The 288,358-nt window shown below is 40.4% G+C and overlaps 9 protein-coding genes, 4 long non-coding RNA genes and 1 pseudogene across 39 annotated transcripts in view; 9 read left to right on the top strand and 5 right to left on the bottom strand.

Moving 5' to 3' along the window:
- nhsb (Nance-Horan syndrome b (congenital cataracts and dental anomalies)) overlaps positions 1 to 15,706 on the top strand; it is a 63,830-nt gene extending 48,124 nt beyond the window's left edge. For 2 of the 4 annotated variants that reach the window (XM_036136111.1, XM_036136114.1), the window contains exons 2-13: positions 1,800 to 1,952; positions 2,039 to 2,175; positions 3,282 to 3,329; positions 3,981 to 4,025; positions 4,127 to 4,177; positions 4,385 to 4,447; positions 4,584 to 4,776; positions 7,098 to 7,232; positions 7,341 to 7,493; positions 7,725 to 10,916; positions 11,548 to 11,671; positions 11,824 to 15,706. In XM_036136111.1, coding sequence (XP_035992004.1) covers positions 1,800 to 1,952; positions 2,039 to 2,175; positions 3,282 to 3,329; positions 3,981 to 4,025; positions 4,127 to 4,177; positions 4,385 to 4,447; positions 4,584 to 4,776; positions 7,098 to 7,232; positions 7,341 to 7,493; positions 7,725 to 10,916; positions 11,548 to 11,671; positions 11,824 to 12,457 — 4,928 coding nt within the window. In that variant the 3' untranslated portion in view covers positions 12,458 to 15,706. The remainder of the gene's footprint in view (positions 1 to 1,799; positions 1,953 to 2,038; positions 2,176 to 3,281; positions 3,330 to 3,980; positions 4,026 to 4,126; positions 4,178 to 4,384; positions 4,448 to 4,583; positions 4,777 to 7,097; positions 7,233 to 7,340; positions 7,494 to 7,724; positions 10,917 to 11,547; positions 11,672 to 11,823) is intronic. The other 2 variants (XM_036136112.1, XM_036136113.1) reach the window with 2 other exon arrangements.
- A 15,301-nt stretch (positions 15,707 to 31,007) lies between these two features.
- scml2 (Scm polycomb group protein like 2) lies at positions 31,008 to 63,448 on the bottom strand. Of its 6 annotated transcripts, XM_036136116.1 has the most exons (15): positions 63,364 to 63,448; positions 61,576 to 61,700; positions 56,974 to 57,029; positions 56,692 to 56,760; positions 56,197 to 56,267; positions 53,319 to 53,553; positions 52,719 to 52,807; positions 50,850 to 51,093; positions 38,920 to 39,227; positions 38,599 to 38,728; positions 37,123 to 37,329; positions 36,409 to 36,582; positions 34,922 to 35,137; positions 33,780 to 33,934; positions 31,008 to 32,845 (listed from the first exon to the last, which is right to left on the bottom strand). In XM_036136116.1, exons 2-15 carry the CDS (start codon positions 61,620 to 61,622, stop codon positions 32,720 to 32,722), a joined length of 2,127 nt encoding a protein of 708 aa, XP_035992009.1. In that variant the 5' UTR covers positions 61,623 to 61,700; positions 63,364 to 63,448; the 3' UTR covers positions 31,008 to 32,719. The 6 variants fall into 6 exon arrangements, with proteins under 6 accessions (XP_035992009.1, XP_035992010.1, XP_035992011.1 ...); XM_036136117.1 differs by lacking the exon at positions 63,364 to 63,448 and having other exon boundaries at positions 38,599 to 38,725; positions 61,576 to 61,714; XM_036136118.1 differs by lacking the exon at positions 63,364 to 63,448 and having other exon boundaries at positions 33,780 to 33,931; positions 61,576 to 61,714.
- A 70-nt stretch (positions 63,449 to 63,518) lies between these two features.
- cdkl5 (cyclin-dependent kinase-like 5) lies at positions 63,519 to 116,745 on the top strand. Of its 5 annotated transcripts, none has more exons than XM_021322533.2 (21): positions 63,519 to 64,009; positions 71,647 to 72,013; positions 76,283 to 76,317; positions 91,130 to 91,175; positions 91,263 to 91,399; positions 92,778 to 92,898; positions 93,794 to 93,853; positions 94,679 to 94,769; positions 97,444 to 97,546; positions 98,430 to 98,516; positions 99,066 to 99,146; positions 99,291 to 99,466; positions 102,621 to 103,513; positions 103,692 to 104,029; positions 106,520 to 106,621; positions 106,903 to 107,008; positions 109,235 to 109,370; positions 109,883 to 109,988; positions 110,804 to 110,965; positions 113,146 to 113,394; positions 115,278 to 116,745. In XM_021322533.2, the coding sequence occupies exons 2-21, from the start codon at positions 71,977 to 71,979 to the stop codon at positions 115,683 to 115,685; spliced, it is 3,474 nt and encodes a 1,157-aa protein (XP_021178208.2). In that variant the 5' UTR covers positions 63,519 to 64,009; positions 71,647 to 71,976; the 3' UTR covers positions 115,686 to 116,745. The 5 variants fall into 5 exon arrangements, with proteins under 5 accessions (XP_021178208.2, XP_012729906.2, XP_035992008.1 ...); XM_012874452.3 differs by having other exon boundaries at positions 63,520 to 64,009; positions 103,689 to 104,029; XM_036136115.1 differs by having other exon boundaries at positions 63,520 to 64,009; positions 103,689 to 104,029; positions 110,804 to 110,926.
- A 4,796-nt stretch (positions 116,746 to 121,541) lies between these two features.
- rs1a (retinoschisin 1a) lies at positions 121,542 to 131,426 on the bottom strand. Its single transcript, XM_012874443.3, has 6 exons — positions 131,316 to 131,426; positions 130,975 to 131,000; positions 130,678 to 130,801; positions 127,849 to 127,990; positions 125,522 to 125,717; positions 121,542 to 124,222 (listed from the first exon to the last, which is right to left on the bottom strand). Exons 1-6 carry the CDS (start codon positions 131,368 to 131,370, stop codon positions 124,070 to 124,072), a joined length of 696 nt encoding a protein of 231 aa, XP_012729897.1. The 5' UTR covers positions 131,371 to 131,426; the 3' UTR covers positions 121,542 to 124,069.
- Positions 131,427 to 133,659: 2,233 nt separating this feature from the next.
- LOC110369271 lies at positions 133,660 to 134,246 on the top strand. The gene is made up of 2 exons (XR_002428872.2): positions 133,660 to 133,834; positions 133,973 to 134,246. It is a non-coding gene; the product is annotated as an uncharacterized LOC110369271 (long non-coding RNA).
- A 2,293-nt stretch (positions 134,247 to 136,539) lies between these two features.
- Positions 136,540 to 169,000, top strand: ppef1 (protein phosphatase, EF-hand calcium binding domain 1). The gene is given in 19 exon segments (XM_036136122.1): positions 136,540 to 136,784; positions 137,159 to 137,276; positions 139,029 to 139,061; positions 139,856 to 139,983; positions 140,090 to 140,150; positions 142,428 to 142,591; positions 142,671 to 142,785; positions 161,846 to 161,892; positions 162,006 to 162,172; positions 162,253 to 162,289; positions 162,420 to 162,569; positions 164,532 to 164,683; positions 164,788 to 165,019; positions 165,117 to 165,302; positions 165,385 to 165,527; positions 166,601 to 166,707; positions 166,794 to 166,957; positions 167,764 to 167,848; positions 167,946 to 169,000. Coding segments are annotated over 16 exon segments (2,121 nt in total). The 5' UTR covers positions 136,540 to 136,784; positions 137,159 to 137,276; positions 139,029 to 139,061; positions 139,856 to 139,899; the 3' UTR covers positions 168,173 to 169,000.
- A 458-nt stretch (positions 169,001 to 169,458) lies between these two features.
- Positions 169,459 to 177,076, top strand: LOC110369274 (latent-transforming growth factor beta-binding protein 3). 4 transcript variants are annotated; one of them, XM_036136123.1, is made up of 9 exons: positions 169,459 to 169,926; positions 170,011 to 170,184; positions 170,345 to 170,509; positions 170,608 to 170,937; positions 171,023 to 171,421; positions 173,569 to 173,697; positions 175,948 to 176,160; positions 176,236 to 176,352; positions 176,775 to 177,076. In XM_036136123.1, the coding sequence occupies exons 1-9, from the start codon at positions 169,866 to 169,868 to the stop codon at positions 176,927 to 176,929; spliced, it is 1,743 nt and encodes a 580-aa protein (XP_035992016.1). In that variant the 5' UTR covers positions 169,459 to 169,865; the 3' UTR covers positions 176,930 to 177,076. The 4 variants fall into 4 exon arrangements, with proteins under 4 accessions (XP_035992016.1, XP_035992018.1, XP_035992019.1 ...); XM_036136125.1 differs by having other exon boundaries at positions 171,041 to 171,421; XM_036136126.1 differs by having other exon boundaries at positions 171,095 to 171,421.
- A 3,124-nt stretch (positions 177,077 to 180,200) lies between these two features.
- phka2 (phosphorylase kinase, alpha 2 (liver)) lies at positions 180,201 to 200,840 on the bottom strand. Of its 7 annotated transcripts, none has more exons than XM_036136127.1 (32): positions 200,296 to 200,840; positions 196,816 to 196,974; positions 196,362 to 196,409; positions 194,680 to 194,848; positions 194,511 to 194,593; positions 194,247 to 194,327; positions 194,011 to 194,109; positions 193,779 to 193,925; positions 193,645 to 193,698; positions 193,330 to 193,452; positions 192,502 to 192,597; positions 192,154 to 192,261; positions 191,117 to 191,195; positions 190,877 to 191,011; positions 190,689 to 190,798; positions 189,858 to 190,002; positions 188,851 to 188,929; positions 188,594 to 188,742; positions 188,334 to 188,504; positions 187,531 to 187,649; positions 187,303 to 187,439; positions 187,055 to 187,217; positions 186,183 to 186,262; positions 186,012 to 186,090; positions 185,803 to 185,932; positions 185,593 to 185,694; positions 184,877 to 184,995; positions 184,773 to 184,796; positions 184,271 to 184,324; positions 182,298 to 182,675; positions 181,997 to 182,197; positions 180,201 to 180,886 (listed from the first exon to the last, which is right to left on the bottom strand). In XM_036136127.1, exons 1-32 carry the CDS (start codon positions 200,371 to 200,373, stop codon positions 180,713 to 180,715), a joined length of 3,873 nt encoding a protein of 1,290 aa, XP_035992020.1. In that variant the 5' UTR covers positions 200,374 to 200,840; the 3' UTR covers positions 180,201 to 180,712. The 7 variants fall into 7 exon arrangements, with proteins under 7 accessions (XP_035992020.1, XP_012729875.2, XP_035992021.1 ...); XM_012874421.3 differs by having other exon boundaries at positions 182,298 to 182,531; positions 200,296 to 200,836; XM_036136128.1 differs by lacking the exon at positions 184,773 to 184,796 and having other exon boundaries at positions 200,296 to 200,839.
- Positions 200,841 to 205,392: 4,552 nt separating this feature from the next.
- LOC118562908 lies at positions 205,393 to 206,369 on the top strand. Its single transcript, XR_004930882.1, has 3 exons — positions 205,393 to 205,435; positions 205,604 to 205,878; positions 206,186 to 206,369. It is a non-coding gene; the product is annotated as an uncharacterized LOC118562908 (long non-coding RNA).
- Positions 206,370 to 206,984: 615 nt separating this feature from the next.
- On the bottom strand, positions 206,985 to 209,304 carry LOC118562909. The gene is made up of 3 exons (XR_004930883.1): positions 208,981 to 209,304; positions 208,037 to 208,149; positions 206,985 to 207,256 (listed from the first exon to the last, which is right to left on the bottom strand). It is a non-coding gene; the product is annotated as an uncharacterized LOC118562909 (long non-coding RNA).
- A 676-nt stretch (positions 209,305 to 209,980) lies between these two features.
- On the top strand, positions 209,981 to 212,125 carry LOC118562910 (splicing regulatory glutamine/lysine-rich protein 1-like). Of its 2 annotated transcripts, none has more exons than XM_036136131.1 (2): positions 209,981 to 210,195; positions 210,775 to 212,125. In XM_036136131.1, the coding sequence occupies exons 1-2, from the start codon at positions 210,074 to 210,076 to the stop codon at positions 211,439 to 211,441; spliced, it is 789 nt and encodes a 262-aa protein (XP_035992024.1). In that variant the 5' UTR covers positions 209,981 to 210,073; the 3' UTR covers positions 211,442 to 212,125. The 2 variants fall into 2 exon arrangements, with proteins under 2 accessions (XP_035992024.1, XP_035992023.1); XM_036136130.1 differs by having other exon boundaries at positions 209,981 to 210,172; positions 210,752 to 212,125.
- Positions 212,126 to 231,312: 19,187 nt separating this feature from the next.
- On the top strand, positions 231,313 to 232,786 carry LOC118562911. The gene is made up of 4 exons (XR_004930884.1): positions 231,313 to 231,571; positions 232,065 to 232,158; positions 232,367 to 232,454; positions 232,656 to 232,786. It is a non-coding gene; the product is annotated as an uncharacterized LOC118562911 (long non-coding RNA).
- Positions 232,787 to 244,749: 11,963 nt separating this feature from the next.
- On the bottom strand, positions 244,750 to 259,988 carry LOC105920602 (tubulin alpha-1B chain-like). 5 transcript variants are annotated; one of them, XM_036136133.1, is made up of 5 exons: positions 259,594 to 259,988; positions 258,903 to 259,004; positions 246,110 to 246,230; positions 245,885 to 246,033; positions 244,750 to 245,755 (listed from the first exon to the last, which is right to left on the bottom strand). In XM_036136133.1, exons 1-5 carry the CDS (start codon positions 259,660 to 259,662, stop codon positions 244,787 to 244,789), a joined length of 1,410 nt encoding a protein of 469 aa, XP_035992026.1. In that variant the 5' UTR covers positions 259,663 to 259,988; the 3' UTR covers positions 244,750 to 244,786. The 5 variants fall into 5 exon arrangements, with proteins under 5 accessions (XP_035992026.1, XP_035992025.1, XP_035992029.1 ...); XM_036136132.1 differs by lacking the exons at positions 245,885 to 246,033; positions 246,110 to 246,230 and adding exons at positions 257,627 to 258,427; positions 258,557 to 258,705 and having other exon boundaries at positions 244,750 to 244,963; positions 258,782 to 259,004; XM_036136135.1 differs by lacking the exons at positions 244,750 to 245,755; positions 245,885 to 246,033; positions 246,110 to 246,230 and adding exons at positions 249,875 to 250,112; positions 257,747 to 258,427; positions 258,557 to 258,705 and having other exon boundaries at positions 258,782 to 259,004; positions 259,594 to 259,983.
- LOC118562913 lies at positions 254,873 to 256,335 on the top strand (annotated as a pseudogene).
- Positions 259,989 to 288,358: the final 28,370 nt, after the last annotated feature.

A 288,358-nucleotide genomic window follows, 5' to 3' on the forward strand; every position in this document is an offset into this window, starting at 1 on the left:
GAAACATGTATTGTTCTCTGATGGGTCCACCTTTACTGTTTTCCCCACATCCGAGAGAGTTACGGTGTGGAGAAGCCCCAAAGAAGCGTACCACCCAGACTGTTGCATGCCCAGAGTGAAGCATGGGGGTGGATCAGTGATGGTTTGTGCTGCCATGTCATGGCATTCCCTTGGCCCCATACTTGTGCTAGATGAGCGCGTCACTGCCAAGGACTACCGAACCATTCTGGAGGACCATGTGCATCCAACGGTTCAAATATTGTATCCCGAAGGAGGTGCCGTGTATCAGGATGACAATGCACCAATACACACAGCAAGACTGGTGAAAGATTGGTTTGATGAACATGAAAGTGAAGTTGAACATCTCCCATGGCCTGCACAGTCACCAGATCTAAATATTATTGAGCCACTTTGGGGTGTTTTGGAGGAGCGAGTCAGGAAACATTTTCCTCCACCAGCATCACGTTGTGACCTGGCCACTATCCTGAAAGAAGAATGGCTTAAAATCCCTCTGACCACTGTGCAGGACTTGTATATGTCATTCCCAAGACGAATTGACGCTGTATTGGCCGCAAAAGGAGGCCCTACACCATACTAATAAATGATTGTGGTCTAAAACCAGGTGTTTCAGTTTCATTGTCCAACCCCTGTATATATATATATATATATATATATATATATATATATATATATATATATATATATATATATTGTAGCTGGATGTAAAAGAAATGTGAACGTGACACTCTTTAGGGCAGGCAGCGTGTAACTGTTTATGTTGTGTAAATGAACCGCTCTAACCTTGTAGTTTCAATCAACCCAAAGCTGTTGATGTGAGCTCACTGATTTAATTGGCAGCAAATGAAAGCCTTGATGAGCAATGAAAGGTTGCTTGGCTACTGATGTACAACATGGCTTTCAAGGACACAACTGCATGTTGAATATCAGGTTAAAAGAGGGGCATACAGGACTCATAAATAAAGCCAGAGGAGTTTTGAGAGAAGATAAGAGGGATGGATAATCAGTCCTCCTCTTCCTCTTCTTCCTACCATGGAGACTATTATGTATCTGACATTCAAGATGGCAGAGGGGCTTTTGTCTTCCTACAATAATATATGTTCATAATAACCAAACATGAGGGGCAGATATTCACAGTGATCTGCATGTGTGGGTTTCATGGGTGGGTTTGCTGACACCTGCTGGCACCTAATGTTCTTGCAACATTTATTTGACCAGCAAAAAATACAGGAAAAGATGTATACATCGAGAAAAGATGTATACATACATGTGTTGTATGTATGCTGATTGATCTTCTTTCTGTATTTTTATATTTTTAATTAGCATTTTTCGAGGTTGTTTTTATTGTGAAACACTTTTGAAGTTTTTATCCTGTGAAAGGTGCTATGTAAATAAAGTTTACTTACATCTTTTCTGTGCAGACGACATCCGCAGGACCTGAGAAACTCACAAAAAAACTCAATGCATTGTGATGAGATTATTACATTTTAGCGCTTTATGTATTGAGGATTTAAACATTGCTTATTCCTTTATGTGTAAATATGTAATAGATATGTAAGGCAGAAAGGATAAGCCAATAGTTATTTATTCATTTATACAAGATGATGTAAAGGGGAGGGGACTGTCAAAACAACAAAAAATAATTTTATTTTGTCTGTGATTATTCCATTTCAGTCATCACATTAGGAAATGATGGTTTGCTGCTTCTAATCACCAAAAGAAACAGTGTTCCCCTTTAATGTGTCCCCTCTCTGTTTTGTCCCTGCCTCTTCTCCATTTAGCGGTGTCAAACCTGGACATAGAAAGCAAGCTGTCGGGGCACTATCAGGCGCCATGGCACCAGCAACACAATGTGTTTCACCCATGTACCAGACCACCGTGTCTGGAGGAGCTCCACAGAAGTGCTCAGCTGAGTCTCAGAGCTTTGCATCGAGGTGAGAGCAATATAAGAGACAAGCGGCGACATATTCTGTGCATTTTTACAGGTGATCAGTTTTCATGTTGGTGTTTTGACTCACAGACGAACAACAGCATCAGCTTTCCTCAACTCGGGAGAGAAACAGGGTGACCATCTCCATCTCGGTGGCACCACCCATGCCCAGCTTTCCCTCCCCGCATAGCATCCGGCGGCAACAGAGGAGTCGGCTTGCGCGAGCGGTAAGACTTTTACTGAAAAGGAATAGAACTTGCTTCTTAAGAGGTACCTCTGGGATTTATTAGACTCATAATCAGGAACAACCCCAACCTGGAGGTTTCTATTTCAGTCTAAGTCAGATGATTTCTGCTGTATGTAAAATACATACAGCAGAAATACAACAAAGGTCATTTCAGGGGAATTCAGAAGACAAAGAAGTCCTATTCATATATTAATCATAAGTAATGTAACTTGATCTAAGTTAAATTCCAATTAATGATTTCTTCATACTCAACTGTATACAGTCCAATTCAATCCAATTTATAATACAATACGTTAATAACTTAACTACTTAATAGTTGGTAAAAAGTTATCTGAGGTTCCCCTACCAATTGCATTGACTATTTTGAGCAATTTCTCATCAGAGGAAAATTCCCTTTTACAGCCAGAGAAATCCTTCAGAATCAGGTTTAGTAAGAGCAGCCATCTGCATCAATTAACTGGGATTTAAGATAAATGGAAGGAGACAAAGAGAAAACAGAGAAGTAGTGAGCCACCTGTATTCTTTATGATAAAAAGAGAGTTTACAGGATTTAAACAAAAGCAATAGGTGTATTATTTACTTTGTCAATAAACAGCTAAATACAGAATATGTGCCCAGGAGTACTTTCTGTGAGAAAGACAAAGAAAGCAAATAGACACATCTAAACACAAAGACACTTAGCCAAGGATATGTTCAATGTTCAAGAAAAACAGAGTTCAAAAAGTTGATGACAGCAATACTTCTTGCAATGCATTCGTCCAGGAAAGAGGCTTCATATCACAGAATCATTGGGCCAAGGAAAAAACTGACAGAAAAAGTAAATGTTGATGCAAATTTTAATTTCAAACCTTATATGACTAAGACCTTGGAGTTAAATTTAAATGCAGTCAACTTACATTTATATAAAATTAACTTGAAGCATTTTCAATAGTAAATAGTGGGTTTGTGCATATTTTGAATTGTACATATTTCTTAGAGAAAATTGTAATTGCCCTTATTGCCCTTATACAAAGTCATATTTTTGACTACAGATTAATATAAAATGCATTCTAATAAACTGACTTTTTTTCTAATTTTGTCATGCAGCAAGAGAGAGCAGAGAGAGAACGAGAGCTGGAGTATCAACCAAGAAAGGTCTGTGTTTTTACATATTAGAGTATCATGAAGAGTTTGATACTGCATGCGGCTACTTTCCTTTTTACAGCATATTTTCAGCCCGGTGAAGATTTTTTTAATAACAGCCATCCAGGATAAAATCTTGTATTTGTCAAAAAGTGAAAGGTACTTTTTTATGTTTATATCAAGTCTAAATGTTGATCTGTTGTAGAGATTGATTGGCATACAAAAAAAAGTACAACAAGCTAGACTCATAATTATTAACACATCCTTTTTATTAGAGGAGCTATACAGTGACATGCTTCACAATTTACACAGTAAATATATAAGTCCAGGAGTATTTGTTTGCACAATTCATGGGTTTAACATTGCTGCAATTAAATTAAGGAGCTTTTTTTCACAAACATAAATTAAACTCCATTCCTTATCCGAGCTGTAGAGGCTCTGTCAAGTACCTCTCTGTTAAAAGCAACTAAGTCACAGGGGCTGCCACTGTATAAGAGTGGTGGGATGGAAATATTTTAACGATTTATGCTCAACAGCTGATGTTATATATTTTGGGTAAGTTTAGTTGTGGTTGTATTACAATTGGGTGATGTAATACAACCACAAACCTGTGGTGATTAGTTTGTCTGTTTTGTAACACTGATTTCTACTCCAAATCTGAAGGAGAGGACCGTGAAAGAAACAGAGATCCAGACCACAGAAAGAAAGGTAAGAAATCCCAATAAAGGTACAGTTAGAATATATTGTGTTAATTTAGCTATGTCAGCAAAATAAAAAACATTGTTTTTTTGTTATTGTTTTTCGTTAAGCCACAAGAGAGGCCTGGTAGAGAGGAGGATATAAAACTAATCGAAAGGAAGGTGAGAAAGATGTTTATTAAGTTAGCAACTAGAAAGGACATCTACTCTTAAATATTTGAAAGATTAAGGTTTTTCCTCATTCATTTGTCACATTTTGATTTTATTTTACATCATTTTATTTACTGATATTTGTTTTTTTTTCTGTTTTTGATGACTCATGGTATAATGTTTTTATTTAATTTTGTTTGTTGTATTTTGTGTTCATAGTTTGAGTGCTTTTACTCACTTGACACTATTGAAGGTTGCATCTTCATTCCATGGATTAGAAAGGTATCAAGAATTTGTTTTGTTTAAACCATTGTGTTTGTGTGTCTTATTTTTTTGCCTTTTGCCTTTAAAAAAAGTTCACCAGTTTGCAGCTTTCTAGTTCTATAACACGTGTAATGTTTATTTGTGTCTCCTCCAGGCTACCTCGACAGAGAAAAGTGAAAGTGGTGAGGTCCTTGGAGGCCAAACAGCCAAGGCCTTAACCCACAGTGCCCCCTCAGCCCAAGATAAACAGACCAACTGGTCAAAGGAAAACATCCCGCCCTCAGACCAGAAGACAAATGCCGATTCTCAAGCTGTCTCCTCATGCATTATCCCCATTAATGTCACAGGTAAACTTAACAAGGAAAATAAGAATTTGATCGAATTTGATTTACACTACCCAAAATCACTTATCACTTGGAATCGGAAACTAACATGGAATAAGCACGGACACTGGTGTTACGTGAATGTGTCAGAATGATTAGCATGTGGGACAACGAATAGATATGGAACCAATAGATATGGCGGTACCCAGGAACTTTAGAGACAGAGGGGAATGAGAGCAGGAACAAAACTGACAAATCACTGCTCAAAGAGCAGTTTTTATAGGCCTGCAGCTCCCACAGAGATTGACTCTTTTAAGCCTCCTTTTTCTGAATACATAATAATGTATTGACTACATTCAGGACGGAAGGCCCATTTTACCAAGTATAACAAAAAGTTATTCTGAACAGGATTACCACCTATATCTTTAAAGTTTAAGATAAGATATGATTGGCTTTATTGATCTAACAGTAGAGAAATTCACTTGTCACGCATGAAGTAACAAAACATGTTGGCTATTTTACAATTTGTTTATTTAACACAAACTATAGGGAGAAGAGCTGTAACCTTGCCTGCAAGCCGAATTCCTGTGGTATTTATGTGTTCACAAACACCCAGTATTGAAGTTTAAGGTGGGACATACTGGTACGACAAAAGCAAGAGCTGCTGAGCCCACAGCTGAACCAACACAAAGATGGCAGCGCAGGAGGACGCAAGCGGAGCTGCTGCTATCACATCTGTTTTGTAAGAATCCACAATTTTGTCTTTGATAGAAGAACAGCAAGAAGCACCTTGACAAGCTTACCTTCTTGTGGTTTCTCATAACGTCCGCTGCTTACATTTTAATTTGAAACCGTGATAGGCTAAAACCAACCTTTGGTAGGTGGGCACTAGGGGTTGCTTCACCCGATCAGCTCAGAGAGTTCTGCTCCTTTTCCCATACAAATTCAACGAGATCGGTCCCAGATGGATAATGTGCAGCACATAGAGAGCCATCCCATCCCACAGCACACACTGCTGTGGGATGGAATCCCAATCCTTAGCTGGCATTTGGTAAACCTGGCCAGCCAGATTGATAATGTGTAGCACTCTAGTTCTGCACTTTATCAATCTGGGACTGCTCCATTTGAATCCATTTGGGGAAAGGAGGAAATTTCAGCAGAACTCTCTGAGCTGATTGGGTGAAGCGACACCTAGTGCCCGCCTACCAAAGGTTGGTTTTAGCCAATCACGATTTCAAATCAAAATGTAAGCAGCATGCATCATGAGAAACCACAAGAAGGTAAGTTAGTCAAGGCGCTTCTTGCTGTTCTTCTATCAAAGACGAAATCATGGATTCTTACAAAACAGAGGTGATAGCAGCAGCTACGCTTGCGTCTTTCTGTGCTACCATGTTTATTTTGGTTTAGCTGTGGGCTCAACCGCTCCTGCTTTCTTTGCACCGGTATGTCCCGCCTTAAATCTCCATACTGCAACCTGATTGGCCCGAACCGCTTTTGGTTTGGAAAGAAGCTGCTGAAGCCGGAGCGGTACAAGATGGACTCACGTCTGTTTGTGAATGCAATTCATCTTGGAGGCGAGGTTAGGCAATTGGCGTAAGTCAGATAATGTAGTTGCATTCGTCACTCGGGCACAAAAAGGCACCCTTAAATGTTCAGTGGTGTTTGGGTCACGACTGAAAACAGGCCATTCCAGCCACCCCTCCACCATGTTCTGGAGGTAATCTCTAATAAACGCAGCTTTGTCTATGTGAGCATTTTTCTCCCGAAGGATAGAGTTTAGTGCATAAGAGTGAAGATATGCGATAGCCAGTGGTTGCAGAATTTCATCTTGATATCTTTCTGCGTTAAGACAGTCTCCAACGATGACAAGCCTTGTATTTCCAGTAAATGAAGATACCACCCCACAGTATCATACCACCTCCAGCAAAAGCTATTTAGCAGCTTTTTCATGATAACAACCCATGTACTCTACTCTGCTGCTCAACCCACAAATGTATTTTACTTACACTATTTAAGGGGAGCACCAATTTAAGGGGAGATATGTACGGTTCGGTACTTATACCGATTTATTCCCTAGAAAGATTTGGTGATACCTAAATGTTTCCCATATTATAAATACATGAGGCCAAGAAGATTTATCCCTTGTCAAATTTTCTTGTTCCCACTAATAAAGGTGTATTTCAGCAATATATGTATTCTACAGCTAAGAATAATTTCACAATAGAAATCCTGGCAAATAATCTAATAAAAAATTGTATTTAGCTGGGTTCAAGTTTTCCTTTGCTGCAATCCATGCCACTCTGCTTCAGACTTTTAAATGTCAACTGGCTTCTCTGTTGTCAAAGCAGGAGTCGGGTTTGACAGAGAGGCCAGTGCCCGTTGCTCACTAGTTCACTCCCAGTCGGTTCTTCAGAGAAGAAGGAAGCTGAGGAGGAGAAAGACTATCACAGGAATACCCAAGCGGGTACAACAGGACATGGGTATGTTAATACGGATATATGTAGGTTGATGTTAGGATCAAATTAACTCATCTGTAGCTACAATATTCTGAAGAAAATGTCCATATACTTTATTTCATTTAATTTCAGACTCAGATGAATCACCTGTGGCAAGAGAGCGCACAGTGATCATCCACGCCAATTCGCATCAACTCTCTCTCTGTCAAGAGGACTTCTCAATTAGTGGGCGTCTCCATCACACTCGTGACTCCGGCTGCCAGACAGATGATTTCCTTATAGCATGTATGTTTCAAATCATGTAGCAGTATGGAGAATGTCACTGCAATTTAAAATTTGAATTGGGAAAATATATATTTTGTAGCTGAGAAGATTTGTAGGAAATTGTTTGATCTATTGATGCCTTTGCTTTGCTGCAATAGCAGAACTACCTATTTACAGTCATCTTGGTCCTATATGCATTGATACAGATAGTATTAAAAAATCTTCCCATGATTCTCTCTTCCCCCGTTTTAGGTACAGCTGCTCCCTCCAGAAGACGCATTAGAGCTCAGCGTAACCATCAAGGCATCCCTGCCTCTCTGTCCCATTCTACGGGTAACATATCTTCCCTGGGTGACCAGTCGGACTTCACGTACACCACGGCATCCACGCATGGTGGCCGGTTGCGCTCACGCAGCCTACCAAGAGAGGGTGGGCGTCTAATGGACAGTGACGAGGACGATGATGACAACTATGACGATGATGACGAAGATGAAGAATTGTCACCTTATGAGGCTGAGGACTTCATTCCATCAGGACCAAGTCCAAGAATGAAGATGATGATGATGAAAGATGAAGAAGAGAGCACAGATGATCAGGCAGCCCCTGAGCCCCTGCAACTTGGAAGCCTGAAACGACTGCAGAGGTCTAGTGAAAGAGACCGGGGGAGCGGAGGAGGTGGGAGTCCAGAACATGGCTGGATGGAGAGGGGTCGTTCTCGCTTGCCTCGCAAGGCTGACATGGGTAGCTGCGAAATTTCATCCAGTTCTGATACTTTCAGCAGCCCCATTCATTCAGTGTCTACTACAGGAGTTCTCGGCAGCCACGTTGATCACAAGGAAGACCACCAGTCATCGAGTGGCAACTGGAGTGGTTCCAGTTCCACTTGCCCCTCACAAACGTCTGAAACCATCCCTCCACCCTCTTCTCCACCCCTGACAGGCTCTTCCCACTGTGATTCAGAGTTATCACTTAACACAGCGCCCAATGCTATTGATGAGGGATTTTCCCTCGATCCTTCCTACCACTCTGACCTCAGGCCCCAGAGTCAAGGCCCCAGATCAAGCTCTTTTACATCATCAGCCACAGACCAGCTTGATGATGCAGGGGTCAGTACAGCCAGCGAAGGGGAGTGGGCATACCCCCCAGACCAAGATCAGACTGACCCAGACCAAGACCTGGATCACAACCAAAAGCTGAGTGAAAGTCACCAGTTTCTTCAAGAATACAGCTCAAAAGAAGGTCTTAAAGACCAAACATGTTTCAGTAAACAGAACACCAATGCTGAAAAAGAGCCCAGCTCTCATTACCCACCTGGTACAGAGGGTTTTTACTCATCGTCTGCAAATTATGAGGAGTATAATCAGACTTACAGAGAATACACATGTAACTATGCAGACCTGGGTCCTGGCTGTCATCAGTCCAACACTTTGGCAACGCAATTATCCCATGGAGGTTATCATCGGCCCTCGCTTGAGTTCAAAACAGGTACTATGACTTTAGGGAGGACTTGCCGTCCGCTAAGAAAATCAAAAATCAAACCTCCACCACCCAAGCGAACATCCTCACTAAAGGAGACCAATAGTAGTGTTGATGTTGGAACAGACACACAAGCAGATAAGGATCAACCAAAGATGGTTAGTGAGCAAGAAATTACCTCGTCTTCCACAGATTTGAAGCTTGAACTGGACTTGGAACATGGAGGAGCTCCAGAACCATTACAGTCATCTTGTCTAGTTGCAGAGTCTTTGGGAACATGGGGAATGGGACTGGGGGGAGCCATGGACATAGTGGAGCCTATGTCCTTTAGCTCGGCAGATACACATTCATTTAAAGATGAAGGTGCTGTGCAATCTGACTATGCAGACCTGTGGCTTCACAACAGTGAACTAAAGTCTAGCAACGGTGAGTACGCATCAATGTCTAACTCGAGCACAGCCACAGGCACCACTGTTATGGATTGTATGAAGTCACCCGACAGCTCTTCCTCTTCCACAGAAACACAAATCCAGGGTGTAGCCCAGGCTACACAGTCCAAGGAAAGTAGTCCATCTCTCCCATCTGGAGACTTTAAACTTGGGTCACCTGAGAAACTGGCTGGCCTAGCTTCACCATCAAGTGGTTATTCCAGCCAATCTGAAACACCTACATCCACCTTACCCTCATCTTCGGCAGCGTTCTTCCCAGGTCCGCTGTCCCCTTCAACTGGCAAGAGAAAGCCGAAAGTGCCAGAAAGGAAGTCGTCTCTCTCTTCCTTGCAACAATTTCCACGAGATGGAACTTCCATTTCCTTTTGCAATAAGAGAGATCCAGACTTTCCACCTCCACCCTCTCAACTCGATCTCAATGTTCTACACGGCGGCTATGTGAGACACACATTATCCCACCGACCGTATCACATACATACACTTCACCATAGCAAACACAGAGTTGCAAATGTTTTATCTGCGGGACCAAAAGCATTGGTCCCTGAAATAACCAATACCAACCCACCACCAAGTTCAAGCTCTGCTTTAACAAATCCAAGCTCACATGTCCTGCCAGTAACTCTATCTACAATTCGGTCAGTCCAGCTTCATTCAGTTAGCCAATCTTCAGAGCCACCGAATACTTCCACAACATACCAGGACACAGCAAATGGAGCTGAGACTGTAACAAGACCAAAATGTGTTCCCAGTGCTTCTACTCTGGCTCCTCCCCCTCTTAATACCAGGCCTCTTCCTCCCCGAAGGCCACCTCCAAGACCCCCATGTCATGAACACGTCTACTCTCCTGAACGTTCACAGCCACCTCCACCTGGTCGACATCCTGATGGACCTCCATCCTATGAAAGTCTGCTTCTTAGGCAGGACAGGTATGGACCAGGAACCTTTTGGGCAATGACTGCCTTCAGAACAAGGATGGACCCTTCATCAGACCTCTCTGAAGACAGTTCACCCCTGCATAGACCAGTGCCACGTGCTCCGCACCCTTCACCTGTGGATCTCCACACACATATCCACTCACACACAGAGTTCAGAGGGCTTACCCACTCCTCACATTCACGTTCTGAGTTTAGAGTTTTGGGGGAGCGCTCCTTCTCCCAGGATGATGATGAAGATGAGGAAGAGGAGGAAGAGGAGGAGGAAGAGCAGGTGAAAGAGCCGCAGAGGGCTGCATGTTCCCGAGGAGGAATGCGATCGGACCACCCTCCTCCTCCAGCGTATGAATTTGCTGGGGTATCCCACTTAAACTCAGGGCAATGGGCTAGTCCTGTTAAAGTGCCTGGTAACACAACAGAGACATCGCATCCTTACCTAATCAGCGATGCCAGGAAAGGAGGACAAGAAATGCAGAAAGAAGAGAAGGAAGTGATATCAGGTGCTACCAGAAGTGCCCATCAGCACCAACTCCAGGAGAACAAGGATGACTCCACCACTCCTGACACTGAGGATTACTTTAGCAAAGGTAAGCTTTGAAACTAAATTAAACAAATATAAATTTGTGTTCTGTTTCTTACTGAAGCAGTGCTGGCATTAATGGATCACAGATCACGCATTTAGCTTGTGATGGTTTCGAAGCAAAACACATTATTACAGTGAAAACAGCTCTATTTCCTCATAAGACAGATTAAAAACAGTATCCTGTTGTCCTTGCAAAAGGCAAACAGAATGGGTTCCCTCATTAACTTTCATTAGATATATACTCATGCATTCCTTTATATTTTTCATACTTCTCATCTTTTCTAAATTGCTTTTAACCTATCTCAACTTACATTGCACTGGATCAAGTTTTACCAAAACATATGCGCCCCAATGCTGTCTACCCAGAAAATAAACCAGGCCACCGAGGTTCTCTGTGGAGAACCAAGGTTTTTTTGAATAATTTTTAGCATCCACTCAAAACTCAATTGAGCCATAATATGACCGTTTTTTTTTTTTTTTTGTATTATCTTTATTGAGCACTGAGGCTACCCCTTTGAAGATGCTATCCTGGTCAGTAGGCCACATCCCCCATATTAAGAACTGCCATTGTTTTATGACTTGCTTGTTTACTACTTGATCAGACAACCATATCATAACAACGCTGTGTTCCACAGACTCCACACCGAGTGACAATTCACTTTCCCCTCTGACGGATGACTCCAAAGTGGATGACGACATTATCATTACATCGCCTAACAAAAGTCGTACAACAGAAGACCTCTTTGCCATGATACATAGGTATTGTAAAGTTTGCAGTGACAGCCTATAGTTGCTTCTTAGCTGTATCTGTTGCTGTGTAATGTTTACATTTTCTAAGTTCATTCTAAGTTGTTGATGTTTATACGCTGTGTAATTTTTACTTCTCACTGTTTTGTGATTTCTTAATTTAGATCCAAGAGAAAGGTCCTAGGCCGCAAAGATTCAGGAGACCTAAATGTTAAGTCTCGTCTTTGCCCTGCAGCAGCTGTAACCCCTAGCAATGTTTCCACCGGTGTGGTCCCTCCAGCCCCTCCTCTCAACTTTCCGGCTACTTTAGCCAATGCTGTTGGGTCACAGAGAGCTCCTGTTCCAATCTATCGCAGTGCAAAGAAATCCAGCACATCCAACGAGGAGTTTAAACTTCTTTTGCTAAAGAAAGGTAGCAGGTCTGATTCCAGCTACCGGATGTCAGCGACAGAGATTCTGAAGAGCCCCATCACGCCAAAAACACCAGGGGAGTCCCTTCAGGAAGGTCCTATTAGACAGGCAGATGAGCAATCTTCTATGCCCCAGGACCCCCCAATCTCTGGTCTGGACACAATCCAGATACCAGGCCTTTTTCCTCGGGCCAACTCAGAAAGTTTCACCCCCAAAACCCTTCCTATGTCGGCTGCATCTCGACAGGGACGGTCGCGGATCCCCCCAGTTGCCAACAGCAGTCGCTACAGTACACGTAGCCGCCTCTACACAGCGCCCATGCAAGCCATTTCTGAAGGGGAGACGGAAAACTCCGATGGGAGCCCTCATGATGATAGATCATCATAAAATGACCTGATGAGAACTTTTACCAGTTTTCTGGATTTGAAATACCCCCCACTTCTCCTTTGTCACAAGTGGAGGGAGTCCTGCAACATTTCAAATCTGACTGTTGCTGAAATGCACTCAGCTACAACAAAATTGCTTAAAAGTGGCAGACTGTTGTGAGATAGAGAATCATTTAGGGATTATAATAAATGCTGAGAAAATATCTAAATACTTTATTTAGTAAAGAATTATCCCCTTCTTTAAAAGTGTAAGAAATATTTTGATTGAACAGGCTTTTTTATTTAAAAAAAAAAAAGATTAAAAAAAGTGTCTCCTAAATGTTCGGAAAATGAGAGGAAATAATATTGGGACTAAGTGTGTGTGTGCGTGTGTGTGTGCGTGTGTGTGTGTGTGTGTGTGTGTATACAGGCACATACTATCCTTACTAATATTTCTACTTTTTGTGTTTTGAATGGTGCAGGTGCACGGGTGTCACTTGGGGACTGATTTATTACGTCATTTAAAAATACTTTCCATATTTTGTATTCATTTAACCTATGGTGCCCACTGAATCAGCCAGACTTCCTAGAGTCTTTACTCAGTATTCCTGCCAACAAGCAAAGTCGGTTTGATGTGGACGATACTAGCAAGAGTCTCAACTCAGCACCAAGTTTTCTATTATATCTACATCTGCAGACCTGCCATAAAGTATATTACAAAGAGCCAATCTTATATTTGTCAACAAAAATGATATCCAAATACTAACATGATGCATGTATTTTTGTAAAAAAAAAAAAAATGCGCCTCAGAACATAAGGGTAAGACTTCAACTTGTTGCATGACCTGTATGGAAAGAACCCCTTGATCCTGGTTTCTGTCAACATATTTTGTACTTCTTTTGTATTACAGGAGTAATGATTATTTCACTGCTAAAGATTTGAGTTGCATTTGCGCCACTATGATCAAAACAGATTTTTCTTTGATTTGAGTGTCAAAAACAGAAGATCATGCAGGCTAATTTTGGACAATCGCACAGTGGCCTTTCTCCTACAGAGGTGGTTGTGGCAGGGCGTTTAGAAGTCCCTGGACGTATAAATTTACATGAAGCTTTGTCAAGTTTGACTTGAACTACATCGCACGCTTATAAAAAGCCGACCTTAAATTTTCTTGCTCTCCCCAGCTGCTAACAATAAAGCAAGAAAGGTGTGTTTTATTGCAGATTTAACCAAACCAGTGAGTGCAGCTGGTAAAATAAAAAGGCTTTAGAAGAAGGACTTCAATCTGTTGGACTAGAGGTTAACTTGGTATGGTTTCACAGATCCAACCTCGTTTTGCACTTCGTGATTCACAAGAATAAAAGAAAGAAAGATATATCTTATAATTAAATCCATGTATATTTGTACTGAATAGAAAAGCTCTTATCTATATTGAAATGAAGAGAACTTTTATGGGGAACCAATCCATGTGTAGCAAAGAACAGGTCTCACTGACAACATTACACATAACTTTTCTTTTGTTTCTTAGCAGTGTACTGTTCGCCTCTCCTTGTTGCCTCTCCTTCATTTGCACTGACCCAGTAGCGTTAGACAGGTGAAAGCTCAACCCAAATGGCCGGTGGAAACCCTTCTGAATTACACTTCAAACCTCACATATCACACAGTCTCAGAGGGAGACAGAGAGAAGACAATAAAAGGACAGAAGTACAACATAACGTCAATGGTCCGCACTGCAAGGGTAAAACAGATGTATCCGTCGAAGAGATATCTTTCATCACTGGAAAGCTTGACCTCTCACCTGCCTACCAGAACAAACACAACACAGATACTTCTTATGTTTAGAGACCTTGCTTCAATTGAAACCATTCACTGTATTCTGTGAATACCTCAGAAAGCAGATAGATAGATAGATAGATAGATAGATAGATAGATAGATAGATAGATAGATAGATAGATAGATAGATAGATAGATAGATAGATAGATAGATAGATAGATAGAAAGAAAGAACACAACGGTTTGAAACTCAGCGAATCTCTAATGCAGAACTGACACTGTGTAAGATGGAGAGCATAAAAAGCTGTGAACTTACTAGAATTTTACATTCGTCAAATTTCTGAAGCGCACTTGTTTCTGTCCACTGTTCTATTCGTTGTGTTTTTTTTTCAATCGCATGCAATAAATAAAGGGGGTGGGGGGAGGGGTGGGGGGGAAGAAAAGAAAAAGGACAGCACCTATTCATTATTTTTATCTGCAGGATTTCTCCACGAGAAAAAAAAAAATTAGTATTTTCTGTTTAAATGTCAAGTTGAATAGTGTGTTCTATAGATGTACAAACTGTCTGGCTAATTCTGTTCTGTATAGTTGTGCTCACACACACAGGGGTTTATCATGTACTGTATATCTCTTCACTGGACAATCATGCATTTAAGAGACTGTAAAGAAATGGATGCAGCATCTGTCTGGAGGGTGAATCTGAACAGCTTCTGTGCTGGGGCCCAGTCTCCCGGAGCTGTGGAAGTGAGAGAAATATTTTCCCGGGGAAACCAGTAAAAGTGTACATCTGGACTGACTTTGGATGACATGTAGACATAAACAAAAGACACAGAAATGGGAAATGAAATATCAATGCATAAACGCTATAAAAGCTTGGTTGACCTGAACAGAAAGTCATTGTCTATGTTTAACTCATAGTTGATTTTTTTTTTTCTACTCCAACAAACATTATTATGGATGAACATAATTGATGAACATGATGATTTGAAAATACTGTAACATATTTGACCATCTGTTTAGTGGGATTTTTCCATACTGTACCTTATACCGGTACTGGGGAAATATTTGATGACTGTTTCCTTTATCTGAACAGAAGTCAGTGGAAGATTGATTAAAACCTTTTGATTAGAAACACAGATTGAGACATCCTTGCGAGCTCCTAATTATGTAATATCATTACAGAATAAGTCACGAGCAGTTGGGAATAATAACAGAAGAGTCTAAAACTTTGTAAAGTTTATTCCCAGCTTTTGTCTGCTTGCAGATGTGCTCTGCCCTGAATTATAACAATAACCACACAATATTTTTTCTTCAAATATGTACAGTATGGATTATCACTAAACAGACTAAAAATATCTGAGCAGAAAAAAAATGTAGGCAATGATAAAAAGAAAACTGTTACAACATAGTTCCATGTTCAAAACTAGCTAGGACTTAACAGATTTCAGTCTCTTTTGTATTTTTGTATAAACCTGTAAATATGTTTTTGAAGGAAAAAAATCATTGGAAATTCTTTCTTTTGTAAAATAAATCAATAAAAGTTTTTAAAAAAGGGATTTTTTTCTCTCCTTAATTTTATATCATTCTTTTGAAGCTTTTATTTTGGCCTTTCAAATATTTTTTTTAAAACTGTGACAACCCTTTAGTTTTAAATAAAGTTCAGTTTCATTTATTTTGGATTTTTTTTTTTTTTTTTTAATGCTTAGTGTTTATTTGTCATACAATACAAAGCCTCGTGTTCCAGTATTTGCTACCATTAGAGCAAAGATAGAACATGTACACTAGGTGGCAGTGTTTTGCCCTTCTTAGTTCAAGCTACTGTAAACAGTTCAGAATCAGCTTTATTGGCCAAGATTGTGTGGACAAATAATTGTTTTTTGCTTTCATACACTCACACCATAAAGGGATGAAGTATAAACATAAAAACTTTTGAGGAAGTGAAATAAAGGATATAAGGAACCATATGTATGTGTATGTACCGCCCGATCTTAAAAGAAAAGGAAGGCAGGTTGTGGTAGTGCAAATTGTTGTTCTACAGTCTCAGAAGTGCTGGGCCTTCTTTGGACAGTTATGTGTGATAACCATCCCAGTATTGCATCAAGGGTCAATACTGTATTGATGATCAATTTATAGGTCAGTAGATTGTTCGGAGGGCTAAAAAAGTAAAGTGTCACATTATCTGTTGCTAAACAAGGTCATAGACTCCCTGTTTACCAATTTCACAAATCCGCCGCAATTTATATTTTTTGCCATAATGTTGTAGTCCAAGTTCAAGGATGCCGAAGGTACAAGTGGATAACTGAAAATATACAGTTTAGGGTTCATTAACCCACACAATTCCTTACACCATCCCCCCAGCATGTACAAAAATGGGATGGAGTGGAACGCTCTGTGACCTGAAGGAAGGTGGGGTGTGAAGTGCCTCCATTGCATTTATAGAGACAGCACCAAAACGAGTTGCTCAGACACATTTCAGAACAGGGGCAAAAGAAGGGCTGTGGAGCTACAATAACGAGAAATTCAGTCCAAAGTATTGCAGTTCCACCACAACTGAATGATTTCTATGTGAAAAAGAAAGCATTAAAAAGTATGATACGCTACCTTTAAAACTTCTAAGCCAGACTGTCGAGATTAATATTGATATACCCGCAGCGATACCCTTTATTTCTCTCTTTTTCTTCTTTTCAAAAAGATATGCAAGGATACAAAGGTTGATTATTCCATCAACCTTTACCTAGTCAATAATAGAAGTAAAACTAAATATTTTAAAAACCATAAACATTAATACAGTTAATATGTGAAAAGAAGGGACACATGTGTTGACAAAAACCTTCTAAAGACCAGAGTTCATGACCATGTCTCGCAGAAATATTAGTTTATTATTGTTCCTTTTCATTCAGGAACTTCTCCCTCCATCTTCATTAGTACCAAGTATCAACTCAGTTTGCTAGGCAGAGGCGGGATCTGCTGCATTGCATTTAACTCAGAAACTGAAACTAATAGGTTGGAATGGCGCAAAGTTGAGTTAACAGCGGACCAGATAACACAGAGTTTGGGATTCTAAAATAAAAAAAATAAAATACATAAAGTTAAAAAAAAAGGTCAGGATTCCAGTATGGCGACGGCCAGTACAGCTGTTGTTTTATTTGTAGTATGTCTTACGAAACATCGTTTAAAGCTGTACTTCCCACATGGAAACACCACTTTTAATTTGTCCAATTCACAAGTGCAGCTGATAACTTATATGTAACATTAACCCCAACAACTATATCTTGTAAATAAAGAAATATTGCATTCAGATTCAGATTTATACATCAAACACAGATAAAAAAAAATAGAAATATAGCTTGTGTGGTATCAAAGTTTCACATTAAAAAATAGAGAAACTAATCACAAATGGATTATCTGTATGTATAGGAGAAATGTTACCAGTTTTATCAGCAGCATAGTGGGTGGAAGAAATAAAACCATTAAGTTAATAAAACAGTGAGATTCAAGGTCTGTATTATTGAGTTTAAGACATAAATCATTCAGGTGGTAGGCCAGACATTACATTCTTTATTCAGAATACAAAAGATGGGTTTAAAATTAAATATGTTATGGGTACCAGCACACATTGGGATAAAAGTAAATTTTATATATATATATATATATATATATATATATATATATATATATATATATATATATATATATATAATTTGTTTTACAGTTAATACTGAGATAAATCTGAGACAAAAAGAATCATTAAACAAAAAGTGTAAGAAAGACTGGCAGAACAGGTGGGATGGAGAAAGGAAAGAATTATTGGTTTTATAGAATCAAAATGGTAGTAGGAGAAACAAGAGATGGAAGATGGGGCAGAGAGGTGGACAGATTAATTACAAAATTAAGATTTGGACACACAGGAGTTAATTCTACACTGGTTAAAATAAAAAAGCATAGCGCAGGGAGATGTCATTACTGTAGGGAGGAGGAATCAATAGAACATGTCATTTTGAAATGTGAGCAATACGAACAAGAAAGAAGAATCATGAGGAGAGAATTCAAAACATTTAAAGAAAAGTTTATTTATAATAGATAGCAAACAAATACAAATTATTCGGTTCTTTAAGAAAACAAAATTGATTAACACTCTTATTTAGGAACTTTAGTCACGATGAACCACACTCCATACCAGTTGGTGGCAGTAATGTGCACCTTAAAGTTTTTTTTTGCTAACCACCAATAAACTCCATAAGCAAAAGAAGAAGTCAAAGAATAAGAAAACAGCGCACTACTGGCCATAGACATATATAATATAATCTTTATATATGTCTATGCTACTGGCCCTCAAGGATTGGAGTTTGGGACCAGACCGCTGTTTTTAGTCCCTGTCTCTGTTGTGCGGGGCTGGAAATGCAAACGCTTGGAACGACTCTTTCTACAGACTCGTTACTTACTGGATCTGGATCACCCACACTTGGCTATGAGTCGGCTCGCCTTGTCGGCTACTCTGGTACCGGCCTCGATGCGGTTCCAAGCGCAGCCAGTCAGCCCGACCAAACTGCGCCGCGACGCTGGACTCCATGATGGATGAGGGTGAGCGCTTCTGTATCTTTTATGCAACTGGTATGATCGACTTTAAGCTGACTTTGTAGGAGCAGGAGACGACCTGAAGCCTTCTTCTTCTTTTGCCTGAGGACGATGCTACCTCTGCTGCCATGTCTCCATATGACGCTGAAGATGACTTCCGGTTCAGGAAACGGTCCGCCTCTTGTTTTCACTACCCTGAACCCTGAGCGTCTTTGATTCGCTTTAGTTTAAAAACACCCAGAGTCTTCAGACCTGCGCAGGGTTGTTCTGCGCTAGTTAGGAGACTCGTTCGACCCACGTTCTGAGATTTGTGAAAACCTTTTATTTGACATGTGAAAGTTCATTAAACAAAAGGGTCAAATTAGTAGGACCATATTAGGACTGGTCAAGCTGAAAAACTACAACACCCAGACTCTTTAAACACAGACTACATTGTTCTTGTGATATATGAAAGTCAGTATGATAAAGCTGGATTAACTCCATTCTGTTTTTGTTTTTTTTGGCATCTTTTTCAACATTGAGACTAGTCATAATCCTCAAACTCAAAAATTACTTATGTGCTCTAAATTGTTTAACAGTACATGATATGAGACAATAGATCAGTAATTAAAGATAACTTAATATAGGCTAAAAACGTGTTTGTCAATGCAGATGTCTGTGATTGTTATAAACTATTGTGCGTGTTTTTTTGTTAATCAGTAATATAGGTTGATATTTATAAACAGTCCATATAGGTCAACGGTTCTGATCAATTACTATCAAGTATCAATTAACTTAACATTTTTTTAAAGATTTTGTTCTGCTGAAGTTTAACTTTTCTTTTCACAGTATAACTTAAAGTCAGATTTATTTATTAACAGGTACATTATCATCCAGGTTTGATATTTTGCTCCTCCAATCATTTTGCTCATACTCTCACCAGTCAGACACCATTTCCAGCTACCCTTCCTTAACTGGTGCAGACTGGACTCTGATAGCTGCCGGTCCTTTTCAGAAGACCGGCGCCTGGTGGAATTTCAGCTAGCCGCAGTAAGTAGTTTTGGTTACATGTACCTTTTGAGCTTTACGTTTACAGGCTAACAAGGCTACTTTCACACTGGAGGGAAATGCGGCCCAATCCAATGTTTTTGCCCCTCGAAAAAATCCAATCTTTGCCACTTCCATATGTGGCACTAATTCGGATACGTATCGGCTATTTTCCAAGGTGTCCACAGTCTGAACGGCCATGTCGCATTTTATCTGTCTTTCACGTCACTCTCCTGTCTGTCACTGCACATCCACACACAGCAGCAGTCAGCGCTCCATAAAAGACCGTTATTAATAGCTGTGCTGTTTTCTTCTTACCTCGCTTGTGGTCTTAATATTGTCGGCTCCCATTGCTCAACAGCTTTGTAATAATGACAATGAGAGTTGCAAGATGGTATGTTTTTTTTTTTTTTTTTTGAACAAAACTTTATTGAACACTTCAAGAAACAATTACATTCATAATTTCTTCCGTAAACGGCGAGCTGCTGAGTGACGTCTCCTTCTGTTATCAGTGCACGCTGATAGCGTTCAGACAGCAGGATGATGGCGGTCGCATTTAATCGTAGCATGAATGGCCACCTCAAAAAAAATCTGGAATGAGAATCAAGACCTGCAGTGTGAAAGTAGCCTAACTTTGAACAAAAACATAATATACTTGGAGCTAATTGAACTTAAATCAGGCTCCCCAGCTGCCTCTTGATTTATAAGAATAGGTTTTTCAACTTCTTACGGGGTCCCAGTCATGTGAATTGTATTTTTTATTTTATTGAAGCCTGTGAAATGGCTAGTGGGTTTATGGAAATCTTAACGCACCCAGTCTCAACCTGTGGCCATTTTCACAAAACAATTCAAGACCTGAATGGGATGACAAGTGACCAATATAGCACATTTTGCTGTGACTATGCCGCCATTTAACTCTCATGTTTTCTTGAATGCTTACAGTTGTCTACAGGCCTGCACTGAGACATACAGAAAACCAGAGCACGCTTCTGTCCGTGGACGTCCCCAACGTGGTCTGCTGGTCTCGGTAGTTCTCAAAGAACATGTAGAGTCTCCATCCAACAGCCTGGGCCCCCGGTTTTGTCAATTCTTGGTGGAAAGTAAGACTTGCATTAAATAGAAATGTGTGACCGCAGTATTTGTTTCATTTCATATTGATTTCTATTGAAGTCGTATTTGGCTAGACAGAAGCACAGATCGTGGCACTGTTGACATTTTTCTTAAAATTGTAAAGTTTATGTCACTTTAGATGGGCTTAGGTTGGGTAAAAAAAAAAAAAAAAAGAGAGAGAGAGAGCCATTTGTCTTATTTCTATTCTACAGGACGTTGTCTCTGGTGAGGTGGTGCCACGTTTTACTTTTAATGAAATGTGGGTTCCAATCATAACTGATGATAGACAACTCAACACAATAAGGAAATCCCCGTCAGACCAGCAAGACGGCTGCCAAACCATCTCAGCTCAAGCCTTGAAGCATAGTGCCTTCAGACGGGATCAAGTGCTTTCTAAATGCAACACTTTCTGAGATATGTTAGCAACACTGCTTTGTGCATTACTTTCACATTTAAATTTAATTAATTTATCATTACTGTTTTGGAAGAAATACTGTTGTTTGTTTTTTTGTTTTGTTTTTTGTTATCAGAATTTACAAAAATCTCCACATGCAAAAAATATGTGAACTGTGTAAAGTACTTCAATAAATCTGACTGTAATCCATAAGTTTGATGGTTATCATTGATAAATGAACAAAGGGGAGGGGGGGGGGAGCAAACACCAACAATCTGAGAATTATTCCTGGTTGATAATACAGAGCAAAGTAATGAACATTCAGTAAAGGGATGAGGAGTGGCTCGGTGGTAGCGCAGGTGGACCACAGGACGAGGTTCTTGTCCTTGAAGCTGTTCTAGGTTTAGTTACCGAGCCATTTGCTGCACATCTTCTCCTTCTCTTTGGGCCTTTTCTTTCCTCCTGCCCAGCTACTAATGACTGAAAGTCATTGGTGCCATCAAAAATCTTTAAAAAGAAACGTTTTTTTTAAGTCTGGGTGTCGTATCAACACAGAAGTGGTAGCTCATAGCAGGAGTAGGTAAGAAGAAGCAGGGTCTGAAGTTATGAAACATGTTAGTGGAAAGTAAAACGAACTTTGTTCTTAAGAATTTTTCATAAAATGCAGATGGAGGAGAGGTAGGAACATGAGTGACTGAAAGAAAGAGGAGCGTCAGAAATGATCATCTAAAAGATTAAAAATTATTTATTAACTTAAAGGTATATAGCCACGCTATGCTTATAAAAAAAGACCAAAAACCATTTGATCACGATAAAATAAGGTTATAAACACCAAGCCTCCATCCTGATAATGTTTTGATGGTCCTTTTTGTGGATAAAAATAACCCCAACACCGGGTGCCATGACCAAATATAAGCATATGTGGCGCCATCTACCTGCAGTATCGCAAAACAATCATAATTCCGGTTTGCTCAAATAATAAAACAGTATTTAATAATGCCAGACCGAGCCTGACCCTCTGCGATGGCATCGAAGACCAAAAGTTGTTAACTAAAACAACCATCTACAGCAACTTTAAGAGCCTCATATCAGAACATTTACGTCAATCAACTCTGTGGTTACACCTGAGCCTCGGCAGCTTTAGCTTGTGCTTCAGTGAACACCAACATCCATACTCTATTCCCAGCGACATTCCTGTCTTTTCCCTCTTGGAATCAAAATGTTTTTACATTTCTTTTTTTCACTGGATCTTGGACCATTCTTCCTTGTTTCACTGCAAGATGCTAATAGCCTTGTTTTACCCCCACCTGCGCAAGTGCAGTGTCGTACTTCCTCTGTTTATTAAAAATAAACACGAAAAGGCTTTATTTACTAACAAACTGAGCAAAAACAAGGTGTAAAATGCCAAATTAACTAATACGCCAGCAGGATGTGATGAACTTTCATAAAAACTTTGTATGCAACCAGAGGGAGCTACTGACATATAAATAAATAAAAAGTAAAATTCTGTTGCTATGCACCTTTTTAATGCATTTTTTTGCAGTGAGAGAGGAGCTTCTGATGCAGTTGATAACAGAAACTGAGAGACTTGCACATCGTGGAAATACAGGAAAATGTGTTTAAGAAAGAACTGCTGTATTAATAAAGTCTTTAAAAGTTTGAAGTTGTTCATTTTATTCTTTTTTTAACTAGACTATTTTATTGCAGAGACCTCTAGCCCACACACAGACACACACCGTTTAGCCTGTTTTGAGTTTTCTTTTCTTCTGTGTGTGCCATAAGTGCAAAAACTATCTACCGTAGTCCCGGTTCCAGTCCGTGTGTTGTAGTTTTTGACCTGGACCAGTTCTAATGTATTTCAGGTGCTAAAATGCTAATTTGGCCCTTTTAATTAACTTTCACTGTTTAAATAAAGGTTTTACAAACTTTTTGACTGATTCTCATATTGGTGTCAAACCATCTAGTCCTTGTTTGAAGAGTTGTGTATTGTAGTAGGGAGGTAGGACTCGAGAGCCGGGCCTCAAGCACAGCCAAGGGAGGTCAGAGTATGTGCAAAGCTTACCTGTCATCACCCACCTTTAAACGGGGCCATGGGCGTTGCAACAATTATGTGTGAAGGGGACGTGTCGCCCACATTCTTGAAAGCTATCCGATTGGATCCCCTCACATGTACAAAAATATGTGCCTGTGTACTGTTTCTTTTGCTTTCTGAAAGAATCCATCCCACTTAATTGATATAATACTTATATGTCTAAAGCTCCACTCCGTCGTTTGCCGGTTGCCCTCAACATCTCACCGCACCGCTGCTTTCTCCTAGCATAAAAACTGAGTGGCAGCTGAAAACTGGACACGGTAGCATCTGTCCCACTGACATCTCATTGTGTCTAGCTTTTGCTTTTACATTGCCTTGGACTGAGCTCTGAGCCATGTTAAATGACTAAAAAAAGAAACATTTAGGAGCAATCTACTTCCCTTTTCTTTACTAGTGTGGATGACCTGTTTGCAACCTCTGATCCCTCCCCAGACACAATATACATCAGAAGATTCCCAACAAAGAAGCCGAAAGTAAGTCAACATTTCCCAACAGGACAGTTGTTTTCCCCCGATGTCGTGTTTATGCAGTTAGCTGTAGGTTGTCACCCGTCCCGTAAAATATGGCATTGTCCTTTTGGTTAATGTTACGTCCGTTTTGAAGCAATTCCATATGTTGATAAATGTCAGATAATTGTGTCTGCCACACACTTCGACATTAAGTCTAATAGGCTCTGTGCAGAGACAATATTAGACAGAGACTAACGAAATTAAACGCAGGAAATAAGCCCAGCAATATAGTCGTCGCAGGATTTAAGCAAGGCAAGGGCAAGGCAAGGCAAATTTATTTATATAGCACAATTCAGTACAGGGACAATGCAAAGTGCTTTACATGATTAAAATATAGCAAATTAAAACAGAATAAAAGCAAGTAGGAATAAAATGTAGATAGAAATTAGAACAAAAAAGTGGTGATTCAGTTAACTAGAACAGTTGAAGGCAATCCTAAACAAATGTGTTTTTAATCTTGATTTAAAGGAACTCAGGCTTTCCGCACTTTTACAATTTTCTGGAAGTTTTTCCAGATAAGTGGAACATAGGAACTAAATGCTGCTTCTCCTTGTTTAGTTCTGGTTCTAGGTATGCAGAGTAGGCTGGAGCCAGAAGACCTTAGTGGTCTGGAGGGTTGATACACTGATAACAAGTCTGTGATGTATTTAGGAGCTAAGCCATTTAGGGATTTATAGACTAACAGAAGTATTTTAAAGTCTATTCTCTGAGATACAGGAAGCCAGTGTAAGGACTTTAGAACTGGTGTGATGTGCTCTACTTTCTTAGTCTTAGTGAGGACGCGGGCAGCAGTGTTCTGGATCAGCTGCAGCTGTCTGATCCACTTTTTAGGCAAACCTGTGAAAACACCGTTGCAGTAATCTATTTGACTAAAAATAAACGCATGGATTAGTTTTTCCAGATCCTGCTGAGACATTAGTCCTTTAATCCTGGAAATATTCTTCAGGTGATAGAAAGCCGACCTTGTAACTGTCTTTAGATGCTTTTGAAGGTTCAGGTCTGAGTCCATTACTACTCCCAGTGGTTCCAAACTGAAGCGACTGAAGCTGTGTGCTAACTTTTGATCTCTCCTCTATTGGTCCAAGGATTATTACTTCTGTTTTGTTTTTATTCAACTGAAGAAAATTTTGGCACATCCACGTATTGATTTCTTCTAGGCATTTACTCAGTGCTTGAACCTGGTGACATGGTGATGTAAAGCTGTGTGTCGTCTGCATAGTTATGGTAGCTGATGTTGTTGTTTTTTATTATCTGAGCAAGAGGGAGCATGTAGATATTGAAAAGGAGGGGACCCAGGATGGACCCTTGGGGAACCCCGCATGTGATTTTTGTCATCTTTGATGTAAAGTTATCTACTGATACAAAAAATTCCCTGTCCTTTAAGTAGGATTTAAACCAGTTGAGCGCTTTACCTCATTGGGTTCGACTGAGGCGCTATGTGGGGTCATAATAGGTCTGGATGATAATTTTGTGGTTCAATAGAAGAAAAGTTTTCCTTTTGCAATAAAGCCTATAATGTAGGTTTATACTACAGTTATTACACCTTCCCAACCAATCACAAACGCAGACCCAGGACAGCTCTTTCACCAAGCGTCAATAAGTTCAGAGAGCACATGTTCTCTTTTTAAGACTTATAGTTTTGGTAAAATGTTGGTAAATATGACTTCCATTTTATTGATATGCTTTTATTTAATATATCGTCCAGCCCTAGGTTATAACAGCTGTAGGGTAATCGGCTGTGACCTAGTTGGAGTCATGGCATTTCTGGATTTTGTTTGCTTTTTTTTATTCAATATTTTCTTATAGTTTTAACAGTGTTTGTAGTGGTTTGTATCACCATTTAGCCAAGATTCAGACATTTCTGTGGATACGTCTGTGTTTTACTATGGGGACTTAGGCGAGTTGAAAGTTAACGTGGGATCAAGATGATGCGGTCGCTATCCGTAGTGCTGAACTGCTTTTAATTTGCGTTATTTCATTAGTGACCATGTAGCCTAATGTCTTTGTTGTGCTTTTGATTTTTACTTCATATCCATTTGATGGACTTCAAATCACATAATCGCTGTCTGTGGTGCCAAAGCTTGTTAGCCCCGCTGTTGCGGACATGTGTATGTTGTAAAATGAGGTTTTAAAGGGCCCAGTCATTTGCCCCGCCCCCGGCTCGGATTTTTCTTTCCGCTAGTGGTGTGAATGAATGTATGAATGGCTTTGGAGTCCTTGGGATTTGATAAATCGCTGTACAATTCCAGGCCAATTGTTTGTGTTCTAAAATAGTGTGTTGTATCTTTCCAGAGTTTCTTTCCGTGTTTGATGGTTCTCCTTCCACATCGCTGCTTGACCCTCCAAGCTCCCCGCCTTCGGCCGCTCCCTCTGCCGTTCCTTCTGCCCCCCCACCCACAACTCCAAGACCGGCACCAGAGCAGCCCAGCGCAACGCCACAACACGCTGTCCCTCGTAAGAAACAACAAGCACCTTTCACATCCATGTTTTTAGCCTTGAAGGAAGTCCTGAATTACCTATCTATGGCTGAAGTACAGACAAAGTGTCAAAAATGGTATATAAACACTGGCTTCTGGCAGATAATTTCACTGCTGGTGTTTTCCACATGAGGCTGCTGTGAGCTGATGTTTGAGCAGCTTTACATGGTTTAACTGGCTGAGTGGTTGTTGGCAGTGTGTTCCTCTACAAGAGGGCGTTTGCATAAAAGTACAGCATTGCTTTTTCATAACACATAGCACTTTCTCACGTTTTAGCAGTAGTTTCTACAAAGTGTCTTCTGAATTGTCTTTTTGTCAACCAAGTCCCATTTTTGCCTTCTGTCTAGTTAAGAGGAAGAGGCCCTCAAACGCGAGTCTGTCCTCGTTTTTCACGGAGATGCAGAATGAAGACGCACTGAACCGGGTGCAGCGGGAAGAACACATGCAGCTTCTTTTACGTGAGGCACGAGAGGCAAGAGAACACGAGGCTTCCTTGGCACGGGAGGCGGCGGAGCAGGCAGCCACCTTGGCACGAGAGGCGGCGGAGCGGTCGGACTCCTTGCTCAGAGAGGAGATGGAGCAGAACGTTGCATTCAACAAAGCTTTCCTTGCAGTGCTGGGGGACCTTGTGCGGGCAGTTCGTGACAGGCCGACGCACCCCTCCTGACTGTATTTTACAAAGAAGACATGTACATATACAGACTTACTTGCTCTCTTGTGGGAGATGGTCCCGTTTTGCTGCTTGAAAGTGGTTTTTTTTTATATTTTTGCCATAAAAAATTTACTTATATGCTTGCATCTGGATTTATTTTTATCTTATGTGACCATACACTGGCGATGGCTAATATCTGATAAAGTACAACTTAAATAACTTCATTTTCTTACTGGATGAAGTAATACATCTATAATATTTATAATACATTTTATTTCAAGCGCCTTTTTAAAACACTCAAGGACACTGTACAGGTAAAAACAATAAGTGGTAAAAGCCACATCGTCCTGATTAAAAGAAACAACACAAACTGCACACAGGAAAGTAACAGAAAATCATAATGAAAAGGAAATCTTGAACATGTGGGTTTTGAGTTTTGATTTGAACGAGGATAAAGACTCGGTATTCCAGATCCCGAGGGGGAGTGAATTCCAGAGTGTGGGTGCAGACCGAGAAAAAGCTCTGCTCCCCATGGTGCTAACACGGGCGGATGGAACAACGAGGTGAGTGTTAGAAGAGGATCTAAGTATGCAAGAGGGAGTTGAAATTTTAAGTAAATCAGAAAGATATGGAGGGGAGAGATTGTGAATAACTTTAAAAGTAAATAGGAGGAGGGGGGGGGGGGTTCTAGAAATGATGCGAGCTGCTGAGTTTTGCACTGCCTGAAGCTTGTGCATGGATTTGTGAGGAAGACCGAAAATTAGGTGGGAGTTTGGCTTACAAGAAAGATCGAGCTGGGTGTTATCCGCATAACAGTGAAAATTTTTGTTGAATTTCATGAAGATAGTGCCAAGAGGGAGAATGTAGATGATAAAGAGTAGGGGTCCCAGGACAGAGCCTTGGGGAACACCGGTGGTAACTGGAGAGGAGTTGGAACGATAGGACTTAATCTGAACAAACTGAGTGCTGCCAGGAAGGTAGGAATAAAACCAGGCTAGGGGAGTATGAGTGATGCCAATAGTGTAGTCGATGGAGTAGAGTAGAGTGGGAAACTGTGTCGAAGGCTGTGCTTAGATAAAGAAGAATGAGGATGGAAATTAGACCAGAGTCAGCTGCTATTAAAAGATCATTGGTTACTTTTAAGAAGGCAGATTCAGTGCTATGATGGGAACGGAAGACAGACTGGAACTGTTCATAAAGGTTGTTGTAAGTTAAGTGAGAGTGAAGTTGAGAAGCGGCTGTTTTTTTCCAGTATTTTTGAGATATAAGGTAATCTACTCTAGGAAGGGCCTGTGCAGAGGAAAGCAAAACTTATGGTGTAATAGAATATGGCTTGACGATACGCAAATAAAAGTATATTGAGAAAATAGAAATCATGTAGATCGATAATGATAATTATCAAAATATTTTAAGTGCAGCCCTGGGCATTTTATGATTTTGCTTAATGACCTTTTTTTTTTTAAATAAAGAACACTAACTTCAACGCAACCCTTTATTCAATCAACTTCTTTCCAAAAATTCTTAAAAAAAGAAAAGAGAACATGTGCTCTCTGAACTCTTTGAAGCTTGGCGAGAGAGCTTTCCTGGGTCTGCGTTTGTGATTGGTTGGGAGGATGTAAAGACTGCAGTATTAACCTACCCGATAGGCTAGAATGCAAAAGGAAAGAAACCTGATCTTGTTCTGAACTTTTTATTGACCCTTTTTTCTATTGAACCACACGTCTATCGATCAATATATATTGTTATTGAACCATCGTCTGGCCCTATAATAGAATTTACTTTCTTTTCAGTTGCTTCATGGTTCCCAATTGTGTTTACCATATCATACTAAACCAAAAATGATATATCCAACTGTGTTATTTAGGTTTAGCTTTCTGTCTGTAATAATCTGTAATGTGCACATATCAAATGTGGAGACATTTTTAAAATTGTCAACATTCGTATGTTGATAGCTTATATTTAGGGCTGGGAATCGCTGAGCAAGTACTGCACCAGAGCATCCCGCACATATCTGCCCCGCACAGTCTTCAGCTGGTTCATCCCAGGAGCTCCCATAACTCTCTCCATGACTCTCACACAGAATCTAAGCTGCTTTATCAATCAGGCTGGCCAGGAAGAGTCACATATATCTTTATTGCAAAAGAAAACATTTCAGTAGAGATTTTTTAAAGTTAAAAAGATACAATTTAAATAAATACATCCTGTTCTGTTAGAATAAATACAAATAAGTGGAGTATTTCACTTACCGTCTTTGTGTGTAGCGATTTCTTTGTGTTGTTTTTTATGTTGTTGTTCTTACCCTGTAAATTATGTTTATAATTGCTGCATCTATTATTGGCAGGGCTGAATCTCAACCCCCACCTGCCTCCGATCGCAGCAACGCCCGGCTGATGGCACAGAGTGGGTTGATTAAAACAAAGGTATACAGATGTCTACTTCAACTTTTAAAGACCCTCATAAAGCCTTAAGAAGCATACCATGCAATTTTTCTTTCATATTTCGCCACATTACATCTGTGACATTTATTTATTGGGATTTTATGTGAAAGACTCGCAGAAATCAGTGCACGGCTGTGAGGTGGAAGGAAAAAGGGATGCATGTTTCCTGATGCTTTTTGTTGTTGTTTTTTCACAAATACAAACCTAAAGAGTGAGGCATGCACTTATCAGCTCCTCCACGTCAATTCTTTGGGGTTAGCATAGGCCTGCCAGCTTTGCATACAGTATCTAGAAGCTAAAATGTTTTTAAGTCAGATTTAAATGGAGACCATCTGTGAACAGTATTTGTTTTCAACCTTTGCACATATTTTAAACTGGATTTCGGTCTGGACTTTGACAAGACCACTCAGACATAAAAATGCTTTGATATTTACCACTTTTTTTCTCCTTTCACTAGTTTTCAATTTGTCAAATATAGCAAAGCAATCCATGCTGCCTCCTTTCTAAGTTAGATACTGAATATGTCAGTAAAAAAGCTCTAAATAATGTTGTGTTGGAAAGACTAACATTGGAAAAGTTTTAAAGAATATTTGCAATGACAACATGATCATATATCTCAATAAAGAATAAAGAGAAAGCTATATTTTCCGCATAAACTGAGATTCCGGATTAGATTCTGGGTGCAAATGGGAGGATCAACGTCTCATCAACAACTTGTACAATACAGGTGTCTACTTCAGCTGATGTCCTGTTACTTCAAGAGATTCTCTTGTTTTGACTTAAACCCTATCCTCAGTGATACACACCGTTGTAATTCCTACACCGTTCATCTGATTTGGATGTAAATACCCTCAAATTAAAGCTGAAAGTCTGCAGATAAAGCACATCTTGTTTGTTTCATTTCAAATCCATTGTGGTGGTGTATGGAGCCAAAAAGATTAGAATTGTGTTGATATCCCAATATTTATGGACCAGACTGTAAATAATCCATGATTGGTTATTTTTAAAGTGATCAACCATTCAGATTGTGGTGTTTTCATTCAGTAGGATGAGTATGTCAGAGACACTGAATGGACAACAGCATCAGCCAATGGGAGATAGTTTTATCATTTCACTGAAATGATCTGCCTGCAGTAACAAAACGAACTGCTATATGGCGTGATTTTGTTTGTATATTTTATGCTAATGCTAGTTGGGATTTTTTAATTTTCCTTTTCAGTGTGTGTGTGCCTGGTCATTTCTAGACAGTTTGTCTAGTATGCTGGTCAGCCAAAAGTAATTTTCCTCCCTGGTGCAGATCTGTTCCGTCTGCATTGGTTGCTGTTTTCGTCCCTGGCTTCTCTCTTGAGGTTAAATGAAATGTGTGATGGTATTATTCCCTAAATTGGGTCAAAAATTCATCTCTTTATGTATATTGGCTAGTTTAACATTGCATAGCTCACCACAAGGGAGAGTTGAGAGCTGATGTTGGAAAACACTGAACTAAGCACTGCTAGCAGCCGCCATCCTGGCCTCACAGGAAACTAGGCAATGCAAACAAATGTTTAATTGTGTGAATGCATAGCAGACATGTTAAACAAACTCGTGATACAGTAGAAAAATTGTGTCGATACAGAGAAAATGCTACAGAGCAATACATAGGCATTAAAAGAAACGTTATGAACACAACGTCATGATGTAAAACATTTTCTAAGAGAAAACCCCCACTAAAACCTGAGTTTCACATTAAAGCAACACGGCTTCAAGTATCAACTTGTTACCACTACAGGAGAGTGAACAGCGTGAAATGCAGACACGATTTGGTTCGAGAATGGTTCTGAAATGTTCAGAAAATAAGTTTTTCTGCCGTCAAAAACAGATCAACACTTTGAAACAGGAGAATATTTACTCAAACACCATTATTACTCTGCAGGTAGATATTTGATGGTCACAAAAAACACTATTCAGGCTAAAAAATAATAATAGTTACACTCGGTATAGGCAGGTACACTTTGTTACAGTAAAAAAAAACGATAAAAACAAGACCTACCGGTTAATTAAACCTTTATACAAAACTATTTCTCCATTATGTAGTACCTGTACAGCAACCAGACTTCACTATAAATGATGTCGTTTTATGTTAATATTAAAACACTGAAGGAGTTTTCCAGTTATTTAAAGTGTTGGTTTTGAGTGTGTGCGTGTGTGTGTGTGTGTGTGTGTGTGTGTGTGTGTGTGTGTGTGTGTGTGTGTGTGTGTGTGTGTGTGTGTGTGTGTGTGTTTGACTCCATGACTGTCAGCAGTCAGGACGAGGCTGAGCAGCATGAATGTCATCCAGCATGCAGACCATTGCACTTCTGTAACTCAGGAAGGCATTTTTATACAAGACTGCCACTTTCTGACTCAAATCAGCTTCCACTCTGCTCATCTTAATACATAATCTTTGTCAATAAAACTATTCTGTAACGATTGACTTCAGCAAACAAGACTTCTCCAACATTTTTGGGACTGAACCCTTTTAATTCCTATAACTGAGGTGCTCTCGTTGTTCACTCCCTCTTGACCATACATTGCGTAGCATGCATAATATTTAACTATCTGCTAACCTCATTGCCAGGATAAAAATGGCAAATTTACCTTTGGGCAGCATTTCCAGCCTTCTTACCAGGTTTTACCAGCTAAAAGTAGGACTTATTGGGACTCAGAAATAATGGCCTTCTTTTATTCATAATAAGGCATAAAAGTACACAAACAAAACAAAACTGATGCCTGTAATCAGATGTCTGATACTGATACTGTGCTTTTGTTAACTTCCTACACTTACTGTGCTCATGAAAAGTGATAGTATTTAAAAAAAATAATGATCTTAAAAATGGAGATTAAAGTTTTCGATTTGAAATGTATTTAGTTTTCTATAATTGTGTTTTATATAAATTTTCCTACACTGAAAATCAAAATTCTGCTTGAAAATCTACTTAATATTGTCATTAAAGAACATCAATAAAAGTCAGAAGAATTTCGCTTTTTCATTTGATTTCCACCCATTTATACGATCTTCAAATGGCAACTATTGTTCCTGTTTCTAAAACCCATTATTTCTTTATAAGTACCAGAATATGACCACAGTGTCTTTACTGGATTTACACTGGACTACATTCCTGCAGAGTTATAAGTGTGCCAGTGAGAAAACAGTCCCATCATCATCATCATCATCATCATCATCATCATCATCATCATCATCATCATCATCATCATCATCATCTAATGTTTGGTCTGTCTCAGCTTCTCGATGTGATGACACAGTTTCAGAGCCGGGCCCAGCTTCAGACCCATGTACTTCATTATGACGTCACTGCGCAGCAACATCAGGGCCTTGCCGTCGATCTCCTGCAGGGAGGTTGGCACATCGTCAGCAGGCTCGGGATTACACGTGATCTCGTGACAGAAATACACTCACTTTTAAAGTTCAAAGTGTTTGTGTTACTGGACACTTCAGAACATACAAAAAAAATCCAATTTGCAGTACTACCGATGATCGAGGTAAATAAAGTTGAGCTCTGCTCAATCCTCTTTTGAGGGGCATCCTGCAATTTATGCCCCTCAAAATGATTGCTTGTTGCAATTTTAATAATTTTTAGCAGTAAGGATTGCAAAAACGGTGAGGGTCCCATCATTTTTTGTGTCGCAGTTATGACACAGAGGCACAAGTCCATGATATAACCCGTACTGTCCCACTCCTCCTGCTTTGGACGCTTGTAACCTGCGTACTCAAACTCTTAAGTGCACTTCCACCAGGTGCACACTTCACAGACGTGCGCAGGGTTTAGTGTGAGTAGCTGGGTCATCCTGCTTTCTGATAGCTCTGCGATACTGCCAGCAGATGGCGCAACAATGCTCATGTCTGCTGCTCCTGCCCAGTGCCAAGGTCTTTTCAGACAAAATAAAGGACTAAGTAAACACTATCAGGATGAATGCTTGGAGTATATTCTTTTATTTGAAGATTTTTTGTGGATTTTTTGGTCACACTATGAGACTTGGCCCCTTTAAGAGACTGAAAAGAGCAGTAGTCATAGATCACTCTATAGATCTAGATCAGCATCCTTGACCTTGTAAAATTTTACGGAAAAATATTAAGCTCTGTGCCACTGGCAAAAAGAGGTTTGTACAAAACATAGAGAGCAGGGGTATAAATTAATGTGCAACCAGTTACTTTATAGCTGAAAGAAAGAATATGCTCAAAGTAAAGTTTGGGTTTCTGGGGGTACATGTCAGCACCTAAAGCAAGTATCCGGGTATCTGTTGATTTATCAGAAATACTCACGTGCTTCCTGAACAGGTCGACATGTGGACCAAGAGTTTGTGGATCCGCCTCTTGGACAAACCTTATGACATCATCGACTGACCAGGAGGCGGCGTTGCTCCCTGACGTCTCTCTGCCCTGTTTCACGTGATCTGGACCTGTTGTTGAGCTAGCTGCTGTGGAATAAGAGACCAAGACAGAGAAAAGCCAAGTCAAACTGATACCCCCGCTTACTTTTACTAAAGAGTATGAAGTCTGACACAGTGGTGTTTTGAAATTTGTTTGGATATTTTGCAGATTTAATCCGAATGAAAACAGGTGTAAAGGGTGAAAGAGGACAAGGGGGATAGCACACTGTTTACATCAAGATTTTGCTGCCTTATTCTTGCTTAAACTGCAGCAATCTGTCTGACTTGCTGTACCCACTGAGCTATATAATACACAGGAGTGCTGATTTTGCCGAAAAACTGAAGTCACTGGCCGCCATCTTGCTACTCCCTACTCTCACAGAATCCCATTGGATTTGGTTGCAACAACAAGCAGTTTTCTGGCTGAGTGAAAACGTTTCACAGGTAATTCTACAGACAGTGGATGTACTAACACTATCAACTACTAGGAAATTAGGTGCTGAAATATTTTACATGTTATTCATATTAAATATATATGTATATATAAGTATGTATATATGTATATATACGTATACATATGTAAATATATGTTTTTGTATATTGTTATTTATATATTTATAAATGTTAAATATATATATTTAAATGAATAAAATGGAAAATATTTCAGCACATGACTTTCTCAGTACTTGATAGTTTTAGAACATAACATAAAGGTATATGGCATTTGACATTTTAAAAGTCTTAAGCCCCCCCTGAACATGAGAAAATACTCGTTATTCGATTCTGTAGCGCACATATTCCCTAGTTACTGGGGGGAAATAGGGAGTACCAATATGGCGGCTGGTGGCTTCAAAGCGACTCGTTCAAACAGACGGTGATTAGCACTCCAGTGTATTATATAGCTCAGTGGGTGTACCCTTGGATTGAAGAAAACTCCTAACCGAGCAGAGAAAAAACAGCTACAAAGTGACCCCCAACAATTCGAAACAGTTGCATCTTTTTAAAGGAGCTGATATTTGCATTTTAAAAACCAACCTTCCACTCGTCTGTGTGTATTTACGGAGCCGAGCTCGGTGGGGTTGGAACTGACTCGTCGAAGGGGCGGTGGTGTTTGTGTGTGTCCAGGATAACAGGGTCGCTCCCTCTTTGCCGCTCTGTAGTCCAGTGTGTTGTGGGGGGGTCGAGGGGTCGGTGTGGGGTCCTTGGTGGGGTTGTCATTGGAAACGCCGTTCTCAGTGACAGACTGTGGTTCTGTTTCAAGAGAAGACCAGGCAAATATTTCATGAACCTCAGAAAATAAATAAAAAAATAAATTGTGTGCATTAGTGATGTGATTGGCAGTGGGAGGTGGTGGGGGTGATGGTGGGGGGGTTGCTCTTCTGTCTTCTAGCATTTTATGCCAGCCAGAGCCACAATAGCTCCCCCTCCATGGCGTGCGCTGCTGTGTGTTTGTGTCTGAGTGCCCATTATGCATAGACAGCTTGTCTTTGTGAAGACCCGGTATTGATACTGTATGCCTCTCCTCTCACGTTAAACCCGACGGTGGTGGCTTTTCTTCACTTTAACATTAACTTTTTTTATTAACATGGTTAACATTTTCATCAGCTGATACGCTTAAACACAATCTGGATTTTATTAAAGAGGAACACCAGCCTCATAATGTTTTAAAAATGGACGCAATTTTATTTTCTCTGAATTTTGCTTTCTGTTGACGAAAACTTTCTATCGGACAAAATATAATGAATGATTACTATTTTGCGTTGTAGCTCTGGAATTAGTTCAGAAGGCTTTTATGGTTAACCGTGTACACGAGTTAAATTCTTGGGTCAACTGAGCTTCTGACTGGTTCTTGTTAAGGGTGAACTGGAACATCGCTGGTGATCCTCTAAAACCACACATCATTGTGCAGAATTTATGTTTTTACTGCATCTGTTCTTAAATAAAGTTGCTCTACACTCAATAGGCCTCTGCTTCCAGCAAGTTTCAGTACTTTTAAAGAAGTTTGAGATACAACTTTCCAAAAATGGCCAAAACCTTTCTGCAATCTTTCAAAGTAATCCTGGGTAATTTCTTTAAAGCTTCTTCAGGCCTTTCCAAGCTTTTCTTTAGACATTGGCTGTTTTCTTTTCTCCTCCCATTTAAGTCTCCAATATCTGATCCTTTTCTCAGTCATTTGAGCACAAAACGCTGCAGAACTTAGATGACTCTGCGTTTAACTTTGTTGCCCGCAGACACATTTTGTTACCATTCTTTACTTAACACAATAAAACAAGCCCAGTATTGTTGCATGAGAAATAATGATTCCTAAAGCCCTATTAGCTGAAAGCTTTGCAAACAATTAACTGAGGAATGATCTCAAGTCCTGGGTCTGTCATTTCATGATGTTTAATGGTAGGTGGAAACCTGTTAAAATGTGGACAAGGCAATTTTATGGTAAGATTTGAGCCAAAAAAATAAAAAAAATAAAATAAAAACATCACCATTCCAATTTTTTATTCAAGACTGAAGCATATCCCCCCCACCTGATTTGGTCCTGTTGTAGAAGCGTGTGTTGTTGCTGTAGGGGTTAAAGGGCTGCGAGCTGAAAAGACTGTCACTCTCCAGGTGTTGGCACATGTTTTCCAAGAACCGCAGCACAGAAGACGCACTGGAGGCGGAGGGCAGCTTCACATAGCGGATACCGTGCTCCGAGCAAACTGAGGGCAGAAGAGAACACCTACTACTGCGTGTACATGCCGCATACACACACACACACATATATGCACAATATGCATTCACAGCTAAACAAAACAGCAGATGGTACAGGGTTAGCACCCTCCCTTTATAAGACATTAGTTTTCAGCCCGTTCCACACTGCATGACGCCCCCTCCCAACCAAGCCAAGCCAGCGCAAATTAAAGCCCACCCCCTCTTAATACCACCCGGAGCATTCCCTGGAGGAAGACTGAATCCCAGGATCCCAAACCAGGTTAGACACACATGTCAGTTCGGATTACAGAAACAGTTCTCACATCAGCTGCTGCCACAGACACGGTCTTTTATTACTCGTGTTTTGCCTTTCCTGAGCAACGTGAATTTATGGTTAAAAACAGACAGGACTGCTTTTTGAAGGCATTTTAATAACATCCCTTTTTTTCTTACAAACTAATTTACTAATTTACATTTGGCTAAGGAAGTAACAGTACAGGCAGACGGTATCTAGCTTACTATGATGAAGTAAAGTGTGTGCGTTTTACCTCTAATGACCTCTCCTCCTGAGTGGGACTGGCTTTGTAGAAAGGACAACAGCACTGAGGGCTGGTAGGTGCAGTCCACGCAGGCCTGGACGGCCTGCTGAAGCACCGCGTTGACTGGGGCCGGACCGAAGTGGTCCGGCAACTGCTGGACCAGTTTTCGATCAAGATGTGGGCCATAGTTGCCGTGCTTGTTGACATAGACACACACTGCAGTGACACAGACCAAGAGAAGCATCGAAGAAGGGGGAAATGTAGGATTTTGTTGTTGTTGTTGTTTGAATTAAGGATGTTTTGGGTCTATGTTGATGTTTTTAGGTGTTTTTTTTATATTTTCTATTTCGGTATTACTATGGAGGGATATATTCTTTTTATCATTTAGCTTTAGTCACGCTGTCCTCATTTGCATAATCTTTGCCCCTCTGCAGCTGTCGCCACAGTATGAGCCAGCCACCACCATGCTTAACTAAGAGGATTATACCATATTTGCCAGGTGACTGGCAGTGCTTTATGTTGGGCAAACATGCGACTTTGGTTTATTTGTTAGATCAAATGAAGCACCTTTTCTTCTTTACCCAACACTGCAGTGTATCCTGGTTTTACACTATTTTACCATCATTCATTTTTGCCATTAAAACCAAACTGTCCAATTTACAACAGTCCAAATTAGGAACATTTATTTATTTGTTAATAAATGTTATAAAATAAATGTTGTTTTATTTTTTTTTCCTTATTACTCTCCACCTCTAGTCCTGACCAAAGCCCACATTGTTTTATTTGTTTACTGGTTGCCTTAATCTGGCTGATATTTTACTGTGGAAGTCACAAGAAAGATCCTTAGACTTTCACACCTATGATTAGTCCTAATGTGGAGTTGAACTGTATGATGGTTTTTGTTAAATATAAAGTGGTGGAACGTTTTAACAGACAAATCAATCTATCAGCCGTGCGTAGGCTACAATTAAGTTTTAGATCTATTGTAGTGTTAAATAATGAAACCAAGGTGGCGGCTGCTGCTTGAGACACCAGCATGCCTCTGAATTTGTGTTTGAGTTTGCAGCGACCTGAGGACAATCAGATTGTTTACTCACTGAGGGTCTCCACCTGGAGTTAGCGATACCACAGAAGGGCCAGAAACTTTTCATCTGTCGTACATTTTTTTATATAAAATCATTGACACTCTTCTTGAAGGGATTTTACTTTGTTTTTTTGAGACAAAATATAAAAAGGTGTCATTGATTTCCAGATCAGTCTGAGGTGTACCATTATTTCTATGCATGCACACCAACAGTTCAGTTTTTCTGTAAGTGTTTTGGCAATATTTTTAATATGAATTAAATCATGTTTGTTTTTCTTAGGGTTTTTTTAAGTAAAGGTTAAAAACCTCTGATAACTGTGCAACAAGCACAACTTTATCAATTTACAACTAAATCTATAAGAACATAGTGCTGATTGGGATCAGGATTATTTGTTATTCACCTGTGCAAATCACGTTTGAGCCGTTGTTGAGGTTGCTGTCCACAGAGACACAGCTGGGGTTCAGATTGGTCTCTGGAGGCGGAGTTGTGACTGGTGAGGAACCCGGCGATTGCCCCATCAGAGGCCTCTTCTAGAGCAAAAAGCACTTCTGAGATTATTATTGATATGCTTTCACTCCTGTACGCATGAACAGCACTGCAGATAACACAAGCACCTGTACATTTAAGATGCTGAGCCTTTGATCTCTGCAAGAGCGCATAAGAAACATGACGGGATTATTTTTCCACTGCATGATTGATTAGGTATCTTGTGACATCTCACCTTGCCTTTCGGCTTGGGCCCTCTCTTCTTGTGTGGTCTGGGGGCCAGTAAGGTCTCAGTCACTGGGCTCTGAGGCGCTCCATTCACTGCTGCTGCTGCGGCGGCCTCAGCCGCGGCTTTCAACAAAGCAATGGTCTGGGATTTGGGACGGCGACCTCGGACACCCTTGCGGACAGGGAGGGGTGGCAGGGGATTCGGCAGTCGGTATGAGGTCTGCATGGAGGTCGAGGAGGAGGAGGAGTTGAAAGAGGAGCGGCGTGTTGCAGATGTGGAAGAAACCGGGGCGAGAAGCGCACCAGGAAGGGTAACTGAGAGAAAAATGGTATCCAAGAAAGAGAGAGACAGCATACAGTAAGCTTTCCACCGACACGCCGACACAAATAAAACAGTGTTCTCAGCAGAATATCAAGTAAAGTGTGTTGACTGGTATTCTGATGAATGTTTGCTAATTTTTACAGATTTTCATTCGTTCGGTTGCTTTGCGTCATAAATAAACCAGAAAGTAAAATAAGAAAACACAAAATACTAAAAAAATAAATCTTTTTGGAATATTAGTGATATTTCTCTATGCATCTATTGTTTCCATAGCAAAATACAGCCATTTGAGATGGCTCATCAGATCTGTAAGATGCAGGATTTCATTATATCAGTAGTATTAAATCTACACCGTGCTGTTCAATAATTCAGATGTGGTATTTTTAGCTTTATTCTAGTACTATGAGCTTCTATCTGAAGATTGTAAATTATATTATCTTCGGAGATCATTTTTAAAGTAGACCAAAACACCTGAGGAGCTCTGATGTCCCTGATTTATCCAAACATCTGGCAACCAATAGCCTAAACGTTCTAATAGTTTTGAAAGAAATTATCTAGCGCTCATTCAGATAGAAAAAAAACTATCTATCTACACATTCCCTTTCCACTTGATCAGAAAATGGCTATATGATGATCTGGTTCTTACAGGGTGTATTTATTAGATAAAAACAAGGCAAATTGAAAAAAAAAAATAGTTCACCCTTTTTATTCCCTCTAGGAATCAGTGACTGATTTAGTCTTCTTCTGAAACAGTTTGTTCAGTAACACAGCCAGTACAAAGAGGAAGGAACAACTTCAGCACTAATCTGAAAGAAGAAGTTGTGGCTGCTGCTGCTAATCAATCTGATGAAGCTCAAAAAAGCAGATTCAGAACTATTTTAGGTCAATCTTTCATCAGTGAAAACAGGGTTTTCCCCCAAATGATAACAATCAGATCTTCCTTAACTGTAATTTTGTAAACAAGTTCCTCCTTAAATCCAGTACAGCAATGCTGGTAGATAATCTGCAGAAACTCCTCAGATATGATGTTATATGTTTAGGTTTATGACACGACGCGGCAAAGAGTGAACAATTTTGGCTTGTTTTGAATAGTAACCAAATAAAAATATTAATATTTCGTAAATAAAATTTGGCACCACAGCTTAGGTTTGCAACACTGCCAGTGGAAAAAAAAAAACAAAAAAACGTTCCCAGTACAATTTCCTTTGCTACAAGATGAAGTTCAGTTTCCTTTGGTACAAGATGTTTGTCCATAATGCACAGCACCAAGTTCTAGGAAAAGCTGAGCAGAGCATAAACACCTTATAAGAACTGTCAAACACAGAGATGTAAGCTTGACCCAAACTGGTACATGGCACATAATGAGAATCCCAAACCCAGCAGCCGATTTTCAACATTATGGCAGGAAGAGTGTTAAAATGGACCAGTTAGCCAAAATCCAGACCCTCTAATGAACGAAATGCTGTGATGTGAGTTCAGAAAGCTGAAACAATGTTGCAATGGGGAGAGAAGGGGTCATGCAAAAAAATACATAAAATACTGCTATTGTGATTTAAAGTGATTAAACAAGCAATTGAATCAGTGGATGAGGTTAGTTCTACATACAGTGCTGCGCATTTCAGTCGATTTTCTTTCTTAAATTATTTTTTTTTTTGTCCTAGGTTATATATAACTAATTTTAAGGCCTGGTAAAGACCAGCATTTTTTATAATGTCAAAATATATAAATTGTCAAAAAATAAAAAATTATCAACCATGTAGAACCAGAATTCATTGATCTTCGTTCACAATTTATAGGCTTTAATTTAAAATGAAATCAAATAAAGGCTATAAAATGAATGAAGATTGATGAATTCTGCTTTTGCGTGTGATCTTCAGAGCCGACAGATGACAACCGTTCAGTATTGATTTTCAGTACCTTTCTGCCTCCGGCTTCTCTGAAATGTAATCATGCCTTTCATAAATAACGACATCCTGTTTGATTCCACCAAAAGCTACGCAAGGATGAGGTGTTCACTACTTCGCGTTTTTAAAAAAGAACTATAGGATGCAATTCATAACTACATTTTATTCAACTTCACTGGAAGCAAGGTAACGCCTTAACGTCTGCACACACAGTAATCAGGAAGAAAAAGTAACATTTATTGCAAAATAGCATGAAAGGACAAAGAGGCGGTTGGAAAGGAGAAAACCTCAGAGGCGCCACCCCTTTTTGTCATCATTAGCTTCAGCTTGACACTGTGATACGATCACATAATTATCATAGTGAATGTGTGCAAGACAGAGCAAAATGAGAGTGGAAAAAGGAACGATAACCATCTCGAATTTCAATAACAATGTGGCGCTTGGTGAGGAGGGGGGTCTGAAAGTGCACACTGACTCTCTCAAGGGGCCAAAGCTTTCATCAGAGCCTCCTTGACTGAAGCAATATAGAGCAACTATGGAGGCTTTACAGCACTCTCAGAGGGGCCGGGAGGGGAGCCGTGGAAGCTGCTTAATTGGAAAATGAGTGAAGATGGGCATAGACTAGACCAATTGTCTAGTTGTGAGGAGCAAAGGCTCACTTGCTGGTAAAGGACGGGTCACACAAAACATGCTCAGAGAAACACAGCGATGACCCCTGAACGAAGAGAGTCAACCGCCATATTTACACACATCGAAACCAGAAGCTGCAAAACTCTCCCAGAGCGCATTAAAATGTTTGAAAAGTAGCAGCCAGGGCGAGTAAATCTGGGTGGGAGTGCCTTCTCTGATCATCCCCTGTAATATATTCATGCAGCAGCCATCATACCATTTCTATACAGGAGATTAATGTCATATTCCTCCATATATTAGTTTATAATAACATTTATGCAAAACACACCGAGCAGGTCGCCATAACTACACCTTTCAGAGGAAATCTGCTTAAAATATGACTTTCATCAAACACTCTGACATTATCAGATGCAGTTTATACACTGGTTCATCTCTATAGTGCAGCTATAAGGCTTTCATCAAGTAAATCTTCAAAGCTTTAGGAATATATGTCATTTGGTTTGCTTGAAGCAAAGACTGAAGGAAGTTCAACAGAAAACGTTTTCCAACAGTGTTTAAAAGATGTTCTTTGACAGCACCCTGTGTTGTGTTGTTAAAGCGGGTGCTGCTAACAGAAAAAAAGACTAAACTATTCCACAAATAATTTCACATCTCGGTAATCTGAATAACTTGAGTCTTTCATGCTTGGGTAGGGTGATGTTCTGATAGCAGGTCATGAAGTATTACAACTTGCTGACAATCTGCCCATTTTTCTTCAGCCAAACCTTATTTTATCGTCCTATGAGCGCATCTGACCTGAATGTTGTTGTTGTTTACCTCATTAATGAATGAATGGGAAGCTAAGCAGCCCTGCTTAGTGTGAAACCTGTAATGTTTAGTTTTAGCTTTTGTAATGCATGTTGGAGAAATTAGATATGAAAATCTGTTTAAAAATTCCCACGGCTCTCCTATAGGTTCTTTTTTAGGGGCCATGTTTGCACAGCTGTGGTGAAATCCTGACTGGGATTTAACGGTAAAACATTTGTGATCTAAAAACCTACTCCCGCTTCCCTCCCAATCTAAGATGACTTGCATGAAACGATCTCCAGTGATGTAACATAAGGACCAGAGTCAAATCATACAATCTTGGAAGATGGGTAAGTAAATACTCCCAAAGCATCACTGTTTTTTTTTATTGATACTATCTTAGATGCTCCTTTATCTTTGTGACCCCAGACATCTGGCTTTAACACAAAAAAGCTGACATTTTTAACTATTCTTTGAAATGTTTGGTTGTGGCTTAGTTTTGGTCCTAAATCTACGTTTTGTTTAGAGACTAAATTAGCATTTTCTGTCTTTTATTCCATCCAACAGTTTTTCTGAATGCATCGCAACATGATACTCTAACCCTAACAATCATTCAAGTACTTTAAAGAAAATACTTGTTTCGTGAACACAGCCTCCTTCTGTCTCCATGTGTCCTGACTAAACGTTGGAACAAATCAAATTGCAAAATTGCAGGTTTAGATTTTGATTTGAGGCCTTCAGAAAGAGTGCTGCTTGAGTCTGGCAATAGGTTTGAAGCAGAGCGGACAGGGTGACATCTGATGTCATGAAGGGTGGCAGATGATTGACAGGCTGCCAAAGCAGATTGATTGTGAGGATCATCTAAAAGCTACATTCTAGGCATTGCAGTTCTACGCTCTTGCTCAGGCACACGAGTTTTGTTTTCCTCTTTTTCTTTCAGCTTCAACAAAACCTTTTTTTTTTTTTACATAGAAACAGTTACTGGTTTTAATGATTGTCATGGTAGTAGTATGTAGTAGTGGTTCAGTTGGAAATAAAAATAAAAAAAATGTAAAAAATCTAGGCTTTTTTTTGTCTATCAAATGCAGCAGAGGCGAAAAACCAAACAGCACCAGGTGTTGAATGGTTCTGGGCTCTGAAGCTCTTCTCCAGCTGCTACAGGCTGCTACTAGCTGTCTAGCTGCTAATGATGAGTAAATAAACATTCAGCTGGATGTTTGCATTCTTCATAATCTTCAGATTCTTTTGGACCCCCTGCATTGTATTGAACACAATAAAATAAAATAGCTTTAGGCCTGTACTTAGAGCACAAACATGGCAAACCTTTGCAGCAGGAGTCTTATGAAGCACTCTGAACTTCGTATAGCATAAAGCTAATTAAAAACTCTTGCATTTATCCTCTCTCTTATAACAGCCCAATAAAATTAATGCTATGTGCATTGTGTGTTCAGGCTGCTGGCAAAGGTGTGAAGAAAATGAACAAAAGTATTATAAATACTACTGCTACAAATACTAATGGTTACACTGGTGCTGAAGTTTAAGTGAGAGCTGTGATGAGCCTTTGACCCATAATCATGATGCATGTTCATACTGTTATAAATAGTCAAATAGCAATAGTCAATATTACGTGACTATTATTGCAGTTTAGTTTTGAAATTAACATAAAACATATACATGCAACACATTCATTAAATGTCAATTGTGTAGGACACAGGTTTGTAAAATTGTGCAAACACATTAAAGCATGTTTTGAAATGCTCTTTTATTTATTTAAGAGCTACAGTTTATAATGGCAAACTGTAATAAAATCGCAATTTTGATACACAGTAAAAAAAAAATAGATAAAAATAAAACCATGATTTATTTTGTCATTTTGCCTAACGTTATTTAAAAATAAATTTAAATGAACTTCTGTACTCAACTGTTTGGAAAATAGTCTACTAATAAAGCAGATTCAAGAATGCTGCCAAATGGCCCAGGTCTGGCCTTCCAAGCAAGTTCAAAGAGCGGACCGTAAGATGCTAAAAGAAGTCTCCAAAATGCTTACAATGTCGTTACAGGACCTACTGCAGCCTCGGGCGACTGTTAATACGCAGGACTGCACAAGTCTGACTTTCATTAAAGTTACATTTCCATTCTTTTCATTCATGAAGGCACCCTGACTGCCGTCTGAGAAAAACACCAATGCCAGACTGAAGTAGAGCGAACGCTGACAAACAACAGGACGTGGGAGACAATGTTCTTCAGATTTGTCTAAAGTGAAATATTTGGACATCAGAACACAGGAAATGTTTGGCTTAAACCAAACTCAGCATTCCAGGAAGTGTCGGCTTTGGTGCTTTGCTGCAGCGGGACCTGATCAGCTCAATGTGAGAACATCTGTCAACATCTGTTGTTGTGGACTGAAAGCCTAAATGTCTTAATACTTTGATTCAGCAGAAATACTACAGACAAACAATAAAGATACTTGCCTCAAACAAAGTCAACCATGAGTCCTTAAACCGCTCACATTTGCAGTAGGGAACATGATATCAAGCAACAGATCGCAGGAGTTGGTTGTATTCTGCCCGTAGAACGTATAAAGGGTCATTCAATATCTTCTGTCCCTGCCTGAGGACAGACTGCTCAGAAACCTTCTCTTTCACTTTCATGCCTGCATGCACCCAGCAAGCCAGTTTAGGTGCACTTTAACTGTGAGGTTTGCATAACTTTCTGTCATCCCCATATCTAATTACACTAGCTATATTTTGCTTAATGCGCGAGACAGGACTCATTTTGTTGTTTCGGTGCAGTCAACTCACTTTAATTTCCATAGATGAATAAAATAATTAAAACCTGCATGTGTACATTTTGTTTGAAAAAAAACTATTAAACGTGTGTTGTAGTTTTTTTCACATGACTGTATATAATATGCTTTGATAGAAAAAACATAACCTCTTGCATCATTTTACATACTGCAAACCTGCAAAAAGTAACTAGTCAACAATGAAACCAATCAAAAGCAGAAAAAAAGCATGCCAGCAAATAATTACCGGCATGTCTGCACGGCAGCGAAACAGAGACATATGGGACTGATCATGGGTATATAATTCGAACTCGACCTGATGACCTGTATAAGCCCTAGCCTGAGGAAATATGGTCGCGTATGCATGTGTGTGTGTGTGTCTGCGTGTGTGTGTGTGTGTACAAGTAGTGCTGCTTAGAAGTGTGTCTGCAGTCTGGAGTACAGGGGAGGGGATTCATAGAGTTCGTTCTCATCTAATTAAGCTTACCACTCACTCACAAACACACACACACACACACACACACACACACACAAACATAAATACACAGCCTATTCTTTTGACTGATTCACACCCTTCCGGAACTTCAGGTGTGCAACTGCGTTTAAAAAAAGCAGAGAAGGGAAGTTGCACAAATGGCTTAAAGCCACAAAAGCATGAACACCAGAATGTCTTTATGCACACATTGTCCGGCTTCAATAAACCCATAAACACAGAATAAAGGACTTGTTTCTCATTTGACCAGAGCACAACTGCACATAGTAAACTAGTTATTTCTTTATAAAAATGAATCATTCATTCCAACATTCATTTACCTTTTCATAAGCCAGCTGCACACAAAGACTTGATCAAACACACATGAAGCGCCAAACCGAGCTGAAGCCACCAGTGGTCTCACTTCAGTTCTTTATCCCCACACGAGTTTCTTACAATTAACTTGAAGAATCAACAACGTTAGATATATTCAAGGAGGAAGATTCTTTACCTGAACAACAAATGAGCTTCTTCCTCCTTCTAATTTTTCTTCACACAAGTAACAAACAATGCATTAGGTTGTGATCACTGATCTGCCCACTTCTGGACTTTCCCCCCTAAAACTAAAGCTGCGATCTAAGTGAAAATCAGTACACTACTCCAGCCTCATCCATTCTACGAAGGCAATCTGCATGCTACCAAAGAAAGCCATGAAAGCTTATTAATGATAATTACGCAATCATGTTAAGTGACAAAACATTAGATCATTAACTTTTAAAAGTAAAACATAAAAGAAATTACCCCTATAAAAGGTTTTTCCTTCAGTTATGCAGCAGAACAAACTGACGCCACTCACCAGGAAATGCAAAAAAAAAAAAAAAAAAAGCAGAACTTGTAGAAGTAGCAGAGGGGGGTACTGGGTAGTGAAGTCGGCCCCTGATGTCCGTGGCAATAAAAGTCTCTGCTTCCTGCTTAGTCTTTGTAACTGCTCTGTTTCAGCGGCTGCTTCATCTGCGCCTCATTGTCCAGTGTCTGCGTCTCTATTAGCTGCGTCTCTCGCCTTCTCTTTTCTCCGACAGAAACCCCACAACAAAGCCCACGCTGCTCCTCGGGCTGCTGGTTGACGGGGCTGCAAAGCTTCCCTCACCAATGAATGAGCAGGAGGAGGGGAAGGGGGGGGGGGACAGCGGGTGCATTTGCATAGGGGTAGGGGAAGGGCAGAGCAAATAGGGGAAGGAAAAGTGGGTAAGGAAGGGGGAAGTCGAGCTGTTTATTAATGTTATCTGTTGGCCAAGTCGACTGTCTGCATCAGTCCCTTGCTTTTAAGTAATCCTCTTGGGGGGGGAGGGGGTGAAAATATATGTGTTTGTCAGAGTGGGGAGAGGTTACCGGTGGGACTCCAAGAGTCGATGGGGGATGGTCTAAGCGCTGAAGGAGGGGTAAAAGGTTAAACTGGACCAGAAGAGTTGTGATTAAAATGAATGAAAACTCCTGGAGTTTTTGCACACATATGTAGGTTTCTGCTAAAAAAGAAAGACCCACACATGCTCTAAAGACCCAGCAGGGGCCTATCTCAGAGTAACCCTAGACATTCAGCCTGTTTCTGATGAAAGATGGCTAGGTCCTCCCTTGGGAAGTGACCAAATCGGATATCACCCCAGACTCCAGGATACTGCAGGAAGGACCGTTGAATAGCGTCTTAATCTTCCTTTTAAATGACAAAAGAGGAAGTTCTAGATTTCTACTCACTTAACTAGGATATGTTCACCAGAATCTACAGAAAATGTTGAGCTCTTTAGTATTTAAATGTGAAATCATAAGCAAGAAATGTATACCACAAGAAGAACCCACTTTATTATGGGCACAATTAAAGAATGCCCTGATTTTATTCTTTGGGTCTGTGTGTATGTTTAAATCTTGTCTATAACCCATCTTTGTCTCTACACCTTTTGAAAAGTTGTAATTTTAGATTCAATATATTTATGTACAATTCAAATCTAAAGGTTTATTTTAGAAATCATTACTAAAACAGGAGGGGCAAAAAAGTGACATTCACAGTGGTTTTTACTACATCAACTAAGGGGGCTGGAGTATTATACCCACCTGGACATACATTCATGCATTATTCACAAAACACTATTATGCGCTTATTATGTATTACTAATAAAATGCAAGATTACAGCAAGCTATTGTTTGAGAGACTTATTACAGTCAGTCTAGACATGTTTTGGGTTTTTGACAAAGAAAAAACGTATCAGGGTCAAGAAGACAAACTGAATGGAAACCGGTTGAAAAAGGAGTAATTACTTTGTCTCTCACTTCTTTTCTCATATGCTGAGGTGTTAATCAGTCCATTAACACCTCAGCAAAGCCCCCACTTTTTCACCTACTAGTTAAAAAACAGAGGCCATCTCCTCGTTAGCATTTTTCTTTGTCTGCGCATGGCTAGACCATCATTAACGTTGACTCTGCAAAGGTTTGAAGTTCTGGGCTACACTGAAGAGAATGCACTTTCAACAAGTTTTGAGTACATTAGGACAGATGAAAAGGCTGGTGGTCCTTCTTTACGCCTACTTCTCAGGATCCCAAATTAATGCAGAATACTTTTTTCAGTTCTACGCTTCGTAACACATAAATAAGCCTGCTCATAAATCTAAGTGTGATTGAATGTGACAAACTTTTCATATGGTGGCTGGAAAGTGGAACATAAGCAATGATTATCCATCTAAATGGTGACCACATTGCAAATAAATAACACAAAAATTAATAATTAAAAAAAAAAACTTTATACAAAATGAGTCAAGAAAGGGTTAAACTGCGACTGTTTTACTTTCTGCTAGTGGCATTGCAGTCCAAACTCTGGCTTATATGAAAGCAGCTGTGATATTTATATTATATATGAAGTCATGCTACCAGATTTAGTCAAACCATAAATAAACCATACTGGAAAAACTCAGGTCTTTGGTTAAATCCCATTTGGTTTGGGTCAAATGAATCCGAAGACCATAAATTATAGTCTCCAATTTGAGTGGCCTAAATACATGCATTTTAATTATTCTCTGCATTTTGCATATTTGATGATGGATGCATTATTCATCTGACAGGATTCTATTGTTTTACAGGCTAAAAAGTTTAACCCAAAACTTGCTTGTGATTTGCTTTATTTGCTTTTAAAGGGTATTAAATGTGTTAGACTGTATTTCTGGCATTCCAAATTTAGATTTAATATATTTGATGTCATCTTAATAGGAAACAAAGACATAATAAGTATTGTTAAAGATTTCTTACGTGTTAACTGTGCACGTTTTCCATGCTCATGACTAAATGCATGTCTATTTAGTGTTCGGCACAAGCTTTGTTACATCCTAAATTATGTAAAAAAGAAACAACAATAAGGTGAAAACACAACCAGCAGGCATGACATTTTTCCGATATATAGAGTAAGAAAGTGGAAACTATAATCTGTTAAGGCATTGCTTGTTCCTTCTTTAAGTGATTCAATATAGACTATAATATACACTCAATGAAAAAAAACAGCAATAAACCAACCACCTAAATTGATACGTGCACACAACAAAGATAAATTAAACTAAAGCTTAAGATACTTCTTGTATTCACTTCAGTATTTATTTTTGTATTCGTTGAAAACCTGTTTGTTTCAAACATATTCAAATGTCTCGCATAACTAAGTGTAATTTAATTCTTTATCCTCCATTTCTGCTTCTTCATGCTTCTTCACACTAATGATCCGCACCACACCAGCATTTAAATCTAATAAGAGAGAATAACAATACAACTATTTTCAAGAGCTCAATGGAATCAAACCTTGTTTTCTTATTGTTATTTGATGCTCGCCGAAGGCTTCAGTACACTTCTTTGAAAGACAATTAAACTTTTTTTTTCCACAGGAGGTATCCTTTGTTTTCATTTTGGAGAAATTAAAGCATAATCAGTTTTTCTATTCGTTTTTTTTCTGCTTGGTTAATGTCCCAACAAGCTGATTGATCAGAAAAAAAACTTTAAAATGTGTTCAAAGTGTGGAAGATTAATCAGTGAAAATATACTCCTTTTTGTACCTGTGGAGGGATGAACTCACACAGCTCTGAACAAGGTTCCCCTGTGTCTTAAATGGCTGCAGGGTAAATTATGCTTCTTCCACCAGTTCAACTGTAATACAATACCTGGGCCTAGCTAATGAGAGCAAAGAAACCCTCTTCTAAATCCCCTTCTTACTCCTTCGCAAAATAAACCCACTTCAGAAAAGGTTTCAGAATCTAAACTCTGCTACCCTCTAGTGGTGATCATATATATTGTCACAAAATTAAAAGAAAAGAAAAAACAGTTCACAACGAACAATCACATGACAAAAAAATATAAATAAAAATATAAATAAAATTAATAAAAACTGATAATGTCTTCTATTAGGACACATTTGTAAAATCTTAAATAAAGCATCTGAAAAATCCCCTTCCATATCAGACAGGTTGTCCAATAAAGGGGGTTAAACATTTGCATTTCTCTGTAAATTTATTGTGAGGTTAAAAAAAAACTGAACTAAATTGAATGTGAAACCCTGTTGTTGAAGTGAAATCCCCATTCATTCAAATGCAATTTTCTGCTAAAAGCTGATTAAAGTTTATTCTCCATTGAGTTTGTATGTTGTACCTGTGCCTGTGTGGGTTTTCTCCAGACACTCCGGTTTGCTCCCGCAGTCCAAAAACATGACCGTTTAAGTGAATTGGTCACTCTAAATTACCTTTAGGTGTGAGTGCGTGAGCATACGGTTGTTTGTTCTGTGTGTCTCTGAGTTGCCCTGTGATAGACTGGCGACCTTTCCAGGGTGTACCCTGCTTTTTTCACTTAAGGACTGCTGGAGATAGGCACCAGCCCCTCCTCTATTCTGCACGGACAAGCGGCCACAGATAATAAATGGAGTGATGGAAGTTTATAAAAGATTTAGCAAAATCCTGAGGAGTTGAATTAAAAGCTCACCTTGTCAAAGGAACCAAATAAAAGATGGAGGAAAGGCAGCACTTACAGAAGTTTCCTGGCGGCTGTAAGCTGTGCTTCGTCAGAGTACACCAGCCCACAGGGAAGATGTCTCTGGAGTCGAAGGGGCACCAGTAGTCGAAGGCACCTCGCCAGCCGTCAAACATGACAAAAATCTCCTGACCTCGCACCTCTCCCACCGTGGCGGGACAGATGAGGTAGGGGTTTTTCCTGTCCACCGCCTCCAGCTTCATGCCGGGCTGGAAGTAGTTTTTAGCCGGGCTGGACGGCTCCTAAAACAACACGATATGAAAACATAAACAATCACAACTAGAACAACATAAAATTCTCAGCTGACTTGTTGATGGATATCTATGCATTATTTGCTCTTGTCCATATCTCTAAACTTAAAACACTTAATTCAGCACAGCTGCTTATGTTTTAACAGCCTTTGGGGTGTCTAACAAACGTACCTCTAGAAGTTCTGTCATGTTACAACCACAAACTTGAATACGTTTTATTGGGATGTCATGTGACAGGCCAACCCAATGTAGCGGATACAAGCAAAGTAAAATAATGGTATAGGATTCTTAAATGTTTTATGAACAGAAATCTGAAAAGTGTGACCTCAATATGTAACCATCACATGGGTAATGTCTCAAGCTCCGTCAGATTGGATGGTGGGCCTCTGTAAACATCAACTTTCAAGCCACATATTCTCAGTTGAGTTTAGATCTGGCCTTTGACTGGGCCGTTCTAACACGTGTATATGCTTTGATTGTTGGTCTGGTCGCATGTTTAGTGTTGCTGTGCAGCAGGATAGAGGAACCTCTGGACCAGTCTCAAGTCTTCTGCAGCCTTAAAAAGATTTTATTTCCAGGATTATATTTATTTTGCTCTTACCATCTTTCTACCAACTCTATCCAGCTTTGCTGTCCATGCTGAAGGAAAGCATCAGCACAGCATGATACTGCCACTATGGCCATGGTGTGTTCCAGATCATATTGGCCCGGTCCCAACACTCACACATACACCCTTGTGTCCCTAATTGCTCGTTTGAGTGCGTAGTGTGTCCCAATTCTCCAGAGTGGTCTTTTGCCTCGCCCCCTTTGTGCCCTAGATCCACGCTTGAGCTAAGCGCACATCAATGTGCACTTTGCCGAAGTATACTACTCACAACTGATTGCTGTATGTGATGTTTGGAGCAAAACGGTGAAAATAAGCCAAGTATAGAAGTCATTAAAACATCATATTTTAGTTTTGAGGGTAAAAAGACCTATACTCTACTTTCAAAGTCATACTGCCACCTTAAAAAAATGACTGATCACCTATTTTCACTTCTTAAAGCAAATACGGTTGTTATTTTTGCTTAGATTGCAGATCCTCCAACTTAAGTTTTGGATCTCTGTGGTTCCTCCAGAGTTATCAAAGCCCTGTTGTCTCCGTGTCCAGTCAGTCCGTTTAGGTGGACAGTTTTGTCTTGGTGGGTTTGCAGCTCTTTCCATTTTCAGATGGTAGATTGAGCAGTGCTTTGTGAGACGTGGGTGATTGTTTTATAGCCTAAACCGACTTTAAACTTCTCCGCCTTTTCATTCCTGACCTGTCAGGTGGACTTTACTGATTAGATGACTCCTAAAAGCCATTGGTCGCATCAGATTTTATTTAAGGGAGTCTAAGTAAGGGGGCTGAAGACAAATGCACATCACACTTTTCAGATCTTTTATTGGTAAAATGTTCACGATCCCTGTAGTCTGTAGTGCATGCCACAGCAACAGTAAAGATCAGGAAAAAAGGGGAATTTGTCCAACATAGATTTTTTCAGGTAAATTGGGGAATCTCCTTAAAACAGGTATGATCACTGATTGAACCAGAGATTGAATCATCTACAAGTTGGGTTTTCTTCAGGTTGCCTTCTTACCTTCTTAAAAGCAGAGGCGGGGGCTATCTCCGCACCACTTAGCGTCCGCAGGAGAAACATGGGCCACGAGGATGCATTCATCCTGAAACCTGGTCATGGAGTAGATACCACATGGTCAACACTACCGTATCTTGTTGTGAATTCGCCAACTGGCTGCTGGGCCGTTCAGTTTGCCTTTCTAACAGAGACAATTTGGATACGAGGGAGGGAGTAAAATCCCAAATGTAAAGGATAAAAATGTCAAAGCAAACTATGGCATAGTGAGTTGTGCCATATAGTTTACCTCACTCCTGCTGTGCTTCACTGTTATGACCGTAGTATTGTTTTTTTGTTTCTGTTTTTTGTTTGACAAGCTTGCTTGAGTTGAATTATGTAATTGTGCATACCCAACTTAAGTAACGTATATTTTTTTTTTGTAAAAAAAAAAAAAAGCATGAAGTTAAAAAAAAAAGTTAAAAAAGCTAAAATTTTACTGCCAAATCTCTCCAACATACTTTACAGCTAAGATAAATTAAAAAAAATGCTATTTTTATGCTTTAATCCCATTTCTCGACGAAGCCAGAGCACCAGCTCTGAGCTCAAGGTGGTAAAGAGACTCACCCAGTGGGGGCTGCAGCATGTCTCCGTTCCTTTCACAGGTTCCTATCGGCTGGATGTCCAAAGAGTCCACCAGCCGCCAGAAGTCGTTCGTGTTGTCGCTGCCATCCAACCGGAGTCGCAGGCGAGTTCCCATCATGCCCATCACCGTGGCGATGCATACTGAATTGGAGTTGCGGGGGTCTCGGGCCTCAAGCTTCATACCTGCTTTGAAGTCATTGGAAGGGGGGATTCTAGACTGCAGAGAGACAAACAAGCGGCTGGTCTCATTCTTCGTATGGCTGGCATGTAGAGACGAATCAATCAGGCTTTCACTGACCAAAACCGATTTACCGTGTTATTTTCTTTAAAGTGTGACCTTCCCATTTCAATATTAGTCCATTTGCATTTCTTTTCTAGGGACATTGCTTGATTTCAGCAAATAAATGTAACAAAGGCTGACTGTAAAAGAAAAAAAAACTGTGCTGCTACTGTTTTTTTCTACGTAAAAGAAGTAGCAGTTTTGAATCCAACATAAAACGAAGGGTTCAGGAACGCCTTAGATTTGACCTTTCCCCCTACTTTAATCGTGTTTCTCTAAGTCATTTCAACATGTTCCTTATGAACTTTAAGCCCACGTCAAAATGAACTCTTATATGTGGCTAACTGGAAAATTATGAATGTTTTCAAAACTTTGAAGGTGTCACAATGAAATGAATGTCAGGCTGTCTATACAGGTCTGCGGTTTCTCTTATATGACTGGTTTTATTTCGCTAATTAAGAAAGTAGGAAATATATCACAGTCTGATTAGCTCTAACTTTAAATGCGTACCGGTCATTTTATTCAGTAGAAACAAAGTTGATGCGTTTGCACTGTCTTTATTCTGTTTTAGGGAAATTAATATCTATTTTTAAAATGACCTACCTATCTAAATAAATGTATATTTTGCATCGCCCCAAGTTGGCTTCTGATAGGCTGATCAATGTGTCATGTTGACTTCTTCACCAAAAGCATACACTACTGAGAGAAGAGCTGAGTCCAGCAAGGTTCATAAAGAACATATTAAAGTTCATAAAGAGTCAGGACTGATCACCATATCAGCTTCAAATGCGAGACACGTCTTTGTTTGAATTGCTCTCTACTCTATATTTGTCTGTTTTGGTGTAAACACTTTGAATTTTCCTCCACAACTTGGACATGTGTTCCCCATCCCTTAGTAGCTACTTTTAAAGGCATTACCATATTCTGAACCAAATGTGGGGAACCATCATAGACCCAACAGCCCATTGACAGCAGGAACTACCTCCCACCTCCCTGCTTCAGAGTGAGCTGCAGCAGAAAGGACGGCTGTTTGAGAAGAAAAGCTGACGATCACTCCAGCTGAGAGCAACAAGGTGGGGAAACCGACCAATAAATGCAAGTTGCTTCAGTAAAAGTAAAGCAGGAAGCCACTGCTTTCTTATTCTATCATGGCACTTCTGGTGCTGAACATTGGCATGTCCAGATGCTTCAGAGACTTTAAATGGATCCTCCCTTTTCCTCTACCCTCTGAGATTAACACAGAGATAAAGATCAAAATTAGGGCTGCAAATACCTTTCTTTAAATTCCTGAAAGACAGATAAGCTATTGATACTAATACTAGATCTGTAAGCAGTTTAGCAATATTTTAAACATTCACTTCCCCTATTAGATTCTAGAGTAGTATTAGAATAGAATAGATATATCCCTTATTGTCCCTCAGTGAGGGAATTCAGGGGTAGCAAAGGTAAATTGACAGGCAAAACAAAATGTTTATTTTTACTTAATTAAATCCATAGCTAATAGGTCTTAGTTTTCTTTTAATTCTAAGTTCAATGTGTGATCATGTTGATTGTTTTCAGTTCCCATTGGTATTTCTTCTAACCTTTAGCTTAAGTATATTTGTCCACAATGAATCCTAAATAAATCATAAGCCTGGAAATTATAGAAAATCCTTCACATTTTCTATAACTCCATCATAATTATTTCTCCAAGTGAAGTAGAAAAAGTCATCCTTCAGACTCCTTTTTAGAGTATGTGATTGATTGGATTGTGACTACTGATATAATTTAGTGTGTTTTAACCAAGTTACAATGGCGTTATCCCCATTTTCTCACCACCACATTTGTCCCTAAGCTTTATTTAAGTGCATCAAACAATAGGTTGACTTGCAATGTGCTTAAGGATCAAATAAAGGTAACTAAATGTAAAATAAATATCAGACTGTTCTGTATTTCACCAGGCGATAACTCGTCAGAGCAAGGCAAAACATTTGTAGATTTGGCCGATTGACTGATGCATCACCACTGGTACGGTATTCAGTCGTCGCTTGCTGTGCTTTCTGCTAGCAGGCAGAATCCACTTGACACCTGACTGAGCATTTTTACAGTCTGTTAAATGGCACTCTAAAAGCACAATATAACAAGAAAAATCTATGCTCAAAAAGCTGGACACTAACCAAATTCTCTGCTAACACATCTAATCTGTATATGCTTTTCACTATGGGAGATGGTCACTTAATAATAAAATTGAATTTTAAAAAAATAGTTTTGTGCCTTCTTAGTAAAACTGGTCATGCTCATTAAAATTTCTTCATTTCGAGATCATTGAGCTGAAAAAAATTCCACATGCTCCACAGTAAATAGCTATTATAGCCTGTATCCTTTCTACGTCAAACTGAACATCATTCAAACTGTCCTTTAACCAGCAGCTGCAAAACATACAGCTGATTTATAAAACAGGAAGGCTATCATGGCAAGGGCAAGGTCCACTAAAGGTTCAATACAACATAAAGGGAAAAATGCAAGACAAAAAGTAATTAAGTAGTAGAGGGGGTAATGCAGTAACATCAGGCTAAAGTGCATCTTGTGAAGATCAGCTACCTGTTTGAAGCAGGAAGGTGATGCTGCAACAGATGACGTTTCTCTCAGATACTCTTCCCAACTAAACGGCTCTATCAACAAAGACAAGAGCGGCAAACCAATTAATAGACTCTTACCTGAAAACACAATATGAAGAGCTCAAAGCATCAGCCCAACTAAAACAATACAGATGAAGACGTTAAAAAAAAATCATCTGGCTAAGGATGTGCGGCTAAGATATTTGTTGACCTTTGTTATTATAAAGTGCTTTAGAAATAAAGGTGGTATGGTATTTAAAACCTGTTCAAAATATAATTAAATTGCCTAAATGTACAACAAATAGCGGCTTAAGATCCAAATAATTATTTCTGCACAGCTCCTAATTATGAACCATTTAAGGGTGGCTTATTTTTTCTGTTTTACCAGAAGTTAAGAAAATCACTAAACAAGGCCTTAACATGTTACTGAAAAGCTCAACGATTAAAAAGCAGCATGGCGGAGGTCTGAATAGCTGACCGTTTGATTTGTCAAGGGCAGAGCCTGCTATGATGCTGCTCCGCCTCTCCTTCTTCTCCTCTTTTGGGTCTGAAATCAAAACAATAAGCCAACAATCAGAACAAGAGGACTGAACAAGTGAACTTTGACCTGTTCGCCAAAATCACTGACGAAAAATGGATGAAATGCTAGACACAGTGGTTAATGTCTTTGTGGTGCGTCTGAGATGGGGACGGGGACGGGGGGGGGCAAAAGCCTGAAAAATCTCAGGCAGGACAACCCGAGCAACTGAACAACACGCACCTACCTCTTTGTGGTGTTCGGCCCATGATGACCAGACGAGTCGGCTAAACAGAAACCTAACGAGAAAGGGGGAACAAAAACAGAGGCCATTATATTAAACACAACGCTAAAGCTACCTGGATTAAAACATGTTTCACAGTAAACCATGAGTTCAAAAACGTTCTGCTGAGGTTTTGATGCTCTCTGAAACCTTTCATCACATTTCAGTCATTTATTGGTGTTTTACTATGGATTATTGAAATTAAAACATGTAAATGCTAAAACAGAACCTGAAAGGTTGACAATTCAGGAACTGAATGGCAATTTTCCTATTAAATAGAAGTCATATCCTTCATTATTACTTGTGAAGACGCAGCATTTCCTCATTCATGTCCTACAAAATAACTATTCTGGAGAAAAATATGTTTATGAGAATCAGGTCTACCTCTTTCATCTAAACGAAACGTTTTTTTGATGCACATTCAGCAGCCTTCGCATTTATCGACAGTACCCCACCTGGTAAAAAGGCGTGTAAAACCTTAAAAAATTAAAATCAATGATCTGAGATTCAGGCCAGAGAAAAATGCTACATTAAGAAGTATTGTTTTGTTTTTGTTTGGTTTTTTTTTGTACAAAATGACCAGCATCGTAACCCTAGTTTCAACCCCTAACTCTTCCCAAAACATTAATGTCACAAAAGCATTTTTAAATGTAGAAGTCCTTTTTTATTAGTTGATAACAGTTTCAAGGAAGTACTAATTCATGACAGAGAGGCCCATTTGTCTTAGCCACTCTTCAAAATGGGAAAGACAGGACAACATGCCATTCACGTAGACCAGTATGAATGTGAATAAGTCAGAAAATCGCTACAGGAGAACAGTTGCTCACTTGAATGTGTTTCCCCATCAGTCAGAGCAACAATTAAAATGTCAAGTGGAACCGTGATAAACAAGGTGGGATGAGGAGGACCCGAATTTAGTTTGTCACCCCGCAGAGCGAGGAGAATGGAAAAAAAGGTAAAACATCCACAAAAGCTGCGGTCAGCAAATATTTCTGTTTAGAAAATTCTGTTACTGTAACATTTTTAGTGTTTTTACAGACCTATGCCAAGGGTGTCAATAAATTGGAGTTGATGCTGTATTGTACATAAAAGGCTGTTTAGACACCACACATCTGGTTGAAAAGCCTGACACCTCATTAAATATCTTTTCTTTTACCCTTTTACCATTGCTTTTTTCGCCCTAAAAAACAGGTGAAAAAACAGAAATGGCCCCCAACTTTGTTTTAGTAAAAGGACATGTATTTTTTTGGTTGTGTTTTTTTTTTTTTTTTTACTAAACCTTTATCTATACAGTTTGTCTTATTGAGGTTTCCATTTAGCACATTTTTTTAAAAGTCTTACAGCACAAGACTTACTAAAATACAACATTGCAATGTTTAAAATAATACATAATTATGAAAAAAAAAAGCAAGAACTTTCTGACACTGTTGCAAGATTTTTTTTTTTAAATAAAAGCACCCAGAGAAATTTGATCTGACAGTTTCGGTCCCTGTTCTCCTCTCCGCCGCGGAACCTCCTGGTAGATTTACTTTTATTCTGTTAAACCCCTACATTGATCCACCAATGGTACTCGTGTTTCATTTGGCCTTCCATCAATTTGCTCACAGTAAGATTAAGAAAATGTGTGAACAAAATCAAAAACTATTCTTCAAACATTTCTAGATTGGTGTAGATTTGTTTGCTGCAGACCTCATTCTTTAATTCTGTATTAGTAGCTGTAATCTTTTTTTTATTATTATTGTGGCACTAGCTAATCTGTCATTCAGTGGACACAAACAGTTACTATCTAAAGTTTGCCAAATAGAGAATAAACATTTAAGTCGCTGCGTGGAAAATGTACGTGCTTAGAATAAGCTACATGTTGTGAGGTCTCACCGTTCAGGTTTATTGGCATCCTTCCATCCCAAATAGCTTTCCTACATTACTGATACAGAGAAATTAAAAAGACTGAATAAAGTGGTTAGCACAACGTTTAGGCTGAAAAGTTGCCTCAAAAAGTCGAAATTTGGTTAGTAAAAATGTCAAGCACAGACCCACTCTGGACAGTCCATAAAGAGCCCAACATGCGTAGCAAATATGATCCACAGCGGCAGAAAAAGTTTCACTTTAGGAGTCGGATTAATGAATCTAAAGGTTCAAATCCCTGCGGCAGCCTTCAGTCGTGTGAGCAAGTCCTAAGAACTGCAGCACAGCTTTCCTTGCACCCGAAGAGCCTCTCTGCAGTGAATCCCATTGAGTCTGAAGGAATCGTAAAGCAGCTCGGGCTGCCATAAAAAAGCCATTAGGATGTGTGTATGCGGGACATGAAAAGGATTCCTGCTCTCCTGCAGAAAGCCTGGGTGTGTTGGCGCTGCTCTGTCCACCTCGCCCAGGAGGGTCAGGCTGAACTGCCCTGCCGACCAGGAAGCACTTAATTTTTACTACCCCCCATTTCCACTGGGTCTAACGCCGATCTGGGATTGGTGTAAAAGTTTAATAAAACTCAAACTGTGGCAAGACTTGAAACACGGCCTAAGACCTGTTGGCAGGTAAAACTGTCCTTAAGCTGCAGGAGTTGGTTATGGTTATCTTTTTAAGGTTTTATTATTTTATCTAGTATATCATTAGGGAAAATATTGGAAACATTAATGCAACGACTTGCATTGACTATTAACTCAAAGATCTCTTGTTAGTTGTTAGCGGTATAAAGTCCACTTTAATCACAACGTAGATGAACAATGCAACATCTGAACCTGTGATTTATAAATGTTGTAAATATATTGGTATTTTCTGCTGAATTTTATAAGCTACCAGGTTTACTAACCAAAACAAAACTTTTAAAGGAAGATGCTTATCCCACCTTCCACCTATTCAAATGTTGGGGGAAAAGAATTGGACTAAAGAGCAACATCTATGTAAATGGGTGGTGACCACCGTTTTCATTCTTTGTAATCAAAGTTTTTACCCTAAAACGACAAAAAAAACTAATGTTGAAAATATGAAGATAGGCAAGATATCTTACCTTTTTCTCTAGGATAAGTTTGCAAAGAGAAGCTATTATTTGACTTGAAAACATGTACAAAAAGCTACACTTTCTTTGCCTCAATTATTTTCAACGTGATCGACAGGGCCTAACGCATCCAAAAAGATGCAAGAATCAAATGTCTTTCCAAAAGCCAAGAAAGACAGATTTATCGGAGCATGAAACAAAAATTATATTTTTGTTACATATCCATCTTAATCAGTTACTGACTAGGCATCGGTAATGTTGGAAAATACCCTGATGGTTTTCTCAACCTGCGAACGACACCATCGAACAGCAAGTTCTTCTCTTAAATAAATAAATGCATACATACAGCCACAAATGAAGGGGAGAAACGATCGAGCACACAACTCCACAACTTTTCATCACAAGATGCTCCCCCTTTTAAAACCTTTCGCCTTTATCACAAAGCACTTTCTGAGAATCCCATGATAAAAATAATACAGAAAATAGTATTTACAATTTAGTGAGCTAATAAAGAAAATAGTAAAGGCAAACATTTATCTATAAACATTCACAGCTTATTGAAATGTTTCTTTTTTATCTAACCAAAAAGTAAAAATCTACTAAATTCAACCATCTATGGAAGCAATTAATTTATTTAGATTGATTGTTTTTTTCTTCTTATCTCTTGTTGCCACTGTTTTATGTCTATATTAAAGCCCTTTAAAGAGTTTGATAGATGCTGTCATGTCTTAATTTTTCGAATGTTTTTTTTTTCTCCTTAAACAAATAATAATAATAGTAATACAAATAAAACTTTGATGGAAAATCCTCTGTGAGATCCCTGTTGGACTGTTTTGGACTGACAGGAGACTCTTTTTATATACTGCTGCCAAATAAAAAAAAAACCTAAAGCTGGGTGTGAGCCGCTGCTGGCCATCTGATCGTTTCATCACTTTGAGCAACTTCTGAAAAATCAGTAGTTTTCCCTCAAAAACGCCTATTACCTTATAATGATTCGCATAATAAAAGGCAGAGGTGATTGCACGCCCTGTGGATGCTTCATAAATAAGATTAAAACTCTTGCTGCTTTTAATTGGCCGATAATAATAACGAGACGGAGGGGGGGGGGGGCAAACATATAACATATGGATCAAAATAAAGGTGAGGAAAAGTCTGTGACGCATTTTTTATTTGGTTTAAGGAGCACATTTTGTGGGCGGGACGGCGCTCTTCACACGGGCTAAACGCCGCTAACGTTAACGTAGAGTCCGCGGCGTTTCTTCTTCATGTCGCAGCAGATTATTATTCCCCTCCAGCCCGAGCTTTAGTGTCAGCGCAAGCCTCTGTGGGAAGCCAGCAATCAAAACGCGAAGGGACATCTGCAGAGTTCAGAGTAGCTACAGTAAGCGCCCCTTTTTCTCTCCCCTCTCCCCCCCCTCCGTCCCTCCCTCCCTCCTCGTCCGTCTGCACAGAATACAGTAGAAACAATCTATCGGCGGACATACAGAGCAGAGCAGAGGAGAAGGACCCGGCCAGAGACGCGGGCCCCCCCAGCGGCCCCTGGCGCTATTTAGGAGATGGCGGCGGTACAAACCGTGAGAGCGGGGCTGTTTTGATGAGAGAAGACTCCTCACTTTCCATCAAATGCGAGCCGCCATATTCGCTGCAGCTCCGCGCATGTCCACAGCGCAGTGCTGTAATTCATCTTTTCCACCGGAGCTCCGAGAGAAAGAAAGAAAAAAATTAAAATAAATAAATAAATAAATACACAGGAAGGGGGGGGGGGGGGGGGGGGGTTAATAATTAGTCGCTCCAGTAAGGCAGAAATGTCCTCGTGTTCCCGTTTCACAACAGACGGTGTGTGTGTGTGTGTGTGTGTGTGTGTGTGTGTGTGTGTGTGTGTGTGTGTGTGTGTGTGTGTGTGTGTGTGTGTGTGTGTGTGTGTGTGTGTGTGTGTGTGTTAGTCGGCTTGCTGCACAGCTTTCTGGTGTCTATAGGCAGAGAAAAGGGGGGAGCGTCGATGATTTAACATCACAGGCAATAGAAGGTCACATTGTTTCAAGCGGAAGGTGAGGAGAAACAATGCGGACTTCAGAGGGAATGATGGCTAAACAAATAATATCCCAATAATAATATCCGATTCATTTCAGTACAGTAATAGACAGCATATTAAAGGGTAATGGCACATTTATCCTATACAAGCTATATTAAAGAACCTGCACGACTTTATTGAAAACTCCATCAGTAAAGGGTCGGAGCTACTCTAAAACCGAATTTATGCTTATATGAAATGCATATTTATGCAAAATAGTCCCTCTTAAAGTCCTAATTCAAACTGTTAATGCATATTGAAGCAGCTATCGGGCATGTGAATTTATATCGTGATATCTACAACCTACTAATCATTTACCATAAAAGTTGCCTTCTGCACATTCCTAACACTTTGTAATTCTCCCTCTAGTTGGTGTTCTTGAAGGGTAAAAAACATACCCATTGCTAATTCTGTTTTTTTGTTCCTTGCAACTAAATTAAAATAACTAAATACAACAAAAATGTAAAGTTCAGCAATGCATACTATTTAGAGTTAATAATGAATTTATATTATTTGGCATGCGTAATATGTTTATTTATGATCAAACATATTTACCTCATATTCAACACATTCAAATGTGGCTTGACCTGTTGGTGAGAAAGTTTTTTTTTTTTTTTTTTTTTTTTTGGCTAGAACGTCCCACACAGATGGGAGCCAAAGGTAAAGTGCCATCTGAAGATGGCGGCACAATAAACATTTTCTTTCTTCTTGAACTCTTCTAATGTAATAAGGTGTCACGTTTTTACTCTGCTATACTAAAAACCTATACCAGTTGTTTGTTTTTCCCTTTGTAAATCAAGGCTGCTCTTTAAAAGTAGAGATTTAAAAGTTTCCCAAAAACATTATGAGGCGACTTTTGTGTTTGAGCATTCTAAAATCGTACATTATAAAGAAACAATATTTCTTGTGTTTTAATATCGTATTATTCTTTTTTTGTAATTTAGTATTACATTTGGCCCTGGTAAATAATATAATTTAGACAGAAAATCCATTCCCTGAGTATCTTCTTCTTCTTTTTTTCTCCTTTTTTTCCCTTTCTTAAAGATCTTTCAATTTCGACATGATTGCGTGATTCCATGTAAGAAAGATTTTCCTTCACTTTCTGCTAAATTTGGTTTGCAGAGATCAAATTGTTTGCGTAATAAGCTTTTTGTTTTGTTTAGCTTGTTTATGTTTATATAATGTTTTTTTTATTTTCCATAATTTTTTTAATTTCTTTTTTTTTTTTCTTTTTTTTTCACAGCCAAGCATCTGACTTAAACATATAGATTTTAAAAAGCATATGCCTACCGGTTATGAAACAGGATGAGAGACCGTGGAACTGATGACTCTTCTCTCATTCCTCAATTAGTGCCATCCTAAAGGGGAGGTGTAGGTGAGAGAGAAAGGATAGGAAGAGATTGTTAAGTGGGTCGAGCATAAGCTGCATTACAGAGAACAGGCGGGCCGGGCTGTTTCGGGGGCTCTGCATCCGTATGGCGATTAACACCAAACATACTTCCCATTCAACAGATGCTGCACTGGATTTAATCAAAGTTGTATGTGATCGCATCTCGCGGTGGATGTGAGCGCACTGCTGGAACGCGCAGACGTCCGTGTTTCTATTGGCTCTGCGCTGCGTCGCTCACTGAAATGACGATTTCTGCTGCTATAACCAGCTGATGCTGAGGCTACGAACGGATCCTCCGAAGAACTGTTGACGGTACACTGACCCTTCCATCATCGACGCTATGCCTGCGGATCCAGCTCTGATCTGCCCACAGACCCGGAGCGGGGAGGACATGTAATTGTGTCACGACGCGCAGGCCGTGTTTATTCTTCCCCTGTCGCAGGATGTTTCTTCGCCTCCCCACATAATCGTTTTCAAGGGAATAATGCTCTCTGCTTCGCAAGCTCTGCTCCTTCTCCCCACACAGGCGACACACCACATATGCAGGTAAACCTCGCTTTGATCGCCAACGCTTTTACTTATCGTCTATTTATTTAAATTCGTGTGCGCTCTGGAAATGGGTGTCATTCTTGTGAATTTGAGGACAACCAAAAGCCCTGTCGGCGTATAATGTTGTGCTGCACTGTGGTGAGCATGCTCCGGCTCCGGCAGCTCCGTGTGTCTCTGTGTAGGCTGGGAAACGCGTGGACAGCGGTGGAATGGTGCTCCGCTCCGCAGCGCAGCGCAGCGCAGCCACGGTAGAGACGCAGTTCGGTGCAGAGAGAGTGGAGCAGCCTTAGCTGCTATCCCCCCCTCATCTCTCTCCCTCCCTCTCACCTCACCGCCACGCGCAAGCGCACACGCTGTGCACGCGGACGCACAAACTAAGCTATTAATTTCACGCACTCTCAAACTCACTTGTTCCCATTCGACTTTCTTTTTTTGCCGTTGGTTTCCCCTTTATCTATCTGTTTTTCCTTGCGAGTTGAGCAGTTATTTGCCCCATAATTAGATTTTTTTGCACGAGAAAGGTTATTAAAACACATCCTTGGCCATTTTATGGGGTAAAGTTACCAGGTCTTCGCGTATTTCCGGTTGCTCCAACTTGTCTGGTGTCCCCCCCCCCCCCCCCAACCCCATTTACTCGCTCGATGGCCTTCACAAGCACATGCACCTCATTGCTTTTCCCTGGAAAGCCTAAGATGTGTGGATTGCACACTGCATAGGAAAACGCCCACACATGGGCACATGAGCCAAATCAACATTAAAGTGTGGTCTTTTTTTTTTCTTTTTTTGCACCGTTGCTCTGCTGAATTAATCAAGTTTTTTTGTTCAGTTTTTTTTTTAACAAATTGAACTAATGTAGTGAAAAGCTTTGATGGTTTGAGCCCAGAAACATTCAAATCACAAAATAGCCAGTTTAACTATTGTGATTGTTTTGCAGGCAGTTTTGTCAGGGTTTATACCTGTCCTGTCACAATGTGCCACATGATGGATTTCACTGTTTTGCACAAACTATTCACTATTCTATCCAAATCATTATATGCAGGTGTTTCAATCACTTCCGTGGCTACAGATGTATGAAATCCAAGTGGCTAGCTATGCAAGACCGTTTCTACAAAAAAATAAAATAAAATTTGAACGAATGGGTTCTCAGGAGCTCCATGAATTCCAGTGTGGCACTGTGATAGGGTACTACTTGTACCATTAATCCATTCAATGCATTTCTTTGATGTTAAATATTCCACAGCCAACTGGTAGCACTATTAAAATTAAGTGAAAGCGACTGGGAATGACAACAGGTTATCCACAAAATGTTAGGCCATGAAAATCACAGCAGATGCAGAGGCACACATTATGCAGAGTCAAAAGCTACATACCTCTAAGGCTCCAAACCTCATGTGGCCTCCAGATTAGCTCAAGAATAAAGCATGGGGAGCGTCATGGATTGGGTTTCTGTGGTCAAGCAGCAGCATCCAAACATTTCATCAACAAAAGCAGCATAAAGAAGACATGGTGTAAAGCATGCCACCACAAGACTCTAGACTAGTTACCCAGAAAAAAAAATTAGTTTAGCTGGACCGATTAGTTCAAGTGAAAAAAAATTATTAATGATCTTGCATACAAAGACAATTTGGACAGTTGTATGCCCCCTGACTCTGTAGGAACCGTTTAAAGATGACCCCACCCCCCCTTTGTACATTACACTGCTCAAAGTTAGGTCTATAAATACATAGTTTGGTGTGAAAAAAACTTGATTGGTCTGCACAGAGGCCTCACCTCAATTCAGCAGAACTCCTTTGGGATGAATTAGAGCAGAGACTACAGGATAGACCTTCTGGTCCAACATCAGTCTGACTTCACAAACAGGCTTTTGGAAAAATGATAAGTAATTTCCATAAACGCGCTGCTAAACCTCATGGATAGCCTTCCCAGAAGAGAAGAAACTGTATAGCTGCAAAGAGTGAGCTGGCAGTTTATTAATCCCAACGGATTAGGAACTGGATAAATGGTACGATAATTCCCCCATTCCTACATCCAACCTCAAAGATTAGGAGCTGAGAAAGCTATAAATAATTTTCAACATGCAATTTCTTAATAGATAAATTATAAAAAAAAATGCTAATTTTGCATTGAGGCATTATTTGTGATATGTCTGTCTCTTTTCCTATTAGAAGATAACTTCCTGGTGAGGGAAAATACTTAAATCTCAACCTAACTGGGTTATGCCTAATTTATGTCTTAAATGTACAATAATAAAAGATTCACAACCTGTGAAACAGTGGTGTCAAATTATGAGTCCTGCAGGATCGCTGTCCTGCTATGCTGAGATGTGTTTCTGCTTCAATACAACTGAATCAAGCTGTTAACAGACTCTGTAGATCCGGACTGCATGCTGAAGAGGAAATTAGGCCATATATTCAAGTGTGTTGAACCAGTGACATGATTAAAAGTTGCACAACTTTGGCAATTGTTGATTTAGTTTGAAATCCCAGCTGTAAAAGGTTTAAACTCGTTTTGATGAGTTTCCATAGAAAGTGCAGGAGTAAGCAGACATTTTGTTGGTTGCGTGGAGCAAAGAGTAGGGCAGCACTCCTCCTTCCCCTAGCTGTTGCTGGACACATCTTTCCCCCCCCACAAATTCTGATGTTAAATACAGCCTAAAGGGGGCACAGTTCCCAAACCGGCTAAATTCCAAAGGCTGTATCAGGAAGGGCATCCGGTGTAAACCCTTTGCCAAATTTACCATGCGAGTCAATAGCATAGTCTTCATACAAGGACAGTTGAAGCCCGGGTTAACAACAACTGCCACTGGTGCTGGTGACCAACAGGGAGCTGGTGTGAATTTAACTACTGTTGATCAGCAAAGAAGAAGATGAAGACTTGTTTGTAGGCAAAGAGAGAAGACAAAAGGCAAGAGTCTAGGACTGAGAGTAGGGACTTTAAATGTTGGGACCATGACAGGAAAAGAGTTAGCTGACATGATGCAGAGGAGTATGGGGACATGCTGTATGATCAGGACACCAAATGGAAAAGTAGCAAAGCTAGAAGGTGCATTTTGAGATGCCGACTTGGCCATGTCACTCTTGGAAAAGAGGTTTTAATCTCAATGACTTTTTCACCTGGTTAAATAAGGAATCTAGAAGCTTAGGAGCAGGGTTAACACTGTTCTACCATGGTGTGAATGGGAAGAAAAATGGTGTAAGGGCAAGGCAAGGCAAATCTATTTGTATAGCATATTTCAGTACAGAGACAATGCAAAGTGCTTTACATGATTAAAATACAGGGGGGAAAAACAGAATAAAAGCAAGTAGGAATAAAATGTAGAAACAAAATAGAACTTGAAAAAATAGAAACTAAAAGCAAGCATTAAAAACAGTTGGAAGGAGTTATCTTGAATGAGAAGTTTGTCAGGAGTGTTCTAGAGGTAAGATGTGGGGATGAGTCTACAGCTAGAACCTGAAAGTGTGATGTTCAATGGGTGGTTATGCCCGACAGTAATTGTAAATGGACTGAATTTATATTGTGTCTTTCTAGTCATACTGACAAATCAAAGCGCTTTACATCGCAGCCACATCCACCCAATGGCACTCACTGATGCGCACACATTCATACACCGATATGCAGATCAGTAGACAACTTGGGTTTAAGTGCCTTGCCCAGGGACACATCAACATGTGACAAGGGGAAGCTATCATCATCTACACAAGATGTAGACAGCTTGTGTAGATGATGTAACTTGAAGGAACTACAAGGTAGTGGTTGGTGAGCGTGTTGCCAGACAGCACAGGATGGAGGTGTGACGAATGACTAATGGTGAAGAAGATAAAGAGGACAAAAGCAGATCAGAGGACAAAGTGGTGGAAGCTGAAAAAGGGAGGAAGTTATGTGGCTTTCAGGGAGGAGTAGAGACAATCTCTGGGTGGCCAGGATGTGCTTGCAGATGACTGGACAATTACAGCTAATGCTATCAGTGAGACAGGTAGGAGAGTACTTAGTATGTCCTCTGTAAGGAAAGATCACAAAGGGAATTGGTGGTGGGACCAGGACATACAGGTACATGAGTGCGTTTGGAGAAAGATCAGCTAAGAGGAAGTGGCACACTGTGAAGAATGAAGAGAGTCACAAAGAGTCCCAATGTTCAACAATAAGAGAGATATGCAGAGTTGTGGTAATTAAAGACGAATAAAGTTAATGAGTCATACAATGATGTTTTGGGTTAATAGAAGCTACACTGAGGATAGAGGTGAGCCTCAGCGGTATGGTTTATACTAAGAAAAGTACCACAGCTGCAATATTTGGTTTGAGGATGTTGATGGAACAGTACAGAAAAGGTCAGAGAGAGCTGTTTTGACATTTCATAGATCTAGAGAAAGATAGAACAGGGTGCAGAAGGAGGAGCTGTGATATTGTTTGAGGAAGTGAGGAGTAGAGAAGTATATTACAGTGGTGCAGGACATGAAGTAGAGCTGTAAGACAGTGGTGAGGTGTGCTGTAGGTGTGGCAGAAGCTCTGAGCCCCTTCTTGTTTACTGTGATGGACAGGTTGACAGATGAGGTTAGACAGGAATCTCCATGGACTGTGATGTTTGCAGATGACATTGTGATTTATGGTGAGAGTAGGGAACAGGTGGAGGGAAATCTAAAGAGTTGGGGGGAGGGGGGTTGCCTGGAAAGGAGAGGACTGAAGGTTAGTTGTAGCAAGACAGAATACATGTGTGAATGAGCCAGTGCCAGGTGGAGACATGAAGTAACAAAGAAGGTGAAGGATTCTAAGAGTCGAGAGCAACGGCAAGTGTGGAAAAGATGTGAAGAAACATGTCCAAGCAGGTTGGAACAGGTGGAGAAAAGTGTTGTGTGTATTTTGTGATAAAATAGCACCAGGAAATGAAAGGAAGGGTGTACAAGATGGTGGTGAGAGCAGAGATGTTTTATTGTTCAGAGACAGTAGGTTCTCTTTTGGGAGTGACGAGGATGGATAGGATCAGGAATGAGTAAATCAGAGGAACAACCATCTTAGATGTTTTGGAGATAAAGCCATAGAGGCCAGAATGAAATGGTTTGGACACGTACAGAGGAGGCATAGTGAGAACATTACTAGTAGGATGCTGAGGGTGGAATTGCCAGGTAGGAGGCCTTGTAGCAGACCAAAGAGGAGATTTATGGATGCAGTGAGAGAAAAATATAAAGTTAGACAGAGACAGATGACTCGCTTTGGCGACCGCTAAAAGGGAAAAGTATAAATATTTTAACATATAATAAAAAACATCTGCTTAAAGTTTATTCAAACTATTTTGACATTAAGCATTTTCCAGCATTTTTTCCACACCTAACTGGACGTTAGTATATTTTGAGGACACTTACTAGCATGCTAACATGATTATAGGTTTTATGTTTGTAACAAAAATCTGGGATTAGTTGAAATGGTTCTAATTTTGCAGGTGTTTTTTGATAGACATAAATTTTTCCTAGTAAATATAAAGACACAGTAATGAGGCTGAACGTATACTACAATGAGCATCGGATTAAAAGTTCCTGAAGAAGTGTCAAAAAATGCAGAATATTTATGAGTTATTCAAAAGAAGTTGGTTTGCTTCTATCTGAAATAAAAGGTTATCCAGTGGACTTACTGGGACATATTTCAATTTAAAAGCTCCAAATTTAGATTTGGAAAACAGTCCTCTACTCAAGTATGTTGCAACCAGAATACTTTAGGGATATTTTTGTTGCATGTGCTTTAAAATGGTTGAGTTGAGGCACTTTACACTTTCTGTATCTCTTTTGTGTTCCTCAGAATTTTGATATGCAGTATGTTTCAGTAGCCTTTGGATGCTGGGGGCTTTTTAATGATAATACCAAATAACAGTAGTCATCTATTCATTTAATATTTATTACTTTACCCACAAAAAATCCATTACACACCAATATCTGTAGCTTACCATGAAAGAAAGAAACAAATCCTTTGTTGGTCCCAGCTAGTTTCTTTCCAGCTGTGCTGGATTTGATCACAACACAAAAGAAATGTTTTCAGCCTTATTTGAGCAAAGAATGTGCTCCTTGTGTTTGATCAGATTTCCTTTCTCTTGTTTTGCAAGGTTCTTGCATTGTAATTTTTTTATTTTTGGATGTTTACATAACGCAGTGTCCTTTACACAGTCCATGTTGTTACAGAAACCTAGATTTACATGTAGCTCTTTTGCCAAGTCTTGAAGATCTTTGTTCTAGAGGCTTGGTTTTAATGCTAATTGTACAAGTAAACTTGTGCAACTAATAATAAAGTGAAATCACTCAAAACATATTTTATACTGTAGATTCATCAAAAGGAACCCTTTTGTTGTGATTACTGTTTTGCACACTTTTGGCATTCTCGTTGATGAGCTTCACACAAGATATTCACCTGAGTGAATGAAGCAGGACAATAGATGAATATCTATCTATCTATCTATCTATCTATCTATCTATCTATCTATCTATCTATCTATCTATCTATCTATCTATCTATCTATCTATCTATCTATCTATCTGTCTGTCTGTCTGTCTGTCTGTCTGTCTGTCTGTCTGTCTGTCTGTCTGTCTGTCTGTCTGTCTGTCTGTCTGTCTGTCTGTCTGTCTGTCTGTCTGTCTGTCTGTCTGTCTGTCTGTCTGTCTGTCTATGAAAGGTTAATGCTGAAAATTTTTGTTGAACTAGAGATGCACTTGTGGATGTTTCCTAAATGCAATATAGGGTTTTATATATTTATATACATCCACATTGTTTAACTAGAGACATGTGCATCTCTAGTTAAACAAAGGATTTTAGAATTAACCTATCATGAGCTAATAAAGCCAGGAGGTCACCATCTGGACTTGCACAAGTCGTTTAAGGTTTAGTCATTTCAGTACATATGAACATCTGTGTTTGGAAAATGTTTTTAAAAAAAATCTAAAAGATCACCTCGTTGCTATGGTATTTAGCAAATAGAAACAATTATTGCCAATGCTGACTGACGTGAAACAGGAAAACTTTAGATTGATTTAATGTCAAGGCAGTGAGAAGAAAACAGTTATATGTCTTTACACAGTGTGGAGAAACATCTGGTTTAAGTATGTTAATATACAAATGTTTTCGACTCTGAGAAAAACACTTTAGGTTTTTTCAACCTTTTCTCAAGAACTCGGTATATAAATTGGAAATTAGATGTGAATTCAGCTGTGCTTAAACAGACCATATTATTAATGGTGCTTTCACTACTACTGCTTTCACTACTTTGAAAGGTTTCTTGTTGTCCAACATAGTATTCCAAATTACATTTGTTTGAAATAATTTATGCTACAAATTAAAAATAATGCATGTATTAAGAAGTGAAATTAGTTGAAGTTATGCAACCCTCTGGAGAAGTTAGATCAGGAGTAGACTTGCTTCTAGAGTACATTCACTTTATAACCATTGCTTCTCCCTGAGCATGAATTGATGAATAAGAAAGTTAATAGAAGGTAAAATACGTGTCAAAGTCATGGCAAATACCGCCTTGAGTCTCTGTGTCCTATATTTCCATGTGATGCTTCATAATCAGTCTTACACAGCATGTGTGACAGCATTATAAATCTGACCTTGGCGAGATCCACAGGCAAATTATTCAAACACTTCTCTGTCTTCTCTTGCAGATACCCCCATGTGGAGTTTTGGATAAAGGTACAGGAGCGACACAAAGATATGGAATAAAGGGACACTTTGAAGAACTCAATTCAGACACCGTAATAAAAGGAAACTGACATTTACTGGAATAATAAATAGTTTCTGAAGAGTGCTGCAGAAAAAAAAAGCGAGGCCGTGGAAAGAGTCGGAGTAAAGATGGCTCGTAGTCAGAGGCCTGCCATGTTTCTCCAGGAGTCTGCAGCTCCCCCTGCCAGCTGCTGGTCCAAGCAGGAGTGTCCCTATTAAAATTGAAGCGGCTCATTTCACCTGGTGGAGGAGAACCCGCTCTCGGTGATGTGATGAATAAGTTTGAAGTCCTTGGCATTGTGGGAGAAGGTGGGTGGTTTCACACAGCAGATTAAATGGTGTTGTTAACCTCCAGCTCTAATGCTGATGATCTGCACCACTCGGGACTCCGATGTGTCATGCTGTTTATTTTTTCATGAGAATTTTAGTGTTCTGCATTGTGCAGCAGGACTCTATTCATAACTTTTGCCAGATCGTATATGCCCTACATCTTGCATCTAAGGAGCTTTGCAATTTTATAAACAAAAATTGTTTTGAGCCTTATAAATCTGAAGCTCATGGAATCTGCCTAAGCAGACATCAGAAGGAAAATGTTAGCTTTAGTCATTAGCCAACTATACGTTTTTAGTTAGTTTGCAGAGACTATTTGCTGTACGCTCCACATTTATTAGAAAAGCTGGAAAAGATGTGTCAAAAAAGTTTAAATTATATAATATTTTGTTTAATAACTTTTAAATTTGGTGCTATTACTCCATGGGTGAAATAATTATTTCATAAAATTATCTATGCAACAGATATTATACCTTCTTTTTCACTTGGACTAACCTCCTTTTAAAAGACAACAAATCAGCACATGGTCTAAACATATGATATTTCACCAGGTACATATAGAGAAAGTGATCTTTGCACAACCTCTATGAATGCCTTTGCTGTCTCTTATAAGAACTGTTCAGCTAACTCCATAGGATTATTACGGAAGATAGCTGTTTTAGTGTCTGGTGAATAATTTCCATGTTGATTTTAACAAATATATGTATATTTTATCTCTAAGAGTCCACCAGGCCTTTATTTAAAATATCCTGATATTTCGGGGTCTGTGTCATAATCCACTCTAACAAGATCCCCAGGGCCTTTAGAACAGCTCTAGACCCCCAGCGTCATAGACCCCCTGCCATAAATAACAAGCTTGAGACTTTTCTCCACATATTTATTCATTGTTTCATTCCAGGCCCACCTGGAGTGTTTGTAAACTCAGTATTAGTCACATTTGACCAAAGCGCATTGATCCATTGGAAGTATATAGTTTTACCAAGCTGCATGCATTTACAAAGAATCCCCCTTCCCTTGCATCACCCCCAAACAACAGGCTGCCCCTCATGGAGATGTCACTCTGCTGCATTTCTCTAATACAGGGCTTTAGTTGTTTGTTTTTTTACCTCCTTTACCAAAACAGTGTGTGTGATTTTTATCATTCAGCCCTGTTTTTCACAGCTCTAGTTGTTCTAAAAATGATTAATTGTTGCTCTGACTGTTTGAGTAGCTATTTCTTTGTGCACATTTCCTGACTGTGAGAGGATCAATACAAATTGGCCTTACTCGTATGTTCTCTTGTCCCATTATATCACTAATATGTCACAACATGTTTATACGGGGCTGCTGGCAGTAATGAATACTAACAACTAACTTAACAAAGAGTCATTAAAAAAAAGGCTTCTGTTCTTGTTTTATGCAGATGTTTTGAGGTGCCAAGAAGTTAGGCCCGAGTGATTTTGACAACAATTATTTCTTACCTTGAGATCATTCTCTTTACTGAAAAAAAATTTGCTTAAATGAATAATTGAATGTTCCTACATTTTCAGTGTGATATTATGGTACTGCAATAAAAATACACATTTATTTTATGGGTATTTGCCGAACGTTCCCTCAGCTGCCAATAAATGTCTTGTACTTGTAAGCCTTGCTCTGTTTCAGTTTTAGGCGGCTCTAGGCTTCCTGTCGCCCATTTCCTCTGATTTCTTAAACTCAAACTTCATCTACCACCATAATTTTCTCCCTATAAAACTTATCGCTTACTTCCTATTTTTCTTTGCTTGCATCTTACCAAATCCCTCCAAATTCTGATACACGATGTGTGAAAATTCTCCACATCCTTCATTGTTGTTCCACATAAGAAGTCCTCCAGCAGCCTAAAGGGCATGTTCCACCCACTTCCAGCTTGGCAAGAAGTGTTGAGTTTCACGGGTTGCACTAAAAACCACGCAATAAAAAGCTGTGCTCATTTCAAATAGAGAAAAGAAACTTAGATTTCTCTGTGGCATAGATAAAACAAAATTTGGGAAAATGAACAATAGTATTGTAAATTTCAAGCATTTGCTGTTTGAAAGCCTTTAAAATTGTCTTTATTTCTGATCATAACTGATCAAATACACCCCTGACTCCATTTCCTACACAGCCTATGTCCTAACCACATGATATAAAACGATTAACTTGTGTCATCTCAATTGAGACACTATAACATTAAGTACATCATACCCTTGGTTTTGAAATCTGGTTTGATTTATTTTTTTGCAAACAAGGTAATTCAGAACTAAAATTCAAGACCACATTTTTCGATGCAGGTTTTTTGCCATCTAGGTGTTTTAAAGACATTATGTACTGTAGCAAAATCAAAAGTACAACATGTGAATACACTGTTACTATTCTCTGAAACAACTTGTTTACAAAATAAAACAAAGTAAAATAAAGATCTAACAGACGTACTAAAATAATAAAGAACATAAGCTAACTAGACAGGAACTGAATTTAACAGATACCAGAATATGTAATTAAAATAAATATTCAAAACAGAAAACTAAACAGATGACAAAGACAAGGATCTAGGAATGAACCATACAAAAGTGCAAAAACCAGACTGCAGGGTCCTCAGGGAGCTACAATAAATAATCAAACCCCTGGGGATCCTGACACCAACAGGTTTCTACAGTGAAAGTAAGTTGGGGTCCGTAAACTTTCAAAACAATACATATCGTTTTTATAAGCAAATATGTAAATGTATAGAAATGGCATAATTCATCGTAACAGCACCAGTTCATTTTCATTATGTAATTTCACAAAATTATAACTAAATTTCAAAATAAATAAAAGGAGCTCATGAATCAGAAAAGCTCAAACATGGAAACATTTGTTTGTAAAGCCTTGAACACAAAAATGTATGAAGAAGAACCCAACCCTTGTTGCATTTGTGTGCAACAAGGTCAATGCACACAAATGCATTTTATGGAAACCGAACAACCGGAAATGTTGACATTGGCGTTTTCTTTCATAATCAGGGGCAAGCATATGGTGGCTCTCAAAAATGTACAGACCTCTTTTAAAATACCTGGCTTTGGTAATTTAGAAAATAAGACCATGGTGAAAACAAAACTATGATAAAAAAATAAAAGATGCAATAACCAAACTTTTAGTGAACTTTTCATTATTTCAGGCACCGCAATAAAACAATACATATAGTTTTTATAAGAATATATATACATTTTCTGACCTGCTTATTCCCTCATGGGGTCACAGGTGCCTATCTCCAGCATTAACCAGGCAAGAGGCAGAGTACACCCTGGACAGGTCACCAGTCTGTCACAGGGTAACACAGAGACAAACAACCATTCTCACACCTAAGGAGAATTTAGAGAAGCCAATTAACCTAACAGTCATGTTTTGGACTGTGGGAGGAAGCCAGAGTACCCAGAGAGAACCCATGCATGCACAGGGAGAACGTGCAAACTCCATGCAGAAAGACCCAGGGTTGGATTTGAACCCTGAACCTTCTTGCTGCAAGGCAACAGCACTACCCACTGTGCTACTGTGCAGCCCTGAGATGGAAGGAACATTTCCTAAAAACAATCAGTCCTCTCCATTAACAATGTCTTAGTCATGTTTTTTCTCTTTTCAAACCTAGAGCTACGGTGTGGAACTACTTCGGTTCAGAGTGTAGCCCGTGTTTACTTCCTGATTCCTCAGCCAATCGTATGAAAGTTCCCAAGGTCTCAAAACAGGGAGCAGCATTTGGTATTTTATTTTGGCAAAAGAGCAGCAGCCTGCTAACATGGAAGCCAGTAAGAGAAGCAGACCAGAAATAGACCAGAATATAACATTATATACCTATCCTGTGGATGTTAAAATTCAGTGGAAAATTCACAGCAACAACGCACTGTTGAGTAAATGGCTGGTCTCCGTGAAAGGCGTTGTGTATGTGTTGTTCCGATTTTAACCACTTAGTTCCATTATTATTTATAGCTCCTTAAAACCATGCATAGCTAAATGGAAGCAACCCAATTGCCTCAGCAAAGCCGGAATGCAGCAGGGTGACTTCTGGGCCTAGATTTGTCAAAGGTCCAGGCATTAATCTCTGTTGAGTGTGTGGGTGAGCACGTATTCCTCCTCCTCACCAACTATTGTTCACTCCTCTGTCCTTTAAAGATATCTTTGTATGATGCTGCAAGTCAAAACATAATATCCGAGTTGAACTAGAAACGAATGTCACTGATCTTTGTTTTTGTTTTGTTCCCCTTTCATTTCTTCCAGGCGCATATGGAGTGGTGCTTAAGTGCAGACATAAGGTAAGGATTTTCTCTGTTCTGTTACTGGTGGGTTAGTGTTTTTTTTTTTTTTTTCATGTGAAGTCCTTGTGCTGAAGTGCATTTTCACACTCACACTAAAATCAGATCATCATACAAGTAAAATGCCGATTCATCCAAGTGTTATGCCTGATGTGTTGATTTGGTTCAGCTTTTAGCCTGTTTAGCATCAGCATGAAAGGAAACATTTGTTTGTGTGTGTCAGTTTTCTTTGCAGTCTTCACAGTTACACTTTAAGCTTCAGACCTTGAGTGGCAGACCAGACAGACTGGTATAGTTTGAATATTAAAGATAATCAATTCCTCTTGTTATTTTGGGACTTTGCGTATGCAATTTGTTTCCAGGCTAGCTGGCAATAGAGGAATTTGTATGTGCCGTTTTTTTGCACAGAAGGCTTATGTTTCAGAAAAAATAATCACTGCTTTTGAAAAATATAAAGCTTTAAAATCTGTTTGAGCAAAGGATATGCAACAAATGGAGACACGCATCTATAACATCTACGCACATCCACAATTTCCTCATATAACTGAACTGAAAGGAATTGGGTTAATGGCAGATTTCTGCCAATACGATAACCACCTGTTCCGATGCATTCATTAACGTACAGATGTTGACTAAGACTTTAATCAGAGTGAGAGCGGCTGTTACTGCAAATTTCTGAATCACTGAACGCCCATGCACATCTTTTTTCTTTTTTTTTTTGCATCTTAATCGGGCTTTACACATCACTTTATAGTTCTCGTTCCAATGCAGTAAGAAAAAGGTGATCTTTTTCTGATGATTACTTTATGAAATACAGCTCTGTGAACTCATAAAACTGATTGTGCCCCCTTTTTTTTATTAATTGGATTAGATGCTAAAATAAGAGATTTTCCATATTGTGAATGAAACAGCCGTACGTTTATCCTGAGAAACTAGGTGTTTGATGACAGCTGCGAGTTACTCTGCTTCATTTGGATTTTTGTTCTTGTAGTTTTGAATTTTTTAGTTTTGTCACAGGATTTGGTGTCTCATACAATCTTAATCTTCAATTGCTTTGCCCAGAGATTTTCTTAACCTTTCTTTTTTTGGACTTTATTATTTTTTTCTTTGTTGTTTCCTCCTGGTTTCATTAGTCCTCTGCAGAAGTCTAACAAACAGCATTGAATATCTGCAGATTGTGAAACCTCCAGAAGCTAGTGTCTGTTCTGGGATGGTTAAAATGAGCAGATCTTGGAATGTCACAACTGGTGATTTCCAGGTGTATAGCTGAGGCAAATATATGTAAATGTATAGAAATGGCATAATTCATCGTAACAGCACCAGTTCATTTTCATTATGTAATTTCACAAAATAAAACTACATTTCGAAGTAAATAAAAGGAGCTCATGAATCAGAAAAGCTCAAACATGGAAACATTTTTTTGTAAAGCCTTGAACACAAAAATGTATGAAGAAGAACCCAATCCTTGCTGCAACAAGGTAAATGCACACAAATGCATTTTATGGAAACCAAACAACCGGAAATGTAGACAATGGCCTTTTCTTTCATTATCAGGGACAAGCAGAGCCCTTTTAAAATACCTGGCTTGGTAATTTAGAAAATAAGACCATGGTGAAAACAAACCAATAAACAAAAAAAATTAAAGGTGCAATGACCAAACTTTTAGTGAACTGTTTATTTCAGGCACCGCAATAAAAATCCACTGTAGAAGAAGAAGTAGTAATGCTTTTTGGTGCTGCTCAGTGTAGCTTTTGTGGTAAACAAATCTCTTGGAATTGCTGCTCAACATTAAAATTTTATTTCATCAGGCCACAACACACCCTAACTCAAAGTTTCAGGAGATTTTAGCTAATACCTTGAAAAAGTATTAACCACACTTGGCATTTTTCATGTTTTGCTGCTTTACAACCTGGAGTTAAAATTGATTGTTTGAAAGTTTACACCAGTTCATGCCTTCAACTTTGGAGATGTATAATGGTTTTCATTCTGGAACAAAACAGCAAATAGGACAAATAACAGAAAACCTCTATGCATGACTGTTCAGTCCCCTAAAATCAGCACTTTGTAGAGCCACCCTTTGCATCAGTTTCAGCCACAAGTGGCTTTGGATCAGTTTCTTTGAGCTCGACGCACTTTGCCACCGGGAAATTGTTGCCCAATCCCAGAGGCACAACTGCTCCAGTCCTACGTGAAGTATGTTTTTATTTATTTATTTATTTATTTTTTTAGCATCGATCTTCAAGTCTAACCACAGATTCCTAATTGGATTGAGGTCTGGATTTTAAATTAAATCTATTCTAACAGATTTAATTTAAAGGTTTCCTCTTAAATCACTTGAGCATTGCTTTAGCAGGATGGTTCAGGTCATTGTCCTGCTGAAAGGTGATCATCCGACCCAGCCTGAAAGTCACAGACAGACTGAATCTGTCCCAGAATACCGTCATATTCAGCTCTATCCAGTTTTTCCTCAACTCAGATTCGTTTTCTAGTCCCTGCTGGGTGAGAAACATCCCCACAGCATGATGCTGCCACCACCATGTTTCACTGTGGGGATTGTGTTCTTAGGGTAATATGATATTTGGGTTTGTACCAGATATAGCGTTTTCCTTGGTGGAAAAAAAGTTACATTTTAGTTTCATCTAACCAGAGCATCTTCCTCCATACATTTGGGGAGATGCCCACTCAGAATGTGTCTTCTGATTTTTAACACTAAGTAATGACTTTTTTCTGGCCGCTTTTCCATAAAGCCCAGCTCTATGGAGTGTACGGCTTATTGTGGTCCTATGGATAGGAACATCAAAGATTTGGATATTGTTTATAACCCTACCCTGACTTGTGCTTCTCAACAACTTTGTCCCTGACTTGTTTGGAGAGCTCCTTGGTCTTCATGGTGTGATGCCTCTTTCTTAGTGCTGCTACAGCCTCAGGAGGCTGTTTATTCAGACAGATCATGTGACACTTACATTGCACACAGGTAGACTTAATTTAACTAATTATCTGACTTTTGAATCTAATTAGCTGCACCACAGGGTTTTTTCTAGGGGCTTCATTGCAAAAGGGGTGGATACATATACACAATCCATTTTTTTCTTTTTTTATGTTATTTTTCTATATATTTTTCTTCACATTTCACTTCACCAACTGAAGGCTATTTTGTGGAGATCCATCACATGAAATAGGAATAAAAAAAACATTGAAATTACAGGTTGGAATGTAACAAAATGGGGCTTGAAAGGGCTGTGGGCTGTGGGCACCATTTTCCAGGGCAATGGCTTTTGTTTACATTGCTGACTCAGACGCCATGCTGTGAGAGATAGAAACACTAAGTACTTGAGAAATGGACTGTACTAAAGATAAAGACGATGTACTGACCCTCTCCTGAGGGTTTGTTATCTCGAAAAAATCTTTAGGATCTGTCGGATTGATCCATATGAGCATAATAACTGAACAAAGGATGGACATGACATGCCACCACCATTCACAGAAGTTGAGCTTGCTTTCTTTCTCAAAATTGAGTTGGTTTTCATTCCAGCGATTCATTCAGAAATGTTCATGGACAAAAACGTTTTGGGTGGGTTCAGGATCTCCAATTTTTTTGTCTTAAAGAGAAAACTCATTATTTCAGAGGTACTTGAACAACAAAGCTTCACTTCACAGTGCTCTTCCTCTGCTCCGGGCTCTGTCGCACAAATTTGTTTAAAATTATTTTATGCCTGGCATCTGCTCTGCATTTATGTTGGCAATATTTAGGGGCTTATCAGTTTATTTATTTATGAAGCAAGGAATATTTTCTTTTACTTTGTTTACTACATTCAGCTGGGTAGGCTAGCACCAGCAGCCTGCTAAGAGCTCCGTGTAAAAATGCACAACAAGCTGCGACTCAAACTTACCAGTCTGATAATGCCAGGAATACACACATGCATCAGGATGTAGCGTTGAAAGCGAGGTTTGGTTGTCTCACGGCTGCTATCCAGAGTCCATTCGTCATCTATTTTTAGTTCAGAGATCCGAGCTCCTTGGCTTTCAAATCTAAACCTATCGATCTTTTTCCCAAAGCGACCATGTGAACAAGTTAGACTGTTAATGGCACAGCATGTTTGCACCATGGTTTTTTACTTTTTAATAATAAAAGAACAGAAAATAAACACAGTGTTATAGATGAAGGCTACGTAAACAAACAGAAGTCCATTTTCTGATGCCCAGGTATCCCACAATGCGGTGTAGTTGTTACGTCACCCTCTCAGGACCTATGGGTGAAAAGCCTGGGGGAATACTTTTACAAAACACTGTAGGCCTTGATGTTTTCAGTAGCGTAAACAGCGATTGTCTTGCACCCATTAGCCTGGGAAGCATAGAGAACATTATTTTTACCCCTTGAACTCAGCCTGTCGCTGTAGAAATTTCTTAAAGCTCCGTCAGAATTGCTGTCAGTGTTTTGGGAGCCTCCTTGACCAATGTTTTTCTTGTGTTTTCAACAATTTTATTGGAAAGGCTAGTTTTTAGTTTAATATTGTCACAGTTGTCCCTCATTTTCTGTAATTATTGATAACTTTTGTCATTGTGCAACAGTACATAAATAATCATGTGAAAATTCTGATCGATTTGTGCATTGAGATACTTGTGGTCCTTTGCAACCTCTCTGCAAACTGTGATTTAAACTAGAAGATGAAAATGTGGAAAAGTAAAAAAAATAGCAATAAAAAGACCTCAGCAGAGCAACTGAGCTTTATTTCTGGTTAATAAGATTAAATCTACATTATGGCAGGTGTGAACTCAAGAAGAGTAGTTTCTGAAATTGAATCAAAAGGTGCTTCAGCTAAATTGCCCATATAATATTACCTTAAGCCTTTTTACATTTTCTCCCCAAAAGATTAATTTTTAGTGTAATTTTAGAGGTAAAATGTCACATTATATTTAAGAAAAGTTTTGAAATGATTGTCAAAAATTAATTTTACTTTTCCATTTTGAGAGTCAATGTGTATTGCTTGTGCAATTACACTGCAATTAAACCCAAGGCTGTACCTGAGGCATTTTTTAACAGCCTATAACTGCGTTCTTGTGTCATGCGGTAGACCTCTGCCACCAGTGCTCATTCACTTGCCAATATACTCTGTGCCGTTTTGAATAATGTATATAGTTACCATCTTTGTTTGGGCCCTCTGAAGCCACGACTACAGTAACCCATATCAGTCATCTGCCAGTTGCAGGTGGACCTGCAATGGAAGATTTTCTTCTTCTATGGTTTTTACCACTATCCTTCCCTGATTATGTGCTTGATTTGCATCTTTGCAGCCTCTCCATGGTTGTGGTTTCCCTTTGAAATCTGAATCAAAAGTTAAGCACAAAAACATTCCTACCTCTGGCAAATTTAGGTTTGAAGTAATATTTTACAGACATGTTTTTTTTTCCCCTACTGTAAGGCAGTGACGGACTGGGATTAAAAAACGGCCCTCGCATTTTCACCAACCAGCAGCCCACATGGGGAGGTGCACGCACGCGCGTGCACATGCCCGCAACACACAGATATAACTTCACATGCACGGAAATAACACGCAAGTTTGTAGCCCCATTGGTGTTGAACTCTAACTTTAATATGCAGAAAAACTGAACCAAGAGGCATTTGGCTTATTAGTGCCGAGAGATAATGTAGGCCTACAATGAACAGGGTGAAAGGGGCTGTGCACACCCGACGATCATGCCGCCTCGTGATTGGCCGGCCCAAATGGCCCACGAGGGCCCGCGGCCCTTCTGGCATCTGCCCAAATGCCTGACCGTCCAGTCCGTCACTGCTGTAAGGTATATTAACATCTTTGAGAGTTCTGACTTGAATCTGATTGAGAATCTAAGAAGGGGGCTAAATATTAGGGTGATGGTATGAGGCCTTCCAGCATCAAATACGTAGAGCTCATCACTAAAGATAAATCATGAAAATGCCAGTAGAAACATGCAAAACGCTGGGCAGCAATTATACAAAGGGTTTAATTGCAGCAATACCAGTAAAGACTTGTATGTTGATTATTGAGAAGGGTATAAATAATTTTACACATAAAATTTGTTAGTAAAATGTAAAAAAAAAAAAAATTTTTTTTTTTTAAATGGATATGATTTTTACATTGTTTTATTGTCCTTTGAGAGATGTCTGCCTTATTCCCTGTCAGAAACAAACTTCTTGGTTATATGACAAATTATGAATGATTTGGGGATAAACTGTAAGTTAAAGATGTGTAGTTTCTTTGTGATTCTACTTTAATTACGCTTTCAGGTAAAGTGTAGCAAGAACTTGTTGCAGGTACTGTCATCGTGTCAAAGACATTTCAGTGTTTTGGAGGGGATTTGTGTTAGTATGCTGTGGTCTGTTACCATGGTTAACTTGTCTAGGTGCTTAGACATGGGTACATTGGTAGTTGTTTTGAATATCCTCCACTTGTAGATTATTTTCCAGACAGTGGAATGGCTGGTCTTGGTAGACCTCTCTGAAGCTCTTACCAGCATAATAAAATGTAACTAGCTAAAGGCTACATAAATCTCTTTCAATCCCACATAGTGTTCACTCTCACTTCAACAGTCAGGAGCACACCAAATCAAATGTCTGAAGTCTAAACATTCAAATACTTCACTGCTAAACAGGATATGTTGTTAAGAAGCCAATCTCATCATCTGTCATGGATTTGTTCTTTGTAAAACAGATGCACCATCAATATGCTCACATATATCATGCAGCATTCATCAAGCCAGCAAGATAGGTTAGCAGGCGGTGTTATCTTTTGTTTATTAAGGAGAAATAGCGTCATAGTAATAAGATATCACATCCGCAGGCCTCTAATAAGGACTACTGAATCAGTTCTTGTTCTTGGAAATCGCACCAATCAGCTCTCAGGTCAACTAGTATTGAAGTGCTTTGTTGTGCATTTTTGTCAAATGTTTGTCTTCAGTTTGCTCTGACATGGGTTGGTCTATCTTCCTGTAATTACCCTCCACTGAACATGTACTTAGGATGGTTTATGCTTCTCTAGAGCATCTCTTCAGGCTGGCTGCTCTGAGACTGTTTGGCAATGTGCAGTGCCTAAGGTTCGGCAAATCTGTTGTTTTCCTTTTCATGGAGCTTTGTGTTTCTCTAATAGCTGACTGACTTATTTCCGTGTGGTCTTAATCTTGGCTTTCAGCCTCTTTCTCCATGGGGTAATGACATGATGTTGATGGCATGGTTCCCTATAATTATACCTCATATATTTGCATGCTTCGAAGCTGACCCTAAAGAGTCTCATCTACAACAAAGATTTTCAAGCCAAAGCACTTGTCCATCACTCATAGCTTCTACACTATTAATTAAGCATAGCTTTAAGTCTTATTACATTTTGGAGGGGTGATTGATAGTTGCCATGACAAGAAAATTAGCAAGGGAGACCAAACATATTCATTAAGCCTTTCTGTAAACATGTCTATTTCTGTTGCAAACAAGGATGATTATAGAACGGTGTACTTGACAAACAGGTTTTTTTTATAAACTCTGGCATTGCTTTTCTGTTTGTGCAAATATACTTTTTGTCTTCCTTTCTGACTAAAGTAATTGCAATAGATAAAATCACAGAATTAGATACACAACATTTTATATCAGGCAGTAAACAGCGCTTGGGCACTGAGATTATAAGCTGAAGTATCAATTCAGTTTATTTAGATAGCACTAAAAGTGACCTTAGAAATAATTATAAATATTGCAAAAATGATAAGCAGGAGGAGCAAATACCAGAGCAAGGCAAAGTGTTCCTTAGGTTCTGCTCATAGCAGCATAACTACAGAGAGAGAGCTCAGGCTCATTTATGCCAGTCTAACTATAAGCTTTATCAGAAAGGAAAGTTTTAAGTACTGCCTCAAAAGAGTGTCTCATAGACAAACCCTGGCAGCTGGTTTAAGAGGAGAGCAGCTCTACAATAGAAAGCTTTGCCTGAAATGTTTTTTTTTTTATCTTGAAGAATAGTAGCTCACTCTTTTTGCTAAAGATTTGAATGAGCTGAAACAGACATGTAGTGGGTGACTTTGTTGAACGCGGATGTTGAAATGGTACTTAGAATGGAGAGACTGGCATACACTATAGGACTACAATAATTGAAGTGTGAGAAAATGTGGAGCCATGATTAGACAAACAGACATGTGACACCTGACGCTCAGTTCTATAACCTTTGTAAATCTGACTTATGATTTATTATATACAGGGATAAATAAAATTAGTATCAAAAAATAAATGATAATGAGGACATTTTTTAATTATTTTTTAGGTAAGCATATTCTTTGCCAAGACAATGAAACTCATACTGAGGCAATTTATGATCCTCGTATCTTATCCGGCCTTTTAAGCCACTTTTCCATTGACAGTTTCAGTTCCACTTGGTTTAGCTTCAATCTACTGGGAACTTGTTGCTTTTCCATTTGAACCATTGACAGATGGAGGAAGGGAACACCTCCTGGAGGTGGCGATTTAAGGTATTGGAGTGCTCGGATGACTGGGCTCTGACTGGGCAGGACCTTCGTCTCGTTTCCGCTCCCACATGTGAGGGAGGAGTTCCTTTATCAGAAACCACACAGACCAGTTGAAAACAGTGCACAAATAATTCAGGAATGGGCAGCAGAGCTCAAGCGCTGCTGAGCTAGTGGGATCTGACAGTTATTAATCATATCTGTTGTATGATTCGATGTGAGCCTACAAAACATCAGCTAACAACAGACCAGTTCAATACAGCCGCCAAATATTTCAGGAACGTGCAGTAAAGCTCAATAGCTTCTCTCTACTCCACAGTAGTACATTTGGAAAATAGTGGTTGTTTTTTTTTCTGCTTGCTCTTCTCATACAGCTGACGAGGCCGATGGCTAAACAGCAATCTGTTCAAATCAGTTAAGCCCCTTTTCCACCCCCCTTTGATTTTGGCATTTTGGTGTTTTTGTGATAATCAGTTACTATTTCTATCCTCTCAGTTCTTTCTGTGTTTTTATCTAAAGTTTTTTTTAAATAAAATGTATCAAAAAGAACATGTTATATTGACCTAATTTACATTTAGAAGCAATATCCTACATTTGTATGTTGATGACAGCGATGGTTTGTTGGTTGTTCTTCTCAGGTGTCCTGGATACACACTTTGCATACCAATTATAAATACAGTCTATTTAATAGAGTCTCACTGCAGTAGATAATCAAATCTGACACAAACATAGTATATTTTCTCTGAAGTCAAACGTTTAGTAGCTTTGTTTTTGGAGACAGAGTGCTGTTCTCCAGGATTACAGCTAGAAACATACGGTAAAATACAAGAACCTGCTTGTTATTCATTTGTGTGACAATCTCTTCTGTGGTAGTTCATTTACACTAAATCAATCTCAAGTTTAAGTTTTGTGGCATTTTCATTCCCAATTATCAGCAGGGTGTAAAAGCTATATTTAGAAATTATTATCAAATTACATTTTCTGAATGGCAACATTTAGACTAAGAGACAGCTAAAATTACAAGACAAAAAAAAAAAAAAAAAACACACACACACACAAAAAGTAGGTCTTTAGGAAAATACAGTCTGTATCAGCTGGTACCTAATTCCCTTAAAGTAAACTTTATCTCTGCTGTACTGTCATCTGCTGATGCGTGTTTGGTTTATGGAGTAAAGGATAAGTGAGGCAATGAATTAGTCTTTTATTTCTTGTGTATACCTAACTTCAAAAGGAGGCTGCATTAATGTCAAGCTAGCTCTGACAGCGAGTCGTTTGATGCATGTGGGGAACGCAACGACTGTCTTGTTCAGCTCTTGAACTTAACAGTGAATCAGGACACTTGGCTGCGAAGATGAAAACCTGAACACCTGGCTTTATTACATACACCCAAAGAGATTTAGAAATTCCCATAGAGTGAAGCAGCGATGTTGAAGATGCGAAACGAAATAAGAGTTTTCAGAAGGACCGGATCTGGTTTCTTTCAGCTAGAGCTACATTTAGGGCACAAGCCACGACCCTGTTAACCTCACTTGGTCGGTCAATAAATGCAACTCATCTGCTCTGTTTTACTGGCAATTTTAAACAAGCTGAACATTATGTTTGGTTGCTCATACACTATATGACGTATAGTATATGTTTCCACACAAGACAAGGTGAAAGCAGGGTGAATGTCCATTTACCGCTCTTGTCTCTTTGTCTACTGTACCTCCTAAACCATCTGACAAGGCACATACGTTTAACTATTTTACAGTCACAGTCTCGCTGGTTTTATTACACCATTAATGTGTCACTCTCCAACAAATCTGCATACAAAATAACTAGCAGCTTTAAAAGTACAGCCGGGTTAAAGAGCCTTTTTCTTTTCTTTGACTCACTAATGTGACATATGACATGTTTCGCACTTATATAACAAAGTGAGAGACTCAGTTTTACACGTGGGAGCCAGGGACCATGACAATAAATGGTGTTTTTAGCTTTGCTGCAAGAGAGCAGTTATTTTTACTTTTCTCAGCTGGAAGCAGGACAAAAAGAGAAAGGGTGGCAAAAGGAGAGAGAAAGAAGCAATGGGTGCCTGTGTGTTTGAGGGAAAGGAAGTGATGCAGAGGTGTGTATTAAACAGTGTTGGTAAATGGGTCACCCTGTTAGAAGTCTACAGCAGAAATGTGTATGACAGGGGGAATAATGGGGACCGTAAATAGATAAAAACCCAATCAGGGGACACAGCAGGCTCTAACGTCAAAACAAAAGAAACTAAATGAATTTTTGACTCGACATCCCAGTGTAATTTCTATACCCTTTACTCTGCCGTGTGTGCTTGATGGAACATTTTAATTAGTCAAGCGTATGTGTGCCAGGATTTGTTCTGCCACTTTATGCAAGTGTTGTTTAGCATATGTGGGTGTCTGTATGGAGGCTTATGTGTTATCTTGAATTTGTGCTTTAGGAGTGACAATATCACAACCTACACAGTTGCTTGTCTCCTGGTGCAGATACGGTGTCACTGTGTAGCACTGTCGGGGTAAGAAGACAAATTAATTATTAGCAATTGTTCGTAATTGCTTTGGCTAGGTCTTAAAAAAAAGACGTGCACTGTATTTGCTTGAGTAATATCAAAATATAAAATCATGTTAGAGGGAGTTAGGGTTTTTGGAGCTGTAAATTGAGACTGCTTTGAAAATTCCCTCTCAAATTGTATATCAATGAAATCTTAAAGCATTAGTACTATTACAATGTGTTGATATCATGAGACGGTTACAACCTCGAGGGCTATTTTTAGCATGCTGAGATATCAGTGGTTCAAAATGTAAATTGAAAGACGATAAACATGTAACACCGCCTCAACACATTTCAGCTACACTTTGAAATGTCACATGTGCCTGATTGGACCGGAAATATGTTGTTGTCTGTTTCTCTTTTATGTAAAACCGCACATATTTCCTCTGCTTATCCAGTTTGCCGATGAGCATCAAATCTGAAGCTGACAAGTTGGTAATTCATACCGTTGTAAAACAATTGGCTGATAAAGGCAAGGGCACTGCCAATGACAGGCAGCTCCACACTGCCCTGCTTGGTCCCGGTGATAGGCTGACTGTCATGTCTGACCCGCTATACACAAAAGGACAATTGAGGAACATCAGAGCAGCCAAGGACACAGAGCAAGTGTGTGATGTAATCCCCTCTGGGTCACTGTTCACTGCTACATTGTGAGGGTATAAGAAAGAACATCTTTTCAGGATTTAGGCTGACAATACCATAATTGCCAACATTTTATTTTCATTTAATGAGAACTTAAAGTCAAAAATTATATTTAAAAAAATTCTTCTTGGGTGGAGATGTGTTTATTTTCCCCTTTTTATATCATAGTATTGATCATGAGTACCATTTTGTTTTTTGTTTTTTTAAATATGTGTCACGTACAGTGGTAAGGTACAGTGCCTAATCATGACAACAGAAATTACTTGTTAAAGGTATACTATGCAACCGGGGTTGATTTTCCAGCGAGGCTCCCCCCAGAGGGCGAAAGTAAAAGTGCACTGTCATAAAGATGCTCAGCTGTTCTGGTTTCTCCGTCAACCCAGGCGCGGTTGTTTTGAGCTTAGCAGACAGGCGAACGCAACGAAAAGTGGAAAAAACGGCAGTACAAACAATGACTAACACAGTGAAGGTATGAACATCAGGCTTCCCGCAGCGCTATCTTGGCGAGCCGGCCGGCCGCTGCCGCCACTGCCGCCTCGCCAGTTTTATTATTATTATTATTTTTTTTTTTTATGTTGGCGAGACGCTACCGCCACCGCCTCGCCAAGCCGCAGCCGCCGCCGCCGACGCGGTAGCGTCTCGCCAACATAAAAAAATAAAATAAATAAATAAATAATAATAATAATAATAATAATAATAATAATAAAACTCGATATGCTTGCATGTTTAATTGACGTTAACACGCGGTTCTTTGTTGTTGCTTTCGCGCGTGCATATAGTGAATGGCAGGGCAAAAACACATGGAGTTCTCGCCGTAAAGAGAGACTTCTGTGTGTGCGGGCCGTGAGCTCTTGCAATTGCAAGTGCGGTATTTCCCACACAGACCCCCAGGGCGGCCGAGAAAACCTTTGTTCGACCTGAAATGACTCATTTAATCATCCAAAATGGTATGGAACACATTAATTAACTGAAAAATGTTGCATAGTATGCCTTTAAATAAAATAAATGAGCCTGGGTTTGTTGTGCTATTTTAAAGTCCTGTGGCTCAAAAGTGTACTGACCCCTGGTTTGTGATGTAAAAAAAAAGTAAAAAGTAAAAGCCATGATAAATCATACATTTTGTTAGATTTTATTTAAAAAAAAAAAGTTTAATAAATGAAAGGCAAAAACTTTTTGGTGGACTAGAGGCAGTGTGGCAACCAACATGGGCATAACTTGGCTGGGCACGAACAAAACAGTACAATGCAGCGAGGAGCATATGAGAAATGAGAGCCTAAATAGCAGGGAAACAGGTGGGAAGCATGAATGTGATGAGCAGGCAGCAGGTGGAGTGAATGAGCTTAATTAGATTGTGGTTGTGGCTGAGGGTGGAAGGTTGAATTAAACACGAATGGAGCTGATACAAAATGTGAGAAAAACACAAACAGAGACTTGACAGGAATAACTTGCCAAGTATAAGGAACATAAAAATACATTAGAAAGTTGAAAGAATAACCTAAAAAGGAAGACTCAACAATCATGAAAGAAAGAGAACAAGTGAAGGGTGGACCTAAAGAGCACTAAGCAACAAGGAAACAATGCAGGAAAAAGAGTGAGACAATTGTGAGCCTCACAGTTTTTAGAAGTGCTCTAGGATGAGAAACCATGATGCCCTCCTTTAAGTTATTTAAATTTTTTTTTTTTTTTATTTTTTTTTTTTTAATAGGCTTAAAAATACATTTATATATATTAACAGCTGGGAACCTTTTCCATCATGCCAAATACATGAGTGTACAAGTGAAACTTTGTTGTCCTTATTTTTTATCATTATTTAATCAAACAATGGCTCTAGGAATGTTATATTATAGGATCAATGACGCTTATGCTGAAAATGACAGACTTTCAGTGCTGTCCATGTTTTAGTTGGGATTTGGGTGGTAGGTTTTCAACAAATTATTTTAAATTATATTATTTTCTTTGGGGAAACATGTTTCCAAATTGAAATTCTCAATATACAAACACCATTTTAGAACAAATTAAATGGGTATTTAGAGATGCCACTGAATTGTGGTTCATTTTAGTGACAGCAAACTAAAATAATTCAGCCTTCAGAACTTATCATAAATCCAATTTCAAGCAATAGCAAAATTATATAATGTTTTATGAATTTGTGTGGAAAAACTTTAATCTAGAGTTGTCTTTATTATTTTATTCCATTTCCTAAACTAAGCCGGAATGTTGGGCTCTTAACCCCTTAATGAAAAAAATATGTCTGTATTTTCTGCCTTTAAGTAGCTGTTAAACTAAGTTACTTTGACTCTTGCACAAAAAAAAACATAGAAATTTAGGTATGTTGCAAATTTGTAACACATTTGTTCACCCATTCCTCTCACTTGTGGAATTCACAGAAGCAGTTCTTGTTTTTTGTTGAGGCAAAGGTGAACATCACACTTTGTGTAATTTAATTAATTTTAATCTGCATACAAATAAATAGCCAAAATTACATTTATATCTCAGCATGTTATTTGTAAGAGGGTTATTGAAGATAGCTAGGCAAAATAACTAGGGGTTCCTAAAGAAAATCAGTTCTGAAAGCAATTTGCTTTATAGCACTGTTTAGGACTTGCATTAGCGCAGTGACTGAATGTTGCAAGTATGCAACAAACTGAAATATTTTGATAGCTTAAAAAAACTTGTCACACAGTCCATCTCATAACATTGGTTGTAGAAGCAGTCAATAAGCAAGTATGTATTTTTAGCGTAGTGCAACTTACCTCATATACAAAAATAGCTTTTTAATTTCCAGTCTGGATTTGTCTTTTTTGCTAATAGGTTAGTCCTCTTGCGTTAGCAGGAAATACGTCCGTCAGGGACCAGTCGTACCAGAAAGAAGCGTTTGCCAAAGGTTCCTAGGTGCGCACTGAATAACTGGCATTAGGCAAATACATTGGGTGCTTGTATAATATGTAAGATTTGTTGCATTTTTGCAAAAATAGGCATGTTAAAAGGTTTTTAGAATTGAAATGTAATTCTAACATTTTTCACATTTTTACTTTGCATTTCCAATCTTAATAGCCAATCTATCTTAGCCTCTTCCCTTCCTTAAAGGTAATTAATCCCTTTTTTTCAAACAGGAACCTAAACTGTTGTGCATTGTTCTTCACAGGAAACCAATGAGCTGGTGGCCATCAAGAAGTTCAAAGACAGTGAAGGTGAGTGAACCATTAAAAAGATGGTCGAAAGTAAGGAGAGATGGTGAAAGTGCAGAAATATATATTGTTCTTTGAATGCCCACACAGAAAATGAGGAGGTTAAGGAGACGACCCTTCGGGAGCTGAAGATGCTCCGGACCCTGAAGCAGGACAACATTGTCGAACTGAAAGAGGCTTTTCGCAGGAGGGGGAAACTCTACCTCGTCTTTGAATATGTTGAGAGGGTCAGTATAATAATGTTCCCATGTTTATTTAATCAAGTCTGCATATTGTGCACACAGCACATCTTTATGCTGCTTCATCCAGTCTACTTTATAGCTGTGGGATGTAGGGTTGTCATGGTCAAAATATTTCAAACTCAGTACTAATACTAAGAAAAATACATTGAAACTTGATACCATTTTTGATACCACAGCAATTTTTTTTTTAAGGCACAGGGTTCTTTCTGGTTAAGAGAAATAATATGATTAATTACAGTATGGCAATAGCTTAACTTCCTTAACTAGGGCAAAACCAATAAGTTTGGAAACATTTCAGTCCTCGTTTAGAAAAATATATAATTTAAAAGTGCCACTTCTCTGTTTGGCAAAACAGACCAGATAGAACTTAGCATAGGTTTTAGTATCCTTTAATGAAGTATGTATTTTTGATTCATTCGTACAAATATTTTTTTTAATTATAATTGCTTATTTTTAATGTGCCACAGATTTGCCTGTCAATCTGCTGTTGATGCGATTACGGAGGGCCAAATAAAAAAATCATTGTCAATGAAAATAAAGGATTTCAAAACAAACATTGATCTGGTGCAAACAAAACGTATTTTTTTTTTTTACCTTGTAAAAGAGGATCTGGTCAATGCAAATATATTCAGCAGAAGGCAGTACAATGTCTGCCTTTCTGGTAGTTTTGCATTTATATATATTTTTAGTGATCAACAACAGCAGCAGGTACTGTAGTGTAGTACTCAACATGCTAGAGTTTTAAACTTCCAGCAGCGGATCTTTGTTTCTGTCAAGTGAGCAGCTGCAGTGAGTGGGGGGGCTGATTGCCTCTGTTATTGCAGTGGTTCTGCAGAAGGAAGAGCCACAGTCTGGGCAAATGTGGCAGGGTCAGTTTATATTGATTTTGAAGTACATAAGTATCTTTGAATAATTCATTCTTAAACTGTCGATTATATCAAAATATTGATTCTTTTTGACAGCCCTAGAAGGATGCTGACTGCTCAGTTTAGCATTAAAAAAATGGTGTTGCCATGGCAACGTAGAAACAGTGCTGGAACTAAGTAACGCTAATTCCCATTGTGTTGCCGGAGTTCCCAAACACTTTTGTAATTTTTTTAAATCAAAGCCAACTAAAATGTTATTCCCTGCAGAAATTTACTGTACTGGATGGATGGATGGATGGATGGATGGATGGATGGATGGATGGATGGATGGATGGATGGATGGATGGATGGATGGATGGATGGATGGATGGATGGATGGATGGATGGATGGATGGATGGATGGATGGATGGATGGATGGATGGATGGATGGATGGATGGATACTGCTTCTAAACAGGCTGGATCTTTTTTGATGATGTTATTTTTGTGGTTTTTCAGAATATGCTTGAACTGCTGGAGGAATTTCCCAATGGTGCGCCACCAGAAAAGGTCCGCAGCTACATCTTCCAGCTCATCAAAGCCATCAACTGGTGTCACAAGAATGAAATTGTACACAGAGGTGAGTATTCATCTTTGCTATCCTTCCCTCCTTCCTTCCTTCCTTCCTTCCTTCCTTCCTTCCTTCCTTCCTTCCTTCCTTCCTTCCTTCCTTCCTTCCTTCCTTCCTTCCTTCCTTCCTTCCTTCCTTCCTACACTTGTGTAAGATGTGACAAATCTTTATAGTAATACAATCTAAAGTGAACCTAAAAATACATCCCTGATTGAAGAGATGTGAAGCTGAATTGATTTGCACCAGTTAATGGACAAGCACCTCTACAAGCCACTGAGACAGAGAGCCGTGATTACATGCAATTCTTTGCAATAAATCTTGATTGATTCGTTTTTAAATCTTTGTAAAAGTAAAATCCAATCTGCTCAAAAGAAAGATAGAAGTGACGCCTATGAAACCTTTAGGGCTTTTTTCTCTGCTGCTATTCCTGCTGTGGAGCAACATCAGTAGTGACTCCTACTGTTTGGAAGGACAAATGCAGCCAAGCAATTTTAATGGCACGATGCTACTGAGTTGTATCAGCAAGACTAATTAAAAAAAAAAAACTGCATCCAGTCATTAAGCTTATATTGCCCCATTTATGAGCCGTAAAAAAGGCTTCTCTTTGAAAGGTTAACATTTTTTTAAATTTCCTATTTAAGAGTGTTATGGAGTCACAGAAAGAATGATGAGCACATCTGCTGTGTGACATATTTTAATCACTGCACTCAGGCTCTTTTTTTATTTCTAGTTATACAGGTGTTCTGCATGTACACTGAAATTATGATGCAAGGTTAAATTGGATTGTTAATGTATATATATATATATATATATATATATATATATATATATATATATATATATATATATATATATAGTAATCAGTCATGCAACAAGATATTGAGCTAAATCATCTCTTCTACAGATATTAAACCAGAGAACCTTCTCATCAGCTCTGATGACGTTCTTAAACTTTGTGATTTCGGTGAGTTGTGTTTTCTTGTTTTGTTTTTTGCATTCTTAACCTTCTATTCTTTATAAGCTAATAACCCTGTTCTTATCTAATGTCATATTAATAATCTGTATTTCTCAAATAGCTAATGTACCCTCTGATTCCCTATGATTTTTAAATAACTACTTTTATATCTACTTTTACATAATAACTACTTTTAAAATCAGTTTGTTTTATTTTTGGCCTGTAATTTGTTTCCCTGTACAGTAAATTGTGTATAAGAGAGATAAAATCTGCTTTTGGGAAACTGCCTATAAGCAACATAAACATACCCTGGTGGCTGTTTTTGGTTAATTGGTGAAATTTCTGTCAAACCAAAAGTTCTGTTGGTAACAGAAACCCTCCTTATATGCCAAACACATTGATGCAATGTACTCGTATTTCATGAGTTTAACCTTTTGCACTGTTCTAGGTGTGTATTTTAATTTTGGATGCATATTTGCAAAAGTGATACGGTCAGCTGGCTCTGAATAATTAGCTGATACCATCCCACTGAGTGAGCTGGGGTGGATTTGTTTGGTATTCACTGTTGGAGCTGGCATTCTGTTTACTGTGACTTCTCCCTGCTTAAAATGGGCTTTCTTTACACCAATTATCTAAAGCGTCGTCCCAGATCGCCTGCAGTCACATAACTAATTAGTCTGGTCACATGGCAAATATCACCATGTTGTCACTGTAGCTGTCCAAGCAGTATATATACTGAATATCCTTTCCTGTTATTAACTGGACGTTTATGCATTTCTGGCAAAAAAAATAAAGTCTACTTGAAATAATAATCTCTGTCCTCCTCTGACTCAGGTTTTGCTCGTAACCTGTCTGAAGGGACAGATGCCAACTACACTGAGTATGTGGCCACAAGGTGGTACCGCTCACCTGAGCTGCTGCTGGGGTAAGTCACTGTGCATGTCGTTAAATGGGAAGTGGAAGCTCCTTCTTTAGTTTTTGTTTGGTTGTCTTTTTTTTCGCCTATCCCTCGCAACCCCACAAGCGATAAAAGTGTTAGAAATGGATGGATGGATGGATGGATGGATGGATGGATGGATGGATGGATGGATGGATGTGGATGGATGGATGGATGGATGGATGGATGGATGGATGGATGGATGGATGGATGGATGGATGGATGGATGGAAGTTAGCGTTTTCCCGAGACTGTAGGGGTGACCTACATCTACAAACATTTTTCCTACCAAAGAATTGCTTAATACAGGTCAAATATTATATATATTAAAATGTATTTATTTCCACATTTTGTAGAATTTAACAGCATAGAAAAGGCTAGAATTATATGTAGAGGTGCTAGAAATTATTTCCTCACTATAGAAATGAGCAATCAATTTACTGGGAGTGAAAAGGGTAGAAAAGTATGAAAAAATATACACTAAAAGACAGCAAACGTTTCATAACATATGGCTTATAATAATAATAATAATAATAATAATAATAATAATAATAGAGCTGCACAGTAACGCAGTGGGTAGCGCTGGTGCCTTGCAGCAAGAAAGTTCTGGGTTCAAACCCAACCCTGGGTCTTTCTGCATGGAGTTTGCATGTTCTCCCTGTGCATGCGTGGGTTCTCTCCGGGTACTCCGGCTTCCTCCCACAAAAGACATCCATCCAGCCATCCATCCATTTTCCGAACCGCTTAATCCCTCATGAGGTCATGGGGGTTGCTGGTGCCTATCTCCAGCGTTTACTGGGCGAGAGGCGGGGTACACCCTGGACAGGTCACCAGTCTGTCGCAGAGAGACAAACAGGACAAACAACCATTCACACCTAAGGACAATTTGGAGAAGCCAATTAACCTAATAGTCATGTTTTTGGACTGTGGGAGGAAGCCGGAGTACCCGGAGAGAACCCACGCATGCACAGGGAGAACATGCAAACTCCATGCAGAAAGACCCTGGGTTGTACTCAAACCCAGGACCTTCTTGCTGCAAGGCACCAGCGCTACCCACTGCTCCACTGTGCAGCCCCCACAAAAGACATGTTAGGTTAATTAGTCTCTCTAAATTGTCCTTAGGCGTGAGTATGTGCGAGAATGTGCGAGAGGGTTGTTTGTCCTGTGTGTCTCTGTGTTGCCCTGCAATAGACTGGCGACCTGTCCAGGGTGTACCCCACCTCTCTCCCGCTGAATTCTGGAGATGGGCACCAGCACCCCTCACGACCCCATGAGGGATAAATGAGTCAGAAAATTGGTGGAATGGATGGATGATAATAATAATAATAATAATAATAATAATAATAATAATAATAATAATAATAATAATAATAATAATAATAATAATAATAATAATAATAATAATAATAATAATAATAAATCCATTACACCGTCTTTAAAAATACAAGAGAATTACATAATATTAACTGTCAAAAAGTAAAGGCCTTCTATTTTCCATAATCTTCTGCATCTAAACAGGCTAATGTTTCTTTATTAGAAATCTTATTCTATTGTTCTAATCTAATATAAAAATTTTCTGAGAACATTTTTAAATTTCTTGAATTTCTGATTTGCCTCAGCTTTAAGCCAAAAATCGTTCCTTGCAGATATAACCAATATATATCTCTGTGTGAGACTCTACTATAAGTTTTTCACTTGTGGAATTTAAACACGGAAATTAATTAGCATTTTATATATTCATATTCTAATTTATTGGGATGCACCAGCTGTTCGTCCTGTTCTAAAACCCACCAACTTTTTCACAAATTAAATATTATTTTCCAATAAAGTCATTAAGTTTAATATAATGTATCTTTTTTGTCGTGGTTTATGAAAATAGTGATAGCAAATAAGCAGGTCTGTGAGAGTTTATGTCTGTCGACAGCTTCATGTAAAGACATGAAAAAACTATGTAATTTTGTAAAATGGATTTTAAAAGCCAACGATGATGCTCTAATGATCAATATAGACTGACTGTACCGCATCTCTAACGCAAGTTGTTCATTAAATGTTAGTTTAGTAATGGCTCTGCCATAAAGTCAGATTAGTAGACGCTGCGTTGGAAGATAAACTAATATGAATTTACTGTATTTTGAGATAAAAAACAACTTCTCTTTATTTTAATTCTTTAATGCTGCTCTTTTTTTTGGTGATTTTGCTGCATCGAGTGTCCATCCTGGCTTGGAGACAGATGAACGTCATCTATCCGCACTGCTGTGGCTTGATTTAGTAAATGCCCTGGAACATTTACTGAGACAGTGTTTGAATGCCTCCCACTCAAATACTCTCTCCCTCCAACACCAGCGCTCCTTTTCTTCTCCTCTGCCAGATCTCTCACCATTTCTCACCAGACTCCGCACAGTTCTGTTGCCTCAGAAATCTTCTCTAGGAGCCAAAGAATATATGTTGTTTAAGGTCACCAATGAAAAATATCACTCTCTTATTATCCATATATCCGCTTAATATTATGGCTTCTTTTTCACCCTCATCACCCTCCATTGTTGTCATTATCACACTACCATGTAATTAACAAGGTGATCATGTTGTTCACTGAATTTTCTTTTGCCCTGGATCATTTTCTGCATAAATAGTGTGATCATAGTTGTTGTTTCCCTTTGTTGCAGGGCTCCCTACGGAAAGGCTGTGGACATGTGGTCGGTGGGGTGTATCCTGGGGGAGTTGAGTGATGGACAGCCTTTGTTTCCAGGAGAAAGTGAGATTGATCAGGTTCGTACTGCTGCATTTTATACTAGATTAGAAAAGGAGAATTAAAAATATTAAAACCTTGTGTTTAGAATCCCTTATACCTTCCAAGAGATAAAAGCCTGTTTGTAGTTTATTCTTTAAAGCAACTTGAAAATACATTTTCTTTGACAGAGGCTGCATTTCTGATCTACAAGAAGCTTTATTGTTTTTATTGAATGATAATTATAGGATTTAAAGTGTCAAAAGCTTTTGCAAGGTAAAATTGGAAAAAAAAGTTGTGACTTTTAAAGTGACAAAAACACAGAAAAGATGACAAACTTTCAGCAGTTTCCTTTCAGCCTCATCACTTTATTCTTATGTGGGTTTTTAGCTGCACTCATCTCCCCCATTTTTGGTCATACGGTGATGCAAGGGAATAAACCGACTTTAAAGACCACCAGAAAAAATCCTGAGAGCCAGCCCAAAGCATAAGGGAGCTCTGCAGCTGCTTAAGGCACCCAAACTAAATTGGAATATACCACCACCTAAGTCATTGTCAGTGTTGAAGCTAAAGGCTGTGTTTGCCTTTGATCAGTAACACCAAATTAACGTGAAATCTTTTTACATGTTTACAGTGTGCGTTCAAAAACACATGGGGACGTTCATCAACATTATGTGTGACACTGGTATAAATTGATCCAGAAGTTCAGAAGTGCTGCTAAACCTTTACCAGATTTTATAGGAACTGTAAAATGATGACGTCAGGTGGTGTTCGTGTTGTTTTTACAACAGACAACTTGGAAAATCTGTCCTCCAAGAGACTGCGCTATAGCTGTTTGTTACTAAAGCGACGCAATGCCAGGAAAGCATTTGTGCAGTTCAGTTCAAGTCATGTCGTTCTTGATTTACGCATTTTTACCTCTAGCTCTTCACCATTCAGAAGGTTCTGGGGCCTCTTCCTGCTGAACAGATGAAACTCTTTTACAACAACCCACGATTTCATGGAATCAGGGTAGGAAACATGAACCTTCCTTCCTTCCTTCCTTCCTTCCTTCCTTCCTTCCTTCCTTCCTTCCTTCCTTCCTTCCTTCCTTCCTTCCTTCCTTCCTTCCTTCCTTCCTTCCTTCCTTCCTTCCTTCCTTCCTTCCTTCCTTCCTTCCTTCCTTGTTCTTTCGTTTTATCCTGCGCTTCTCTCCTTTTCCTTCTTTTCCTGCTCTCTCCTGTCTCTTCTTTGTATCCATTTCATGTTGTGCCAATGTTCCCAGCACCATGACTGAGTGGATTGCTATGACTCATGAGATAGGTGGTTGGTGTTCGGCTTAACAGCAAGAGAAAATGTCCCAGAAGGCTGAGAAAAGCTTTGCGTTTGTGAATGTGTGCGCAAGCTCAGTAGTTTGTTTAGTGTGATCTGTGTCATCCGAACTGAGAGTTACTTTTTTTCTTTTTTTTTTACAGGCAGGAACATTTACTTTGTGTTGTGAAGCCCAGTATGAGTCTAAAGAAAACAACACACAAGTTATTGCCGGATTAAAGTTTTATCCGGTGTTTGTTTCTCTGCCAGTTTCCCACAGTTACTCATCCTCAGACTTTGGAGAGACGGTACCAAGGAATTATGAGTGGCTTGATGCTGGATTTGATGAAGGTAAATTGCATAGAAACATTCATATCTTTTTCTAATAAATACCTATCTAAATTCTTGTAAATCTTTGGCAATATATGTGTCAGGATGCGTGAGATTGTTGACTGCTTGCTCAATACACCTTATGTGCTTGTGTTTTCCTTTCAGAGTATGTTGCTGCTGAACCCTACTGAGCGCTTTCTAACCGAGCAGTGTTTGAACCATCCAGCTTTCCAGCCGCTCAGGCAGGCAGAGCGGGAAAAATCTTCTCCTGCATCTCCAAACCCACCCCGCTCGTCCAAGAGGAAAACACACCACCACGGAGAGAATACTGTTCCTACAAGGTTTTACGTCTGTCCTTTACTCGTGTCCCAAATTTTGGCAATTCAAAGTTTGCAGTATCGTATTGTTTATAATTATTATTTTATGTGGTGGATCACTAATGATGGAAACAAATGCATGAGATTGGTTTTAAAGCTGTAACTCAGTGGAGTAATTAATGACGAAGTTGGTTCAGTTAAAAATTGAGGCCGACAATGTGTAAAATCTAAGTTATGTCAATTTTGAATCAGAGCAGTTCAGTTGCATTGCAATCTGGACAAGTTAACATGCCGGCACAACATGAGGTGTAAACACTTAAAAAGTTAAAATGTGACATTCAGTGTCCGTGTTTATTTGGACAAATTTGGGCAGAACATAAGGGGTGAAAAAGTTCAACTTTCAGCATAGATTTCTGGACTAAATATGGACAATGAGCATTCATTGATGCTCATGAATATAGCAAATAAAATATAATGATTATCTTTATTTGTCATTGCAACATAAACTCCAGTGAAATTCATCCTCTCCATTTAACCCATCGCTTTGTGAGCAGTGGGCTGCCACTGTGGCACCTGGGGAGCATTCTGGAGCCAAGGGTCTTGCCCAGGTTTGCAAAAGTCCTCCGTGTTTTGGAATCTGATAGCAGACGACTTTGGACCAGCAGACTGAGAAGCCATGTAGTTACTTATAACCCTCTAGATTAAATCTTACAGAGAACCAAATAAATATGTCTGATAAGTGTTATATCCGTTTTGTTTCGTTGTAGCTCAGAACACCGTGACATAGAGCTGCTCATGTGACCTAGAGACCCACAACCCATTCGGCGACTGAGCCCACACAAAAGCTTTGATACGCATCAAGTGTTGTATATTGACCTGAAAAATCATTTAATATATCTGAAATTAAGTTAATACTTGGGTAAAAATTTACATAGTGCTGCTTTAAATGAAATGGATTGTTTTTGTCACGTTAAAAATGGTTATGTCTGACTATCGGGTTGCAACATAGAGTTAGTCTGAGTTAAAGAGCAGATAACAGCTGCTGAACACTGTGTCCTGAAGGCTGCTGGAATCAGGGCAGCATGTGGCGTAGTGGTAGAGCGGACGTCCCATTTATAGAGGTTATTAATCTTAAATGCAGCCGTCTGGCTTGTTTCCCAACCATAGGATGTTCGCCGTGTGCCTTTTGTTGCCACAAAAATCGTATAAAAATAATACAACAATTGTTAGAATTACCCAAGACATTTAATTATTTATGTTATTTTCCTCACAAACTGAGGAAATAAAACACCACCTCCTCTCTGTGCCTCAGCTTGCTTGTAGAGTTGTTGAAAACCAAAGGTGAGCGGTAACTAGTTACATTTACTTAGTTACATTTACTTGAGTAACATTTTGGGAAAATTTTACTTTTAGAGCAGTATTACTGTAAGGTACTTTTTAGTTTTACTTGAGTAATATTGTCACTCAAGTATCGCTACTCTTACTTGAGTAAGATTTCTGACTACTCTACCTACTGCGAGTAACTTCATGAATAAAGAACATACTGGTTTTAATCAAAAATACACCAGAGAAACAAAAATCTAGAGTTTATCTTAAGGTGAGACTTCTTATTTGTACACAAGCTTTGTTATTTTAATCTTATTTTCTATTTAGTGAGCTCAATTAACCATTTGGAGGTCAAATGAACATACATTAAACAGTAGATATTGTCATTGGAAGTACTTTACACTGTTCTAACAAACTGTACCAGTATATACATTAACTTCTGAAAGTATTGCTTTCAAGTTTAATGTTGAAAGAAATTATTTAGAAAAGTTTCTTTGTCTTTAGTGTATCATTTCTCCTTAAAATGCCAGAATTTGCACATAACTGTACCTTTTATCTGTCCAATTACATTATTTTAAAATATTGAATCATAAGCTGTTATGATTAGTTACTCAGTACTTGGGTAGCTTTCTTACTGAATACCGTTTTACTCTTACTTGAGTAATTTCTTTGACAACTTTTTACTTTTACTTGAGTAAAAATATGTTGAAGTAGTGCTACTCTTGCTTAAGTACAATTTACGGCTACTCTACCCACCTCTGTTGAACACTGTGATGAAGATATTTCATATTTGAAGAGTTTTAAAATTTGTAAGCCACAACAACCATCTCAGTTACAACCACCGAGCTTAAACTGTGAAGAAAAATCCTAAAACACTCAATTGTTATGAAGACTTAATGACCACAAAAAAACATCTCTTTGCTGCTGATTGCAAACTGTGAGCTTTGGGTTTTTCTTTTACATTCCTTCCCATCATCCTCCTTATTTTTGGTGGTAAAAACATGAAATGTGGTGTCCAGCCTTGTTCGTTGCAGTTCCAGTTGTTTTGAAAAAGTACTTACTTATCAGGCCTATTCTGACTGTAGCTATGATAAAATTAGGCCATTGACTATTTTCTCACAGCCTTTTCCTCACTTTAAAGCTCAACACAAGGCTGTCTACCTAAATGGCACTGTTACTTATCTTTCCCAATTTTAGGTTTAGCAAAGCGGTCAAGAGGACCATACTGCAGTGGCAGAGTACCACCATTTTTACAGTCAATGCCGGAAGTACACACCGGAAGTCTAACACAATTGTCATAAATTGATCCCGAAATCACCGAAAGTTGGTCCCAACTGGAGGTTATTGTCATTATTGTATTAGTAGTAAATCCACTGACCTTAGGTTAAGATTTCTCATGCCTACAACGTAATGTTATGTGGAGTGCAAAGATTTTGATGTTAACTAAACTGAAGGGAAACACCTGAAATTAGGAGAAACATTACCATGGGATTAATGTTCATTTTTGCTAAATCCTAAAATCCAGCTGGCCACCTGAAGCTGGTTGGGGAGCAAATAAAGAAGTTGATAACATTAAAAAGTGGCTTCATAACAAGCTATTTCTTTTTTGGGTCTGGATTTGTCTTTTGTTCCCATCTTAACTGTGTCTCTTACCATGATAATGACCTAGTTCGTTGGCTAAATTAGTTTGTGTTAGTGCGTCTGTGCAGCATTTACTGTTTTTGTTATGTAACAGTTCCAATAGTGTGCAGCATTTTTGGGCTACTTACAAAGGTGGGATTATCTGATAGAGAGATTGTGAACTGCGGTGTTGGAGAAGATGAGTATTTCACGTATCTCTCTGGCCCTCCAGGAGTCACACCAAGAGCTCAAGTCGCCGATCAACCAGCAAGGAATGTTCCAGCCTCCCTCGACATGGAGACCTCCATCACCTCAGCAATGAGAGTTTCCTGAACGGCAACAAACCGCCTCCGTCTAGTTTAAGTCCTACACTCCACCCCAAAGTCCAGTACATGTCCCAGACCCTAAATCGTTCAGCCTCTTCCAGCAAGGATCTGGCTAACAACAACCTCCCACACCTTCTCAGCCCCAAGGAGGCAAAAAACAAGACAGAGTTTGATTTCAACTTGGGGCCCACGACAAAGCTGCCAGATCAGGGACATGGGGGAAAGTACAGCCACAGTAAACCGAGCTCCTCTCGCTCTCAGCAGCAGCAGCAGCAGCAGCAGCAGCAACAACAGCAACAACAACAACAACAACAGCAGCAGCAGCAGCAGCAGCAGCAGGTCGGCCGCCACACCTTCCTGGAAAATAAAACCAACACATTACAATCTGGTGCAGAGAAACAACATGGCCGCCACGCCCACAGTATGGCCGACTCCGCACACGGATCCATGTCTTCATCTTCTAAAAGCTCAGCTTCTTATCTCAGTCTGTCCAAGAGCCACGGGGCTCTTAGTGACGCTAAATCTGTGGGGAACCTCAATGATGGTCGACTTCACCCGGATGACCCAAACTCCAACACATCAGCTGTTGCAGGACCCAGCGCCCGCTTCTTCCCCGCCAGCTGTTTAGACCTCAATGCACCCTCAGGTCTTCCAGGACCCCCCGGCAGTCCCTCTGCTCGACACAGTGACCGATCAGGACACAGCCCTGCGTCGCGTGGCAGTGGAAATGTCCGTTTGGAAAGCAGCACCCTGGACTCCTCATCGAGACACAAATCCAGACACAAATCCTTGGCCCCAGGTAGGTTTGATAGCAAAAGGTATGCTTTCTTTCCTATTAAATGTCTTGGTGTTATACTTTAAGATATTTAGGTCAGCACAGTGTCTACCGTAGATTGCTAGAGTATTTAGAACTGTAGTAAAAACAACTGTATGGAAATCGCAAAATTAACTATGAGCTCTCTTTCATTCTCCAGAAGATGCTGGTGCTCCAGAGCTCCTAGACCCCGGAGGACCAGCGATGGCCAACACTCACACTCTGCCTTCCCCACACGAGTCTTATCATTACGGCCTGGGCTATACGTCCCCCTTTTCCTCCCAGCAACGGCCTCAGCGCCACTCCATGTACGTGAGACGGGAACGTCACCGGCCACATGGGTCTGAAGGGGTCATGGCGGGGTTGCCTCCACCTGGGCAGGCGATACCGACCCGGGCCAGTAGCCTCCAACTCCTCTCCCCCCAGCTGCAACATCGTACCAACCTGACTGGACATTCTGTGAGCTCTTCGAGAGAGGACTGTACCGATGACATGACGAGGGTCAGTGATCAATAACCTGTGTGTGGTTAATGGTACAACATTAGAGCATCCGCTCTAAAAAGATGATGCAGGCCCTGTAAGATCCAATTTATCATTTGATGATTAATTGGCACCCCTGGTAAAGATATGTAAAAAGCTGAAAATAAGTCATCTTTTATCACAAAGCATAATGTAACTCTAGCCTGTCTTTATTAAACCTTTGAATGAGATAGCTACAACTTTAACTCCTCCCAGCCATTAGGCGGTGCACTCGCGCTTCGCCCATTCTCGTCCCAACATTCACCTGCACTATTTACCAGGCAGGCTGACAGGTCCTGTAGCATTAGCATTAGCATCATTGTTAGCATTAGCAAACATTTAATTTAAATGTTCAGAAGGAAAGCAGTAGCCTCCATGTGGCCTCCGAGCCACCAACGCTCAAAAGTTTGACCAATGTTCACCCTCCTTTTGTCCGCTAGAATCTGAGAAATGTAACGCAGATAAGAAGCCATTTCTCAGCGCTATCGCGGAGCTACTATGATCTGTCTCTGTCTCTGTCTCTCGTGACTTCAACCTACTATTCCTATTGATGCAGAATCCTTTCATGTTGACGTTGGTATCGTAATCAAAAGTAAATTATATTATATTTTAGACCCCTAAAAATTAATAAAACAATTATTTATATACTATATATTTATTTTTCAGTGTCCTGCACCACTCTAGATATTCTGTGGATGTATTATTTTCGAAAAATTAATTGTTTTGATGAAAATGTTGTAGCTATGTACTGTAAATTTTGTACATTTTATCATTAGAGGGAAGAAAATTTCAGGTTGCTAAACATATTTCTTTTTGCATGAAAATACATTGACTGCTCACTTTTTGTTTTCGATCAGAGGCTACCAGATTTTCATTATTTCACATACTCCATGATTGTATGCACAAGGTTTCCATCGTCTTGTAAAGAGAAACTAACACACAGCATCACAGAGCTTCCACCATACTTAACCACCGGCTTGAGGTTTTTGTTTTACGCTGGACCGACCTGCAACTGCTTGTTGCTCATTCATTCTGTCAAAAGCACTCAAGTTCTCATCAAAGTCTCAGTTCTGTTATGCAAATCTCAAACATGTATGTCTAGTATGATAGGACACCCATACAGCTTTTTCCTTGCAAAGGTAATTTCTAATGGTCATTGTGTCATGATTTTGGTCTGTATGATTTTGGTCACCAGCCAATCAGCTCATTTCCCATCCAGCCAACACCTTGCTCTTAATCAGACCCACCTGCTGCACTAATTAGTCAACTGTGCTCACCTGTTCACATGCCTACATATACCTGCCTCAGTCATCCACTCACTGCCAGAACGTCTCATCTTATGTCATCGTGTGTGATGTGCTCTGCCTCTTCCAGTTACTAGGTGCTTAGCCAGCGGGACTCTTCAGATAAAAGTAGCCTGTGTCTGCATGTTTCCCTGTGAGTTCCAGATGCTCGCTCTGCCCGTTCTGGTGGTTCCCCGGTCCACATCGCCGGTTTCTGCTCATCCCTGCCTGCCCGCACCATCAGCCATTACTCATCTGTCTAGTCTGGTTCTGCTTGCCTGCCACGACTCCTTCCCTTCAATAAACTTTTAAACCGTAACCAGCATTATCCATTACACATTGTGACCCCAAGATGTCAGGCTTTTTGCTAAAGTTCTCTAAAAAGAGCTCTAGAGATATTTCCACCTGCCTTAACATCTGCCTTACTGTATGTAGTGGCAAGATAAATACGGGTTCTTGAGTAGCTATTTTCCTGAAGCCATTGTCCAACTTCTCTTTCCCATTTCGAAGAGTGGCTGAAGGAACCTGTGTGTCATGTGGCATGCTATTACCCAAAGAAACAGGAAGTCACAGATTACTAATTCAAAGTTACTAGACTTTCTCATATTAAAAAGGCACTATAACTTAAATGCATATTTCTTTTTGAATATTCTTTCAAAACTGTTCAGGTTGTCAGTGATTTGGTAACAAACACAATTCTGTTTCAGTGGCTATTTGTACCCCTCTAAACCAAAGGTTGGATATGCAAAAAGGTTTCTTTCAGATTGTTTCACAAAAGTAAAATACTAATTTAGTTTAAGGCTTTTTACCCATCTTTACTGGTGTTGGCAAATTAAGGGAGGGAAAAGGGAAGTCCAAGTTTTTGAACCACGTAGCCCTCCGGCTGCAATTAAAACTCACATCTGCATGCAATCAGTCAATGCAACAACCGACAGATTTGGCAGATCAAGGAGAAAAAAATCATGCAGGGATAATTATATAACGGGCCTTGCTTATTTAAAAACACAGAACAGTATAACCATCATTTTGGTTACGATAGGAGCACACAAAAGGTGTCTGTGTGTGTGCTGTACAAGCTGCTGCTGTGTGTGTGTGCGTGTAGGGACTGTCACTGTTACATAGTCATTGTCTCTGCATCATTCTGCTTCTCCTGTCTGCTTTGACCAGCACCTGTCCGTCTTCTCTACAGAGTGATCAGCCCCCTAAAGACATGAGCCACCCTTGTGCCCCCATCAAAGACTCTACGAGGGACAACTCTGCTGCTTTTCATACACAGCGCTCTAAAAACGAGGTCCGACCCTCTGATTCCACCCTGCCTCCAGATAGCTCTTCTCACTGCTAGGACCCGTGGCCTTTTTCTGGTTTCTTTTCCGACAGCTTCACTGCACGTTGTCGCTGTTATAAATGTAACCTCACGGAAAAGCTCTTAGATTGTCCTCACTGTCTTGTGATGTGTGCCGGTAAAGATAAATAGCGACTGATAATCAAAGATAAATGAGAATATCGAAGATATGAGAAACTGAAGAAATCTCCGTGTTTGTTTTTTTTCTGCACGGCGTGTGTATTTCTTAGGTGGGTATGTATCACGACCCTCATGGGGAGGACGCGGGTTCGTCCAAGGAGAACCGGATGATCTTCACCGAGTCCATGCCCCGGAGAGTGGGCAGCTTCTACAGAGGTAAAACCTGACGACTCTAGGGGCAGAAAAACATCTAAATATGATTTTCATCAATTAAAAGCAAGACTGAGACGCACAAACGAACAAAAGAAATTAAGACTGAGATGTTCCATCAAAGGTGAAGGCTGTTCTCTAACCCAGTGGTGCTTTAGGCTAAATGCTTTTGCCAACACTCACCTACCCTGCTGGGATAAAAATTATTACCTTGTTCAAAGTGAGGCTTGTATGTTTTTCTGTCAATGGCTGCAACTGTTTTTTTTAACAGGCTTTTTATTAGTATTCAGACTGTCAATGTTAACCAAAGAGCTGCACAGAGCAACAGTACTAATGCACCCTGTCCCTGTAAAACTGCATTAGAAAAGTGACAACAAAAAAACATTCATAATAAATGTAGGGTTGGACCACATTTTTAAAGTCTTGGTCTTGTCTCAGTCTTGGACGCACTGGACTTAGGATCTTAGCCTCAGGACCTGTCAAGACATTTTTTTTTTTTTACTGCAACTTAGTGTTAGACTCCTGACTACAGTCAAATGCAACAATTATTATTTTTTTTCTTTTGAACTTTTCAACGCTGCAACCTGTGTCCCTTTGTGCTGAGAATGAGCAAAATGAGAAAACGAGAGGGAGAATTGCATTTTCTATTGCAAATATAGGGACGCTTTTCTACCTGTACGACACGCAGGAAGAAAGAACGCTAAGTGAGTGAAGTCCTCCCCCTCAACTCATGCTGCCTGCAGCTAAAGACTAGTCGGGTTACGTGCAGCTTGGCGTTTGCACTCTTCAAAATGTTCTGGTTGGTCTGTTCATACTCCTGTTAGTTTTATTAGTGAAAGACATTAGGGAGGAAAAGGACACCCTGGACAGATCTCTATTCTGTCACAGAACCAAGACTAGAACACTTGACTCACTGCTAAGGACAGGTCAGAGTCACCAACTGTAATTTCCGTGTTTTTATAGCGTTAGACAAAGTCCTGTGTTAATGGAAAAGTCCAACGCTTTCACAGAGAGAGCACAACTCCACTGAGAAAGACCCCAGCCAACCTTGTGCTGTAGCTATGAGGCAACAATACTAACTGTGAAACCACTGAATAAATACTCAGCTCTGACACATGCAACAATCAGTAGGATTTTTTTTTTTTCAGGGTGGAAGTTTAAATGACATGCAATCAAAAACACCCTCCAAACAGTTAATTTAATACTAAAATTTGTAAAACAAACCAGGATTTTACTAAGTGCTGTTTGTGAATCTTGTTTACCTTTTATTTCACCACAAGCAGTTGCCATAATATTTGCTGAAGAAGAAACTTTTTTGTGTGTCTTTGCTTCAAAATAAACCGACTTCTCTTACAGTTTTGAAACGCTGTATCTCACATCCTACACACCAGTTTATCAGAAACGAGTGACTTTCTTGAAAAGACGCCTTGAGCTAAAGCACAACCTAGCGACTAGCAACAACATTGATTGGAACTTAATTCATTTGGCGAAAGAAAGCACAATTGAGCGCAACATTAGGACTTCATGACCAGAGTCAAGTATTATCACTGGGTATAAAAACACAAGAAAGCCAGAGCTTATCTCCATAGCGGTCCTCCCATTGCTCTCCTCATCAAGGAACCAATGAGCAATGCAATATAAAGGTACCCCTGTCTTTTTACCCAACAAATTCAAAATAATTCAAAACCTTTTTGCTCAAAAAAGGGTTTTAGCTTCGCCGTCCTAACAGATGAGCTACGTCTCAGCATGAATGTAGTAAATAGGAGCCCTTATCAGGTTACTTCTACCTATTAGTAGGAAGAGAGAATTGTAAATGCATGAGTTTTTTTTAAGTGTTATTAGTATGAGAAATGTTTCTTTAAAAGCTTGCTGTGTAAAAGACTGATTGCAAACACAGTTTCTGAGATGGCACTCTAATGGTTTATTCAGCGCACCAACACTGGGTTGTTACAGCTCAGCTGATAGCATCAGTTTGTTGTGATCAGTTATGAACATATTTTTTTCTCAGACTGCATTTTGCTTTGCAAACAAGGACACAGAAAAAAAATACAGAGGCTAAAATATTAGCATTCGTGCTGGATTTTTTTTCTGAAGCAGTCAAAACATTTCTGAAATTGTTACTTATGTAAATTTAACTCCACAGATCAACCATTTACATTAAACACAAACACGCCTCATTGTAAAGTGTGGAGACACTGTCAGTCAATTTCTTCCCTCCTTGTTTTTCCTCAGTCCCCTCCCCCAGACCGGATAACTCCTCTTCTTTCCACGAAGGTGTTGGTCAGGGCAGAGGGCCGGGCGTACCCGTCGTGGCCGGCGATCCAGGTGGCATGGTGAACCACTCCAAGCGCCAGACGGCTTTTGATTGGTAGGAACTCGTGTGTCGGCAATGCCGTGTTGCAGCCAACGCGACAGTAGACGTGCAAACAGAAGATGTTTCAGCTTTCACCTGCGCAGGCTGCTTAGAAATGCAGCGCACTGAGGAAATGTTGAGATGTTTTTTCTTTTCATCCTGCCTGCCATTACCGTTAATTAGGATCTATTAGACTTTTCAGTGTTACTTAGCTCTGTTGCTTCAAACTTATAAACCACTAATTGACTGAAAGAAAATAGACAAAAAAAATACCGTAGAATAATTTTCCGCATTAGGGCATTTTATTTGCACTTACACTGATCGTAGTTGCATGAAAAAAAAAATACGATTTTGTAATTGCACAAAAGAGTATTTAAACACAGCAAATAACTCAGGCATCCTTTTCAATGTTTTTTTTTTTTTTTTTACTTCGATATGTATGTGTTACAGGTGCAGATACATCTTTATTATAATTTATTCTTGAGTGTAATTATAAAAAAAAAACCTTTTCCACATATGCTCTGCAGGACTGCTGCAGAAGCGATGGTCATGAATCCTCCAGAGCCCACCAAGGAGAAGCAAAAACAAGGCTTCTTCAAAGCCATTAAAAAGAAAAAGAAGAAGACGCAAATAGTAAGAACTAAAGTGCTTTACACCATCACTTTATCACAAAAAACACTGCATTTTGCATGGATCCTGTGTTCTATTAGTAAATGTGAGCTCTTAAAAAACAATCTCAGCCATCTTGTGAAATTCCTGTAAGTGTAAAGAGTGATATCAATCAGAGTCCTAAAGGGTCATTCTGATTTACTACATAATGCAATCATTCTTATGCATAATAATAATAATAGACTACACAGGTTGAAAACTGGGAAACTTAATGAAAAGCAATTACTACCAGCACGGAGATAATCAGACAGTTGTAGAAAAGCTCCAGCGCAGTAAAACACACAGTGGCGTGTAGTTGTGTCACAGAGTTACCTGTTTGTTAAATCTGTTTATTTTCCATGTGTTCTTTCTGTCAGTGTGCGTGGTTTATGTTTGATTTTTATAAAACGTCTTCACAGACAATTTCCTGTTGATGGATGAGAAATCAAAATGTTCTTTACAAGCAAAAAGTAGAACAAACAAAGTTCCTTTGAGAAGTTGGTTCGGAAAAAAAAACTTGTGACACTAAATATATTTTACTTTTATTAGACAGAAGTCAGGGAATTACTTTTAAAAAGATAAGCAGAACTTTTAAAGAATCCCTTTACTATGTCCCAGTTGCCTTTATCTCCTGTATTGATCAAACTTTTTGTGCCAATTTTAGTAACGTCTTTGTGTGTCTAATGTTAGGATGATTGCGGATCAGCTGCTGTTTTTTATTATTATTATTATTATTTATTTTCTATTTACTACCAGATATTTGTGTTGAAAGTTGTGGCTGTGCATCTTCTCCTCCACAGACGGACGTGGAGGATGGAAGGAATCCGAGCATCAAGAAAAGCCTTTTCCCTCTTTTTAGCTCTAAGAATAGCTTAAAGCACAACTCAGCTGGAAAAATCCTACCTGTAGTTGCCTCGCCTATGGTACAACATCAGCCTACCGCACCCTACCCTGCCTCACCAGTAATCTAACTTCAACTCTACAGCTGCATGTTAACTGGCACGGCTCTCACCACGATGACAAGCTTTGAAATCTTCCTCAAAAGCTTCAAATTCTGCTTTACATTTTAGTTTGAGAGGATTTCAAATTTCTTTGCAAGCTAAAGCTGTGGGCTTTTCTGTGCATCCATTTGTCCTGCTGGTATGAGTGTTAAAATGCAGTTGCACTAATTCATGCTGAAGTGCATCCTGTTTTGTGAAGCTCTCACTTTCAAATCATTTTATCATGATGGTCATGGACATTTTAAGTTAGATGAATATATCTGTTCTCTATAATCTTTGCAAGTTTGTGAAATTTGAGTACTTTGTACTCCCTCAACTTTCAGACAGAAAATATACAATACAATATATTATGTTATGATGCAATTCAGTTAACACGGTGCTATACAAGACAATCTACTTTATTCCTGCTCCTTAGTACATTACTTATAGTCAGAATGCAGGTCAGACACAAAGTAAGCATACCTAATATTGCAAGATCCACCTATCAGCATTTTTAAGAAGAATAATTTAATCATAATCAAAACTTTATTCACCAAGTTTTATGGGTACAAGCCAGGGATTTTGCTTTGTTTCCCAATGCCCGCATCATGTAAAGAAACAGGCAGACAAGTAAGAGTAAGCAGAACAGCAGCTACAATCTATAACAGAAAAGACATCATTCAGGAGAAAGAGGTAAGAACAGAAGCAGTATGTACAGGAGAGTTTTTCACAGAGGTAGAAACCGGTTCTGTGTCGGCTCGTTTTAGCCATCAGTACTTTATAGCTCCGACGTGAAGGCAAGGGTCTGAATAACCCGTGGCCAGGATGTGTTGGGTCGACAGCCATGTCAGCAGCCCATTTACTGACCCTGGACCTGTACGGGTCATGAATGGATGGAAGGTCAGTCCTGACGATCCTCTCTGCAGCTCTAATTGTTTGTTGCAGTTTGGACTTCTAAAGTTTTGTGGATGAGCTGAACCACACAGAGATGGATGAGTCAGTAGTTTCAGAGACGGGTCCACACATGTGCCGTCATTAGTGTACAGTGAGAAGAGGAGAGGGGAGAGGACACACTCCTGGGGGACACCGGTGTTGATTGTTCTAGGGCGAGAGAAGATGCTCCCCAGCCTCACTCGGTGCTGATAATCCACTGACAGGGGGAGGGCAGCACTGTTTAAGACAGTTATTAAGTTGCGATGCTAGAAGCATAGATTTACGCTTAATTTGTATGCATACACATTTAAGAAACTGACCAAATAAATTCAAAACTATTTCCACCTTCAACTTGACATATAACCTATACAGTTTAAAAAAAACGCTTATATAAGTGTGTGCGGAATTAGCATCTTTCAACATTTTGTCTTTAGTTGGAGTCTATCAACATAGCACACCTTCACATATTTGCTAAATCTAAAAGGCAAAAGCTGCTACTCTCAGAGGGCATCAGAACTGCAAAAAGGGAACTAAAGATAACTAAAATTTCCTTGAAATTAGTGTATTTTTCCTTGATTTAAGCAGGCGAGTTTACATGATCTGCCAGTGGAATAAGATTTTCGCACTTAAAATAGGAACAACTCATCTCCATCGTATGTTTTTAAAATCCCATTCCAGACACAGCAATGCTGTGTTCAGTTCAGACTTTATCGCACTTTGCTTTCTAACCTGAGCGTCGCACAGTCGTTCAAAAGGTTTTAGGCAAGTTTTCATTTTGAATTTGGAGAGAGTATTTCTCAGACAACATCTCCTCAATACACTGGGATAGTTTTGGTTTTCTTTGAGACACTTATGAATAGCAGTGGCTAAATTTTTCTCCAATAATCTTCTAGAGCCAATAATAATAATTCAGAAGGGGCTTTACAGGTGCTTCTAGGGTTACCAGCCTACTGACACATTTGTGGTTTCAAGCAAATTCCTTCATGCTGGCATAGAGAAGAAGGAAAGCCTTTTTAAGCTAACTAGAGATCCTTCTGCCTGGACAATGCACAGGAAGTTATCACTGATCATCATCATTATCATCACCTGTTTGCTTTTGTCAGCTACAAGGGTGCATGTTGAACATCACCGAATTGTGGATGGCATTTCGTTAAGTTGAAAACTAATCTGGCTGCAACATTGCAGAAGAGCAAATAAATAGATTTTCTCCTTTCTTCTTTAACCTTCAGGTTTCTGGAAACGGACAAGAACACCTTTCCCTTCAGAGGAGCTCCAAGTCGTCCTCTCACCACAGCAGCCGACGGAAAAACCGCGAGCGATCCCGGGACAGAGATCGAGAGCGGGAGCAGAGCAGGGACAGAGAGCGGGAGAGGGAAAACAAGAGGGAACGGGAGAGGGAGAGAGAGAGGGAGAGAGGGAGGGAACGGGAGAGAGTCACTGATTGGCCACCAGACAAGCAAGTGGACTCCCACTCTCAGGTACGCTACTTTATTTTCCAAAAACACGATTGCATGGTCCCTGAGACTTTGGGAAAATATTATTTGGACTGACAAGATAAAAATGCATGTTTTCTGGAAGTTGTGTGTCCTGTTATAGCTGGTGTAAAATAAGAAAAAAAAAGGATATCAGAACAGCAGACAAACATGATGGTTGTAGTGACCCATTCTGGGACTTCTTTTGCTGCTTCATGACCCAGACAAATTGCCATCATTGATGGGGCCGTGAATTTTGCTCTCTGCTCAGAAACTCATGACGGAGACAGTACAGCCATGAGTTCAAGCCTTTAAGCTCCAGCACACTTGGGTAATGCAGCAGGACAAGGAGGTTAAGCACACCAGCATGTGCAACACATGAACGACTAAAATCCAATGGAGAGCCTGTGGCATAACCTTAAAACCAGTGTTGTATAGTAACGAAGTAAAAATACTTCACTACTGTACTTAAGTATATTTTGGAGTACTTTATACTTTTCTCGAGTATAACATTTTTTGATAACTTTTACTTTTACTTCACTATATTTCTGAACTTAATTGCATACTTTTACTCCAATACATTTTCAATGTTTGGTTTAGTTACTCGTTACAAAAAGAGAGAGAGAGACTCACACACGCAAGTGTTTTGACCCCACCTACTGATTGACTGCGACAAAGTCAGGACTTGCCTGGGCTTGTTCATCACCACTAACAGGATATGAAGCTGGTTCAGTAGTAAAGCAGGTTAAATTAACCTTGTGGTATAGGTAAAGCATCTAATAATAATAATAATAATAATAATACATTTTATTTCAAGCGCCTTTCAAAACACTCAAGGTCATTGTACATGTAAAAACAATAAATGGTAAAAGCAGTCGTCATAATTAAAAGAAACAACACAAATTACACAGAGGAAAGTAATATAAAATCATAATGAAAAGGCAATCTTGAACATGTGGGTTTTGAGTAATCTAATAGCAGAGAGTCCTAATTTTCTAAACTAAATGATAACCTGCAGGTGTATCTATTAGCAGGTTTACCACTTCCTGTAGGTTGGCTGGACCTGGTTTATCAATTAACCATGTTCTTAGTATACAGCCCCTGGTCTAAATTTTGCCTTCACTTGGTTGTGTACAATTTTAAAGTGCATAGCACTGACCTTACTTAATGAAGGAAAACTGAAAGCTTACAAAAAGGTTGTATTTTCTGTCTAAACTTGGTCTAAATTTCCCCTGCACTTGGCTGTTTATATTATTTCAAGTGAATTTGACTTTCAAAGTTTACCAAAATCTAAAAATGTCATTCAAACTGCATTTGCTTTGTTTTACTTCTTACTTATACTTTTTATTACATTACTTGAGTACAAGACATTAAGTACAAGACATTTCAGATACTTTAAGACTTTAACTCAAGTAACATTTCAGTCATTGACTTGGACTTTTACCAAAGTCATATTTTGGAGAGGTACCTATACTTTTACTTGACTCCGAGATTTCAGTACTTTATACAACACTGCTTAAAACAGCCGGAGCCGAAAATGCTCCTGTGTGGCCGAAAAAAAAGAAAAAACTTTACAAAGAAGACTGGGACAAAATCCCCACTGGTTTTAAGATTTTTCTTCTGACAATGCACTTTTTTTTGTTATTTTCTCAGGATCTCTTTGTCTGATATAAAGATGTGTTTGTTGATCTGAAACGTTTGGCCGTAGCCAAAGCAGAATAGGTCTGTAGGGGGCAAATACTTTCTCAATAGGTTAACCGCACAGGCAAAAAACGCAAGCACTTCTTGACCAATTTGTTTTTAAGATTGTACCAATAGTCGCCTTCTATCACCAGCAAGTCCATTTCCAATTATCTCCTGACTGTGAATTTTTTTTCCCCTCTTACCAGAGCCAACCGCTCAAGTCACTCCGCCGACTCCTCCATCTCTCCCCATCTCCCTCGAACCAAGGGCAGCCTCCTCCTCAGCCTCCTCCGGACCTGCGCTTCCAAGCCCCCCTCCCCAACCCGCCTCAGCCCTCCTCCAAAGCTGGCTACCCAGAAGGCCGAGGGCACACGGAGAGCCGGGGGCATTCGGGGGTGAGCAGCTCGAGCCAGGCGAAGAACCGCAAGGCCAGCTACACCTTACCGGGACAGATCGAGTCCACCTGGCACGTGTCAGCTCTACAGCGGGTGGATGGCGCTCAGTTCACTCCAGAACAACTGGGCATCAAACCGGGTCAGAACGGTCCAACGTTTACCCGAGCGTCCCGCACCAGGATGCCCAATCTCAACGACCTGAAGGAGACAGCCCTGTAACGCCCCTCAACCTCTCTGACGTGGCTCCATCCGTGGAACCCGGGCCACAGACCTTCACGGCACCATTGTAAAAGTTCACAAGGAAGCTCTCATCATAAGACCACGTTCTCAGTCGGAAATATAGTTATCCGTTGATTCTCACGTCTTTGAAGTCGACAAAGACCAGATGTTGACAGGCCAAACATTAGCAAGGTCTGATTTGGTGGAATAACGACAAAGAGGTCCTCGCACCTCTTCAGGATGTCAGCGCCACATCAGCTTGTGCTGCTCACGTCAGAACAAGCAGCCCTTTCCTGTCAAGGAGACACTGCCTGTGTGGCCTCTCTGCTGCCATCTTGTGCTTACAGGACACTACTGCACCATTTCAGATGTCGCCGTCGCGCCGGTGGCCAATAAACTCAAAGGTTTTTCCAAGCACTGATATTTGATAACAAAAAAATTAGAGAAAGATTTATATCAATATTATTTATTAAATATTTATTTGTTTTAAATTTCAAGGATATAAGCTATAAATGACACAGTATGTAGGTTATATGGGAATACTATTAAGACATTTAGAATTAAATGTGTAATTGCAAGAGCTTTAGTTTCGACAGAGAAATGAATAGATATTTATGTGTTGATAATAACGTCAAAAGGAATATTTAATGATGGTGAATGTCTGTTTATGTTCAATATGATGATATTCACATATTTTATGTTATCCTATTTTTACCTGTTTTATTTCATCAAACTGTAAAAAAAATAAAAAATAATGAAAAGTGAAAAATATCTGACATTAGATGTAGTACAGATATGTCCATCACCTTCATGACATTAGTTGTGAAGTTGTGTGATAATTTGGAATATCTGTAGACAGGGTTTGTCGTCAGATCAACCAGAGGGCCACAGCTCGACTCTGTGCTTTAAATACACTGGAAATGAAAAGATCAAAAGTGTACATCTTCTTGGTATAAAGAAAATGCAGAATTGTTGTGGTATAAGAAATTGACCAAATAAATAATTTCAAAACTATTTCCACCTTCAACTTGACATATAGCCTATACAGTTAAAAAAAAAACGCTTATATAAGTGTGTGTGAAATTAGCATCATAGTTAAAGCGCCTTTCAATATTTTGTCTTTAGTTGGAGTTTATCAACATAACACACCTTCACATATTTGCTAAATCTAAAAGGCAAAAGCTGCTACTCTCAGAGGGCATCAGAACTGCAAAGAGAGAACTAAATATAAGTAAAGCTTTCTTGAAATTAGTGTGTTTTTCCTTGATTTAAGCAAGCAAGTTTAAATGATCTGCCAATGGAATAAGATTTTCACACTTAAAATAACTCATCTCCATCATATTATTTCATTTGCAGTTTATCTAATTGTTTTATTTTAGGGAGATAATTTAATGTAACTGCTCAAATCGAGGACAAATAAACCCAATTTAAGAAAATGAAATTTATTTCCCTTTTTGCAGTTATAGAGACACCTCTTCTCCCCAGCCCTCTGTCAGACTTTGGTCTTGACTTAATTATTTTCTAATGAAGTCATTCTTTTGTAAATTTAACTGGAAACAAAGCTGAAAATTAAAAATCCCTCTTTGTCTCAAAGTTTTTAGCAAACACTAGAACATTTTAAATAAAAACTGACCGCTATTTAGAGCTGAAAGCGAAGCAGGAATTGAAACTGCCAGCACCATGTTTCACTGTGGCTAGAGGGATAGTTTTGTGATTAGCAGAGTTGTTGTTGGGCAAACAACCATGCACACAGTGACCACAGGGCAATGCAGAGCAGCCGGTACATGAAGAGAACCTGAATATACAAGATGTTGAAACTTGTATATTATTGACAGACATTTTGAGTTGAGCAAGTAATGAGGGATGCAGCCCACTTCCAGTTCTGCTTTTGTGCATACTGGGTCTTACAAAGAATCTGTTAAAAAAAATTATCAAATTTAAAGGCAAACTTGTTTTCCTACCCATTTATGGCAAAATATTTGCTGACAGAAAGGCTTAAGTAAAGGATTTTTTTTTTACTTTTACTCTATTTTGTCTCCTTAACAGAATTGTACATGTTATATATCATAATGAAGGTGGAATATATCTTTTAGAAGATTTATGGTCTGAATTTTTTTGACATGGCAACACATGTCCTACTTCTGGTGCCAGTGTTTTCGTTTTTTTGTCAGGTTGTTTTTTTTATTTAGCCCAATTTTCTGTCGTTTATCAGTAACAACAAACAGCTCTCCAGCTTCATGCTGCCATTTTGGGTTTATCTCCAACCTTCCCAGGAGGCAATAAGGATCTTTGCTCATGTTAACCTCTAAAACTGAGAACGCACGACGTACAACTCTGATGATTGTTTCAAAAAGGCATACCTCACCTACAGCCATTAAGAGCGTACAGGATAAGTCTGGGTATAGTTTTATATATAATGTCATTCTAGATGATTGTCTTAAGAGCCAAAACCCCATAACCACAGTGTTGTCCAAAAACAGCCTTCACTGTGTTCAAGTTCAAGACTAAGCCGTAAATCATTTTTGGTAAGATAAAAAAAAGAGCAGAAATCTTAAAATAATCTATAAATAAAATAATTGAGCAGTTTAGACGTCTAAAATGAGAGGAAAGGATTTGCAGCTTGATAGACGAAGAACGTTTAAAAAGGAAGGTTTAATGTATTTTATTATAACTAGGGCTGGGCAACGATTAAAATATTTAATCGCGATTAATCGCCCTAATTAATCGCGATTAATCGCGATTAATCGCATTGTATTTACAAACTCCAAGAATGAATTCAAAAGTAGTGTAAAGAGCACTTTTATTTTAATGTTCTGCTGCCATATGAACAAAAGTGTTGTAGCATTTGTAGCACTTATTTTATACAGGATATTTTCAACCCATCTATTGAATTTAGTGCACTAGTTGATCTTTTCTTCATAAGAGAACAGCAAGCACTGCAGCCAAAATATGGCCTTTTTTGACCTCCTGTATATTAGCCAGTCCCTAAGCTTGATGTATCATGAAACTGTTGACCTTTTGGGTTTTGTGGTTTTTATTTTATTATTACAATTAAATAATAATAACAATAATAATAATAATAATAATGTTATGTTCAGTGTTTTTTCGCTAATCCACCTCTTATATATTTCAATCCTTATGTAATTTTGTCTGTGTTGTGTGCACCTGCCTGTTGCTTTAATCCTATAAATTTCCCCGTCGTGGGATAAAAAAAGGATTAGCTAATGTTATCTTATCTTAAATAACACTTTTTAATATATGTACTGGGTTCTTTCAAGGTCTTAATTACATGTTATGTGTGGGCTCCAGTAACATCCATCCATCCATCCATCCATCCATCCATCCATCCATCCATCCACTGATCTACCTGGATGTTCCCTGGAGGACTGAAACGCCTCAGTCAGAGACGTCAGTCTGTGGGTCTGTCGGGGCAGTGAGAGAAGTTCCGTCTCCTCTATCCGTTTCTGGGGCTCGACGTTTTCATGTTTTTTCACGTGCTTAGATAAATTTATTGTGTTTCCACTGAAATGAACCGGCTTTTTACAAAACATACAGCTTGATTTCATTTACGGTATTAAAATAAAGCCAAACGGTGCTACTTCCTCTGTTCATGTTTTGTCGCTGCTGCGGTCTCTCTCAGCTGTTTTTTTGTAAAGTTTGTGTGAGAGCTGAGTGGGCGGGCCAGGCTGAGCCTGCGTGCTGATTGGCTGGCGCCGCTGAGCCATGTACGAGAGGGGAGGGGGAGTGAGAGAGTGCTGCCGTGACAGCGCGCTGCAGTCAGCGCGTGCTGACTGACACTGACTGAAAGCATGATGTGAGCAGCATGCGTTAATGCGCGATAAAATAAATATCGCCGTTAATAGTCTAATGAATTAACGCGAAATTAACGCGTTAACTTGCCCAGCCCTAATTATAACAGAAATATCTATTTGGGTAAAGAAATAAAATCCCATTCTGTCAACACAGGTTATACAAAATAGTCCCAGACTTATTCTATAATATATGTTTACATCCTCTGTGTGCATTTTAAAGCCTGTGCCATCATCTTCTTGAAAATGCCTCTTTTGTAAACAATTTTGTACATCTGAATTTTTATTTTCCCGTTTTGAATTATACTTTTAACATCAGCAGCCATGATCAGGGATGATTTTACTCAACTTGATTGTTTATTTTTTTTAAAAAAACAGCTCGTAGTCTTGTGACATGTGGAGGATGAAAAAAAAACACTATTTGAGGCCTAGATGATGTTCCTAGCAGTGGTTCCTCTCATCTCTAACCTTATTCATCTTGACTTCCTCCTTTATGGCTTGAAAGATCGTGAAGCTGTTTTCAAAACATCAAGATTTTGTCCACTAGAATTTAGCCTCAGTTTTACGCTGAACAAATTGACTACGTGGCTTGTCGAAAAACATCGACGCAGGATCTCGAAGACGCCACGTCTCCAGAGCACGGAGGTTTTCTTACAGTACATAGCGAGGAGAGCAAAATCTTCCACACAATGTCACCATTATCTCACCCTGAACATGGCTCAAAGCAAGTCCAGTAAAACTGCCCTATAAAGCTGTGCATTAGTGCAGACACTTAGCGCTAATGATTGTAAATGACTGCTGATGTGGGTTTGTTTGTATCTTTCGTAGACAGAGGGATGACAAAGCTTGCCTTGCCAGTGACCCGAAGCCTTATACTCAGCTCCCTGACTCAACAGCTCTAGTAGAAAAGGCTTCAGTCATTAAGTCACTAACACATGGGAAGATGACTTTTTGTTCCTAAATATGAATGTGTTTCCTAAAACATCTTTTACTTTGTTTCTCTTTTTTTCTTTCATCAGGTATTTTCCACCTCTGACAGGGTGTAAATAGAAATAATAGAGTGTATCTATACTGACCATTCTAGTTAAAATATGATCGAGTCTCATAATAAATACCAACTGTACATTTTTGAACGACTCATATGTTTTGTTCCACAGACACAGCATGAACATAAAAAGAAAACAGACATGACACCTGTGTGGATTTAATGAGGGAAAACAATTTAAAGACACGGTAAAAGGACACATCTTCCACTCAACAGTTCATTCCAAAGCACCATGGGAAACTCAACTAGAACGTCACAGTGAATGAAGAAACAAACACAACACAGCAACAGCGACGGTAGTCGAAACAAACCAAATGACACAAAAAGAAACAGGAACTAAAAATTAACATTTTCAAAGAGAAAGCACCCCTATGACGTAATTGTAAAAATCTAGACCCATTGCATGTTACTGTTTGAAGTAACATGCAACATGTTACATGCAACAAGTAACATGTTTAGAGTACCAAGTTATTGGTGACAAGCAGAAAGTTAAGACAAATATCACATTTTGTCAGCATAGCCTTCCAAAGATATGGTGATACATTATATATATATATATATATATATATATATATATATATATATATATAAATACCATATATATATATATATATATATATATATATATATATATAAAAACCCTGAAAATTCATATAATTTTTTTAGTCAGCAGTGAAAAACATGATGGCCTTCGCAGTGGTTTAGAGGGTGGTGGGTCTGCAAAGGTTAGACTGTCATTTGTGGGTCCGAGTTTTCAGTCTTAATGAATTTTATGTAAAATGTATTGCGTATCTGTATGGCTGCAGAACTTTTTAAGGATCCGTTGCAATGACTAGCCATAGAAATCGAAGGAAGCCACCAGCTGTTACTACTGATGGAGCGCAGAGTTTAAACTGGTCACATCAACACTCAAAACAGTATTGTTATATAAAGCAAATTAAAAATGTACCAAAACAAAAACGTAGCATCCTTATTAATCTTACTGTTTACATTCACATTATATTTTTTTTATGAGTTGCACCCCTCCTGTGCAGGGATGAGGCAGTTATAAAAACCAGAGATAAACAGAGAGCACAGCGGGGAATTGTGACGTCACGCTCCTGGAAAATTCCCTTTTTTTTTTTAGAACAAGTTCAAAAACAAAACCAGAAGGAAAAAAAACAAAACAAAAAAAACTCAAATTTATGTGATAACCACCTAAGACAGCTCACATTTATTTTCATAATATATTTACTCTCTTTTATTCTACATGAGGAAAAGTGCAAACGGAGATCTATTGCCTCTGCTAAAGATTTGAATTTGTTTTCTAAGGTGATACAATACAATCAAACTAACTGGCTTCTCTGGTTCCGGAAACGGAAACAGTTCATGTAAACAGGTCATTTAATCGTCTGCTGTATTTATGTGGAATTTATGGACTGTAATATAAATGTACAGTTGTGTTCGAAATAATAGCAGTGCCTCAACAGCAGCAAGAAAATCACTGGTGTTATTAACATTTCAAACTCTATACCCCAGATAAGTTTCTGGGGGGTAAAATAAAGGTATAGAAAACCAACAAACCCAACAGGACAGCCATGCATACTGTGGATTCTGTGAAATTGAATGATTAACTGAAAAGGGTGTGTTCAAAAAAATAGCAGTGGTGAGTTCAATTAGAGAGGGCATCAATTAGGGAGGGTATTCTGGGAAAAAAGGGTGTTAACAGGTGATCCGTATTTAAGGATCAAGACAACTGGCATGCTGGCTGTGCATTTGTCCTGAAAAAACAAGGAAAATGGGTCGTTCAAAACACTGTTCTGAAGATGAGCGTTTCCTAATAAAAAAATTGATTAAAGAAGGGAAAACATACAAAGAGGTGCAGAAAATCATTGGCTGTTCAGCTAAAATGATCTCAAATGCCCTGAAATGGGAGCAAAAAACTGAAAAACGAGGAAGAAAAGAAAGACAACCCCTCGAATGGACAGAAGAATAGCCAAACTGGCGAAGACTCAGCCAATGATGGGATCCAAGAGGATCAAGCAAGACCTTCAGTTGACAGTGAGTACTGTGACAATCAGAAGACGTCTTACTGAGGTTAACCTTCCAGCAAGAAGCCCCCGCAAAGTCCCACTGCTGAGAAAAAGACATGTGCAGAAGCGTTTACAATTTGCCAAAGAGCACATTGACTGGCCTGAAAAGAAATGGCATAATATCTTGTGGACAGATGAAAGCAAGATTGTTCTTTTTGGGTCTAAGGGTCACAGGCAGTATGTCAGACGCCCTGCAAACACAGAATTCAAGCCACAGTACTCACTGAAGACCATTAAGCATGGTGGTGCAAGCATCATGATATGGGGATGTTTTTCATACTATGGTGTTGGTCCGATTCACCGCATACAAGGGATCATGGATCAGTTCCAGTACATCAGGATCCTGGAAGAGGTCATGCTGCCATATGCTGAGGAGGAAATGCCTTTGAGGTGGACCTTTCAACAGGATAATGACCCCAAACACACCAGCAAGCGAGCAAAAGCATGGTTCCAGATGAACAAGATTCAACTGATGGAGTGGCCAGCACAATCCCCGGACCTTAATCCCATTGAAAACTTGTGGGCTGACATAAAAAGTGCAGTGCATGAGGCAAAACCAAGAAACGCTGAGGAATTGTGGAATACAGTGCAATTATCCTGGGCTGCAATACCTGTGGAACGATGCCAGAAGTTGGTTGACTCCATGCACCACAGATGTGAAGCAGTCATCAGAAACCGTGGTTTTGCAACAAAATATTAGTTTAGGATACTCAGCTAGGTTCACTTATCAAGAATTTCTTTGTTTGTACAGTACATTTTTGAGTTTCCAAGGAAAGATGGCAACACTGCTATTCTTTTGAACATGCCATTTCTTACTTTATTTGAAATATTATTATTATTATTTAAGTTTTGATGACTTTGCGCAATTGTTTTGCTTTGGAATAGAATGTACTGTGTCCCCAATGTATCTGTGTTCATTAAAGTACAATTTCTTTGAAGAATTTTGACATTTACTCATTTTTCTAAAGGCACTGCTATTATTTCGAACACAACTGTAAATGATTACCAGACTCATTGTGTCCCGTATTGTGCCGCCTTGGTCAGTCGCATGCAGAGAGGCTGAAATAATGTTTTAGCCCCCCGTGTCACAGAACAGCCCAAACCTGTGGCAACGAACCACTCATAGCAACGCAGCCTCTTCTTCTCAGCCACTAATTATTGCTTTGAATTTATGCCATTTCACTGCAAACCGAGCCACCAATTGAGAACTCGTCAAACAGAGCCCACGGTGGGAGAGCGGTTTAGCACAGACAATGCTGAGGGGACTGAATGAAAGCCTGTTGTGCATATCAAACGCAGCTATTTTCACGGTAGCATGCTGGATGCAATAACGTTTGGTGTAGTGAATATTTTAGGGTCAATTTGTTATTCAGGCGCTGGATCTGTGAATACATATTCGAACACCACAAAGGGACAATGCTGGGTGGGGTGGGGTAGGGGGGGTAGAGGAGGAGAGGTTCACATGCATTTCTTCATGCAGAGCAGCAATTCCAGGCGCAGAGCGATGCGAGTGTGCCACCCCAGGGGGAGAATGCGGACGTAGCGAGCCACGATGGGCGGCCGCAGGAGGTTCTGGACGGACGAGGAGCGGTCAGAGTTCCCGTAAAACACCTGAGGAAAAACAGGAAGGTGATATCTCAAGGTGGGCTGGGCGAAGACATGCAAGAGCTGTGAATGACTGGTGGGTGAAAGGGATCGTTCAGATTTTTTTTTGGAGTGAGGTTTTTTTTTGTTTTTTTTGGTATCAGCTTCTTCGCCTGTGGTAGAAAGATGTCAAATTACAGTAAGTTTGTAGAAAGAAAGAAATCCCCAGAGCAGTGGAGAGGCTGATGCCTAGACCGGCAGACTCATGTTTTAGCTGGTTTGAGCTTTTTAAAACATGCTGGAAGTCTGTTTATGATGTTGTAGCTCAACTGTTGGCCTGTTCCAAAAACTGGAGGCGGACAGACGACTCAACCATAACGTAACTGAGAAATCTGAACACCTTATGAAAGTATAGATTGCTAATATCCACAACTATAATACGGTAAATATGTTTATTTTGTTGCTTAAATCAGCTAAAATGGGTTTCTGTCTGATGAGCTATTAGCCTTCCACCACTCTGAGGATGTTTTTACTTATCCACAAATCTAGTGTACAAATCCATGACATCTTTTTTTTTTTCAGCTACGGAAACTATTACTGATTATAACTTTAGAGAACTTCACCTCACAATATCTGAACTAGTCCTTTAAGACAAGCATTGTTCCTTCTACTACTACAGCTTAAAATGCAAAAATATGTTTCAGAATTGAAAGGAAGGGTCATCAAATTATCTTCAGTTACAAATTTATAAATTACACAAATTTGTTTTATTTACAGTTATAAGTCCTGAAATATTCATACATCATATTTAGATTTTGAATTATCTTAATTTGACCAAGAAGGTTCTGATAGGAAATGAGACAGGAGACCTTCAAAGATAAGCAATGTAAAAAGAGAAGTAAAAATTACCTGTCAAAAATAATTTATATCTTTCTCAACAGGGGATAAACCGTAATTGTCTTTAGTAAAAGTTTTTCCCTAATTGCTGAGCATCTCCAATGGTATTTTGATGATATATTTTTGGTGATAAGCTCCTTTTTTTTAGGCTGGAAAGCCACAATAAAATGTTAATGTTACTTTCATTTAGAACTAAATGTTGGTAAACTTAAACTGTAATTTTTCAAAATTGTTTTATTTGATTGATATATTTCAGATTACAAACAAGATAAAGACCTGTTTTCACTTTTACTTTAAATTTATGTATCATTCTTTCACATTTCAAAGGCATAATTCTAGCCTCACTTTCAGCCAACGCACCAAAAACATGAGCGGTGTTCAAGTTGTTGCATCAAACTTCACCCAGCTCTCTTGTTAACGTCTACTGACCCTATTGTTCCCAGTTTGGTCTTTGTAATAAATCCAGTTGAGCTTTTCGTCAGTGCGGTACTGAACGCTGTACTTGGTGACCCACTCGTCAGCGTCGCAGCGGCCCTGAGACAGGATCCCCGAGACCACCATCACCTCCTTCAGGTCGACCTGCAGCCACTGACTATTGTCCTGGAATTTGGACAGCCATGCACACCTTGGAGGAGAAACAGAAACGTGACAAGAAACTCACAACGCCTGTCATGCTGAGGTGTGACACCACTAAGCAGCTTTTTATAACAGAACTACCCTCCACTAGGTCTAATGACACGTGATCGCTGAATTTGTTTGTATGTGGTCGTGAGGACAACTGACAAACACTCCACATTAGGGACAAAATTCCCTTCAGTATGCATGTAACCTCAAAATATATGGCATTATCTTACACTAAATTGGTGCCATGCAAAAGTATTCATGGCTTTGCTTTTAACCTGTTTTACATTCCAACTTGTAATTTCAATGTTTTTTTGTAATAACTGAAATGACGTCCATCTGTGTGCAATCTAAGTGTCACATGATCTGTCAGGATAAACATATTTTCTGAAAGCCCCCAGATGCTGCAGCACCACTAAGCAAGAGGCATCACACCACGAAGGCCAAGGAGCTCTCCAAACAAGTTAGGGACACAGTTGTTGAGAAGTACAAGTCAGGGTGGGGTTATAAAAAAAATATAGGAGCTCCATAATTTCCTTCAACTTCAAATGGAAAACAAATGGTACCACAGCGACCCTGCCAAGAGAGGGTCGCCCAACAGAACTCACAGAATGGGCTGGAAGGCATTAATCAGAGAAGCAGCACAGAGACCAAAGGTAACCCTGGAGGAGCTGCAGAGCTCCACAGCAGAGACTGGAGGATCTGTTCACAGGACCACAATAAGCCGTACCCTCCACAGAGGTGGGCTTTATGGAAGAATGGCCAGAAACAAAGCCATTACTTAGTTTTAAAAATAAGAAGACATGATTTGATTTTGTCAAAATGCACATGGGCGACTCACCAAATGTATGAAGGGAGGTGCTCTGGTCAGTGAGACTAAAATGTGACTTTTCAGTCAGCAAGGAAAATGTCTGTCTGGTGCAAACCCAACACATCCCATCACGCCAGAACACAATCCCCACAGTGAAACACGATGGTGGCAGCATCATGCTGTGGGGATATTTTTCAACAGCAGGGACTGGGAGACTGGTCTGAGTTGAGGGAAAGATGAATGTTGCTAAAAACAGGGAGCAAAACCTGTGTCAGTCTACCTGTGGTTTTCAGACTGGGAAGGAGGTTCTCTTTCCAGAAGGACAATCAAGATTTTAGTCTCACTCATCAAATTTTTAAAGGCTCCTTCTCATCTTAAAGACATCATCATACCTAATTTTCCACAAAGAACATTTCGCTTGCAGACAGTTGGCTAACTTGTGGTTCCGTGGGGCGTTAAATGTAGAACAGCAGACTTTTGCAAGCCACTGATTGTCTTTCCTTGTGTTTTCAATACCAGCCTTTCTTTGTAAATAATGTTGAAGGTAAATTGTGGACAATGGTAAGAAAACATTCTCATTGCTATTGTGGAAATAGCAGAAAGAAAGAGAGAAGCTATTCAGATGTCTTCACAAATATTAATAGAACATTATGTTAAAGAATGAGGACTGAATTTAATATGACCCTTAAGTCGGATTCTCAGTATAAACAATATTGCTATCATACTATAGATTAAATTTTAAATATAGATTAAATAATCATGTTTTTAGGAAAGGAAATACATTGTTGTGTGAACTTGTGAGCCATATTGTGCTTATGCTCACTGTTCCTTACAGATTGCAAGAACATTGATTTTTTTTTTCTTCTTCAACTTGGCACAGAACACGCAGCAACATGTGGTAAAATGAAAACAAACAGAATGGAGAAACATATGCAGAGATTTCTATGTTATACTCATACAGTGCTGTGAAAAGGTATTTTGCCCCTTACAGATTTATTCTGTTTTTGTGTTTTTGTCACTTACTTGCTTCAAATCAAACAAATTCTGAAAAAAACAACCTAAGCAAATATTTTTGTATTTGCTTAGGTTGTTTTTTTTTTGTAGTTTTTGAATAAAATTTAATTCATCAAGGAGAACGAAATCTGTCTGGCACTATGTAAAGAAAAATGTCTTTGTCCCCTTGGAAAATCATTTTTTGGTTCAGTTTTTCTAGCTACACCCAATACTTTTAGACAGCACTGCATGGCTGTAAACCAAATATGTTATATGCATTATTTTAAATAAAAGTTAGTTTTGAGATTTTAAGATGGTTGCTTTGACCTACCCAAAACCTTGGCTGTTGAGCCTGGCCTTGCCCGGGAGCCACGAGGAGAACCAGCCGGTGTACTGCTCCTGGTTAGAGCAGGTGACTTGATCCGGACTCACAGATCCTGCCTCAAATCCAAGAGGCTTGTGATACGGACACTCTGCAAGTAAAGTAAAGAGGATCGAACTCTATTGTAGGTAGGAAAGGAGCTTCGGACTGCTGTGCCGACTTCAGACAGCATTTAATTCATACGTCAATAAACGCACATGAATCAAATCCAGGCCTACAGCCTTCCAAAAAAATAACTTCAAAATTGTAAGTTAGACAAATGCATATGCAACGTAAATGATGTGTACAACATAAATACATAATCAGAATTTAATTTTCAAGGTTAACATATGTGTATACATAAATTATATTTCATCACATCACAGCTGCCTGTTTCATTGCTTCCTTTGATTTAAAACTTTGCCGTGACATGGTTACAGTATCTGCCCGATTTCTTCATTAATTTCCGTGAAGTGGGCCGTGCTTATAGGTCACGTCACGCAAAGGACTGTGGGACTCCCTATCACTGCCTTCATATGCTAAAGGAACTATGATGTGAAGCGTACAGACTCCTTTTCCTACCTCCTTCCTTACTGACTGCACTATTCGGACAGCTCTTATCATGGTGAATGCTTCAGCTTCGGCTAACGAGTCCTTTTCAATTAGACTTTTTCGGATGCAGCCAGAATCCAATATTCCAGCCAGACACGGTGTTTGCATTTAAACGGTTTATTAAAATTAAAGACAAAGCCTTGGAGCAGGCAAATAAAAAAATATCTAGGCAGGTGCGTTGAGGCAGTTTTGGGCAGGATCCGTGGCATGCTAGCTGACAGATACCTAGGGGTTCGTAGTCGAAATACTGTCCAGATCATGTCCAGAAAACAGAAAGCCGATGAGGTGTCTGACAAGGGCAAAGTGAGAGGAGAAAATCCAAAGAACAAAAATCTGGTTTGAAACTTGGCAGAAAGGCAGGAATGAACACTGGACACCAAACCACTCGTCTGCAATAATCTGGCGCTGGCTGACTGTGGAAGCCCAGCATATAAAGGAGATGACCAGGTGAGCTGAATATGGCTTATTAGGTAGTGGCAGATGGGAGCAAGCGTAGCTGATAATCACAATTGCTGGGTGCAAAGGCAGATGCACAGACCAGCAGGCCAGAATCATAACATCGTCACCGTTTGTTTTGAATGGCCTCCCTGCACTGAATGGACGGAGTTTAGAGTCAAAGCCCAGCAAGCCGAGAACATGAACGTAAGCCACTGAAATTTGACCAGTAAATGGTCATGAGAAAAGCTTCTTTGGATTTTTAGCCTCCGTCCTTTCCGCTTTGTCCCCCACCCCTGCTGAGATCCTCACACTCTCCGCCGCCAAAGGCCCCCGCTGTTTGCATCCCCAACGTGACCCATATTTCATCCTAAAAGCCAACAGCTTAATTCTTCCCAGTGAGAGATCAGTGTTGTCCATTAGGACGGCAAGCAAACAGATGGCCATCCCCTCTCCATGACCGTGGCTCCGTGTGGCCCCCATGCTAGGAGCTCTCCCCGTTTCCAAGCTGGGAAAGGAAAATTCACCACAAATAGATTGAGAGAGAGGATGGATGTGAGAGAGAGAGCATATCGTTGATCCACGCAACAAGACCAGTGGTGGAAGTATCTGCCTGCTCTTCCGTTCACTGCTGTTTTAAGACTATCCGGGGAAGGGATGCATCCGCTGTAATCCCAGCATTACCACGTTCACAGCAGAGCTTCTGTGTGAGTCAGGAGATAAGCGTTTGCATAACAATAACACAAATGCCTCTGGTGTCCTCCCTTGCTAAATTCTGACTGTTCAGATGGTTGGAATAATAGAAATGCCTAGAGGTGAGGCAGAGGGCGGAGGCAAGACGTCGACTGCAGCACAAAGCACTCATTCAGGCTCGTCATTCATCGCCGCGGCTCCGTGTTGCACTAATGACCGGTTTCTGTGATCGGTGCAGTCTAATGGGAGCTGGTTCATCTCCTGGCATGATGATTATCTACTGAACTTGTGTGTCTTCACTGTCACCGGTTGCCATGCAATTTGCGGCTCAGATGACACTCGCCACATTCACGTGTATGCCTTGTAATCAGCGTTCGTCTCTTCTGCAAGTCTGACATGATTTGAATCTGATCAGGCGCACCGCGGCTGCCTTCGCCCGCGTTGGTGCTCGTATGTCTGGCTATTTACAGAAGAGCTAAAGCGAGCTGTTTCACATGGATTTAATGTGAGGCTAAAGCCTTAGAACAAGAGCTCACCGGGTCTTTTCATGACTTTGTCTCCGATCTATTCCCTTCTTTTCACGCCGCTTTCTGCGTCACCTTCTCAGAGGATACCCAGTGGAGCATGTCCACCCTGTGGAGTCAAATCTGGACTCCGATGCTGTCATGCCCAACTCATTGTCTCCCCGCATCTCAGAGCTTGCATGTGAACAAACGTATGGGTTGGTGTTTGGAAATCGGAGGTTTTAACGCAGAATTGTTTCATTTTTACACACATACACAAAAAAATGTTTTGTTCTAGAAGATCTGCCGTTGACTTTGCTTTAGATGATTGCTTTAAAAGTAACAGACCTGCTGGTGAATATGGTGTCAGTTTGTTTGGTGCACCCAATTGGTATGAAATTACATTTTGCACCCCTTTAGGGCTGAAAAAACCTAGTTTTAGCTTTTACAAAATCCCTTACAGATTCAATCCACGCTGCAATTTCATGTTATTTTTCAAGAAAGAGAGCGAGAGTGAGAGAAGGAGAGAGATGATGATTTGTACCGAGGCACTTACCTGGCATGCAATCCACTCCTTTCACCATAGAGCCAGACCCCATGCTGGAAAACTCTGTTGGCGATTCGGCTCCATCACAGTCACATTTGCAGGTCTTGCTGGTCCATGCCTCAGAAACGCTAGTCTTGTTTCCAAATAAATAATGAAATGAATGCAGAGGCATTCGAAAAACAACAAACTCAACATTCATGTTTATTGTTATTGCTGACAAGATAATAGATACAGTTTTGCATATTTTAAAGTTCTTGCAAATATATAATCTTGAATATTTTTTATTGCGCTGAGGGGTTGTCGTACCTCTTGAGCAGGAATCCTGATGAGCACTGTCCACCCAGATGGTCAGAAAATGAAAATAGAAACAGGCAGCAAAAGAGAAAGAAGAACTCAAAGATGTTAAGGACATGACAAACAGCCACTGTGTTGATAAAATCTCTTAATTTAACCACACTAGGAAAATGTAAACAAAGTGGAAACTCAAAAAAAGAATAGCATTTTCAAACTATTAGAGATCAGACTTGGTGGATTCTTCACTGGAAATACTTTACAATCATTCTGACTTCAGCTCTCCAGAAACGTCAAGTTCGGGTTCTGAATTCGGCGGGCGAGTAAAGACCGACCGGCTGTTACTGAAATCGTACCGTCAGTCCCTAGAAGAAGCAGAGCCAGCAGAGAATGATGAACGTTGAGCGCCATCGTCCAACCTGCTTCCACACCAGACTGGATTCACAATCAAGTGAGCAGCAGGGACAAGAGAGTGGATTACAGTAATCCATGGGACGCTAATGGCCTTACCTAATGCCATCCTTATCTGACAAAGCCCCTCCTACAGCTGGTAACACACCACCATGAGAGCCATCAGCGGCTTCCAAATCCCTGGAAGTCATTGGGCTGTTACGAGGGTCAGTTCAAAAATCCTAACCACACACAGACGGCCACACATATACAGTCGTATTCGATAAATTAGAATATTATCGAAAAGTTAATTTATTTCAGTAACTCCATTCATCAAGGGGAACATATATAGATTAACACAGACCGATGATGTTTTGAAACCTGTATTTCTGTTATGATTTTTATTCCACCTCCAGCTAATAAAAACACATCATTTAAGATTAAAGTATTGCATCAGACCAATAAAAAAGGCATAATTTCTCAGGGCAAATCGGGGCTTAATGACAAATATGTTTAATACCAGCTTAAAGGTTGTTGTTGTTTTTCAAAAGGTCAGTTTAACCCGACAAACAAGCCTCTTAGAAATCCATATTCGGATTAATTGAATATGACTATTCATTTTTTCAATGTATGTGAGTGGAGGAGGGTGTGTACGTAAGAAACTGAGAGTAAAGAGGGCTGGAGGGTCAGGATGCTTATGATTAACTTAGGTGAGGTGGTTTCATCACATGTTGGTGCCAGAATGCATTGACTTGCTGTTCTGTAATTTCCTGATTCACAAAAACCTTAAAGGAACTTTTTTCAATAAGAGTTTAATATCAAAATAATATTAATCTGGTCAGGACAATAGTAGAGGAGTGTTGTTAATCAGTGTCAGCTCTTCTGGTGTCAATGAAATGAACGACAGGGACACTAAACAGGCAGCAATGAGACAACCCCAAAAACACAGGAATGGTTTTATGCCCTTTTTTTTTTTGACAGCTTTTCAGTAATTTTGCATTTGAATAGGGTCAGTGTCAGTACTGGTAGCATGAGGCAATACCTGGGCTCTACAGAGGTTGCACAGGTGGTCCAACTCCACCAGGATGGCACATCAATATATGGGACTGCCAGAAGGTTTTCTGTGTCTCCCAGTACAGAGTGAAAACCATGGAGGAGGTTCCAGGAGACAGGAAGGTACTCTAGGAGAGCTGGCCAGGGCCGATTTAGCTCCTTAACCCATCAGCAGGGCCAGTATCTGCTATTTTGGTGGAAGGAGGACCAGGATGAGTACTAGCCTGAAGTCCTCTAGTAGGCCCTTGGCTCACTGCCCAGACCTCGGAGCTTGCCTCGCATTTGCCAGAGATCACCAGAACATCTTTTCTCAGATGAAAGCAGGCTCCTTCTGAGCTCATTTGACAGACATGAAAGGGTCTGGAGAAGCTGTGGCGAACATTAGGCTGCCTGCAACACTGCCCGACATGATTAGCTCGGTGGTGGGTCCGTGTTGGTCTGAGGAGGAATATCCATGGACGCACAGACTTGTACAGGATAAACAGTCGTACCCTGTCTGTTATTAGATATGGGGATGAAATCCTTAGACCCATCGTAAAAAAAATCCATCATTGATGCAGTGGGTCCTGGGTTCTTCCTGGTGCATGATAATGACTGGCCTCCATGCTCCTCTGACCTCAATCCAATAAAACATCTCTGCAACATCATGTTTATGTCCATCTGACGGCACCAGGTTGGACCTCAGACTGCCCAGGAGCTCAGTGATGCTCTGGTCAGGATCTGTGAGGAGATACCCCAGAACACCATCCGTCACCTCATAAGGAGCATGCCCCATCATTGTCAGGCATGCATACAAGCACATGGGGGCCATAGAAGCTACTGAGGACCATTTGTTGCAATTGCATTTTAGCAAATTGGTCCAGTCTGCTGCATCGGGTTTTCAGTTTTACACTCTATGTGACTTCATATTAAGCTTGTGTTGTGTTGTGCTTGTGCTAAGATTGTGTTTTTCTGTTGGGTCACTCTGTTGCTAAGCTGTTCCCGAGTCAGAGACATGGAAACGATGGGCTCCGCACTGCATCGCGAGACAAACATTAATTATAATGCAAAGCAAAGCTCTGAATAATGTGACCACATGTAGCTGCTTTTATTTGAGCCTGATTCTTTTTTTTCTCTCCTGCAGAAAGTGCCTGAACCCCCACTGAGGGCTTTACAGCCAAGTGGCTGAAAGTAATTGAGCCTGATTAAGCTAAGCTGTTGTCAATTTGCGTTGATTAAAACCCGCTTTTCAGCACTAACACAGGACCTCTGATTTTCTTATCAGGAGCAGCATAAAAAGGCTGTATCAGGACGGCTGTATTTTTAAGAGGCCTGTTTTTTTTTACCTGGACAGAAGAACATGAAGGCGCCTGTTCGAGCAGCTTGCCGGGTTCCTGCAGAAAGAAAGCGAGTACGGGCTCATTCCAGTTTCATGTACAAAACTCATAAAGAGGTCAGAGCTTACCCTTCCTGTTGGCTTTTTGCTTTTTAAAATTCAGCTTTGGATGACAATCTTATCCTGCATGTACAGCCCATCTTTGAAACACCGGGGCTTAACACTTTTCTTGTTTCACAATTCTCCCCCCGACAGGCTCATCCTGCAGGGATGAAGAATGCAGCTTTCCTGGCCAGCCGGCAGCTCTGTTATCCCCGACCGCTCCTGCTTAGGTTGGTGAGCTCGGAAGCGTCTCGGCTGTCAAAGAGCAACAGGCTAAAAATCATCACTCTACGGGAGATTGATGCTGCGGTCACGCTGATACAAAAGAGGATTTGTTCAAGAGTTGCAGCATGAGTTTGGTTTTTTTTTTGGACTCTTACTAAACCTTGTTTTATATTTGTTAATAAATGTTAATTTTAAAACCTATAGTGTTTCTGCCTTGCTGTCTAGGTTTGCATGTGGAATCTCGGTGCCAAGGATACTGCATTTAACGAGACAGGCCTAATGATCTCACTAAAAACAAACCAGTGAAAACTGCATGTGATTGGGCAGATCTTTGACAGGAAGCCTATTGGCTCACATGACTGTTTAAAAAAAAACAAAAAAAACTGAATACCATTTTTAACTGATTCGGGTGAAAATAAGGGTCAAGACCTGACGAGCTACTATCCTGCAGCTTTTAGTGCCATCCCTGCCTTTTTTTTCTCTCTCTCATGTTTGCAACTCAAGGACTGGACTCAGCACTCATGTGTAGTGTATGGTATTTAGCTTTAGTCTATTTATGAACATAACTGATTCCTTTAATCCTGTGCTCAAAGCTCCTGATAGAAATGTACATTAGCTTGAATTAAAGTTTGAGGTACTTTGGATATTATTCAATACAATTTGCCATGACTTTAAGCTACTACCAGTGATTTTGATTCAAGACTGGAATTGCTAACTTTGTAAACGGTGTTCTTGCTCCAAGATGAATGTGGATATGCAACAGCTGGTCATATGATGGAACTGACACAAACCCTCAGATATCTGACCTTTTTAACACCATTCAGTTTTCTCACCAAGAATGAACAAGTTTATATTGAGGTAAAAATCTATAATCCAACAGATATCCCCGAGCATGCCAAAATATGCAGTGTTTGTGACCCTGATATGGATGAATGTGGATAAAATGTCAAAGTATTAAACTATTGCATAGCAAACTGAGAATTCTAAAGTTTTAAAAAATACCCTTAGCTAATTTATGATTGGCTATTTTAAAATCAGGATTTAATGCAGACTAAACAGTTTTTATTCCTTCTTAATCCTCCTGTGTTGAACCTTGAATTAACTGTGGCTGCCTGATATTTTATCAGCAAAGGTGGTTTTATTTCAGAACTTATTTCTTTAGATTAAACAGATTTGGAAAAAAAGGGAACATTAATTTTTGGTTACTTAGTGCAAAGTGGAAAAATGCTTTCTATTTAATTTGACTGGGGTGACCATAGTGGCTCCCACAGCTGAACTGATTCTAGAACAGAGAAATGCAGAAAACCAAGAAGTTGTGCCAATCCAAACCACCAGCCTGATCACCCAGTCGATTCTGTTGCAAGAAATGTTGTTAGCCTGTCTATTCATATATATATATATATATATATATATATATATATATATATATATATATATATATATATATATATATATATATATATATATATATATATATATATATATATATATATATATATATTCATTCAAAGGTAGGTTTTTTTTCTGATTGTATTTTCAATTTCCAAAAAAAAAAAAAAAAAAAAAACAAACATCCACTGTTCAAGGTTAAAAAGGCCAGTCTCTTCCTGGAGAGTCGACCCTCAGACCAGGTGGAACAGATGAGCAGATATTCCCATTTCCACTGAGCTCAAACAGTGAGAACTGAGTTTGATTGAGAAGTGACCCAGCAAGACCAGAGCCAAAAGAAAAAGCTCAACCAATTTTTCTGGCAATAAGAATCTCTCTCCTTTTAAATACTTTCCTTTTTTTCCCCTTAGATCTTATTTTGAGTTAACTGTCAAAAGAAATTAGTGTTACAAGTGCATTTATCATTCAATCAAACCTGAAATTGTAATATTGATTCTTAAAATGTTTTTTATAAATACACAAATCTCACCTGTCTCTTGCTACATGATTAAGAAAGGGAATTTGCCCTTCAGACTGATTTGTGGTTGGTTTGAGACTGATAAACACAATAAAAACGTTACTTTAGGTTATCTGAATTTATAGAGCACTTTTATAATCATACTGACCACTCAAAGGGCTTTACACGTTCACCTAGTCGCACTCACCAACGCACACATACATTTATATACCAATATCCAGATCAGTAGGTAGACCACTTGAGGTTAGGTGCCTTGCTTTAGGGGCACTTAAAGGCGGGACAGAAGGAAGCTGGCATCGAACCAAAAACTTTCGGATTGCAGGACTACTCCCCACTGGGACACAATTGTCTCCTTTGTTATTGCTACACATATTTACTTTCCAACACAAATAGTAAATCCTAATTTTTCTTTTCTTTTTTTCTTGGTGTGTCTTTTCTGGGTTTGCATAATTTACATTTTATTTTTGAAGAATTGAGATGACTTTGAGTATTTAAATCACGCGAGTATCATGTAAAACAATTTTAACCCAGATTTGCGAGCTTCGTGCCGTATATCACTCAGCTGCCCTTACAATACTGCGCAGCGGGCAGAGCTGCTGCTGTTGTTGCTGGAAGCCACCTGCTGCTGCCTCCGCCTCATCTTCCAGCTCCAAGCTGCACCTCCCTTTCTGTCTTCGGGAATCCTCCGATCTCCTCCTCGCATTTTAAACACCCAAAGTACCACACCAAGCGGACGCAGAGCTGGACCTCTTCACGCAGGCTCCAACGCACATTTTTACGCATGGAATGACGCGCTCCTTTCTTCCCAGAGGATCGTGCGAATTCCACCTCCGGGTAAGATTTACCGACCTGCGAAGCGAAAAGAGCCTGTTTGATCCAAGTCTGCTGGAATATGAGATGTAAAGCAGCGCTTTAGCAGCTATGTTTGTTTTCCTGCACAATGTGCTGAAGCGTGTAAAGTCTGGGTCATTAGCAGCCAAGCAAGCTTCGTTTTAAGCGTAGATCAGGGGCGCTGATTAAAATATGAGTGGTGCCCCTGCCCCGCGGAATTATTTTTAAGCTACTACCAGCGATTTTGATTCAAGACTTTTTCAAACATTTCAAAGCCTTTTTGGATAATCTCCTATATTGTACCAGATATATGCTTAGTGTAGCTTTTATGACAAAAAGATGAGTAAAATGTGTGTGTTAATGTTCATTGCCATTAGTTGCATGCTGCCATCCAAAGCAACCCCATCATGACTGAAAAGGAGTGTGCATTGTGACCCCTGGACCTGCCTGCTGAACGTCATGGGATGTGGCACCTCTGTTGCCATTGAAACACAAGTAAAGAAACTGGAAACAGGTAACAGTATATATATATATATATATATATATATATATATATATATATATATATATATATATATATATAGATATAGATAGATAGATAGATAGATAGATAGATAGATAGATAGATAGATAGATAGATAGATAGATAGATAGATAGATAGATAGATAGATAGATAGATAGATAGATAGATAGATAGATAGATAGATAGATAGATAGATAGATAGATAGATAGATAGATAGATAGATAGATAGATAGATATAGATAGATAGATATATAGATATATAGATATATATAGTGTGTGTATGTATTTCAAAACAAGTATCTGTCCTACTGGTGTATGTTGTACTTATAACATCTGTTTAAGCTAAAACAAAAATATGTTTGGGGCTAGCAAGTAAGGATAGCATGGTATTAAACTTACTACAAAGTTTTGTTTGATTGTAATGAAAAATATCAGATTAAGGATCTTATTAGGAAGTAAAGTACTTCAGCCAGGAATAAACACTGAATCAACTCCTGATTATTGATGTGATTCCTAGGTGGGATATTAAACTTGGATCCAAAACCTCAGATCCCAAACAATTGCTGTGTTCCTGTGTGCACATAATGTAAATTAATTGTCTTTGTATTTAGGACACAGGGAAAACATTCATACTCATCATTTTGAAGATAAATTCGATTTATTTTATCTCTCTAAAAAAAAAACAGACTTTTTTTGAAAAATAACGTTATTTTGTCAATGAGTATCAAGGAAATTTTTAACCGGATGTTTGAGACTTTCAATGATTTTTTTCACATTAATACTCACCATACATAAACCTCAGAAATAATATGGACCATGTTGAAGTTAAAAATAAATAAATCACCCATGTGATCCCAAGAAAGAAAAGTATATGTATTTAAATTACAGGAGATTAGCAATGCCAGGATCCAAATTATGTTGTTGCAGTAGTATGAAAAAAAACATTACTGCAAACAGAGTAAATTGCCTAATTTTTAAAGTTTAATGCTGTATATTATATAGAAAAAAGAAACTAAAGATAAAGGATAAATACAATATACATGGGAAATTCAAACACAATATCTAAAATCTCTCTAAAATAGTATGGATAGCACTACACATAACAGTATGTAAAATAAATAGTAAAAATGTAAAAATACAGTGTAGTAGTTCTTATATAAGTATCATTATTAATAAATTTCCCCCACGGGGGATAAATAAAGAACTTCAGTTCAATTCAATTTATATTGTTGACACTTACTGTGAATTCCCAAGTACTCTGTTTTGATGTAAAACCAATAATCTAAAACACTGGCTTTGTTTTGGTTTATTTTATTTCATTTAACCTTCTTGAAAAGCTCTTCTTGGCTATGCACTGTTTCATTACTGCTGAGTGTTTTGCTCTTTTCTGTCTCTGCATTGGCTTCCTGATTTGTTGCATACAGAGAGAGAGAGAGAGAGAGAGAGAGAGAGAGAGAGAGGCATGCAGATGTTTGATGGATGGTAGTTTTTTTTCCCCTTCACATCTTGTCTTCTCTCCTCTCTTTAATGAGTGTTGCTGCTCCCAAACGGCAGTTTAATTTGTGCAGTTTTTCCAGTCCCACTGTTGCCCATGACCTCCCCCGTGGCTTGTTATCGCTCCTACGTTGTTTGTCTGCACGTGTGTCTTCATGTGTGTCCGTGTTTGCTCATGATGTTATTCAATTACCAGCTTCTTCCGCTGACTTGTGTTTCCTCTCACAGATGAAGCCGTTAAAAGTCCCAGCCCAGCTCTGAGTAAGATCCTTCTTAGTCTTAGTACCTTGCTAAATTACAGTGCCCTTTGCACCCTAACTTCTTGTCACATTACAGACACAAACTTCAATGTATAGGGATTTCAGTGTCATGCTGTAGGAATAATTTCCTCAGCAGGCACAGAGAAACGGATAAGATTGGATTGGAAGACGCTGGAAAAGACTACAGACTCAGACTTAAGTTTGTCGTCCTAGCAGGACAGCGGCCCTAAACATAGAGCCAGAGCTTCAATGGGATGCTTTAGAGCAAACCATACATGTGTTGCGATGGTCTAGTCAAAGTCGAGACTAAAATCCGGTCAAGAATCTGTGACAACTCATGAAAATCCTTCAGTTTGCCTGAATCTTTTTGCAAAGGGAAATTGATGCCCTCATCAATTTTAGCCTCTACATGTGCATGTGATGTGTGCCAGCAGCAAAACTTGGAGTCAGGGGTTGGATTCATATGCAGTCCACACTTCTCAGATTTATTTATTAAATTTGAAACCATGCATCCTTTTCCTTCTGCTTTATAATACGACATGAAATCAAAATGAAATACATTACAGTTTGATGTTGAAATGAGACAAAAAGAGATCAATGCATTTAACCATATTTTGCAAAGGACCATATCTAAGAAGGTTATAGCTGTTTAAATGCGTTTTTTAAACTTATATAAGATGTTTCAATATAAAGTTAAAAGTATTTGAAGATTAAGCTGATTTGTAACATGGGTCTATACGTGTCATTGCAGTTCTCCTCAGTTGATAAAGTCTCCTTTCTGATACTTTACTGCAGCGATAAAGGCGGCTGTTCTGATTCAGCGATGGTACCGGCGCTACATGGCCCGGCTGGAGATAAGACGGAGGTACACCTGGAACATCTTCCAGTCCATTGAATATGCCGGGGAACAGGACCAGCTGCAGGTCTCTCTCTTTTTCTCTCTCCGCTTGTGTTGCAGGCATTTTCTGATTGCTGCTTATTTAGAAGGCGTCATAAAGCTTTTATGTGCTTTCATCTTAATATCTCCAGCTGTCCAGTTTCTTCACTTACATGTTGGACAACTTCACCCAGCTTCATGGAAGCGGACCCGGTGAGACAAGAACTGTGCAGATATTTAGCTTTATTGTCTTCATTAGACTTCAGACTCTGCTTTCATTGTTCTCGTTTCTCTTTTAGTCCAGTCTGGCTAAATTTGTTCAATTTTTCCCTCTTACATGTGTCTTTTATTACAGCTTCTACCTCGTTGTTTACAATTTAGTGTGGTCTGTTATTCAAAGCTCCTTCCAACCTCAGTAAGAGGTAAAATTTTCCACTTCACTAGTCATCAAATGGGGCTAAGTTGTTGAAAAATAAATATAATTTCTCCTAAATGAGCACCATTTTTGGCAAACAGCTATGTTGTGGTCTAAATATGAAAGCCCAACGTATACCCTGTTGCTTAGTAACAGCCATGAATGTGGAGGCCAGTGTGTGGCTTTTAAACCGTTTGTGTGTGTTGTGCCGCCCAGATCCCCGATCCGACGAGATCCTCTGCTGACCGACGTCCTTCATGGCTTTTAAATTGAGCCAAAACATGCAGGCAGGGCTGTCACTGTGCGCTGCAGACATCTGCGTTTTTTTGTCTGTGAGGGAGAGAACGAGGGCAGAACAAAGGGCATTTAATGGACAACAGACAATAAACCTTACAAAGCGGGGCCTGTAGGTAGATGTCTGCTTTTTTTGCTTGCATAAATTAGAGGTCATTATTATTTTACTAATTAGCATATCAGAGTGCTCTCATGTCACACAGAGCTGAAAGTGATACAGTGGCAAGCTATTTCAGATTAAACCATGTGTTGTGGCTATTTTTATTTCACAACCTGATGATAATCAACATGCTTCTAACCCATACAGCATCCATTTATGTAGCATTCTGGAGATTAGAACCACTACCCTCATATTTTGGTTCCAATGATTAAAATGACCGTTGCTAGAATAAGTTACTATAAATTGACTTTCTTGCACTCTGAAGTTTGACTTCGCTGTTCAAAAATGAAATTATTATATTTGAAATGCTAAGCTGGTATTATTATTACATAAAAAGTTATGTGTATGCATAGCAACGCAAGGAATTACCCTGTGCCATTAATGATTTAGGGATAATTAAGCTAAAATGTAGGAGATGAAGTCCATCCTTTGTTTTATTTTTGCCAGTTAAGAGCCGATGTAGTGACCATGGGTTGCAAGTAAAATGCAGTTATTTACTGACAGTCAGTAAATGGGACTATCTCTGTTGGTTCAGTTTGTTAATCTGGCTAAAATATCAAACAGAAAAGATATTTAAATTATTAGAAAATAGCCAAGACCACTTTTTATCATGCTGAGAAGTGTTGAAGTCTGTAGCCCTACCATGAGAAGGGTCAATCAGAAGTCATCGTCTCAGGAACGTCTTTATAAGTTTACCTCAAAATCAGATAATATGTTAATTAACAAGGCCAGGGGAGTTACAGAGCCTCTAACTCACAGGCCTGTTACCATGTTGAATGTGAAAGTTTTTCATTATAGTTAAAGGTTTAACGGCCAGGACAATGGGAGCCCTTGAGGCTCAGAGGAGGCTAAACAATACAGAACGTGAAACCATTACCATAACAGATACTATTCATCACAGCAGTTTATAAAAAAGAGAAGGAGAAAAAGACAATTATGTTTCCGGACCTGAGAAATAGCAGAAATAGCCAGACTTCATGATAGAGCTCTCACTGAAAGCAAAGCTGTTAAGAACATATTTGATATTTATATTTTCATCCCACGTATCTGCAAAAAATTAGAATGGATAAAATTCAACCAGTAAGGGCAGCACTAAAGGGAAACTTAAGACAAATATCAGAAATAGCATTGCTTTTTATTTTATATAAGTTTACATTTATTCTAACCTTATTTTGTGGAAACAAGAGGAGACTTGGAGCTCATCATAAAAGTTATATAATCCAACTAATAGAGGAAATATGCAAAAAGCTGTTCAGCAATTATAAGAGAGGTTTGATTGCTGTAATGTCAATAATAATTTTTTCCACTGATAACTGAGTAAAGTACGAAAAAGTTTTCAAATGCCAATATTTTGATCAAAACTTACTCCTTTTGTATTGTTTTATTTTCTGTCTCATTTTCTGTCACACACAAAAGTAAAATCATTTTAAATCTAAAGGCTAAAGGGGTATAGAGAATGTGGGGCTTAATGGTATGTCACATTTGGTTTGTTAAAAGATTATTGATTTATTATTATTATTTTATTTACTTATCTATTTATTTGCTGCCATGGAGCTGTCTCTGTAAACCATTTTTAAAAAGAGCCAAAATAAAAGGCTCTTTCATATATTATGTCCTGCAGACTTGATCTCCCAGCTGCTGGACCCTGTCATTGACCCCTGGTTGGATAGGGAGACCTGCTACAAAACGATCTCCATCCCAGAGTCTTACACCGGACCTCGTATTTCCTTTCCTCTTTCTGTCTCTGATACAAACGCCCTCCTCCGTGCATTCAAGGAGCAGCAGGTACGCCTTATGGCACTTGGGTGTTTCTTACTGCAACATTTGCTTGTTTTAAATATGGTGAACTTTTCTTTCTGCACAGATTCTACATGCCAGGTATGTCCTGCAGCTGCTGTACGAGACCAAAAAGCTCCTCAAACAGATGCCAAATGTTGTCCATTTGTCAACATCCTATACCAAGGAAATCACCATATGTGGTGAGGAGTCTCAATCTCAGTTCTTCTTGTTAACTTCAGATTCAGCATCGTCGTTTTCCTGCACAGTAATTAAAAACATGAAAACGTTTCATTCTCATCCTGAGCTGAGTCAGTAGTGTAGGTCAGTGTATACATGAATAAGTGATCAGAAATGTCTTTAAATGTGTCATAAGCACAGCGGACCGTATCTTAATGGCAGCCTTCCAGCATATTTGCACATTGATCAGGCACTTGACTTCTCTTCCACAGCCGCTTCCTCGCACCGACTCGCATCTCATTAAACTCAAGAATACCTGTTACTAAAGGGAAAAAAACACACACTGCTTGTGTTGAGGCGGCGCCATTTGGAGACGTTTGCATACAACTTGCAGTTCCAGTCATTAAATTATTTTTGTTTGATTATTCTTAGGAAATCTTTATCCAAAGAGAAAACAATGTTGAGATCATTGTCCTGCCTTAACGGTGAAATGGGCCCCCAATTTCTAGCACCTTTTTATTGTTTTGACATTAAATTGAATCTTATGAAGGTAGTTCCACATTATTCCAACTACTTGGTGCAATGCCCATAGCAATAACCATAGTAACGGAGCTATCAGACAGCCAGAGGCTCCATCCGAATACCCTTATTGGATAAGAACTTTAGCCAAAGTGGAAGTGTGTCAACATTTGCCATGATGAGTGCTGTCCGAATAGTGCTGTCAGTAAGGAAGGAAGGAAGAAAGCTAGTCTGTATGCTTCCTCTCGCAGCTAGTTTTGCCTAGGAACTTCGCAACACCCCTTACTGGCACTAAGTAGCCTTAAGGTATCCCACAATCCTTTGTGTGACAGGACGTATAAGCACGGCTCCCATCACGGAAATCATTGAAAATGTCTGGAGAGAAGACCGCACACACTTTGTAGTTCATTTTCAGAAGCCTGTAGGCCCAGATTTGGCTACAATCATCCATGAGCATATCCATCACATAATGACGTCTGAATTAAAGGCTGTCCGAAATCGGCACAGCAGTCCAAAGCTCCTTTCCTCCCCACGGTAGAGTTATGACTGGTGATCACGTGAAAGGTCAAGGAACAGAAGCTAGGACTTATAATTAAGGATATTCGGATGGAGCCATTATCTTGTACTGCTCCCTCTTGACCAAACCAAAAACCGTTTGGACCAATCACGTTGCAGTATTATGGTTTAAGGCGGGACATACCAGCTGAAATTAAAGCAATAGCTGCCAAGTTCACTGCTGAACCAAAATAAACATGGCATCGCAGTAAGACACATGCATACCTTCTGCTATCGCATCTGTTTTGTCAGAATCCACGATTTCATCTTTGAAAGAAGAACAGCAAGAAGTGCCTTGAAAAGCATTACTTGTGGTTTCTTAAAGTTTCTGATACTGTGATTGGCTAAACCCAACGTTTGGTAGGCAAACACTAGGTGTCGCTTCGCCTAATCTGCTTGAAGAATTCTGCTAATGTCCCTCCGTTCCCCAAACAGATTTGATGGAAGCTGCAGATTGATAAAGTGCAGAAAGGAGGGTGATACACATTATCAATCTGGCTGGCCAGGTTACGTCGGAGTTGAAGGCAATCGAAATCAGCACAGCAGACCGAAGCTCCTTTCTTCCCCATGGTAGATTTCTTACTGTTGACCCCATGAAAGGTCAAAGAACAGGAGCCAGAAGCTATAATTAAGGGTATTCAGATGGACCCCTTGAGGCATGTTTGTAGTGAATGACAGCAAACCAACAGCTTCTTGAGTGACATCAGTAACTCATTAAAGAAACTGGCTGATAATATAAGGTTTGCCTGATCATACCCGTTTCGTTCTACAATGTTGTTGTGCCAGTTCAGACGTGACAGAAAGCGGTAACGGACTACGTTACCCACGATGCAATGTGGTCAAAATGGCCACCAACTCATGTGGTCAAAATGGCCACCAACTCCCATCACGCAACACGGCAAAATGGCCGCCGATCAAGGAAACAGCATCAATTCGGGACGTAACGGACTGCGTTACCCATGATGCAATGTGGTCAAAATGGCCACCAACTCCCATCACGCAACACGGCAAAATGGCCGCCGATCAAGATAAGGTTGCTATGATGATGGCTATAAAAGCCGATCACCCACGACCATCTTTCTTCTTCCCTGGCTTTTAGCCAACCCGAGAAGACACGCACAGCTGATTCCCACGCCACGTGTTCGATTGCTCGCTGGACCGAGATTTTTCGACGCAACGGTTATTCCCTGCTTTATAACAGGAGGTCGACTTAAATAAGTACTTTTAAATTCCCTCTGATCAAAAGACTGAGAGACGCCGTATCTCCCAGTGATCGAAGAGGACCCCGCTTTTGTCTGGCCAACAAAGCGACTGTTGAACCCGGAGGAAGAAACGAAGCAGCTTCTTCCCCGTCCCGCTGCAGCCTGTGGACAACTGCGCTCGTCGAAGCGCGTCCAGAAAGCAACACTCGGAGCGTTCCGGACCAGCCCCGAGGCAACTCAAAGTAACGGGGTTTTTCCCCTTTCATTTCTGTCTCACCAACAGGGTGTTTAGAAGTGCCTGGGCAGGCGGTAGAACTTTGTAGGTGTTGGTTAATGCTTTTATTCCACGACGAAGTTGGAATTATTTTGCTGAACATTTTCTTTGTATGTGCGTGCATTTTACAATTGATTTGCTGTGTTGATTTGTGATCCATCAAGAACCCCGCCGTGGGTTACCGATTTATCTCTTTTCATCTTCTTCCCTGCTTCCCCCCTCTCTCTCTTTTCGCTCCTTATCAGTTTAATTTCTTTGTCCGAGCTCAAGTCGCGGGCTTTGCTTTAAACTCCTAGTTAGCCCCCCCCCCTCTCGAAACGAGGCATTGTCCCATCAGCGTAAGCGTGGTTACGTTATTAGGACCTCCCCTCATACGTCATCGTAGCAGCCATCTTGGGAGGGTCACGTGTATCTGGACTGTAGGTAGCTTAGCTGAACTAGCTTTGTGTAAGACATCAAAGCGTCCAGTGAGATTCCCGAAGCTGTTCTGTCTGTCAATGCTGATACGTGAAATGCCGATGTTTCGAGGGCGGTGTTAAACAACTTTGAGTTAAGTTAAGATCTGCTAACCGCTCATTTTAATCCATTGTTTATTTTTGTTTTGTTCTTTATTTCCACATATATATTTTGCATGTTTTAGTTTAGTAATGAGTAAGAATTCCAAAGTTGTTTGAATCAGAGAATTACTGTAACAGGGAATTGCTTTTGGTTCAATAAAGCCAACCACTGCGGAATAGACATTGTTTTGTGTTCAGTCCAATTCACAGTTGCCTGGGTATTCAGAAATCAGAGCTAACCTCCTTTGGAGTTAACATCTGACATTAATACAGAGACAATATCATTGGATGGTGATAAGGAATAAGGATTTAAACTCTAATTGCAGTTACATTGGGGTTCTCACAGCCTGCTGGATAAACCTGGTCGGTTAACAGTCCGACCTGATCATTTATTCCAGCATAAATGAGTTCATAACAACAAGTTAACTAATGCATTAGTGGTATAAATACTTATAAGCTTATAGCTAACATCACCACCATTTGAACTATATTTGTTATAGCGAAATTTTGAGTTGAATGATTTATTATTTAAATTATAATACCAAATTATAATTAATAATAATAATAAGCATATTCAACCAGCTTATAAAATCTAGCATAAATTGGCGTCCCTGGGTGGGCTGGAGTCTACTTATTGGCGTTCCTTTAGACTAAATCGAATAACCAGCAACTTATGAATTGAATGAACACAATCCATATTCCAGCATTTTGACTGCTCACCTTGCCAAAAGGACTATACAGTCATAATTGATTAAGGAGGTATCATTACTAAATATATACGTGTTTGTGGTGGTTTGAGGTTGTTAACCTGAGGTTTGAATATTGATTTCTGGACTGGAAGTCAGCTAGATTGAAATACACAGCAGCCAGCGTCTGCTACTTGTCAATCAGAGTCTGTGTCGTGTTCTGCTTTGAAAAGAGAGACCCTGCCTCCATCTGGTGGCCAGGATAGGTAGTTGCAGTCACGGTTTTAAAGACAGCTTAGATCGCTCAGTGTCCCGGAGGGACAGTTTTGAAAGTCAGTTTCTTTAAACTTACCTTACGGTTACGCCCCTTTGTCTTTTTAATTTTATTTTATTCATTTTTTTTTTTCTTTCCTCCCTTATTCCCCTTCTGCTCATCATAAGTGGTCAAAATTGAGCTGTGATTTTGAAACTAAGGTTGCAATTTAGCGGTTTTTAACTGTCATTCTTTGCCACCTCTGAAGCTCCAAAACACTTTGCTATTTTCCACACATGTGTAGAGCACCTGTTCTGAAATAACTTACATCACAAACAAAGCCACAGCTTTATCATTTAATTACTGGCCGAAAGGTTAGTGGTCCATGTCACTCAAAGTTAATTTTCTCAAAGTTAAACAAGCATATTAACCGTTCCTAAACGGTTAATATGTAATTGTAAGTCGCAGGGTTGATTTTCCCCTGCGCAGCCTAGTTAAACGCACGTATTTGAACCCACTTACTGCAGTAAAGTGAGTCATAGTGCGTGTTTGCTGTTAACAGTTAAAGTGAAGCCACTTAACAGTTGTTGTTAGCAGTTGTTGTTTAGCGCTGAGCTAAATTAAAGTGTATGCGTTGTTACCTAGTGCTAAGCTAGAATACAGCGTTGTTATTTGTTGTCTGTTGTTTAGCGCTGAGCTAAACTACAGGTTGTTACCTGTTGTGTTGTTATCCATAGCTGACAAAGAATGGATAGTAGCGGTTCTTCAGTCAAAGGAGCTGAAGGTCCAAACCATTCCATTGGAATGGAGGCCCAGGATGTCATTAGCTCACTGCTTAAAATGACACCGGACGAACAAACCCGTCTGAATCAGTTTAACATAAAGGACTGTGAGAGGAGAATTCAGGAATTGGTGGAGGAGGTCCAGAGCAAACCTAAACATAGATTGGTAGCAGATGTTTTGGGTGAATTAACTGCGTTATACCACCGAAGGTTAACGCTAGAGACCAATCTGCGTAACAGAGAGGTTGAGATGCGGATCGCAGCTGAGGAAAGAGTTAGGGAGCTAGAACAGAAAAGTGTTCAGGGCAGCTGTCATCCCACAGAGGAGCGAGAGGAGGATCGCATTAGCTTGCAGACAGAAGGATCTGAGTGTGGGGACTCCAAAGGAAAATATGGAGATCACACCTGGAGGACATTGGATGAACTGGGCCCCCAGACACCTTCTGAGCGAAGGGTAAGCGAAGGTCAGGACAGATATAGCAGTGTGATACGGAAAGAAATGCCTAAACAACTTAGGGTGGCAATCAGGACTGATCCACATGATGTAAATCATGGGAAAACACCTGCTTCCCACCTGACCCCTGACACGGTCCGCTGTGATCTTTTCCCCCCACCAGGGCGACGAGAGCACCGTTCCTGGGACACAGGTGAACCCCACTCCTCTGAACTGCGTCCACAGACAAGAGTTCATGACAGGGGGGGTCCCCCTGCGTCCCACGAACGGCCGCCGATGCCAGGTAGGTGGTCAGAACTGGAGCCTCCCTCCTATCGTGGTTACCGCAGGCAGGAGTCGTCAGGAGAGGACTCAGATGGACCAGCTCCGATCCCTGAACAGGGACTGCGGATGCGTCAACTTGAGTCCCTGGCCCGAGACATAGAGCGTTTTGATCCTAGCAATACAGAATCCACCATTGATGACTATCTCAGAGAGGTAGAGCGCTGTCTGCTAGACTTATATAGCCCCTCAGCTCGAGAAAAGTTGAAGCTTATCTGGAAAACCACGTCCAGAAGTGTCCATGTTTTCATAGAAAGCCTCCCTCCAGCTACACGTGACCGTTATTCAGCTCTTTGTCAGGCTTTAAGAGAAGAATATTCGGCGTTTACAGACCCAGCTTCGGCCACTCTTGGAGCTTTTGCAATTCAGCAAAAGAGAACTGAAGCACCAAAAGAGTACTACCGTCGCTTGCGGGCTGCTTACTTTCAGGGACGAAATGCTCCCGGCTTGGAGGAAGACCACACTTTCAAATCTTTGTTCCTCCATAATCTTCATGAAAGCGTGCGTTATGAGGTTACCATGCATTGTAGAACCAAGAAACTTACCATGCAGGAAATCAGGAAATACGCGCAGGTGGCATGGGAAACACGTGTCCGGCCCAACAAAGGAGCCGATAGTGATAAAAAGGTTCTGCAGATTCAAGCCGAACCAGAAAAGAGTTTAGGTCTGGAGGGACATGAGATGCCTCCCTTCAAACCTAAAACTAGATTTGGTCCTAAGAAGCAACATGGTTTTGAGCCGCAGCAGAAGAAAGCTTCCCAGGATAGGAGAGGTCAGCATGGCAGCATGGAAGGTGAGAGGTTTCAAAAATGGCACAGGCCGGATCCAGCCCGAGACGGTAAGCAAACTGACTGGCCAGAAAGGTCGAAAAGCACACATGACAACAAAGGCTGGAACCTGCGCATGGAGGAGTCAATGAGAAAGGAGATAGAGGAGACTTTTCGCAGGTTGCTAGCCGAAACAGTGCGTCAGATCGCGCCGCAGCCGTCCCAGCCATCATCCAATCCTGTCGACCCTCCAGGTAAGCCAGGCCCAAAACCCCAGCCAGCATGACTAGGCGTGGAACAGGCTTCCCCTTCTAACAGAGTTTATCTGATTAAGGGGGGGGACCAACCGAAAAATCACCAACAACCTTCTAAGATCCCATCAGCAGGTGATCAGAAAGCCCCTTTTCTAAGGTTTCTAGGTGAGCTAAACCATCATGAAAATGCACACCGCTTATACTGCTCGACAGTTATCGGAGGATGTGTAACTGCAAATGCTCTTTTAGACACGGGTTCCGAGATCAGTCTAATGTGCTCAGATTTGTTTGATGAGGTGACCAGAGCTATGGTGTCTCTTGGGAAACCGTTCCAGGTGGAGACCTGTGACGTGGGCATCACCAGCTACACTCAGGATCAGTCATGCATCACCAAACGGGCGTGGTTAGACATCACTTTCCGTGACATGACCCTGGTGCACCCCATCTACATATGTACTTTGGACACAGAACCTTTTCTTGTGGGTCAGGACCTGTTGAACAGGTTAGCCCCACTCATTGACTGCTATCATGGTCATCTTTGGGCCCAAGTGGGGACTCCAAAGCCCCTCACTTCTGGAAGTGGACTGTCCGTCCCCATCAACCAGGTGACATGCTCCGAGGAGCCCAAAGAACTTTTAGCACCATTTCTGCCTTCAACAGAGCCGATTTCCAAATCCTCTGACACACCACCGCTTCTCAGCGATCAGAGAACTTCTCTCTGCAGCCACACACCTTTCCTCTGCTCACTTAAACACTCTGGAGTTGAACCCTATAACCCCAGAGTGGCTGAAGGTGTGCACCTGGAAAACACACTCATGCCAGATGTGCTGCTGGCTCTTTGGTCAGAGAATTCTGCGATCAGCAGAGATCTGTACAGCTCTCTGTGCCGTGAAAAGCCCCATCTGGCTGAAACAAAACACAGCCACTACCTGCTCTCAGCAGACTGGCCTCGCCGGCTTCTGAAAGCAACGGGGGTGTGCATACTTTATGCACAGATTGGCACAAGACAGGACTCTCCAGACACCATGTTTACTTTTCCTTCCAGCATGATCCAAATCAGGCGACATGAAGCTCGGCCTGCTGGATCTATTTGTGGTGCAACGCTTGAAGCTGAAGGAAATCTGTTGGTGTATGCGACAGCAACCGACCCAACAGAACCAGCACCAAATCAACCAGGAGACCGGGACTCACCCACTGAGCCCTACCCTGGTTTCGAAACAGAAATTATGCAACAGCTGGAAAAAGCTGATGCACTGACCACTGAAACAGAGGAAACAGCACTTAAGGAGCTGTTTTATGAGTTTCAGCCCATTCAGCCCAAAGATTCAAACGAACTTGGGATCACATTGACACATGTCCACGACTCACCAGTAGGAGAACACAGAAGCTGCAAAGCTAATCTGAAAACTCTCCCACAGGTGACGTCCCGGCCTTCAACGGCCCAGGACACCCAGGAGTATGTACAAGGCTGCTTAACCTGCAGCCAGTTACAACCCACACGACCACTAAACCGAGCCCTGCTTCAGCAAAGGGGGGTTACATTTCCGTGGTCACATTTGCAGACTGACTGGATCGGTCCAGTCCCCAAATCGTCAAGAGGTAACAGATATCTTTTGACAATAACAGGCAGTTTCACAGAATGGGTCGAATGTCTGCCGGCACCGAATGACACCGCTGTCACCACAGCAGCCCTGCTGCTAAATCACGTTTTCAGCCGGTGGGGCCTTCCCCTGTCCATCGACTCGGACAGAGGAACGTCAAACATTATGACCGTGCTTTTCAACATGTTGGGCGTGGAAGTTAAATTCCACATCACCTACCGCCCACAGTCATCCGGACAGGTGGAGCGAATGAACTGCACCGTGGCCAGCATGTCAAAGGAACATGCCAGCAGCCATGACGGGGACCGGGATGCAAAGCTTCCCCTGGTCCTAATGCTAGTCCGCTCTACCTCACCATGCTCCACAGGGGTGACACTTTTCCAGATGATGACAGGAAGGCAAAGGACACTTCCCCTGAATCTCTCTTTTCAAAGCAGAACACGACACAGACTCTGATTGACCATCATTGAAAGAGCTAGGAATTGTAAGGAATTGTAAGTCGCAGGGTTGATTTTCCCCTGCGCAGCCTAGTTAAACGCACGTATTTGAACCCACTTACTGCAGTAAAGTGAGTCATAGTGCGTGTTTGCTGTTAACAGTTAAAGTGAAGCCACTTAACAGTTGTTGTTAGCAGTTGTTGTTTAGCGCTGAGCTAAATTAAAGTGTATGCGTTGTTACCTAGTGCTAAGCTAGAATACAGCGTTGTTATTTGTTGTCTGTTGTTTAGCGCTGAGCTAAACTACAGGTTGTTACCTGTTGTGTTGTTATCCATAGCTGACAAAGAATGGATAGTAGCGGTTCTTCAGTCAAAGGAGCTGAAGGTCCAAACCATTCCATTGGAATGGAGGCCCAGGATGTCATTAGCTCACTGCTTAAAATGACACCGGACGAACAAACCCGTCTGAATCAGTTTAACATAAAGGACTGTGAGAGGAGAATTCAGGAATTGGTGGAGGAGGTCCAGAGCAAACCTAAACATAGATTGGTAGCAGATGTTTTGGGTGAATTAACTGCGTTATACCACCGAAGGTTAACGCTAGAGACCAATCTGCGTAACAGAGAGGTTGAGATGCGGATCGCAGCTGAGGAAAGAGTTAGGGAGCTAGAACAGAAAAGTGTTCAGGGCAGCTGTCATCCCACAGAGGAGCGAGAGGAGGATCGCATTAGCTTGCAGACAGAAGGATCTGAGTGTGGGGACTCCAAAGGAAAATATGGAGATCACACCTGGAGGACATTGGATGAACTGGGCCCCCAGACACCTTCTGAGCGAAGGGTAAGCGAAGGTCAGGACAGATATAGCAGTGTGATACGGAAAGAAATGCCTAAACAACTTAGGGTGGCAATCAGGACTGATCCACATGATGTAAATCATGGGAAAACACCTGCTTCCCACCCGACCCCTGACACGGTCCGCTGTGATCTTTTCCCCCCACCAGGGCGACGAGAGCACCGTTCCTGGGACACAGGTGAACCCCACTCCTCTGAACTGCGTCCACAGACAAGAGTTCATGACAGGGGGGGTCCCCCTGCGTCCCACGAACGGCCGCCGATGCCAGGTAGGTGGTCAGAACTGGAGCCTCCCTCCTATCGTGGTTACCGCAGGCAGGAGTCGTCAGGAGAGGACTCAGATGGACCAGCTCCGATCCCTGAACAGGGACTGCGGATGCGTCAACTTGAGTCCCTGGCCCGAGACATAGAGCGTTTTGATCCTAGCAATACAGAATCCACCATTGATGACTATCTCAGAGAGGTAGAGCGCTGTCTGCTAGACTTATATAGCCCCTCAGCTCGAGAAAAGTTGAAGCTTATCTGGAAAACCACGTCCAGAAGTGTCCATGTTTTCATAGAAAGCCTCCCTCCAGCTACACGTGACCGTTATTCAGCTCTTTGTCAGGCTTTAAGAGAAGAATATTCGGCGTTTACAGACCCAGCTTCGGCCACTCTTGGAGCTTTTGCAATTCAGCAAAAGAGAACTGAAGCACCAAAAGAGTACTACCGTCGCTTGCGGGCTGCTTACTTTCAGGGACGAAATGCTCCCGGCTTGGAGGAAGACCACACTTTCAAATCTTTGTTCCTCCATAATCTTCATGAAAGCGTGCGTTATGAGGTTACCATGCATTGTAGAACCAAGAAACTTACCATGCAGGAAATCAGGAAATACGCGCAGGTGGCATGGGAAACACGTGTCCGGCCCAACAAAGGAGCCGATAGTGATAAAAAGGTTCTGCAGATTCAAGCCGAACCAGAAAAGAGTTTAGGTCTGGAGGGACATGAGATGCCTCCCTTCAAACCTAAAACTAGATTTGGTCCTAAGAAGCAACATGGTTTTGAGCCGCAGCAGAAGAAAGCTTCCCAGGATAGGAGAGGTCAGCATGGCAGCATGGAAGGTGAGAGGTTTCAAAAATGGCACAGGCCGGATCCAGCCCGAGACGGTAAGCAAACTGACTGGCCAGAAAGGTCGAAAAGCACACATGACAACAAAGGCTGGAACCTGCGCATGGAGGAGTCAATGAGAAAGGAGATAGAGGAGACTTTTCGCAGGTTGCTAGCCGAAACAGTGCGTCAGATCGCGCCGCAGCCGTCCCAGCCATCATCCAATCCTGTCGACCCTCCAGGTAAGCCAGGCCCAAAACCCCAGCCAGCATGACTAGGCGTGGAACAGGCTTCCCCTTCTAACAGAGTTTATCTGATTAAGGGGGGGGACCAACCGAAAAATCACCAACAACCTTCTAAGATCCCATCAGCAGGTGATCAGAAAGCCCCTTTTCTAAGGTTTCTAGGTGAGCTAAACCATCATGAAAATGCACACCGCTTATACTGCTCGACAGTTATCGGAGGATGTGTAACTGCAAATGCTCTTTTAGACACGGGTTCCGAGATCAGTCTAATGTGCTCAGATTTGTTTGATGAGGTGACCAGAGCTATGGTGTCTCTTGGGAAACCGTTCCAGGTGGAGACCTGTGACGTGGGCATCACCAGCTACACTCAGGATCAGTCATGCATCACCAAACGGGCGTGGTTAGACATCACTTTCCGTGACATGACCCTGGTGCACCCCATCTACATATGTACTTTGGACACAGAACCTTTTCTTGTGGGTCAGGACCTGTTGAACAGGTTAGCCCCACTCATTGACTGCTATCATGGTCATCTTTGGGCCCAAGTGGGGACTCCAAAGCCCCTCACTTCTGGAAGTGGACTGTCCGTCCCCATCAACCAGGTGACATGCTCCGAGGAGCCCAAAGAACTTTTAGCACCATTTCTGCCTTCAACAGAGCCGATTTCCAAATCCTCTGACACACCACCGCTTCTCAGCGATCAGAGAACTTCTCTCTGCAGCCACACACCTTTCCTCTGCTCACTTAAACACTCTGGAGTTGAACCCTATAACCCCAGAGTGGCTGAAGGTGTGCACCTGGAAAACACACTCATGCCAGATGTGCTGCTGGCTCTTTGGTCAGAGAATTCTGCGATCAGCAGAGATCTGTACAGCTCTCTGTGCCGTGAAAAGCCCCATCTGGCTGAAACAAAACACAGCCACTACCTGCTCTCAGCAGACTGGCCTCGCCGGCTTCTGAAAGCAACGGGGGTGTGCATACTTTATGCACAGATTGGCACAAGACAGGACTCTCCAGACACCATGTTTACTTTTCCTTCCAGCATGATCCAAATCAGGCGACATGAAGCTCGGCCTGCTGGATCTATTTGTGGTGCAACGCTTGAAGCTGAAGGAAATCTGTTGGTGTATGCGACAGCAACCGACCCAACAGAACCAGCACCAAATCAACCAGGAGACCGGGACTCACCCACTGAGCCCTACCCTGGTTTCGAAACAGAAATTATGCAACAGCTGGAAAAAGCTGATGCACTGACCACTGAAACAGAGGAAACAGCACTTAAGGAGCTGTTTTATGAGTTTCAGCCCATTCAGCCCAAAGATTCAAACGAACTTGGGATCACATTGACACATGTCCACGACTCACCAGTAGGAGAACACAGAAGCTGCAAAGCTAATCTGAAAACTCTCCCACAGGTGACGTCCCGGCCTTCAACGGCCCAGGACACCCAGGAGTATGTACAAGGCTGCTTAACCTGCAGCCAGTTACAACCCACACGACCACTAAACCGAGCCCTGCTTCAGCAAAGGGGGGTTACATTTCCGTGGTCACATTTGCAGACTGACTGGATCGGTCCAGTCCCCAAATCGTCAAGAGGTAACAGATATCTTTTGACAATAACAGGCAGTTTCACAGAATGGGTCGAATGTCTGCCGGCACCGAATGACACCGCTGTCACCACAGCAGCCCTGCTGCTAAATCACGTTTTCAGCCGGTGGGGCCTTCCCCTGTCCATCGACTCGGACAGAGGAACGTCAAACATTATGACCGTGCTTTTCAACATGTTGGGCGTGGAAGTTAAATTCCACATCACCTACCGCCCACAGTCATCCGGACAGGTGGAGCGAATGAACTGCACCGTGGCCAGCATGTCAAAGGAACATGCCAGCAGCCATGACGGGGACCGGGATGCAAAGCTTCCCCTGGTCCTAATGCTAGTCCGCTCTACCTCACCATGCTCCACAGGGGTGACACTTTTCCAGATGATGACAGGAAGGCAAAGGACACTTCCCCTGAATCTCATCTACCAGCCCGAAGGCGTCAGTGTGACAACCGTCTACACTGCACACCAGTGCGTCACTGACTTAAAAGACCGTCCCCGAACGACTTTCGCGTGGCCTCGAAAGAACCTAGAAGCCAGCGTGCAAAGTCCAGAGTACACATGGGTTCAAGGGAACCAAACTAAACCGTCCACCAAACTCTCCTCACAGGGAACGGAGCCTAACTCCGCCCCCGCCGAAGAGAACAATGCATAGCATTAAATAGGACAAGTGCACGTTTAATTAGGACATTTTAAACATGCACTAACAAAGCAAGTGTCCATCCATAACTTCACGTCTATAATTTCACACTCAGCCATAACACCATGCATTGCTTTGGAAACGCTCACGGAAGTGGTAAAGAATGACATGATGTATACTCAGGTTGTTAGAGATTTAATGCAGGACCTCACTCGAGAGGTTAGCTCATCCATAAATAGCCTTGCTGAAGGACGGATTCCTCCGTACCTGGTACCAGTAGATTTGGTTGAAAAGGTTTTCAAATCTGCCTCTAGTGAAACACTGCAACCACCACAAATACACCTGGCGTACAGCCTAGGTAGTGCAATTCCAATATTTGTAAATCCTGACAACTTGGAGATAGGATTTATGCTAAACCTTCCCATCATTGAAAGAGCTAATGTGTATAGGTTTGAATCAGTATTGAATGTCGGTTTTTGGCAAGGTGAGACCCACGTACACCTACAAACTCCCTCAATATTGGCCTATCATGATGCTGACCCCAAACTTTATTTAGTCACTAATTTGGATTTGTGTACCAAAACCAAAGACATCCACTGGGTATGCCCAAGCAACCCATTTATCAGAGACGTTACCAATTACCTGTGTGGTCTAATGAATCTCCTGAACAAAACTGTCAGGCTAGAATGACCCTTAAAGATGCAGGTGTGGAAACCAAAATTGAGCGGGCAGGTAACCGCTGGCTCGTTAGCAACCCAGAGGCAGAAGCCCTGTTATCCTACGAGCAGCATGACACAGTTACTAGACTAAAACTGCCCAACCAAACCATTTTCTGTTCCCCACCTCAAGGTGCTCCAGTCCACATTGGAAACATGGTTCTGCATCACCTTGACGTTGATAAATATGACTCAGAGATTGAAATAATAGATGTCTTTAAGGGATACAATTTCAGCATTGATGTCGGCATTGAAAGACAGCTTTTACTTGCAGGCACCCAGCTGATTAAATTCAGTCTCACTCCATCAGAGTTGAGCTCGGTCCCTCTGCTTCGCTTCCCCAGAGCTACAGAGTCGACTGACACTCACATTATGACCATTATTGTGGTTCTCCTCGTATTGGGATGGGCCATCACTACCGCGATGGCGTATGCAGCATACAAGCAGATCAAACAGTTGCAAACCAGGATTGACGCCCTCACCTTTGTCGCTCCCAGGTTCGTAGCACCAGCTCCTTGAAGGCCATAAGCTGATTAGACTACGAACCGCGGTCTCTTTCCTTTCCCTTTTTCCCTCTCTCCTTTCTTTGGTTCAAAGTTCAAACCTGATGACCAATGAATGTATTGACAATGGTGATTGTGAAGTTTGCATTTCTTTTTTTTTATTACTTTATTGTTGCCTTATTAGCCAATAGAAACGACTAGCTATAGCTTAGTCCTGCCCAGGCTAGGTCACTGACCCAGGCACAATGAATGCTTCATTTTTCCTCCTCTTGGATGATGAACTGAACTGCATGAATCCCAATGGACTACTAGAAAGACTATTAGGTTGTTCCACTCATGCACAACGGATTTTCGTCACGCCAGAATGGACTTGGTTGTAGCTTTAAAGACTGTGACCAGCATCCCACTCTTCAAAGCTAAAGGGGGGTATGTTGTGCCAGTTCAGACGTGACAGAAAGCGGTAACGGACTACGTTACCCACGATGCAATGTGGTCAAAATGGCCACCAACTCATGTGGTCAAAATGGCCACCAACTCCCATCACGCAACACGGCAAAATGGCCGCCGATCAAGGAAACAGCATCAATTCGGGACGTAACGGACTGCGTTACCCATGATGCAATGTGGTCAAAATGGCCACCAACTCCCATCACGCAACACGGCAAAATGGCCGCCGATCAAGATAAGGTTGCTATGATGATGGCTATAAAAGCCGATCACCCACGACCATCTTTCTTCTTCCCTGGCTTTTAGCCAACCCGAGAAGACACGCACAGCTGATTCCCACGCCACGTGTTCGATTGCTCGCTGGACCGAGATTTTTCGACGCAACGGTTATTCCCTGCTTTATAACAGGAGGTCGACTTAAATAAGTACTTTTAAATTCCCTCTGATCAAAAGACTGAGAGACGCCGTATCTCCCAGTGATCGAAGAGGACCCCGCTTTTGTCTGGCCAACAAAGCGACTGTTGAACCCGGAGGAAGAAACGAAGCAGCTTCTTCCCCGTCCCGCTGCAGCCTGTGGACAACTGCGCTCGTCGAAGCGCGTCCAGAAAGCCACACTCGGAGCGTTCCGGACCAGCCCCGAGGCAACTCAAAGTAACGGGGTTTTTCCCCTTTCATTTCTGTCTCACCAACAGGGTGTTTAGAAGTGCCTGGGCAGGCGGTAGAACTTTGTAGGTGTTGGTTAATGCTTTTATTCCACGACGAAGTTGGAATTATTTTGCTGAACATTTTCTTTGTATGTGCGTGCATTTTACAATTGATTTGCTGTGTTGATTTGTGATCCATCAAGAACCCCGCCGTGGGTTACCGATTTATCTCTTTTCATCTTCTTCCCTGCTTCCCCCCTCTCTCTCTTTTCGCTCCTTATCAGTTTAATTTCTTTGTCCGAGCTCAAGTCGCGGGCTTTGCTTTAAACTCCTAGTTAGCCCCCCCCCCCCTCTCGAAACGAGGCATTGTCCCATCAGCGTAAGCGTGGTTACGTTATTAGGACCTCCCCTCATACGTCATCGTAGCAGCCATCTTGGGAGGGTCACGTGTATCTGGACTGTAGGTAGCTTAGCTGAACTAGCTTTGTGTAAGACATCAAAGCGTCCAGTGAGATTCCCGAAGCTGTTCTGTCTGTCAATGCTGATACGTGAAATGCCGATGTTTCGAGGGCGGTGTTAAACAACTTTGAGTTAAGTTAAGATCTGCTAACCGCTCATTTTAATCCATTGTTTATTTTTGTTTTGTTCTTTATTTCCACATATATATTTTGCATGTTTTAGTTTAGTAATGAGTAAGAATTCCAAAGTTGTTTGAATCAGAGAATTACTGTAACAGGGAATTGCTTTTGGTTCAATAAAGCCAACCACTGCGGAATAGACATTGTTTTGTGTTCAGTCCAATTCAATGTTTATCAAATTTAAATGGTGCAGTCTGGCTACATTAAGCTTGATTATAGATTAATACTGATCATTGCAATGTACACCAAATCATTGTTATGTAGTGAATATGCCACCAATACTTCGATGAGGAAGTCTGAAGTCCCCACATGCGCATTGTGAAGTACTTACAATCTTTAAGACAAATCAGGATATGTCGTAAAAATTATGAGACCGCCATTGTGCGCGAAGCCTGCTCTTATTTTGTTCCAGACACAACTATTATAATGAAAATAATTATAATTATTATGATAGTCTTGCAGAATCCTGAGTTGAGCAGGATTATAGCAATATGAGGGTAATCACAGCTCTGATTACATTTGAAAATTGGCTCCTTGTCATAAATGAGACCCACGGTTGAGGGGAATTCTGGGTATCTGAACAACATGTGGATGATGTCGTCCCAGGGGTGCAGGCTTGGGACTGCTCAGAGATGTTAACGACCTGTCAGTCAGCTCTTGTTACGTAGAACGCAGTAGAGTTACAACTTGAAACGAAACTGCCGACACACTGTTCTTCCTAGTTTCCCTATTTCCCAGTATCACTGGGGCCAGCTCAAAAATAATTCCCTTGGGCGATCTGAAACGGTTAATAAGCCACTCATCATCATGTAATAGAAGTTCAGCAGGATCTCTGAACACAACACTTCAAAAAGGGAACTAAAAGTAAGTAAAACTATTCTTGAAATTATTTTCCATTTGTCCTTGATTTGAGCAGGTTAATAAGATTTTCTGCAATTGGAATGAGTGTTTTGGCCCCTAAACTAAGATGATTAGATATACTGCACATGAAATAAAGTGATGGAAGTGAGTTGTTCCTATTTTAAGTGCAAAAAATCTTCTTCCATTGGCAGATCATTTAAACTTAACTGCTCCAATCAAGGACAAATACACTAATTTCAGTAAAATTTCACTTACTTTTAGTTCCCTTTTTGCAGTGAAGCTCACTCTGTATTCATCCATCAGCAATGTCCTGCAGCAGTGCTAACGCTACCACCGTTCCACATTACACGCAACTTTACACAGCTATTTATGGACATGTATGACTGTCTCTACCTTAGGAATCATTACACCTGATTTGTTAGAAATTAATCTGCTGATCTTACCCTCTCTTATTTTTCAGTGAGAATGACAAAAAGCTTGTTAGATGATTCACATATATTTGACGGTGCACAGACTAATGCACATTTACATGTACAGGACTGTCTCAGAAAATTTGAATATTGTGATAAAGTTCTTTATTTTCTGTAATGCAATTAAAAAACATGACATGTCATACATTCTGGATTCATTACAAATCAACTGAAATAATGCAAGCCTTTTATTGTTTTAATATCGCTGATTATGGCTTACAGCTTAAGAAACCCAAATATCCTCTAAATCCTATCCTATCCTCTATATCCTATCTCAAAATATTAGAATATCGTGAAAAAGTATACTAGTAGGCTATTCAACTAATCACTTGAATTAACTCGAAACACTGCAGGGTTCCTGAGCCTTGAAAAACACTCAGCTTGGTTCAGTAAACTAAATCACAAGTATGGTAGTGGTTAAGAGACGACATAAGATTCTCACAGTAACTGGTGTACTGACCATGGCATTACTGTCCTTGATTGGCCTGCCAATTCCCCTGACCTGAACCCCATAGAGAATTTGTGGGGTATTGTGAAGAAGAAGCTGAAAGACACCAGAGCCAACAATGCAAATGAGCTAAAGGCCGCTATTGAAGCATCCTGGGCATCCATAACACCTCAGCAATGCCACAGGCTGATTGCCTCCATGCCACGCCGCATTGATGCAGTAATCTGTGCAAAAGGATTCCCAACCAAGTACTGAGTGCATTAATGGACATTTTCAAATGTTTGATTTTGTTTTGCTGTTATAATTTTTTTTTTACTTGGTCTGAGGAAATATTCTAATATTTTGAGATAGGATTTTTGAGTTTTCTTCAGCTGTACGCCATAATCAGCGATATTAAAACAATAAAAGGCTTGCGATATTTCAGTTGATTTGTAATGAATCCAGAATGTATGACATTTCATGTTTTTTAATTGCATTACAGAAAATAAAGAACTTTATCACAATATTCTAATTTTCTGAGACAGTCCTGTACATGTGACAAAACAGGAGAATTCATATCTTATATCTGATATAAGTTCATCATTTCATTGAGTGTTAAGTTATTGTATGAAGCTAAATGGAGCTTTGTACAGGTTTAAACCATTAAAGCTCCGAATTGAAAAAACTTTTTGGGTTAGATAAAATTAAAATGGAGTTATATGTCAATGGATCAGGGTGAGTTTTAGTACTTTGTGGAGGGGGGGGGGGGGTTATTGTCGATTAAAGAAATTACATTGCTGCTGCACATGTTCTCAGCAGGACAAAAATGTGTGTGGATTACCACACACTTTCACACAGAGTTAAGTTTTTGTACATGACAAGTAGGGCATTAAACATTGCAGCATTGTTTTTTTTGGGGGGTTTTTTTGTGCTTACGCACACTTCATACAAGAGGTCTCTGATCATAAAACTTTTCTATAGGAGGCATTTGGTTTGTCCTTGTAGGTAGATACAAATGGCAATTATACTTGAAGGTGTTGATTTTGCAGCAGGGGCTTCTTTCTTGCTCTGCGCTTACTCTGTCCAAGGTGCTGCTTAATAGGATTTACTGTGCATGGCAACGCTGGTGTTCCAGCAGCTTCCAGTCAATGGTAAGGCTTAAAGCCTTTGCTGTGTGTGATTGTTCAATCCCAGAGAAAGAACAATGCTAAGAAATCAAAGAAAGTTCAAAATAATCTAACACAACTGCTCATATGTGCAGAACTGCATATAAGCAATGTTTCTTTTGGTGCAGGCGACCTGCACGGCCGGCTGGATGATTTACTGCTGATATTCTACAAGGTACGCTGAAGCAGTATTGTCTCTCATGTCATGGATATTTACAGCAGATTTTAAATACGTAAATAAAATGTTCATTGTGGCCAAAATGAAGTCATATTGTTGTTGCTGTCCAGAATGGACTACCTTCTGCTGACACACCCTACATCTTTAATGGAGACTTTGTGGATCGTGGGAAAAAGTCCATAGAGGTGGTGATCCTCCTGTTTGCTTTTCTTCTGCTTTACCCCGACCACATGCACCTGAACCGAGGAAACCACGAGGATCACATCATGAACCTCAGGTGGGTGTGGGGGATGAAAATTAGGAGAAAAGAAAATTGACCCCTAGAAGTAAGAGCAATAAATCCTTCTTTTTTCTCAGGTATGGATTCACAAAAGAAGTTATGCAGAAGTATAAGGTAGAGGCAACTTATAATTGCAATGTTCCCCTCTGCAGATCTTTTTCTGCAGATGGTGATGGCAATTGGATTTTTGTGGACTAATATAAATTGGTCCACCATTATAAGAATTTTTTTTTCCTGTATGCAGACCCATGGCCGTGAGATCCTCCAGCTGTTTCAGGACGTTTTCAGCCTTTTGCCCATCGCGACTGTCATTGATGCAAAGATTCTAATCGTACACGGAGGAGTTTCAGACCAAACTGACCTTGAATTGCTCAGTTCCATAGAGAGGCACAAGGTCAGAGAACATCCATCCAACAAACTTTTTTGTATGTGTAAATTGCAATGATTTTCTTGCATGTACAGTCATGGCAAGTATTGAGAATGACTCAAATGTTAATATTTACAAAGTCTACTGCTTTAGTTTTTAGAACGGCAATTTGCATATACTCCAGAATGTTATAAAGAGTGATCAGCGTAACAGCAATTAATTGCAAAGTCAATATTTGCCTAGAAAATGAACTTTATCCCCCAAAACACATTTCAAAGTCATTGCAGCCCTGCCTTAAAAGGACCAGCTTACATCGTCTCAGTGATTGCTGCATTAACACAGGTGTGGGTGGTGATGAGGACAGGGCTGGAGATCAATCTGTCATGATTAAGTAAGAATGACACCACTGGACACTTTAAAAAGAGGCTGGTGCTTGGCATCATTGTTTCTCTTCTGTTATCTCTAAAGAAACACGTGCAGTCATCATTGCACTGCACAAAAATGGCCTAACAGGAAAGAAACGGCTAGAAAGATTGCACCTCAGTCAACAATCTATCACATCATCAAGAACTTCAAGGAGAGAGGTGCCATTGTTGCCAAAAAGGCTCCAGGGCGCCCAAGAAAGACCAGCAAGGGCCAGGACCGTCTCTTAAAAGTGCTTCAGCTGCAGGATCTGGCTACCGGCAATGCAGAGCTTGCTCAGGAATGGCAGCAGGCAGGTGTGAGTGCATCTGCACGCACTGTGAGGCAGAGACTCTTGGAGCAAGGCCTGGTCTCAAGGAGGGAAGCAAAGAAGCCACTTCTCTCCAGGAAAGACATCAAGGACAGACTGGTATTCTGCAAAAGGTACAGGGAGTGGACTGCTGAGGACTGGGGTAAAGTCATTTTCTCTGATGAATCCCCTCTCCGATTGTTTGGGACATCTGGAAAACAGCTTGTTCGAAGAAGACGAGGTGAGCGCTACCACCAGTCTTGTCTCATGCCAACTGTAAAGCATCCTGAAACCATTCATGTGTGGGGTTGCTTCTCAGCCAAGGGAGTCGGCTCTCTCACAGTCTTACCTAAAAACACAGCCATGAATAAAGAATGGTACCAGAATGTCCTCCGAGAGCAACTTCTCCTAGCCGTCCAAGAGCAGTTTGGTGATGAACAATGCCTTTTCCAGCATGATGGAGCACCTTGCCATAAAGCAAAGGTGATATCTAACTGGCTCAAGGAACAAACCATAGAGATTTTAGGTCCATGGCCTGGAAACTCCCATGATCTTAATCCCATTGAAAACTTGTGGTCAATCATCAAGAGACGGGTGGAAAAACGAAAACCTAGGAATTCTGACAAAATACAAGCATTGATTGTGCAAGAATGGCCTGCTATCAGTCAGGATTTGGTCCAGAAGTTGATTGAGAGCATGCCAGGGAGAATTGCAGAGGTCCTGAAGAAGAGGGGTTAACACTGCAAATATTGACTTGCTGCATTAACTCATTCTGTCATTAAAAGCTTTTGTTACTTACAATATGATTGTAATTGTATTTCTGTATGTGATGACAAGATCTGACATGCACACATGAAAACCAGAGGGCAGCAGATCATGTAAAAATATAATATTTGTGTCATTCTTAATACTTTTGGCCATGACTGTAGGTATGTGGGGGTACAAAACATTTTGTGATGGTGCTACCATAAACTTAAATACTAGGGTTGTATGTGATAGACTGCTTCAAGCTATTTTAGAAATTGTGAATTTGAAATAAAATTAGTTTTTTAATGTTTTCGCCTGCCAAAAAAAAAAATTTTGGTAAACAAATACTATTGCGTATTTTTGGCAGTATTACAGAAACATCCGTAGTTTTATTACTTAACACTTTCTGGTAGTAATAGACTGAAATATCATTAAACAAATGGTATTAAGTGATGGCGTCATTCTGGTGACAGTTCTGAACGGTACATTAGTTGTTTTTTTCTTGTGTAATTTCTGATCTGCTCCCTCAGGTGAAATCTGCCCTGAGGTTTCCCAGACGCAGTTTGGAGCAGCTCGACATTGGTCAGTCCCACCGACTGGGCAAAAGATTGAGATCGACAGACGGCTCTCGTCCCAGCAGCAGTCGCAGCATCTATGAGAGCCACAGAACCCCCAGTCTGAGGTCTGACATCTTATCTCCACATGCAGATGTTGCCTAGTTTGGCATTATTTATTTAGTTTAGCTAAAGACCCGGGGTTTTTTTTGCTACCTATTCTATTTCTCAGAAAAAGGAGATGCAAGCTCAGCCGACAAGACAGCGGTGCCTCTACTTCCTCCTCATCCTCTTCGTCGTCCTGTTCTTCACTCTGCTCTCCTCGAACTCCCTCTTGCATCTCACCCCAAACATACCCATCGTCTCCCAGCACGCCTTATAATGTGCTCCAGGTGCCTTTCCTGGACTCTCTCTCCTCTGTTCCACTTCCATCGCCTCCACAGCAGGAACTGGAATGAAAACAGGTAAGAGATTCATTTGGAGGGACATTTTTTTTCAGCTCTCTGTCCTAATGTGATGATATATTAATATAACACCCTTGTCCACTTTTGTATCTTCTAGATTGTGGACATATTGTGGAGTGACCCTAAAAGTCAAGAAGGCTGCAGCCCCAACACGTTCAGAGGCGGAGGCTGCTACTTCGGCCCCGATGTTACTCGTAGATTGCTGCACCAGCACGGACTGCAGCTGCTCATCCGCTCCCATGAGTGCAAACAGGAGGGCTATGAGATCTGTCACAACGGACAGGTAGGACACTTCAAACTCATTCATGTTGTCCAAAAACTTTGCCATGTACGACCCTGTGGAGATAATCTTGCAAGTCTTGCAGGTGATCACCATTTTCTCAGCTTCAAACTACTATGAGGAGGGAAGCAACCGTGGCGCTTACATCAAACTGGGCAAGGAGCTGATTCCTCGCTTCTATCAGTACCAAGTCAGCCGTACAACCCGGAGGCTTACGCTGACACAGAGGTACAATGCAAACATTGCTTGAGCCCAGGACACACAAAAATATTTTTTTGGCCGTATTTTACTCATGATTCCCAGTTGGATAGTCCACCATAAAGCCGTGCTTTAGTTTGTAATCAGACCCAACCTGACCTCAGCAGCAGTCAGTTAAACATGTCTGAATGGTCTGTGCCAAATTTGAACGTGGTCACGTTGTGTGAACTGATTGCAGACCCAAATGCTAGCGTGTGCTGCTAACAGCCAAGAAAAGAGAGAGAGGGGTGTGTGAATACTGTCTTTTTCTAAAGAACTTTATTTCAGAATCAGAATCAGAATCAAGTTTAATCGCCAAGTAGGTTTGCACTTACAAGGAATTTGACTTGGTATTGATGGTGCAGACAAAAAATAAGACTACAGTAAAATAAGAAGCTGTATACACTCAGCAGACTGTGCCTCAATGTAACGCAGAAGCTTGTAAGTCCTGAACGGGGGAGATTTAAAATTACGTTTACAAAAATGAGATAAGGAAATTTGACAGTAAAAAAAACATAAATGGAAAAAGGATACAATGAATGCAGCAATGTACTGTACGTAGATGGGAAAAAGACAACCGGGTGTTTTGGGTGGGTGTCTGTATGAGAATGGTTTTGAGGGCGGGGTACTGTTGGATTGTTGCTGTTGTTGTTTTCTTCATTTCATGAAATTCTGGCCGAAGTAATTATAAAAAGATGGAGCTGATTGTCATCCATGATTCCTTACTTCCCCCTCGGTGATTCAGCGGCGCTCTGCTCTGAATCATTCCTGGTGGAATAGGATGCTTGGCAGAAAGCGTGGCGCTCCCGCGACACTTCCGCATTCAGTGGAACTCCGGGGTTAAAGTGTTTACATTGTGCCATGTGGCCATCTTATGAAAAATCGCTTTCAGTCGTAGAAAAAAGTTGCTGAAACCAGCCTGCTAGTTGCGTAATCCATGTCTTCACTGCTATCCTTTGAATAGCAGTGAGGACTGTGGAAGTTCTGTCCCCTGCTTTGATTATCCTAAAAAGTGGTCAGAATTTATAAAGTACTTGGTTTATGTTTTCATACACTGATTGCAGAGTTTGTGCAGCTGAAGGCTCCGCTCTCAGGGCTCTAAAGGAGAAACTGTTCGCCCATCGATCTGAGTTGATGACAGGCTTCCAGCAGTACGACCCCAATGCAACCGGTACTCTCTTTTCTTTCCAGCGCAAACATGTGGTCGTCCTGCTTAGCATGTGTAGCTGTTACCCACAGGCAACGTCTTTGTTACAGGTTGTGTGTCAGTCGGCGAATGGGCCAAGGTACTGGCGTCTGTTCTAAGACTGGACTTACCCTGGCGGACACTTCGTCCACATTTAGTCCATCTGGCACCAGATGGCAGCGTTGAGTATCAGTCTTGCTTTGAGGATGTGGGAACAGGAGCTCATCTGCCTCAGGTCAGAAAGAGAAAAGCTGGTTATACCCATTTTCTGAAGTTCTGTGTGGAAAAATTGTATTTATTGATACCAAATAGGAAATATGGAACTATAATCCAAACTTTATAACGGTGCCAAAATAATAATTGAGGTATTTAAGGAGCAATGAGCAATATTTCATTATTTAAGCTATAAAGAACTCAAAAGAATAGCGATATGAAGAACTGAAGGTATCTTTTTAGATGGAATATGGCATGAGGTCACACACCATCTCTCTGTGTTGTTCTCCAGTCTCTTATTTAAAAAGCCAGGCCAGGTTGCGCGTACCTGTACGTCCATGTGAACAGCTGCCACTCAGGGCTTAGACCCTCCCTCTCCATAAAATGCCACCGGCAGAGCAACGTAGCATTGAAGCAAAATGTATGGAGAGCATGTCTGGCGGACCGAAACATTCTTTTGTCTACATTTAAATTGTTTACCTTTTAGGAGTTACTCCAAAAGGTGATGCTGTTTTGCTGTGTATTTATCCTTTGCAAATGTGTGCATACGTACCCCGCCTCTCACCCCTTGAATGCTGGGGATAGACACCAGCACCCCTCACGACCCCAACAGGGACAAACATGATGGAAAATGGATGGATGGAAATGCGCGTATACGTGGCAACTGGAGCGGAGTTAGAGAGAGGCGTGGCTTGTCACATATCTTGTTTTGGTCTACAGACAGTGCTCAACAGTCCACCTAGTGGTGAAATTTTGCTCATTGTTCCTTTAATTATCCAATCGTAATTAGGATGTTTTAGTCACTGCGTCTTTTTTTTTTCTGTTTAGGTCGCTCCCAATTTGGCCGAAACTCTCTTCAGATACAGGACAGACATCGAGATAATTTTCAACATCATAGACAAAGATCATTCAGGTAAATGAAGCTCTACAATGTATTTTTGATTCTATAATTGGTTCAACATGTTCTCCAGCAGTTTAAGTGTGTACATGATGGATGTGGCTGTGTTAAGGTCTGATCTCCATCGAGGAGTTTCGCCACACCTGGCGCCTTTTCAGCGCTCACCTGGGGGTGGCTATTGACGACAGAGCCATCGATGAGCTGGCCCGCAGCATTGACTTCAACAAGGACGGCAGCATAGACTTCACAGAGTTCCTGGAGGCCTTCAGAGTGGTGCACAAGCTGGACATTAAGGATCATCAGCTCAGTGAAAAGATGGACAAAGAGAAATGTGCATGAAAACAGGGAAACATAAAAAGGGCCGGGTAAGAAGAGACGTGTTATATCCCGTCTACCATTGAACAGTGACTATGTACAGTTTCTTAGATGTATTACTTGATTCTGTTGATTGCTGCCACCGACTCTTGTTGGCTGCTTTTTTATTAACGCCTTTAAATAAAATGTAAAATACCTTTTGAAATACAGTACATGCAAAACAAATATACTTTTTATGTTTTAAAGTTGATTATTATCAAATTATTATCTATGTATAAAACTCAAACTTGACCCTGTCCCTGAAAAAAAGTCACTATGATAATTTTATTCAGGGTTTCAAGCTTTCCTATGGTTCATATGGATTTTCTCAGTGTAGTTTCACAAGTTTGTTCAGTATTTATCTGAATAATGTGCAAATGTATTCAAGCTTTCTTAATGCTATGATTTTCTTGACTATTTTTTTTTCATTGATTAACTGTAAACAGATGTATATCTTGTTTATATTTATTATTTTATTTATACCTTTCCATAATCGCTGTATTACTTCTTAAGAGAAAAAAAGATATTGTATTATACATAATTGAGGGGAAAATGCATATAAACATACAGTCTAATACAATTTTAAATGCAACCTGAGAAATTCATTTAAGCAGGTTCAAGGTGTTGGTTTGAATCTTCTTTTTTTGTTGGCTGTTAAGTAGTGTGCAGCATCTGTAGTTTTCCACAAAAAAAACAACTAAAATCTGCAAAAATTATAGACTTTTGTTATTGTTTTTCTCAGTATTACAAAGTTGCAATTCAGCTCATATCACGTTTCCCACAAATTAATAAAATAGCTTTTCTTTATACCAACCATGTTTGTTTTTCGCATGTGATCCAAAGTGACTGCTCTGGTGTGTGCTTGTGTGTTAATGGGCTCCTTTACGCTGGTGTTCTGCCTCTGTAATTACACGCACAGAGAGCTGTTAAAAAGAGCCAGGCATCCTGTCAGCCTGGGAAAGTAATGTGTTTGGATTTGTCTGAAGCTGTTAGCAGCCATTTACACACGTGTGAAAACAGAAAGCAGATACATTAGGCCACCGAGGAAATTATTTACAGACAAAAAGGGTGGAATTTGGATGTCATATACTGCAAAAAGGAAACTAAAAGTAAGGTAAATTTTGTTGAAATCAGTGTATTTGTCTTTGATTGGAGCAGATAAGTTTAAATGATAAGATTTTCTGCACTTAAAATAGGAACAACTCACCTCCATCACCTCATTTCAAGTGCAGCATATCTAATTATCTTATTTTAGGAGTAACACTCATTCCAGTGGTAGATAATCTTATTTACCTACTCAAATCAAGGACAAATACATTAATTTGAAGATTTTTCACTTTTAGTTCCCGCAACTGTTTGAGCAAAGCCAATTGTCTTGCCTTCACCTTGGTGATAAAAAGATCTAAGGGTGGTACTTGCAAAAAAGGGCTGTGTGATGAGATCATGTTGCTTCTGTATCTGCATTTAGCATTAGTGCCATTGCTCAACCTCCTCCTCTCTTCCTTCATCCCGTGTGATACCCCTGGGATTCTCCTTTTCTAGTTCCTACTTTTACATACTCTTTTTACTTTCACTCTCCAAGTGTTTCTCTTTCCCAGCTCCTCCCATCTTTCCCGTTCAGATCTCCAGAGAGGTGCTGCAGCACTGACGACTGCATTGCTCTGCAGCCCGCTGTCAGATGGGAGCTCAGACGGGACTTCTGGTGGCACTGGTCACCTTGGCTTTGATCCGTGTTTCAGGTATTTCTTGAAGCTGAAGTTGTGTGATGTTTTTTTTTATTATTATTATTATTATTTGGGCACTGACCGTGAAACTCTCTGCAGTGTTTGGAGACACGCGATGCAGTAAATTTCGGAATCTGGCCAACGGGCAGACATTTTTCCGGTATGGTGGACTGATGGTGATCTTCCGCTGCCATCCGGGATACAAGCTCCATGGACACCAAACCAACAGCTGTGTGTCTGGACTCTGGTCTCGAAACCTCCCAGTTTGTGTTGGTAACGTGCTTCATTTTCTTCTAAACTTTAGGACTTTATCATTTTAATCTCTGTATATACTGTTTAATTTGAAGTAGTGGAAGGGATTGTGCAATTTTGAAAAACAAAAAAAAAAAAGCAAGTTGCTTAAAATCCCACATTATGGACCCTTCCTGGTCAGGTTCGGGATGCTCCCACCCAGGCGCGATCCTCCACGGGTCCAGCAGGATGAACGAGGACGGCTCCTGGGCAGAGTTCAGCTGTAATAGTGGCTTTCGTTTACACGGCCCTTCAATGATATACTGCAAGGGCCGCTCCTGGAATAGCACAAATCCAGTCTGCAAAGGTGAAGGTGGAATAATCCGCTTCCGGAGTCTCTGACAATTTCAAGACATATCTGTTATAGTATGAATTAAAACTTGATACTTATGTCTTTTGTTTCAGAGGCAGACATTATGAGCTCAGTTTCCGTCAACAGTCTGCAAAACCTAAACGCGCTCTCCAAACACCAGGTTTCTGTAGCTTCAAAGAACCCTCCTCATCTCCACTTCAGTCCTGTTGGTGACAAGGCTCCTGAGCAACCAGACCTCAGGCTTGATCAGCTGCTTCATGCACCATTCAATATGTTCCAAAATGAGAGAAACAATCTAACGAACCCAAGAGCCAACCTCACGATGCACACCCAATCTTCCAGCGATTGGATAGAAACAACTGAGCGGGCCAGAGGGTTTGACTCGGTGGCGCAAACTTCACGGGAATCCCCAGGAAATTTGGGTAAAGTTACACAAACGTTTTCCCCAAAAACTTTCTGGTCTGAGGGTTTGGCATCCTCTGAAGCCACCTCTTGTAACCACACCAGGTGGTCCTATTTTTCCAGATGTTCTGTACCTGCCCTCAAGTTCTCCCTGTGCTTCGTCACCTGTCACTTCAGCCTCCTCGGCTCCCAGTTCTACCCAGTCCGGTATTAAAACACCTTCAAACACCTCCACTGACCGGAGATCCCTCTGGAAGGGATTTCACCACCTCCCACTGACCAGCGCCTCAAAGCCAGTTGTCCCTTTCCAAACTACGTGCTCAAACCCGCGCGTGCCTCTTCATGGGACTTTGTACTTTCACCATCTAGAGAACCCGGGTCCCAGTGACTTTAAGTATTACATCCAGTACGCCTGCTACGCTGGGTATACCCTGGCTCATGGAGACGTGAACAGCTACTGCCAGCCAGGAGGCGTCTGGAGCGGAGTCACACCTGTCTGTCTGGGTAGGTGATGGGATTGTGTTTTATTACTATAGAAATATCCTTTATTGCCCCACAGAGGGGAAATTCTGCATTTCCACACATGATCACATGATCCATTGAGGCGACATGCTTGGTGATGCTAACTCATCCGACTAATTTCTTCTTGTGAGCTTGCTTTAAAATTCAACTTAGTGATAAATAATAAACTTTAGAGGACATAATAATTCAGACTCTCAAATAATGTATGCGACTCACTTTTTTATTAATTTAATAAGCTTGGGTTAGGCTTTTAGTTGGAATTTAAGAGTATATTAAAATGTTGGGGTTTTTTTCAGTTATTTTAATGTCTCTGTTCATTTTGGAGTTTAAAGTCATTTAATACATAACTTATGTTGTTTTTACATTGACTTGACCAGGGTTATTATGTTTTCATTCTATTTGATCAATTAGCAATGATAAGAAGTTCAGAGGTGGAAGTTTCTTCATAATAAAAAAAAAATGTTGGTGGGACAAAACGTTTTTAAATTTGTATTTTGCTGATTTTTTCATACCCATCAAGATGTTCTAACAAATGATACTGCATAGTTTTGACTTATTATTACAAATTAATATGCATAAGTATTTTTTTTTTCTTCGAAAATTTCACACACTTTTAGCACATTATTCTCTACTGACTCGTGGGTGGACTGTTTAAAATTTGCAGTACAGTTTTTTTTTCTTTTTTTTTTATGTTTGCAGCCTGGTTTGGTGCTGTTAACCACCAAATGTTAACAGCCAAACTGTTAACATTTTTTAAGTTCTGGGTTGTTGGATCAAGTGTTAAAATCCAACAATGGTTTGATCATTTAAACCATTAATGGGGTAATTGTTAACTAGTTGGTAGAATACTTGTCTTGCAGCCTGAAAGTTGAGGTTTTGATTTTAGCTTTTTTTCTCCTGACACATTTTGATGGGGAAAGCACCTAACTCCAATAAATGTGTGCATGTTTGTGGGTGCAACTGGGTGAATGTGGCCATAATATAAAGTGCCTTAAGAGGTCAGTGTGTCTGAAGAAGCACTAAAATAATTCAGTCAATTTGCCATTTAATGAATTGTGTCAGTTCTTATGGAGTGGTATCCAATGTCGGTTTTAGTCTGTGCTTAAAGAAAAATCTCCCCTGGTGTTGGTAATCTGTCAAACAGATAATCATGTCCCTGTTTCCTTTTTATTCTTTTTTGAGCTGACATCATGTCCAGTTAACAACAAATGCTGTTCTCTGCTCTGCTCTCGCTAATCAACCTACAACCAGAACTCTAACACACAAACCAGAGGTTGAGCATGTTGGGGTTTTTTTTGGCTACCATTGCGGGTTTGTAGTGTTCTGATCCCTCGCCGCGCTTATTTTTAACAGCTGAGGCATGTTCCTGCAAAAACAGCAAATCTCCTTCATAACGCAGTTCCTTCACATTAGGATGTTTGGTGTTTAAAGGTTAACAGACAACCCCAAATCAGCTGAGAGATTTATGAGATGGTTGTGGAGCTCAGACACCTGGTACTTTACACACATACCTGTTCCCAGACAACCTGTCATTATTATTTGTTTATCTGGGTCCTCTGCACACAGAGAGGAAGAGAGATGAGGTAGGAGACATGTTGGTCCGACTTTCAACACAGACTCCTCTTCTGTCTCTGTTTCCTGTCTGAGGGACGGGATGCAGGAAAGCATCTGTCACGGTTTGCTCATTAGAGGCCAACGGCGGCCGGCCAATGTGAACGCACATCTGAGAGGTTTTAGGATACAACCTGTCATGTTTTGCTGCTCTATTTCTTCTCCTGCTGTCCGTGTATCTGTCTGCCAGTGGCTGTAGCCTGCTATGTGAATGTTTCTATATTTTAAATGGCTGCAAACGTTAGCAGTTGATTATTATTTGGACTCCACACCTAAAATTAAGCCGATGCACTTCAATGGATGCAGCTTTGGATGAGTGTGCAGAGGGACAGCATCAGTTTCAGCAGAGACGCATCAACACGTCGGGCTCCTTCGGGTGCAGCTATCGCTTCAGGTACCAACCAGCTCTGGACCAGGTCTCCTCCACCAGTGTGCTGATGACAGCGTGTGCTTCCATATTCATGTTTTATGGGATTTTCTCCCCAGTAAACCGACTGTTCTTCTCCACATCTTTCCAGATATTGACGAGTGCCTGCTGCCTGCAGCCGTCACAGGTTGTATGTTTGGCTGTGTTAACACTCCCGGGAGCTTCCACTGCTCCTGTCCAGATGGCTTCATCCAGCTGAGCGCAGTTGGCCACTGCCAAGGTGGGAAAGCATTTACTTAATATTAAACTGAGCTGTGGTAAATGCTGGTAGACTGCAATGAAGAATATTTGCCCCTTACAGACTTATGTCCCCCCCCCCTTTTTTTTTACCAGACTTGGATGTTTCAGATAATCAGATTTAAACAAAAAATAAAATTTTCAAATAATTGTTTTTATGTTGTACGGAAAAAAGATGTCCTTATCAAGATCCCCTGACTGACAACGTAATAACTTCAGAACAAATGCTATCAAGCGTTTTTGTGATGCTGTCATTTTTTAAATAACTACGGAAGACATTTGGGTGACTCTTCTATGTATAATTATTTTAATTCAATCACTTTGGAGAGTTTTTGAGCTTGAAAGGGTTTGTTTAAGGTTATACCACAGCATCTCAGTCAGATTTAAGTCTGGACTTTGACTAGACCATTACAAAAGCTACAATCTAGTATTGTTTATCCATTCAGAGGTGGATTTGCCAGTGTTTTTATTTTTATAGATCATTATTCTGCTGCATAACCCAGGAGCACCTGAGTTTAAGGTCTGAAACAGACCCAACATCACCTTATGCAAATATACGGTAATGTCCAATAATGAATAAACAAAGTTTTTGGGTCCAGGTTTACTAGCCACACACAGGTTTGATAAATGATAGGAATGCATGTCTGTTCAATGTTGTTGTTCTTTTCTTTTGTTTGCGGCTCTAGTGGCTCACTTTATCTGAAAGTAGGCTGAGAGGAAGGGGGGTGGAAGAGGGGGAGACATGCGGCAAAGGACCGCGGGTCGGACTCGAACCCGGGTCGACCGCGTCGAGGACTTAGGCCTCCGTATAAGGGTCGCGCTACCTGCTGCGCCACAAGCACGCCCTGTTCAATGTTTTCTTTACTTGTAAATAATGGTTCTTACTGTGGTTTACTAGAATCCCGAAGCATTAGTTTCTCATCTGTTCTTGAATTTCTTTAGATGTGGTGATGATTTGTTGTTTTTTGTTGCCAGACTGGTTCTATTTCAGTAATTTCCTTGCTACAGGTCTGACATTAATCAAGCCTGTGTGTGGCGAGTCAACCTGTACAAAAACATGTGGTTAGTCATGGCTTAAGTTGGTAAATTACATTTTCACATAAGGTAAGGACTTTTTTTGATAGCTTCCCCCTCCCCCTTTAAATCAAATCATCATTTAAATTTTTTATTTACTCAAATTTTCTTAGATGTTAAGCTTTAACATTTAATTACTACCAAAACAACGCAAATGCCTGAAAGGGGTAAATATTTTTCAGAACTTTGTAGATAGAGGATTTTAAGTGGGTGTATAACAGAAGGGTGCTTGTCATCTACTACTTGATTAACTGGGTATTAATCCAGGTACGTGCTTTGGTGTTATAAATTAGATTCAACCCAAATGTATTGTCATATGTAAGGGACAATGTGACATCACTACAAAAATGAACTCACTGCCTCTCAGTTATGCAAAATTTTAAAGATAGGAAAGAAACAACCAGAAAATAAAATCGGAAAATTAATTAATTGCATCAAAGAATTTGAAGAAGAAATTCTGAGAATTTGATTTAATAAATGAGTTTGATGTATTTAAATAACATAACATTAAAGTAAATGGAAGCACATAAGCTTGAAATATGTGTTAAGGTCACTCAGTATAAATGAAAGGATTTAAGTAAATGTGAAATTACTGTATATATGCAAATATTCAGTTTTCCAGTTGTCAACTATTTACTGGTTAGAAATGTAATGAATAAAATTAGAGATTTTATAGACTCATATAATATAATAATAATAATAATAATAATAATAATAGTATGAGGTGATGAGGTAAGATAAATGAGTCAATATCAGCATCTGGCATCTGTTGAGATAAGAGGATTATGCATGTGGTGTAGTTGTTGTTTTTTGTTTGTTTGTTTTCTTTGTACAGTGTGCCGCTGAGGGAGTGGATATTTAATATAAAGTTAATGGCTTTAGTTAATAGATGATTTTGGGTATTTTCGGAGATTTAACCTTTAAAAACTGATATAACTCTAACCTATAAAGCATCCCACATCCTTCATTTCTTGACTTTTTTAAGCCACGTTAAACTGCATTTGATTAAATAATGTTCATAGCACAAAATAATTAATGTGACCTTTTGATTTTTGTCAACCTCTTACTTGCAAAGCTGATCAGAGTAACAGAGACATTGTCCGAACGTTGACACATCTGTACATCCCAACATGGTGCTGAAGCGTCTTATCTGATCCAGATATAGACGAATGTGCAGTCAATGGTGAGCTTGGGCCCTGCATGCAGCGCTGTCACAACTCGCCTGGATCCTACCGATGCTCTTGCTATTCTGGCCACATCTTAGCAGGAGACGGACACAGCTGCTTTGCGGAGTGTCCGCCCGGATACAGGAAGCAACCGGCCGCTCCGCCTCAGGATTCAACTGGACCAAACCCAAAGCAGGAGTGTGTAGGTAGGGATAGAAGAATAGTCTCAATGGGTCTGTGCAATTGCTGTCCAAGCTGGAGGTGTGTCTCTGTTTTGTCAGATATAAACGAGTGCCTGGAGAATATGTGTGAATGGCGGTGTATCAACCTGCCCGGCTCCCACCGCTGCATCTGCCCCCGAGGATACGCACTGCAAGGAAATGGGCGACACTGCAAAGGTTAGTGAAGTCAGACATCTTTATGAAGACACCTGAAAGAGAGGGTAGGACATGCTGGAACCATTATGCCAACGACATTTAAATTTAAAAAAGTCATCCGGAATATCAGCATTGTAGGTATTACTGCAGATTTAATCTCTTACATGCATAACAAGTGTTTTAGACTTAGACAACTTTATTTGCACAGAGTGCGTACAGAACAAAATTTTGTTGCATACAGCTTGTAAATTGCAGTAAAATTAAATTACAGTATAAGGTGCAGCAGTGATTAAAAGTAAGCAATTTAAATGTAGACAATGCAGGAGAAGTCACAGTGTACAGGTGAGTATTTTTTGAAAAACATTTGTATGTGCAGAATTGATTGTGCAAGGGCATTTGTGCAAGAATACTGTATCAACATTTCTTCCGTTTCTCTTTTGCAGACATCGATGAGTGCCACCAGAAAAATGGAGGCTGCTCTCATGTGTGTGTGAACAGAAGAGGAGGCTTTAAATGTGCCTGTCCTGCCTCCCATCGCCTGTCTCCCTACAGCTGGAAGAAATGTTTGCCAAAGACAACAGCGCCCTCTGCAGGCTGAGCTCTTCAGCACTTCAGCTGGACTCTCTTATTTTTATGTAGATGTGGACAGTTTATTGACACATACATGGGAGAATGTGGCTCTAGTGTAAAGGGCTTTGAGTGGTCTGTATGATGACAAACGTTGTAAATAAATTCAGGTCATTTATTGTCCTTCTTTAATGAGTGGTCATTGAACAAAAAGAGAAAAGGATCTTAAAGGTGTCTCTTAAAAGAGCTCCAAGTAAACATCCATCTGTGGCCCTTTGATTGCTTTAGCTCTCCCCTCACCGCCTCCCTCTGAAACAAATCATCAGTCTCCCATGACAACCTGAAAATAAATGGTCTCCATGTTCTGTTGATTTTTTACTATTTGTTGTCTTGAACAGCAACCAATTTAACTCAAGAGAGGTAATCGTTGGTCTTCAGGCACGATTTCAATACTGGTATGAATCTTATTTTTCCTATAGTTTTCAGAAACGGATTCATGTGCAGTTTATACAATCTGATCTTTTAAGTAAGAGAGGAGATCTGGATTATGCTAAATTCCAGCTAACTTCATTATTTTTGTCACACATTTGTTCTAAAGTAGCATATTTTTGTGTCCTTTTTAACGCCTGTGGGGAAGCTTTCTGCTTCTCCTGTTGTATCTGATAACTTTTTTTGTTTAATTTAAAAGCTGAAGAGCCACATGGTTTTATATCTTTTCTCTCTTGACTACCTTTTTTTTCCTTGCTTATTTGGATATTTAACTGAACATTTATTAAGTCCTGTTTCCTGGTCCTTCAGCTTTATTTTGCCTGTAACCCTTCAGACAATAGGGCAGGGAACAAAAACTGGAAATCCACAAATTCATATTCTTTTCTTTTTCAATACTTTTCCAGATCTGGAAATTACTTAAATTCCCTACTTTTCCAGACTGTGTGGGAAGTCTGGACCTTGGTTAGCTAATATCCTAAATGTAGCCAGTGGAAGCGTTTCTATACAGACCCTCAGAGGTTGTGTACTTAATAAACTATATGGGCTTAATGGTGTAAAGGACAAAAAAGCAAATACATTTTAAAACTTTCTTTAAAATCAGTAGAGCTGTTTTAGAAGAACAGGAATAATCCACACATTTTAACATTTCAACGTTGAATTTTTTTGTACAAACATTTGGTTCGAGATATTGTATCTTGACTGGTGTGCGTTCACAGCGAACAGGGCGAATGGAGCGGCAAAATTTCGCTCCAGTTCAACAAGCTGAACTTTTCTGTCAATTTGCGTCATGTTAAGGGTGCTTTTTGTCCGTTTACTTAAGCACAAAAATGTTTTAGGCAGCACAACTGGGCTGTATTTCTATTGAGCAATGATGGATATACTGATCATCTCACATTGTCACTGCATGAAAGTCCAAAAAAGTAAGATGCTGTAACTAAGCTCTTCCCAATGTTATATTTAATGAACCGGCTTTCAGCTTCACACTTCAGAGGGAGAAACGTCTCATCCAGTCATTTCCATGTTGCGCTGACTCATCTCTCCTCTCGCCCGTTTCTCGCCTTTTCTTTTTTTCATCACGCTGCAGGTGGCAGGGAATAGGACATGCAGAGCGTAGGCAAGAAGAAGAATCCAGGTTGTAAAAGTGTTTATTTAGGGCAGAATTCACCACGATCTGGACCTTGTCAGTACACATCTGAAGGTGCATGCAGTCGATGCAGATGTTGTGATATATATATTTTGTATAAGAAGTGGCTAATTCCGGTAGCTGGGTCCCATAATAATCTGTACGGACAGTTCCTGTCCAGTTTCCGCCCACTCCACAGCACTGAAACAGCACTTAACAAAATCACAACTAATCTCCTCATGGCAGCTGATTTTGGACTCCTCCCCATTCTCATCCTCCTCGACCTGAGCGCAGCCTTTGATACCATCTGCCACTCCACCCTCTTCAATAGCCTATCTTCCACTGGCATTACTCACACTCCACCACTCTGGTTTACATCCTACCTTTCTGACCACACTCACTTCATCCAACTCAAGCGCTTTAAATCCACAACCTCCCCGTCACACCAGGTGTGCCCCAGGGCTCTGTCCTGGGGCCCCTCCTCTTCATCAATTACCTCCTTCCCCATGACAATATCTTCCGTAAATGTAATATTCTCCTCCACTGTTAGGCTGATGACATCCAGCTCTACCTTACCACCAAACCCTCGTCCAAGCTTCCACCCACCTCTCTCATGGGTTGCGTTTCTATAAAAAAAATCTAGTCCACCCAAAACTTTTTTTAAATTAAACAGTGGTTCTGCTTTAAGTAAAACTGAGGTTTTCATATTTGGTATCAAATCCACCTTATCCAAAACCAACAGCCTTTCCCTTATTATTGAAATTTCCACCGTTTCACCTTCCCCCCCAGGTTAAGATTCTGGGTGTTTTTCTTGACAGCCAACTATCCGTTCAATCTCACATCAATAACATTACCAGGTTTGCCTTCTTCCACCTACATAATATTAATTGCCTTTCCCCCTCCCTCACCCCACCCCACATCCCCCACACACTGTTGCTCTCTTTGTCCACAGACTTATCACTTACTGCCTGGATTATTGTAATTCTCTCCTCTTCGGTCTCCCTCATAAATCTCTCCGTAAACTTGAGCTGGTCCAGAACACAGCTGCCCATCTCATCACTCGAATAGTCTCGTTTCATCACATCACCAATGTCCTCCGACAGCTCCACTAGCTTCTGGTTCAGTTCTGTGTTCAATTCAAAATCCTCCTGTTAACGTTCAAGGTCATTCACATCCTCGCCCCTCAATATTTGTCTGACCTCCTCCATGTTGCCACTCCCTCTCGCTGTCTTAGGTCCTCTTCCTCCACAGACCTGTCTGTCCCTTCCACCATTTCAAATCACAATTCAAAGCACATCTGTTTTTAACTGCATTCCATCTGATGAATATTGCTGTCTTTTAACGTGATTTTATCTAATTAATTGTTGTTTCTCTTTTGTGAACTGTTGTAGTGTCCTTGAGTGCCGAGAAATGCACCTCTAAATATTTTTTTTAATTCTTATTATTATTGTTTAAATGAGAAAAATCAATGATTAAAGTTGTTACTGTCTGGAGTTAACAGCAAAACTAAACCTTTTTTAAATAAATGCCTTCTGGAGGATTTTGTAAGGACCAGCAACAAAGTCTAAATCTACAAACCGTACCACCAGCGCAGTTCTTCCCACTGTGAAATGAACATGAACCATTAACATTCTGACGGGACAATTCAGCAGGATAAATCTGGGGCGACATTCATACACAGACACAGACATAAATCTGAACTCTTTAATAAAATGGTTCTAGGCATTTAAATAATGTGTTACTTCATTTCCAACACTGTGAGTCAGCCTGATCTAGACCAAGATGATACAATTCAAAAAGTACTAAGTATAAATAAAACAAAAGTAATTGAGGAAGGAAATAAATTAGTAGTGAGCACAACGATCATAGTATTGTATACGGATTGCAAATCAGTTCAGAAGTCTTAACATTTAACTTAGAAGGATTTAAATAAATTGTAATGTGACCTAAAAGCTGTGATTTAAATAATTTAAAATGCCCGTTTATATTTGAACAGCAATCACAATGCAGACCACCAAAGACATGATTGATTTCTTCACAGGAATCTGCATAAGCTGCCAAGGCTGCGATGCCGTATCAATACACGAGAGCTACTGTTTACGGAATAATTAACACAAAGAACCACATGAGATACAAATTCCAAGGGTTTGATCCCTCTGTTGACAGACATGCTTTCTTTCCAGCTGATTGGAGGCTGTTTCTTCACTGCATCAGGCAGCTGGAACTTGGCAGGAAGTCTTGGACGTAAGTGACGACTGCCTTGGAGAGATAGGTCATGGTGCCGTAGCTGCCGCTCGGGGCGGTATCGTAGAAGAAGTGGCAAATTCCGGTAGCTGGGTCCTTCTCGAGGAAATAATCGCTGCCGCTGAGGGATTTCTGGAGATTTAGAGATAGACGGGTTAAACACGCACAGACTGAACATGCGTTTATCATTTGTCTGACTTTTATGCAGTGCTGTGAAAAGCAATCCATGTGAAAAGCAAAGGAATTTTATATCAGACAAACGATAATCTGAGTATAATAACACAGTTTTAAATGAGGATTTCATCTATTAAGAGGAAAAAAATTATGTCCAAACTAATTGCCCAGAAACCTAAAAAAAGAGGCTTTTCCATCTTTGGCAAGAAGAACCAAAATGAAGGGCTTCCCACTTATCGCTAGCTTTAAATAATTATTTTATTTCCGCCGTACTGGAACGTTTCTAAAAATTAACAGCCTGATAAAGGTCATCCCACAGCATCTCAATCGGATCAAAGTCTGGAAGTTGACTAGAACACTAAAACCTTTCCTAGATTATTTTTTCTGGTGTGCTCTGAATCACCGTCCTGGCAAAAAAAATTAAGTTTGCCTTCAGGTTGTTGCATCAGCAACAGCGAGGCGTCCAGGTAAAGCAACCCCAGACCATAATACTACCATCACCATTATGTTTGACTGTATGATGGATATAGGTTGTTGTTGTTATTTTTTTCAGAAATGGTGTTAGTTTTGCAAAAGCAACAGGAGGCACAACGCCATCAAATCCCCCTTTTTGTCTTTTCAGTTCCCAGAACAACTTGGGGATCACTAAGATGTTTTTGTGAGACGCCTTCTTTTTGCTCCAAAGTGGGTTTCACCTTGCAGGTCCTCTGTTGAAGCTATGTTTGCCCTGTCTCTTTCTTATAGTTGAATGATGAACTCTGACGCAAGAGAGGTCTGCAGGGCTTTAGATGTAAATCTGTTTTTTTTTTTTATTACCTTCTGGATGAGTTATTGATGCACTGAGTAATTCTCTTGGGCTAGCCACTTGGTAAGGTTTAATTTGTGGTTCACTGCAGTCTCAAAGTCTTAGAAATAGCTCTGTAGTAGCTTTCTTACCTCAATAAATGAAATCTTTCTTTGTATTTACCCTGGCTATCTTTGTCTATGATCTGAAGCATTAAAGCGGGACAAAAAAAGAGCAAAAACAGAAGAAACATTTTTGTTCATGGCCATGCAAGCTGTGAATACCTGGTCATTTAGGAAAAGATCATTGGCCAAATGCAGAATGCGGTCCACATAGATAATTCCACCAATGCTGTCCACGTCCACATCAGCCACCAGAGCCAGAACCATCATCGTCTCCACCAGCAGCTGCCTGTACTCCGGCTGAGGGACGTGGTTCAGGACAGACTCCACTTGCACTGCAAACTTGATCTCTCCTGCTGTCATCTACAAACAAACAAAAATAACCCAAGATGAAGACACACATCCGTCGAAGGGCATGAAAACCAAGGCCCAAATTACTCCAGTGTTAGCAGGAACGCGTCACCTCTCTCGTAGTGGAGGAGGGCAGCACGTAGCCGTCGATGGACAGGCCGTGGCACTTCTGCAGAATCTTCCAGACTTTCTGGTAGAAACCCATTGGCACTCTGTTGATTGCGCCGTCGAGCCGCCGTCTCCTCAGCCACTGGCCCTGCCTCTCCTCCCAGTGCAGCTGCCCGTCTCCCGGGCCATGTCCCACTGGGGACAGCATGCCGCTGGGGGTGGAGGGGCTGCTGCAACGCTGTGATGAGTGAAGGACCAGCACACCACTGTTCTTACTTTCAAGCTTATCTGAGCCCATTAAACAAGTCAGAAGAAACTGCAGTTTCTCCCACAACACTGGGCTAATGTTAGCGCTCCTCGACCGATTTGGCGGAGACAGTTTCTGTGTAGTAAAGAGATTAGTAGCACAAACAGGTTTGTTGAGTTCTGTCTCACAATATAGTTTTGATTGATGCTACAGTCCATGCAGTGATTCGTGCAGAATGGGTCACTGTATAGCACAACAAAGGTTAAGACTGGCATTATGACGTGCTCTAGTTTTGCAAACAATTGCCCTGAGTACACAAAAAAGGCAATCATTTATGCCCATTAACATCTTATAATTGGTGGCCGCGTCATGGTGCAGATTGCATTCTCTCAGATTAATTTGCTAATTACGGTTTAACACAGGTGTATATATTAGTTAGCTTTGAGCAAAGCTGTGTCTTTTAGCTTAGTATAGGCGAGTGTCCCTTCACGTTTGGCTTTAGCTACATTTATTTAAGGAGACAAATCTATGTTTCCTGTTGGTTTTTTTGCCTAGTTGCCACTCATTTTTAGTACCTTAATTGATGGTTTTGCCAGAATTCAACATGTTTTTTTTCTTTTAGTCTTGATTTATGTCTGTGAAACTGGCTGAAACTTTGTGAGGGGATGAGAAGTGCTACTTTGCTCGTACAGTTAAAAGTACTCCCACCTCTTCTCTTTTCTAAAGTTACATCTAAAAACTTTGATATGTTTTGTTGGGATTTTATATGGCAGATGGTTTTCAAAATTCTTGGCAAATAAAAATGTGAAAGGTTTCGGGCCCCATTTGTTGGAATGTTGTTGTTTTTTTACTCGTTATGCTGCCCTCTAGCGGTATCGCCATGTAACTTAATGTTACAAATTCAGATCACTTTGAACTACAAACTAAAACCTGTATATAGTACACCTTTCTTATTTATTTTTTATATCTTAAAGATTATATAATGATTAAAGCATATTTATTAGAAATCTTATAAACTGAAAGGTAAAAATAATTTAAAGCAGGCTATTGACTGGATTTAATATTTCATAATGTCTTATGCTTTACATTTTATTATTAATATTAATATTGCATAATTTTAAAGAATAATATAATAGACTTTATTTCCTTTTTCATTTCATTGTGTTGCTGTCTTGCATAAAGCATTTTAAATTGCTTTGTATATTTATTTAGGTGCACAAATGCATCGAGAAAAACTTTTATTTCTGTTGAATTACTGATAAGTATTCTTGGTATAACCACTTTATCGTGTTTGGTTTCCCTGCCACACATGGCACTTTAATGGTTCTTCTTTCATTGACCCCATTATGTTTTCCACTGCTTGTGTATAAAAGAAAGTATTACTATCATGTTGTATACCATACTTATTTACTGCGTGTTTGCCTATAGAGAGGACCAGGATTTATTTGCTTCAGTTTACACGTTTTTGCAGATCCACCATGAGTTACTCGCTGTACCACCACAGCTAAATGTTGAACAACTAATAAATTATGTTTTTATGTCTTATTTTTACTCTTTAATCATCAATGGCCTACAACATAATAATGCCATTCTCAACCTTTACCGTGGCCAAATCACTTAAAGATGTCTAAATTAAGCATACAATTATCAGGTGTATGTGGCAAACAACATTATGACCCTGAAACGGACGAAGCAAGCCAATGTGAAGCAGTTGAAATGAAATGGTTTACCGTGGAGCGAGGGGAGGTTACATTGCTACTCAAGGAAAGACCGCCACTGAAGATCTACACGAGGGACATGGACAGAGGACAGAGGACAGCTTGAGATGGTTGCCATGGTTCTCATGAGGCAGACTTAAACATGGTGAAGCATAGAAACAAAACAAGGCATGAAAAACGCTGAGACAAAAAAAGAAGTATGAGGGCAGAGTACTCCTAAGCAGCTCAATCATGGCTTAAGTTGGTCAAAGAGCTCATAACGTTGCAGACATGTTTGTTTCATATGTGATGGTCTTCTACAAAAGAGAACGCCTGCAGATGGGTGTGACGCGCCACGAAGAGTTGCAAAGCATGTTTTCCTGCTGATTCGTCATGAGGAGAGCCCCCCCCCCCCTCCAATGTTACGACAGGCAGCGGGTGATCGGTGAGCAGAATTAAACCGGCGGCTTGATTTGCATTTTAGGTCGAGGTTAGAGACAGTCACATGCTAAAAAATTATCTAAAGATAACCCACGCTGAGCGGTCGAGAGCCATCCAGCTGCAATCAGAAGCGAGAACAATGTTAACAGAAACAAAGACGGACAGACAGACGGGGGGGAGGTCTTCTTTCTCACTCACGTGCTTTATCTCGCTCTTTAACTTGTGAATCCCTGTTCGTTCGGTCTTTGTGGCTCCTGTGTGCCCCAGTTCATGAATGGAGATCGCAGGACTAGTGGCTGTGGACTGAATTGGACGCACTGAGGAAAAAAAAAGCAACAAAGAGTAGGTATAAAAATCAATACTGTGTTTACTCTGACCTGAACTGGAACCAGAAGGATGTCAATGAGACCGGGAACCCTGTGACTATACAACGGCTTTCATGTTTTAATGCTTTCTGTAAGCATTTCTGTGCAATAATAACTTTAAATGTCGTTTGGTTTTTACTCAAAACTTTAAAATTGATCAAAAATTAACCCAGCTACCTAAATAGAGCAACAAGAATAGCATAGTTTGTTTTGTTGTTACAATAACCACCCATAGTCTGTTAGCAATCGTTGCAGCAGCAAAAGCCTTTCAGACTTAGACTTAGACTTAGACAACTTTATTTGTCATTTTGTACTATGCACAGAGTGCGTACAGAACGAAATTTCGTTGCATACAGCTTGTAAACTGCAGTAAAATTAAATTACAGTATAAGGTGCAGCAGTGATTTAAAAGCAAAACAATTGAAATGTAAACAATGCAGGAGAAAGTCACAGTGTACATGTCAGTTTTTCTACTTCCAGCCTGCAGGAAGTAGAAAAACTGACATGATTTGATTAAAGCTAAAAAAAAAAAAAGCGGCAAAAACTCACTGCTTCTTTCCACCCCAAACTCTTTGCCGCTGAGGATGTGATGCAGCAGGTTCTTCATGTCGAACGGACTCAGACTCATTAAACTCTCAGACGCCTCCTCTCCTGTAAAAGCATCACAAAGCTTTCGTTGTCACTCCTCCTTTCCACTGGAGTCCCGTTGTTTGCATGTGTGTGTTGTTGTTTTTTTTGTTTTTTTTTTTTTTGCCCGACCAGAACAGTGCAGGCTGCGAGCCAGCTCGGTGGCCATCACTTGCATGATGAGTCCGATCCTGAGGCGGAGCATGTCGCCGAAGAGAGCCGGCTGGGAGCGCACATACATGGCTAAATAGACCATGATTTCCTTTAAAAGCAACAAAAACGAGGTCACAGACGGGGAAGGAGAAGCATCCGTTGAGATCGTGACAGATGCCGGTTTTTACCTGCGTGAGAACAGCTATGCTGATGTCCTGACCACTGGCCTCATAGATCAGAGTGTTTAACTCCTCAGGAGGAAGTGGACTGAGAGACACAGAGTCAGACAGAGTCATTCATGGGTTAGTAAAGCTTTTCTGTGGAGATGAAAAAGATCTGCTACGTCACAAAGGTCTCACATGGTGATCACTCTTTCTCTCGGTTCAGGAGGAAGCCCCACAGTCAGCTGCTTGTGATGAGAAATCAGATCCGTACAGGCCTGAGATAAAGACACAAGCAGAAGAAAGTGATTAATGCAACCACCACCGTGTCTTAGTTAGATTACACAAATGTAGTTAAATCTTTCTTTTTCTTAACTACAGAACACAAACTGTTCCTTATATTACGACTCAAATAAAAATCAATACTAAATCATTATTTTACAAATCTTCATAAAAATGAACCGTATAAAGACAATCACTCCAGGTAACACAAACTGATGTGAAGGTGGATTTTCATTGGGAAAAGCTTCAGTTTTCTATATAACTCAGAAAAGACATATAAGTATTATTTCTTCTTTATAAACCACTTATTGACCTTGGCTGCACTATTTAAAAGTGAACAGCCTTCCAAAAATGAAAATGCCTTACATACAGTAAGAGAAAAAAAATATAGTGTTGGCTCTGTCAAATATTATAAAAACATTAAAATAATCCCTCAAAAAGGCAAAAAAGCCCAAAGCGTGTCGAACACACAAACACTAAATTTGGGAGTACTTTGTTAAACATGCTTACTAGACACCACATATATTTTGTGATGTAAATTTTGTGCATGTAAACATAGCTGAAGACATCCATCCTTTATACTTATATTTTCCAAAAAGACATCAGAAAAGACTCAAAGGATCTAAAAGCATTCTGATGTGTCTTTACACGTTTATCCAGACCTGAGGAAATCAGAAGAAAATTTCTACTTTTTTTAACCCTCAGTAGTAAGCTTCAGTGCAAAGGTTTTATCTGAGCAACCATCTGGTTGAACGTTGCCATAAAAAGGTTAGGGACTTCTCACGGACCTCGGCGAGGACCTCCACTCTTTTGCGCAGTATTCCAGAGATGTATCGAATGAGCCCCCACTCTTTGCAGGCTCCAGCTTGCACATACAGCTCCTCGAGGAGCGAGCGCACACTGACGCCGCCCTGCCCAGGGTCCGACAACTCTACCACCCAATCCGCTCCTCTGGGTCAGAGAACACAAATAAAAGTCACAGGACAAGAAAATTACAAGGAAACATTTAAGTATCTGAGTTTTAAGTGCTGTGTACTTCATAACGTAGAGTATGTAGAGGATGTCGGCCTGGTCCTGCAAAGTGGGACACTCTTTGATCTGGTTCACCAGGGCTGCAAAGTCGGTGTTGCCCTGAGAATCTCGTGGCAGGTGCAGCTCAGAAATGCTGCAGAGCTTGAGAGAGGACACGAGCGTTAATCTTCCAGCGTCACAAGCAGGGAGGGACGCACGACATTTGCTGGTGCGCAGATTTGCTGGTGCACACCTTGGGCTGCTCAGGCTGCTTGGCCTGGGGGCTTGGCTGAGGGTGAGGAACTTCGAGGAGGTTCAGGGATCGCCGATGCTTGTTTGTGATCGGAGTCACGGGGAGATACATGGAGGACTCTGAAATATAAATGCACAATTAAACAAAAGGGTATGGGCAAAAACACCTTGCTTGCACCTGTATAGCATAACTACATCTACTAGCTGATCAGACTAAACACTAGGGCTGGACGATAATTCAAGAACAATATATATCGATCGATAGACGTATATTGACGATAGGAAAAAAAAGTTAGAAAAAAGTTAAATAGAACAGTTTTCCTTCCTTCTGCATTCTAGCCTATCATGTAGATTAACACTACAGTCTTTACATCCTCCCAACCAATCACAAACACAGATCCAGGAACGCTCCGCCCCCTTCAAAGAGTTCAGAGAGCACCTGTTCTTTGTTCTTTTTTAAAAAGCTTGCAGTGTTGGTAAAAAGTTGGTTGAATAAAGGATTGAGTTTGAATTCATTGTTTGTGTGTTCTGTATCTAAATATAAGTCACTAACCAGCAGCATAAAATGGTCATGGCTGCGTTTTAAATACATGTTTTGAATTTGTTGATAATTATCGATATCGATCAATATGGTTTCTATTTTATCGATACAGCTTTTTTTCTATATCATCCAGCCCTAATAAACACTATACATAAATATTATTATTGTTTTCTACCTAACCTCCTGCATGCAACCATAGACTGATCAATGTCTGCTTGATCAGTAATCACGGTGAATGTTTACTGATCATCTTGAACACTCACTGGGCATTTTCAGGCCTTGGACCTGAGCCATAAAGGACAGGATGTCCCTGGTGGTGTGCTCAGGGCTGAAGACGTGGTGTTGCCCCGTCTGGATGGGAGGTAGGTGGTGCTTGGTGGTGGCGCTGTGAAGGAGCTGCGTGAGGTACTGGTCAAATGTATCCTCAGCGCCCACTGTTTCAGAAAAACGAGCTTCAGATCCTCACTTAAATGACACAAATAAAAAAACGGTGACGGTGGGAAGGTTATTGCTGCTAGCTTACCATCAGGTGTAGCATATTCCGCTCTGTACTCCTCGTTGTCTTCGTCGTCTACGTCATCAAATAAACTGTCATCGCTCTCTTCGTCCAGGAAGGTGAGGCGGGTGTAGAACGACGTGGTCTGGACACTGGACAGATCTGACATCTGCACCCTGTGGTAGCGCACACATCAAAGCTCTCACAAATAGAAGAAACCGCCGTGTCATATTTATCTGAACACGTGTGTGTTTTCATCATGCCGTATCCGGAAGGAGACAAACCTCGCTCCGGCGAAATAGCCATCCTCCAGCTTCCTGAGCGTGGATAGGATACATGGATCTATTGCATCGCCATCTTCAACTGGACGGGAAAAGTAAAGCGTGAAGTGCACTGAGGTTACTCTGCCAAACTCAAAGACGTTGTGAAAAAGCACAGATTTCTTCTGTGAGATTTGCCTGCTTGTCACTTTAAATGTTTCCGATCAACAAGTTCATTTAAATACTAGCCAAAGATAAGACGAGTGAAAACAAAACGCATGTTCTCAACTTATGATTTTATCTATTGAGGTAAAGAAAAGTTGCCTAAAACAGCCTGGCCCTTTGTTAAACAGTTATTTATCAGGTCGTCTTTGCAGGATTGTTTTAATTCAGCCATGTTGGGTCTTTTTTAGCATTAACGGCATTTATTCATGCCGTAGTATCTGAATGGGATTTAAGCCTAGACTTTGACTAGGCCACTCCAAAACCTTCATTTGTTTTTTTGAGCCATTCAGAGGAGGACCTGTTGGTGCGGCTTGGACCATCATCCTGCTGCACCACGAAGTGTTTCTGAGCTTAAAGGAGCTACACCTGATATTGATATATAAGATGAATATTTTTTACACAAAGTAATTGTCAGGACTCAGCAGGCAGCACCGTGCAGATTTCTGCCGGTCCTGCCTTTTCTCTCTCTTTCTCTCTCTCCACAGGTGATTGTAGTTGGCAGGTGGATCCAATCCACATGTTGTATTAAAAGAAGAATAAAATCATCATACAACCCTAACCCTACATTAATGCAACACAAGCATATTTCTGTTTAAAAAAATAATGCATGTGCGTCGATCTTGTGCGAAAGGTTTGCACAAGGTTTGGGATTTGGAACAAAATACTCACTCTAGTAATCTGAGTCTAGCATTCACTGCCTGCAATACAAAACGGACTGTGACTTATTCTTGCCATAAATCGTGGCAGTAGAAGCAAAATCGTATAATTTATAGTTGCTTGAGATTTTGGATGTGGAGCATTTGTACCCAGCATGCTACGTGTGATGGGGAAGGTGAGCGTGGGCCGTCCCGTCATCCTCCAGCAAGACGAAAGATAGGCCAGTTCGGTCCGTAACATTTCCACGATCATCTGGTTGTCCAGTGCCAGGTAGAAATGATGCTGATCCAAAAACTGACCAGTGAAGACAGAAAAGGAAAAATAAAGAGAGAAAGAGAAACGGCTTATTTCCACCCTCCTCATCTGAGACTTGTTGTGGTCACAGGCCTGACATCATACCAGTACCAATTTTTTACATATACATTTGCAATACCCTACTTTAACTGTAATATGCAATTACCTTCCACTGCACTTTAATTTAAATAGCTTCTGTCCAAACTGTATGTATTCATTTTATAGTAATAGCCACCTGTATATTATGCTCACGATTCTGCCTATAGTAATAGCCATCTGTACATATATTCATAGTACATGTAAACTCTGTTATAGTAACAACCATCTGTATATTATGCTATTGTACATATCTGTAAAACTCTATTTATAGTAATATCCACCTGTATATTATATTTGGTACATATCCAGCTGTAAATTTAGTTCACAATACTAGTTATCTATATATTATACTCATAGGACAAATCTATCAGTAAAATTCTGTTTATAATAGTATAAATCTCTATATTTATTCAGTATATATCCATGTCCTGTACTTATGGAACCATAGTATATCCTGCACTTGCTACTATTGCACTTCTGGTTAGACCTAAACTGCATTTCGATGCCTTGTACCTGTACCTGTGTAATGACACAATAAAGTTGAATCTAATCTAATCTAATCTAATACCAGCCGCCAGCTGTTTTACCTGAGGGGTGAAGATGTAGGAGTGGTTCCTGATCTCATAGAATTTGGACGTTCCCAGAACCCCGATGTGTCTGTACGGCCTCCCGCTCAGATTCAGCTTCCTGCAGTTTCCTGTGACAAAGGCACCGCTTGATAATCGTGTTTGACGGAAACACGGCTCCGCGTTCACAACACAAAGTGTGAGATTACCCAGTCTGACGTAGATGTGGCTCAGGATGCGAGCAGGCATGACTCTTATGGGCAGAACCTCCGATATCGTTTGCACCATAACACCCGCATCCCTTAACAACTGCTTGATCTCCTCCGACTCTGCTAGAACACAGACTATAACAAAGTCCAAAGGTGAGCAAGGCCTTTCTACACCGCAAACGTTTTCAAATATGCAAATAATAGCTTTGTGTTCCCCAGGTTAATTCATTAATTACCAACCTTGTACCACCACGTCAGGTTTGAAATGTGTAGAGAATCTCCTGTTGAGAGGATCTATCTCTCCTGGTGCAAGAAAGCCCTGAAGGAAAAGAGAGCAAAACAAAATGTTTACATTTAGAGAACCTACTTGATATGTGAGACTGGAGGATCTTTCAGCGTTTTTGCAAACCAGTTCATGTCAGACTCCATGTGGGGTACCCCAAGGTTCAGTCTTAGGACCTATTATCTTTCTTTTATATACTTTCCCCCTTGGCCAGAATATCGGGCATTTCTCTGATCTGACTTATCATTTCTGTGCTGATGATATTTAGTTCTATTATTCTTTTAAGCCTACTGAATATTGTAAGTTGTCCTCCTTGATAAACTGTGTTAGTGGCATCAAACAGTGGCTCTGTGACAACTACTTCCAGGTAAATTCATTAAAACCAAGCAACTTCTTGGTGTGTTGGCCTCTTCTATTAAACCAAGCCTCAGAAACCTTGGGATAACTTTTTATTCTACCATGTCACTAGAGTGCCATCCTTGCAGCCTAATCAAAAACTGTTTCTTTCAGCTAAGAAGTATTTTTAAGTTTCAAACTGTGGTGTCAAAAGCTGAATTATAGATGATTATTCATGCTTTCATTTCATCTCGTTTGACTATTGTAACCTTTTGTTGTGGTTGAAAATTAAGGATCTTGACCATCTCCAGTCAGATCAGAATGCACCTGCACGGCTTTTAACACACGAAAGAGACAGCACATCATCCCGTTTTTTTGTTGTTTTTTTTTACATTGGCCACCAGTATATTTTAGAGTTCATTTAAAAATGTTAAGTCTTTACATTTAGCACCCTATGTGGTCAAGCTCCAGCTCATATTTCTTACTATGTGATGTTTATCCTGTGAAAGGTGTTATATAAGTAAAATTTACTTACTCACTCACTTATTTGTCATTTTTCATCACCTTTTATCATATATTGTGTCTCCTTTTAGAATCGGCGACAAACACTTGCAGAGCATTATAGAAAAGTGCTTTATGATATCCTCTCTGTCGTTACCTCAGCTAGAAGACAGCCCACGATGTAGAGGGACTGTCCCCACATGTGTGGCAGCTGTCCCATTGCCAGTCTGTCCACACTGTGAGGATTGCTGTACTCCTCCTCCACCTACAGGTTAAAAGAAAATGGTTCTGCTGTCAAAAGCCTTGATTGTGTCGCAGAAAATACATTTTGATCTCTAGCCAATTAGAGCTGGACATCAAAGCATATCCGACAAGCAGTAAAATTCATCTGTGCATCTGATATATTTTTATTGCGTCTCTTTAGATTGGTTTTTGTTGGAAAATACGACTAAAATGTGTTTCTAACAAGTATTATTAGGTGTGATTTCCTTAGTGGGAAACTTACCTTGTCGGGTGGCACAGCGTAAAGTTCAGGCAGCAGCTTGATGCCATTCTTCCCTCGGATTAAAACGCCTTCCAGCGCCTCTCGGTACTCCTGCACCTGTGTGCAAAGCGTGCGGTCATTTATTAACACAGCGGCACCATTTGAAATCCTTAACAGTGAAGGCATTACACGTCTGTCTGCAGCAACACAGTTTGGCAAACAATATGTTGGCACAATGAAGGAAGTTATTCTAATTTACAGTCATTTTAGTTACCCAGTGACTGGTTATTTGCCCTTAAAGAATATTTAACTTGAAACACTTAAAAGAAAACATTTTAGGATAAAATGTGCATATTCATTCACACCCATTTTAAAGAGAAAAAGCATTCAAATAGATTAACCTTTTCTAGCAGGAGTGATCAGAGTGAAAATATTGAAAGAATCAATCCATTAATTTGAACATTCATACATCATCAGTTGACCTGATGGGATGGAATTGATAATCTGTGATCGAGAGCCAATTTCCCAAAATGCTCTTCAAAATGGGAAAGACAAGAGCTTTTTTAGCCAAGCAAGGCAGATGAGTGTTGAGCTTTATTAGTCAGGAGATGTCCTCAACAGCTACTTATTTAAGCCTGTGCATTTCTACAGTGAGAGCAATACTTAAAACCTCTACAACAGCGCAAACCGGTACAAACAGGGCTACATCAACACCCTCGTTAAGTTTGTCGCTGGAGGCTGGTGAAGAAGGTCTGAGAAAATATCTATAAAGCTTTTTCAGAACCACTGAAGATGTTTCATTTTTCAGTATGAGTTTATGCTATCGCAAAACTGTATATTTTATCTTACCTGCACGAGATCTCCAGTAAAGATACCGTCAAGGATGAGATAGGTCCAGAAAACGGGCCACTCACATTCGATGTTCTCAAAGAGCTTGAGCTCTGCGGGATCATAGTGCAGTCGAGATGGATCCTGGTGACACAACGACCAGAGTCTTGAACTTTGCATGCCAAATAACACAAAGCAGACTTTGTATTCAACAAGGAAGATAGCCATACTTCTTCTTTTGCCTTTCTTACAGAGTAATATCCCACCCCACCCTACTATGATTTTAAGAAGTAGGCCTTAACCATCTAGATTTTTTTAGTAAAGAGAAATTAAAACCTCTTTAGGACAGTGATATCCATCCCTGATGAAGCGACAGCAGCCGTAGCGACCCTGAAATTAAACCAAATAGAGGAAAATTCAGTCTACGGACTCGGTGTGTTGTTTCATTTTTGTCTGGTTTGCACTTGTACCTGCAGCTTGCTTATAATTTCTGACTTAGTGATGGCCACCAGCTCAGCATCCTCCACGGCAAAAGCGGGGAAGGAAATAACGGCCAGGAGGCCGGCATCTATCTCCTTGGACGTTGAGGCTCTTGGTAGCATGGAGCACAGGATGGCCTGAGAGAAGACACACAGACATGCTGAGCGCCTGGATGAGGACGTGAGCTGGTGCTGGGACGGCTGGAAGTGAACTCTGCGGTACCTGACAGTGCTCCACCTCGTCGGGTAGAACGTGGATGACTGACTTTGGCCCTCCATAAGCTCCAAACAGATCGAGCTCATCGATGGCCTCCAGAGCTGCCTGCAACACCGACCATACCATCATCACTTATACTAAAATGTTTAAAGACTTGTTTTTTTTTTAAATTAAACAATCTTTAATTGTGGGGGTTGCTAGCCTAGAGCTGACAGTAGAAGAAGAAAATGGCGCTCCTGTACCTTGGCCATTCCTACAGAGCTGCCGTTGAGCTCAGGGATGCCTTGGTTGGTCTTGTCGCCTCGCTCCCACATCCCATAATCCTGCAGAAGTCAGGCACTCATTACAGCACCTGTCATGTAACGCGCTTTCCCCCAGCATGCGATGGAGATGAGTGATAGATCTTTTCATCCACTTTTTGAAAAAAAGCTTCATGCAATCCTACGCCAAAGTCTTGAGTCAGTTCATATTTAAATAGATTTGGTTTCCAGAGAGCGAGTGCTTACCGCCACTTTGTACGCCGCTTCAATGTAGAAAACCAAGTTCTGGATAAAAGCTACTTCATCAAGGTTGGAAATGATTTGGAGACCTGCGGGACGAGGCAAGACGTAACATGCAGGAAGTGTGTGGTTTGAATCGTTTACGCGGGAAGTGCAGCAAAAAACCGTGATGCACCTGAGGCTGTCATCTGCGCCAGCATCAGCAGGTAGATGGAGGTGGCGTCCACCTGGAGATGGCCCCACTGGTCATCCCTGACCACCGTGCCGCAGGTGGCTGTGTTGTATTTGGCGTGCAAGCAGTCCTTTGTGCTCTGGGTGTGTTTGAACTTCTCCACCTTCTCCACCTGAGCGCACAGAACAACATGATGGTTCTAGTGAAAGCTAAAAGGTAAAACATAATAACCAAAGGAACTGCAAAAAAAAAAGATGGAAGAAAATTGAATTTCTAATTATTGTTTTTGTGATTAAAAGTTTGCTTATGATAAGAAATAAGACCGGCACCTCTTTAATTATAATTAAATTAAGGAGTATTGATTTCAAGAACAGAAAAATATTTTTTTTTTTACATTTGAATAAAAATTACATCTCAAAAGTTATCTATACCCTTCTCTCTAATCCCTGGATCTTTATTGGCATTATAGCGATCAAATCCTCGTTACTACAATAGTTACATATATTATATCATTAATTACATGCAGTTTCCACTGGCATTCCGACTATTTTTGCTGACGTGTTTCATGTCGTTGAAGTTAGAAGACCTCTTTGCTATCATATTTATCTTTCACAGATTCTCTGTCAGACTGATTAGGGGATTCTGGTTGGGCCGCTCCATAATGTAGATCTAACGGCCAGTCAGAAGAAATGTGGTGGACAAATTAAGTCATGGCAAGGATGTTAATATATATAGCACCAATTATACAAAAATCAATCTAAAATTATTTACCCAAAATTAAAATTGACTTTATACCTAACTTTGTGTATGTATGCCTGTGTGGTGTTGTTTTCCCATGAATGTACATTTAACTTGTCATCTACGTACTGCCCCTCATCAGATGGTGCACAGGGAGAACTAGCAAACTCCATGCAGAAAGACCCCAGGCTGGGATTTGAACCCAGGACCTTCTTGCTGTAAGGCAACAGTGCTAACAACTCCCCAAAACTATACATTAATTAGGAAGACACCGTTAGACCAGTCTAGTTAAACAAATACCTCATATTTTCTTTAATTTTATTTAGGGTTTTTTTTATGTGTGGATTAACACAGTAGGAAATTGTTCATTATTAATACAGAAATCATAATAAAATATAATTTTTGCACTTGAGTAGTTTTAGGCTGAAAACTGACTGAAGTAGCGCAAAGCTGAACACAGACCATGTTAGACTATTTTTGCTCTTTCACTTGATTCATAAAACAGCCTATTTGGTCGATAATGTTGCACGAAAAGCGTGTCCTTAAAGTTTCTGAATAATTTTAATTTGTTTTTATTTTAGAATAAATGCACAAACCAACAAAAACATGCATAACTTAAAACAACCATCCGCATTTGTATCTCTCATTTCTGACCAAACGTCGGACATATTCCCAGGAAACAAAGACCAGCAGGCGGCGAGGGAGCAAGAGAAGCATCGCCGTAAGAATCTTTAGCTGTCTCTGGAATGATTAACCTCGTCTAATAACTTTAGAATGAAATAAATGGAGACAGAAAGGGTTCATCACAAGGGTTTAGCATTTCCAGAGAGGAAGACAGTGTGGAGGAACATGAATGTGAGGTTTACACCGAGCAACTTAAAACCGCACCAGAACGGCCAACTAACGAGTTTTCTCCACCACGCTGTGATGAAGAGAAAGTGTCTTACCTGTCTCATCATGCACTGCAGAAGACCCTGCATCAGTTTCACCACACTCTGCCAAACAACAAGAAACATTTTAAACAAATGCAACCGGAACGGAAATACAGAACTTTTTAAAATTTATTTAGGAGTTAAAGATTTGAGAAAGAGAGAAGAAATGAGCGTAAAACTCTTGTTTCATGCACAACAGGGGAGTCGAGTATTGAGGCAAAAAGCAGAGGGTGATTCAGGAAATGTTTCTTTCTCATATTTGAAACTTTCATACCCCGGTTATTTAATGGCCACTTGCTTATTTATTCATCATATTATGTTAATTTATTATTTCATTATTAACTTGGTCGAAATGAAAATGTGAAACACAAGGTTTTTCTAGCATTGGCCGTTTTAGAAACTAGTCCTCCGGATAAAAAAGCAAGACAAACAGGCACAGCTGCACATGTCAGCTCTTCTTTTCGTGTACCTGCTCCAGCTCGTAGGCCTTGGCCTTGTCTTCATCGCGGTCGGCGTTCTTGCGATAAGCCATGCCCAGCCCCCACACAGCCAGGACGCTGTACACGTTATCCCTCACCCAGGCATCCTTCTTCTGAATACTGGCGGGTAGAAGTCCTGTCACTGGGTTCTGAGGAAGGAAATGTCTCGTTTAGAGCAAGCATACACACCCTTGGTATGTCCACCTCCAGGATAACCCAAACTGTTACAGCTGTTTACATTTCTGATGATACTGTTTGTTTGTTTATTTGTTTATATGTATATTTCCAACACATCTTTAAGTCAAGATTCCATACTCTATGACACTCTAAATCCTCACACCTTTTCAACCAATGAAACACAAACGTTCACTTAAAAATATTTTATGGTAGATAAGTTTGTGGAAGCCGGGCTATAAATGACGAAGGAAGGAAGGAAGGAAGGAAGGAAGGAAGGAAGGAAGGAAGGAAGGAAGGAAGGAAGGAAGGAAGGAAGGAAGGAAGGAAGGAAGGAATCTTCGACGGACCTACGTGCTGATGCATGGATGGACCAATGGATGGATGGATGGATGGATGGATGGATGGATGGATGGATGGATGGATTGAAGCAAGGAAGGACAGATGGCCAATGATGGATGGATGGATGGATGGATGGATGGATGGATGGATGGATGGATGGATGGATGGATGGATGGATGGATGGATGGATGGAAGCAAGGAAGCAAGGATAGACAGATGGCCAATGATGGATGGATGGATGGATGGATGGATGGAAGGAAGGAAGGAAGGAAGGAAGGAAGGAAGGAAGGAAGGAAGGAAGGAAGGAAGGAAGGAAGGAAGGAAGGAAGGAAGGAAGGAAGGAAGGAATCTTCGACGGACCTACGTGCTGATGCATGGATGGACCAATGGATGGATGGATGGATGCATGGATGGACCAATGAATGGATGGATGGATGGATGGATGGATGGATGGATGGATGGATGGATGGATGGATGGATTGAAGCAAGGAAGGACAGATGGCCAATGATGGATGGATGGATGGATGGATGGATGGATGGATGGATGGATGGATGGAAGCAAGGAAGGACAGATGGCCAATGATGGATGGATGGATGGATGGATGGATGGATGGATGGATGGATGGAAGCAAGGAAGCAAGGAAGGACAGATGGCCAATGATGGATGGATGGATGGATGGATGGATGGATGGATGGATGGATGGATGGATGGATGGATGGATGGATGGATGGATGAAAGGAAGCAAGGAAGGACAGATGGCCAATGATGGGTAGGTGGATGGATGGATGGATGGATGGATGGATGGATGGATGGATGGATCTGTAAAATACTTTAATCTTTACTTTTCCCTCATGCCAGAGACACAAGTCCTGATTTTTCTTCTTCTACACGTTTCCAGGCAGAAAGGAGCTCAGAGCAGCACCAAAATGCTCCCACACAAACAGACGCACAAAGCGATTACATGTAAACACGACAAGACACCAACAACAGAGCCGAGTCAGCACTGTAAACACTTCCGACGAAGAAGGCATCATCTCTAGCTCCTTAAGTCGTCGCTACAGTCAACATGAACTCCTGCAGCAAACACCGGCAGCTCAGGCTTAGCATGACAGGTCGGCCCTCGTGACCCTCGTCTCCGTGTGCAAATTGTTTGTTGCTTTCTTGTTGTTGCTGTTTTCTTGTGATTAAATCAGACATCGATCAGTCTGCTGGTTGCAAATGTCACAATCTTGACTTTTGCCTCAGAGATAAAGTCTTCTAAAAGTTCAGCAGCAAGGCTTTTACTTTTTTTTTTTTACTTCAAACCAAACATAGAGGGACTGATGTGCAACAGCACACCCTCAGACCTGATACAATCAATTTAGAAAATAGAATAAACGATTTGCTCGCATTGACCCGTTGATCTGCGTCTTATCAGCCACTTTCTGCACAAGTACACTGAAATATTCTCAATAATTTCAGCTAGTCTTTCATCGGCTTTAACGGACGGAATAAGTGATTATCAGTGAGAGACTAACGGAGATAAAGCGGTTCAGGGGTCTCTCAGAGAGCGTGAATGTGGCTTTAACCTCGATCACGCTGCAACAGCATGCTCGTTCAGAACAACCTGTCTTTGGACTGACACATTGTCGTGCACCGCATGAGTGCGTCCGGCGCGGGGAAAGTGGAGTCTGCTTTCTGTCAGCCGTGGACCCTCAGGGGTCACGCTTTTTGACGCCGTCAGTGGGAACTCAAGAGCTGTTCGGTGAAGGCGGGTCGCTTCCCAGGACTCAGCTGATTCCAGGAACTGAACTTTGCTCCGACGCTGTTTATTTCTCTGTGCAGCTGCTGGGGTTGAACTTTAGCCTCCGCGGGCTGCAAAACATCTAAATATCAGCAATATCCCTGCGGGGAGCAGGGGGGGATATTTGATTACAAAGGCACAAACAAGAAACCGTTTAAAAGCGTCGACACGTGCCGGCATGAAGCTGGAATATACATGACCTGCAAACATTGGCTACAATTAATTGTGTTTACCTCAAAGGTGTTGTGATTTTGTTGATCTGGTTTGAGTTGTTGTTGCTTTACTCTGCCACATTTTAAAGCTGAACGTTTGTGTTTTACAAATGTGGTTGATTAACTGCATTTACATTCAGACATGTCCCACGCTGTTAAAACTAAAAACGTATCATAGAAATGCACCAATCCATTGTTTCACTATTATTTCTTTCTTAAGGTGGTTGTAATTTTACCAGTCCCAAATCATAAACAAGAGGAAAACATGCGCTACTTTGAAGCTTTTTATTTCGAAATGCATGCGTCACAAACCTTGATCTGATTTTATTTTAACTCCAAAAGGTTCCTCAACATGATGATATAGACTTATTTCTGATTTATTGAGTTATGCCTTATAGGGATCCATATAATGATGAGAGAACAGAGTATTTCAGACTCCTGTGTTTTTGACCTGCCAGTGACTGGTCAGAGACGATCCAGAGAAATAAAATCCTGGTGCATTTCTAGTGCATTACCCTCTTATTTTCTCTCTTTCTTTTTTTGGGTGTGTGTGAAAATAAGTTCAACAGAAATCCAATTGTCATACAAATCTGTAAAAATGCTTAACAGAAATAGGCCAGAGCAGACCCTAAATTGATATAAAAAGAATAGGCCAGACTTTATGTATAGCAATTCCTATCATAAAAAGTTGCAATTTGCTATTAATTACCCCTCTTGCAAAATGTGTCATTACTGTTACAAGCATGTATCTACAAGGTAATGTAACGTGGTGAGCCAACAATAACAAGTCTGTAACTAAATGGACTGTGCAGCTCTACAGAAACAGTGGGAGATTCACAGATGAACAGAGGCTGGATGCCGCTGCAGTAACTTTGTCTTGCTTTAGTAAAGAGTGTCGATTCCCCAGGCCTGCGGCGGGGGTGCCCTCCCCTGGACGGCTCTGTGTGTCTGGACCCACCTGATGACACAGGATGGTCTCCTGGACCAGCCTGGCATATCCGTCCAGCCTCACTCCTGAGTTACTGCGGCTCCTCATCCTCACGGGACAAAGTGCGCAAACCAAGTGTTTCCCGGAGCGGCGCGCCTCCTACAGCCGCAGCATTGCGTCTCCCCTCCCGTCAAAAAAAGTGGATGAACGCAACAGTTAAATTGGGCTACGTTTCCACGCAGCCGCCCATCTTCCCTGCCTGGCTGCGCCCGTCTGACCTCTGCAGAGGCTACCCAGGCTTGCTAAAAGCACCTCGCTAGCAGTGTAGCATCCAGGCGACTAAACTCGCTCCAAACTCAGGGTCCGCCGTCCGGATCGGCGTCCAGGAAGCCGGCTGTCTCGGTAAAAGTTGCTGATGCGGAGTGGCAGCGCTTGTGAGTGACGCTGCGTGAGTCAGGCGGACCAGGCAAGTGCCTGTACATCCATTCTGTACATTGTGTTCTTGAGCTGTCAGACTGCGCCGACAGGGGGCGCCAGACCCCGGGCCGGCCTCTGATGCTGCCGCATGGATGTGAGCAGCATGACAATGAGCCCGAGCTGCACCCAGGGGCCCAGGAGAGCCACGGCCCAACAAATCCATCACTTGTCAAATATATATTTATAGATGTCATGGTTACAATAAAACTGACATCAATACATTAAGTAAATGAATGAAAATGTTAATGTTTTAGTCATATGCTGAGTTATATAGAAAATGTCATGATGAAACATATCCGAATTAAGAGACTTAATAGTCTTGCATGTTAAGACCCTGCAGAGGTGGGTGGTAACTAGTTACTTTTACTCAGTTACGTTTCATTGAGTAATTTTTGAGCAACGTGTACTTTTAGGAGTAGTTTTACTGCACTGTACTTTTTACTTTTACTTGACTCATATTATTACTCAAGTATCGTAACTATTACTTGAAAAAAAGTTACTCACCTACTGTAAGTAACTTCATGAATAAAGAGTATCCTTGTTTTAACCAAAAATGCACCAGAGAGACAAAAATCTAGAGTTTATGTTAAAGTGAGACTTCTTATTTGTACACAAGCTTTGTTATTTTAGTGTTATCTTCTATCTGCTGAGCTCAATGAACCATTTGGAGGTCAAATGAACATGCGGTAAACGGTAGATATTGTCATTGGAAGACCTTTGCACTGTTCTAACATACTGCATATACATTAACTGCTGTAAGTATTGCTTTCAAGTTTAATGTTGTAAAAATGGTTTAGAAAAGTTTCTTCTGCCTGAATTTGTTATTTTGCAATTATGGTATTTTTTTTTTATATTTTTAATTTTTTACTTTAAAATGCCAGAATTTGCACATAACGTTATTTTTTTGTCTGTATGTTACATACTTTTTTAATATAAAATCATCAGCTGTTATGGTTAGTTACTCTGTACTTAGTGGCCTTCTTACTGAATACATTTTTACTCTTTCTTGAGTAACTTCTTGGCTCACTACTTTTTACTTTTACTTGAGTAAAAATATGTTGAAGCAGTGCTACTCTTACTTGAATACAATTTCTGGCTACTCTACCCACCTCTGAGACCTTCAGCATGTATTTAGTTCACTCATGTCTCCTGTGATGCAATCGCAGTCATCGTCTAGCCAATTAGAGCTGGACATCAAAGCATATCCGACAAGCAGTAGTTTAGTGGATCATCATTTTAGACCCTAACATCTGATTGGTTAATCTGCACAGCTGCATTTATACGATGCCGCACACGCCGCACAGGACAACGTACCATTTGAATTAATACTGAAATAAGAATGTGTACTTTTAACTGATGACAAATTAAATTTTTAATCATTTGTTTTACACCTTTTATCATTTAGTGTGTGTGTTTGAAAAATATCAAAATGTTTATATAATCACTAATACATTCATTTACTTTTATTAATGAAGTTAACTTAAATGAACACATATACACATATTTATCTGTCATAAATTAGGTTTTTGTTTGTTTTGCTTTGGACTTATCAGCCTGTTACCTGTCACTGTCACTACCTGTATCTTCTGGTCTCCTGCTCATCCCTGCCTGCCTGCCTGCGCTTTCAGCCATTAATCATCTGCCTAGTCTGGTTCTGCTTGCCTGCCTCACCTGCCATTTCTCATCCTCACAATAAACCTTTTAAAAAAAAACGTAACTCTGTGTCCAATACATTTATCTATAGAGTTATTAATTGAACTGTGGCACTACCGGACCTCGTTGTTAATGAGGGCTCGATTGTACAGTGCTGTGAAAAGTCTTTTGCCCCTCCAGATTTATTTTGCTGTCAAATATTTTACTCTCACTTAGGCGTTTACGATCATCACATTTTATTTCAAAGATAACATCAGGAAATACAAAAAGCATAATTCAAATGATGATTTACTTTATTGTTGGGAACAAGCTCTGATTCCCTGGCCAAAACCTCTGCTGACGAAAAATAACATGAAGTAATTTCCCCAAAACGCATGTTGTGTGAACTAAGGACACAAATGTGACTTTTGTTTTGAGAGGGTGTACATTCTGTCATTTTTGGCATTGAACTAGCACAGCACTTCAGAAAAGAACATCAGATCAATTATCAAATGTGATGGTAGTAGTTTGATGGTATGGGGCTACTTTGTTGTTCCAGTACCGGCAAGACTTGCTGTATTTGATTGAACTTGAAATTATACCTGAAAATCCTGAAGGAGAACCTCCAGCCATCAGTTTGTGGGCTTAAGTTTAAGTGCCCCTGGGTTATTATGCAACATGACAATGTTTCACAGCACACCAGCAAGGACACCTCTGAATGGCTCAAAAATAGAAGCAAGGCTTTAGAGCAGGGGTGCCAAACTCATTTCTATATGGGGCCACTTTGGCGTCATGAAATCATTAAAAGGGCCGGTTGTACGTGTATAGACGATACTTTTCATTTCATAATTTCATTCCAGTTCACATAGAAATATAAAAAATGCACAGTAACATAAAAGTAGCAACCTTAGGCCCAATTTATACGGTTTATCTGCAAAAAAAGTTGATATTGGGGTGAGTTACACTTACAGTAGGCACAGTTTTAGCCACTTTATACACTTTAAAAGGATATATGCCTCTACTTTATGACATGAAGTGCCTTTTTTTTTGGCTCTTGAGGGCCGGATAATTTACCTTGATGGGCCGGATTCGGCCCGCGGGCCTTGAGTTTGACACCTGTGCTTTAGAGAGACCTAGTCAAAGTCAGGACTTAAATCTGAGTGAGATGATGTAGCATGACCTTAAACAGGCCTTTCATGCACAAAATAAATCCAATGGGGCTGAATTAAAATGATTCTGCAAAGAACACGGGGCCAGATTTTATATACAGTAATGTAAAAGACTGCTTTTGTCACACAACCAGTTAAAATGTTTAGATGGCAATTACTTTTTTTCTACTTCCCTTTAAGTAGTTAAATCACCGGTTGAAAACTATATCCAGTGAAGTTACTTCTGCCTTCTTTATAATAGTTTAATGATCATAAACTTTTAAGTGTAACCAAAAAATTACATTTTAAATGGCCCGTGGGCCACTTCCGGTCCATGAATAACTTCTTTGCAAAAAAAATGTTTTATTAAAAAATAAAAAATTATCTATGAAAAACACTCCAGGCCAGCTGAATTGTTAAACATCCTTTGTTTGTATGTTGCTCATCTACTAGCTTCTAGTAGCTTGTTAAAAGCTACAATTAATTTTTTTATTAAGTGTTTCCCCACGACTGGGTCATAAATCACACTGATGAAAAGGTTAAAATCAGTCTAGGCTAATCCATTTTCTTCCTTTTATTTAGTTCTAAAGTCCTTACAGTGGCTGACTGTAGCTCAGAGAATAGCCTTTAAAATACTTTTGTTAGTTTATAAATCACTGAATGGCTTAGCACCAAAATACAATACAGATCTGCTGTTGCTGTATCAACCCTCCAGACTACTCAGATATCCAGAACCAGAACCAAACACGGAGAAGCAGCATTCAGCTTCTATGCTCCTCAAATCTGGGACAAATATCCAGAAAACTGCAAAACAGCTGAAATACTGAGTTAATTTAAATCAAGACTGAAACCCCACCTCTTTAGAGTTGCTTTCGACCCATAACAGAATTATTGACCAACATATTTGATTTGTATTGATGTTTTCACTTGATACAATTTAATGTTTGTTACTGGTCTCACAACCAGTGATTGGTATGATGTGTTCTTGATATTTTTATGTTTTCATGATGTAAAGCACTTTGAACCGCCTTGCTGCTAAAATATGCTAACAAATAAACTTGACTTAACTTCTCTTGATGGGGTCGCAGGAATAATTTCTCCAGGAAGGAAACCCATCGACTCTCCCTAACGCATTGAATGAGGGTCCTCTCCCTCGGGGATGTGCCTGCAAAACACTCAAAGGAGGAGATGTTGTAATATAGAAATAATAATTTATTTATTTTTTATATCTAACACATAACAGAAATTAAGTTTATAGTACCTAAGCTTTTCTACATAAAGAGTAAAGCAGAAAATAGAAGCCAAATATGCAGTAACTCGAGGTTGTGTTTGAAATACTTCATTTGTTTACAATGGAACCCTGATAACACCCATTGAGCTGATCGGTGTATTTAACAATGTTGCTTTTTTTAACATTTTAGAGTAAAATCTATTTGTAAAATCAACCTTTCCCTTTAGGATGTTTCTCTCCAAATATTTCTCTTTTTTTAAAATCAGAAATGCTATGGTTTGCCGATCCAGAAAAGACATTTAGTATGGAGATAATTTCCTGCCAAAACGTTGTAAGCAAAAAAATGTGTTGCACACAAATAAAACCTGTTTTGCACACAAAATGATATGTCTCACACACAAAAAATTGTTTTGCAAACTGTTCGCCAACCTTGCACTCAAAATATAATTTATAAGTTTTCCTCGAGTACAAAACGGTCTGTGCTTGCACAAAACAGCCTCTGCTCGAGTACGAAACAATCCCACCACCGCTGCGGTAAATTTGTGCCAAAAGTCACGTGATGCATTGAGTTGTTGTTCAGACTTCCCGACAGCAGGGGGCGCACCCAAAAAAACTGAAACGCACCGGTTTGGCTGAGGAAGAGAGACGTGATAACACAGCTAACAGCATCAGCACCCCACAGGTAACTTTCAAAACTTTCCCGGTGAAAAAGTAACAGCTCACTGATAGATCATGTAAGATTTTAGTTAAAGGCCCTGTTTAGTTTTATCTCTGATCTAAAAATGCTGTGTAACGGACTTTTGAAAAATAATGTATTTAGACTATGATTTGATCTTTACTCTCCTTTCAGAATTAAACGTCTTTGGAGACGTGTGGTGCGCAGGAACTAACATACACAACAATGTGCTGCACTCAGGAGAGGACAACAATTCGCTTGACCTGTGAAACATGTTAGATAACTTCTGTTGTCACCATTTATTTGTCCCAAGACTACAACTAAGTTTTCACACCATCAGCAGTGGCTGAGATGACCATTCACTCAGAACTGAGGGGAATCTAACACTCAGTCAGTTATGGAAGATGGGAAGCATCCAGCATGCTGTGGTAGAACCAGAAATCACAGAGGTAAGAAGGATTTTTTTGTGCTGGCTATTATACAGTTTCTCACATTAATGCGTATATTTCAAACCAGAAATGAATTTATCTGATCATTTATCTGATCACTCCAATACAACAAAACATTGAGTACATCAGAGAGGTGGCACTGAAACTGGTTTCTTTGAAATCTGTTTATTATGGTCCTTCAAAATAATTAATGGATTTTGGAGTCATTTGCTTTTCCATCCTTAGCTTCATAAATTTAATTATATTCAGTAAGTTGTAGCAACAGAATCACGGCCTCTTTTTTATTCTCTATATATCTTTCTTGCAGGGACTCTGCCTGCCTCATATTGACTGGGACAACAGTGGACTGCTGGATGACCCACACTGTGGGGTCACTATTTCTGAAACTGGCAATGTGTTGAGCCCTGAACAACTTGGTAGCACTGAGGGCAGCCATGGATGCACTGGGACATTCTGAATCGCACGGCTCAGAATATATATATATATATATATATATATATATATATATATATATATATATATATATATTGCTACTCTCCAGTATGACCAACACTTTACGGGTTTAATCTTATTGTGGTTACCATTGTTGCAAAAGGTTTTTAAGTAGTAAAATCTAGCCAGGGAAATGTAACCAAGTTAGTGCATTCACTGAATAAAAGTGTAGAACTGCTGGGATTATGATGGTAAATGTGTATGGTACTGTATAAAAATTTTGAAAATGCTGAGGTTATTGGAAAAAAGGGCACATGGAGCTGTTAATAAACCTGAGGATGCAAACAGTGTGGGAAAATTTTTGTCCTTTATTTTCCACATTGCATAATAAACATACCCTTTCATAAAGTCTTCATTTCCAATTCTTACCAATATCAATCAAAGTGAATACACCTTTCCACAAGGATTGCTTTTATTGTTGAAATCAAGACTGAAAGAACTCCATTAATTCTCCAGGTTTTTCCCAGTAAACAATCCATGTATTACCATAAAGCGGGCTGTATAAAACAAACTGGCTGATGAAATGGATGAAGCCAAAAACAGGACTATGAAAAACAATTTCTGCATGTAAGACTGTCAGGAAATTTAGAACCTCAAACCTGGCCTTTTTTTCCAGCCTAAACGGCTCCACTAAGAGCTATGAAGGACATGCTGCAACAGTTAGTGATCAAAGTAGTTAATACTGGGAACTAAAACGGTTACATATTAAGTTATTTTTAAACAAGCTCAAATCATCTGCCGTATGTTTAAAGATTACATAAAATTTTGAATTGTTCAAGTCTTGGTAGTCTTGTGATGGAAGTCGGCGTGTCTCAAAGCAGGTTGATGATCTGGTAGCCTTCCATCCAGCCCAGAACTTTGATGACCTTCACCTCATCAGTGGATGCTGGAAAACAGATATGTGTTATGGATATGTAAAGGATAATACTCCTCTTAAAGAAAAAAAAATAATTACCAAGAAGAAAACAAACGTTTTAAGAAAATATCTGCCCATGTGGCCAATTCCAGCTGTGGTTTTTGCCATGGCCAAACCAATTTTATTAAGTGCACAACACATATTTGCAATTGGGCACAGATGACCTCATTTTTACTTTGAAGAAATTAAGGAGTTAGAAAGGTAGTGAGATATAATCTAGATCTGCTGCTATATGCTTTACTTGTAACATTCATATTTATGTTAGAAAACGCAATTTTTAATTAATTTCCTTACCAATTTTCAAATAATCAATATCCACTCGTTGCAATTATTTTAAATTGCTTAAGAATCCGTTTTGCACATAAGCATACATGCATTGGTTTAACAGTTTTAGGATAAATTATTATATCCAAACACCAATTTAGGTTTACACCAATAAGAACAACAGACAGTCAGTTGAAAACAACATAAAAACACATTATAATCTGTTAACAATGCATTTATCTGGGTATCCACTCAGGTACTATTTATTTGACAACAAAGTAAAGGGAGAAGCCAACCAGTGGGGTTACATACAAAGCAAAAGTTGTTTTAGCATGGCGTTCAACCTAAGGCTAGCTTTCATGTAATTTGCTCTAAAACGTAACATGGTCCCTTACTGTAACACAGCAGTACCTTTAACTGAAATCTTACATGTTCTATCTGCAAAGTGAGCTGTTACTTTTTCACCGGGAAAGCTTTGAAACTTACCTGTGGGGTGCTGATGCTGTTAGCTGCACTGAGCTATGGTGTCACGTCTTTCTTCCTCAGCCAAACCGGCGCATTTCAGTTTCTTTCGGGTGCGCCCCCTGCTGTCGGGAAGTCTGAACAACAACAACAACAACTCTTAATGCATCACGTGACTTTTGGCACAAATTTACCGCAGCGGTGGTGGGATTGTTTCGTACTCGAGCAGAGGCTGCTTTGTGCGAGCAGAGGCAGTTTTGTACGAGCACAGACCGTTTTGTACCCGAGGAAAACTTATAAATGATATTTTGAGTGCAAGGTTGGCGAACAGTTTGCAAAACAATTTTTTGTGTGTGAAACATATCTTTTTGTGTGCAAAACAAGTTTTATTTGTGTGCAACACATTTTTTTGCTTACAACGTTTTGTCAAGAAATTATCTCCATAGAACTGCAGCAGGAATTACTGATGGCCACAAGCTGTGAAAGAAGCCGAAACAGCTCAGCAGAAGGCGGAGTTTTGTCATCCGCAGCCCAGATGGGCTTTGTGATTTTTATGCGTGAAAAATGCCATGTTTGCGTGTGAAATGTCTTGTGTTGCGTGTGAGCGTGTGAAGTTAGTGAAATGCATGTGTCACACGGTCAATGCGTGAGAGTTGAGAGCTATGACTTAAGTTATATAATTATGGTTCTCTTTCTACTCGGGAGCAGTGCAACATAATTGAGCTCAAATGTGCGTCGTTAATCTGCAGCTGAACGACAATAATTTATTGAATAAAGTCTGACTAAGTATTTTTGTGCCTAGAGAGGTCAAGAAAAATCAGTAAGTGAACTAAAATCTTCTTCGCTACGCTTCTGCGGAGTTAAAACTGTCGTTTTTGACAACAAACAACCGGTTCATCTTCCCTGAAATGACACTACAAGCTTACATTCCGATAAACCTCTCCTTAAACCTTTAAAACTACTCTTACCATGTTTTCGTCGTGGTATAGACTTCAACGGAAGCGTAGAAACTAGGGAAAGTATCTTGCCTTGATTGCAGTGTTGCCAACTCCTCAGTAAGGAAAGTAGCTATTGGCAGGTCTAAAAGTCGCTAGAAGTCGCTGAATGACGTCATCACCTAATTTGCATAATCTGCCACATGATGTGATGTGCATATTATTGACGCTGTGTGAGAAATAACGTCGTTAGAGAGAGACAAAAAGTGAGTAAAAACACTCAATATATATAGAGCTACTTTTTTTCTGTCCATTAATGTTTATTATTATTATTATTTTTTTTTATTAGTGTTTATTTTATTACAATACTAACCCTCCTCCTTTACCCGGGTTTGAGACCGGCAAAATGAACCATAAAGAGAAACTATGGCGGACTTACAATTTTTTTCTTTTCAACTTTTTTTCAACATTTTCTTTTTTCTCTTGTGGTCCACTAGGAGCCTACAAATCACGGTGAAACATGAACACGTGGCTGTGTGAATCAAATGCCGATATTTATTTAAGATAAAATATTTAACATTCAGTTATTTATTATCAACCTGCGCCGTCAATCCCGGCGCATGTGCGCTTTATTTGCAATCTGGACGCTGAGGGTAAACATGCTGTGGCTCTGACTGCAGCGCTGAGAGGGACTCCTGCGGGAGGGGCAGAACGGGGGAGGCGCCCCACGGCAGCAGCTGCCGCTGGAGGACAAGAGTATAAACGATACGTGCTTTCACGTAAGAGTCTCCAAAAGTCACTAGATTTGTCGATAGTCGCTTTTTCGAAAAAGAGTCGCTGGAGGGGTCTGAAAAGTCGCTAAATATAGCGACAAAGTCGCTGAGTTGGCAACACTGCTCAGAAGGACCGCCCACACAGCTCTGCAGTTACTCCTTAGTCAAGCAGGTTGTGACATCACACCCTTTATAAAACTCTAGAATCTGACATCACACTCAGTGTGGAACTTCACATCACATTCAGTGTGGAACTTCACAACACTTTCAGTGTGGAACTTCACAACACTTTCAGTGTGGAACTTCACAGCGTGACAGCATCCTTTGAGTTGGACAAAAAACACAAGACAGAAATGGACTCTTCAACCAAATTGCAGGGGAGAACAAGTCAAGGAGGAGACTACGACCTAAGCGTAACACAGGGGAAAACATGGCAAGGTGTCAGCACGCAGGACCAAATCTTACAGAGGAAGACATGTCAGAGTCGTAGCAAGCAAAGGGAAGGCAGTAAATCTAAGTCAGGGAATCTGGAACACGACAGCAAGAAGTACACTCCTGAAAATGTCAAGTCTCATGACAAATGCAGGAAAATTGTGCATGACCAAATGCTAGAACTAAGGAAAAAAGAAGCTGCCAGCAAGGCTCTCATTCAGGAAAAACTACTTAAAGACATGGCAGAGAAGGAGCATGAGAGAAAAACTCTCGACCAACAACAGCGGGAGAAAGACGCTTTGATGAGAAAGGATCTGCCTGCCTATTGGCAAGACCAGATTCAATACAAAAAGGAGAAGAAGAGGAAATTGGATGAGTTTGAAAGGAAAGAAATGCAAACGTTGGTGGAATTCGACAGGGTGTATAAAGCTGAGCACTCTACAAAGAGTAGAGAAAAAACTTCTGAGTTGAGTGACGCTAACTCCAACACGGACTCTCGAAAAGAAAAACGTGACCCGCAGTCGGACAGACCTGGTTCACACGCAAAGGAGCAGAAACCCAGCAGGAATGATAAAACTGTAGTTGACGTAAGCACGCAGGACCAAATCTTACAGAGGAAGACATGTCAGAGTCGTAGCAAGCAAAGGGAAGGCAGTAAATCTAAGTCAGGGAATCTGAAACACGACAGCAAGAAGTACACTCCTGAAAATGTCAAGTCTCATGACAAATGCAGGAAAATTGTGCATGACCAAATGCTAGAACTAAGGAAAAAAGAAGCTGCCAGCAAGGCTCTCATTCAGGAAAAACTACTTAAAGACATGGCAGAGAAGGAGCATGAGAGAAAAACTCTCGACCAACAACAGCGGGAGAAAGACGCTTTGATGAGAAAGGATCTGCCTGCCTATTGGCAAGACCAGATTCAATACAAAAAGGAGAAGAAGAGGAAATTGGATGAGTTTGAAAGGAAAGAAATGCAAACGTTGGTGGAATTCGACAGGGTGTATAAAGCTGAGCACTCTACAAAGAGTAGAGAAAAAACTTCTGAGTTGAGTGACGCTAACTCCAACACGGACTCTCGAAAAGAAAAACGTGACCCGCAGTCGGACAGACCTGGTTCACACGCAAAGGAGCAGAAACCCAGCAGGAATGATAAAACTGTAGTTGACGTAAGCACGCAGGACCAAATCTTACAGCAGAAAAACATGGAAAAAGATGAGGCTGAAAGGAAAGAGGGGCAAGCCAACAGGTTCAGTAAGGAGAATGAAGATTTTGTCAAAGGAACGCTGTGAGGCTGAACGCAAGGAGAGGCGCTACTTACTTGAAGTGGACAGGTTGCATGAAATTGAAAACCAGAAAAACATCGAGCTGCAGAGGAAAAAACAGATGATTTACAGGGAAAAGGACATCGCTCTAATTCCACAACCTTGCACTTTGTTACAGAGAAGGCACAATTCAGCCAAAAGACCCCCACCATCCCCTGAATCCCCTGAACCCCCTAAACGTAATAGGATTGTATTGGATGGAAACAGCACTGCCAGTAAAAAGACACCTTTAAAACTCCCACCTATTGAACCTTGCACTTTGTCACAGAGAAGGCACAATTTAGCCAAAAGACCCCCACCATCCCCTGAATCCCCTGAACCCCCTAAACGTAATAGGATTGTATTGGATGGAAACAGTACTGCCAGTAAAAAGACACCTTTAAAACTCCCAGCTTGATGGCCCTGTAAGAAAACCCTCATACGGCCTTCGAACTGAGCAAACCTAAGAGGTCTGTATTGAGGGACAACACTGGCAGTAAACAACAATCTTAAAAATCCCACCTATTGATGGCCATCCGGTTTTCCCTGGGTGCTCCGGCTCCCCCTATAAAAAGCCCACGGCCTAGATATTAGGACTACAGAAACCATTAAAGGTTCCTAGTTGTGTGGGCCTCTCTAAAACACGGGTTTTCTCCGGGTGCTCCGGTTCCCCCTTTAAAAAGCCCACGGCCTAGATATTAGGACTACAGAAACCATTAAAGGTTCCTAGTTGTCTGGGCCTCTCTAAAACACGGGTTTTCTCCGGGTGCTCCGGTTCCCCCTTTAAAAAGCCCACGGCCTAGATATTAGGACTACAGAAACCATTAAAGGTTCCTAGTTGTGTGGGCCTCTCTAAAACACGGGTTTTCTCCGGGTGCTCTGGTTCCCCCTTTAAAAAGCCCACGGCCTAGATATTAGGACTACAGAAACCATTAAAGGTTCCTAGTTGTGTGGGCCTCTCTAAAACACGGGTTTTCTCCGGGTGCTCCGGTTCCCCCTTTAAAAAGCCCACGGCCTAGATATTAGGACTACAGAAACCATTAAAGGTTCCTAGTTGTGTGGGCCTCTCTAAAACACGGGTTTTCTCCGGGTGCTCCGGTTCCCCCTTTAAAAAGCCCACGGCCTAGATATTAGGACTACAGAAACCATTAAAGGTTCCTAGTTGTCTGGGCCTCTCTAAAACACGGGTTTTCTCCGGGTGCTCCGGTTCCCCCTTTAAAAAGCCCACGGCCTAGATCAGGGGTCGGCAACCTGCGGCTCCGGAGCCGCATGCGGCTCTTTGATCCCTCTGATGCGGCTCAGCTGTTGAAAATAATTATGTGGCAGAGCCCTTTACCTCATGCAGGCTGTCATCAATGTTGGCTGATGAACACTCCTCACCAGTTGGTGGCAGTAATGCACACTGAAAAGATGTTTGTTCACCGCCAATAAACTCAAGAAGACGAAGAAGAGAAGAAGAAGAAGAAGAAGAAGAAGAAGAAGAAGAGAGAGAAGCTGTGGCCGTTTCTCAATATGCGTTCTTGAACAAAATATCTCGACCACAAATTTAATCAAACAATTACAAAATTTTGCAAAAACAATTCTCTTATTGATATTTGGAGACAGTTTAACCCCACGCTAAAACAGTTTTCATGGTTTAAGCCTAATGGCTCTTGTATGTCAAGAATTGATTTCTGGTTAGTAACTCAGGAAATTTTAAACTATACCTCACAGACTAGTATTTCTGCTGCCCCAGCAACTGACCATTCAGTTGTCAGTATCACTCTAGTGTCTAAAAAAGATATTACATGCAGACAAAAATATTGGAAATTTAATGCAAATTTATTAAAAGATGATCAGTACTGTAATATGGTTAAAAAGATTTTATCTGATGTTAAAACAAATAGAGAAATTACCAGCAAAGGAAATAAATGGGAATTTTTTAAATACAAACTGAGAGAGTATTCTATTAATTATGGTAAAGAAAAAAGTAAGAAACAAAAAGAACAGGAAAGAAAATTGAGCCAAGATATTAATAACTGCTGCAAAAACTCCTTGTCAACAGAAGCGGAAAAAAAGAAATATATCGAATTACAATCAAAATTGGATGAATTCTATCAAAACAGAGCACGTGGTGCATTTATTCGATCAAAAGCCAAATGGATTGAAGAAGGAGAAAAAAATAGTTCATATTTTAGTAGATTAGAAAAAACCCGACAAAAGAAAAATATAATTACGTCTCTAAATATTGGAAATAGATTTGTAACAACATCAAAAGAAATATCTTACGAAATATTCACATACTATCAGAATCTATACTCTTCAGAATTTTCAGTTACTCATTCTGACAACTTCTTTAAAACAGTCAAACCATTTATTAAACAGATAGATTTGGATTTTAAAAAGACTTGTGATACTGATTTAAAAATAGAGGAACTAGATGCAGCGGTAAAGAAAATGGCTTTGGGTAAATCACCAGGACAAGATGGTTTAACTACAAATTTTTATCAGTTCTTCTGGTTGGATATAAGAGAATTACTGTATGAAGTACTGAATGAATGCATACAAAACAACACATTATTAACTACAATGAAGCAAGGCTTGATTATATTAATACCTAAACCAAACAAAGACAAAACAATTATTGAAAACCTAAGACCAATTACTTTATTAAATATAGATTATAAGATTCTTACACATGTCCTGGCTAATAGACTTAAAAGTGGAATAAACACAATCATCAGTGAAAATCAATCTGGCTTCCTACAAGGTCGATTAATACACAATAACATCCGCCTAGTTTTGGATCTGATGGATTACAAACATTTTATAGAAGATGAAGGTATCATTTTGTTCTTAGATTTCCTTAAAGCCTTTGATAAAATAGAACACCCTTTCATTTTACAGTCGTTACAACAATTTGGCTTTGGGAAAAAATTTATAAACATTGTTTCTACATTATATAAAGATATAACAAGCTCGGTTCTACTTCAGTCAGGAACTACAAAGAGATTTGATGTAAAAAGAGGTATACGACAAGGAGACCCGATTAGCCCTCTACTTTTCATAATAGGAACAGAATTATTAGCATTATACATTAAAAATAACAGCAAGATAAGTCCACTAAATTTCCTCGGTACAAAAATTGTTATCACACAGTTAGCAGATGATACAGCATTGTTTTTAAAAAATGCTGACCAAATACCTGAGGCTTTAGAAGCAGTTTGGTTCTTCTCAAAAGCTTCAGGCTTAAAGCTTAACATGGAAAAATGTGAAATTTTAACTATTCAAAATAATCAATCCACTTTAATTCATAATATCAAAGCAAAAAATGAAGTAAAATATTTAGGTTTAATGATTAACAAGGACCACACTGAAAATGAAAAAATAAATATTCAACCCATCCTACAAAAAAATCAACAAATATTTAACAGCTGGCTCCAAAGGAACATTTCAATTTTTGGTAGAATATTGTTGACAAAAATGGAAGGAATAGCCAGATTAGTTTATCCGGCATATTCCTTAAATATATCAAATTCTACAATAAAAAAAATTAATCAAATTCATTACAATTTCATTTGGAATAATAAACAACATCTGATCAGAAAGAACGACATAGTAAAATCTGTTGAAAAAGGAGGATTAAACATTATTGATTTTGAAGTAATGAATGCCGTAATAAAATTAAAATGGCTGCAGACTTTTATTAAGAATGAAAAAAGTTTATGGTTTAGTTTCCCATCACAACTATTTAAAAAAATTGGTGGAATAAAATTTCTCTTAAAATGTGACTTTGATCCTGCAAAATTACCAATTAAATTATCAGACTACCACACACAAGTTCTTAAGTATTGGAAAATGCTATACAAGCACAACTTTACACCACATAATATGATTATTTGGAACAACTAATATATCCTATATAAGAGAAAATCTCTATACTACAAGGACTGGGATGAAAAAGGAATTTGGGCCATAGTACATCTAATGGATACAAGAGGTAATATTCTAGATTACACAGAATTTAAAAGAAAATATCATTTAGATTGCCCACAGAGACAGTTTCTATCTGTGATCAAGGCAATTCCAGCAACCATGATAAACTTGGTCAAAGGAATGATTCAATATTCTGATGTAACTCCGATCTTTCCCTCTCTTCTTATAGGTAAATACGATTTCACAGATCTCAAATGCAGTAACAAAATGATGAGAGAACATATAAACAACGAAATTTTCCCTCTCCCAGTTAAAAAGAATTTATCTTTAAACGAATTTTCAGAGATGGATGTGATTAAGATTAGAACCAGATTTTTCTCATTTCCTGTGTTACCCAAGATGAAAGAAGTTCATTTTAAAACTATAAATAATATTTATCCCTGTGCAGAGTTCCTAAACTTAAGATTTAAATTTGATGTTGATGTATGTAATTTTTGTCAGAAAGATTTGGAAACACAAGAACATCTTTTTTACAGTTGTTGTGTGGTTAAGTCTTTGTGGGACAAGATTCATGATTGGTTATCAACAAAAAATGTGATTCCTAATTTTGAATATAAAGGAGTTAAATTTGGCATTACTTTTCAAGATAAAAGGGTAGAATTTCTGTGTAATACTATATTCATTATTGGAAAATTCTTTATTCACAAATGCAAATTTTTTAAAATTTCTCCAAATTTTCAAGCATTCCAAAATGATGTAAAGAATTTGTATGCTTCAATCAAATTACTGGAAAGTAACAAAGCCTTAAAGTTTTCAGATTTGATAACAGTATACTTTAGCTAAACCCCTGTGTTATATGTTTTATTTTCTTTTTACTTTTGATTTAACTTTAATGAGACTGTTTAAGTTTATTTTATTTTTTTGTCTTTCAAAAAAAAATCTGTTATGGCTGTCATATGTTTAATTGTACTTATCTGATATTTTGAAAATTGTATTTTGGATTTACTTAAATAAAAAAAAAAAAAAAAAAAACTAAAAAAAAAAAAAAAAAAAAAAAAAAATATGCGTTTTTGAGCGTTCTCGTGTGCTCGTGTGCTCGTGATACGTCATCAGCCTCAGCCCGAGCACTGTTCCAATGCTGAGAACACAGACATCATATACGTAGACGCGTCATAGGGCGCAGGTTCGCACGTCAACGTCACCGCCATATTGTATGTGGCAGAAAAAAGTTGAGTTCTGTTATTGTGAACGTGGATCAGAGAAGATGCCTCATTCCTGTGCTGCAATAAATACACACACACACACACACACACGTATATATATATATATATATATATATATATATATATATATATATATATATATATATATATATATATATATATATAGTGTGTGTATGTGTTATGAATATAAGAATCAATTTAGTAAATCTAAACATTGTGGTCTTCATTATTTCATAAAAACCGTTTCACATGTGAACCTTTAGGAACAGACTTTTTGGGTGAGTGTTAAAGAGGTTAAATTAATAATATGAGGAAAAAAAAGTCCTAGGTCAATAAAGTAAAAATAAACAAACAAACACAAAAGTGATAATGTTATGAGAAAAACGTCATATTATGAGAATTAAGAGGGAACATTTCCAGATTATTTTAAATATTTTATTTTTTAGGAGAATAAATTCAGGAGAATGAAGCTAAAGGGATCCGAAAATAAATTAGTAATATTACAAAAAAAAATACTACGAATACAAAGTATATTCAGAGATTAAAGTCCCTCTGATACTGTTTAAGTGACTGAGTAACTGCAGATTTGCCACATTTAAGATGGCGGACGCTCTGACGCATCGCAGCATAGGCAGAACCCGCCCAATGACGAGTCTACTCTTAGGCCGTTTCTCAATTCACGAGAACGCGAGTCCGGACTCGCGTTCTCGTCAAGTCTGTTCTCGGTAAGAACACAGGAAGATCGGACTTGACGAGAACGCGAGCACGCAGCACGTATTGTGCATTGGAACAGAAGTATACTCGTGACGTCATCACACCCACAGCGCTTGAGCATTCCTTTAACGTTCAAAATTATTTATACACTACACCATCATATTTTATTGAAAACGTTTTTTATTTAAATTAATTTCTAAAAAGTATAAAAAATATTTAAAATAATTACAGAACTGTGGGTATAAAACCAGCAATAGCGGGAATTTCTTTGGGAGTTGTAATTGTTGTAGTTGTAGAGGCGATTGAATCTTCTTTAAAAAAAATAAGCACTTTGTAGAAGCAAAATGAGCAATACGAGCAATATTGCTGTTGCTCTGGTCGTTGGTCAGCTTTACCAGCAGGCTGAAGAGGAGGTGATGCAGTTGAGGAGGAAAATCCGAGCAAGGAGAAAATTGATGCAGCATTGCCAACTGGTAGGCATTTTAAGATTGACAGCCTATTTCCTACTTTTATCTTAAAAAAAAAAACATTGATGATGATATTAAAAACGTGATCAGGTTGAGATTGTGACTATTTTTCCTATATTAATAAAAATGAAGACCCAGTTTTAACATTAATAACAGTAGGGTTAAGCTACTTTATTGCACCTCCTGACCTTCACAGCATTGATCATTAAGGAAGGAAAAAAAAAAACATTTTTATGTCTGTCCACCTTTACAGTGATTAATCTATAAATTATGTTTAGTTAGTTCAGCCCATTTTTTCAGTGAAATGGTAAAAATACCAGAGAAGGGAAGCCATTTGTTACATTTACTATACTTGACTCGTTTTACAACACTATACATTTTATCTTTTCTTTCTTGAGAACTATAATTTTTTTTTTTTTTTTTTTTTTTTTTTTTTTTTTTATTCGAACATGATACTAATATAAAAATAAAATAGTGCACAGTAACAAGAAGTGCATAAGAAAGAAGAGAAAATACAGATTTTTGTTTCAGTTAACATATCATGCTCAAAACGGGGTAGGAAGAAGTGAGAACTTATAAACTCCTACCCCTAAACACTTGAGACTTAGAGTCCTACTGTCATTAAAAAAAAAAAAAAAAAAAATCAAAATCAAAGTGGCAGTTTGAAGTAACAGTTACTAATATTTACCTATACATTTTCCCATTTTATGCTGGTTTATCTTTCTAAACCCTTACACCAAGTTATTATCTTCAATACACACCTTATTGCTTTCTGTCCCCATGTGTGTATCTATTGAAAATTACCTCTTTGTACCTTCTTTTAAATTGTGTTAAACTATTGCTTTGTTTTAAATCTTCCTGTAACTTATTCCACAACTTTACACCTTTAATTGAAATACAGAAGCTTTTCCTTGTTGTTCTAAAATTGCGGATCTTGAAGATTGAGTGACCCCTTAAGTTATACCCCCCTTCTCTTTCAGAAAACGTGCTCTGTATGTGCTCAGGTAACAACTTCTTTGATACCTTGAACATAAATTGAGCCATTTTAAATTCTACAAGGTCGTCAAATTTGAGAATTCTGGATATTATGAAGAGCGGGTTTGTATGCTCATAATAACCGACATTATGGATGATTCTAATGGCTCGTTTCTGTAGGACGGTTACCGGATGTAAAGAGCTCTTGTAATTAACTCCCCACACTTCACAGCAATATGATAAATATGGTAAAATCAGAGAGTTATATAGAGTATGAAGTGATTTAGCATTCAATACATGTCTAGCTCTGGCCAATATGGATATACTTCTACTGAGTTTACTCTGTAAATGTTGAATATGAGGTTTCCAACTGATTTTGTCATCTATTATTAAACCGAGGAACTTATTAGCAAAAACCCTTTCTAGAGTTACGTCCTCTATTTGAACTTGAATTTCAATATTTTTATAACAGTTCCCAAAGACCATGAATTTCGTCTTGTCCAAATTTAGGGATAATTTGTTATGGTCAAACCATATCTTTAACTTACTAATCTCTGAAGTGACTGTTGAGAGAAGATGCTCTAAATTATCTCCTGAGGCTAGAATATTTGTGTCATCAGCGAATAAGATAAATTTTAATGCATTGGACACTTTACTGATATCATTTATATAAAGATTAAATAAAATTGGTCCCAATACTGATCCTTGTGGTACTCCACAGACAGTCTCCTGCCAATCAGATTCCACATCTCCCAATTTCACAAATTGTTTCCGGCTCTTTAAATAACTCCTCATCCAGTCAGAAACTACTCCCCTAATTCCATAGCGTTCTAATTTTTTAAGTAGGATTTCATGATTTATTGTATCAAAAGCTTTCTTTAAATCTATAAATATCCCTACTGCCAGTTTCTTACTATCTATTGCGTTGGTTATTTCTTCTATTAAGTCAGTTACGGCCAGCGATGTTGACCGGTTTGCTCTGAATCCATATTGACTGCTGATAAGTAGCGAATGTTTTTCTATGAATTGTTCCAGTCTTTTCTTAAAGAGTTTTTCCAGGATTTTAGAAAATTGTGGGAGAAGAGAAACAGGCCTGTAGTTAGTGAAGAGGTGTTTGTTGCCAGTTTTATACATTGGTTTGACCTTCGCTATTTTCATTTTGTTGGGAAATGATCCTGTTTGAAATGATAAATTGCAAATATAAGTTAGTGGTTTAGAGATTCCTTTAATTACTATTTTAATAGTTTTCATGTCCAGATCATCACAGTCAGTGGAAGTCTTATTTGTACAGTTATTCACAATGTTTATGATTTCTTCTTCTAGTACAGGGTTGAGATATAAGGAGCTGGGATTATTCTCAATTAGATATTGCTGAGTTGCAGTTTTTGTAGTCGGTATTTTTTCTGCTAATTGAGGTCCTATATTAACAAAAAATCTATTAAATTTATTGACGACACTTTTCAAATCAGTTATATTCTGTTCATTATCTATAAAATAGTCTGGATATTTGTTATTGTTAACTTTTCTAATGACTCTATTTAAAATATTCCATGTTTCCTTAATGTTGTTTTTATTCCTATCCAGTAATTTATAATAATAGTCCTTTTTACATGTTTTTATAATATTAGTTAACTTATTTTTATATTTCTTATATTTGTTTTCTGATTCAGACGTTCTATGTTTTAGAAATCCTCTATAAAGTTTGTTTTTCTTTTTACATGCCTTTTGTATTCCTTTTGTGATCCACTGTTCATTTTTTTGATTGCTTTTCCTGTTATATTGTTTGATTGGGCAGTGCTTGTTATATAATATTTTAAATATTTTTAAAAATTCATCATATGCTGAATTCACATCATTCATTTTATATATTAATCTCCAATCATAGGCCAACAACTCGGCTTCTAGAGCTCTTAGTGTCTCTTCAGACGTAACCCGTTTGTAATGAGTCTCTATTTTTTGATTGTCTGTTTTGCACTTACAGTCGTAGACTATGAACACTGGTAAGTGATCGGTTATGTCATTCATTAATATTCCACTAGTTAAATTATTTTCCAGCACATTTGTAAAAATATTATCAATTAAGGTAGCGCAGTGCGATGTAATGCGACTGGGCCTGGTGATTTTAGGATACAAGCTTAAACTGAACATGGTGTTAATAAATTCTTCAGTCATTCTATGTCTATTTGGATTGAGAAGGTCAATATTGAAATCCCCACAGAAAAATATTATTTTTTGATTAATTGTTATAAATTTTTCTTCTATCCAGTTGTTGAATACTTCAATGTTTGATCCAGGGGCTCTATAAATGCAACTCACTAAGACATTTTTCCTTTTTTCCATGAGTATTTCTATAGTCACACATTCAAACATGTTGTCCATCACAGTTGACATTGTTTCAATCAACTTATAATTAATCTTCTTATCAACATATAAAGCTACTCCTCCTCCATTTTTGTTTTCTCTGTTCTTACAAACCATTTCATAACCATTGATTTCAAAGTCTATGCCCTTATCACTATTGAGCCAAGTTTCTGATAAGGCAATAACATTGAATGTCTGTGAAAGTTGTTGGAGGTATTGTTTGATGCTGTCAAAATTTGCATAGAGGCTTCTGCTATTAAAGTGAATTATTGACAGCTTTTGTTCCATTTTAATGCTGTTATTGAACTGATCATCACTGTAATAGTGACAACTATCATTGCTGACATTATAGAAGTTGTTATCAGGATCAATGTCAATTTCAATATCTTGCTGATGATAGTTTCTGTGTTGGAATACGGGTAGCTCTATATCCTCATAGGCCGTGATATGTTGCATGTTTCTCATTCAGAAGTGAACGTCAGCTATGTCTGGCTGTCTGTCATACATTGTTGGATAATTTAGGGGTACTAGTACGTGGATGGGTGATCAACTTATCATAACGTAGGTAAGCAATGTCCCCTCTTTGACGTGCTGCTTTTAAGTCCGGCATTAGTTCCGCCCTCCTTTTCCTTACTGCATCCGTGAAGTCTTCGTTAATAAAAATCTTAGATCCCTTAAGTGCCTTGGTGCTCTGCAGAATAGTTGATCTGTCCTTGTATCGTAAAAATTTGACAACAATTTGAAAACAACAATAATAATCTGCATGTTAAACAGGTATAGTTTTATGCATAGAAAACGTGACAAAAAACAATTAACATTTGGCATTTTTTATTTACAGGAAGAAACAGAAACAAAATATGTGAGGATAAACACCTCTGTGCCGATCCTCCAAATAGTTTTTAATGAAGGGGACCTGAAACCAGCCTTCAGGCTGAACAGGGCCACCATCATCCTCCTCCTTCAGCTACTATCCATCCAGAAGGTCCATGGATGGCCACAGGAGATAGAGGTGCTGGTGACCCTCTGCTGGCTGGTCTGTGGTGCATCCTATAGGGAAACAGCTTGCCAGTAAGATCTCTTACCTTCTTGTCCTTAAATAGAGCCAGCAATGACACACAATTGATACATAGATTATATTAATTGGATAGAAGATTAAGACAGATCAGCATATTACCTAAATTACAAGTTAATTTTATATTTGGTACAGGTCAAGTGGAGGCACGCTACAACAGGCACCACGCCAAGGCTGATTAACATCATTGAGCGTGCCTTTGGTGGTCTGAAGACACGGTGGCGTTCCATCTTCTTCAGGGCGTTGGAGGTCTGCCTGACGTTTGCCCCAAAAGTAATCGCTGCCTGCTGCATCCTCCACAATATTAGTATAGTAGCAGGTGACCAGCTGGACGTGGAGGATGAGGAGGTCGACCCAGAGGAGGATGAGGAGGTTGACCCAGAAGACAGGGAGCTGCTCCAGCTGGCTGCATGTTTAAGTGAACATGACTACACCTGACCTAACGTAGATCAGTTCTAGTCATGTTCACATGCTGCTTCATTTCATTTTTAACCACCTGGAAAAATACATAAAATAATGCGTAAATTAATTTCCATTCCAACTATTTTTAATTGTAAGTTTATAGGCATTGTCTGTTTGTATAAGATCTTAATGAGTTATTTTGTTGTTTTAAACCATGTTAGTAACTGTTAATAATTTGTTGAATATATTACACCTTCATTCTGTTCCAAAGATAAAACATTTGTATAAAATAAATTTCTGTTTTTTCATATACTATTATTACTATTATTTTCTTTCCCTCTTTCTCCTCTCAATTATTCGTGTCCTGACTCAGAAGAAACTCACTTAGATAGGAAAAACATTCATAGAATGTATTTATTTATTTATTTTATATGCTGCTGCCGTCCTAGGGAGACATTTACAATTTATTCCAGCAAGTATTGAGTTAATAAAGCAACACACGTCAGTCAGATAAACACAAAACAAATAAATCATAACCAGCGGTACTATGCACACTACTTTTTTTTAATTACGCACCAACTCTGTAAACAGGCCACATAGGGAAGCTTAAAAGTATAATATTCTCGCCTCAAACGATCTTAAAACGTACTTTTGAACAACAACAGCAGCAGAAAAGGAAATTTTTTAACTTACCGCTGTGAGCTCTGTTTGCGCTGTCTCAAATCAAGCTGCGGCCGCGGTGCATTCTGGGCAAGCGGTCAGTCTGAAGAACGCACAAGTCTGCTCTGATGCAAGCTGTGTGAAGCTGACACCCCACCCACGTCAAAAAATTCAGCAAATAGTCTGAATGGTTAGTGCTCCGTTTGTGCAGGTTTGTGCCGTTGAAATTTTTGTTTGTGCAGTTTTGGTTTCTGAGATATTAAAAATTATTTTTTAGGTCATCTAGAGTTCACTATCCCCCCATATCGCTCCAAAACAAACCAAAGTGGGCTAGTTCGTTAGTGCTCCGTTTGTGCAGGTTTGTGCCGTTGAAATTTTCGTTTGTGCAACTTTCGTTTTTGAGAAATTAAAAGTTATAATTTTGGCCGATGACGTCACCATCCCCCCATATCGCTCCAAAACAAACCAAAGTGGGCTAGTTCGTTAGTGCTCCGTTTGTGCAGGTTTGTGCCGTTGAAATTTTCGTTTGTGCTACTTTGGTTTCGGAGATATTATGAAATTTACTTTCAGCCGATGACGTCATCCCAGCCCGCCACTTCAAAACAAAGCGCTAAGTTTTTCTTTCTTTGCTGGTGCTGAGCTGGATCTAAAACCAAAGTAGGCTACTTCTTTAGTGCTTCGTTTGTGCAGGTTTGTGCCGTTAAAATTGTCATTTGTGCTGCTTTGGTTTCGGAGATATTATGAATTTTAATTTCAGACGATGACGTCATCCCAGCCCGCCGCTTCAAAACAAAGCGCTAAGTTTTTCTTTCTTTGCTGGTGCTGAGCTGGATCCAAAACCAAAGTAGGCTACTTTTTTAGTGCTTCGTTTGTGCAGGTTTGTGCCGATAAAATGAGCCTTTGTGCTGCTTTGGTTTCCGATTCAAACTGTATGCTTTATACTTTCAACCTGACCAACTGAATTGATTACACGTGCATAAATTTCACCTGCTGCTGCTGTTTCACGCTGTTTTTGAGCCTGTAAATTCTTGTAAGCAATTTAGTCTGGGACAAAGGTAAATCATATGTTATTGCCAACATTGGAAAAAACGTATGTCTTTTTGATATATTTCTACTGATAAACTAGTAACATTACTATGAAGTTGTGTCATTTACCGAGCCTGTTTTCCCCCCTACAGCGTTCTTATTAAATTATTTATATATTCCTGCTTATTGACAAAGATCTCTTGGGAAACGTGTTTATATTGTTTTGTTTTTTTTAGTTTCCGCTGTTAGAAGTATGCTTATTTTATATAGTGGCTTGGTTGGTACACGGAAAGAAAAGTGATTATTCAACAACAGCAAGCCATGAAGTCGACACATGAAGGCAGTTTCACCACGAGTCCCATCTCATGGATCTCAGCCTCCTGACTGAGGGGAGAGGCTGGAACAGTCCATGTGCAGGATGGCTGGCGTCCTTAATGATGTTCTTCATTGGTGTAAAAAGATGTGGTCAGATCTACCGTTTGGTCTCACTTTTCTCAAGAAAAGCAGTTATTAATTTTGTATTTTTCTTTTGTCATGCATGTTATTTAAGCTGCTATTGTAAAATGTCTTATTGTTTTGTACTTTATTCCTTTAATAAATATTAAGATTTATTCTGTCTCATTTAAAGAACCTTACTTTAGGCAGCAATGTCAAGTAACCCACCAATACATTTACCTTTCTCCAAAGTAATTTAATATTATCCTCTCAGAAATGAAGGGGGGAAGCACCTGCCTATACACACGCCTTGCTCAAAACCTCACGATCTGCAACCGTTATGATATGCTTATAACTTCTGAAACTATTTTACCTGTTACTTATATTGTATTTTAAAATAACTGGGCTTTTTTTAAGGTGGTTTTGATAATCCTATTCACATCGTGGACAGTTATTTTCCGCATATTCGGCAGCAAACGGGTAAAAAAAAGCCAATGAAAAAAACGGAAGTGCACAGCACGTAGGCAATTGAACCAAGTAATTTACTTTTGTTTAACATTTGAAATGCTTCAAATCTTAATTTGCAATTTCTCACCTTAAATGTAAGAATTTTTAGAACGGCATTAAGCGTTTGGCAAATTTGATATATAAAGTCGTGAAGATTTTTTTTTTTTTTTTTTTTTTTTTTTTTTTAAGATTCTGCAAGTTTATATATGAAGTTCTCACGCAATGCCATAGGGAGTGACGCCACCCAGTGAGCCAGTGATCTTGTCTAGGCGGCAAGAGCATTAGCCTTTAAAACTTTGAATAGTCTTATTTATTTATTTTTTGGCTTAAAATTGACATTCTTGGAATTTTTTGGACATCTGTCAAATGAGATTTTTGGAACAAGGTAAGAGAATAAATAGTGGGATATTCTTGGTTAAATGCCATACATACAGGGCTAGCTGCCACATGGGAGTAAATCCTAGCACCAAATAAGTTATTTTTAGTCACACTTGCACATGACAACTATGTCATATTTAGCTAACTTGGCCAGGGGATCAGGAAGTTAATTTCATACACTGCAATGCATATTTCTGGAAATCCACAATTCAATTACATTTTAAGTCCAGACTTGAATTTCTTGAAACATTCTGCAAGGCTTCACAATGATTAGGTGATTAGGCACATCTGTAGACTCCAGAGCTAAGACACATTTTTAAAGTTGAACTGATACTTTAATTGAACATTAACAAGTAGTAAAAATGCATAAATGCCATCTAGAATTACGTAAGACGACTAAGGTTTCGAGTTGTAACAATTCTATAATATTAATTTTTCATGGCATGACAGATATTATAGGCCAGCATGTTTGATTTAATGCTAATCAGTCTTTTTATTCTTTAACTAGATGCCTCGACAGCCATCCGTAGACAGGGATTCCCTTTTTGCAGTTCTCTGCACTTCAAAAGAGGCCATCTTTCTAAATGGCAAAATAGCCACTCCAGCTGCCACTATTTGGAGAGAACTAAGTCAGCAGCTGGAAAATAAGATGTCTCCAAAAGCCCTGTACACTTTTGTAAAGTTAAACAGACACAACATCTGGTCATGTTTGGAGATCAATGAGCAGGAAACTGATCCTGAGAGCAGTGTGGACACAGAGTTTGATTCTGGCTCCATTTCTCCTGGACTGGACAGCTGCTCAGTTTTTCAGCTTGAAGTCCCTTTTGAGGAATAGATGAAATTTGTACCTGAAAAAGTACAATACAATGACAAGTTTTCATCATCCGGCAAAAGGGAATATCTGATTTTGAAGCCAGGCACTTGGAGTCATGTACTCAACCACCTGATCTGGAAAAAAGTTAAAAGTACATGCACATTTGTGTTCCAGAGAGCAAAAGTTTAATTATCTAGAACCAGCAACTACATAGACATTAAGGGCTTCTGTAAAGAGTGTCAAGGCCATGTTAAAATGACATGTGCCAGAGAACCAACAGTCAACAGCCCAATGGTTCTCGAGTGTTCCATCGAAGACACTGATATCTCCCTGCACACTGGCCGTTCCAAGAGGTTCATGTCTGGAGACCTTCGTGCACAGATTTCAAAAGAGCTGTGTGAGGGCAGGATGGAGCCGGCTGTATGGAGGTCAGCGAAGGCATCAGATTTGATGGATATTGGAGATCCTGAGCCAAGTCACCTACCAAATTTGGCGACCCTACGAAAAGCAAAGCAAGAGAGAAGAGATTTGGAATTAGGTGACAAAGATCCAATTTTGTCTTTGCAATTGCTAAAATATAGCACACCTCACAGTGGTTGTATAAGAGACATTGGTCTAGACAAGTTCTTCTGCCACTATTGGAGTCCAACTCAGCTCCATGTGTATAGAGCATTGTCCAAAAAATGCCCCTCTGTAGTTTGCTTTGATGCAACAGGCTCGGTTGTGAAAAGACTTGTGAGACCAAATGGTACATCTGGCCACATCTTCCTTTATCAGGGCGTTCTGACAGGGGACAATTCCTCAGTCCCAGTTGTGCAAATGCTGTCAGAGAGACACGACATTAATGCTATTGCAACATGGCTGACAGAATGGCTTCGTACGGGTGCTGCTGTACCAAAGGAAGCCGTGAGTGACTTTTCTCTGGCTATTCTTGGTGCATTGGTGAAGGCCTTCACTCCTTACCCTGATCTGAAGACGTACATCAACGAATGCTTCCGTGTGCTACTTGGGAACCAGTCTGGGAAACTTCCGCCTTGTTTTATCAGGGTGGATGTCTGCACCAAACAATAAGGCAATTAAAGTATACAGGCTTATATAACGCAGAAAACATACCCAAACTAAAAACAATAGCAAAAAACCTGCCAAAAACAAATAATCACACGGTTAGCCTCTAAAATCGAACAACACTGTAAGGAACAATCTCCTAAAACGTTCCTTTGTCCACCTAAACTAAACCTTTAATTAGGCTGAAGGACCACTCCAATTTTTACTAGCTTTATGCATGAAGTGGGAAATATTGTTCAACTATGAACATATTGACTGTGTTATCAGCTGAAAGTATAAAGCATATAGATTGAATTAGAAAAGCCTAAAAAAATAGACCAATTTGGTTTGTTTTGTATTAAGCTCAGCACAAAATCGTAGCGCTCCGCAAAAACTATTGGGCTGCAAATCTTAATTAAACATTTGAGTTTACTCCAAGGTTGTCGTTGATAATTGAAAAAAAATATGGTTGCTATTGCCCTGGTTATATAAAACTTGTGAATTATGAATCAAGCTTTAAAAAAAACGAAGAGCTCCAGTTCATTTTGCAGTGTCGGGCTCTGATGACTTCCACTGTCGAAATAAAATTCATAATATCTCCGAAACCAAAGCAGCACAAACGCCAATTTTAACGGCACAAACCTGCACAAACAAAGCACAAAAAAAGTAGACCAATTTGGTCGGATTCGAAGCAAAATGGGGGGGGATGGTGAACTCTGGATGACCTTAACAAATATTCTTTAATATCTTCAAAACCAAAGCAGCACAAACGCTAATTTCAACGGCACAAACCAGCACAAACGAGGCACTGAAAAAGTAGCCTACCGTGGTTTGTTTTGGATCCAGCTCAGCACCAGCAAAGAAAGAAAAACTTAGGGCTTTGTTTTGAAGCGGCGGGCTGGGATGACGTCATCGTCTGAAATTAAAATTCATAATATCTCCGAAACCAAAGCAGCACAAATGACAATTTCAACGGCACAAACCTGCACAAACGGAGCACTAACGAACTAGCCCACTTTGGTTTGTTTTGGAGCGATATGGGGGGATGGTGACGTCATCGGCCAAAATTATAACTTTTAATTTCTCAAAAACGAAAGTTGCACAAACGAAAATTTCAACGGCACAAACCTGCACAAACGGAGCACTAACGAACTAGCCCACTTTGGTTTGTTTTGGAGCGATATGGGGGGATAGTGAACTCTAGATGACCTAAAAAATAATTTTTAATATCTCAGAAACCAAAACTGCACAAACGAAAATTTCAACGGCACAAACCTGCACAAACGGAGCACTAACCATTCAGACTATTTGCTGAATTTTTTGACGTGGGTGGGGTGTCAGCTTCACACAGCTTGCATCAGAGCAGACTTGTGCGTTCTTCAGACTGTCCGCTTGCCCAGAATGCACCGCGGCCGCAGCTTGATTTGAGACAGCGCAAACAGAGCTCACAGCGGTAAGTTAAAAATTCCCTTTTCTGCTGCTGTTGTTGTTCAAAAGTACGTTTTAAGATCGTTTGAGGCGAGAACATTATACTTTTAAGTTTTCTCTATGTGGCCTGTTTACAGAGTTAGTGCGTAATTAAAAGAAGTAGAGTGCATAATACCGCTGGTTATGATTTATTTATTTGTTTTGTGTTTATCTGACTGACGTGTGTTGCTTTATTAACTCAATACTTGCTGGAATAAATTGTATAAGTCTGCCTAGGACGGCAGCAGCATATAAAATAAATAAATAAATAAATACATTCTATAAATGTTTTTCCTATCTAAGTGAGTTTCTTCTCAGTCAGGACACGAATAATTGAGAGGAGAAAGAAGGAAAGAAAATAATAGTAATAATAGTATATGAAAAAACTGACATTTATTTTATACAAATGTTTTATCTTTGGAACAGAATGAAGGTGTAATATATTCAACAAATTATTAACAGTTACTAACATGGTTTAAAACAAAGAAATAACTCATTAAGATCTTATACAAATAGACAATGCCTATAAACTTACAATTAAAAATAGTTGGAATGGAAATTAATTTACACATTATTTTATGTATTTTTCCAGGTGGTAAAAAAAAAAGAAATGAAGCAGCATGTGAACATAACTAGAAATGATCTACATTAGGTCAGGTGTAGTCATGTTCACTTAAACATGCAGCCAGTTGCAGCAGCTCCCTGGCTGTCCTCCTCTGGGTCCACCTCCTCGTCCTCCTCTGGATCAACCTCCTCATCCTCCTCTGGATCAACCTCCTCATCCTCCACGTCCAGCTGGTCACCTGCTACTATACTAATATTGTGGAGGATGCAGCAGGCGGCGATTACTTTTGGGGCAAACGTCATGCGGACCTCCAGCGCCCTTAAGAAGATGAAACGCCACCGTGTCTTCAGACCACCAAAGACACGCTCAATGATGTTTATCAGCCTTGGCGTGGTGCCTGTTGTAGCGTGCCTCCACTTGACCTGTACCAAATATAAAATTAACTTGTAATTTAGGTAATATGCTGATCTGTCTTAATCTTCTATCCAATTGTGTGTCATTGCTAGCTCTATTTAAGGACAAGAAGGTAAGAGATCTTACTGGCAAGCTGTTTCTCTATAGGATGCTCCACAGGTCAGCCAGTAGAGGGTCACCAGCACCTCTATCTCCTGTGGCCATCCATGGACCTTCTGGATGGGCAGCAGCTGAAGGAGGAGGACGATGGTGGACCTGTGTAGCCTGAAGGCTGGTTTCAGGTCCCCTTCATTAAAAAATATTTGGAGGATTGGCACAGAAGTGTTTATCCTCACATATTTTGTTTCTGTTTCTTCCTGTAAATAAAAAATGCCAAATGTTACCATAATTGTTTTTTGTCACCTTTTCTATGCATAAAACTATACCTGTTTAACATGCAGATTATTATAGTTCTCAAGAAAGAAAAGATAAAATGTATAGTAAATGTAACAAATGGCTTCCCTTCTCTGGTATTTTTACCATTTCACTGAAAAAATGGGCTGAACTAACTGCACATAATTTATAGATTAATCACTGTAAAGGTGGACAGACATAAAAATGTTTTTTTTTTCCTTTCTTAATGATCAATGCTGTGAAGGTCAGGAGGTGCAATAAAGTAGCTTAACCCTACTGTTATTAATGTTAAAACTGGGTCTTATAGGAAAAATAGTCACAATTTCAACCTGCTCACGTTTTTAATATCATTATCAATGGGTTTTTTTAAAGATAAAAGTAGGAAATAGGCTGTCAATCTTAAAATGCCTACCAGTTGGCAATAGATGGGTGAGCAAAGCCTGCCTTCTGAGCCTCTGCTGCATCAATCTTCTCCTTGCTCAGATTTTCCTCCTCAGCTGCATCACCTCCTCTTCAGCCTGCTGGTAAAGCTGACCAACGACCGAAGCAACAGCAATATTGCTCGTATCGCTCATTTTGCTTCTACAAAGTGCTGATTTTTAAAGAAGATTCAATCGCCTCTGCAACTACAACAATTACAACTCCCCACAAAGAAATTCACGCTATTGCTGGTTTTATACCCACAGTTCTGTAATTATTTTAGATATTTTTTATACTTTTTAGAAATTAATTTAAATAAAAAACGTTTTCAATAAGATATGATGGTGTAGTGTATAAATAGTTTTGAACGTTAAAGGAATGCTCAAGCGCTGTGGGTGTGATGACGTCACGAGTATACTTCTGTTCCAATACACAGTGCGTGCTGCGTGCTCGCGTTCTCGTCAAGTCCGATCTTCCTGTGTTCTTACCGAGAACAGACTTGACGAGAACGCGAGTACGGACTCGCGTTCTCGTGAATTGAGAAACGGCCTGTATCGTCTCAATCCGGCGGCTGCGTCCTTCGAAGGACGCATTTTAAGGCCGGTGACGTCACAACGATGCGCGGAGGCTGTCCCATTTGGCAAAAATTCTGAGGATGCTTAAAATGCAGCCTTCAAATGCGTCCTCCTTTTCCCCGAATTCTGAGGATGCACCGCGACCATCCTTACTGGCCTTACCTGCCATAAGATTTCCCAAGGTGCTTTGCTCGCTTTTTTTTTTAGTAGTTTAAGAAGAAGAAAGAAGGCGGATTTTCATCAAGACTGGAAAGCAGCAGCAGCGCTGGCAGTAGTGCTGAGTACAGCTATGTAAGTAGTTTGTTTTTATTTTTTTTAACTGAACATTATTAAAATACATGACGGTAACGGAGCCACCGGAATTTGTAAGACCAGCTATAGCTAAAGCTTAGAGCTAATCTGTTGATACGAGACTTTTAGCAACATTAAAAGACTGAATAAAAATGTCACAATTTTTTATTTTAACCTACATATTATTGTAACTGTGCTGATAGCCATGTCCCTCACAAATCCGATCAATTTATTCTCATACAGTTTATTACAAGTGATTAGAACTGTCAAAGCTTAATGCAGCTGAAGAAATAAAATCAGTCCAGCTGTGCTGGGCTGTCAATACTGCAAACGTTTTGTTTGAATACTTAATAACGTATAGTTAATTTACAGTACAGTATAATAAGGTTTAAAGTATAATTCACTTGAAGAACAATACCAGCGTAATTATACAGAACAGTCATTTTTCCTGTTGACATAACAGAAATATGCTTTACATGTCGTTTTGTTCTAGGGAGCAGGGAGCATACAGAGGAGTTGATAAAACTCCGTGGGCAAAATGACCACCTCTTTACCGGGGCCAAGAACACTGCCGCAGTCGGATGGAGGTAAGAGTTGAGACATAATTCCATATACATGTTGCATTTATATGTAAAAGTCACACAAGTTCAAAGAAGTCCTGTTCAAACACCAACGTACAAATATAATCTTTTGATCACATCAAATGATGCCCAGATATTACTTTTTTTTATAAATCTTATAGTTGTGATAGTAGGGATCCTTGTGTGTTTATCTCTTCTCGTTTCTCTTGTTTAGAACAATCCTGCAAAAAACGGGCCTGGAGGGTGAAGTTGAGCCACAACAGGCCAAAAAAAAGTGGGACAACTTGGAAAAAAAATACAAAGTATGTTCAGGTTTGGCTAATGTAATGAAATACACACACACACACACACACACACACACACACACACACACATATATATATATATATATATATATATATATATATATATATATATATATATAAACACTCCTTTTTTCTAGCTTCAAAGAAACACTACAGAAAATTGCATCTGTTGACACAAATTGTTTTCCTCTACTTTAGGAATGCAAAGATCCAGGGACAGGGCAGGAGGTCGGTGGGAAGCCTACTGCTGCCACCTGGCCATGGTTTATCCTCAGGTTCTGTGTTGCTGTTATTGTTAAATTAAATTATTAAATTGTTTATAAAAGTTATTGTTGTTTGTGTGTTCTTAAAGTCTTTTAACCTTTTACATCATCTGTTTCATCACTTCTTTACAATTTAAGTAAACTTAGAACAACTTCTCAGTGATAACATCTATTTATTTTTAGAGAAACAAGTATTTACAATAAACTATCAAAAACATTTTAACTATTTACAGAAGATATAAAATAAATATTACTAAAGAACATACATATATATATACATATATATATATATATATATATATATATATATATATATATATATATATATATATATACACACAATTTTGACTGAGCAGGAGTCTCTGGTGGTGCTGCTGGACTGGATGGGATGCCACACAGATGACCTTGGAGTCTTCTGACTGCGAGTGGGACATCATCTGGGGGGTGGGGGATGCCTCTCTCCACTGTTCACCACATCGTCCATCAGGGTTTGCAGGGCTGACCCAATCGACGGCTGCCATGTTCCTAAAAATGTTTAAGAAGACGCAGAAAATGACTTTACTACAACTGTTTTCATAACCCTTACATGAGAAAAGCTAAAAAGTGATTATACTTGCCATCTAAATGTAATCGTGGTCGGGTAGACCCTCCTCCAGGGCAGACACCTCGGCAGACAGCTGGTCCCACCAGGGAGCACCACTGACTGCCTCCAACACGTTCTCCCCCTCCTCATCCTCTGGCATGTCGTCCTGCACTTCATCGTATGGGGCCATGATGTCACCGGCTCCCAGGCAGATGTTGTGCATTTAAGTTGATGCAGCGGTACATCGGCCTTGTCTGGATAGAGACATGAAGATTAAGAACAACAGGATTAGATGATAGCAATGTCATTTTAGCTGATATAATTCTAGTGAATGTTAACCCCTTAACGCCTGGTGTTGCTAATTTGTGACCAAACAATTCTGGCCTTTACTTATTTTACTTCATCAACTTTTTTTTTTTTACGTTTTTATATTTAGATTTATATTTCCTGTATTATTTTTTCGTTATATAATTACAAATAAAATCAGGCAGTAAGGGGATAACAATTTAGACAAATAATGATTTATTTCTCAATATTAGTTTGGCTTCTCAACACAACATTAGTGATAGTGAAAGTAGTGATTTAAGTCAGTTATTTACAGGGTTTGTACACATTTAACTATTCAATTCAATTACTAAAGTTACAAACATAAGCCTATATAAAGTCTTACAAATAAATATAACATTTTATATTTAAACATATTCATAAATCTGCTGACAAGCGTTTGTTTAATAACTGGTATATTATGATCATTAGCAGGCCCCTGTGGGTGAAAGCAGGTAAATGTTACCTCTCCACTGCGCTCCTCCAGCCTGAGAAAAATTTGTCGCCGGTTTTACTGCCGCCGAAGCCGGCTAAACCGACTCTCCTCCACCAATAACAAGTAAATAAAAAAAAAAAAATTCAATATCCATTTTTTTGCGTCGTTTATCGGCGCTGGTGCTGTTCTCTTTCAACATTCGTTTCGGTATCTCACTATGGGACACGACCCCAGCGCTGTCCCCCAGAAGCTCTATTACACTACGCCAGTCCTGACTGGCCAGCAAAAGTGACGTCGGCTCCAGGAGGAGGTACTTCCTCCCTCTATAAAAGCTGACGTCATGCAAGCGATCTTCAGTCTAACACCTCTTCTCGCTCCCAGAAGCAACTCTCAGACAGCTAATACGGTACTATTGAGCTAGCTTAACTGTTCACAGAGCGAGCTAACAACTCGGTCGCCGAACGCTTCTCAATAGCTGTGCTTGGTTGTACTGAGTTCTTCTACCGCTGGTCTGTCACCAAACAGCAGCAACTGCAGCTAGTCTCCAAACTAACTGCGCCCCTTTTGCTTTGGTTTTAAACGAAGCTAATAGTCGCGAAGCTTGGACCTGTACTCACCATGGACAGACCCAAACTACCGGCTAGAGCATGCACATGTGGCAACCTCATTGCTGGGGCAGATACCCATTCTGTCTGCGCTTCGTGTCTTGGGCCGCAACATGCCCAAGACGGGTTAGCGTCGCCAGCGAGCTGCGAACACTGTGCACGGCTCTCCGTTAAAACTCGTCGGCGCAGGCTAGCACGCCAAGCTAGCTTGTCAGAGGCGGACCCTGTGCTGGGGGTATCCAACCCCCCCGCACCGGTTCTTGCCGTGACTGATGAGGGAGAGCCCCCGTTAACTCAAGTCAGTTGGGGCGACCAGCTTGATGCTGTCGCACCCCTTCTTGATATGGAGGAAGACGAAGCCGACCCCCCGGCGTTCAGTAAATTTGCTGGTGCAGAATCTGACTCCGAGGTGGAATCCGTTAGTCTCGGGTCGGACGACTACGAGCAGGACGGCGAGGCATTCTCCATCCCGTCGGCTGCAAAGCCAACGGAAGCTGGTGAAGCCCACTGCAGCGGCCCCCCAAACCCGACTGCATCAGATTTGCACGATGTCTGCAGAAGAGCAGCTGCAAAGCTGGGCATTGAATGGCCGGAAACCCCGACCGAGACCACCACGTCTCGGTATGAGGGGAAAAGGCTTCCAAAAGCCAAATCTTCCGCCAGACAACTGCTGCCGGTTTTCCCAGAGTGCCTTGAGGAAGCAACCCGGTCCTGGACTAACCCGCTCACCGCCAAGAACCCCGTTCTGGGAGGGTCGGCGCTGGACTGGACCGGCATGGAAGACAGCGGTTTCCTCCGTCTGCCCCCTGTTGAACCTCAGCTGGCATCCCACCTGCACCCCTCGCAGAAATCGACCATGACAGCGGCAGGACCAACCCTCCCGTTCAAGGCCGATTCGTTTCAGTCAGCTTTAAACGAAAAAAGCTACAAAGCAGTAGCAACATCGGTTAAAGCCCTGAACGCCTCATCACTTCTCCTCGCTTATCAAGCAGAACTACAGGAGCAGATGACGGGTTGCACCGACCGCAGATCTGTGGGACGAGTTGTGCGTGGTGACAGACCTCTGCCTGCGTCTCCATAGAAACGCTGTCCAGGCCTCAGGGAGAGCGATGGCTCTGATGGTCACTCAGGAGAGAGCTAGATGGTTGAATCTGTCTAGTCTGTCTCAAAGAGAAAAGAATCACCTCCTCGACACTCCGGTGGACCCGAAGGGTTTATTCGGCCCCACCGTTGCAGCGATTGCAAAAACGTTGTGAGGAGAAGAAGAGAGAAGGTGAAGCGCTGCAACTCTGCCTGCCCAGAAGAGCGCAGCCTCCTCCCCCCGCGGCACCTCGTCAGACGTTTGCTCAGGCGGCGGCTCGACCGGTCTACCGCATCCCTAAGCGCCAACCTCAGCCGCAACCACCGGACCACGGCCAGGGAAAGCAGACCGAGCTCAAAGGTGCATGGGGACGAAAGCCCTTCGCGCCACCGGTGACTTCGGGAACCAAACCTCCGGCCACCGCGAGCGCGAAGAAAAAGAGGCGGGCTACCTAGGAAGCTAGCCTCGGGATGGGAGAGCGGGCACTGCCAGACACCTGCTCCCCTCCCACCGGGAAACGTTCTGTCCCAGTTCGAGTTTGTAAAGCCACGTTCAGGGCAATTCAAACGGCCTGCAGAGCCAGCGTTGGAGCTCACAGTTCAGAGCCGAAGCAAGCGGAGAAAACTCACGCACAGCCAGAGCTCAGTGGAGCCAGAGCAGTTGCTAGAAAGCACACACCAGTGCACAAACACATGCCAGTGTTTGAAAACACAAATATCTCCCTGCATGATAAACTCAATAAAATTGTTACCAGGCGCGCAACCAGGTCAAGTGCCGAGGGCGCAGCCAAAACAAAAAAACATAAAAATGTCAGAAATGACATTGGGACAGAACGGGGCCGTGCAGCTGCACATGAGGCCAACAGGGGGAGCTCTTGCCCCACCTTTGGCACACTCGGCAGCTCTCTCTGTGGAAGAGGGAGCAGACCGGGAGCAGCACCAGCTTGCGCAGCCAGCACTGAACAGTGCTCACACGGAAGCACTTCCCAGCCCTCTATCGAGAAAAATCCAGCTGTGGCGAGCGTGCGGGGCATCAGATTGGGTGCTAAAGACCGTATCCAGAGGATACAGGCTCCAGTTTGTAACAGCCCCTCCCCGGTTCAAAGGCATAATACAGTCATATGCGCGGGGAGAACACGCACGCATTCTGCAAGAGGAGATAATATCTCTGCAGAACAAAAACGCAATTCAGCTGGTCCCGCAGGAGCAAAGCAGAGACGGCTTTTACTCCAGATATTTTCTCGTACCGAAAAAAGGCGGGGGGCTGCGACCGATTTTAGATCTGCGAGCGCTGAACGCATATCTGAGGCAGTATACGTTCAGGATGCTGACACACGCAGCTCTATTAAGGTTTGTGCGTCGAGGAGATTGGTTCATCTCCATAGATTTGAAAGACGCATATTTTCACATCCCTATATATCCCCCTCACAGAAAGTACCTCAGATTTGCCTTCCAGGGGAAGACGTACGAATATCTCGTACTTCCCTTTGGCCTGTCACTGAGCCCGCGCGTGTTTGTGAAATGCACCGAGGCAGCAGTCGCACCTCTGAGGGAAAAGGGAATACGTCTGGCCATGTATATAGACGACTGGCTGATCGCAGCTCAGTCTCCAGGGGAACTTATGACGCACGCCGAGATGCTGATATCACATCTGGCGGCTCTGGGTTTCACAATAAACTGGGAGAAGAGTATCCTAACCCCAGTACAAACAATAACCTTCATTGGGATGTCCCTAAATTCAGAGGAATTCAGAGCACGCCTCTCAGCAGAACGATTGAAAGCGTTCCAGACTTGTCTGGCAGCTTTTCGCAGAGGCGCGCTCGTGAAATTCAGACTGTGCCACAGACTGCTGGGTCTGATGGCATCAGCACTATCGGTCATCACACTCGGCCGTCTGCACATGCGACCGTTTCAACGGTGGGTGGCATCGCTCAATTTGAGCCCAACACGCCATGCCCACCGGAAGGTGGTCGTTTCTGGGACATGCGCACTCGCTCTGAGTCCGTGGAAACACCCCACATTCCTGAACGCTGGTGTCGCCATGGGAACCATCCTAACACGGAAGGTTGTGACCACGGACGCCTCGTTGACTGGCTGGGGAGCCACACACGAGGGCATGATGGTAAACGGTGTCTGGAGCTCACAAACACGGACAGCTCACATAAACTGTCTGGAGCTCCTAGCTGTTATACTGGCTCTGAGACATTTTCTGCCCTTTATCAGAGGGCACCATGTTTTGGTCAGAACAGACAATACAACGGTGGTTGCATACATCAACAGGCAAGGAGGCCTGCGCTCACATCACTTACACATGCTGGCACACAGACTGATAGTCTGGACCAGCTCACGCCTCCTGTCACTGAGAGCCACTCATGTGCCAGGTGTGATGAACAGGGGTGCAGACCTGCTGTCGAGGGGCAGCCCCCGCTTCAAGGAGTGGAAACTCCACAGCGAGGTCATAACCCAAATATGGCAGCGGTACGGTCAGGCGGAGGTGGACCTCTTTGCATCAGAGAAGAACACTCAGTGTCTGAGGTTTTTCTCCCTGACCGAGGAGGGCGCTCCGCTGGGGCTGGATGCTCTAGCACACGAGTGGCCTCCGGTGCTCTTGTATGCTTTTCCACCGCTGGAACTGATTATTCCTACCCTCGCCAGGGTGCGAGAGAGGAAACATTCGCTCATCCTGGTAGCTCCCCGCTGGCTGGGGAAGCACTGGTTGGCAGAGATTTTCCAGCTACTGCAGGGCGAACCATGGCAGCTCCCCCTCCGCAGAGATCTGCTAACGCAGGCGCGCGGAGAGATATTTCATCCTCACCCAGAACGCCTGGCTCTATGGGCCTGGCCTGTGAGAGGCTAAATTTGGCAGCTGGCGGGCTCCCCCAGAACGTCATTGACACAATTCAGAGCGCAAGAGCAGTTTCAACTCGTAGCGCATATGAGGGAAAATGGCGTGCTTTTGAGAGTTGGTGCGAAAACAACATGCTCAGAGCAATGCAGAGCCCTGTGTCAGTTATTCTGACATTTTTACAAGAGCTGCTGGACAAAGGCTTGGCCTTTTCCACTGTCAAAGTCTATTTGGCAGCTATTTCGGCTTGCCATGTAGGTTTTGGAGACAAAACAGTGGGACAACATCCTCTGGTGTGCCAGTTCATGAAGGGTGCACGACGGCTCCGGCCAGTGTCCAAAAGCCTCACCCCTTCATGGGATTTGCCGACGGTGCTTGATGCTTTGTCACACGCACCTTTCGAACCTTTGGAGCAGGCTGAGCTTAAAGTGCTTTATTTTAAGACAGCTTTGTTAGTCGCATTGGTTTCTGCCAAACGTGTTAGCGACATTCAAGCTTTTTCAGTAAACCCTTCCTGCATGCGGTTTACTGAACGAAATCTTAAGGTTTCACTGAAACCCAATCCGGCTTATATGCCAAAGGTCTTTAACCCGACTCTACCATGTCGTCCTTTGGAGCTGATGGCTTTCTGCCCTCCACCATTCTCCTCTCAGGAGCATGAACGGCTGCATACGCTCTGCCCTGTGCGAGCTCTTCAGATCTATGTGGAGAAAACAGCTAGTTTTCGCAAATCTGAACAGCTGTTTGTGTCATGGGCTTTACCACATAAAGGGAAGCCCCTAACTAAGCAGCGCCTTTCCCATTGGATAGTCGGAGCTATAACTATGGCCTATCAGAGTAAAGGCCTGACACCACCTGCAGGTCTGCGAGCCCATTCTACTCGTGGCATGGCCTCATCCTGGGCACTGTTTCAGGGTATACCTTTGGAGGACGTATGTGATGCTGCCAGCTGGGCAACCCCTCACACCTTCACTAGGTTCTATAGACTGGATGTCACAGCACCAAATCTGGCTCACGCGGTTTTGGGTGTGGGATCCACATTTAAATGACTGCAGCATGCATCTTTTGGTCTTCGAGTAAGCTTATCTGGCAATACGGGAGTCGCCATATCCCATAGTGAGATACCGAAACGAATGTTGAAAGAGAACTTTAGGTTAAGGATTTAACCCCGGTTCTCTGAAACATGAGTGAGGTATCTCACCAGATCACCCTCCTTGCCTGGAGCGAGGAAGAGGTGTGCTTATGAGACTGAAGATCGCTTGCATGACGTCAGCTTTTATAGAGGGAGGAAGTACCTCCTCCTGGAGCCAAAGTCACTTTTGCTGGCCAGTCAGGACTTGCGTAGTGTAATAGAGCTTCTGGGGGACAGCGCTGGGGTCGTGTCCCATAGTGAGATACCTCACTCATGTTTCAGAGAACCGGGGTTAAATCCTTAACCTAAAGTTTTCGCCGGGCTTGGGGTAGACGTGATGACGTCGTGTCGCAACCAGGAAGTGCTCCAAAGGCTAGACCGTCCCATTTACCAACGGCTGAGGATCCTCCGGAGCATCCTCCGATGGCTGGGTCCTCCTAAGGCTAAGTAGGCTGGGTCCTTCGAAGGACGCAGCCGCCGAATTGAGACACAGCTAGAGAGAGGCCGTTTCTCTGTGTCTCAATTCGGCGGCTGCGTCCTTATATGCGTTCTTGAGCGTTCTTGTGTGCTCGTGTGCTCGTGACACGTCATCAGCCTCAGCCCGAGCACTGTTCCAATGCTGAGAACGCCAAATCGAGAACGCGCCGAATTCCCCGGATGTTGTTCTCGCCCGCCCTCTTTATCGAGCATGCATCAGAGCAGACTTGTGCGTTCTTCAGACTGACCGCTTGCCCAGAATGCACCGCGGCCGCAGCTTGACTCGAGACAGCGCAAACAGAGCTCACAGCGGTAAGTTAAAAATTCCCTTTTCTGCTGCTGTTGTTCTTCAAAAGTACCTTTTCAGATCATTTGAGACGAGAACATTATACTTTTAAGCTTTCCTATGTGGCTTGTTTACAGAGTTAGTGCGTAATTAAAAAAAGTAGTGTGCATAATACCGATGGTTATGATTTATTTGTTTTGTGTTTATCTGACTGACATGTGTTGCTTTATTAACTCAATACTTGCTGGAATAAATTGTAAATGTCTCCCTAGGACGGCAGCAGCATATAAAAGAAATAAATAAATACATTCTATAAATGTTTTTCCTATCTAAGTGAGTTTCTTCTGAGTCAGGACACGAATAATTGAGAGGAGAAAGAGGGAAAGAAAATAATAGTAATAATAGTATATGAAAAAACAGACATTTATTTTATACAAATGTTTTATCTTTGGAACAGAATGAAGGTGTAATATATTCAACAAATTATTAACAGTTACTAACATGGTTTAAAACAAAGAAATAACTCATTAAGATCTCATACAAACAGACGGTGCCTATAAACTTACAATTAAAAATAGTTGGAATGGAAATTAATTTACGCATTATTTTATGTATTTTTCCAGGTGGTGAAAAAAAAAAGGAATGAAGCAGCATGTGAACAAGACTCCAACTGATCTACATTAGGTCAGGTGTAGTCATGTTCACTTAAACATGCAGCCAGCTGGAGCAGCTCCCTATCTTCAGCCGCTGGATGGCCGTCCTCCTCTGGATCAACCTCCTCGTCCTCCTCTGGGTCCACCTCCTCATCCTCCACGTCCAGCTGGTCCCCTGCCCCTATACTAATATCGTGAAGGATGCAGCAGGCGGCGATTACTTTTTGGGCAAACGTCAGGCGGACCTCCAGCACCCTGAAGAAGATGGAACGCCACCGTGTCTTCAGATCACCAAAGACACGCTCAATGATGTTTATCAGCCTTGGCGTGGTGCCTGTTGTAGCGTGCCTCCACTAGACCTGTACCAAATATAAAATTAACTTGTAATTTAGGTAATATGCTGATCTGTCTTAATCTTCTATCCAATTAATATCATCTATCAATTGTATGTCATTGCTGGCTCTATTTAAGGACAAGAAGGTAAGAGATGTTACTGGCAAGCTGTTTCCCTATAGGATGCACCACAGGCCAGCCAGCAGAGGGTCACCAGCACCTCTATCTCCTGTGGCCATCCATGGACCTTCTGGATGGGCAGCAGCTGAAGGAGGAGGACGATGGTGGACCTGTTTAGCCTGAAGGCTGGTTTCAGGTCCCCTTCATTAAAAAATATTTGGAGGATTGGCACAGAGGTGTTTATCCTCACATATTTTGTTTCTGTTTCTTCATGTAAATAAAAAATGCCAAATGTTACCATAATTGTTTTTTTTTTGTCACCTTTTCTATGCATAAAACTATACCTGTTTAACATGCAGATTATTATAGTTCTCAAGAAAGAAAAGGTAAAATGTATAGTGTTGTATAGTAAATGTAACAAATGGCTTCCCTTCTCTGGTATTTTTACCATTTCACTGAAAAAATGGGCTGAACTAACTGCACATAATTTATAGATTAATCACTGTAAAGGTGGACAGACATAAAAAAATTTTTTTTTCCTTAATGATCAATGCTGTGAAGGTCAGGAGGTGCAATAAAGTAGCTTAACCCTATTGTTATTAATGTTAAAACTGGGTCTTCATTTTTATTAATATAGGAAAAATAGTCACAATTTCAACCTGATCACGTTTTTAATATCATCATCAATGGGTTTAAAAAAAAAATAAAAGTAGGAAATAGGCTGTTAATCTTAAAATGCCTACCAGTTGGCAATAGATGGGTGAGCAAAGCCTGCCTTCTGAGCCTCCTCTGCCGCATCAATCTTCTCCTTGCTTGGATTTGCCTCCTCAACTGCATCACCTCCTCTTCAGCCTGCTGATAAAGCTGACCAACGACCGAAGCAACAGCAATATTGCTCGTATCGCTCATTTTGCTTCTACAAAGTGCTGATTTTTAAAGATTCAATCGCCTCTGCAACTACAACAATTACAACTCCCCACAAAGAAATTCACGCTATTGCTGGTTTTATACCCACAGTTCTGTAATTATTTTAGATATTTTTTATACTTATACTTAGAAATTAATTTAAATAAAAAACGTTTTCAATAAGATATGATGGTGTAGTGTATAAATAGTTTTGAACGTTAAAGAAATGCTCAAGAGCTGCGAGTGTGATCACGTCACGAGTATACTTCTGTTCCAATGCACAATACGTGCTGCGTGCTCGCGTTCTCGTCAAGTCCGATCTTCCTGTGTTCTTACCGAGAACAGGCTTCACGAGAACGCGAGTACGGACTCGCGTTCTCGTGAATTGAGAAACGGCCTATGTCTATGATCACGCCGGATCATATTTATATATATCAAATATATATATATAAATATCAAATATATATATATATCATATCATTTTGATGCTGATTTACCCTTTAATCCAGAGATGCAGGTTATATAATTTTTTAAGTCAATTTTAAAAACACTGAAAAGAGGTTTGTTCTTCATAAATTTTGATTTATGGATGAAGAATTTACCAAGCAAAATAAATAGATTGACTATATATTGTATAGAGGGGTTTGAGTCAGAGAAATAAAAGAAAATGTCAAAACTGGATAAAAGAATGTTTGAGCCAAAGTGACCATTAATAAAGCATTGCATATCATTCCACAGAGAAGAGCTATGTGAACAACTATAGAATAAATGGTCTAATGTTTCTATGTCCAAAGAGCAGAAGGAGCATTTTACATCTACAGTGGGGATAAATTTTGAAATAAGCTCATTACAGGGGTAATAATGGTGAAGGATTTTAAATGTTATTTCTTTTACTTTGTTTGTAATTAAAAATGTATGTGGGTTACTCCACGCTCTATTCCAGTTAATGTTTTCATACAGGGGGGACCATTTGTACCTGGAGGCAGGGATAGAGTTTGCACATATAAGGTTTTTAATTACTTTGTTGTTGATTTTTCTGTCTAGAAAAGTCATTTGATCCAAATCTTTCTCGTCTCTAAGTAGGGTGATGATCCCATGGGGTATGGCTCTGGTTACAACGTCAAATTCTTTTCTTGGAGGATGGAAGTGAAATTTATGAGTGAATTCGTCATATGTTAAAATTTGTTTTGAGTTATTTAACAGTTGGGCTACCAGAACAATATCATGTTTAAACCAGTTTTCTATAAAGAGAGTCTTGTTTCTATGTATGATGTGCATATTGTTCCAGATAAAACATTTATGAGGGGAGAAATTGTGTTTGTATAAAAGCGACCAGCAAGTTAGAGCCTGTTTATGGAAGTTTGACAGTTTGATTGGCAGTCTGTTGATGGAGTACGGGCACTGAAGTAAGAATGTGATTTTGCCGAGTTTTTCAAAGATGAAGTTTGGAACAATGTTCCACAGACTGTTTGGATTTTTCAGGAATCTTTTAAACCAGTTAATTTTTAATATCTCATTAAAAAGAGAGAAGTTGATTACCGATAAACCCCCTTCCTCAATTTTATTAGTCAAGATGTTTTTTCTGATTTTATGGGGCTTCTTCCTCCATATAAAGTTATATAATAGCTTGTCTAGATTCTGTAAAACAAACAATATTAGGACAATATTAGGATTTTTATACAGATTAAAGAGATAATTGAAGAGTCTCAGTATCCTGCCTAGTTGTGAATGATAAACACAAATTATGCAATAAGCAAAAATCATTAAGAGTTCATAGGTTCAGAAACACACCAGAGTAACTCAGAAGAAATTAAGTCCTTTTTTAATGCAGTAGTCGAAGTTTCTAGACATAATATCTGCAGAAAAATACCCAACAATGCTCCGCAGTGCTGAAAGAATGGAGCTGGGGTTCAGCATGAAGAGCGCTGTTAATGATGGCAAAGAAAAACTGGTAAATTGCTCGGGAAATGTTCTGTCAAAAATTTAGACCACAAAACAGAACCTTTTTTTTGTTTATTAAACAGGGTTTTTTTCTCAGTCAGTGCTGTAGGCCACTTTCGATGTAATGGGATCAGACAACCAGCCAACATTGCTAGGAAAGGTCTAAATAAGCCAAGAAAATGCCTGATGAGGCTCACTTTTCACGTTAAAAATCTATTTTGAAATTATCAACCATTAAGCAGATATTAAACAGACATTTCTTTGTGATTTTTTTTCTTTATTGGTCTAATGTAATCATGAACAATGAACAATAAAAACATGGAGGCTTTGGACCGGCCGGCCCGTCTAGTACTCCTCCCCCTCCTCATCTTCTCCCTCGATGGAGTCGACCCCCACCTCCTCGTAGTCCTTCTCCAGGGCGGCCATGTCTTCGCGGGCCTCGGAGAACTCCCCCTCCTCCATGCCCTCGCCCACGTACCAGTGGACGAAGGCCCTCTTGGCGTACATGAGGTCAAACTTGTGGTTGAGCCGGGCCCAGGCCTCGGCGATGGCCGTGGTGTTGCTGAGCATGCACACGGCCCTCTGCACCTTGGCCAGATCTCCTCCAGGAACCACCGTGGGAGGCTGGTAGTTGATGCCTACCTTGAAGCCGGTGGGACACCAGTCCACGAACTGGATGCTGCGCTTGGTCTTGATGGCGGCGTTGACGTCTTTGGGCACCACGTCGCCACGGTACAGCAGGCAGCACGCCATGTACTTGCCGTGGCGAGGGTCGCACTTCACCATCTGGTTGGCCGGATCGAAGCAGGCGTTGGTGATCTCGGCCACAGTCAGCTGCTCGTGGTACGCCTTCTCGGCGGAGATGACCGGGGCGTAGGTGGCCAGGGGGAAGTGGATCCGGGGGTACGGCACCAGGTTGGTCTGGAACTCAGTCAGGTCCACGTTCAGAGCGCCGTCGAAGCGCAGAGACGCGGTGATGGAGGACACGATCTGGCTGATCAGCCTGTTCAGGTTGGTGTAGGTGGGACGGCCGATGTCCAGGTTCCTGCGGCAGATGTCGTAGATGGCCTCGTTGTCCACCATGAAGGCGCAGTCCGAGTGCTCCAGGGTGGTGTGGGTGGTGAGGATGGCGTTGTAGGGCTCCACCACGGCCGTAGACACCCGTGGCGCCGGGTAGACGGCGAACTCCAGCTTGGACTTCTTGCCGTAGTCCACGGACAGGCGCTCCATCAGCAGGGAGGTGAAACCGGAGCCGGTTCCTCCACCGAAGCTGTGGAAGAGCAGGAAGCCCTGAAGCCCGGTGCACTGGTCCGCCTGAGGACACACAACCAAGATGGAGGCTTCAGAACGTTTCTCAGCCCACTTCAGAGGCAGCTGCATTATTCAACTCACGCTCACCAGAACCAGTTAACATGGTCCTCACACACACACGCGTCTACCCACCATTTTGCGGATCCTGTGCAGAACCGGGTCAATGATCTCCTTCCCGATGGTGTAGTGTCCCCGGGCGTAGTTGTAAGCGGCGTCCTCCTTCCCGGTGATCAGCTGCTCGGGGTGGAACAGCTGCCGGTACGTGCCTCTGCGCACTTCATCTGAGGAGAGACGCTCGTTTTAATCAACAATTTAGTGGCTTCGGTTACGACTGAGGCCAAAAAAGATGCTACTCACCGATGATGGTGGGCTCCAGGTCCACAAAGACGGCTCTGGGGACGTGCTTCCCCGCCTCGGTCTCACTGAAGAAGGTGTTGAACGAGTCGTCTCCTCCTCCGATGGTCACGTCGCTCGGCATCTGGCCGTCCGGCTGCAGTAGAGTTCCCAGCAGGCGTTCCCGATCTGGACGCCGGCCTGGCCCACGTGGACGGAGATGCACTCACGCTGGAGGAGGAAGGAGGGAAAGTTAAAAGATGGAGATAAAAAGAAGCTCAATAAAATCGCCACCTACAAGCCCGGTGGAACAAAACGGCTTTCAGCTGGTTTTTAAAAACGATGATCGCAAAATAACTAAAAATGCTGCAAAATACTTCAATTAGCTAATGTGTGCTAATGATGTGGTTTCCATGACAACAAAGGTTGAGCTGCTCATCTTTACTAGAACAGGGACAGAAATAAACCATCTTTTTCTTTCATTTGCAGCAGAATTTCTATTTTTCATCAGATTTTCTGAAGATGACGGGGATTTCTTAAGCTGGTGGCAGAGAAAAAAGCCACAAAACAAATGACTTCTTAGCAAAGATGGCCTGAAATGTGCTTTCCATGCCAGCTAACTTTGGGACATTTCAGCCTGAAATGACCTGGAGCCACACATGACCCTGATTGGCTCCTGGCTGCATTTCCTCTTTCTCTAGAATGCAAATCATGATTTATTCTTCCTCAGTGGGGAAATTGAAATGATAAAATAACATAAAAACCATGATCATTTTTATTGGGGGGGGGGGGGGGGGGGGGGGGGTCCGAGTCCGACTAAGCTTTCATTTACCTCCTCCTCTTGCGCGACAATCAATCGATCGTGGCGCTCAACACAGTCTGATTGGTCAACGGTCTCCATAAACCCGCCCCCAGCTCAGTCAGCCGGTTCTGTCCGCTGGTCCAAAGTTGTTGCTTAGGCAGAACATGGATACCTGTGGAGACAGAACCGGTGTTAATCAAGCAGCAGCAGAACTTTAAAGGGAAATCCATTTGGGTTCTCCGAGTTCCGCGTTTTTCAAACGGGTTCCCTGATCACGTGACTGGCATCGCGACCGTTTGGATCAACGGCGGGAACTAAAACCGTTAGAGACGTTGGATCAGTTTTAAAAAGGCACAAAGACTGACTAACGGCAATAACGGTGAATATTAAAGCAGTTTTCAGGAAAAAAAAGCCCAGATAAACCTAAAAATGACGAAATTTTCTCCTTATTATATGTTATACTTTCAATTATTTTATACCGTATCGATATTTATGGTTCTCTTTCTACTCGGGAGCAGTGAAACGTAATTTAGCTCAAATGTGCACCGTTAATGTGCAGCTGAACGAAAATAATTTATTGAATAAAGTCTGACTAAGTATTTTTGTGCCTAAAGACGTCAGGAAAAATCAGGAGAATTCCAAAAATCGGGGAAGAGGTCATCACCCTTACAAAGGCCCACAAGGCCGTTCACAGAACCAATCATCGATGGCGCTCCATCCGTGGCTATTGCGGTGAGTTTTTCTAAAGACATATTCGCTGTTTTGAATACTTCCATCATCGCTTCTTTTACGTCAGTGCCGCGAGTTCTGTCTTTTAATGGGACAATATCGAGAAGCTCTTCTTTCACCACGCAGTCCTCAGAAATCATTCGTACAAATATTGCCAACTGTGGCTTGTCCTGTATGTCGCATGACTCGTCTAATGCTACACTAAAATAAGCACATGCGTTCAGGTCTGCATGTAGATCAGATTCAAGCGCATTATTTATGTCTGATATTCTGGTTTCAACTGTGTGTCGTGACATCTGGAGATCAGTGATGGAATCTTTGAGTTGTTTGTTATCTGGAGCCAAAATGTCAATTAAATCTCCAAAACACTGTTTTAAAAACTCGCCTTCGTTGTATGGTTTTTTAGCACGGGCAATATTCCATGCCACTTTATAGGATGCAAGTGTCACAGCTTCTCCACGCTTGGTCAATTGCTGAAACATTTGAGACTGTCTTTTTACCTGGCTTTTCAATGTGCTCAATTTTTGCTTCCGTAGTTCAGTACCTTTGGGGAAATCCTTGTCAATATTAGCATGGAGTGTGCTAAAATGACGCTGAAGGTTTGAAGCCTTGTAATGTGGTATCGCATAATAAACAGAGCGATTTGCCATTCCGTTCAATAAAAAAGTAAGCATCTTCCCATTCTTCCAGAAATGTCCTGTGTTCATCGTCATATTTTCGTTTAGCTTTGCATTTTGCCATTTTTACAAAGAAGGTAAGTCGTCGTTGTCGTCGTCGTCGTCGTCTTCTTCTTCTTCTTTTCTATTATGGCGGATCACAAGCAACTTTAAGGTGCATACCGCCACCTACTGTACAAGAAGGTAAGTCTGCGGTCTGCATGCATATATAATGTTTACCTAATTTCCCGGCATGAGACGTAATCCGCGCATATGATTGGCGGTCACTTACGTCTCTTACGTCTTACGTCTCATAAAAAACACCCAATCTGTCAAATTAATTTATTAATTTTAAAATATTATTTGTTTTTAATAACCCCTGATGGATTTAAGTGTGTTTAAGATATAAAAAAAAGAAGAAAAGAAACATGAAACGATGAAAGAGCCACAGTATATAGAAAATATGGTAACAGGCAAAGAGCCGCATTCTTATTGGTCGAGAGCCGCATGCGGCTCAAGAGCCGCGTGTTCGCCACCCCTGGTCTATAGCAACAAGAGGGTGGTCTAGGCGTGTGAAAACTATCCTGCTCCTTTGACACTTAAACCTTTATTGAAACATTAACTTATAAACAACAAAGACTGAACACATGTCTGTTGTTTTCCTGTTTCAGTCTGCATTCACGCAGCAGAGTGTTGTGTGGTGCAGCTCCAAGGAAACAGAGCGCCACAGAACCCTGTTACTGGGCTGTCTGTGAAGCTAATAGCAGCTAGCGCTAGCTTAAAGTCTGTTACAACCTCTCTGATGAACGTGAGCTTTGAACTTCCAAACATTCCTGTCGTTGTGGGCAAACTGCTAATGTTTTTGTTGTCCCCACTGACCCTAAAACCTCTCCATTTGAGCAGCTCCAAATATTGGTTAAACTCTGAGGTGTACATCTTCAAGAAAGGGCTTCTCTTTTGGTCAGGACTCAGAGTACATTGCTGTTAAAACTGCCTTCAACGGTGCTCAAGCAACTTCTAGTCCACAGAAGCCTGGCTTTGTCAGGCTGGACTCAAATGCAGATAAACTGGAAGGTACAAGATTTTAATAATGAAAAAAAAAACTATTTACAGCAGGCATGAGAAACAGGGCAGGGAAACAAACCATGAGGCTTAAAAGAGAAGTTTGGGCCTATAAATAAATAAGAAATCCTCTACCAATGTTAACTAGAAGAGTGGTCAAATATGCTGTCAGAAATATAGGACCTTGTTGAAGATACTTGCCCAAATCTTAGTGGTGTTATATGTATATTTGAGACTGTATGTATTATTTTGACTCTGTAAGAAAAATAACATTAAATTACAACTTTTTAACCAGTTTCTACTTTTTGAAAATTATCGTGTTTGTGCTGTATAACTTTTTCCCTTCAGAATTAAGATGGTATTCCTGCCAGTCATGAGTCTGTGTGTTAAACCTCTCATCAGTAGCCCTCAAACATCCTGAAAAACAATGCTAAAGATCTGCTCAGAAGAATATGATCTAACTCATTTTTTTTATACTTACTAAGGTAGCTTACTTTGTTTTGCGTTGAGGGTGATATAAGTTTAATAGAAACAGTAACAAACGGTTCAAATTTATTTCTTCTTTCAATTTCAGACATGTTAAATGTTGACAAGGGTGGCTTTGGGGAAAATGGGGCTTTCATCTGTTATTTCATCACCACTTTAATGGCAGCCTTCACTGGCGTTTCACTTGCTGTTCTAATCCAGACAAAGAAATCATCCAGGCATGCCTCAGAGTCCTCTGCTGGCTAAAAGGAGGTTGTGCAGAACGCCGAGCCTTGCCTGGATCTGACCAGGTCTGCAAAAAAGACAACATGTGTTAGTTTTTTTTTTAGATTTCTTTTGTGAATTTAAAGTTAGTGCAACAAATCACCGCCTTGTTGCTAGGCAACAAGTTAACGGCCATGAAGAAGTGCCAGTTCTTCGGCTAACAGTAAAAACGTATGGATTAAAAATTGTAACTGAAGGAGAAAATATACAGTTGACCACATATATAATTAGGTTTCAATAGATTTTTAGTTTGACTGGCTAAGAAATCTTTAACATTAGTTTTTTTTTTCCTTGTTGTGAAAGAAACTGTTTTTGCTGTCTTAGTTAAAGGAAAATACTAGAGAACTGTCTTTCTATCCATTTACCCATCTTTACCACTGGGGTGAGGAGGGAAATCACAAAATAAACTACACCTAGTTAATTACGAATCTCGCATGTTTGTCAGCCAAAAATCAAAGCATAAAACAGAGGGATTATTGTTATTATTATTATTATTATTTTATTGTAGCTTAACTGGAGTTTTATCTCTAAATGCATTTTAAATATATATCATAGATGGATAAAATGAACGCCATCGTTTTTTTCTCTTTAATTTAATGACACTTTTTTCTACAAGATCATCACCTTAAGGACAGCATCGGGCCCGGATCTGTAAAACCGAGCTGGATCTGGGTCTTTTTTCACAACGGGCAGAAATCAGCACGGATCTGGGCCAGAAGTGGGCCGCAGGTGCTGCAGAGCTCCTACATGTACCGTCAGATTTAAATATAATATAATATAATATATTATAGCACTCTTTTGCATTTTAGCCATGTCAGTTAATATTACAGTCATTACATCCTCACAACCATGCAGGGGAACAAGAAGAAGACTGAAGAAGCTGTGGCAGACGGAACCCCAGAACTATGATTAATTATCCTGACACGGAGGAGAGACACAGCTTGTTGGTTTTGGAATAAAATCAACAAAATCCTTAACTTAACTCGCCTTTTTGTTCTCTCTCGTAAATCCCATGCAAACTGTCATGTTTCTTTAAGTTTGTAAGGAAGCCTTCAGGTAAGTGATTGTCTTTGCACTGGGGCATCCAGTGAGAAACGAAGGAGTGAAGCTGCCAGTCCATCATGTCTTTCATATAAACATGTTATTTCAAAATTCTCTCCAAAAAAACTCCTTTAACAAAGCTTTTTCTGACTCACAAATCCTTTGTAAAAGCTTAATGACGGAGTTAAAGGCTGTCCGAAACCGGCACAGCAATCCAAAGCTCCTTTCCTCTATAGTGTTCTCACTGTTGACCCTATGAAACATTTTAAGAATATTGAATTTACTGTTTATTTAAACACATAATAACAGAATAAAACTTTTCTGCCTGTCCCTTCATTTTTCATGCACACCAGTCTCATCAGTTCCGTGAGTGGGAGTCGTCCAAAACTTTTTTATGACACATTAATTCATCTATTAACTGTATATTTTAAAGCTACCAAAGATATTTTAAATGTATATAACTTAGAAAGAGATATACAATAATACAACACTAAATGCTATGAGTAGCCTGCAATGGTGTTTAGGATCCAGCAGGTGTCATCGCTACCATCGCTAGTTCTGATGTACTCTGTGTACATTAGAGTAGTAGCTTGTAGTTCACTTCAAACTAAGCTGGTAATGTTTTCTCCTTTTCTGTAATTTGTTTTATTGCACGTTCCTTTCCTTGGCTGCAAATGGCTGTTTCAAACTAACTCAAGGACACTGAGACTGTCACAAAAGGACCACAGGAGTTTTTGATATTGGTACTTATATAATGTTTACGTCAGGGCTGGATGATAGAGAAAAAAAGCATATCGGTAAAAAAGAAATCATATTGATCCACATCGATAATTATCAACAAATTCAAATGTATATTTTAAGTGCAGCCCTGGCCATTTTATTTTATTTGACCTTTTTTTAGATACAGAACGCACAAACACCGAATTCAAACTAAACCCTTTATTCAACCAAGGTTTTACAAAAACTGCTAGATTTTAAGAAAGAATGCGTGCTCTCTGAACTCTTTGAAGGAGACGAAGCGTTCCTGGGTCTGCGTTCGTGATTAGTTGGGAGGATGTAATGACTGTAATATTAACTGACATGGCTAGAATGCAAAAGGAAGAAAAACTGCTATTCTATTGAACTTTTTATTGACCCTTTTTTTCTGTCATCGATATACGTCTGTCGATCCATATATATTGTTATTGAATTATTGTCCAGCCCTAGTTTATGGAATGTTTATCATTCTAAGCTTCACTTTTATTTACCATCATAGAATTTTTGTTTTGTTTCACATTAAAATAAAAATTTCTTAAGCAACAAACGTGTGCTGTATTATATTATATTATATTATTAGATTAGATTAGATTCAACTTTATTGTCATTACACAGGTACAGGTACAAGGCAACGAAATGCAGTTTAGGTCTACCCAGAAGTACAATAGCAGCAAGTGCAGGATAAACAATGGTTCCATAAGTACAGGATATGGGTTTTTTACTGAATAAATATAGAGATGGATACTATTATAAACAGAATTTTACTCATATATGTCATGAGTGGTGTGGGACTGAACCCGATAATCATCCGAAACAGAAATTCATTTAAAGGGATTTATTCAGGGAATGATGAACACAAAAAGGATCCAAAAAAGGCAGACATCCAAAAACAACTGACGGGAACAGGCGAACAAACTGGGCAGGATAAACAGAAACAGGTTAATCAAAAACAGACGTAAGGTGTCAGGGCTCTTACCGAGGCAGAATGCAGAACACAAGGAACAGCGCATGGGTATGTAAATGTGACGACCCGACAACTAACTGAGGAGGGAGTGAGGCTTAAATAGACGGATAACAGGTGAGCGGAATTGAAACTAATTAACCAGAGGTGGAAGCAATACAGAAACTGACAGGAGCTGGGGGGGAAAAAACCTAGAGTCCAAGGACATCAATGAGGACAAAGCGCAGAACTAATACAGAAAACAGATAACAAAATAATGAACCGGCTAAACAGGACTCACGAACCTAGAACACAAATAACCCAAGAGGCAGGAAAACAACACTAACCAAATAACACAAAACATTACAATATATATATAAATATATTATATTATATTATATTATATTTAAATCTGACAGCGCTGCATTTTGTGACTCTAGTTACTGTACCGGGCCAGGTCTGGGCCAAATAGGTCTGAAATGAGATCATGATGAATGGACCGTGTGAAGCAGAATTGAGATACAAATACTGGACAGAAAAAAACGATGGCATCAATTTAATCCATCTATGGTATATATTTAAAATGCATTTAGAGCTAAAACTCCAGAAAAGCCATAATAATAATAATAATAATAATAATAATAATAATAATAATAATAATAATAATAATAATAATAATAATAATAATAATCCCTCTGTTTTATGCTTTGATTTTTGGCTGACAAACATGCGAGATTCGTAATTAACTAGGTGTAGTTTATTTTGTGATTTCCCTCCTCACCCCAGTGGTAAAGATGGGTAAATGGATAGAAAGACAGTTCTCTAGTATTTTCCTTTAACTAAGACAGCAAAAACAGTTTCTTTCACATCAAGGAAAAACAACTAATGTTAAAGATTTCTTAGCCAGTCAAACTAAAAATCTATTGAAATCTAATGATATATATGGTCAACTATATATTTTCTCCTTCTGTTACAATTTTTAATCGATACGTTTTTACTGTTAGCCGAAGAACTGGCACTTCTTCATGGCCGTTAACTTGTTGCCAGGCAACAAGGCGATGGTTTTGCATAGCACTCTGGGTAATATAGTTCTTCATTAAAACTATCAAATCGGAGACTTAAACCGGATAAAACCTGTATAAATGAAGTATATACAATGATGGGACTCTTGATAAAACATTATAAATATATATTTTTTTGTTTTTAGGTTTGATTTATGATGTTTTAGTTGGTCTTGTGATTTCGCTCCCTCAGTGGTAAAGTCCACCCCCCCCACACACACAGCCTAATGGAACAGTCCACTTTAAGTCTTGGAACGAACCTTCCGAACTTTTCTCATTTTGTCTTCCATCGAAGCTACAATTAAGCCGAAATACTTTTCCAAGTTTCTACGCTACCGTTGAAGCCTATAACACGACGAAAACATGGTAAGAGTAGTTTTAAAGGTTTAAGGAGAGTTTTATTGGAATGTAAGCTTATAGAGTTATTTCAGGGAAGATGAACCGGTTGTTCATTGTGTCAAAAACGACAGTTTTAACTCCGCAGAAGCGTAGCGAAGAAGATTTTAGTTCACTTACTGATTTTTCCTGACGTCTTTAGGCACAAAAATACTTAGTCAGACTTTATTCAATAAATTATTTTCGTTCAGCTGCACATTAACGGTGCACATTTGAGCTAAATTACGTTTCACTGCTCCCGAGTAGAAAGAGAACCATAAATATCGATACGGTATAAAATAATTGAAAGTATAACATATAATAAGGAGAAAATTTCGTCATTTTTAGGTTTATCTGGGCTTTTTTTTCCTGAAAACTGCTTTAATATTCACCGTTATTGCCGTTAGTCAGTCTTTGTGCCTTTTTAAAAACTGATCCAACGTCTCTAACGGTTTTAGTTCCCGCCGTTGATCCAAACGGTCGCGATGCCAGTCACGTGATCAGGGAACCCGTTTGAAAAACGCGGAACTCGGAGAACCCAAATGGATTTCCCTTTAAAGTTCTGCTGCTGCTTGATTAACACCGGTTCTGTCTCCACAGGTATCTATGTTCTGCCTAAGCAACAACTTTGGACCAGCGGACAGAACCGGCTGACTGAGCTGGGGGCGGGTTTATGGAGACCGTTGACCAATCAGACTGTGTTGAGCGCCACGATCGATTGATTGTCGCGCAAGAGGAGGAGGTAAATGAAAGCTTAGTCGGACTCGGACCCCCCCCCCCCCCCCCCCCCCCCCAATAAAAATGATCATGGTTTTTATGTTATTTTATCATTTCAATTTCCCCACTGAGGAAGAATAAATCATGATTTGCATTCTAGAGAAAGAGGAAATGCAGCCAGGAGCCAATCAGGGTCATGTGTGGCTCCAGGTCATTTCAGGCTGAAATGTCCCAAAGTTAGCTGGCATGGAAAGCACATTTCAGGCCATCTTTGCTAAGAAGTCATTTGTTTTGTGGCTTTTTTCTCTGCCACCAGCTTAAGAAATCCCCGTCATCTTCAGAAAATCTGCTGAAAAATAGAAATTCTGCTGCAAATGAAAGAAAAAGATGGTTTATTTCTGTCCCTGTTCTAGTAAAGATGAGCAGCTCAACCTTTGTTGTCATGGAAACCACATCATTAGCACACATTAGCTAATTGAAGTATTTTGCAGCATTTTTAGTTATTTTGCGATCATCGTTTTTAAAAACCAGCTGAAAGCCGTTTTGTTCCACCGGGCTTGTAGGTGGCGATTTTATTGAGCTTCTTTTTATCTCCATCTTTTAACTTTCCCTCCTTCCTCCTCCAGCGTGAGTGCATCTCCGTCCACGTGGGTCAGGCCGGCGTCCAGATCGGGAACGCCTGCTGGGAACTCTACTGCAGCCGGACGGCCAGATGCCGAGCGACGTGACCATCGGAGGAGGAGACGACTCGTTCAACACCTTCTTCAGTGAGACCGAGGCGGGGAAGCACGTCCCAAGAGCCGTCTTTGTGGACCTGGAGCCCACCATCATCGGTGAGTAGCATCTTTTTTGGCCTCAGTCGTAACCGAAGCCACTAAATTGTTGATTAAAACGAGCGTCTCTCCTCAGATGAAGTGCGCAGAGGCACGTACCGGCAGCTGTTCCAGCAGCTGATCACCGGGAAGGAGGACGCAGCTTACAACTACGCCCGGGGACACTACACCATCGGGAAGGAGATCATTGACCCGGTTCTGCACAGGATCCGCAAAATGGTGGGTAGACGCGTGTGTGTGTGAGGACCATGTTAACTGGTTCTGGTGAGCGTGAGTTGAATAATGCAGCTGCCTCTGAAGTGGGCTGAGAAACGTTCTGTGGGCTGAGAAATGATCATGGTTTTTATGTTATTTTATCATTTCAATTTCCCCACTGAAATTGTACGTGGGCAAGGGCATGGAGGAGGGGGAGTTCTCCGAGGCCCGCGAAGACATGGCCGCCCTGGAGAAGGACTACGAGGAGGCGGGGGTCGACTCCATCGAGGGAGATGATGGCGAGGAGTACTAGACGGGCCGGCCGGTCCAAAGCCTCCATGTTTTCATTGTTCATTCAAGATGAGAACATGATTACATTAGACCAATAAAGAAAAAAAATCACAAAGAAATGTCTGTTTAATATCTGCTTAATGGTTGATAATTTCAAAATAGATTTTTAACGTGAAAAGTGAGCCTCATCAGGCATTTTCTTGGCTTATTTAGACCTTTCCTAGCAATGTTGGCTGGTTGTCTGATCCCATTACATCGAAAGTGGCCTACAGCACTGACTGAGAAAAAAACCCTGTTTAATAAACAAAAAAAAGGTTCTGTTTTGTGGTCTAAATTTTTGACAGAACATTTCCCGAGCAATTTACCAGTTTTTCTTTGCCATCATTAACAGCGCTCTTCATGCTGAACCCCAGCTCCATTCTTTCAGCACTGCGGAGCATTGTTGGGTATTTTTCTGCAGATATTATGTCTAGAAACTTCGACTACTGCATTAAAAAAGGACTTAATTTCTTCTGAGTTACTCTGGTGTGTTTCTGAACCTATGAACTCTTAATGATTTTTGCTTATTGCATAATTTGTGTTTATCATTCACAACTAGGCAGGATACTGAGACTCTTCAATTATCTCTTTAATCTGTATAAAAATCCTAATATTGTCCTAATATTGTTTGTTTTACAGAATCTAGACAAGCTATTATATAACTTTATATGGAGGAAGAAGCCCCATAAAATCAGAAAAAACATCTTGACTAATAAAATTGAGGAAGGGGGTTTATCGGTAATCAACTTCTCTCTTTTTAATGAGATATTAAAAATTAACTGGTTTAAAAGATTCCTGAAAAATCCAAACAGTCTGTGGAACATTGTTCCAAACTTCATCTTTGAAAAACTCGGCAAAATCACATTCTTACTTCAGTGCCCGTACTCCATCAACAGACTGCCAATCAAACTGTCAAACTTCCATAAACAGGCTCTAACTTGCTGGTCGCTTTTATACAAACACAATTTCTCCCCTCATAAATGTTTTATCTGGAACAATATGCACATCATACATAGAAACAAGACTCTCTTTATAGAAAACTGGTTTAAACATGATATTGTTCTGGTAGCCCAACTGTTAAATAACTCAAAACAAATTTTAACATATGACGAATTCACTCATAAATTTCACTTCCATCCTCCAAGAAAAGAATTTGACGTTGTAACCAGAGCCATACCCCATGGGATCATCACCCTACTTAGAGACGAGAAAGATTTGGATCAAATGACTTTTCTAGACAGAAAAATCAACAACAAAGTAATTAAAAACCTTATATGTGCAAACTCTATCCCTGGTTGAGCCGGGCCCAGGCCTCGGCGATGGCCGTGGTGTTGCTGAGCATGCACACGGCCCTCTGCACCTTGGCCAGATCTCCTCCAGGAACCACCGTGGGAGGCTGGTAGTTGATGCCTACCTTGAAGCCGGTGGGACACCAGTCCACGAACTGGATGCTGCGCTTGGTCTTGATGGCGGCGATGGCGGCGTTGACGTCTTTGGGCACCACGTCGCCACGGTACAGCAGGCAGCACGCCATGTACTTGCCGTGGCGAGGGTCGCACTTCACCATCTGGTTGGCCGGATCGAAGCAGGCGTTGGTGATCTCGGCCACAGTCAGCTGCTCGTGGTACGCCTTCTCGGCGGAGATGACCGGGGCGTAGGTGGCCAGGGGGAAGTGGATCCGGGGGTACGGCACCAGGTTGGTCTGGAACTCAGTCAGGTCCACGTTCAGAGCGCCGTCGAAGCGCAGAGACGCGGTGATGGAGGACACGATCTGGCTGATCAGCCTGTTCAGGTTGGTGTAGGTGGGACGGCCGATGTCCAGGTTCCTGCGGCAGATGTCGTAGATGGCCTCGTTGTCCACCATGAAGGCGCAGTCCGAGTGCTCCAGGGTGGTGTGGGTGGTGAGGATGGCGTTGTAGGGCTCCACCACGGCCGTAGACACCCGTGGCGCCGGGTAGACGGCGAACTCCAGCTTGGACTTCTTGCCGTAGTCCACGGACAGGCGCTCCATCAGCAGGGAGGTGAAACCGGAGCCGGTTCCTCCACCGAAGCTGTGGAAGAGCAGGAAGCCCTGAAGCCCGGTGCACTGGTCCGCCTGAGGACACACAACCAAGATGGAGGCTTCAGAACGTTTCTCAGCCCACTTCAGAGGCAGCTGCATTATTCAACTCACGCTCACCAGAACCAGTTAACATGGTCCTCACACACACACGCGTCTACCCACCATTTTGCGGATCCTGTGCAGAACCGGGTCAATGATCTCCTTCCCGATGGTGTAGTGTCCCCGGGCGTAGTTGTAAGCGGCGTCCTCCTTCCCGGTGATCAGCTGCTCGGGGTGGAACAGCTGCCGGTACGTGCCTCTGCGCACTTCATCTGAGGAGAGACGCTCGTTTTAATCAACAATTTAGTGGCTTCGGTTACGACTGAGGCCAAAAAAGATGCTACTCACCGATGATGGTGGGCTCCAGGTCCACAAAGACGGCTCTGGGGACGTGCTTCCCCGCCTCGGTCTCACTGAAGAAGGTGTTGAACGAGTCGTCTCCTCCTCCGATGGTCACGTCGCTCGGCATCTGGCCGTCCGGCTGGATCCCGTGTTCAAGGCAGTAGAGTTCCCAGCAGGCGTTCCCGATCTGGACGCCGGCCTGGCCCACGTGGACGGAGATGCACTCACGCTGGAGGAGGAAGGAGGGAAAGTTAAAAGATGGAGATAAAAAGAAGCTCAATAAAATCGCCACCTACAAGCCCGGTGGAACAAAACGGCTTTCAGCTGGTTTTTAAAAACGATGATCGCAAAATAACTAAAAATGCTGCAAAATACTTCAATTAGCTAATGTGTGCTAATGATGTGGTTTCCATGACAACAAAGGTTGAGCTGCTCATCTTTACTAGAACAGGGACAGAAATAAACCATCTTTTTCTTTCATTTGCAGCAGAATTTCTATTTTTCATCAGATTTTCTGAAGATGACGGGGATTTCTTAAGCTGGTGGCAGAGAAAAAAGCCACAAAACAAATGACTTCTTAGCAAAGATGGCCTGAAATGTGCTTTCCATGCCAGCTAACTTTGGGACATTTCAGCCTGAAATGACCTGGAGCCACACATGACCCTGATTGGCTCCTGGCTGCATTTCCTCTTTCTCTAGAATGCAAATCATGATTTATTCTTCCTCAGTGGGGAAATTGAAATGATAAAATAACATAAAAACCATGATCATTTTTATTGGGGGGGGGGGGGTCCGAGTCCGACTAAGCTTTCATTTACCTCCTCCTCTTGCGCGACAATCAATCGATCGTGGCGCTCAACACAGTCTGATTGGTCAACGGTCTCCATAAACCCGCCCCCAGCTCAGTCAGCCGGTTCTGTCCGCTGGTCCAAAGTTGTTGCTTAGGCAGAACATGGATACCTGTGGAGACAGAACCGGTGTTAATCAAGCAGCAGCAGAACTTTAAAGGGAAATCCATTTGGGTTCTCCGAGTTCCGCGTTTTTCAAACGGGTTCCCTGATCACGTGACTGGCATCGCGACCGTTTGGATCAACGGCGGGAACTAAAACCGTTAGAGACGTTGGATCAGTTTTAAAAAGGCACAAAGACTGACTAACGGCAATAACGGTGAATATTAAAGCAGTTTTCAGAAAAAAAGCCCAGATAAACCTAAAAATGACGAAATTTTCTCCTTATTATATGTTATACTTTCAATTATTTTATACCGTATCGATATTTATGGTTCTCTTTCTACTCGGGAGCAGTGAAACGTAATTTAGCTCAAATGTGCACCGTTAATGTGCAGCTGAACGAAAATAATTTATTTAATAAAGTCTGACTAAGTATTTTTGTGCCTAAAGACGTCAGGAAAAATCAGTAAGTGAATTAAAATCTTCTTCGCTACGCTTCTGCGGAGTTAAAACTGTCGTTTTTGACACAATGAACAACCGGTTCATCTTCCCTGAAATAACTCTATAAGCTTACATTCCAATAAAACTCTCCTTAAACCTTTAAAACTACTCTTACCATGTTTTCGTCGTGGTATTGACTTCAACGGTAGTGTTGAAATTTGGAAATGTTTATCGGCTTGTTTGTAGCTTCGATGGAAGACAAAATGAGAAAAGTTCGGAAGGTTCGTTCCAAGACTTAAAGTGGACTGTTCCATTAGGCTGTGTGTGTGGGGGGGGTGGACTTTACCACTGAGGGAGCGAAATCACAAGACCAACTAAAACATCATAAATCAAACCTAAAAACAAAAAAATATATATTTATAATGTTTTATCAAGAGTCCCATCATTGTATATACTTCATTTATACAGGTTTTATCCGGTTTAAGTCTCCGATTTGATAGTTTTAATGAAGAACTATATTACCCAGAGTGCTATGCAAAACCATCGCCTTGTTGCCTGGCAACAAGTTAACGGCCATGAAGAAGTGCCAGTTCTTCGGCTAACAGTAAAAACGTATCGATTAAAAATTGTAACAGAAGGAGAAAATATATAGTTGACCATATATATCATTAGATTTCAATAGATTTTTAGTTTGACTGGCTAAGAAATCTTTAACATTAGTTGTTTTTCCTTGATGTGAAAGAAACTGTTTTTGCTGTCTTAGTTAAAGGAAAATACTAGAGAACTGTCTTTCTATCCATTTACCCATCTTTACCACTGGGGTGAGGAGGGAAATCACAAAATAAACTACACCTAGTTAATTACGAATCTCGCATGTTTGTCAGCCAAAAATCAAAGCATAAAACAGAGGGATTATTATTATTATTATTATTATTATTATTATTATTATTATTATTATTATTATTATTATTATTATTATGGCTTTTCTGGAGTTTTAGCTCTAAATGCATTTTAAATATATACCATAGATGGATTAAATTGATGCCATCGTTTTTTTCTGTCCAGTATTTGTATCTCAATTCTGCTTCACACGGTCCATTCATCATGATCTCATTTCAGACCTATTTGGCCCAGACCTGGCCCGGTACAGTAACTAGAGTCACAAAATGCAGCGCTGTCAGATTTAAATATAATATAATATAATATAATATATTTATATATATATTGTAATGTTTTGTGTTATTTGGTTAGTGTTGTTTTCCTGCCTCTTGGGTTATTTGTGTTCTAGGTTCGTGAGTCCTGTTTAGCCGGTTCATTATTTTGTTATCTGTTTTCTGTATTAGTTCTGCGCTTTGTCCTCATTGATGTCCTTGGACTCTAGGTTTTTCCCCCCCCAGCTCCTGTCAGTTTCTGTATTGCTTCCACCTCTGGTTAATTAGTTTCAATTCCGCTCACCTGTTATCCGTCTATTTAAGCCTCACTCCCTCCTCAGTTAGTTGTCGGGTCGTCACATTTACATACCCATGCGCTGTTCCTTGTGTTCTGCATTCTGCCTCGGTAAGAGCCCTGACACCTTACGTCTGTTTTTGATGAACCTGTTTCTGTTTATCCTGCCCAGTTTGTTCGCCTGTTCCCGTCAGTTGTTTTTGGATGTCTGCCTTTTTTGGATCCTTTTTGTGTTCATCATTCCCTGAATAAATCCCTTTAAATGAATTTCTGTTTCGGATGATTATCGGGTTCAGTCCCACACCACTCATGACATATATGAGTAAAATTCTGTTTATAATAGTATCCATCTCTATATTTATTCAGTAAAAAACCCATATCCTGTACTTATGGAACCATTGTTTATCCTGCACTTGCTGCTATTGTACTTCTGGGTAGACCTAAACTGCATTTCGTTGCCTTGTACCTGTACCTGTGTAATGACAATAAAGTTGAATCTAATCTAATCTAATAATATAATATAATATAATACAGCACACGTTTGTTGCTTAAGAAATTTTTATTTTAATGTGAAACAAAACAAAAATTCTATGATGGTAAATAAAAGTGAAGCTTAGAATGATAAACATTCCATAAACTAGGGCTGGACAATAATTCAATAACAATATATATGGATCGACAGACGTATATCGATGACAGAAAAAAAGGGTCAATAAAAAGTTCAATAGAATAGCAGTTTTTCTTCCTTTTGCATTCTAGCCATGTCAGTTAATATTACAGTCATTACATCCTCCCAACTAATCACGAACGCAGACCCAGGAACGCTTCGTCTCCTTCAAAGAGTTCAGAGAGCACGCATTCTTTCTTAAAATCTAGCAGTTTTTGTAAAACCTTGGTTGAATAAAGGGTTTAGTTTGAATTCGGTGTTTGTGCGTTCTGTATCTAAAAAAAGGTCAAATAAAATAAAATGGCCAGGGCTGCACTTAAAATATACATTTGAATTTGTTGATAATTATCGATGTGGATCAATATGATTTCTTTTTTACCGATATGCTTTTTTTCTCTATCATCCAGCCCTGACGTAAACATTATATAAGTACCAATATCAAAAACTCCTGTGGTCCTTTTGTGACAGTCTCAGTGTCCTTGAGTTAGTTTGAAACAGCCATTTGCAGCCAAGGAAAGGAACGTGCAATAAAACAAATTACAGAAAAGGAGAAAACATTACCAGCTTAGTTTGAAGTGAACTACAAGCTACTACTCTAATGTACACAGAGTACATCAGAACTAGCGATGGTAGCGATGACACCTGCTGGATCCTAAACACCATTGCAGGCTACTCATAGCATTTAGTGTTGTATTATTGTATATCTCTTTCTAAGTTATATACATTTAAAATATCTTTGGTAGCTTTAAAATATACAGTTAATAGATGAATTAATGTGTCATAAAAAAGTTTTGGACGACTCCCACTCACGGAACTGATGAGACTGGTGTGCATGAAAAATGAAGGGACAGGCAGAAAAGTTTTATTCTGTTATTATGTGTTTAAATAAACAGTAAATTCAATATTCTTAAAATGTTTCATAGGGTCAACAGTGAGAACACTATAGAGGAAAGGAGCTTTGGATTGCTGTGCCGATTTCGGACAGCCTTTAACTCCGTCATTAAGCTTTTACAAAGGATTTGTGAGTCAGAAAAAGCTTTGTTAAAGGAGTTTTTTTGGAGAGAATTTTGAAATAACAGATGTTTATATGAAAGACATGATGGACTGGCAGCTTCACTCCTTCGTTTCTCACTGGATGCCCCAGTGCAAAGACAATCACTTACCTGAAGGCTTCCTTACAAACTTAAAGAAACATGACAGTTTGCATGGGATTTACGAGAGAGAACAAAAAGGCGAGTTAAGTTAAGGATTTTGTTGATTTTATTCCAAAACCAACAAGCTGTGTCTCTCCTCCGTGTCAGGATAATTAATCATAGTTCTGGGGTTCCGTCTGCCACAGCTTCTTCAGTCTTCTTCTTGTTCCCCTGCATGGTTGTGAGGATGTAATGACTGTCATATTAACTGACATGGCTAAAATGCAAAAGAGTGCTATAATATATTATATTATATTATATTTAAATCTGACGGTACATGTAGGAGCTCTGCAGCACCTGCGGCCCACTTCTGGCCCAGATCCGTGCTGATTTCTGCCCGTTGTGAAAAAAGACCCAGATCCAGCTCGGTTTTACAGATCCGGGCCCGATGCTGTCCTTAAGGTGATGATCTTGTAGAAAAAAGTGTCATTAAATTAAAGAGAAAAAAACGATGGCGTTCATTTTATCCATCTATGATATATATTTAAAATGCATTTAGAGCTAAAACTCCAGTTAAGCTACAATAAAATAATAATAATAATAATAATAACAATAATCCCTCTGTTTTATGCTTTGATTTTTGGCTGACAAACATGCGAGATTCGTAATTAACTAGGTGTAGTTTATTTTGTGATTTCCCTCCTCACCCCAGTGGTAAAGATGGGTAAATGGATAGAAAGACAGTTCTCCAGTATTTTCCTTTAACCAAGACAGCAAAACCAGTTTCTTTCACAACAAGGAAAAAAAAAACTAATGTTAAAGATTTCTTAGCCAGTCAAACTAAAAATCTATTGAAACCTAATTATATATGTGGTCAACTGTATATTTTCTCCTTCAGTTACAATTTTTAATCCATACGTTTTTACTGTTAGCCGAAGAACTGGCACTTCTTCATGGCCGTTAACTTGTTGCCTAGCAACAAGGCGGTGATTTGTTGCACTAACTTTAAATTCACAAAAGAAATCTAAAAAAAAACTAACACATGTTGTCTTTTTTGCAGACCTGGTCAGATCCAGGCAAGGCTCGGCGTTCTGCACAACCTCCTTTTAGCCAGCAGAGGACTCTGAGGCATGCCTGGATGATTTCTTTGTCTGGATTAGAACAGCAAGTGAAACGCCAGTGAAGGCTGCCATTAAAGTGGTGATGAAATAACAGATGAAAGCCCCATTTTCCCCAAAGCCACCCTTGTCAACATTTAACATGTCTGAAATTGAAAGAAGAAATAAATTTGAACCGTTTGTTACTGTTTCTATTAAACTTATATCACCCTCAACGCAAAACAAAGTAAGCTACCTTAGTAAGTATAAAAAAAATGAGTTAGATCATATTCTTCTGTGCAGATCTTTAGCATTGTTTTTCAGGATGTTTGAGGGCTACTGATGAGAGGTTTAACACACAGACTCATGACTGGCAGGAATACCATCTTAATTCTGAAGGGAAAAAGTTATACAGCACAAACACGATAATTTTCAAAAAGTAGAAACTGGTTAAAAAGTTGTAATTTAATGTTATTTTTCTTACAGAGTCAAAATAATACATACAGTCTCAAATATACATATAACACCACTAAGATTTGGGCAAGTATCTTCAACAAGGTCCTATATTTCTGACAGCATATTTGACCACTCTTCTAGTTAACATTGGTAGAGGATTTCTTATTTATTTATAGGCCCAAACTTCTCTTTTAAGCCTCATGGTTTGTTTCCCTGCCCTGTTTCTCATGCCTGCTGTAAATAGTTTTTTTTTTCATTATTAAAATCTTGTACCTTCCAGTTTATCTGCATTTGAGTCCAGCCTGACAAAGCCAGGCTTCTGTGGACTAGAAGTTGCTTGAGCACCGTTGAAGGCAGTTTTAACAGCAATGTACTCTGAGTCCTGACCAAAAGAGAAGCCCTTTCTTGAAGATGTACACCTCAGAGTTTAACCAATATTTGGAGCTGCTCAAATGGAGAGGTTTTAGGGTCAGTGGGGACAACAAAAACATTAGCAGTTTGCCCACAACGACAGGAATGTTTGGAAGTTCAAAGCTCACGTTCATCAGAGAGGTTGTAACAGACTTTAAGCTAGCGCTAGCTGCTATTAGCTTCACAGACAGCCCAGTAACAGGGTTCTGTGGCGCTCTGTTTCCTTGGAGCTGCACCACACAACACTCTGCTGCGTGAATGCAGACTGAAACAGGAAAACAACAGACATGTGTTCAGTCTTTGTTGTTTATAAGTTAATGTTTCAATAAAGGTTTAAGTGTCAAAGGAGCAGGATAGTTTTCACACGCCTAGACCACCCTCTTGTTGCTATAGACCAGGGGTGGCGAACACGCGGCTCTTGAGCCGCATGCGGCTCTCGACCAATAAGAATGCGGCTCTCTGCCTGTTACCATATTTTCTATATACTGTGGCTCTTTCATCGTTTCATGTTTCTTTTCTTCTTTTTTTTATATCTTAAACACACTTAAATCCATCAGGGGTTATTAAAAACAAATAATATTTTAAAATTAATAAATTAATTTGACAGATTGGGTGTTTTTTATGAGACGTAAGACGTAAGAGACGTAAGTGACCGCCAATCATATGCGCGGATTACGTCTCATGCCGGGAAATTAGGTAAACATTATAGGCCCGTTTACACTACACTTTTTTAACCGAGCTGAGACCAGTCCGAGCTCGGTAACCGAGATAACTCTTGTGTGTAAACGGTCAGCAGACTGAACCAGACCGCGCTAACGATAACCGGACCGCGCTAACTGCAGACCAGTTCATCACCAGGTCTCGGACTGGTTTTTTTTAGCCCGGTTCCCTGAGAACGAGGAGCGCATGAGCAGACCGCGTCATCCCCTTACAGTCAGCTGACTGTCAGCGGGTTTCCCGGCGTGTCTGGCTGCACGTCCCGATTCACACTCCATTCAGACAAATTTCAGACATTCATAATAATACTAGCTTCCTTACCGTGCCACACGGTTTCCAGAGATGACTCTGCTTATGAACCTCAGCGTCTGTTGCTGTTTCCTGCGTCTGTAAATCCTTATTAGACGTTCACTTGTCTTATCCACGTCCCAAAAGCCGACTCTATGTCTAACAATAACATCCTGAATATTACGGGTGCCGCCAATTTGATTTGCTCGGTCCCGCCTTCAATCCCAGAGAGCGGTAGTACCGCAGATCGCCACTAGGGGGCGAGGAGCAACCAAGGAACAAAAAACCGAGATAACTCGTGTGTGTAAACGGCTGCATTTATCTCAGTTAACTGGACCAAGCTCGGACCGGTCTCGGCATGGCTCGGTTTTTAGGTGTAGTGTAAACGGGCCTTATATATGCATGCAGACCGCAGACTTACCTTCTTGTACAGTAGGTGGCGGTATGCACCTTAAAGTTGCTTGTGATCCGCCATAATAGAAAAGAAGAAGAAGAAGAAGAAGAAGAAGAAGAAGAAGAAGAAGAAGAAGAAGAAGAAGAAGAAGACTTTTTTGACTTTTAACAAAACTTTAATTACAAAACGCCAGACAATTAAACAATTGAGTTAAAACCAAGTGTCATTTACATAAAATTCTTAAATAAGAAGCTTGTTAAATTGAAGTTCTTTTCTTTCAGACACTTCACATAAAATCTTTTTAAAACCCCACAACTGCATAAAATCCTCCATGTTCTGCGTGGCTCTGTGGAAGTGAAACTCCAGCCTAATTCTGGCTTTAACGTTGCACTTCCACAGAGCCACAGCATCAAGGTGAGGTCCTCCCTGCAGTCTGTCTCTACGGGACAAATAAATAGCCATCTTCGCCTCGCTGATTAAAAAGTTTAAAAGTCTGGCCTTTGCCTTATTACTTTTATTTTGGCACACTCCTCCAATAAATAAAGAGGTAGTAAAAACAGTGCCAAAGAGACTAAAAACATTTGTTAAAAGGCTAAAAATGGTCTTTAGTCTGTTACAGTCCATAAAAACATGAAAAACGTTCTCAGACAGACTGCAGAAAGGACACTCATTTAAAACAGCCCGATTAATAACGGATAAAAAAAGAGTTTGTGGCGATGGCACCGTGTAAAATCCTCCATTGGAGATCACCAGTTCTCTTTTTAATTGGAGGCTTATATAAAGTCCTCCACTGGGGTGCTCTACCAGCAAGTCTATCAGTCCATACACAGACTGCGCGGTTCTCGAAATGTCTTCGATTTATCACTTTGGAGCAAACTCTATAGACAGTTTTTTGGTCCATAGTGGTTAAAACCATCTTCTGTGGGTCCAGGCTGGAGAGCAGAGGTCCACTTCTCTCCGGGAACCCAGGATCCAGGATCAGGCCAGGAAAGGAGTCCTTCGGGTCTGGCTGGCTCTGTCCCTCACAGTAGTCACGGAGGAGGCTCCTCTCCTTGGCCGACATCTTTCCCCTCAGGAGGTCCAGGAAGCGCCGCACCAGCCTGGCAGACCGTACCCCCATCACGGAACCCATGGCCTCGACGTTGGAGAGGGACGGTCCTGCAGTCACCACCAGCTGTCTCACGGTTGTTATCTTTGACCGGCGCAGCGCCTCCGACAGCCCTGGTCCAGCGCCGTCACACACGTCCAGCCTGGACCCACAGATTAAAGGCTCCTGTAAAAGCCAGTGCAGAGAGTTAGTCGTTTGGGATGGCTTTAAATTGAACAGGGTACATGATTTAAAAACACCCTGATAAAACCTCGGTAATCCCCTTAACTTTAAAAGATTTAAATCAGTTAAAAACAGAGCCGCATCCAGCCCCAGGTTATTTACACGTCTTAAAATACAGCTGGCCACGTCCCTCCACACTAAGTCAGAGGGCCCTGCCAGGTATTTCTGAACAAAACGTAATCTAAAAGCCACTGTTCTCCCGGCTAAGTGGACAAGGCCCTGGCCCCCCTCTTCTCTGGGTAAAAACAACACAGACTGTGGCACCCAATGAAAACCGTTCCAAAAAAAGTTAACCATTTTTGCTTGTATGTTGGCCAACAAACCAGACGGTGGGTCTAAACAGGAAAGTTTGTGCCACAGCTGAGATGCTACGAGGTTATTTAAAACCAAAACCCTTCCCCTGTACGACATGTGGGAGTGTAGCCATCTCCACTTTTCTAGTTTACATTCTATTTTCTGTTCCAAGTTTTCCCAGTTCTTTTTCTCAGTGTTTTCATTGCCTAAAAACAGACCGAGATATTTAAAACCATCTTTTTTCCATAAAAGTCCCTGAGGGAGAACCGGGAGCCCATCACGCCATTCGCCCACTGCCAGGGCTTCACTTTTTCCCCAGTTCACCCTCGCAGAAGATAAAACAGAGAACTTAGTTGTTATCTTGTTCAGTATGTCGACATCTTGCTGGTTTTTAGTAAAAACAACGACGTCATCAGCATAGGCAGATAAAACCACTCTACTATTAAAACCAGGTAAAACCAAACCATGAACAGTAGAACGTATCTTTTGAAGCAGGGGTTCCAGGGAGAGCGCGTAGAGCATCCCGGACATGGCGCAGCCTTGGCGAACACCTCTACGCACCCTAAAAGGAGCACACAGACCACCGTTAATCTTTAGCATACTCTCAATGCCACTGTACATCACCTGGATCTTGGCGATCAGACCAGCGGCGAACCCAAACTTCTCCATAGTTTTCCACAGGAAGCCGTGTTCGACGCGATCAAACGCCTTTTCTTGATCTAATGCGATCAAGCCCGTTCTTAAACCCAATGAACCGGAGACCTCCAAAACATCCCGAATTAGGTAGACGTTATCTACCATGGACCTGCCGGGGACGCAGTAGGTCTGGTCCCGGTGGATGACCTGCTCCATAGCTTCTCTCAGCCGCGTTGCCAAGGCTTTGGAGAGGATCTTGTAGTCGGTGCAGAGGAGAGACACAGGGCGCCAGTTCTTAATGTCCTGCAGGTTCCCTTTCTTGGGCAGGAGGGTGATGACTGCCCTGCGGCACGAAAGCGGGAGTGAACCAGCGGCCAAACTCTCATTATAGACCTCCAGTAGGTCTTCCGCCAGGATGTCCCAGTAGGCTTTGAAAAACTCTACTGTAAGACCATCGATGCCTGGGGCCTTCTGGCCCTGCATATTCAGGAGGGCTGTATGGAGCTCTTGTACCCCCAGGGGGCGCTCCAGCTGTACATTGGTCTCCTCAGAGACCTGGGGCAGCCCACCACAGAACTCCCCAAACAACTCCTCATTCTCCTTATACTCACTCTCAAACAGAGAGGAGTAAAACTCAACAGCCCTCCTCCTGATCTGGCCCGGTTCACTCACCTGCTGCCCTGTGTCAGATAGTAGGGAATGGATCACCTTCCTCTGCCCGCGCTTCCTCTCCAAGCTGAAAAAGAAGCTAGAGGGAGCATCCATCTCTGTGATGTTCTGAACCCGAGACCTGACCAACACGCCTTGGACTTTAGACTCCAGCAGGTTGGCTAAAACTAGCCTTTTGGATTTGAGAGCTTCAATATGCTCTCGATTTCCTGTGGACTCACTTAAATGTTCTAGTTCCACTATATTCATCTCCAGATCTCTGATAGATCTGGTGACGTCACGAGTGACATTAAGAGTATGCTGTTGACAAAGTTGTTTTATTTGAACTTTTCCATGGTCCCACCACTGCCTTAGACAAGTAAAATCACCCTTTCTTTGTCTAAAAACAGCCCAAAAATAACTTAAAGCTTCTCTAAAACTACGATCATGAGTTAAAGCCAGATTAAAATGCCAGTAGGCGCTTTTAGGTAAAATGTTTGTTATAAAAACATTCCCTAAAAGCAAAGAGTGGTCTGTAAAAGCTACTGGTAAAATCTGACATGCTTTAAACACATTAAAATGATATTTAAAACAATAAAAACGGTCAATACGTGCTAAAGAGAGGCGGTTTTCTTTACTGTGGGACCAAGTGTACTGTCTGGAGCCTGTGTGCATCCTCCTCCACACGTCCACCAGGCCGTGAGACGAGACAAGCTTCTGCATGGCTTGCTGGGAAGCTTGGTGAGGCTCTTTATGATTCCGGTCTAACAATTCGTTTTCTGTACAATTAAAATCCCCACCTAAAAAAACATAAACATCAGACCCGCAATCTCCCAACCTCTCCCCAATTTTCTCTAAAAAACGCTTCCTCTCTGCACCGACGTTAGGAGCATAAATATTGATAAAAACTACGGTAAAATGGTCAAACTGAGCTTTTACTAAAAGACACCTTCCCTGGACGATACTTTCTACATTAAAAGAGTTCGGGGTGAAAGCTGAGGAAAAGAGGAGGCCCACCCCAGAACTCTGGGAGGTGCCGTGGCTAAAAAAAACTTCTCCCTTCCATTCCTTGCGCCAGTCTGCTTCATTGTTAAGATCACTGTGCGTCTCTTGTAAAAATAAAACACTAATTCTTTTCTGTTTTGCTGTTTCATAAATCATGGTGCGTTTAACAGCCTCCCTAGCCCCGTTAACGTTTAAAGAAGCTATTTTAAAATTATCCATGTTGGGTAAAAAGCTAAAAACAACACCACAATATAATACGCACAATAAAAATAATAAGAAGTTAGTGCTCATTATTATATTCAAAATTGTTTTCTCACTTTTCCCATAATTTTCTTTAGTCTAAAAACCTCCTGATCAGAAAACCCAGACTCTTCTTTTCTTCTAATATAATGTCTCGCAGAGAAATAAAATATTTTTAAATTGGGAAAATATTTTTCTACTTTTATCCCTCTTAATCCTTTTGTTTCTTGGAGAAAATGATTAAAAGATTCAACAGGATAACGTGCCTCTGCACTGCTACCCTGTGACAGAGACACCTCACTGCTGTCAGACAGTTCACCCTCACTGTCGCTGCTGTCTGACACACCTTTTCTCTCTGTGGTCAGCTTGCTGACCTGCTTACTGCTCTGAACAGCAGTCATCACATTTTTCCTTTTACTGCGCCTTTTTAAATTCATAGGCGCCTCCTGCTCCATCACCTGCTCTCCCTCGCCTTTCTCCTCCACAGGAGCCACCACAGGCTCCCCCACAGACTCCTCCACAGGAGCCACCACATGCTCCTCCACACTCACCTCCCCTCCACCTACCACCACTTCACCTTTCCCTCCCTGCTCTCCACACACACCAGTCACACCCTCCTGCTCTTCACACACACCATCCTGCTCCATCTCACCCTGAGTCTCCACTTCCTCACCAGTCACACAAGTTTCCCCACCACCACACACCACCGTGCTGCCCTCACTCACCACACAATCACTCCTTTGTGGATCAGATGTTTCATCCACATTTTTCTCCTCCACTAAACTCTCCTGCTGGTCTCCAGCGACCGGAGCCGACGCCACGGCTTCCTCCGCGGCTACGCTGGAGTTCCCCGCAGCGCCAGACTCCTCCACCGCGGCAGGAGCTCCAGCCTCGCCGGACACACCCACCTGCTCCCCGGCTGCCACAGGCTGCTGCTCCGCGGAGCTCGACGGAGCCGCCCCGGCTCTGTTTGGGCACGATTTTATCAAATGTCCCTCCTGTCCACAGCCGAAGCACTTCATGCCGGATGAGGTGGCGAACAAGACATAGTCAAATTCGTCCACTCTCACCCGGAAACGCAGGTTTAGCTCCTCGTCACGTTTGTTGAGGATCATGAAGAGTTGTCTCCGGTGGGAGACAACATGCTTCAGCAAAGGTGATTTACACCCCGACAGAATCTTTTTAACGGGGGAAACCACCTTTCCGTGACGAGAGAGCTCTTTAACGAGGAACTCGTCGCTAATGAACGGAGGGACATTCGATAAAATCACCCTGGTAGCGGGCTGCGTGAGCGGCGACACCTGAAGGAACGAGCCGTTCACAGAAATGCCCGACTCGACCAACAGGTTCGCCTGCTCAACCCGCTCAACAAACAATACCGCGGCTCCGTTCATTCGAGCCGCGGACTTGATGGAACCATGTCCAATCACCTCACCCACCGCCAAACAAACGTCCTCCACGCTGCACGGAGACCCGGCACCCACCTTGATGCCGTTCCTCCGTGTCAGCGCGGAGAAGACGCCGGAACCACCACCCGCCACCATGGCGTTCAAGACGCCGACCTGCCGCCGGGCAAAACCCGACGGCCACCAAACCCCACAAACCCCACCAAAAAAACCCTAACAACCAAAATAAAACAACTATATACACAATATATACACTCACCCAGTGAAAAGGACAGAAAAAAGTAAGAAAAACCACTCAAACAGAGTTTTCTCACGCGCTCTCTCTTCCGCTCCTTCACTCACACTCCTCCCACACGAAGAAGAAGAAGAAGAAGAAGAAGAAGAAGAAGAAGAAGAAGAAGACGACGACGACGACGACAACCACTGAGCTATATAATACACTGGAGTGCTGATTTTGCCGAAAAACTGAAGTCACTGGCCGCCATCTTGCTACTCCCTACTCTCACAGAATCCCATAGGATTTGGTTGCAACAACAAGCAGTTTTCTGGCTGAGTGAAAACGTGTCATAGGTAATTCTACATTCAGTGGATGTACTAACACTGTCAACTACTAGGAAATTAGGTGCTGAAATATTTTACATGTTATTCATATTAAATATATGTATATGTATATATAAGTATGTGTATATGTATATATGTATATATATGTATAAACATATGTAAATATATGTTTTTGTATATTGCTATTTATATATTTATAAATGATAAACATATATATTTAAATGAATAAAATGCAAAATATTTCAGCACATGACTTTCTCAGTACTTGATATTTTTAGAACATAACATAAAACTATATGGCATTTGACATTTTAAAAGTCTTAAGCCCCCCTGAACATGAGAAAATCCTCGTTATTTGATGCTGTAGCGCACATATTCCCTAGTTACTGAGGGGAAATAGGGAGTACCAATATGGCGGCTGGTGGCTTCAAAGCGACTCGTTCAAACAGACGGTGATTAGCACTCCAGTGTATTATATAGCTCAGTGACGACAACGACGACTTACCTTCTTTGTAAAAATGGCAAAATGCAAAGCTAAACGAAAATATGACGATGAACACAGGACATTTCTGGAAGAATGGGAAGATGCTTACTTTTTTATTGAACGGAATGGCAAATCGCTCTGTTTATTATGCGATACCACGATATCACATTACAAGGCTTCAAACCTTCAGCGTCATTTTAGCACACTCCATGCTAATATTGACAAGGATTTCCCCAAAGGTACTGAACTACGGAAGCAAAAATTGAGCACATTGAAAAGCCAGGTAAAAAGACAGTCTCAAATGTTTCAGCAATTGACCAAGCGTGGAGAAGCTGTGACACTTGCATCCTATAAAGTGGCATGGAATATTGCCCGTGCTAAAAAACCATACAACGAAGGCGAGTTTTTAAAACAGTGTTTTGGAGATTTAATTGACATTTTGGCTCCAGATAACAAACAACTCAAAGATTCCATCACTGATCTCCAGATGTCACGACACACAGTTGAAACCAGAATATCAGACATAAATAATGCGCTTGAATCTGATCTACATGCAGACCTGAACGCATGTGCTTATTTTAGTGTAGCATTAGACGAGTCATGCGACATACAGGACAAGCCACAGTTGGCAATATTTGTACGAATGATTTCTGAGGACTGCGTGGTGAAAGAAGAGCTTCTCGATATTGTCCCATTAAAAGACAGAACTCGCGGCACTGACGTAAAAGAAGCGATGATGGAAGTATTCAAAACAGCGAATATGTCTTTAGAAAAACTCACCGCAATAGCCACGGATGGAGCGCCATCGATGATTGGTTCTGTGAACGGCCTTGTGGGCCTTTGTAAGGGTGATGACCTCTTCCCCGATTTTTGGAATTCTCCTGATTTTTCCTGACGTCTTTAGGCACAAAAATACTTAGTCAGACTTTATTCAATAAATTATTTTCGTTCAGCTGCACATTAACGGTGCACATTTGAGCTAAATTACGTTTCACTGCTCCCGAGTAGAAAGAGAACCATAAATATCGATACGGTATAAAATAATTGAAAGTATAACATATAATAAGGAGAAAATTTCGTCATTTTTAGGTTTATCTGGGCTTTTTTTCTGAAAACTGCTTTAATATTCACCGTTATTGCCGTTAGTCAGTCTTTGTGCCTTTATATTCTTCCAAACATTGAGCCAATTGTCAAATATTTGTTGTTTTTTTTTATTTATTTGTAAAATGGCTTGAATATTTGTTCAAGCTTTTGAGAAAAAAGAAACCGCTAAATTAACTTAATAAAATTGATTCGTTACAAATGCAGACCGCGGGCTCTATGTAGTTTGTTTGAGTGGCGTTGCCATAAGGTGACGTCATCGGGAGGCGCAAGGCCCACGGAGAATCTGGTGACGTCATCGGGAGGCGCAGGGACCATGGCGATTTTCTTCGTAAAATTGTCCGTTTACAAGCCGCAATCCCGCTCTCGAATAAAACCTACACCCCGCTATAATTACTTTAGTAAGTTGTCCAGACCAATTACAATATTTTGCGCAATTGAGCAAACGTTAAACCAACAATGTATAGTGACGTCATCAGAAGACGCAGGACCCGAGTCAATCTGGCAGCCCGAGTCAATCTGGTACCTACACCCATAGACATAATATAAGAGTAGACCCCGCATTGACTGTCGCTGCGCAGGAATTACGGGCGCCACCTTGGGGCGGTCGACTTGATACCTAATCCTGCTGATTCAAGTTGACACACTAATGATGCCTCAGCACTGTGCGGCTCATTTTTGTTTAAATCGAGGGACTATTTATGTCAGGGCTCGAGGGATAACTTTCACAAGCAAGATGAAAAGACATTGTTTATATTTTTGATCAGAATGTAAGTTTTCTATAGGAGATACAAAGTTGTTGTTAGACATTAGTGAATAAACAGCATATATATATATATATATATATATATATATATATATATATATATATATATATATATATATATATATATATATATATATAGTGAACCCTCGCTATATTGCGGTTCACCTTTCACGGTCCTCGCTGCTTCACGGATTTGCATTGATGAGCCGTTCATTACAGTTCTCATCAGGTGGCGTGTCGGTTTATAAGAATCTTTTTGCCCAGAAGAAAAAATAGTGACAACTACCGATAAAAATGTGTTCTTCTCCCGAAAAAAAAACCTCACCTGCACCGCGGGCTTTAGAAGAAAAAAACGCTACAGAGCGGAGTCACGGATGCAGCGCCTCAGTCAAAAGAGCAGTGAAATACACACGAGTCACTATTTGTCCTACTGTACTTTGTATTTTTTTATATAAATTTTTCATTTCTCTCCCGTTCTAATCCAATGACTCGGGTCGCGGTGGGCCGCGCTGATCTCCGCAATTTGAAGCCTTCAGTTCGTATTGATTAAAATTATTATTTTACAGCTTATTTGTAAATAATAATAAAATAAACGTTTATATAGTACTTTCATTTGTTAAACAAATGCTTGGGCCGGTAAAAAGGTTTTGTTCTATGGTTTTAATATACTATAGTGTATTTCATTGTATATAATAATTGTAAAAAAATAAATAAAGGTTTCTACTTTACAGATTTCGCCCATCACGGGTTCTTTTTGGGAAGTATATGTACATATGTACATGTACAAATGTGTTTGTTTATATAGCAATAAAAAAATTATAAAAAATGTGTGCGTGGCTGTGTTTTGAAACATACATACATCATGTCAGAATATTCTATTACTTTTAACCCCACTAAGATTATTTAAACGCATTGGACCATTTGTTATAATAGCTATAGTTTTAAAGTTTTAAGCAAAACAAATGTGAAAATTAGTTCAACATTAAACGAGTTATAGTTGATTAAAATTGATTCTGCACCTGGTTAACACATTAGACTTAGCGGAGTTGTCGACCGCCCCAAGATGGTGCCCCTAAATCTCGTCAGCGCCTATAGGCGAGAGCGGTCGATGCGGGGTCTACTCTTTATATATGTCTATGGGTGTAGGTACCAGATTGACTCGGGCTGCCAGATTGACTCGGGTCCTGCGTCTTCTGATGACGTCACTATACATTGTTGGTTTAACGTTTGCTCAATTGCGCAAAATATTGTAATTGGTCTGGACAACTTACTAAAGTAATTATAGCGGGGTGTAGGTTTTATTCGAGAGCGGGATTGCGGCTTGTAAACGGACAATTTTACGAAGAAAATCGCCATGGTCCCTGCGCCTCCCGATGACGTCACCAGATTCTCCGTGGGCCTTGCGCCTCCCGATGACGTCACCTTATGGCAACGCCACTCAAACAAACTACATAGAGCCCGCGGTCTGCATTTGTAACGAATCAATTTTATTAAGTTAATTTAGCGGTTTCTTTTTTCTCAAAAGCTTGAACAAATATTCAAGCCATTTTACAAATAAATAAAAAAAAACAACAAATATTTGACAATTGGCTCAATGTTTGGAAGAATATAAAGGCACAAAGACTGACTAACGGCAATAACGGTGAATATTAAAGCAGTTTTCAGAAAAAAAGCCCAGATAAACCTAAAAATGACGAAATTTTCTCCTTATTATATGTTATACTTTCAATTATTTTATACCGTATCGATATTTATGGTTCTCTTTCTACTCGGGAGCAGTGAAACGTAATTTAGCTCAAATGTGCACCGTTAATGTGCAGCTGAACGAAAATAATTTATTGAATAAAGTCTGACTAAGTATTTTTGTGCCTAAAGACGTCAGGAAAAATCAGGAGAATTCCAAAAATCGGGGAAGAGGTCATCACCCTTACAAAGGCCCACAAGGCCGTTCACAGAACCAATCATCGATGGCGCTCCATCCGTGGCTATTGCGGTGAGTTTTTCTAAAGACATATTCGCTGTTTTGAATACTTCCATCATCGCTTCTTTTACGTCAGTGCCGCGAGTTCTGTCTTTTAATGGGACAATATCGAGAAGCTCTTCTTTCACCACGCAGTCCTCAGAAATCATTCGTACAAATATTGCCAACTGTGGCTTGTCCTGTATGTCGCATGACTCGTCTAATGCTACACTAAAATAAGCACATGCGTTCAGGTCTGCATGTAGATCAGATTCAAGCGCATTATTTATGTCTGATATTCTGGTTTCAACTGTGTGTCGTGACATCTGGAGATCAGTGATGGAATCTTTGAGTTGTTTGTTATCTGGAGCCAAAATGTCAATTAAATCTCCAAAACACTGTTTTAAAAACTCGCCTTCGTTGTATGGTTTTTTAGCACGGGCAATATTCCATGCCACTTTATAGGATGCAAGTGTCACAGCTTCTCCACGCTTGGTCAATTGCTGAAACATTTGAGACTGTCTTTTTACCTGGCTTTTCAATGTGCTCAATTTTTGCTTCCGTAGTTCAGTACCTTTGGGGAAATCCTTGTCAATATTAGCATGGAGTGTGCTAAAATGACGCTGAAGGTTTGAAGCCTTGTAATGTGATATCGTGGTATCGCATAATAAACAGAGCGATTTGCCATTCCGTTCAATAAAAAAGTAAGCATCTTCCCATTCTTCCAGAAATGTCCTGTGTTCATCGTCATATTTTCGTTTAGCTTTGCATTTTGCCATTTTTACAAAGAAGGTAAGTCGTCGTTGTCGTCACTGAGCTATATAATACACTGGAGTGCTAATCACCGTCTGTTTGAACGAGTCGCTTTGAAGCCACCAGCCGCCATATTGGTACTCCCTATTTCCCCTCAGTAACTAGGGAATATGTGCGCTACAGCATCAAATAACGAGGATTTTCTCATGTTCAGGGGGGCTTAAGACTTTTAAAATGTCAAATGCCATATAGTTTTATGTTATGTTCTAAAAATATCAAGTACTGAGAAAGTCATGTGCTGAAATATTTTGCATTTTATTCATTTAAATATATATGTTTATCATTTATAAATATATAAATAGCAATATACAAAAACATATATTTACATATGTTTATACATATATATACATATATACATATACACATACTTATATATACATATACATATATTTAATATGAATAACATGTAAAATATTTCAGCACCTAATTTCCTAGTAGTTGACAGTGTTAGTACATCCACTGAATGTAGAATTACCTATGACACGTTTTCACTCAGCCAGAAAACTGCTTGTTGTTGCAACCAAATCCTATGGGATTCTGTGAGAGTAGGGAGAAGCAAGATGGCGGCCAGTGACTTCAGTTTTTCGGCAAAATCAGCACTCCAGTGTATTTTTTTTTTTTTTTTTTTTTTTTTTTTTTTTTTTTATTGATAATAAAGGGGTTTACAAACAAGTAAAATTAACAATACAAATGAGTAATAAAACAGACAAGACAGTAATGCCAGGGTGTTACATATCAAGCACAAACAAATCGAAAAGCCAATAAATAAATGAAAAATTAACTGAGAAAGATATTAAAGTAGGAGCACAAATCCATTGTCTTAATGGCTTTTCTATTTTTTGAATATTCGAGAGATCTAATATATTGTTTGAATTCCTCTCTAAAGGCTGCAAAGCGAGGTTTCTGATTTGAAAATTTAGATTTATGTATATGATATTTGGCAACGAATAAAATTAGATTGATAATATAAAAATGTTTAGTTTTATTAGTGGGATAAGAGAAGAATCCAAACAACACATTTATATAGTTAAGAGAAAAGCCATCAAGAATTGTTTGGGAAATAAATGTACAAATATCTTGCCAGAAAATACATGAGAAATTACATGACCAGAATAAATGACAGAGATCTTCTTCATGGAGTTGGCAGAATGAACAGTTTGTGTCAATGTCTTTTTTGTATCGTTGCAGGAAAAATTTACAGGGATAAAAACGATGGATAATCTTAAAAGATACTTCTTTGATCTTATTAATAATCAAATATTTAGATGGAAGACACCAGATTTTTCCCCAGTCCAGGTTGGAGGCAAAGTTATTCCAATACGAAATAGCATTTGGAGCAGAGACAATGTCCTTCTGGAATAAGGCACGTATATCACGGTTGTTCTTTTGTTTTATAGTAGAAAAACAGATTTGACCAACATTAGTGTTAGCAGGGTCCAGATCCGGTGGAGTCAGAACAGAAGTTCTAGAAGATTTAAAAAGCATTATGACACCAGACGGGATGGCATCAAAAACAAGTGCATATTCTTTAGGAGGTATGGGGAGACCAAACTTTTCTAGAAGTTCAGAATATGACATTAAGACTCCATCAGGACTGAAAAGCTGCTGAACTAAAATGATTCCATGTTCGAACCAATTTTCCAAGAACAAAGATTTATGTTTGTACAGAATGTCTCCATTGTTCCAAATATGATAGCGATGGGGCGAAAAATTGTGTTTGTAAATTAGAGACCAGGACAGAAGCATTTGTTTGTGGAAATTAGATAACTTTATAGGGAGTTTTTCAATGTTGTAGTTGCAAAGAAGAATAAATTTAAGGCCACCAAGTTTTGAGAATAAATAGTTTGGTATAAAATTCCAGATTGAGGATGAATTTTTAAGAAACTGTTTAATCCAATTTATTTTGAATGTATTGTTTAAGGTCGAAAAATCAAGAAAATTGAGGCCACCAAGTTCCAATGAGTTCATTAAAACTGATTTCCTGATATAATGAATTCTATTTTTCCATACAAATCTGTAAAGCATTTTATCAATGATGTCAGATGTTTGTTTATTTACAGAAAGAGACAAAGCTGGATAAGTTAAACGGGAGATACCTTTTGCTTTTGCTAATAAAATTCTTCCTTGAATTGATAAATCTCTTTGGAGCCAAGAATTGAGTTTCTTTTGTACATTTTCTATAATAGGGTTAAAATTCAGAGCATTTCTAGAGATTTGATCTTTGTTGATCTTTATGCCGAGATAGGTGACAGAGTCTTTTACAGGAATATTATAGATGGAGGATGTGTTACAATTTTTAAGGGCTAAAAGTTCACATTTACCAATGTTAAGGTAGAGTCCAGACGCTCTAGAAAATTTCTCAACTGTATTAATTGCTAAAGAAACCTGAGAAGCATCTTTTAAGAATAAAGTGGTATCGTCAGCTAATTGACTAATTATAATCTCTTTTTCAGCAATAGTGATACCTTTCAAGTGGTTGAGTTTAATGAAATCTGTAAGTAATTGAGAGCAGATCAAAAAGAGGTATGGGGACACCGGGCAACCTTGCCTCACTCCTCGCTTAAGATCGAATCTGGGAGAGGTACCAGTATGAAGCTTGATTGAACAATTAGCATTTTTATACAAGGTTTTGATTGCTGCAAAAAAGTAAGGGCCAAAACCAAATTTCTCTAATGTTTTGAAAATAAAATTATGTTCAATGGTGTCAAAAGCTTTACGGAAATCTAAAAATAATATAAGGCTGTCATCATGACACAAATCTGCATAGTCAATCAGATCCAACACTAGCCTGATGTTGTTAGCTATATGTCTTTGTGTCATGAAACCATTTTGAGTTTCATCAATTATAAAGTTAAGAGCACTTTTCATCCTCATCGCAAAAATTCGAGCTAGTATTTTATAGTCATTGTTAAGAAGGCAGATCGGACGCCAGTTATCGATCAGAAGGGGGTCTTTTTTAGGTTTAGGAATTAAAGTCAGAAGGCCTTGACACAGAGTAGGAGGAAGGGTTTGGTTATGGATGCTTTCTGCAAACAGCCGGTGGAGGAACGGGGCCAGTTGATCTGCAAAGGTGATGTAAAACTCTGAAGTTAGGCCATCAACTCCTGGAGATTTATTGAGTTTTAGGTGCTTAATGGCAGACAGGACTTCAGCAGGAGAAAGGGGACTATCACATATATCTCTTTGGTCATCATTAATTGATTTAGTTTCAGTAAGATATGTAAAGAAAGTTTCAGATTCAGATTTATTGTATTGTGATTCATACAACTCACTGTAAAAAGTGGAGCAATACTTTGCTATTGTTTTGGGATCATCAGTGATAAAGTTGTTAATGTTAAGTTTTTGAATTGAGTTGAATTGACCACGGGTTTTTTCTAATTGAAAGAAATATGCAGTGTTTTGTTCCCCTTTCTCCAGCCATTTTCCCCTCGATCTCACAAAGGCCCCCTCTGCTTTCCTTCTGTATATTTCATTTAATTTGTTCTGTTGAATGGTTAAATCCTTTAAATCATTTTCAGATAAATTTTCAGGTAAGATTTGAGTAATTGCAGTTATTCTGGATATTACATTTGTTTCTTCATCTTTCCTGGATTTAGATAGAGAAGCACCAAATTCTCTGAAATATTGTGAAACCTCAAATTTAAGGAGTTCCCAATTTCTAGTGAAATTGTTATCAATTAAGGCCTTTTTCCAGAAATGGTTTATTAATGAATTTACTTTATTAATTATTAATTCATTTGTTAAGATAGAATTGTTAAGTTTCCAATAATAACTTTTGAATGTGGGAGAAATGTGAGGACTGAGTGAGGCAATCAATGATATTGCTTTATGATCGGTTAAAGGTGTTATTAATATTCTAGGATTAACGTTATTCTTATCCAAGTAATCAGAAACTAACCAGTAATCTATGCGAGACATTAACGTGCGATTCTTATTAGACCAGGTATAATCTCTAGAACTTGGATTTTTGACTCTCCATATATCTATGAGATTAAATTTTTTTATAAAGGAGGACAAGTTAACAGAAGAAGTATTATTAACATTCGGAGGCCATCGGTCTAAGGAGCTATTCAAAGCAATGTTGAAATCCCCTCCCATTAAAATCAGAGCATTTGGGTATTTTGATAACCAGTGTAGAAAACTAGATTCTAATCCATCAAGTAAGAAATCATTTTCAGGTTTTGAATTATATCCATATATATTGGCAAGAAGGATAATGCTGTTGTTGACATTCAGGATTAATATTATATAGTGGCCATTAGGATCACTTTCTGAGTGTAGAACAGAACCATTAAATTTGTTTTTTAAAATAGTGACCCCTGCTGACCTTTCTGAACCATGAGAAAACCATAAATCATTTCCCCATTGAGTTTTCCAAAAGGATGCATCATTTCTTACACTATGTGATTCTTGAAAAAAACAAAAATCTGACTTTTGTTGTTTTGCAAATAAAAATAAAGCTTTTCTTTTAACATTTTCTCTTAAACCCCTGGCATTTAATGAGAAGATTGAAAGGGACAATATAGGAGAAGTGAACACAGAAAACAATCTTCAGATCCCGAATGGTGGGATTTAAACCATGAACTGATTGGAGCTGAAGTGACTCAGCATGTCAAAACATCTAGGAGAAGCCTGCAGTTTGGAACACTATGGCTGCATTAATAACTAGAAAGGACAAACTCAAATTGATGTAAAGGTGCTGAAACGCTGAGGCACCCAACACTTAAACACATTCAGCAGAGCACAGTCAACCAGAATTCAATAACAAACATATAGCCAATTCTTAAACCGTGGAGTGAATTAAGATGATGCAAATGAATAGATAAACTGCTTCCAAGGATTGGAAAATAGAAAGGAAGCCAAATATTAATGTGTAGGTTGTGTAGGTGACCATCTGAGCAGAACCTGAGATCTTACTTATGAAGGGCTTGTAGTGTCCATTAGGACAGGACTGAATTTCTGTCCAGTTGAGGGTAGCGGTGACTTGACTTCTTTTCCTTCAATGATCACTCGGACTCCAGCAAAGTGGGCCTTTTTTCCTTCCTTCCTGGCTGCCTCAATTAATGGCCACAGATTTTCACGCAGAGCTTTGTCAGCTGTGGTGAGATCCTCCGTAAATCTCAGCCTGTTTTCCTTCAGATAGCTGCTGGTTTTAGCCATTTTCCACACCAGGTCGCGGGATGTTCTGTTGGTGAATCGGATCATAGTGGTTCTCGGCGCCCTCTGCTGATCGTTGAAACGACCCAGACGATGAGCGATATCAATATGTTCTTTTATCTTTACCTGGTTCTCTCCAACAACGGCACAGCAGATGTCGCTAACTTTGGCTCTGATGTCCTCATGTTTATCCTCTGGGATTCCGTGTAGCCTTAAATTCCATCTACGCTGATATCGCTCCGTTTCATTTATTCTCATTTCTACTTCAGATAGTTTCTGTACAGTGTTCTTGGATATGGAGCTCATAGTTTTCATGTCAGACTTCAACGTTTCGACTTCCATAAATATGAAGTCAATTGACTTCTTCAGAGCATCGATGCTAACGGTGTTAAGGGTGACCATATTTTCTAGCTTATCAGAGCGATCATTGATTATCTTAACAATGTTGTCTTGCAGTTGACAGAGAGACAAGTCACCTTTTAGCTTCTTTTCCTCTGGTTTAGCAGGGGTATCTGGGTCAGAATCCGGTAGAGGAGATAGATCAGGGCTCTGTCTGTCCAGGGAACCTATATAGTTGTGATCGGAGGCAGAGACACCTGCAGCTGGATCCGATGGAGAGCAAATCTTGGGACCACTGGTTGCAGCCGATGACATAGTGTCTTTGTGCAAGACTATAGTTGTAGTTTTAGTTTTCCCCTTCTCTTTCCTTTTAAAGCCGTGCTCCAACCGTTGCATCGCAGTATCGATAGGTTCTGGAAGATAACCGTTGAATTCAGAAGTTAGCTTGTTAGCTGCTAGCTCGACGACGTGCTTGAACGCAGTCTTAGCAAAAATGACACTCTTGATCAGGTTGAGTAGAGCAGAAAATAGAAGTTAGGAGTTATAAACATTCCTGGCTCAAAAAGAGAGCATAATGTTAGCAAGGAGGAGTGAAGATTGAAATCTGCGTCTCAGCTATATCACACAGCGATTGGTCCGGCCACCATCTTGAATCGGACCCCCACTCCAGTGTATTATATAGCTCAGTGGTTGTCGTCGTCGTCGTCGTCTTCTTCTTCTTCTTCTTCTTCTTCTTGTGGGAGGAGTGTGAGTGGAGGAGAAGGGAGAGAGCGTGAGTTATCTGTTTGAGTGTTTTTTTCCTACTTTTTTCTATCTTTCACAGGGTGTATGTAAATATTGTGTATATAGGTGTTTGTTGTGATTTTTGGATTTTGTTGGTGGGTTTTGTGGGTTTTGGAGCCGTCGGGTGTTGCCCGGCGGCAGGTCGGCGTTTTGAACGCCATGGTGGTTGGTGGTGGGGTTTTCTCCACGCTGACACGGAAGAACGGCATCAAGGTGGGTGCTGGTTCTCCGTGCAGCGTGGAGGAAGTTTGTTTGGCGGTGGGGGAGGTTATTGGTCATGGTGCGATTAAGTCCGCGGCCCGAATGAACGGAGCGGTGGTCTTGTTTGTGGAGAAGGTGGAGCAGGCACACCTGTTGGTCGAGACGGGCATCTCCGTGAACGGCTCGTTCCTGCAGGTGTTGCCGCTCGTGCAGCCCACTACAAAGGTTATTTTGTCAAATGTCCCTCCCTTCGTCAGTGATGAGTTCCTCGTCAAGGAGTTGTCTCGACATGGAAAATTAGTTTCTCCTATTAGAAAAATATTATCAGGATGTAAATCACCATTGTTAAAGCATGTCGTTTCGCACAGGAGACAGCTTTACATGATTTTAAATAAGCGTGACGAGGAACTCAATCTGTGTTTTAAAGTTAAAATCGATGATTTTGACTATGTATTGTTTGCAACATCTTCAAACATGAAGTGCTTTGGTTGCGGAGGGGAGGGACATTTGATAAGAATGTGTCCAAACAGAGCCGGGTCGGCTCCGTCAGACACAGTGGAGCAGCAGCCTGCAGCAGCCGGAGAGCAGGTGGGTGTGTCCGGCGAGGCTGGAGCTCCTGCCGCGGTGGAGGAGTCTGGCGCTGCGGGGAACTCCAGCGTAACCGCGGAGGAACCCGTGGCGTCTGGCCCGGTCGCTGGAGATCAGGAAGAAAATTTGGTGGAAGACAAGACTGTGGAGGAACCATCTAATTTACAAAAGAGTGATTGTGTGGTGAATGAAGGCAGCACGGTGGTGTGTGGTGGTGGAGAAACTTGTGTGACTGGTGAAGAGGGGGAGGATCAGGGTGAAATGGAGCAGGATGGTATGCGTGGCGATCAGGGAGAGAAAGGTGGAGGGGAGGTGATTGTGGAGGAGCCTGTGGAGGAGAAAGGCGAGGGGGAGCAGGTGATGGAGCTGGAAGCTCCTAAAAGGCGTAGTAAAAGGAAAAACGTGGTGGCTGCTGTGCAGGCTAGCAGGCAGGTCAGCAAGCTGACCACAGAAAGGAAAGTCATTTCTGACAGCAGCGATAGTGATGGCGAGCTGTCTGACAGCAGCGTGGTGTCTCTGTCACAGAGCAGCTGTGGAGAGACAAGATATCCTGTAGAATCGTTTTTAACTTTTCTGCAACAAACAAAAGGTTTAAGAGGGGTAAAAGTTGAAAGTTATTTTCCTGATTTGAGAACTTTTTATTTTTCAGCCAGACACATTATTAGAAACAAGGAAGAGGTTGGTCTTACAGAACAACAAGTTTACAGATTGAAAAAAGTTATGTGTAAAGTTAGAAAGCAATTTTGAATCTCATGAAACGCACATGCACTTTAATATTCTGTATAGCTGTTTGGTATGTTGCTTTTAATCTCTCACCCATTATGGATTTTTTTAAAATAGCATCCTTGAACATCAATGGGGCTAGAGAGGCAGTAAAACGAGCACAGATTTATCAAACAATAAACCATAAAAGAATTGATGTTTTATTTTTGCAAGAAACTCATAGTGATTCTTTAATAGAAACAGACTGGGGTAGAGAGTGGAGGGGGGAGGTCATTTTAAGTCACGGCACCTCCCAGAGTGCAGGGGTGGGTTTCCTGTTCTCCAGAGCTTTCACCCCAAACTCTACAGAAGTTGAGCACGTCGTTCAGGGGAGGTGTCTTTTAGTCAAAGCAAAGTTTGATCATTTTAACCTTGTTTTTATTAATATTTATGCTCCCATCACCAATGCAGAGAAAAAGCGTTTTTTTTGAAAAAATTGGGGAAATGCTGGGTGATTGTGGGTCGGAAGATTATGTTTTTATTGGTGGGGATTTTAATTGTACGGAAAACGAGTTTTTAGATCGTAATCATGCAGAGCCGCATTCAGCGGCCCAACATGCTCTGCGGCAGCTGGTCTCGTCTCACGGCCTAGTGGACATATGGAGGAGGATGCATGCAGGCTCCAGGCAGTACACATGGTCTCATATTAAAGAAAACCGAATCACTTTAGCTCGTCTTGATCGTTTTTATTGTTTTAAACACCATTTTAACGTGTTTAAAACATGCCAGATTTTACCAGTGGCTTTTACCGATCACTCGTTGCTTTTAGGTAGTGTTTTTATCAGAAACATTTTACCTAGAAGCGCTTACTGGCATTTTAACTCAGCTTTAACTTATGATCTGGGTTTTAAAGAGATTTTAGGTTATTTTTGGACGGGTTTTAGACAGAGAAAGTCTGATTTTACCAGCCTGAGACAGTGGTGGGACCATGGTAAAGTGCAAATAAAACTGCTGAGTCAGCAGTATACTCTCAATGTCACTCGTGACATCACCGGATCTATTAGAGATCTGGAGATGAACATCGTGGAGTTAGAACGACTTAGTGAATCCACAGGAAATCGAGAGCACATTGAAGCTCTCAAATCTAAAAGGCTAGTTTTAGCAAACCTGCTGGAGAATAAAGTCCAAGGCACATTGGTCAGGTCCCGGATCCAGAACATCACAGAGATGGATGCTCCCTCTAGCTTCTTTTTTAGCTTAGAGAGGAAGCACGGGCAGAGGAAGCAGATCCACTCTTTGCTGTCGGACACGGGGCAGCAACTGAGTGAACCAGGGCAGATCAGGAGGAGGGCTGTGGGTTTTTACCGTTCTCTGTTTCACAGTGAATATAAGGAGAACGAGGAACTGCTGAAGGAGTTCTGTGACGAACTGCCTCAGGTCTCTGAGGAGACCAATGCTGAGCTAGAGCGCTCCCTGGGGCTCCAGGAGCTCCACACAGCCCTCCTCAGCATGCAGGGCCAGAAGTCCCCGGGCGTTGACGGGCTCACTGTGGAGTTCTACAAGGCCTACTGGGATCTTCTGGCCCAAGACTTGCTGGACGTCTACAACGAGAGCCTGCTTGCTGGTTCACTCCCCTTGTCATGCCGCAGGGCAGTGATCACCCTGCTGCCAAAAAAGGGGAACCTGCAGGACATCAAGAACTGGCGCCCCGTGTCCCTCCTCTGTACCGACTATAAAATCCTCTCCAAGGCCCTGGCCACTAGGCTGGGAAGAGCTATGGAGCAGGTCATCCACCGGGACCAGACCTATTGTGTCCCCAGCAGGTCCCTGGTAGATAACATCTACCTAATTCGGGACGTTTTGGAGGTCTCCGGTTCATTGGGTTTGCAAACGGGCTTGATTTCATTAGATCAAGAAAAGGCATTCGACCGCGTCGAACACGGCTTCCTCTGGGAAACCATGAGGAGGTTTGGGTTCGGCGAGGGTCTTATTGCTAAGATCCAGGTTTTGTATAGTGATATTGAGAGTGTGCTGAAGATCAACGGCAGCCTGTGTGCTCCTTTTAGGGTGTGTAGAGGCGTTCGACAGGGCTGCGCGCTCTCGGGGATGCTCTACGCACTCTCCCTGGAACCCCTCCTCCAGAAAATACGCTTGACTGTTCATGGTCTGGTTTTACCCGGTTTTAAGAATAATATGGTTTTATCTGCCTATGCTGATGATGTCGTTGTTTTTATTAAAGATCAGCGGGATGTCACTGTTTTAACTGAGATCACGAAAAAGTTTTCAACTCTGTCCGCTGCGAGGGTGAACTGGAGAAAAAGCGAAGCCCTGGCAGTTGGCGAGTGGTCCGACGGGCTCCCAGTTCTCCCTCAGGGTCTTTTATGGAAAAAGGATGGTTTTAAGTATCTCGGTGTGTTTTTAGGTGATAAACATGTTGTGAAAAAGAACTGGGAATATATTGAAGAAAAAATTCAAAACAAGTTATCAAAGTGGAAATGGTTACACTCACAAATGTCCTACCGAGGCAGAGTGCTGGTTTTAAACAATCTAGTTGCTTCACAGCTGTGGC

This window comes from Fundulus heteroclitus, chromosome 4 (assembly GCF_011125445.2).
Source record: "Fundulus heteroclitus isolate FHET01 chromosome 4, MU-UCD_Fhet_4.1, whole genome shotgun sequence".
Lineage (NCBI taxonomy): Eukaryota > Metazoa > Chordata > Actinopteri > Cyprinodontiformes > Fundulidae > Fundulus > Fundulus heteroclitus.

Excerpts from the sequence above, each read along its gene's own strand:
- scml2 (XM_036136116.1), bottom strand. The coding sequence starts at position 61,622 with ATGGAAAGTGAGGAGTCTTCTCTCATCAAAACAGCCCCGCTCTCACG. Across the intron at positions 56,761-56,973 it reads CGAACACCACAAAGAGGTAG|ACCCAAAAGAGGAGAAGAAG; the intron begins GTGCGTGTTGTT and ends TTTTGATTTCAG. Across the intron at positions 36,583-37,122 it reads AGGAGGAGAGGTCATTAGAG|TTTGCTCGGAGCACGGTATC; the intron begins GTAAAACGCACA and ends TTCTGCCCTCAG.
- cdkl5 (XM_012874452.3), top strand. The coding sequence starts at position 71,977 with ATGAATAAGTTTGAAGTCCTTGGCATTGTGGGAGAAG. Across the intron at positions 103,514-103,688 it reads ACACAAATCCTTGGCCCCAG|AAGATGCTGGTGCTCCAGAG; the intron begins GTAGGTTTGATA and ends TTCATTCTCCAG. Across the intron at positions 113,395-115,277 it reads AAGTGGACTCCCACTCTCAG|AGCCAACCGCTCAAGTCACT; the intron begins GTACGCTACTTT and ends CCCTCTTACCAG.
- rs1a (XM_012874443.3), bottom strand. The coding sequence starts at position 131,370 with ATGGCGCTCAACGTTCATCATTCTCTGCTGGCTCTGCTTCTTCTAGGG. Across the intron at positions 131,001-131,315 it reads GCTTCTTCTAGGGACTGACG|TGCTCATCAGGATTCCTGCT; the intron begins GTACGATTTCAG and ends CTGGGTGGACAG. Across the intron at positions 125,718-127,848 it reads CTCAACAGCCAAGGTTTTGG|GTGTGCATGGCTGTCCAAAT; the intron begins GTAGGTCAAAGC and ends TTCTCCTCCAAG.
- LOC110369274 (XM_036136123.1), top strand. The coding sequence starts at position 169,866 with ATGGGAGCTCAGACGGGACTTCTGGTGGCACTGGTCACCTTGGCTTTG. Across the intron at positions 170,510-170,607 it reads CACAAATCCAGTCTGCAAAG|AGGCAGACATTATGAGCTCA; the intron begins GTGAAGGTGGAA and ends CTTTTGTTTCAG. Across the intron at positions 176,353-176,774 it reads AAATGGGCGACACTGCAAAG|ACATCGATGAGTGCCACCAG; the intron begins GTTAGTGAAGTC and ends TCTCTTTTGCAG.
- phka2 (XM_036136127.1), bottom strand. The coding sequence starts at position 200,373 with ATGAGGAGCCGCAGTAACTCAGGAGTGAGGCTGGACGGATATGCCAGG. Across the intron at positions 187,650-188,333 it reads CCAAGGCCTGAAAATGCCCA|AGTCCTCCATGTATCTCCCC; the intron begins GTGAGTGTTCAA and ends TTTATATTTCAG. Across the intron at positions 186,091-186,182 it reads AGAGAAAGAGTGATCACCAT|TCCACTTCCTCCTGAGGAGT; the intron begins GTGAGACCTTTG and ends TGTGTCTCTCAG.
- LOC118562910 (XM_036136131.1), top strand. The coding sequence starts at position 210,074 with ATGGACTCTTCAACCAAATTGCAGGGGAGAACAAGTCAAGGAGGAGAC. Across the intron at positions 210,196-210,774 it reads CAAATCTTACAGAGGAAGAC|ATGTCAGAGTCGTAGCAAGC; the intron begins ATGTCAGAGTCG and ends ACAGAGGAAGAC.
- LOC105920602 (XM_036136132.1), bottom strand. The coding sequence starts at position 259,662 with ATGGAGACCGTTGACCAATCAGACTGTGTTGAGCGCCACGATCGATTG. Across the intron at positions 259,005-259,593 it reads TTGTCGCGCAAGAGGAGGAG|CGTGAGTGCATCTCCGTCCA; the intron begins GTAAATGAAAGC and ends TTCCTCCTCCAG. Across the intron at positions 258,706-258,781 it reads CCTGGAGCCCACCATCATCG|ATGAAGTGCGCAGAGGCACG; the intron begins GTGAGTAGCATC and ends GTCTCTCCTCAG.